The sequence below is a fragment of the Carex rostrata genome, chromosome 1 (assembly GCF_964058835.1).
Source record: "Carex rostrata chromosome 1, lpCarRost1.2, whole genome shotgun sequence".
Taxonomy (NCBI): Eukaryota; Viridiplantae; Streptophyta; class Magnoliopsida; order Poales; family Cyperaceae; genus Carex; species Carex rostrata.
Window position 1 is genome coordinate 5,867,443 of NC_135918.1, and position 284,954 is coordinate 6,152,396.

General features: G+C 34.5%; 28 protein-coding genes and 5 long non-coding RNA genes across 45 annotated transcripts; 19 read left to right on the forward strand and 14 right to left on the reverse strand.

Annotated features, from left to right (window-relative positions):
• Positions 1 to 922: 922 nt before the first annotated feature.
• LOC144554164 (3'-5'-exoribonuclease family protein) lies at positions 923 to 4,581 on the reverse strand. 2 transcript variants are annotated; one of them, XM_078302443.1, is made up of 8 exons: positions 4,182 to 4,581; positions 3,590 to 3,659; positions 3,200 to 3,305; positions 2,890 to 2,956; positions 2,573 to 2,648; positions 2,179 to 2,474; positions 1,597 to 1,713; positions 923 to 1,209 (listed from the first exon to the last, which is right to left on the reverse strand). In XM_078302443.1, the coding sequence occupies exons 1-7, from the start codon at positions 4,422 to 4,424 to the stop codon at positions 1,630 to 1,632; spliced, it is 942 nt and encodes a 313-aa protein (XP_078158569.1). In that variant the 5' UTR covers positions 4,425 to 4,581; the 3' UTR covers positions 923 to 1,209; positions 1,597 to 1,629. The 2 variants fall into 2 exon arrangements, with proteins under 2 accessions (XP_078158569.1, XP_078158561.1); XM_078302435.1 differs by having other exon boundaries at positions 1,594 to 1,713; positions 4,182 to 4,573.
• Positions 4,582 to 11,942: 7,361 nt separating this feature from the next.
• Positions 11,943 to 15,530, forward strand: LOC144554175 (AT-hook motif nuclear-localized protein 14-like). 2 transcript variants are annotated; one of them, XM_078302458.1, is made up of 6 exons: positions 11,943 to 12,444; positions 12,802 to 12,845; positions 13,249 to 13,380; positions 13,858 to 14,019; positions 14,759 to 15,005; positions 15,283 to 15,530. In XM_078302458.1, the coding sequence occupies exons 1-6, from the start codon at positions 12,066 to 12,068 to the stop codon at positions 15,348 to 15,350; spliced, it is 1,032 nt and encodes a 343-aa protein (XP_078158584.1). In that variant the 5' UTR covers positions 11,943 to 12,065; the 3' UTR covers positions 15,351 to 15,530. The 2 variants fall into 2 exon arrangements, with proteins under 2 accessions (XP_078158584.1, XP_078158593.1); XM_078302467.1 differs by having other exon boundaries at positions 11,943 to 12,396.
• A 12,203-nt stretch (positions 15,531 to 27,733) lies between these two features.
• On the forward strand, positions 27,734 to 30,638 carry AP4.3A (protein kinase family protein). The gene has a single exon (XM_078302479.1). The coding sequence runs from the start codon at positions 28,028 to 28,030 to the stop codon at positions 30,491 to 30,493; it is 2,466 nt and encodes an 821-aa protein (XP_078158605.1). The 5' UTR covers positions 27,734 to 28,027; the 3' UTR covers positions 30,494 to 30,638.
• A 2,548-nt stretch (positions 30,639 to 33,186) lies between these two features.
• LOC144554193 (putative calcium-binding protein CML22) lies at positions 33,187 to 36,595 on the reverse strand. 2 transcript variants are annotated; one of them, XM_078302502.1, is made up of 5 exons: positions 36,193 to 36,595; positions 35,786 to 36,010; positions 34,888 to 35,087; positions 34,046 to 34,225; positions 33,187 to 33,504 (listed from the first exon to the last, which is right to left on the reverse strand). In XM_078302502.1, exons 1-5 carry the CDS (start codon positions 36,206 to 36,208, stop codon positions 33,490 to 33,492), a joined length of 636 nt encoding a protein of 211 aa, XP_078158628.1. In that variant the 5' UTR covers positions 36,209 to 36,595; the 3' UTR covers positions 33,187 to 33,489. The 2 variants fall into 2 exon arrangements, with proteins under 2 accessions (XP_078158628.1, XP_078158619.1); XM_078302493.1 differs by having other exon boundaries at positions 34,051 to 34,225; positions 36,193 to 36,593.
• A 191-nt stretch (positions 36,596 to 36,786) lies between these two features.
• LOC144554200 (Leucine-rich repeat protein kinase family protein) lies at positions 36,787 to 44,274 on the forward strand. 2 transcript variants are annotated; one of them, XM_078302519.1, is made up of 16 exons: positions 36,787 to 36,967; positions 37,775 to 38,318; positions 38,632 to 39,083; positions 39,569 to 39,686; positions 40,853 to 40,921; positions 41,035 to 41,103; positions 41,198 to 41,266; positions 41,381 to 41,452; positions 41,627 to 41,695; positions 41,818 to 42,068; positions 42,415 to 42,614; positions 42,924 to 43,050; positions 43,135 to 43,203; positions 43,301 to 43,487; positions 43,574 to 43,706; positions 43,802 to 44,274. In XM_078302519.1, exons 2-16 carry the CDS (start codon positions 38,206 to 38,208, stop codon positions 44,018 to 44,020), a joined length of 2,217 nt encoding a protein of 738 aa, XP_078158645.1. In that variant the 5' UTR covers positions 36,787 to 36,967; positions 37,775 to 38,205; the 3' UTR covers positions 44,021 to 44,274. The 2 variants fall into 2 exon arrangements, with proteins under 2 accessions (XP_078158645.1, XP_078158638.1); XM_078302512.1 differs by lacking the exon at positions 36,787 to 36,967 and adding an exon at positions 37,000 to 37,148.
• Positions 44,275 to 46,054: 1,780 nt separating this feature from the next.
• LOC144554211 (scarecrow-like protein 14) lies at positions 46,055 to 48,097 on the reverse strand. The gene is made up of 2 exons (XM_078302530.1): positions 47,631 to 48,097; positions 46,055 to 47,600 (listed from the first exon to the last, which is right to left on the reverse strand). The coding sequence occupies exons 1-2, from the start codon at positions 47,989 to 47,991 to the stop codon at positions 46,084 to 46,086; spliced, it is 1,878 nt and encodes a 625-aa protein (XP_078158656.1). The 5' UTR covers positions 47,992 to 48,097; the 3' UTR covers positions 46,055 to 46,083.
• A 573-nt stretch (positions 48,098 to 48,670) lies between these two features.
• LOC144565326 (myb-related protein 2-like) lies at positions 48,671 to 51,894 on the reverse strand. Its single transcript, XM_078315053.1, has 6 exons — positions 51,578 to 51,894; positions 51,412 to 51,488; positions 50,099 to 50,153; positions 49,821 to 49,893; positions 49,670 to 49,733; positions 48,671 to 49,252 (listed from the first exon to the last, which is right to left on the reverse strand). Exons 1-6 carry the CDS (start codon positions 51,741 to 51,743, stop codon positions 48,923 to 48,925), a joined length of 765 nt encoding a protein of 254 aa, XP_078171179.1. The 5' UTR covers positions 51,744 to 51,894; the 3' UTR covers positions 48,671 to 48,922.
• Positions 51,895 to 55,404: 3,510 nt separating this feature from the next.
• On the reverse strand, positions 55,405 to 61,371 carry LOC144554220 (phosphatidylinositol/phosphatidylcholine transfer protein SFH9-like). Of its 2 annotated transcripts, none has more exons than XM_078302542.1 (13): positions 60,968 to 61,371; positions 60,173 to 60,272; positions 59,808 to 60,074; positions 58,771 to 58,848; positions 58,585 to 58,686; positions 58,445 to 58,494; positions 58,240 to 58,339; positions 57,802 to 57,873; positions 57,619 to 57,717; positions 57,099 to 57,147; positions 56,188 to 56,576; positions 56,035 to 56,109; positions 55,405 to 55,893 (listed from the first exon to the last, which is right to left on the reverse strand). In XM_078302542.1, exons 1-13 carry the CDS (start codon positions 61,078 to 61,080, stop codon positions 55,846 to 55,848), a joined length of 1,542 nt encoding a protein of 513 aa, XP_078158668.1. In that variant the 5' UTR covers positions 61,081 to 61,371; the 3' UTR covers positions 55,405 to 55,845. The 2 variants fall into 2 exon arrangements, with proteins under 2 accessions (XP_078158668.1, XP_078158677.1); XM_078302551.1 differs by having other exon boundaries at positions 56,188 to 56,573; positions 60,968 to 61,361.
• Positions 61,372 to 71,935: 10,564 nt separating this feature from the next.
• Positions 71,936 to 75,656, forward strand: LOC144565336 (uncharacterized). Its single transcript, XR_013514876.1, has 3 exons — positions 71,936 to 72,201; positions 73,922 to 74,030; positions 75,404 to 75,656. It is a non-coding gene; the product is annotated as an uncharacterized LOC144565336 (long non-coding RNA).
• Positions 75,657 to 104,020: 28,364 nt separating this feature from the next.
• Positions 104,021 to 108,013, forward strand: LOC144554277 (Leucine-rich receptor-like protein kinase family protein). Its single transcript, XM_078302608.1, has 2 exons — positions 104,021 to 105,785; positions 106,311 to 108,013. Exons 1-2 carry the CDS (start codon positions 104,263 to 104,265, stop codon positions 107,788 to 107,790), a joined length of 3,003 nt encoding a protein of 1,000 aa, XP_078158734.1. The 5' UTR covers positions 104,021 to 104,262; the 3' UTR covers positions 107,791 to 108,013.
• A 10,321-nt stretch (positions 108,014 to 118,334) lies between these two features.
• Positions 118,335 to 120,235, forward strand: LOC144565341 (Putative adipose-regulatory protein (Seipin)). Of its 2 annotated transcripts, XM_078315081.1 has the most exons (3): positions 118,335 to 118,930; positions 119,465 to 119,731; positions 119,844 to 119,942. In XM_078315081.1, exons 1-3 carry the CDS (start codon positions 118,421 to 118,423, stop codon positions 119,853 to 119,855), a joined length of 789 nt encoding a protein of 262 aa, XP_078171207.1. In that variant the 5' UTR covers positions 118,335 to 118,420; the 3' UTR covers positions 119,856 to 119,942. The 2 variants fall into 2 exon arrangements, with proteins under 2 accessions (XP_078171207.1, XP_078171199.1); XM_078315073.1 differs by having other exon boundaries at positions 119,465 to 120,235.
• Positions 120,236 to 128,420: 8,185 nt separating this feature from the next.
• LOC144554230 (uncharacterized) lies at positions 128,421 to 132,691 on the forward strand. The gene is made up of 8 exons (XM_078302558.1): positions 128,421 to 128,541; positions 129,105 to 129,300; positions 130,135 to 130,164; positions 130,748 to 130,834; positions 131,118 to 131,190; positions 131,544 to 131,814; positions 131,999 to 132,053; positions 132,430 to 132,691. Exons 2-8 carry the CDS (start codon positions 129,169 to 129,171, stop codon positions 132,505 to 132,507), a joined length of 726 nt encoding a protein of 241 aa, XP_078158684.1. The 5' UTR covers positions 128,421 to 128,541; positions 129,105 to 129,168; the 3' UTR covers positions 132,508 to 132,691.
• Positions 132,692 to 135,456: 2,765 nt separating this feature from the next.
• Positions 135,457 to 136,983, reverse strand: LOC144554241 (uncharacterized). The gene is made up of 2 exons (XR_013511587.1): positions 136,923 to 136,983; positions 135,457 to 136,489 (listed from the first exon to the last, which is right to left on the reverse strand). It is a non-coding gene; the product is annotated as an uncharacterized LOC144554241 (long non-coding RNA).
• A 2,816-nt stretch (positions 136,984 to 139,799) lies between these two features.
• On the reverse strand, positions 139,800 to 140,913 carry LOC144554247 (uncharacterized). 2 transcript variants are annotated; one of them, XM_078302578.1, is made up of 3 exons: positions 140,705 to 140,913; positions 140,375 to 140,427; positions 139,800 to 140,287 (listed from the first exon to the last, which is right to left on the reverse strand). In XM_078302578.1, the coding sequence occupies exons 1-3, from the start codon at positions 140,856 to 140,858 to the stop codon at positions 140,156 to 140,158; spliced, it is 339 nt and encodes a 112-aa protein (XP_078158704.1). In that variant the 5' UTR covers positions 140,859 to 140,913; the 3' UTR covers positions 139,800 to 140,155. The 2 variants fall into 2 exon arrangements, with proteins under 2 accessions (XP_078158704.1, XP_078158696.1); XM_078302570.1 differs by having other exon boundaries at positions 139,800 to 140,293; positions 140,705 to 140,882.
• A 4,983-nt stretch (positions 140,914 to 145,896) lies between these two features.
• LOC144554287 (isopentenyl-diphosphate Delta-isomerase I-like) lies at positions 145,897 to 148,627 on the forward strand. The gene is made up of 6 exons (XM_078302618.1): positions 145,897 to 146,296; positions 146,850 to 146,905; positions 147,073 to 147,164; positions 147,442 to 147,544; positions 147,635 to 147,772; positions 148,156 to 148,627. The coding sequence occupies exons 1-6, from the start codon at positions 146,013 to 146,015 to the stop codon at positions 148,398 to 148,400; spliced, it is 918 nt and encodes a 305-aa protein (XP_078158744.1). The 5' UTR covers positions 145,897 to 146,012; the 3' UTR covers positions 148,401 to 148,627.
• A 1,512-nt stretch (positions 148,628 to 150,139) lies between these two features.
• On the forward strand, positions 150,140 to 152,919 carry LOC144554300 (glutamate-1-semialdehyde 2,1-aminomutase, chloroplastic-like). The gene is made up of 3 exons (XM_078302625.1): positions 150,140 to 150,458; positions 151,202 to 151,375; positions 151,652 to 152,919. Exons 1-3 carry the CDS (start codon positions 150,279 to 150,281, stop codon positions 152,717 to 152,719), a joined length of 1,422 nt encoding a protein of 473 aa, XP_078158751.1. The 5' UTR covers positions 150,140 to 150,278; the 3' UTR covers positions 152,720 to 152,919.
• A 6,553-nt stretch (positions 152,920 to 159,472) lies between these two features.
• On the forward strand, positions 159,473 to 167,172 carry LOC144554309 (serine carboxypeptidase 1-like). Of its 2 annotated transcripts, XM_078302637.1 has the most exons (14): positions 159,473 to 159,818; positions 160,402 to 160,547; positions 160,855 to 160,931; positions 161,026 to 161,148; positions 161,656 to 161,758; positions 161,839 to 161,876; positions 161,970 to 162,071; positions 162,993 to 163,073; positions 163,317 to 163,550; positions 164,214 to 164,279; positions 165,404 to 165,525; positions 165,846 to 165,959; positions 166,735 to 166,780; positions 166,888 to 167,172. In XM_078302637.1, the coding sequence occupies exons 1-14, from the start codon at positions 159,679 to 159,681 to the stop codon at positions 166,969 to 166,971; spliced, it is 1,476 nt and encodes a 491-aa protein (XP_078158763.1). In that variant the 5' UTR covers positions 159,473 to 159,678; the 3' UTR covers positions 166,972 to 167,172. The 2 variants fall into 2 exon arrangements, with proteins under 2 accessions (XP_078158763.1, XP_078158770.1); XM_078302644.1 differs by lacking the exon at positions 165,846 to 165,959 and having other exon boundaries at positions 159,515 to 159,818.
• Positions 167,173 to 170,109: 2,937 nt separating this feature from the next.
• LOC144554322 (uncharacterized) lies at positions 170,110 to 175,279 on the forward strand. The gene is made up of 9 exons (XM_078302655.1): positions 170,110 to 170,448; positions 170,907 to 170,930; positions 171,374 to 171,479; positions 171,585 to 171,653; positions 171,757 to 171,941; positions 172,562 to 172,867; positions 173,329 to 173,590; positions 174,475 to 174,683; positions 175,032 to 175,279. The coding sequence occupies exons 1-9, from the start codon at positions 170,444 to 170,446 to the stop codon at positions 175,096 to 175,098; spliced, it is 1,233 nt and encodes a 410-aa protein (XP_078158781.1). The 5' UTR covers positions 170,110 to 170,443; the 3' UTR covers positions 175,099 to 175,279.
• On the reverse strand, positions 175,150 to 175,583 carry LOC144554333 (uncharacterized). The gene is made up of 2 exons (XR_013511604.1): positions 175,349 to 175,583; positions 175,150 to 175,277 (listed from the first exon to the last, which is right to left on the reverse strand). It is a non-coding gene; the product is annotated as an uncharacterized LOC144554333 (long non-coding RNA).
• A 1,893-nt stretch (positions 175,584 to 177,476) lies between these two features.
• Positions 177,477 to 178,408, forward strand: LOC144551653 (uncharacterized). Its single transcript, XM_078299752.1, has 2 exons — positions 177,477 to 177,670; positions 177,805 to 178,408. The coding sequence occupies exons 1-2, from the start codon at positions 177,477 to 177,479 to the stop codon at positions 178,406 to 178,408; spliced, it is 798 nt and encodes a 265-aa protein (XP_078155878.1).
• A 2,595-nt stretch (positions 178,409 to 181,003) lies between these two features.
• Positions 181,004 to 183,656, forward strand: LOC144554263 (S-adenosyl-L-methionine-dependent methyltransferases superfamily protein). Of its 2 annotated transcripts, none has more exons than XM_078302596.1 (8): positions 181,004 to 181,193; positions 181,519 to 181,645; positions 181,735 to 181,796; positions 181,882 to 182,037; positions 182,121 to 182,265; positions 182,749 to 182,820; positions 183,065 to 183,173; positions 183,293 to 183,656. In XM_078302596.1, exons 1-8 carry the CDS (start codon positions 181,094 to 181,096, stop codon positions 183,392 to 183,394), a joined length of 873 nt encoding a protein of 290 aa, XP_078158722.1. In that variant the 5' UTR covers positions 181,004 to 181,093; the 3' UTR covers positions 183,395 to 183,656. The 2 variants fall into 2 exon arrangements, with proteins under 2 accessions (XP_078158722.1, XP_078158715.1); XM_078302589.1 differs by having other exon boundaries at positions 181,027 to 181,193; positions 181,477 to 181,645.
• Positions 183,657 to 184,096: 440 nt separating this feature from the next.
• LOC144554340 (oil body-associated protein 1A-like) lies at positions 184,097 to 185,737 on the forward strand. Its single transcript, XM_078302670.1, has 3 exons — positions 184,097 to 184,364; positions 184,483 to 184,886; positions 185,413 to 185,737. Exons 1-3 carry the CDS (start codon positions 184,129 to 184,131, stop codon positions 185,586 to 185,588), a joined length of 816 nt encoding a protein of 271 aa, XP_078158796.1. The 5' UTR covers positions 184,097 to 184,128; the 3' UTR covers positions 185,589 to 185,737.
• Positions 185,738 to 214,266: 28,529 nt separating this feature from the next.
• Positions 214,267 to 219,088, reverse strand: LOC144554352 (putative disease resistance protein RGA3). Its single transcript, XM_078302680.1, has 2 exons — positions 217,959 to 219,088; positions 214,267 to 216,496 (listed from the first exon to the last, which is right to left on the reverse strand). The coding sequence occupies exons 1-2, from the start codon at positions 218,982 to 218,984 to the stop codon at positions 214,433 to 214,435; spliced, it is 3,090 nt and encodes a 1,029-aa protein (XP_078158806.1). The 5' UTR covers positions 218,985 to 219,088; the 3' UTR covers positions 214,267 to 214,432.
• Positions 219,089 to 219,647: 559 nt separating this feature from the next.
• Positions 219,648 to 220,285, reverse strand: LOC144565357 (uncharacterized). Its single transcript, XR_013514881.1, has 2 exons — positions 220,195 to 220,285; positions 219,648 to 219,864 (listed from the first exon to the last, which is right to left on the reverse strand). It is a non-coding gene; the product is annotated as an uncharacterized LOC144565357 (long non-coding RNA).
• Positions 220,286 to 224,103: 3,818 nt separating this feature from the next.
• LOC144565362 (uncharacterized) lies at positions 224,104 to 225,979 on the forward strand. Its single transcript, XM_078315097.1, has 2 exons — positions 224,104 to 225,257; positions 225,644 to 225,979. The coding sequence occupies exons 1-2, from the start codon at positions 224,169 to 224,171 to the stop codon at positions 225,857 to 225,859; spliced, it is 1,305 nt and encodes a 434-aa protein (XP_078171223.1). The 5' UTR covers positions 224,104 to 224,168; the 3' UTR covers positions 225,860 to 225,979.
• A 592-nt stretch (positions 225,980 to 226,571) lies between these two features.
• On the reverse strand, positions 226,572 to 233,096 carry PWD (chloroplastidic phosphoglucan, water dikinase (ATGWD3)). 2 transcript variants are annotated; one of them, XM_078302689.1, is made up of 16 exons: positions 232,680 to 233,094; positions 231,997 to 232,606; positions 231,445 to 231,789; positions 230,850 to 231,028; positions 230,591 to 230,675; positions 230,092 to 230,518; positions 229,883 to 230,001; positions 229,610 to 229,680; positions 229,407 to 229,524; positions 229,209 to 229,292; positions 229,030 to 229,116; positions 228,872 to 228,948; positions 228,668 to 228,791; positions 228,439 to 228,571; positions 227,813 to 227,878; positions 226,572 to 227,684 (listed from the first exon to the last, which is right to left on the reverse strand). In XM_078302689.1, the coding sequence occupies exons 1-16, from the start codon at positions 232,850 to 232,852 to the stop codon at positions 226,783 to 226,785; spliced, it is 3,600 nt and encodes a 1,199-aa protein (XP_078158815.1). In that variant the 5' UTR covers positions 232,853 to 233,094; the 3' UTR covers positions 226,572 to 226,782. The 2 variants fall into 2 exon arrangements, with proteins under 2 accessions (XP_078158815.1, XP_078158821.1); XM_078302695.1 differs by lacking the exon at positions 227,813 to 227,878 and having other exon boundaries at positions 232,680 to 233,096.
• Positions 233,097 to 242,171: 9,075 nt separating this feature from the next.
• LOC144565371 (uncharacterized) lies at positions 242,172 to 245,573 on the forward strand. Of its 2 annotated transcripts, none has more exons than XM_078315110.1 (7): positions 242,172 to 242,241; positions 243,007 to 243,105; positions 244,722 to 244,799; positions 244,890 to 244,931; positions 245,031 to 245,110; positions 245,190 to 245,256; positions 245,327 to 245,573. In XM_078315110.1, exons 2-7 carry the CDS (start codon positions 243,052 to 243,054, stop codon positions 245,495 to 245,497), a joined length of 492 nt encoding a protein of 163 aa, XP_078171236.1. In that variant the 5' UTR covers positions 242,172 to 242,241; positions 243,007 to 243,051; the 3' UTR covers positions 245,498 to 245,573. The 2 variants fall into 2 exon arrangements, with proteins under 2 accessions (XP_078171236.1, XP_078171242.1); XM_078315116.1 differs by lacking the exon at positions 242,172 to 242,241 and adding an exon at positions 242,316 to 242,440.
• Positions 245,574 to 245,974: 401 nt separating this feature from the next.
• Positions 245,975 to 247,052, forward strand: LOC144565386 (uncharacterized). The gene is made up of 3 exons (XR_013514886.1): positions 245,975 to 246,121; positions 246,204 to 246,314; positions 246,713 to 247,052. It is a non-coding gene; the product is annotated as an uncharacterized LOC144565386 (long non-coding RNA).
• A 10,796-nt stretch (positions 247,053 to 257,848) lies between these two features.
• Positions 257,849 to 259,471, forward strand: LOC144551867 (uncharacterized). The gene is made up of 2 exons (XM_078299990.1): positions 257,849 to 259,133; positions 259,323 to 259,471. The coding sequence occupies exons 1-2, from the start codon at positions 257,849 to 257,851 to the stop codon at positions 259,469 to 259,471; spliced, it is 1,434 nt and encodes a 477-aa protein (XP_078156116.1).
• A 336-nt stretch (positions 259,472 to 259,807) lies between these two features.
• LOC144551953 (uncharacterized) lies at positions 259,808 to 262,603 on the reverse strand. Its single transcript, XM_078300094.1, has 8 exons — positions 262,398 to 262,603; positions 261,996 to 262,170; positions 261,676 to 261,761; positions 261,371 to 261,483; positions 261,111 to 261,176; positions 260,896 to 261,002; positions 260,590 to 260,655; positions 259,808 to 260,485 (listed from the first exon to the last, which is right to left on the reverse strand). Exons 1-8 carry the CDS (start codon positions 262,601 to 262,603, stop codon positions 260,066 to 260,068), a joined length of 1,239 nt encoding a protein of 412 aa, XP_078156220.1. The 3' UTR covers positions 259,808 to 260,065.
• A 2,872-nt stretch (positions 262,604 to 265,475) lies between these two features.
• On the forward strand, positions 265,476 to 266,780 carry LOC144552056 (uncharacterized). Its single transcript, XM_078300182.1, has one exon. It carries the CDS (start codon positions 265,476 to 265,478, stop codon positions 266,778 to 266,780), a length of 1,305 nt encoding a protein of 434 aa, XP_078156308.1.
• An 818-nt stretch (positions 266,781 to 267,598) lies between these two features.
• Positions 267,599 to 270,277, reverse strand: LOC144565392 (uncharacterized). Its single transcript, XM_078315134.1, has 8 exons — positions 270,099 to 270,277; positions 269,688 to 269,862; positions 269,379 to 269,464; positions 269,066 to 269,178; positions 268,808 to 268,873; positions 268,593 to 268,699; positions 268,287 to 268,352; positions 267,599 to 268,182 (listed from the first exon to the last, which is right to left on the reverse strand). The coding sequence occupies exons 1-8, from the start codon at positions 270,206 to 270,208 to the stop codon at positions 267,763 to 267,765; spliced, it is 1,143 nt and encodes a 380-aa protein (XP_078171260.1). The 5' UTR covers positions 270,209 to 270,277; the 3' UTR covers positions 267,599 to 267,762.
• A 3,509-nt stretch (positions 270,278 to 273,786) lies between these two features.
• Positions 273,787 to 274,599, reverse strand: LOC144565400 (uncharacterized). 2 transcript variants are annotated; one of them, XM_078315156.1, is made up of 4 exons: positions 274,441 to 274,599; positions 274,289 to 274,342; positions 273,959 to 274,111; positions 273,787 to 273,868 (listed from the first exon to the last, which is right to left on the reverse strand). In XM_078315156.1, exons 1-4 carry the CDS (start codon positions 274,444 to 274,446, stop codon positions 273,809 to 273,811), a joined length of 273 nt encoding a protein of 90 aa, XP_078171282.1. In that variant the 5' UTR covers positions 274,447 to 274,599; the 3' UTR covers positions 273,787 to 273,808. The 2 variants fall into 2 exon arrangements, with proteins under 2 accessions (XP_078171282.1, XP_078171274.1); XM_078315148.1 differs by having other exon boundaries at positions 274,190 to 274,342; positions 274,441 to 274,596.
• Between the last annotated feature and the right edge of the window lie 10,355 nt (positions 274,600 to 284,954).

The following is a 284,954-nucleotide window of genomic DNA, read 5'->3' on the forward strand; positions in this document are numbered from 1 at the left end:
TTTGAATAAGTTGAATTTTATAGTGCAAAGAACAGAACGTTCTCTTCTCTTTTTGCTATCTGCACAAAGGTGAAATCGACCGTGAGCTTTGATGAGATATACAATCGCTTCCTCCAAGTTTATCTTTCTTCAGTGTTTTTTTTTTCCTCAATTCAATCTCCTCTCTTTCTGCTATGAAACCCTATAAGTTATGACAATTTTGTAAATTTAATAAATATGATTAATGTTTTTTCTATGCTCAATAATAATATATAGAGTATGGCTAATATAACATCAGTGTCATTTCAGTCTATATAACACCAACTCCAAAAACTATCAAATTTCAAACCAATTTACTTTATGAGTGATGCTTTTACATGCAAACTTTTTATAATTTCGAGTTATTTTAGTATCAAATCAAGCGGCAAAAAAATTGAAAAATGAATGTATTAAATTAACTTAAAAACTCACACATTTGACCGCTTGACTTGATATCAAATAAACTCAAAAACTTAGAAATTTTACATGTAAATGTAAATGCACAACTGATGAAGTAAATCGGTTTGAACGGTTTGGATTCACCATTTAAACTCGATTTGATAAGTTTTGGAGTTGGTGTTATATAGACTTAAATGACACTGATATTATATTAGCCATACTCACTAAATGTGTTTGAAGTTCAAATTTTATATTTTTTTGAATTTTTTATTATTTATTAAGTATTTTACAAAACCATTAATTTTAGACCATTAAATTTGTATCCATCTTAATAAATAGTAAAAGAATTCAAAAAAAAAATGTAAAATCTGAGTCCAATCACATTTTAATATAAAGACGATGTTGACGGTTTGGATCAATTGTTTGGACTTTGAAAAATCATGTTGTAAGATGTTATAACTAAAACAAATACAAATTGTCAGACAGGATAACAGAGAACAGAGAAGCTGGTGTAAAATTTATAATTTCAAGCCCAATCAAAGTTTAACAGTGCAAACATCAGAGTCATCAGGCTAAACCTGTATTGTCTTATCAACGGTCAATTCGAGAGACCAACAAGTAATGTTGCACATAATTTCAATTGTCCACTGAGAGACTCCCAAATCCAAAATCCGCTATTACAAAATTGTAGCTTTGCTATTTCTCTGTCCGTGTGAATATTTTGTTTCGAGCAGTTCAGCAAAGCCCCACTACAAATCAATCTCACTTGCTACCTTCAACCGCTCTATACACCTGGGTACAAGATATCCACAATATTATGCCAAGCAATACAATTTTCCAGCATTTACAACCAAACAAACATAAAACAATGGAACTAAACTAAAAGATTTAATTTATTCAAGGTTTAAGAAACATGATGGAATTAAATTTGGAGATGTTTGTGGGTCATTTTGGTAAACACAACCCCCAGATTGACAATTTATCCTTTTTCCTCTAATTCTTTCCTTGAGTTAGTTTAATTTACACTTTTTTGGTGGGTTTCAACAAAAGTTGCAAGCTTGCACATAGAAATTAACACATAAAGGTGTTACCTGTGAACTTTTCAAAAAAAAAAAAAAAGGTGTTACCTGTGCAAATGAAATTTAAAAAGGAAATTCTGAATTGAGTAACAATAACCACCTGGAGTATGTGCTCCTTTGCTCAAACAATTGCCTAGTCAACTTCCATCACAGAGACAGCTTCCTCCAAGATAATCTTTAAATCTTGCATTCTTCTTTTTGTGCGACTAATGCATTCCTGAATGAAATAGTCATTATATCAGCTCAAAATAAGATTTAGTGAAGTGTATAACATGGTTAAATTGTTTTAACTTTATAATTCTAACACAAGCAAATCTCTTTAAAAAGCAGTATATAACTTAAAGCTAGTCATAGACCCTGCTTAGTATAACTAAGCTAGGGAAAACAACCTACAAGCATCATGCAAGTATTCTTAGTACTCCAGAAGAAGTTAAATTTACATCAAAACAGCCTAATATCAGGGTTACATGGAACAATCTAAATAAAAGCTAGGCCCTAGTCACCAAAACAAGCAAGTCTTAACCTCTATTATGTTTTAATGCAAATGGGCTCTATGCCTTGTTTCAAAAAAAAAAAACAAAGCAAGTCTAGGTGTCAATAAAACATGTAGCAGTATTTGAAAAATAAAATAAGAAACCTCTTCAGGTATCAAGAAAAAGCCAGTGAAAGAAGGATAAGAAACCTTGATAGTTGCTGTGGAGGCAAGACCTACACCACCTGGCTTGTATATTGACACAAGATTTCCCAATGTATCTAGAACAATAGTAATGGAGGTTTCCATAACAGCCTCTTCTTCAGCAGTGGGGTCAACTAGAATGTGCTCTTTGTGAATCACACATGTCACAGGAAAAGGGGTGTTGCCGATAGAGAGCTTCCTTTTTTCTTTGTTCACCAATTCGAGTTTTGTCTTCTCCTGTTGCTCACCAGAGACAGTGAACACTCTACCTTCCTCGTTCACAGAAACTAGAGGAATTTGCACTGAAATATAATTTAAATTGTTAAATAAATCATGAAAAAATGGATATAATATGAATGAATTTTTTGTCACAAACTTCTAATTTAAACTTGGTCCTTACAATGTGTAAATGCAGCTACAGCTGAAAGCAATGCAGCATCAAAGAGAGAGCCATCCGCATTCAAACAATAGACATCCTGTAAATAAAAAAGGAATATAAAAGAATAATAAAGCATTCCAGTATGCATTTCAGGCTAAAGCTGTCCAAAGGCAATGATTTGACAATCTAATACGAGAAGACAACTGCTCGAACACAAGATCACAACACAGCCTGTACCAAAGTATATGGTATGATAAAGAAGAAACAAGTGAGTCGATGCAACATTATAAACTCTATATGGTTATTTTTAATTTCAAGCAGGAAAATAACAACTGTACCAAGTAGGCTATCCATGATGCCTTTCCACTTATTAAACAAAGCTCCTTCAGATTTACCATCCTGGAACTGCAAAGTAATTGAGGCATCAATGAACATTTTGAGTTAAAGGAATAAGAATAAGCTTTTCAAAGGGTGAACTAAACCAGGTTAATAGACCAAAACTTCTGTGCTGGGAATGGCTATAACAGGACCAGTATAGACATACCAGTAGTCTCCTTTTTGTGACCACTTCACTGTCATTTCTTTCCTTTCATTTCTTTTTTTCTTTCCTCTGTGTCAACCATATAACTCGTTTGGAATAAAACACACCTCATTATTACATCCGACAACTGCTGGGAAATGACTGGTGCCACCTCAGCAGGCCTTCCAGGCCTCACCATAGGCGAACAAATTGGAGGCATGTAAAACTCCACCGCTGTTCATGCATACAAGAAAAGTTACCACACATACTAACCACTTCTGATTATTAATTTGAAGAAATTGGACTATTCTCATAGCATATATAAAATTGAAAAAGAAAAGTACTGTCTACATGTTGGAGATTTGGAGTATGACCCTAGGATTACATTTCTTTGGTTTTAAAAAGAACATTGAATGTGATGTTTTTCAACATTTGGAATACACCAGAAACCACCCGAATAAAGCAAACTGCAAAGGAATAAAAAAAATAATACATATATCTAGCAATTAATTACAGACCAATTGATCCTTCATCAGGACTCTCTGTTGAAGGGGTCATGACTTCTAGCTTTATTGCAGCCAACATGGTCTGTTTATAGATGAAAATTTAATAGAAGGTTAAAAGGAATAAATAATAAACACATTTAACTTGACAATCATCTTAAATGAAACTTAAAAACTTAAAATCTTACAGTTGGAAAGAAAAGATGAGATCAGATATATGCTTTACCAGTCACAATATGATTTAACAAGTGTTAAACAAGTCTTTTGAATGCTAATGGCACACTTACGACTCAGATTCATAGCTATGGAACACTATTTTCTTGATCTGAAAAACATTATCATAACTGTCCACTATCAAGTGATCCTATCCTTCAGCAAGGTCAAATCATCAAAAGAAATGTGCAAAATCCACTATGCAAAAGAAACTCATCTCTTATGTCTCTAATCATCAGCAAGGTCAAATCAGAATAATGTACAAGTACATTAGCCTACTGTACCACTAAAATACCAGGCAACCCTGAACCTTGATCATAACATTTTTTTCAGCACCAATCAGAGACTGGTAGCAACCAGATGAATAGAGAATGTGAGACAGAATTAAACTGACAGTTTCACCGATCTTAACCAATGCTGAACCATCAGCAGAAGCAACCGGGCCAAGAGATATAGTGGTTTCCCGAGCGGAGTCGAGCGTTCGGGCATCAGGTCGTACCGACTTGGAAAGGTGGCGGTCATAAAAAGGGAGAGGGAAGAGGCGGCGGAACGCCTCCACTTCCATCTGCGCCGCCATCCCGGTGGCGCCTTCTCCGCCTCCAATGGTCGTCGTCTCCATTTGACCACTCTGTGTCATATGCTTCTGTGGAAGTGTTTATGCAAGGTAGGGGGCAAGAAAAGGAGAGGGCTTTAGGGTTTTGTGCGGCGGCGCACGGTGGAGTTTGAACGGAAGTGAGACTGTGGGAGCGAACGAGGGAGAGGGTGGAAGAAAATACGAGTTTGTTTTTTACTTTAAAATTTTTGTGTCATTCATATTCGGGATTCGGGAAAAAACAATTTCGGTCATTTGTTAGATTTCGAATTCCAAATAACTGGGCCTGGGCCTGGCCTTCTGTTACAAACTTATGATTGGGGACTTGGGAACAAAAAGGCCCGTATTGTAGAATAGCTTTACAAAACCTTACAAGACAATGCAATTCGGATCCTCCCAGGTACCTGACTCAAAAAATTGTCAACGGACGGACCAGATTAGCTTAGCACGAATCTCAAAACTGATATCTACAGTTTCCATCTATATTGCACGGATACGGGTATCATATGATATGATAGTAATACAACTACGACAATTTTTTGAAATCTTTTTTCGCAGAAAGTACATGATGAAGGTAGAATACTCAGCTGAGCCAAAATCAATTTGATATCTATATAGAATGGAGGCGGAATGAGATCCGCTGCTTGCTAAATTTTTGCTATCCTCTGCTCTTCTCTCTATCTCTCTCATCTCTACCTTTGAAAAGAGAGATAGAGAGAAAAGTGAAGAGCAGGATGTTGCTATTCTTATTAGAATAGCAGCAAATTCGGATTCAATGGAGACCGCATCGTCTGTATTAACTCAAAAGAGTATATTTTAAGTTAATGCATCTCGGCTATCTGATTTTAAAAGAAGCCAATTCAGTCACAATTTATAATTCAGGGAGCCCTCTAATATTAGTATGGATCTAGTCCGCATATATCTTAAAGCGGATTAGACGATTCAGAATCCAAATACATTAACTCAAAAGATAGTTTTTTTATTTAATGCAGAGGTTTGTATCTCATCTCATTCTGAAATTTGCATTTTGATATTTGACCAATGAAAGCATGGATTAAACAAATATATATATATATATATATAGAGAGAGAGATGGGCTATGGTGCATTGCAATGCATGAACCTCCTTATGCATTGCACTGTAATTACGGATTTAAAGTCCAAACGACCAATCCGAACCGTTAGATGTTTAATCCATATAGAAATGTGCTTGGAGACCAAATTTTACATTTTTTAGAATTTTTTTACTATTTATTAAGCATTTTTGAAAATTGCTGTTTTGCTGTAAACAGTAAAATTTTCTGGACCATCAGATCAGCGACTTTCAAAATTGCTTAATAAATAGTAAAAAAATTCCAAAAAATGTAAAATTTGGTCCCCAAGCACATATTAATATGAAGAACAAGATGAACAGTTCGGATCGGTCGTTTGGACTTTAAATCCATGATTGAGAGTGCAATGCATAAAAGGGGTTCATGCATTGCAATGCACCATAGCCCATCTCTCTCTCTCTATATATATATAATATTAATAGGACCTTTGACATAAACAATTTTATCTTTCAAAATAAAAAAAGATTTTCTTGTTGACAATCAAATAAAAAAGTACATTCAATATTTGTTGCAATTCATATTGAAATGTTACGGTTATATGCAACTGAAATTCAGATCGTTTGGTCTAATACGAGAGACAAAACTAGACATCTCATTCATCATTAGGCTCGATTTCAATTCTAAATGCCGAACTCAAAGCTATCTAACTTAGACTTCAAATAGCGTGGGGAAAGGGGTTTGGAAAAATGATTGTGAAGACTGATTCAACAAAAGTTTTTCAGATTTTACAAAATGAAATAGAGGAAACTGAGAACAGCACATCGGAGCCAATTTGAGCGTTAATGGACAAAGATTGGGAGGTCGAGACTCTTTTTCGAATGGCATTAAATTCCCATCTCTCCCATCAATCATTGACGAGCCCCACTTGCCCAAGCAACTGTTGATGCATTAGTAAATGTAGCCGATTGATCGTGCTTTTTGTACTGTAATAGAAATTCATGTAAATGGCTTCTACTGAGGATGCAGTAATGGAAATGCCGGGAGGTCCTTTGCCAATTATCATGTATGAGAAGTTTCCCAGTTATGGAATCGGCACCTTCTTCTAGAAAATTCTTCCTACACATGGTAATTCGTGCTTTCTCGGTCATTCCTTTTGTTGAATTAAGTGAAAATAGCTCAGTTGATACGCCTTTCGTATTGCATCTCTCTTTTGTCTCTAGGTGCTCCCCTCTTAATAGGAAACAATGCTATCTCCCCTACTACCTACAGCCTTCTTGTGCACCGCCCTCTTCCAGAACTTTAATCCCCCACAGAAACAGGGTTCCCTCTCCAGACGTGGCAGGCAGAATTGTAAGATATACATAGTGGATTAATTCATTGAATTTCTCGTATCGTAAAGAATCATAGGCTGGCGCTGGCACGGACAGATGAGAGGTGGGAGGAAAGACATCTTTCTTTGTGTGTCAGGATAATACGAGTGAAGATTTTTCGAGTATAATAAGTTTTCGAGAAGAAGCCATAGTTTCCAGGGAATCCTATACCGAGAACACTAGCTCCATATGTTTCGGGGGAATAGGAAAACCAATCTATCTATAAGTAAAGGACACCAAGCTCTCAAGTTCTTACTGGGGGAAACAAAAGCGTCAAATTGGTGGTACGGGATAATATTGAAGATCATGCGAACCGAGAGAAAATGGAACGGTTGTGCTGATCTATTAGCAAAAAATGAGCTTTCAAGTGGCATTATTTTTAAATCCTTAAGTTTTATTCCTTATTTTATAAATAATTTGTATTGTGCGGATATATTAGATGCAAATTGTAATAACTTGTTTAATTATGTCTAATAAAATAGAAGGTATACTTCTCTGATGACTATGCCGAAAGAGGGGTGTGCTTTATTCCTTGTTTGATAAAAAAAAATAGACATCTCGTTTCCAATCCAATGAACATTAATTAATATGAACGTAGGAAATCAATTCAAACCATTTGATCAAATCAGACGGTCTAAATTTAAATTGCAAGATCCTAAAATCTAGGCCTTTATTTAAAATACTTTGCCTATATATAGGACCTTGGGCTTGCTATATATTTTCATGTAAAACTCAAAGATTAATAATATATATAAAAAAAGATAAATATTCTGGTTCCGAGCCATCATACCCGAGCGCATCCCTCAAGTAGTTTAACAGAAAAAACCTTCTAATATTGTCTAACTTCCATTTCCAGCGCTAATATCTAAACATTTAAAGCTATGTTTGTAATATTTTAAAATGTTACTCGTAAGCATATAAACCTCTGTCTGAAAGCATTTCTAAATAGTTTTAACTCTCAATTACTTTTGTCTTCAAGCCAAAAAATGAAAGATTCTTTTCACCCACTTTTTTTTTTCTGATCATTATAATTTATTTTCTTGACGATCCGTGATAAATTTTATGAATATAAAAATACGAACGTTTTCTATTCGATTTTATCTTTCAAATAAGATCCATGAAGAAATACTTTTAAGTAATTTTAAAGTCATTTGTTTTTTTTTAAAGTAAAACTCATGAGCACTTTAAATTTTCAAGTTTTTACATCTCAATCGACAACCATTAAAATTTTCAAGGCTTTGTACATGAGCTTTGTGAATATAGTGTTATTGTTAAGGTTTATATGCTTTGAAGTGTTATAGTTGAGGTTTAAATTATTTGTACATGAAGTTTATATGTTTTATTCTAGAGATTTAAAGTGTTATTAATGAGGTTTATATGCTTGTAAACAGAGGTTTAAATTATTTTGAAGTAAAATTAAAAAAAAAAACTGAAAGTCACCGAGATTTAAAGTGATAAAAAAATTACGACATAAATATAACTCGAAAGTTATTCTTCATAGATCTCATTTGAAAGAGAAAATCGGATAAAAAATATTCATATTTTTAGATTTGCAAAATTTATCACGGATTGTCGAGAAAATTGATGAGAATTATCAAAGAAAAAAAAAGTTGGTGAAATGAATCTTTTCGTTTTTGGCTTGAAAAAAAAAATAGTTAAGAGTTAAAACTATAAATATTTAGAATTTTAATGCTTGCCGAAAGAGGTTTAAATACTTGCAAGTAGCATTGTAAATGTTTTGATATTAGCGCTGAAAATGGAAGTTAGATAACATTAGAATTTTTTTCTGTTAAACTACTTGGGAACGCGCTCGGAGATTTTGTTTGAGGTACAATTAATCTCTCTTTCAGATTACACGTGCATTTACTTCTAATTATAATTAATATCGTTAGTTAGGTCCACTTAGTACTCTTTCAGAAACAAATAATGATTATTTTGGGTTCAAAACGCCAAAAAAAAAAAATTCAGACAGCCAGATTAAAAAAAAAATCAAAATGATAAAAAAAAATTTATGCAGTGCCAGCATGAACTTCAAATTTATTTTGCAGTCCTTCAATCAAAATTCAAAAGGTTAAATTTTAGTTTTTTGTCATTTTCTCGATTGCATGCAGGTATTAAATGTATGTTGTCAAGAACTGGCATTTGATCATATCCTTCCCTTCCTCTTTGATGTGAGATCTCATGAGTTTAAAATTCGAACGGAGAAAATCTTTTATTGTAATAACGGAGGTTTAAGAAAGATGTTGGACAATCCTCTCATTTAAAAAGATGGACAGTGGCTCAGCAAGAAGGGATTCATATCCAGTGCAATTATCTGACTGAGTACAATAGATCCGAGTCATCAATTTTAAGCTGACACGAATTTCAAAACAGAACCTCTACATTTAAATAGACACCAAATTCTAATCGCTCGGCTGAGATTTAATGAAAGCTAATTTTACTAAGTCATGTACCTCCCGGATACGAGTTCAGCAAGAAGTCGAGGCATCTATCAACCATGTACTGATTTAAAACTCAGAGTCTAAATTGCAAATTTTTTTTTTTTTTTGTAAGCCTACTGCTTTAGAATTGAAATTGAAATGCACCGTTATTTACAAAAATAAAACCTGTTTATAATAATAATAAAAAAAAATCACCCTTAGGGCATGCTCCAGACAAAGGGAGGCAGAGGGAATGAACATCAAATTTTTTGTGCAGAGGGGAAAACCAGGCCCGGCCCTGGCCCAGGGCGATGGCCCCGGGCCCCAAAAGCCAGGGGGCCGAAAAAGAAAAATGTTTGTATAGGCGGTTTAAAAAAAAAATTATGTCTTCTCTTCCAAGCTTTCTCCCCGCCTCCGTGAAACGAGAAAAAAAAAAGTAAAACCTAACTTCCCAGTCCCGCCTCCTCTGTGTGATTGTGTGAAACGAGAAAAATTAATAAAACCTAATTAACTCACGCTTCCTCTGTCCTCTGTGTGAAACGATAAAAAAGAAGAAATCTAAAGACTAAAGTAAGGCACTAACTATTCTAAGCATTTGGATTTTGGAGTTTAGCGTCTGTAAAAAATTTATGATGTAGTAACCTAACTGGCCAAGAATTTGAAGTTTGTTTTTTAGTTAGCCTTTACTACCAACTTCAAATAAGAAATTTGATAAGTTACAGCAGATCATGTAATTTTCTTTTCTTTTCTTTTCTCAATCTATGTACTAAACTTTATTTATGTTAATAAATTACATCTACTGTCTACGGAAAAAACTAACTTTTCCAAGCTATGCAGCGGCATCGACGCAACAGTAGCGACATAGCAGTATCCACGCAGCGGCATCAACTCTACCTCATTACCTAGGTTTTATCCTTCTATTATTTTGTTTATTTTTTAATTTAAAACAATGTTTCATAGAAAAAATGCATCAGGTAGCGAAAAAATAAACAAAAAAAGAGAGGAAGAAGAAAAATTAAAACCTCAAAAAGGTTCTATTCAAAAACTTTGGAAGAAAATTAAACCGCAAGATGAGTCCTTGGAAAACCAAGTTGAAAGTGAGGTGCGTGAAGAAACAAAAAATGTATCTGAAAACGAAAATGAGGTAAATCAAGAAACAACAAATGTGTCTGAAAATGAAAATGAAGTAAATGAAGAAATAACAAATGTGTTTGAAATATTGTTCAAAATAAACTCGGTGAGCAAAAACTTACAATCTAAAGATATGCATCTTGATGTAGCCATCGAAAGTTTGAAAGGGTTAGTTTCTTTTTTTGAAAAATATAGAGAAAATGGGTTTACTTCTGCTATGATTGATGCTAAAGAGATTGCTAATGAAATGGAAATTGAACCGGTGTTTCATGTAAAACGTAGGGTTGTAAGAAAGAAACATTTTGATGAAAATCCTGATACAGATAGAGAGCAACAATCTGCTCAAGAAAATTTTAGAACAGACTATTTTCTTGTTTTAGTTGATATGGCAATTTCTCAATTGAAAATTAGATTTGAACAAATTGAACTTTTTGAATCTATATTTGGTTTCTTGTTTAATGCATCATGATTAATTTCATTAGATGACGAAGAAATGAAAAATCATTGTTTGAAACTTGAAAATGCTTTGACACATGGTGAGAACTGTGATATTGATGCACGACGTTTATTTTCAGAATTACAAATATTGCAAGTAATGTTACCCGATGAAGCGTGTCAATATGGAAATGCATGGAACTCCATTAAAGTTATGGAGTTTGTAAAAAAGATGGACATGTTTCCAAATGTTTTGGTTGCTTATAGAGTTTTACTAACTGTACCTATTACTGTGGCATCTGCAGAAATGAGCTTTTCAAAATTAAAGTTGATAAAATCTTATTTACGAACAACTATGACTCAAGATAGGTTGAATGGATTAACAATATTAAGTATTGAAAAAAATATGTTGAAAACTATTGATGTTGAACATATAATTGATGATTTTACTTCTAAAAATGCAAGGAGGGGTCATTTCAGATGACATGTGGTTTATACGTGTTTTTTTGCAGGTACAACATACAAGGAAGGTTTCAGAATTGGTTTATCAAGAAACAACAAGCATGACATGAGTATGTTAGTCATTTACTCATTATATATGTTTTATTTTAAGCGGTATTGGTTTTATGTCCCCCCATTTTGTATAATCTATTGACATATTAATAAAAAAAAATTATATATATTAAGGCCTCAAACTTTTCTCTCGCCCCGGGCCTCAAAATCTTCAGGACCGGCCCTGGGGAAAACTTCCGAAATCTGGTCAGTCCAGATCAACTTACCTGCTCGAGAAGAGGAGAATCGGAGAGGGAGCGAAGGGGAACGAGAGGGAACACGCACTGTTTAGAGGGGAGAAACAAGGCAGATTTTGGCGAAATCTGTCACCCCAAATTGGAGTGTAGGTTTTACTGTTTTGAGGGTACGCTACCTCTATCGTCTCTTCCCTTTCCTTCTCTTTAAATGAGATTTCTCCTCCGATACTGGAGCACAGCCTTAGTAAATTGAAAACTTAAATGATTTTTATTGGCAAGATAAAAAATACGTAACATTTTGAGGACCATTGCATAATTTGGTCAATAAAAAAAAACGAAAAAAAAAAGAGAGTAAAATAATATAACAAAAAAAGAAAAGAAAAAAAAAGGAGGTTACAAATAACAAGGCAGGGGAGGAAATAGCCCCATCCGAAATCCTCCTCCTCCCTCCACTCCCTCCCCACCCAAAATCCAAACCAAACTCTCTCTGTCTGTATGTGCGCGCGCTCTCCTCTCCTCTCCCCCTCCCCATGGATGGGGAAGATAACACCACCCCCACAACAAACAACCCCCAATTCCCTCCCCATTTCTACCACCCCAATCCCTTCTCCTCTGCTAGAAACACCACCTTCCCTCCTGCCTCTGCTCTCTCCCCGCCCCCCGCCGAACCGGTGAAGAAAAAGCGAGGGAGGCCGAGGAAGTATGGAATTGGCGCAGCATCTGTTTCGCCTTCTCTCGGTTCATCGTCTTCTTCTGTGAAGAAGTCCCAGTCAGCTTCTGTTTCTCTCCCTTTTTCGAGGTCGCCTGGTGTGGTGAATTCTTCTCTTTCTGAGAAGAAGAAGAAGGACGCCCCAGGAAGGGGTGAGGCGGCTTCTTCCTCACCAAAGAAACCTCAGATTGGGTCTTTAGGTTTGGGTTCAAGCCTGAATGTAATTTGTGACTGCTTTAAATTACATGGACCACCTTGTTGTCAGACCTGAGGTTAAATGGATGTTGCCTAAACCGAGATAGTATTTCTAGATTGTTCTTGTCATTTGCCTAAACCGAGGTTAATTGGATTAACGATTAAGGCCAGAGTAACCAGTGTCATGTTCTTCCATTACATTACCTAACTTGAATTGTCTGGAATTGAGTATTGTACTTGGAAATATTTTCAAGGTGAAATTTTCAGAAAATGAAAGAAAATATTTTCCTTCTTTTGAATTTAGAACAAAATGATGCATTTTCAGTCTGTTTTGCTGACAATGTCTTTCTTTTTCCATGCAGGACAGGGTTTTACTCCGCATGTCATAATTGTTAACAATGGAGAGGTGAATTGCTCAGTTTGTAGATAGTAATCTTTTGATTCCCATGTGAAAAAGATATCAATTGTTTAGCACCTGTTCAATTTCAGGGATTCCGGTAGCCTACGTACTGGGAATCATGGATTTTACATGTCTTAACTCCACTAATGTGCCTTTTGCAATTCTTCAAAAAAAAAAAAAAAAAAGAAAGAAAGAAAGAAAAACAATATGCATGACCTGTAGTAAAGCTGGTTAACTGACAGAGATACATGGAGTTGTTAGATCGGCAAGTTAATATGGTGCAGATAGAGTTCTTCAGTCTAACTTTATATAAAACCCCCTTAGAGGCCAATTCTCACCTCCCTTACGAAGGTCACAACTTATTACATAGCACGCTCTCTTAATTTTTCTGCCTTTCTTTTCTCAATAGGACGTGGCACAGAGAATTATACAGTTCATGCAACAAGCCAAACGTGCAATTTGTATCCTCTCCGCAAGTGGCTCCATCTCAAGTGCCTCTCTACGCCAACCAGCTGCTTACGGGGGGCAGATGACGATAGAAGTGTGTGTTATTATAGTATTGTCAATTTTTATTTTATTATTATTATATTATTATTTTTATTATCATTATTATTGTTGTTGTTGATGTTAGTATTCTATTTCATAACAAAAAGCATGTACCACACAGTTATATACAACTTACATTTTTAACAAAACTGGAGATTCCAAACTTTCTGCAAATGCAGAAATCATATGAATAATCAAAGATAACTAAGAAAACTTCACTATGAAAAGGGTGCTGGTCATGATCCCAATGAAAAATATTTAACCCTGTATTGCTTCATAGTGTTTAATTTGTTTTGTTTTTTTATCAGAATATTTTTTCCTTCCTTCCTAATTGTCTACTCTAATATATATGAACCACTGTTTCATCATCAATCATGTGTATCATTAAGTCATTGATACACAATTCTTCTTGTTAAGTTTCAATATTTTCTGATGAAGCCATTCATATGATGACTTTGGGTTCATTTTACAGGGAAGGTATGAGATTACCTCACTTAGTGGATCCTTCCTTCCTGCCGAGCATATTGATTTATCAAGAATTGGTGGATTGAGTGTATGCCTTTCTGGTCTAGACATTAGTTCTCTGGTAGGTGGTGGTGTTTGTGGTCCTTTGATTGCTGCAGGTCCTGTGACGGTATGCTGCATTGCTAGTTTTCCTAACCTTTTTTAATTTTAATCTCTTCTGACTTGTGGATATGGGTCCTCTACTGTGTATGTATTGTACAAAGGAGAAGTATACTGTGCCTCCTACCAATGCCACAATGTATGCACCCGTGACCAATGATACTGAGGCCCATCATGCAGTCCAGGTGGGTGAAATAAGGGGGCAAGTCTTGGGGGCACTGTACAGAGATTTACCCTACTAGTTGAGAAAAACTGTTTTTGGTATGGCAGTTTCCAGTGGGTAGTGTACCAGTTGAACAACATCCTTTTATTCACTTGTACCCATTTCCCAATTGTATCTCGACTATCTCCTTGCTTGATTTTTTACTTTGGTTTTCTTTTTATAAATATGATATTTCAAATTCTCCCAATTTATATGTGAGGAGCAAGGAAGATATCAACCTGTCACCATCAGCTGTCATGCGGGGCACATGAACTAGGAGCAAGAAAGAAAGATTACATGGACCATTTCTAAACCATGGGTTTCATGGCAATTCCTAAAAGCATGTCAGGGCTTGGAACATTGATACCTTTTCAATTGGTGTTTAGATGGAATGTCTATTATTATTTTTGTCCTTTCGTTTGTTTGTCACTAACAAATGAGTCAGAGTTAGGGTAATTGTAGAAGGGCAATGGATCTACCTTAGCACTTAGCGCGCATGAGAGCCAAATTCAAAATTGATATGACTAAGAAAAAAACATATAATCAGGTAATTGCTGGCTCCTTCTCAGTAGATATCACTGACGTGGGGCCTAGTTCGGTGAAAACTGGAGAGGCAGTGCCAACCAATCAGGGATCAACTCTTGTCACCCCGGTAGCATTCCGGCCTAGCATTGGATCTACTGAAAGGGTCTCAGGAGCTGGAATTGGCGACGATCAACGGGGTACAGGAGGAAGTGATTATTTCATGCAACCTAACCTTATAAACATGAACTTTATGGCTCACCAATGGAGAGGTAAATTTTCTGGCACTGTTTGCTTCTTATTATTTTAACAAATATATGGTGTTTTCTTTACTCTTTGTACCCTGGGGCAATTATTAACACAATCACCACACTGGCCCCAGTCCTGACCAGCACGTGATCAGTTTCTAATAATGATAAAAACAGCATTCTGGGGAGTTGTTTTCGAGTAAACATTCTTTGGTTGTTTTTCGATCAAGTTTACAGAAGATAATTCTTGTTTTCTTTGAAGATTAACCAGCTTCTCACTCTCTCTATATATTGACTTCAGGAAGTCTAGAGTTGCCAAGTCGGAGATCTCACTCTACCGAAGAAGATATTAAATCTGATGGAAGCTAAACTTTCTATAATTGGTTTGACTTATACTTAACATTGTTGATAATTAGTCATAGAAAATTTTACAAAATGAGCTTGGTTTATATATAGCATCAATGTTAACTTGTAATAGGAGATTGTGACCAAGTGTCCTGTACAATTATACAAAGCAAGATTCAGCAAATACTCCAATTTTTTTCACTATATTTGTCTTTTGGCATACAAATGCTTTGTGGGTAATTCCAATCACACTCTATGATTATTGCTTTCTGTTTCTCTTGAGCATTTCCATCTTAAATTTTAGCGAGATATATAGCATGTACAACAGTAATTGTGCATCCAGCCAGGAATTCATATCACCTAAGGTAACATAATATTTCTACTGGGTTTGTGTAATTAATAGGATAAACGGGAGGTATTGCTTGTGTAGTTGTGTGTATGTTTTTGTAGGATCTTGTATTCTCGGCTCAAAGCTTGTAATTAATTCAATGCACGGTAGGCCGTTCGCCTACTAAATTGAAAAAAAAATCTATGATAGTGCAAGATCAGTGTAATCCAGAATAATAGCCATATGGAAGGCAGGAGTTTGAGGTTCTCGGTTATCAAACAATAATGGACTTCGACCAAATTTTTTGAAACAATCATCGCAAATACTAGCAATATATTTAAAGAAAGGTCTTTGAAAGAACAAACATCTGATGTCAGGTTACACTTGAATCTCCATGCTAAATACTTTCCCTGGAGAATGTGAGGACCAATCCTTATTTCATCACGCATGCGTACAGAAGAAAAAATTGAAAATAATCATAAGAGCGTAACATGATCGTTGAAAATAATCATAGGAGCGTAACATGATCAAATATTTCATCACGCATGCTCAACATGATCGTTGAAAATGAACGCGATTGATATTTAATGTGTTGGTATTTTCCAGATTATCATGTGAATATTAATGTCTGAGTGAGGTTATATGGTCGTATATTGATAAGCATTTTAAATTAATATTTTTATTTTCAAAATTTAAATAGCCAATTCAAACCGTTCAACATGATCTTCATATGAAATATACTTACAGCCTTGATAATTTTACTAATTATTGATATACTTTTTTTACTTACTTTTAAATAGATAACAAATCACTTGATTTATTTTTAAATAAAATGATTTTCTACCTATCTAAAAAGTAAGTAATTAAAAAATACGAACTAATGAACACTATGCCTACCGGAGCGTCACTTTGTTTCTATTGATTTATCTGTTACAGAGAATTGGAACTGTTTGTGGTGCAAAGGTAAATTGTTATTAAATAATTATTGTTTATACATTTTTTAGCATAAGGATTCAATTATCTGTTGTCAAACTTTTAATATTCACAAAAGATAATTGTTGTTGCGTTAAAGGATTTTTTGAACTTGATAATTAATATTTGATTCGGTAATAAAGGACAATGCTCTTAGTATACTTGAATGAAATATAGCATATTAAATGTCTCACCCGTATTGCGATTGTACAATTTTCAAATAAATGTTGAACAGATTCAGATTGGTTTCTACACATATAACACATATTTGCCATTTCCCATCCTCTTGCCATGAGATTGTCAATAGTGAGAATTTTATTTCAAGTAAATATCATTATTCTCATCGGTGCCTTGATTGTCCAAATCTTGCTATCAGGCGATGGAGGAGGGTCCATATGTAAAAACGCAGACAATGCTCTTAGTATACTTGAATGAAATATAACATATTAAAATTTAGAAGGCTAACTCTTTGTGTTTTTCTGGAAAAAGAGATTTTTTGGACTTAGCTACATTTTAGTGTGTTCTATAATTTAGTTATCAATTTTATGTATAATTTTCTCAAAATAATTTGTGTATAAGCAAGATTCAGAGGAAGCCAATGTTTCAAGATACCCACCAATAATTTATGTATAATTTTCTGAAAATATTTTTTATACATAATTCTCAAGATTCGCACCAATGTTTCATACGAACTATTTTATTTTTGACACATTATAAATCGTATGAAAATAAAAAAAAAGGCTAATATATTGTAAGTTTATGGGATTCATTTTGTAGAAAACATGGTTGATTTGTTCCGTTCATTTTTTTCCTATACAAATACATAATTTCAAGAGTTCTCTCATAATTAAAGATATGAATCGATTAAATGCCCGAACAGAAGCCAACAACCTAAAAACAAAAAATGAAAGGAAGCCAACCACTTTATTTTGGTTTACTTGTCAAGCAACTTGCCACTTGAAACAATCAGATCAGTTCGCTCAAACAATCAATTGTTGGATGGGCATTTTTTATCTTTATGCTGAAAATTGCGCTTCGCTCAGATAATGACGGACGAAATTTTATTTCAAACACAACACGTCAGCGATCTTAGTGCACTTAGGTGACTAATCCATTCCATTATACAATTTTTTTAATTATGTGTATTAAAATTTAATTTAATTTTTTTGTAATGTACTTCGAGACGAAATTTAATATTTTTTGAAAATTTGTTACTATTTGTTTAGATTGCTACAAAATCAATGTTGTTAGATAAACAATTAGTAAAATATTCTAAAAAATTATAAAATTAAAAAATTTGATCTCCAAGCATATTTTAATATGGAGATCATGTTCAGTGATTCAGATCGACTATTTAGACTTTAAAAATAAAATAAAATATGAAACATAATTGAAACAAAAAATGAATGGAGCAATTTAACCCTACTCTTAATACATAAAAAGGACCGCATTATTGAGTTGTGTAATTTAACTACTAAAATTCTATATTAGAGTGAGTCTTTAATACATAATAAAATGGACCGCATTATTTTGTTGTGTTATTTAACTAATATTTTTTTCCGACAAAAATATATTATAATTATAGAACGAGTGAAATTACGGTACTTTGCGGAACGGTCCGTGCTATGGATCAATATCTGTTTATAAAGTGCAAATAATTGAATTGAACCGTTCAATATGATCTCAACATAAAAATGTATCTGAAGATCAAAGTTTACATTATTTTTTTACTTTTAATTAGATAGAAAATCACATAATATAAAGATTTTAAATCATTCAAAAGCAATATTTTTTACCTACTTAAAAAACAGTAAAAAAAATTTCAAAAAAATTAAAATTTGGCTTTCAAGTACATTTTCATATGGAGATCAAGTCGAGCGGTTCTGATCAATTGTTTAAAATTTAAAAATAAAGATATAAATATATAGGATGAACCAAGCCGTATTTTGTAAAGTACCATGACCACACTCTTTAAATAACTACCATAATAAAATGAGAATAAAGATTGACTATACTAAGAATATTATTTTCTCTCATTCTAATTGTAAAATTCATTATCAACAAATTTATTTAGCATTTCAATACTGTCTTTCATTTATTAGATGGTCAAAATCAATGTCAAATTTATTTTCACTAAAATGAGGTATATTGAAGCAAATGTCTTATATTTAAATATCCAGTAGCTCTAAAAATTAAAACAAAAAAAAAAATTCAATTTTTTTACTAATCGTAAAGAAAAAGATAATATGGAATTAATTTTTTTTTTCGAATTAATGGTTGATTTTGATTTTTGAATAAGAATACTGCGGCATCGGACCAATATGGATGTGTGAATCTTATTTATCTTACACACAATGGAGGCGGATCTACAACTAACTCGGTCGTCTTTATAATTTAAAATTTTTAATTACGCATATTAAAATTGAATATTTTTTAATTTTTTTGTATAATTCATTTCCTTCGTAAAATGTTAATTGTATATTTGTAGTGTAATAAGTATAATTTTACTTTGTAGTCGTAAAAATGTGAGTTCAAATTACAACAGTCATATATATTATGCATTTACATTCAAGCTTCTAAATTTTTTGAGGTAAATTTCACAAGTCACTGAACTTTGTCGTTTGTCACAAATTAGTCACTCGAGTTTGTTTTGTTTCTTTGTAGCTACTGAATTTTTAATTTGTCTCAATCAAGTCACCCTATAACTTTTTCATCTAAAATATTAACGGAATATTTTCATTATGTTCAAAATATAACGGAATATGCTCATTCCATCCAAAATTTTAATTGAAGATGCTAATTTCGTCCAAAATGCTAACGGAAAAGTTATATTCCGTTAATATTTTTGATGAAAAAGTTAAAGAGTGACTTATTAATTGGGATAAATTAAAAATCCAGTGGCTATAGAAAAACAAATCAAATTTGAATAACTAATTTATAACAAAAAAAAACAAAAACAAAATTTACCTAATTTTTTAGTTCCATCCTTTGAAGCTGCTCTTCTACATACATATTAATAATAAAAAAAAAAAAACTGCATTTAGTGCTCAAATCATGCACTCAGTTAGCGGACTGACTTCTTTTCTAAAAAGGGAGATTAATTGAACCTCCAATTTAATGCTTGTCTGCGTCACTTTTAACTTTTTACACCCGTTGAAAATAGAAATATCACTAAATAAATGGAAAATTTTACAAAATAACATACTTTTAAAAAAAGTTTGCTAAAATACCTTCTCTCTAAATTCTTTGTCAAAATAACCTTCTGAATTCCAGTAAAGCAAAAAATCTCCTTACCTTTGAGTTACTCCTGCCCTTTCTCTCTGTCTCTTTGCCTCCCCAAAATCCCTTCCTTTCTGATTAATTCCTACGCTAAACTCGCCTCCTCTGGTTATACGATACCGAAGTCTGACACACTGAAGCGTGCGCCCCTCTCCGCCTCCTCTGATTCTACAGCAGCGCGCCCCTTTCCTCTGATTTTACGGAAGCCCGCCCATCACCCCTCTCCGCCTCCTCTGATTTTACGGAGGCCCGCCCATCTCCGCTCATTTGGTAAGAAATTACATTTTATGGCCTGTCACAAAGTAGTTAATTTTAGTCTTTGTAAGCCGAATCTAAAAGATGAGACGAATCACAAAGTAGCAAATTATATTTTGTAATGATATTGAATGTTTTCTTCTTCTCTTTTTGTTTTGCTGATGTAGTAATTTAGTAATGACTAATGAGTAAGGCTTGGGTGCTATGGATAGCATAGAGGACTACGGTGCTACGGCTCAATATTCAAGTTTTCAAAATTCAAATGGTTGATCCGAACCGTTTATTTTGTTCTCCATATTAATATGTGTTTGGAGACCAAATTTTACATTTTTGAAAATTTTTTACTATTTTTTTAGATAGGTAGAAAATCAAATATCTGAATGGTGCAGAATTTTTTAGATCAAGTGATTTTCTACATAGCTAAACAAATAGTAAAAAATTTACAAAAAATGTAAAATTTGGTCTCCAAACACATATTAATATGGAGAACAAGATGAACGGTTCCGATCGACCGTTAGAATTTTGAAAACTCGAATATTGAGCCGTAGCACCGTAGCCCTCTATGCTATCCATAGCACCCAAGCCTTACTCTTTAGTAATATAATATATTGCAAGAATATTTGGAGGTCATTATGAGTTTTTTGTTTTGGAAACTTTCTAAAGTTTTGCCAATTCTAACCGCTTGTGATTTTTTAGGGGATTTAACATCTAATCTACAGTTATTGTGATTCAATTAAGAATGTGTTCTCATAAAAAATAATTCTCTCATAAAAAAATTAAGAATGTGTTATCTCAGTTCTAACAGCTTGTAATTCCAGTAGCATTCCTCAAATAACTGTTTTCTGCGTAGCTGTTTCGGTCTCAGTTTCGTCCAGGAACTATTTGTTTCGGTCTTGGCAGAACATACTGCTTTTCAGCACTCTAGTTTTGGCTAGGAACTGACCCCGAAACTGTCCGAATCTGCTCTGTTTTGTCCAGGAACTACTTCTGTTTTAGCCAGGAACAAACTGTATTTTCTTTAATGAGACCATAGCTTTCTGGAGAAGCTAAGAGAGAAAAATGAATGAGTGTAAAACTAAGGGAAGGAAAAATTTAACACTAGTGGGTCCCAAAAAGTTATTTTGTCAAAGAATTTGAAGGGAAGGTATTTTGACAAAGTTTTTTCAAAAATAGGTCATTTTGTAAAATCCCCCCCTAAATAAATTGGTTCTAGATTGAAATAGATATGTCCATTGACATGTTGTTCGTAGATCGTTTTCAATTTAGAAGCGTACAAATAATTAGGTCCCAGAAAGGTACAATACGAGATAAAAATGAAATTAACTGACAATGACCGCGCGAGGTGTAGAGCTTACAGACACGTTTCGAAGTCTTCCCTTCAGTTGGAATCTTAAAAAAAAATTATTTTTAGAAATTAAAAAAAAAATCAAATTATCTAAAATAAGATGAATTATTTTTTTACGATAAATAAATGAAACCAAATTAATAATTTGGTCTTATTAAGAACTACTAATATTTCTATTGATTTTTAACTCAAATATAAATAAATTTATACACTAAATTTACAACTTTTACTTGAACTGAGTTATTGGTTTGATCTCATCTATTTTACCGAAAAAACAATCCATCTCTTTTCCAATAATTTTATTTTTTAATTTCTGAAAATAATTTTTTTTTGTGTCGATTATTCCTCTTGATGTATTTATTTTTTCAATAAACCGGTAACTTTAGAGATATTAAAGTTAATCCAAGTTAAGCTCACAAAATTCGTTTTTGTGAGCTTAACTTCAATATCAGATCATTTAAAACAACTAGTTCGAACCGTTGGTCTTCATGCAAAAATGTAAATGTCTAACTCTAAACTCATTTGAAGCATAATTAATAGTTTTTAAGATTAATGTCATGAACCCTTTTGCGAGCTTAATCCCACACTAGAATTATCAGGTGCGGATTCAGAATTTTCGTGAGAGAAGGACAAAAAATATCAAATCGGGTTTAAATAGCTAATCGGATTTAAACCCATTAACTAATTGGGTATTCGATAAAATAACAATGCTTTGACTTATATTTTTTAATGCTCTGACTTGTAATTTCTGATGCTCTAACTTATAATTCTAATTACTAATCATAATTCAAGAAAATTATTTTGATTTTAACACTAAATTTAACACGAATTACTAATCAAATATCCAGAGAGGGACAAATTTTTTTCAGAAAGAAGCAAAGTCAATTTACTCCGATAGATCACCACTAAAGCTTAAAATTTAGAGGAGGCGGTTACTCCTCGGGACCATCTAGGTTCGCTCCTGAGAATTATAATACATACGTAATTATGTATACTGCATATGTATGCATGTTAATAGTAATAAAATTAATTGATAGTTGTACAACTGACCAGTGTTGTAAAAAACATCCATTTAGACCGATTAATCGGTCGATTAGTTGTTGGCAGTGGCCAAACCGTCATGAATTTTTTCGATTAATCAGCCAATTATTTTCGATTATAGCTGATTATTCCCAATTAATTGTTTGGCGGTACCCTATCTGTCCGACGACCGCATACCGTTATTTGCAACACTGCAACTGACTCGATAATTGTAAAAAAAAAACACACACACACTTGTATATGTGTGTGTATTTTACCATGATTGTGATTATATACAAGTGGTGTATCAAAGTTAGTATAATTTGAAATAAATTGGTCATCCATCAAGCCAAAATTATCAACGATTTAGCTTTATTGACATTTGATCAGTGGCCAGATAATTTTCAAAGTATAGGCAATTTGATACATGATTTATCTAAAGTATCAAATTTGTAATCAGAAAAAAAATCCCACGTTTCAGAGCTAAATTTGTTTAGTGTCTCAAAACTTGAATTTTTCCGATTCTGCGCAATTTTTTTTAAATAATATTGTAGATAATTTTGAATAACCTACAATGATATATATATATTAGTACGTAATATTTTTTGAGGGTTCAAATGCTTTCATTTTGTGTGTCTTCGTCATATCTGATATCTCCATTTTCAAAGCGTTAATAAATTAAAATTTAAATCATAAACATCAAAATAAAGCCATTAGATGTGATCTATATTATTTTCTTTATGTATAAAAAAATATCACATTTTTTATTTTATTTTTATGTGAATTAATAATTTGAAAAATTAACTACATTAGTACGTTTTTTACAAGCTCTTGATGTCAACAAAAATAAAATTGAAATATCATAATATTTTACACGTGCATAGATAAAATGATGTATATCGTATCCAAAAGTTTTATTTTGGTTTTTAAATTTTAAATTATTAAAGTTCTTAAAAATAGAGGTATGATGGAGGGGTAAAAAATGAAGGCATTTAAACACTCCTCTATTTTTAATTATAAAAATAAATAATACATAATTTTTAAAAGAAAATTAAGTAATAAAAATAGAGAGATACGTAGACAGTTTGGACACAGATCTAGTCTGCATGACTGCATGTCATCCTTGAAAGACAAGCAAACTAAATATGAATGTTCTCTGTGTTTCTAGATTTTATTACAAAAGATGTTCCACGTTTGAATTTTCAATTTTTGAAAATGCGACGAATAAAAAAAATCGGCAATAAGCTGCACAGTTTTAAAAAGGAAATACATGTAAAATATCGTTTAAAAAAACACTAATCATACCTATTTTTTTTTTTTTAGTAAAATCCATAGGTATTTATTTCTCATTCTCATGTATAATAAATATAAGTTAATTAATAATACATTGATATCTCTAATTAGTATATACAAAAAGCGGTAAAAAAAGGTTATTTTTCATTAGCGCTAAGATAAAAGACAACTAAAACAAAATAAGCGGTGCATGAAATTAATTTTCCTTCAATTTTTTTCTTCTCTTTTCAAATATAAAAACAAAATTAGAAGCATTTAAAACCTCAAGTACCTTATATAATTTTTTCTTTTACCGTGTTATGAAATAGGTTGAAAAAACATTTCTTTTTCAAAGGTTAGTGGCTTTAAAAAATATATATTTCATTTCATTTGTTTGCAAACACAATAAGACATGAATTGACAATTCTTCCAAGTGCATGCCAATATTTTGTTTTCAGTCGACAAAATCCATAAATATTATCAATTTGAATGATGAGAGATTTGTTGAATAATCGAAGAAACCGACCCAAAATCTTTCCGTGATAACTTGTGGAGACCACTGTCTCCCACGGAAAAAACAGAATGTTTTGTGATTTATCTCCAATACCCATTTGATTTAACACCTTACCTTATCTCTCTCTCAATTGGAGGCAAATTTGGAGCTTTACACAATTCTCTAGTTGCATATATAGTCTTTTGTTTTCCTTTTTGTTAGTCAACATTGTTGATGATAAATCACGTAGACAAATTAACTAAGACACATTTATTTTGAAGCTAATACATATAAATAATTTTGAGGAATTTCATGTGTATCTTTTAAAAAAAATTGAAATTTACGTACTTTTCTTTCTAAAATTCATAATATTATATTTATTTTTTTAAATTTAAAAAACTCACAAATTTATCCAATTTATTACCTTTTCTATTAAAATTCATTTAAAATTTATAAGATTCTCATTTTATCCTTTGTTGAAAAATAAATTAAAATTATGTAGCATACGTAAGAGAAATGTTCAGTCTTTAATTAGCCAATTAGTGAGGACCAATAATTCACATATCTACTTGTGACACATACATAGTGATATCTAGACATACACTTGTGTCACCACAAACCGATCAATTAGAGAACTAAACATTTCTCTTATGCAATTTGCATATGTTTTTATTTTTTTTGTGAGCAAAATATGAACTTCGTAAATTTACAATGAATTTTAATAGAAAATGTAATAAGTTGGAGTAAATATGTGATTTTTTACAATAAGAAGGGTAACTATGATATTACGAATTTTACAAGGAAAAATTAAGAAGGTATACAAAGTTGGAAGAGGGGGCTGTCCGATGGCCATCGGATTACTTTTGTGTTCGATGTGTTCTCTCACCGTCAGATCTGCTTTAGGATTCGTGTATACGGATTTTAAAATAGACGCAAAATTACGGGCACGAATCCTAAAGCAGATCCGACGGTGAGAGAACCCATCGAACACAAAAGTAGTCCGATGGGCGTCGGACACCCCCCTCTCCCTACAAAGTTCTCCTTTAATTTGTAGGAACTACTTTATTAAAAAAAACAGCATGACTATAATTAGATCCAAACAGTCTAATTATATAAATTAACGGGGAGTATTTGCATTGAATAAAATTTATACTAGATGTTTTTACCACCTATATACTCGGTATGATATATTTGAGTCCCGAGTACTGCCTCAGGTACAGGGTCACTGTAACTATTCTATATGATCTGTTTGTCTAATTTGGATTAAATGAATCAGATCTATTAAGAATTTATGACTTTTCAAGAGAATTTATATAACCAAACTAAATTCTAACTGGATAATCCAAACTACATGACATACCGATCCTATCGCATATTAATTAGTTACAACAAATGTGAACTCAAAATATACAATATTAGAAGAAGAAAAAAGGGTTAAACTGAGAACGACCTAAAAATTATTATATTTGCGGAAGGATTATGTATTCAATTATGTCCCATGTCATACAAGTGCAAAATTCAAATTTGCAAACTTAATTGGATTCCCTTATTTCATATGTGAATTAGTCCGAGTCAAGCCGCTGCCGCACTTTTAATTGCTAAAACGCGGTTAACGGGTTAAGTGGCCGTTGGGCATGGAGCCATAGAGGCCTCCGCTCTTCACCTTTTTCACACTAAAATGCTTCGCTTCCATCAAAATGCACCCTAAAATCCGCTCGAATTCAAATCAGGTGAGATAGCTGAATTTATCTGGTTAAATTCACTTATATAGATGTATCATGTATCCTTGTTCTAAATTTCATAGTTGAGCCAAAACCAGGAGCTTATACACAAATGCTCATTAAATATATATCCAGTGCAACTATTGAAAAAGTTAATCTAATTTATGAGTTGAAATGAACTATGTATATTTTTAAATTTATTATACCATATAACAAAAATATCATGCTAACTTTGTTCATGGACAAACTCCTTTTATTTAATTTGTATGCATATAATTAGAATTAGAATTTATTAAGAATATACAATCCTATCGTACCCTTACAAGTTACAAATATCACATATATGACTGCATGATTTTTGTTTTTAATGCATATAACTTTGTAAACAAAATCAGTATTTGATCTAGTGACAAAAGACAACACCCTTTGTCTGGAAGGTCATCAGTTCGAAACCCATATAGAAGATTTTTTATAGACAATTAAATGAAAGTTGATACGCTAGATCTCTATCTTTCTATCTCAAAAAAAATATATAACTCTGTGAACTTTCAATTCTATTAAATTGAGTACAAGAAAGAAAAATAAGATCGTACTATAATTTTTATTTTTGAGAATAAAATAAGGATTAAGCCTCTAACTTACGAATATATTGATGATAACAAAAAAGTTTACAAAATTATAAAGTTACAAGAAGAAACTCAACGATAAAAGAATATTATTACGATGATAATGAGTGAGGCTATGCCGCTATGGTTAATAATTGGTATGTTCTACAAATCTATATTTTTATTTCTAAAGTTCAAATAGTTGATATATAACGTTGAACATAATTTTCACATTTTCATGTTCTTGCAAACTAAATTTTAGATTAAACTACTTTTGAGTAGTTTAAAAGGTCTAAAATCTTTAGATCAAGTGATTTTTTTGCTTATCTAGAAACATAATAAAAAGATTTTAAAAAATATAAAATTTAGCATGCAATTATATTTTCATATGAAAATCATATTGAACGATTCAGATCAACTATTTGAAATTTAAAAATAGAGATATTGATTCATAATACAGACCAATATACCTATGCACAGTATCATAGCCTCACTCTATTATCATCATCATCATCACCATCACCAATAATGTTGTTGATGTTGTTATTATTGTTATCGCTGCTGTTATTACTATTTTAATTAAGAATATCATAGTTGAAAATTTGAGTACAACATACCTTAAATTTATATTCATTTTTATGCATTTACTCCGAAGTTGAAACTCAACAACAAGAATTGTTTTCTCATTTTAATATCTCATCTCTTAGAGAGCCTTCTGTATGCATATAAGTGCAGCTCCATAACAAAACCCTTGGAATCCATCACAGACGGCGGTGTTTTGGCATTTATTTCACGGCTTTGTCCTCAATCGTGACATCAAACCGAATCGTCAAACTTTCCAAAGCACCTAGAAGGATTTACAAATCACAAAATGAGAAAAATATATATATATATACATACTTTCCAACTTTCTGATAAATATCACCGATTTTTATGTCTAAACAATGCAATCAATAACAATGACACTTGTCTTATCTCCTTTAGGTGGGAAACATCAATTGACGCACAAGATCACCACCGGTTAGTGCCTTCTCACTTTCCCGCGAGAAAAATCTTATATTTTAGTATATATACATATACATCTAAAATGAAATATGATTTCTACCAAACCTTGCCTACACTTTAATTGATTTAGTTCATCAAGGCACTAATCGCATTCATCCCTTCTCTTGCCACAGTGTCCCAACTCGTGGCAAACATTTCAAATCCTAGGCATTAATTAATGCACATGTATCTACCTTTTTCTTTGGCCAAGCACCAAACTCTTTCCTACCTTTTCACGCTTCCCTCTTCTTTGTGTCAAAATAGGTTCCAACCTATTCCAACTGCCACGCTTTTCCATCTTCTCTCTCCTAATCTCTAAATACATGCTCCCAAATTCATCTTTCAAGTACCTGTTAAACACACCTTAATGATCACAACCATGTCAACTCTAAAGCGGCTATGTTTTGTTCTTCCACTCGACTCACAAGAAATCCATCTTTCTGACAAGCAACAAAAAGCAGCACCTAAGAAGCCACCAGACTTTAAAATCAAACACAATGTTTCATCCTACACCCGCCGTGCCGTTCGCTGGTTTTTCGGTGGTTGTCAGTTATGCAGGTGCATAGATTGCCATGACCCGCGCCGAGACTCATACCGGTTTGAAGACATAGCTGGTACTGACGACTCTATGAACAAGAAGGTTGCTGGTGGCAATCCTAGAATTTTTAGTTACTCAGAATTGTACATTGGTACAAATGGGTTTAGTGAGAAGGAGGTGTTAGGCAGTGGTGGTTTTGGTCGGGTGTACCGTGCAGTGCTCCCAAGCGATGGCACAGCTGTTGCCGTGAAACGTGTTGCTGGACAAGGTGACAGGTTTGAGAAGGCTTTCATGGCAGAGCTAATGGCAGTGGCACAGCTTCGCCACCGCAACCTTGTACGCCTCCGAGGATGGTGTGTGCATGAAGATGACCTCTTACTAGTCTATGACTACATGCCAAACCTAAGTCTCGACCGGCTTTTATTCACCCAAGCTTCATCGGGCACACCGCCGCTTGGATGGAACCAGAGGCAAATAATTATCACTGGCCTTGCTGCTGCTTTGTTCTATTTACACGAACAACTCGACACACAGATAATCCACCGTGATGTGAAGTCGAGCAATGTCATGCTCGACTCTCAGTTCAATGCTCGGCTTGGTGACTTTGGTCTGGCACGATGGATTGAACATACCAGTGAGCTTAACACACCAGTCATGCGGTCCAACTCAACTAACATCTTCCAATTCAGGCTCACAGATACTAGTCGAATTGGAGGTACCATTGGCTACCTCCCTCCAGAGAGCTTCCAGCGGAAAGGAAGTGCCACCGCAAAATCAGATGTCTTTAGTTTTGGAATTGTTATGTTGGAGTTGGCAACTGGTCGGAGGGCTGTCGACCTGACATATCCAGATGACCAAATTTTCATGTTGGATTGGGTGCGGTGGTTATCTGACGAAGGGAAGTTGATAAATGCAGGGGATAATAGGCTGCTAGAGGGGTCATACCCGTTATCAGAAATGACTCGGATGGTGCATCTCGGCCTTCTCTGCTCACTTCAGAACCCGACCTATAGACCGACCATGAAATGGGTCATGGAGAATTTATCAGACAATAATTTAGGCAACTTGCCCTCGCTCCCTTCTTTCAAATCACTCCCCAAATATATTTCCCTTTCATCTTCCTCCACCACAACCACCAAAACTGGTTCAACAACTGCCGACTTCTCTAATTCGAGATCAATTTATGTTACCGCTGCAGACAATACAATTTTCGTCACAGCAGAAAATGCTGATAGTGGCAATGGAGGCAATTCAGGCAACAGCAGAAATAGTCAACGGTCTATTAATTCAATCTCTAGCATTGACACGCCGAGACAGATATCATACAAAGAAATTGTCGCCATCACGAACAATTTTGCAGAGTCCCAAATGGTAGCTGAGCTAGATTTTGGTTCCGGCTATGAAGGCTACCTTGATAACAAGCATGTGCTAGTCAAAAGGCTCGGCATGAAAACATGCCCTGCGTTACGAATCCGGTTCACAAATGAGTTGTCTAACCTTGCCAGATTACACCACCGTAACCTAGTCCAACTACGTGGCTGGTGCACTGAACAAGGTGAAATGCTAGTTGTGTACGACTACTCTACGACACGACTCCTCAGCAACCACCTGTTTCACCGAAAGAATTACGTTTTACCATGGCAACACAGGTACAACATTATCAAATCCCTTGCTTCGGCGGTTCTTTATTTGCATGAGGAGTGGGAGGAGAAGGTGATACATCGCAACATCACCTCATCAGCCATTTTTCTTGACCATGACATGAACCCGAGGCTAGGGTGCTTTGCGTTAGCTGAATTTCTTTCAAGAAATGAACATGGGCATCATGTTGTTTCAAGTTCAGCTCGTGGCATATTTGGGTACATGTCACCCGAGTACATAGAATCCGGCGAGGCCACAACCATGGCTGATGTCTACAGTTTTGGTGTGGTCGTGCTCGAAATGGTAAGCGGAGCTGCAGCCGTGGATTTTCGCTTGCCTGACGCGTTATTGATACAGAGAGTACATAACTTCGAATTGGTTAACCGGCCTTTGGAGGAATTGGTAGATCAGAGGATGGATGGAGAGTTTGACAAAAATAAAATGATGCGGTTGCTAAAATTGGGTGTCGTGTGTACACGATCGGACCCGAATTCTAGACCCGGTATGAGGCAGATAGCGAGTATTTTGGATGGAAATGATGAAATTTTGGATATGATTGATGACAGAAAGGATGTAATAAGAGATGATTGGGTGGGAAAGAATGAGACTTCCTTGAGCTTGGTTAGGCGAATTAAGGCTCTAGGTATACATTAATTTAGAGAAATGTGAAGAGGGATTGTTGAAATTGTTGATGACTTGATGAGCTTATTGTACCGGCCTATATGCGTAGATTATTGTATATAGGAAAATGTGTTTGCAGTGTGGTTTGTATCATGCATGCTTGTGGTTTTTCATGTTGGATATGCTTGTTTTAACATGCTACTATAGTACTATACGTTCTTAGTTTTATTAAACTTTTTTTTTTTGTTTCTAGTGGCACAATGAGCCGAAATTTTTATAAATACCCTAAATAATTAACAAATTACGTAATCTATCACATTTTTAGTGAAAATTCAAAAACTAGCCAATCCGGTTAACCAATAACCGGATTGGGCCCTTCTTTCCGGTGGCCCAATTCCCGGAATAGTGAAAATGGGTCCGGTTATTGGTTAACCGGAAATGTGGGAATATGCATTTTTTTGAAATGGAACAAAACCGGTTAGTGGTGCACCGGTTTTGGCCTTTCTTTTTTTTTTTTTTTTTTTTGAAAACAGAAATTTTTTTTTTGTATTAAAATATTAGAAATGTTGAATATATTTCTTTGAAAATAGATGGAATACAATATAATTTGATTTAGTAGAAAGACTGCAACAAATAACTCGGATCAATATTTTTCAGGCCGGATTTTTCGCGGTTGTAAGAAAAATTAATATATTTCTTTATGTATTATTGGAAAAAAATAAAAATGCTTAGATTCTGAGTTATTGATCCCGGTTCAAAAGTCACTTCTAGGTAATCCAGAAAATATTGTGATATTTCTAGTACATTTAATTTATTAAAAGTTGTATCTATTTTTGAAAAAAAATAAAAACTTTAATTTATTTAATAGTTGTTATTCAAAAAGAATTCTCAAAATAGATACAACTTTTAATAAATTAAATGTACTAGAAAGATCACAATATTTTCTGGATTACCTAGAAGTGACTTTTGAACCGGGATCAATAACTCAGAATCTAAGCATCTTTATTTTTTTCTAATAACACATAAAGAAATATATTAATTTTTCTTACAGCCGCGAAAAATCCGGCCTGAAAAATATTGATCCGAGTTATTTGTTGCAGTCTTTCTAATAAATCAAATTATATTGTATTCCATCTATTTTCAAAGAAATATATTCAACATTTCTAATATTTTAATACAAAAAATAAATAATAAATAAAAAATTCTGTTTTCAAAAAAAAAAAAAAAAAAAAAAAGAAAGGCCAAAACCGGTGCACCACTAACCGGTTTTGTTCCATTTCAAAAAAATGCATATTCTCACATTTCCGGTTAACCAATAACCGGACCCATTTTCACTATTTCGGGAATTGGGCCACCGGAAAGAAGGGCCCAATCCGGTTATTGGTTAACCGGATTTGCTAGTTTTCGAATTTTCACTAAAAATGTGATAGATTACGTAATTTGTTAATTATTTAGGGTATTTATAAAAATTTCGGCACAATGAGTGTCGATAATTAAAATACTTTTAGTTTAGTTATTGTTTTTAGTTTCTTTTAAAATATCAAATAATTATATAACTTGCATTTTCAATTGTTATTTTTATTTTCCATAACTTGTCTTGTTATGCCAAGCAAAGATGTAATTGTACTACTATTAACTTGCATTAATCTCCCGAGAGTAAATTTTCGAATTATATATATGTTGCTTGAATTAATCTTCCGAGAAAATATCCATAAGAAATTTCGATCGCTTTTAATAAAAAAAAAATCAAATAGGTAACCAACTATTAACAACCCCGATCTTTTTTTTTTTATTAATTAGTCCTAGAAACTAGAAACTGCCTCATTTAATTAAAAGCATCTTTTTGGAAGTGAGCTATCCCTAGCATCTCTGCTCTGCATGGTCCAAAAACACTTTTTCTTCATATTCGTTGAAGGATAATGCAATGCTACCTGTCATTTATTTTATTTCTGGTACACGTCACATTCTTTGACAATCCGCGGTGTCGCATTACAATAGCGCGCAACCCCAGAATATTGGACTAATTACCGAAATTTTTATTTATGCCATAATAAAAAAATAAAAAAACCAAAACACCTCATATGAGGAATTTTATATTTATTCGAGCCGCTAAGTCAATCAGAGGCCAGATTGACTTAGAGATCTCCAAAAACCCAAAAAATGCACTGTAACATTAAATATATTTAAGTTTTAAGAGACCTCTAAGTCAATCTACCTCCTCTCCCTCTCTCATAAATAGACCGCAGATTGACTTAGCAGTCTGGGTAAATGTAGAATTCCTTTATAGAGTGTTTTAATTTTTCTTTTTAAAGAGTATAAATAAAAATTTCGGGACTAATTATAAAGTAAAAAACCATTCACTTTCCCCTTTCCTCTCGGCCAACATACCATTCACATCTATATACCCTATTTTTTTAACGTTTCATAGTTTATTCCAACGATAAACATTATACCTCAGAGGATACGCAGTGTCAACTATATAAACTTTTAAACAGGGGCGAGGCAATAGGATTTTGGGGCATAATTGTATATTTATTTTAAACACAATTATATTTTTATAATTTTTCCTAAAAAAAAACATGACACAAAAAATATAGTTTTGACCCAGGCAATAATTATAGGCAAGTGCCTCCCTGAGTCTTACTGGCTCCGCTCATGCTTTTAAAGGGTGAAAAATGAATTAATATGAACAAAACGAAAGAAAAAAGTAATTTGGAGATTTGTACTGAGATCCAATAGATATTTTCTCAGGTTGGGTGTAATGTGTCCAAAACCTTTTAGGACTTGCACCTATAAACCAGAGCTTTTAACTGACTCTAGCAATTCGTCAGCAATGTTACAAATAAAACGATCAAATCAATTAATAGATACATTGCTTACATCTTAAGGTTCAGGTTGCATACATTGCTTATTTTTGAAACTTCAGAGGATTAATCTCTTTCATTGCTCCATTTCATCATCAGAATCAATCCCTACCCATTTTATAATACAAAAGAGGAAATCTTTCAAATTGACTTGTCCATTTTTATTCAGGTCCATCTCCTCTGCATTGTTTTAAAATAACAGGCCTTAAAATTCTCAAGTAAAGGAACTTACAGCAGTGCACTTGGTTTTTAAATTAATTAAGTCAATATCAGTTTCAACCTAAAAAAAATACCAACTGCCAAGAACCAAAATAAAAGAAGGCAATAGCCAGAAAGTTGGAGTCCATTTTTCTCATATTAGGCTTTAGAAGCTTACAGCCAACCTTTATTGGTTATTTGCAAATACCAAAAAAAAAAAAAAATGCATTATATGCAACTATATGTTTTCTTCAAATCATGAAAAAGTCTGTCCTCACCTCAAAACTAATTTCTAGTCTCAAAGAACAATTTAAACTAAATTGAAAGATCCAAAATGTTGGGCACCAATTTTTTTATGATGGCTATGAGACATTTACTTTTGGGGTTTTTATGACATATGGGCAATTTGGTCATTATTAGCTACTTAACAGATCAGAGAAATGTTCAATACTATTTTGATATTATGGATCCAGTTAAATCTACACTAAATGCTGAAAAGGAAAGAGTTTAAAGGAAGAGCTACAATACTAAATCGCCTTGAAGTGACGTAACTGGGAGATTTCTCTTGATGGTGAGTTTCATTTAATGAAAGAGACAAATCCTTCCTCTTTAGCTTTCCATCTCCATCTTTGTCTAAGAATAGAAAAGCCTCCAATAATTCATGAAACATGTAGCTGAGCTGTTCTGATCCTAGTACAGCAATCTGAAATACCAGACAATTAAAGAAACCAATTATTTTTTATGAGAAAAAGAAACCAATTATTAAAATCTCAAATTTGGTAATAAGTGGCCAACCAGCAAATATTCACTTCTACAAATCTGGGTGAAACTGAAACAGTTAGGACCAAAATTTTCACTGAAAACCATATCGGAATGCTTTCATATTCCCGAAAACATAACAAGCAATGAAATTCACTAGCTTGACCACATTTAGAATATTAAATGCTCTTTCTATAGGTGAATGTGCATTTCGGAGTAGTATTCTGGCAAAAACACCATTTTTATATTCAGGCGGAATATACTGCTTTGGATTATTTTTCTTTCTTTTTTTCCCAAGATTCTGGCACCAGGCCCGGTAATAATTATTGCTAGTGAACTAAGGATTGTAATGGCTACAATGGGTCGGGTCATCACTATTTCAGTTAGCATCACATCGGAGAGTACGGGTCTTGACTGATCTGCCAGAATGCCAAGATTTCTGAACCAATTAACCAAATTATTTAGGTCAGGTCAACATATAGGTCAGTATCATCAAATCTGGTAGTATTTGATCCACACTATTGACCCTTTGGCCGGCATTAAATAGGCCGGGTCAGTCAACAATTGGCTGACCTACTACAAATTATTTTAACATGATTAAATTACATTGTTAGCAGCAGACGAAACTGTCAGTAGATACGTGAGGCAAAGAAGAACAATAAATTCAGGATACTGTATCCCTTTATTCCCATCAATGTCACAATAGTGATATAAGCTATGCATATCCTTCTCTGAGAGTTGAATTTGCATTTTGTCAAAGCATTTCTTCATTTCTTCATGATCTATTGTGCCATTACCATCCTCATCTGGAGCATAAAGCAGGAAGATAACCGATGCAATTCGGTTATTATATTTGTTTAGTCTGTGTTAATTAAGCATTTTCTTATCAATTTTATATTAAAAAGGCATTTTCTTAACAAATACGTTAATGGCTACAAAAATTGAATGCACCACCAAACCGTCTATAGTAGGACAGTACACCTTTTGACATGACATACCTTCTGATCAGCATATAATGTACCTTTACAACCTGCTTTGTAATCAATATTATAATGTACCTTTGGATTCAAGATGCTTTTATGTCATTTACAACCTGTATAACTTCCCCAACTTGGTATAGTTCTATCAAGTCACTTGGAGAAGTTATTTATTTCCTTTTGTCATATAACTTGGTTTTATTTTTTTTCTTTCCTGAGCAGTCATTATCATCACCCATTAATTCATTAAAGCTTTCTGATAAATTTGGATTTATTCACCAAATTCTCTGGCATGATATTTGATCGACTAATGCAATGTTCACAACACAAGGTACCTGTCATATTTTATTGACTATTTGAATTTATTGAAGTTACTTACATAATGTGCAACACAATAAATGCCCATTATTGGTTACTTGCACAATATGCTAACAATAATAGCCCAATCAGAACCAAATCAAAAGTTCATGGGAGAAGGATGAAATAAAGAATATCTAATATCAAGAAATAGGGGAATGTTTGGTTACCATATTCTTTGAACAGATCTCTGATGTTTCTCAATCCTTCTTTGAACTGAGGGAACCGCATTGAAATACTATTCATTGATCGAAATGTCTTTTGGCCGGTTGATCTATTTATCTGTTTAATTGCTTCTATCAGTCTCCTTTCAAGAATCTGATCTTCTTTTCCGCATTTGGATGAAATCTTGTCACGAAAGAATGACTTGACAGCATGACATGGATGAAATAACCCTGATACAACATGATTACAAATTTAAATACCTATTAAATGACTGAGGGTCCAGTACAAATTTAAATACCTATGAGTTTTAGTGATTTGAGCAGAGAATTAATTTGAACTCATATTTGATCTATATTACACTAATTCCCCCTTAAACATTCAATTAGCATTTAAAAATTCGTGCCAAGATTACCTGAGGTTCCTCGCATGGTTACCTGCTGAGTACTGAGTACCGGCTCTATGCAGGTTTATACTTTATAGAGACTGGGTGGGTCCAGTACTCTCCGTTTAGTCGAAACCGAACAGGTCCATTTCGATCAGACATCTTGTGTAGTTGTGTGCTTATTGTTCGTACTGTTCCACCAAATGCCAGGACCTGTCCATTTCAATAAGACATCTTGGAGAGGATGCACACGCATGGAAGCACTTGCAATTTTGATTCTCTTTGATCGGAAAAGAAAAGGAAAGAGGAATGGGGTTCCTGGTCGCTGTCCGGGGGTAACCAGAGACTCGCTCTGGCCTACTGTAATACCTTTCCAAAAGGGAAATTCCATGGGCCTCACATTTCGGCCCATTAACTGGCCCAACATTGTCCATCTCTAACCCAACAAGATATTACTAGAGCAATTGTAGGCTCTATCCACTATGGCCTAGACCAGACAACTTTAAATTGGAGAGTATTTGATCTGGACCGCTCATTTCCTATCGGACGGATCTTAAAAGCATTGAATGGAGTGCGGTCAAAATGTATGCATGAAGGCATGAAGCCATGAAGGGGTCGGTTAAAAGTTCATTAGCGAAGCCGAAGCAGCGCTTGAGAAATCATTGCGGACTACAAAAAAGAAAATGAGATAATAACCCCTGAGCACGCTTGTTTCTCCTTTTCTAATCCTTTTTCCGCTTGTAGAGAAGAATCCTTACTCCTGAAGACAAGCAATCGAGCACTACCCAATTAGGCACTCGTACAGGTGAGACCATGCATGTTTCCTGTATCTCTTTATATATGCTATGCTACGCTCTTGCTCCTTTTTGAGTTAAAGAGACTGAAGCTAAAAATGAATCTAGTGTATTTATGCTCTTCTCCTTCTTTCATTCTGTTTGTATTTCTTCAATTAATTTCTGCTATTTTCTCCGATGCTGATCCTCCTGGTAAGATCAAGTGATCAACCCAATTAGTCCCTATTTCTGGTCTAATGTTGACTTAATTTGAGTTATTACTAATTAACCAACGGCATAAATGCATTAGGTTTTCAGTTGAACTGAATCATTATGGTACTTTGTTAGCCTTACTTTTGTGTCTGATCGTGGTATCGGGAAACAATGAAGGACGGTAGTTGAGGCTTAACACTGAATGACCAAAAAGCTGTTATTGATATTTTATAAAATCATAATTTGTTGTACTGCTTTGGTACTGTACCAGTATTCCGTGTACGATCTGTCAGACTTACGTAAAATAAAATAACTTCAAACATTCTATCACTTCTTATTACAAAATGGATGACATTGTTAGTCACTGCAATGTGGAATCAGTCATCTCAATAAGACATCTTTCAGTAAAAATGACTAATTCCACATCATTCGCTTGATTCATGATGTCCAATCTTTGGCTAAAACAGACTGCAGGGTCCAAAAAGAAACAAGTCAGAAATTTGCGGACCAAAATGAAACTTAACATTTCGTAAATTTGAATTTGAAAGGGAACTTAATGATAAGTGTAATTTAGTCATTTTGTTTCGAGCCTAACCTCCTACTTGTACTTTGTTTTTTCCAACAAGGTTTCTTAAGCCTCTCTTGCGGAGGCTCAACAGTCTACACCGACCCTTTAAACCTCACCTGGATACCTGACACGGCTTATGTCACAACTGGCTCTGCATCCAGTACACTCAGTATTGTCAAATCTCAAACACGCAGCCCAGTTCGTTTCTTCCCAACCTCTGACAGGCAGGCCTCCGACTGCTACAGCCTCCCCACTAAAAACTTCTCTCTCATTCTTATTAGATCAAAATTTTCTTACAGCAACTATGATGGAAAGGAGAAGCCGCCGGCCTTTTTGGTGTCTTTAGGCACTGCCAATGTGTCCCTTGTTAATTTAACAAAACTAGATCCATGGGTTGAAGAGTTTATTTGGAGGGTTCAGAAGGATGCTCTGAGATTTTGTTTGCATTCACTTGCTAATGGAGGGTTTCCAGTTATTTCTTCTTTGGAGATGCGGCCTCTGCCTGATGGAGCTTATAATTCAAATTTGGATGGGCTTGGTGGTAGTTTGTTAAGAAAAAGGTTTCGCATCAATTGTGGTTATGGCCACAAGAAATCATTAAGGTATAGCTGATTGGAATTTATGGAATTAAATTTAATTTCGCTGAACAAATACTAGTTTAGATCCCAGCCTCATTTTTGGTGCAACAATGTTTACTTATATGCCCCTGTTGTCCTTCAAATCTACACCCTTGCATTATAAAATAAACAAATATATATTCTAAGGCTTTGAAGCAGAATAGCTTTCTACTAGCCTTATGTATTTGTTATAGGAAATTTCCATAATCACCGTTTTTATTTAACCCTAGAAAATTACCTTGTAATCTCGAATCAGTGCCATTACTAATCAGCCATTTACATTGTTTTATATTACCAGATACCCAAATGATTACTACGATCGGGTGTGGGACCCAGATCAGAAATTTATTCCTTCTCGTTTAACAGCGTCGTTCAGAATTCAAAAATCCTTAAATGCTTCAACCATAAAGGAGAGGCCACCAGTCTCAATTCTACAAACTGCAAGGGTTTTAGCAAGGAAAAATATCATGAGTTACAACTTCCCCCTTGGAAAACTGGGTAGTTATTATATGATCCTCTATTTTGCTGGAATCACTCCCGTTTCATCAACTTTTGACATTTTAGTAAACAAAAATGTTATGAGCTTGGGCTACACTGTAAAGCATGGTCAAGCTAGTTCCCTTGCATTTACTGTGAAAATGGTTGATCGTGTGTGTGTGTCATTTCAAAATATCAGCTTTTGCCCTCAAGTTAATGCCATTGAAATTTATGAGATCATTAATATGCCGCCAGAATGCTCAGCCGCTACAGGTTAGTAGAATCACGAACTTGTATGATATCCTGTTAAATGCTTACTTTCCTTGTAGAGTTCTTTGCAGATGAAACCAAGATTTTACCTTTGTAAATAGCTGAAATTTTTTTTGGGTATTTGCAAATAACACCAATTGATAAAACCAAGGTAAGTTGGTGAAAAACTTTACTAAAATATGGACTGAGATTTTCATTTCAAATTCAGTATCATCGAAGTCCTCTTGGCTCCATTTTATTTAAATCATGACTTAAAGATAGACCTGGGTTTGAAAGTTTAAATGAGGGGCAAAATTTTTAACATCTTACAGAATACGCATCTTCCATTAATCTAAAAGAGTGCATGTTGTTTCAAATATTAAAAAAATTATCATTTCCACTTGCAAGCATTACAAACTTTTTACTCTGTTTGCAAATACTTCAAAACATTGGGCACTACATGCAAAAAGAAGTATTATTTCATTTACAAAGTTGCTTTGATGTGTCAGTGTCAGCTCTCAAGGTAATTCAAGAATCGACTGGAATTAATTTTGGATGGGAGGATGATCCATGCTCTCCTATGCCATGGGATCATCTCAAATGTGAAGGCAATTCGGTTACAGCACTGTAAGCCAATGATAGTAATTATTGCAAATGACTCCTAAAGCAATTCAATTTGGTCCCCAGAGCTTAAGAGTTCCCGTTCTGTTATGTTAATTCAAGTGTGTTTTGCTTTGTCCTTAACATCATCTTTTAGTTAAAAAACTATGTAAATCCTAAGTCAGGACTGCCTTGTTATTGAGATATATTGGACCAAAACTATTTTATCGAATAACTAAGAGCTTTTGTCAGCATGTCTGACTCAAAAGAATTATCACGTATAGCCACTGTTATTAAAATTGGACAGGAATGGCTGGATTAACCGAAAAAAAGGAATCAGACACAGCTACAGTTTGGTTTTAAAGGATCGGATTAGTAAGTGAACCCAAAATAAAACCAATTGAACCGTCCAGGTTTGCAAAGAAATGCTAAACTAGTCACATTTAAAACAGATGGTATTGTTCAAAATACAAATTATGCTGACAAGAACAGGAGTTGTTAATGGATTGATTCCAGAATGAACCCTTGTAAAAGGAAAACAATTGAAGTATAAAGAGGTAATAACTACCTTTTGTAAAATAGAGATAATAAAGAAAAAATAGAGAAGATTAGACAATCAATTAGAGGACTCTTATAGAATTCTTTTTGTGCATGTCCATGAAAATGAAGGAACAAAATCATACACATATGGATATACTTTGCTAGTTTTGGTTAAAGATCTATTCTTATTTATCAACTTCTTTTACATTTTACTGGAATAACATAACTTGAACGTTACTCGTTGTATTTAAATATACCCATGTTTCATTCAGATCATATATATACATACAATGTTTTTATATAATATATTATTTTTGTTTATAAAAAATTGCATTGATTTGAGATAGGCAACCCGAGTCTCGACCATTTCCACATCCATTCTGTTCTGATAAATTGGATGGAACCAAATGTGAAGTTTGTAGTTCTCAAATAGAGAATTGGTTAATACTATTAAGATTACTTGATCTAATAAACAGCATATTATAATTTAAAAGTTAAAACCATTTCAATGTATGAAAGTCAGGTTTGTATGCAATTAGGCTCTAGTTTGGCAAATTTCAAATCTGACTACACAATGTGTTTATTAGATATGCAAGTATGAAAGTCAGCTTTTTATGCATTTAGATATTTATGTGGTTTTGGTTGATTTTCAGTGAGCTCTCTGACATGGATTTGGGAGCAATTACTCCTACATTTGGGGATTTGCTTGACCTCAAATCATTGTAACCTACTCATATTTACCAGATTTTCAGTTACTTGGCATTATGTTTTGTAATTTTATTATCTATTTCGAATTTTTAACATTATTTTTCTAAAGAGAAAAAATGTTTTCTAGGGATTTGCATAATTCCTCCCTTTCTGGAGAGGTCACCAACTTGGGCACTCTTCAACAGCTTGAAATATTGTATCGCTTTACTTTATTCTCAAACTTCTGTCTGTATTCCTTTTTTATTCAACTTCCCGTTAAGGTGATTAATATATCTGAGTTTCATTTGTAGAAACCTTAGCTTCAACAAGCTGACTTCATTTTGGTCAGATTTTGACACTATGATTAGACTTCAAGTACTGTAAGTATACTGATTCACCGAAAGATTTGCTCTCTTCTTGTGATGCATAAATTAGTTCCTTCCTGATCAATGGGTGTTTAGTTTGAATTTTACCCAATATTTTTTAATGTAAAGGGACTTGCAAAATAACAGTTTAGAGGGAGCAGTTCCAGAGAGCCTCGGAAGCTTAAAGAAACTTCATTTGTTGTAAGTTCTTTTTTCTTACATTTGTTAATTTTTTTTTTTTTTTTTTTGAAAAATGTCCAGTGGCTTTACTCTTTTTTTTTTTTTAATGATAGTAAGATACGGGAAATTACTCTTATAGGTCCACTTGTAGAGTTGGATCTGCATTTAATTTCGAATATTTGGTTTTCAATGCAGAAACTTGGAAAACAATAAACTTCAAGGAGTTCTTCCTCAGTCTTTGCACAAGAGAAGCTTGGAAGTAAGGTAGTATACTATGGTATCCATTAAAGTAATAATGAAAACTGAGAAACAAAAGACTTAAGTCCAACCATATATGATATATGCAGAGGTAGCTTAATAGGATGATTTTCATATTTCTTATACAGAACATTGGGAAATCGGTGTCTCTCATTTTCTCAAGGGGCTTGCAAAAGAAATGACTCCTCAAATCACACTCAGTTTGAAGTACCACTGGTTATTGCAGTTTTTCCTTCAGATAAGGAGCACCCTCACTCAAACCACAGAAAGATAATAATCGGAGCAGCTGGTGGTGCCTGTTTGGTGGTTGTTTTGGGGGTGCTGGTGTTTATTATCTTTCAAAGAAAGAACAGGAGATATCAAGCAGCATCAGAAATATGTAAGATAAATTCCATTTATTTTCTTAAGTTTTTAGACAACAGTGTTGCTTTTGAATGAAGCTTGTAAGATCATTATAATCACAGGACTGCAATTTAACCTTAACTGGGGGCATTTACAAGTCCTTTACACAATTAAACCTCAATTATTGTAAATGCTGTGCAAGTATACTTCAGTTTAAGACCAAATTTGGCTTGAAGTGACCTCATTTGTGTAATCATACACTGTACTGAGATCCAGATTTCCAATGGCTACAAACATAACTTGAGTATGTTCTGACTTCTTCTAAACATTTTATGCTATGAAGTGTGTCTAAATTTTTAAATCCTCTTTTCTGGCAAGGACAGCAAGAGACCTGCAAGGATATATGTCAGCCAGAATTTTCACTTTCAAGGAAATAAAAACTGCTACAAACAACTTCAAGGATCTGATTGGCCAGGGTGCTTTTGGGTCAGTTTACTCAGGAAAACTTTCTGATGGAAAGCTAGTTGCAGTAAAAGTGCGTTCTGATGAAACACAACTTGGTGCCAATTCATTTGTTAACGAGGTCAGTGATGATTACTGGGTTGTAATATCCAATTTAAGGAAGATGTTTCATACGTACCCCCACATCATATCAATATATCATGCATACCGCTGGAGGGGTTGAATGATATTTAAACATTTTGTAGGGTGTCTGCGTGTGGAAGATGCTATGCTTAAAAAAAAAAATTATAATGATAAGGGAGTATTTATGCATGATCTACAAGTTAGAGTGGTCTTAAAACTAGCAATTCTACCTAGCATTTTGTTTATTAGGCCGTTGTGCCTCGTGGTCTAATAGATAGTCCATTCTTTTCCTTGCTTGTAATTTTAGGTGAGGATTTTATCTCAGATTAGGCATCAAAATCTAGTAGCTCTAGAAGGTTTCTGTTGTGAATCAAAAAAACAGATCTTGGTGTACGGGTACTTGGCTGGTGGATCTTTGGCTGACAATTTGTATGGTAGGCTGGTTATTCAAATTTTGAAAATTATCAACTTATTATGGTGAAGCGACATATTATTTTCTAAAATTGGTGATTCTTAAGGTTCAAACAGCAAAAAGGCTAGCTTGAATTGGGCTCGCAGGTTGAAAATTGCAGTAGATGCAGCTAAAGGTATGGTTTAATCTTAACTACTGGGTTTAGCTAAAATTTGATTTTAGAAGTCATATTATTGAATGCTGACTTTTTAACTTGTTCTTGTGTTATCAAGGATTGGATTATCTACACAATGGTAGCAACCCAAGAATAATTCACCGTGATATGAAGTGTAGTAACATTCTTTTAGACTTGGAGATGAATGGAAAAGTCGGTGATTTTGGGCTTTCCAAGCAAGTTTTATCTGACACTTCACATGTCTCTACTGTTGTGAAAGGGACAGCCGGTTATCTTGATCCCGAGTAAATCCTCATATTCTAATGTTCCTTGTTCTTAATATGTGAATCACAATTAAGTAATTACATTTGATACCTTGATTATTCTATAGATACTATGCGACGCAGCAGCTAACTGAGAAAAGTGATATATATAGCTTTGGAGTTGTACTTTTGGAGTTAATTTGCGGACGGGAACCGCTTAGGCATTCTGGTGCTCCAGATTCATTCAACTTGGTTCTATGGGTATGTAGTATTTATACATCATTTTCTTTTTGCTTAACCCTCTCCTGTACTTCTCTCAAATCAATAGCCTTTAATACAAGCTTTCGTTGATTTAGGCCAAACCATATCTGCAAGCGGGTTCTTTTGAGATTTTAGATGAAAACTTGATGGGAGATTTTAATGTCGAGAGCATGACAAGAGCTGCCTCCATAGCTGTGAGATGTGTTGAAAGGGATGCATCACAGAGACCAACTATTTCTCAAGTATTGGCTGAATTGAAGGAAGCATATAGCATCCAGTTAACTACTCTATCATCTAGAGGACATTCGTTCTAAAACTTTTGTTACACTTAGCTTTGAAACTTGTTGTGTATCCCACGGATTGCAAGTAGAGTGCTTAATCTTACAACAGAGGTCAGTTGTGAAAGAGCAAGCATAGATGGTGTACCTAGCATGTTAGTAATGAGTATTTCCTGTATTTTTCGAAGTTGATTGAGTAGCTTGCAATCTCTTGTGCGTTTTGTATCTGAAGGAACCAAGGAGGATTTCTTGGATTAGAGTTGCTATAATTAAGTTATTTTATCAACTAACCTAACTTTGTTATTTGCATTTAAACAACAGTTTAGTTAAAAGAGCACAGCAGAGGAAATTCTGGCTTTTGAGGATAGTAGCCCGTAGGCTGGATCTCATCAACTTGACAATTAAAAACATGAGAAATAATTTTGATATCACTGTAGTACCTGCACAGGTCTTGTTAAGACTTAAGACCAATCGACCAGCAGAGCATTCCAGATGTTAAAATAATATATATAGAAGTTTAATACAATCGTTAGTTGAAAATTATCTACTAACCTTAAAAAAAAAAGTTCAATACAAAATATTCAACAAGGATATAGCAACAATAAGAACAGCTCCAGTAAAAAGTTGGGTGAGTAAATGCCTACGTCAAAGTGACCCGATTTTTTTATTAATCAAAAAAAAAAAAAAAAAATATCGCGAGGAATTGTTTTGCTAGAAAATTAAAATATATAAAAAAATAGGATTGATTATCCTGTCCCTCTGATGGTACAAAATTTCTTGTCCATATTAATGGTCCGCTAATTCAAATCCTTAATCCGTTAAGCAGAGAAAACAAAAACAAAAAATCCTAACGGGATAGATTATCCCATTTAGCACTGTAGCAACTTTTTTTTTGTAGGTTTGTTTTCATATAAGAGAATGAAAAAATATCAACAAAAAAAAATTGCTACAGTGATATCCAAGTATATTATGTCCATTTTTTTTAGTTAGATCGCTAATTAGGATAAGATTAACGGGACAAGATGATTTATTCCGTCCAGCTACAGTGTCAGATGGAAGAAACCATTTCATTTTTTTTATATTTCGATTTTTCAGCAAAACGATCTCCTTTCGTGATATCATTTTATTTTATTTTCGATTAATTAAAAAAAGTCGGCAAAGTGACAGCGTAGGGAGGAGATTTGTAATTAAGGTTAAGTAAATTTGTGGGTGTTATTATACTTTATTTTACTTTATCCAAGGGTTTATTAGTCCGTTTTTTTATTAATAGGAAAATAAAATAAAAAATATCAATAACAGGGAACGTATCTGGAGAAATTCGAAATCTAAAAAAATCGTGATAGTTTATAACGTTCAGATTATCAAAAATAATTAACTCTCCAATTAAAAAACTGGCCGTTATTATAAATCACGTCCAGTGATAATGAAATAAATACATAGCACATCCTTGCCAAGGCGAGAAATAAAAACTACATATGCTATTTAACATTTCGGGGAGCGTGCACCTATAAAGCTTGTCCTATAATTTATTTTACTTATGCTGTCTCCGCATCAAATATTGATTCGTCTGTTTTTGCCTAACTTTACTTCACTTGCATTTTTCAATGAAATTCAAAATAGGACTTTCTCTATGACTTTTTTTATATTATTGCTGGAGGTGATATAGAGTAACCTCCGGTCTTTTTTCCGTTGTTTAGTTAATTAAGAATTTAATTATTTTAGATGATCTGGACGTTACATTTAATAACGTCTGCTGGACAATCACGGTTTTCTTACATATCGAATTTCTCCACAAACTTTCTGTTATCGATATTTTTTTATTTTATTTTTCTATTAATAAAAAAATCGGTTTATTAGTGATTATTATTATACTTTATTTTACTTTATCGGGTTGAGTAAATTAGTATGGCGTAAAAAAAAATTACTGGTAAATGCAAAATATTGATTGTTTTCAGTTTATTTTCGAAAAAAAGAATAATAAGAAGAACAGCTAGTCAAGACGGAGAAAGACAAATGGTGACTAAAGACACTCTGTCAGTCAGTAAGTTCCTCTCAACAAAAACCTGAACAGGTAACTGGGTGAAATTAAACAGAAATTATCATAAATTGGGTTTCCAAGCAGAAAGGGCAAACACAACCCGGCCCTTCCAACCTTGTAACAACCATCCATTTTCTCGGTCTACAAAAAAATACTTGTCGAAGCATTTCTTCACTTCATATCCCGCCTTGCTCACAACTTCCTCTTTCAAGGGCAGCTGCTTAAACCCTGCTCTGAGATTCTTCACCTGCCACTGCTTGTATGTCTCCGGCCGCTCCACCCTCTTACTTCCCTCACAAGAAATCACATTTATAACCTCTCTTCCAAACATATCCCTTTCGATCAACAACCTATGTTCATTTATCCTTGAGGTGGTTGTCTCGAGCATGTCAAAGAGTGTGGAGTAGTGAAACAATGCTTCCCGAAACCGCGTCTCGAAAAATGGCACGCCGAAGCTCCCGTTAAGTACCCCATGAATGAACACGGCAGGGTTCATCTTATGAATGGTGTTCAGAACCCTTGTTCTCGGGTTGTCTAATGAAACGGTCTCGTCAGCAATGTTCCTCAGTCGGTAGAGGCAGTTGACAACAAGAACCTCTTCCCCATCAATGTTGAGATCCGCTACCTGTACGGTTTCCCACTTAGCGACAATTGCATGGTACTCGAAAGGAATGTTGAATATCTTCGCATACTCAGATAGCCGGATACCTGTCTCTTCGATCCGCTTTCCTGGCCTGAAACCAGGCTGGGGCAGGTCAATGCCTGTGATGCGCAGCCTAGGAGGGCCACCCGGCATTCTGGCAAGTCGTTGCATGAAGCACGGCCATTGGAAGCCATAGTAAATCCCGTAATCCACAACATGAAGCTTCTTCGACCCTCGCGCTGCCTCCAATATGACCTCTGTTGAAAAGAAGTGAGATATCTTCTTGAAAGGGCATGAGGTCAGGTACAGCTGGTACGCCTTTAATAGATCACAGGTAAAAGAGTGACTTCCTGCAAGTGAAGAATAGATCTCATCTCCCATGCCAGAGAGGCGAGCCTGAAGTCCCTCAGCAAAGTAATGTGCAAGCCTCTGTCCCGAATTGCCATAGGGGGAAGAATGCTTCCTGATCTGCTTGAGACACTCATTCGCGGCTCGGCTGTCATCAGTGGCCACAGCTTGAGCGCATTGGATAAGGAGAGTCTCCAAATCCACTACCTCCTCCTGCTTTCTTTGGCCCTTCTTGCGACCTCGTTTGTTACCGGGCGGTAATTCGAGTGCCACTACAGCCCCCGGTGGTGGCACATTGAAATCACAATTGTTGTTGCCCGTGCAAAGCAATACTTTGTCGAACAAGTCGCGAACCTCTTCCTCAGTACAAGTAGATGAGTGCTTTGCACATCTTGCTTCCTGGGGATCAGTACCATCCCCGGACCAGCGATGTTTCTTCTGTCCCATACTGATTACCCGGTTCTCTCCCCTGCCAGGATCAGCAGCAAAGGATTCATTATCTTCTCTGGCATCTTCAGCCAAGGCAAATATGTTTGCTGAATCGGGAAACTGGCTGTGGAATTCAATGGAAGAAGTCTGATCCATGACTCCAACGTTACATTCTCCACTGAAATTACCATCACAATTTGTGAATCCATTGGAATTTAACAAAGGCTGATTAATAGGTGATGTTTCTATGATTTCAAGGAATGGTTTTTGTGCTGCGATAAATGCAGGGTGCTGATCTGGATAGTTTTCACCATCATCACTAGTTCCTTCTTCCATCAAAAGTTGATTTATGTAGGTCAGGTCTAGGTCCAAGAATTTGTCTCCACAGTCTGCATTCCTTGTTAAATCGGCATCGGTAGACGAAAGCAAATCAGGGCTTTGGCAAAAGCCAATTGAAGAGAGGGGATTAGCATCTGGAGAGAAGCACATTGAAGAAAAAGAGTTTGGGCTCGGCATCAGGGGACTTAGCCCTTCATATATTTTCTCCATCACCGCAGAAAATTGCTTGTTTCTTCTTGTAGTTCAAAGAAAAAGTGGTTCCTTAATTTTTTCTTTTCAAAAAAGAAGAGAAAATATATGAATGTTACAAAAGAAAAGTGAATAATTAAAGAAGGATTTAGTAGGGGAATGAGAACAAAAAATAGCGCCAAATTAGGATTACCAGCGCCATTACAGAAAGTAAAAGGGGGCGCTCATTTTAGCAAAATGGTAGGGAAGAGAAAGTACATGTAACTCACCACTCCCCCTTTAAAAAAATATATTGTCGTAATTGAAAAGTCACAATATGCCTCATGTACGTAAGTACGTTGACTTCTTTCAAATAAAAAAATTGATTTAAAAATTATATCCTTAATTGACAATGTCCTTCCCCTTTTTTTTTAAAGATATAGAGAGAGTTCGTTGCAAGATATTGGCAATTTGATTTTATTTTACTGACAAGCGGCAAGCGGCAAGCATTAAAAATTATGTTTAAATTTATGTATCATGTCCCTTCAATAATTGGTGAATTCAGGGCAAGTGGTCATCGTCTTGCAGCCCAATGACAAAAGGTACCCGCTTAGATCCCCTTCATGGGCCATAGAACAAAATTGCAAATGGAGGCATTGATTTAACGCCTAAAAGGTGCCTTAACTAACATGAGCAACACACATAAGGTCTCAATCAATGCACGAGCAACAATTCATTCACCACATTTTCCAACTCTTACATAACAATTTACGCACAACAAGTTCAATAAAATTAACTCTAAATCAATATTTTAAGATAATAACTACAGTTATAAAAAACATTCCAAGTACATTGTCCAACAAGATGTTACTCCGTGCTTTTTTTTTACACAGGCAAAGACGAGGGACAACAAGGAAAACAAATTTGTTAAATCATACCCGATTAGGAAATGAGCATCGAAATTTAAACTGGATCAAGGCATGCCACTGGGTCTTCTATTGATATATCCTTCTTGAGTTTTCTGTGATGTCAGACAACTATCTAGAGAACACTCTCCAATCTGAGGTACTTTTGTGTCCAGATATTTCTCATCAGTGCAAGATAGAGGTAACAAATTTGACTCGCACTGATAACTAAGGCATTCTGAAATCTCTCCAGCTGGCAACTCGAGAGGCACATTGCCAATAGAAGGAAGATCTGTTGCAGCCATATTCATGTTTAGCAGTGTGTTGCATGCAGTTTCAAGCATAGAATTGAAGTACTTCCCTTGAGCCTCGATTCGGATCTCAAGACGGCGTTGGACCTGTTACAGAACAGTGGTGCGACAGTTAAGAAACAGACAAAGATGCTTAGATATTCCAGTTTCATCAAATTTAAACAACAAACATTCTTGTTTTAAGCCAAAAAAACTTAAAACTATTAGGCTAAAAGTATCTCTAATAATATAGAACAAAAAGACTGAACATGTCCCAAGAACATCATGTGATTCCTGTCCCTTATTTTTCAAAATAAGACCAAAGTGCCCTCCTTTTACATTTTGCAACTCAAATGGTGAATAGAGAGGTTCAGGGGAGATGTCCTGTGTGTTAAGGTACTAAGGACATCAAATTTTTCTATGCACACGAGGTTTCTAGTATCAGTTGGTTATTCAATTAGCAAAGTTGTCAGTTAGCACCAGGTAGACATGGAATTATAACAACGATAAATATGCCAGACAGACCTCAAGCTGTTCTTGTAACCTTCTTTGAAGCTCCATTTGTATTCTCATTGCCTCATTACATTTACTGTAATTAAAGTTTAAAATTTACTCAAACGGAAAAAAAAGAAGGTCGCACAAGAAATTTTAAAGGCAGATTAGGAGATGTACTTACTCATTAACTTCTTGTGAAACAGATCGCGATTTTGATGATGATGCTGTACTTCTTTGGTTTTCGCCAGCACAATCTGCAAAAAATAAACAAGGACTATATATGATTTCATTGATTAAAAAGCAATTTTGAAATCAAGCTGAATCAGAATCTACATTGGTAAGTTCTTTATGGCTCAGCAACGGTACGGTCAATATACAATTGACACCACATCAGTACCACTATACCAGGCCAGTATATTTTAAAAGCAGACCCTTCCGTTCATAAGATAAACTCAGTACCATCTTTAGTTTTGTCGCTAGACTCCTTGTTTGACTGCCTTCCCATTCTGTATTTCTGCATGATGAGCCAAATAGCATGTCAGGAAGGTAAAGAGGTACTTCTTCTATCAATTGAATCACAAATAGTTTTTGTCAAAAATCGACAAGTATGCAATACATCTTTCCTATCTAACTGGTGACCCTGTGCTTACATAAATTCACTGTTGAAACACACAAAACATGAGCACAAAAACTAATCACTTTTTGAGAGTGATCTTATAATGCAAAATTTACTTCTGATATATTTCACATGGGCTTGTAGAAGGCGGCATGAGAGAAAATATGATTGCTAAAAGACTAATTATGGAAGTTGGCATGAGTTTGCTCAACTGAAAAGCAGAGATCACATTTGCAACAAGTCAGGAGGAGAACCAGCATACGCAGTAATTAATAATTATGGTAAATTTTATCTAAAAGCATAATAATCAACAACAACAAAGGACTTCATTACAATCAAACAACAGTAGGCTACTACTTTGTGGAGATAAATCAAGATAATTCTTTCCAAAAAACACCAAGGAACAAACATTAGCATGCTATGCACAAAATATATACATGTATCAAGTCGACTTTATTATTGAAACAGCATGCAGAAAACTAGCTTGTACATGATGACTGTTTATGCCTTAAATTTTCATCAAGACAATGGTACTTGTTACTTCTGTGTGTGTGCCTAGGATCAAAACAAATGAGTTTGACAACAAAGGTCAAGATTACATTTGTAGCGTACTAACCTGTCTGAGCTCTAATCACATCAGATATACATTTCCAGAATTTTATAAATGGGAAATCCTGTAGTACCACAATCACACTAAAAGGAATGCATTAAATGGGAAATCCTGTGTCGAAAAAAGGCAATGGTTTTCCCAACAAAATTTGGCATTTGTTTGGATGATTTCTCAATATGTTAAGAACTGAAACTAGTTTGTGAGCAATTTGCAAGGCTAATAACCCGAAGAGTAACGTCATATTAAATTGTAGCTCTTTAGTAAAGCAAAACTGAGTATATGTGTATATTCAATCATCTCCCACTGAGTCAGTACCTCATTAAGAATTAATTAAACATCTCTGACTCTGTTGTTTCAAGCAAAGATGTTATACACTAAATTTCTACACACGGCCTTAATTGAGTACAGTGTGTACTAAAATACCACCAACAGTATAGTTAGTTAACTTAACTAACTTTAAGTGTTACTCGGTTAGCACTCTGATTGATTAAAATTGAGACAAAATAACTCTATAATTCAGAAATCACTTGTAAAGAGGATACAAACCTGAAGATGGCTTTTCAAGTGGTAAAGAGTGAGCCCTTTGATTCCCATTGCCTTCAATATTGTCTTTGGTGTTGCTTCTACAAAAGGAAGAAAACATAAAGAGTTAAAATAGCACGAAACTCACAACTGAAAAAAAAAAAAAAAATTGGAGAAAATTAAGACTCACTCTCTGGGCCGCCAAGCTCTTTTACAGCGTCAACGAACCGGTCGTGCAAATCGGCGGTCCACCTCAGCCGAGGCTTGGGGTCGCTCCACGTGTGACACGTGCCCACTCGGGGCAAGTCCGTCCCTTCAAGAGAGCCTTCAAAGAACCCAGCTTCTTTGGGAAACATTGTGCCTCTATGGCTGTCGCTCTCTCTCCGAGCCAATGTCACTTCAAAACACCCAAGAGACAGGTGGGAAAAGGAAAGTGAGAGGGGACTCTATTACTTAGAAATGGAGAGAGAGGTCGGGTTTGGTAAATGATAATGTAATGATCTGGCTGGCACGGGGGGGTGGTGGTACCGTTTTTATTGGGTTAGTTTAGTGCGCAGGAGACATAATTGTTTGGCTAATCATTTATTTAAAGCTTAATTTATAGAGCTAATCATTTTGGCGCCGTCCTCCTGTGGGGTGTCGCCGTGTCGGACAAATACTGTATTACTGTTGTTGGATCAACTTGTTGATTATTTGGAGACAAAACTACAACAGGATTATTTTTGTATTTATTAAGGCAAATTGAAAAATTTTGGACAAAAATGGCAACTGGGTTAGTTATAGATAACTAGTTTTCAATTTTAAAGATAAGAGTTCAATTTAAAAGAGAGAAGGCTGAAGGATTTCACGCCAAATTATTAAAATTTTCATGAAAAAGGTCAAAGAGTATTTGTACTTTAAAAAAAATACAAGATCTAAATGAAAAAAAAAAACTTTTCATTTTATCTTTCTTTCTGCCCCTAATTTGTCACAGGCTCTAATTAGCATATCTTTTATATCATTATTTAAAATAGAATCTTAACATTTGTTATCATATCAATAAAAAAAATATAATTAGATACTTAAATTTAAATTTTAGATGTTATAGTCGATTTTGCGAATGTGGTCCGTGATATATATCACATATATAAAGGCGGTGTCTCGATCGTATAAAGGCTATTATTTTTTTGTTTGTGTTTAACAATAATTATAAAATTTGTTATATGTTTTATTGTTCAATTGATGACTATATTTTTTTTATTGTTTGTGTTTAACAATCTAAGTAGCCAACAATACATCTATATATTCATTTTTTTTTCTGTAATTCTGCAATTCTTGATTTTAAAAATTTGTGGAGTACTGTACTGATATCCTATCTGTCCTCGCTTAAGTACTTACAGTCGCAACGGTTTAGATCACCATATGAAGTCATTTTTGTAGGTTCTGGAGCTAAATTCACTAAAAGAGCTCAGTGAGCTTAAGAACTTCCTAATTTTACTCGAATGATTCAATAGTTTAAAGAGAAGGGTTCAAATGACTTCATTTTTTATGTCTCTATCATGTCTTCATTTTTAAATACTTACAAACCTCAAAATTTAAGACTTAAAAAGTCAATTAAAATAAAACCGTTGGATATGATCTACATCATTTTAACTATTCATATGTAAAAAATTATAACATTTCAATTTTATTTTGATTGTCATCAAGAGCTTATAAAAAACATACTAATGTGAATAATTTTCAGACGTTGATTTTTCAACTTATTGATTCACTTAAAAACAAAATTGAAATGTGATAATTTTTTATTAGCACATAGAGAAAATAACATAGATCACATCCAATAGTTTTTATTTTGACTCTTGAGTTTTAAATTTTGAGTTATAAATTTAAAAAAAAATGAAGACATGATGGAGACACAAAAAATAAATGCATTTGAACCCTACGTTTTCCATTTCTTTTCTTTTCTTTTGAGATAATGCAGCCAATTGATTATTAATAGTCCCATAAAGAAGTTCTTTTTAATAAAAATATCATTTAAATTTTTCATTCATCAGTTAACATTAGGGTTACACAAAAAGTTCGTAGTTCGTGATTTAATTTGAGTTTGATTCGAAAAAAGTTTGCAATTAATTTAATTCAAAATTAATTTGTTCTGAAATAAATCAAACTAGTTCGGTTCGAATCTTATTCAAATCAAACTCAAACTGAGTATAATTCGTTCAAAATTGATTCGAGAACTATTTAGATTCGAATCTCAAATAATGTAACTAATGGATTCAACCATCATTTTTTTAATATATCAGAGCTCAAAATTGTTAATATAATAGTAACTTAAAATAGAAAAATGTTTCAGCAATATAACAAATTAACAATGGAATAAGTTTCATTTAACTAGATTCATGTTGTGATTTTAATCAATCTAGCAACGTAAAAGGTAAGGAAATCTTAAGCTGACACATAATCCATCAGTGTGAATTCATAAAAGGTAAAAGGAAACCATATGAATTTTGTTCCGCAAGAAGAAAACTAATGCATAAACCACCAATATAACTAGAGCTGCCAAAAAAAATTGTAGTTCGTAATTTGATTCGAAAAATTTGTAGTTTGCAATTAATTCGATTCGAAATTAGTTCATTCTGAAACAAATCAAACCAATTCAGTTCGAATCTTATTCAAATTCAAACTCAAATTAGGGTAAGTTTGATTCGGTTTGATTCGTTTGCAACCCTAGTTAGCAACTTAGCATCAATCCAAGATCAGCGAACTAATTAAATTAGCACCTGCTTATACAAAAACTGAAAAGTCTACATGCCTACTTGCCTGGGACGGATTCCATCCCACTTAGCCAGAGAATTTTCATTATCTAATCAAGTTGTTTTTTTATTTGTTGTATGTAAATGCTAATGGATTGCTAAAATTGCTATCCACGTAAAAGAAAAAATTATGTATCGATGTAAGCAGAGTGTATGTTAATATACAAACAAAATGTCTATGCGATTACTCCGTTTATTTTGTATTAAACTGATGTAATAAAAATAAACAAAAAAGTTCTTAATTTCAGACAAAATATATAACTGTACCGTTATCAGCTTTCACGAGACAAAAGTCCAGCGACGTAACAAAATTTTACCTTTCTTGTTGTCTGTAAGCATGGATTACTCTGCTTCAAATAATATTTTTATGTTTTCGGAAAGTAATTAAAGTAAGCCGGCACTCTATTTCAGTATAATTATTAAAACATGATGGAGCTTATAAATAAGGCCCATTACCACGCTATTGGGGCGAGTTTCCATGAAATGGGCTGTCGTCGCTTTAGACATTCAAAATTACTGGGAAGTGAGATATCCAGCTATAAATAACCTTATGACAGTAGTAAACGAAGTTGGTTGGTTTACTTCATTTTTGAATAAGCCTGTTCGCTATCAGTCTCATTATTTAACCACTGTTCAGGATTACATCAGATCAGATAATGCTTTCAGAATAGTTGAGCTCAAACAAAAACAGTGCTTGCAGAAAAATGCATCGAAGAAGACCTTATGTGTCGACAAGAAAGAAAATAATTTGTTCTGGACAGAAGTGGAGAAACTTTGAATCCCGAATTCTTCCTCCATTCATGTTCCAAAGAAAAACTACAGAAATTTGAGGCTGTTCTCGCCAAATTTTCAATGTATCACTGTTTTGCAATCATTGACACTGCCAGCATGGCATTTCATGCGATAGTTGACCTCATTGGCACTGAAACTCCTTGTTGCAAGTCGCAAACATCTCCATGGTCTGATTTTGCTCCAGCATTCGCAAAACCAACCCCCATCCATCTACTAGTCTACATAAGCATCAAACAGTCGCAAAACCACACAGCATGAGACTAAAAAGCCTTTTACAAGACCAATTTCAGTATGTTTTTGTGTTCAAATTAACTTTGTTCATCCACAAACATGATGCTTAATAGAAGGATTACAATAAAAAGCTTGATCACCGTATAGGTCAAGCTTCTTTTCTAGAGATTTGACATTAGAATTTTTCTTTTTTGAGAACTAATAGGAGAAAGGTGTACTATAAATTCTATAATATTGTACAATCAATAAATAGAGTTTACAGTTTGGAATTAGCATCAATGCTCTGCAAAACTCTTTTGTCATGTTCATGCTGCCTGTCAAGTGAATATATACATGTCCAAAGGCTGTAAAACGGATACAACTATATACACTAAAGAGCTGTATGGAAAAGGTAAGGGTGAAGATTTTGACAGAACAGTTTTTAATTCATGCAGTGCATGGATAATAGAATCAAAATAGCGCTGCATATGATCTGTGCACTGTAAGAATAAAAAACTGCTCTCGAAGTGAGAAGCGAGTTGTTTACGTCTATTATTAGAAGATATTTCTCCTGTATCTGTACTATTTGCAAGCTATATTTTGCTTCCAGTTATAATTTTGGCACAAGACAAACTAGCAAGAAATTAAAGACCGGCTCAGCTCTTTATCTTCTATTTGGGTAGGTCCGGCAACCTCCAAACCAACATGCCTTCTGCACAGAAAATAAGAGCATAATTAGATTTTCATCTCAATGATGCAATTATAGCGCATCTGTCGAGTGTTATCAAAATTTTAGAAAAGAAAATTGTTCACAGCCATTATTGCATATAGTACAATGTTTAGTTCAATATACCTGTCCACTATACTCCCTCAAATTCTGAAATGTCTCTGACAGCTCTTCTTGCTTCATCGAAGTTGCATTCAAAGTCTGCACAAAAACAGTTCATGTTATCAACCAAAGGAAATATATACCCAACATACTAATAACATGTTTAACTGTACTTACATATCGTGTCTTTTGCAGATCATGTTCAAGAGTCTTGATCCTGTTTAAAGACTCTGAAAGCATTATATCCTTCTCTGGAGGGATTTTTTTTGGCTTTTTATCCAGTTCTGCTATCAGTTCTTCCAATCTCTGCAACCTCTCCAAGCATGGATGGAAAGAGGCTTCTCCTTCATCATCTTGACTAACATAAATTCTATCTTCTGCAGTTGCAGTGGTGGTTGATTCTTCAGGTGCCATGTCATTTAGAGATTTCAGCTCTGGCTTGTGAAAAAAGATATCTCTAACCCGAAATAAAATAAGCACAAGAGCTAATAGTTTAAATATGATGCTTGTGATACGTTGTAAGAGTTGCTTGAGGTACTCCAATGATATCATGGAAGAAATATCTGCTGTATTAAAAAAAGATAGAACAAAGAAAGAAAAGAAAATCAGAATTAGGGTTGTAAAACAAATCCATTTTTAGTAGCTGGCTATTCTGTGACATTAGCAAAGAGAAAAAAAATGAACTAATGGCTATGAGTGATGTATCAAGAAAAAATAATGAACTAATGCCTGAGGACTTAACAAGAAGAAGAAGAAATCTGTTTGCCAATCATTTATTTGACAACAACCATGCTTATGTCTCAAGTCAAGCTTAAAAAAAGCTCCAAACCCAAAAAGTGGAATTTATAAAGATGTTTGGACACATAAATAGGCTACCTATCAAGTTCTATGGATTTCAAATATAGACTGACAATGAACAATGGTCATAAAGAGTCAATAGTGTGTGATTAACATTTGACAGATCCCTGAAAAGTTCACATCTCTTGTTGAGCAGTGAAACATCCACTAATTCTCAATATTTTCGAGTTAAAAACAATTCTCATTAATACCACCCTTACAATATGACACAATTTCCAAATAAGTTATACCTTTAGTACATTGGTAGTTCATTCTGCTTGAAGCCATTTGTCCATCTATCTGTTATTCAAAAAGAAAGGTAATAACAATAAGAAGCAAAATCCTAAATTTCAAGAGAAAAAAATGTAAAAAACACGATTTCTCACGTTAAAGACGAAGTGAATTAAATGAATGGACCATATAGTCCCACCCAACTTCTATATTTGTCCTCAAAGCTTCACGGTTCTGGATTTAATCATAAACCTTTTAATTTGTACTATCTCAGTCTGTACAATTTAAGTCATTGTCAGCAATCACATGGATTTTTTTTTGAGAGAAAGCAATCACATGGAATTAGACACTGACTTTTATTTTTTGATTATCACATTAAAATGACCTCAGTTATCACCCCCCTGTGTTGGTGGAAATGATGTGTTCACAAAAAAAGTGATACTTATTACATTTTTATGATCCAAAGCAAGGAATTCAGATCTTTACAGACCAAAGGGCGAAACACGTCAGATTGTATAATTAATCATAATATGAACAGACCTCTTCTTCATTGGTCAATGCATACCGAGCTTCTGAATTTGATCTATTTATCTCTAAATTATTTGAACCCAGATCCATTAGTTCTCCAGAAATTGCATCCTGTAAATTTACAAATGTAAACCTATTACATCCAAAGAAACAAGTAGAGATGATTGATAAAATCATTTGCATAAACACTAGAACCTGATAATTTTCTTCTTCATCTGATGATTCTGCCGTCTCCACCAGGCCTTTTTGGGACAAAGGTGGTGATCCCTGAATTTGATTAATCAATTGAAAGTACATCAATATGAAGCACTATGACTTATCACATCTATTGAACTGTGAATTATGCATCTAAAGTAACATTTCTTTTAAAAAAGATTGTTCATTTTCTTTGTTAGGAAATTGAGGTGGATAATTACCATCTCTCATTAATCAAAAGATACATAAGATGATATGGATCTAATAATTTTATTTGGGTTGCATAAATACAGATTAGTTATCCACCCAATTCCCTCAAGAAAACCACTGTTTGATGGCTGCAGTTTTAAAATGAATCAAAGCCAATACAAATACATATATGGAAGGAATATACACAAAAATAAACATAAATCGGGGTATAAATGAAGAAATCTATACATTGGTTGGTTTAAAGTCTTTCCAAGGTCCCTTGTTTGACCGAATGCATCCTCCCTCACTAGAGCAAGAACAAGCTCCACCAAGAAAATCAGGCATCTCACTGTAATATAATTGAAAAGTTGAAATCAAATAAATACAAATCATAATAAAAAAAAAAAAGATTAGCCAATTCAAATATTTTATTGAAATGCAAAACATAGCATACCTCTTATTTATATACTCAAGCAGTGTGCTTTCGTATGACTCTCCTAGAACCTGTGATAAAAATGAATTCTTCACTTTAGTAAATTTAATTCCGTGACTACAAAATAGATAAAATATTAAATCAGAAGCAAGTCTCGTTACTTCTATCTTTTCTGAAGTTCTTGGATCAATAAAACCTTTTAAAGCATTCCACAATAATCTGAAGCCGCTGCTGGCATTAATGATGAACAACTTGTGCAAAATCTGCAAAATTAAGTCTTAACTTTCAAAAGAAGTATTTAACACCAACATGTGAGAAGGAAAGAAATGACATCAACATTATTTCACCTCAGGGTAGTTGTCACTGTCGATTTTATTAATGCGTAGAACAACATCACTCGCCAATTTACGCACTCTCAACCAATTCTACAAGAAAGAAAATAGGTGATAAATAAAGTAGTACATATTGCTTGTGGGAAAATTCAATGCTATATAATGATATTTGGTTTGTACGATACTTGACAGAACTTGATCGTAATATTGAGGGGTCTCCTTAAGCCTGGATCCCGAATGAGTAGAAATCAGCCAAAAGGTATGTGTCAAAATACATGTAGCCCTCAAGTACGATACAGGTATCACACCAAAACTGACCAGTACCAATGTAACAATGTCTATGACTGGTGATTCTTCATTATTTACTCTAGACAAAACTGGTCTGTGTTACATTTTCTGAAAATTTTGTAACGAGGTCATCTCCCCTCTTGGATGCTGTTAAGGTATCATTTCTTCATTCGTGACAGTGTGAAAGAGAGTGGTTACTTTGCTCCTTTAGAAGAGCGGACAAAAGACACACTTGTTCAGAGAGGGGTCTTGGATTAGCTTAGAGCTAATCAGGATCAGACTTGCAGCACTTGGTACAATGAGAGATTGGAATTATAACATGGATGGTGCTTATGCAACTCTTGGTTGCACTCATTTTTCATATTATAGGTACTAACTTCTTTCTAAGCCAGTTTCGTAAATGGCTTCAATTTCCCCTAATTGTGATTGGATATGGTATAATGTGCTTCTGGTCCATTCAGCCAGAGACCTTTTTTTTATTATCTAAAGCAACCTTGGTTTGCACTTTGCACTAAGGTATTTGATGAATTATCTCTCAGAGAGGCAGCAAGATTCGCAGCAAATTGTGGCATAGATATCTATGGTGTGAAACATCCAAAATTTTAGTGCATCACAACATCCCGAGTGAGTTAATTTTACACATAAACTATCACAACTTCAAGGAAAATTAATTTATGGACATAATTCACAAGTCGAAACTTATCAGATGTCAACAAAGCTGGAAAAAAAGATGAGTATAAAAAAATGATAAGAAGATAACTTACCACACCTTGGACATCTAATATTGTAACGACTGTATCGATATGCTTTCCTGCTTTCGCAGAGGAAGCGGGAAACTTCTCAGTGAACAGCCTCTCCAATTGCTGGACATGGTACTTTAAAAAGCGGTCTATTGTAGTTACACTCATGAGGTTGTTCATGTCAAGTTTACCGAGCATCTCAATGTAAACGGGTCTCCCTTCTTTGTCTACACCGTGATAGCCATGTGGATAGTGAAGTAACACCTCTTCCCGTTCGGTGAAAACAAAATCCTGAATAATCAAGTTTAGTTGCTAGAGGAATTCGTTTTTGCCGTGTAAAAGCTTTACACAATAAGTGCAAGCAAGAAAGAGATTGGTTATTTAATCACCTCCAAGATGGAATCTGCACCGAAATCTGACCTCCATTTAAGCATATCTGACCACATAGTGATTGCTTTCTCGACATTAAATCCTCTTGCCTTCAAAAACCTAAGAAAAAAACAGGCAAGTGTGAAGTACTCTTATGAAAACAAAACTGTGTCTAGATGTACTTTAGTTTAATTTTTTTTTTTTATGAAGATATAGTTAAAACAAATTATTAGTTATTTGAACAAGTCTCAAATCCCCACTATCTCTCTTTATATAAAAGAGGATTCTAATAGTCATCTGAGGCATTGCCTGAAATCAGGGAGCCATTAGTTCTAACACTTTGGAACATGAGACTACTGTGCAATACTATACTATTCGGGAGATGATTATGATAACAAGTATAAGTAATTTTGCACATGTGTTTCCTAATTGATTTTGTGCAGCGTAAGAAATACCCAGATATTAGAACTTGCAAGTAAGGCACTTATCTTAAATTTATAGCTAGAGGCATAAAATCTTGGTCTTCTCAATATCTGCACACTAATCCTTTGTGGTTGGTAAGTACTCTTTAACATTCCCACCTTACACTTCTTTTTTTAAAAGCCTAAATGCAGTCCTGAGTTCCTATAGTTTCTGAAGTCTGAACACTTCATAATTTGATTGAAAAGGTATTGCAATCCCTTTTGACGTCTTATTTGAACTTCTTAAGGCAATCTTACCTAATCAATCATCCGTACGAGATGATCAACTCTGATCCGACAAGCTTGAGAAAAGATTCTGATAATCAAAAGTAAATAAGATTAAAAAGTGCACACCTCTTCATTTTATGAAAATCGTCGTGCCGAGCAGGAAGGAAATCTCTCGCAATCAGAGCCTCTCTAAATTCAGTCACCGCCGTAGCATCGATTGAATTCGTAATCGTCTCCATTCACTCCTCTGCTCGAATCCGTTCGTTCTCTTTCTCTTATCACACCAATCAAAATTAGTGCGATAGAAGATGGAACGAACAAATTCGAGAAGCCAATGGATACAAGTCGCAGGAAAAGTAAAAGGGGATCGAATCAAATGAGATTCTTGAAAACTGCACTTCTTGTGCCTTTCGGCCAGTGTATGGTATGGACAGTTCTCTTGTGCGTTGTGCCCTTTGAAATTTGGGGATTGGAAAAATTGAAGTTGTCGACAGGGAAGACGAAAAGTGAAAGCGCGCACGTAGCGATCCGATAAGAAAATTGAACCCCTTCAAATTTGGAAGTTCCGCTGAGTGGATCGCGCTCGGATTTGGGCTATAATATTTTTCTTGAACCTGGTTTTAATTCTGTGGATCTCCTTGAAGCCACCGAATCGTGGACCCTTGTGAAATGGTCCGGAGCGTCGGTAGACAATGAGCCAGCCGGTCTACCAATGGACAAAAGGTTGCCTATAAATGTTTAAGAGTGAGTCTATGGTACTATGCATATCACGGGTTGTTACCGTGCTACGGCTTTATATTCGAGTTTTCAAATCCTAACGGTCGATCCGAACCGTTCATATTGTTCTCCATATTAATATGTGTTTGGAGACCAAATTTTACATTTTTTGAAAAAATTTTACTATTTTTTTAGATATTTAGAAAATCACTTGATCTGAAAATTCTAGACCATCCAAAAACAATGATTTTCAATAAATCTAAAAAAATAGTAAAATAATTTCAAAAAATGTAAAATTTGGTCTCCAAACACATATTAATATGGAGAACAAGATGAACTGTTCGGATCGATCGTTAGAATTTGAAAACTCAAATATAGAGCCGTAACACGGTAACAAATCGTAATATGCATAGTACCATAGACTCGCTCAATGTTTAATACATCGACTTGCAGTTGCAGAGAGATCTGTACTGTAGAGAAAGGGATCCTCTCCAGTACAGTCGCTCATTCCCTTAATAGTATCTGCAAATATAAAATCACATATATATACTGATATGGTAATTAAAATTTAATTACAAAATTATCGAATAGTTCTATATTTTACAAATTTATTTAATTAATAATATGTCTCAAAATATTATATTAACAATTAGCAATTATAATAATATAAAATCTATAATTACAAAATTAAACCTATCATAATTGAAATTATAATTAATTGTAATGATGAAGATAGAATAAATGCTAGACTAATTTATCAAAACCAGACTACTTCTGCTTTTTATAATTATAACTACGAGAATAAATATGCTCTTTTATATATATACCTTTGCATGTTTGTAAATTATATTTCAAAAGTCAAGACGCAAAATATAGTTGTTCTTTTTTTATTTATACTTTTGCATGTTCCTAAAATATATTTCAAAGAGTCAAGACGCAAGGTGAATATATTCAGGTGCTCGCATCTGACTATTTTAAAACTTGGAGTGCTCCAAACTCCAAAGGTTGTGGTCTATTCCAATACAGTTCGTAGTAAATGCGAACGTGTGTGACTAGGCATTCCAACTCAATACTTGATTATCATGGAAAGAATTTGAACCACTCGTTATGAATTCTACTCAAAACAACTTTTTTTTTAATAAAGATTAGAGTTCAAGTTATCTAATTATTTAAAACTACGATCTTCTACACAAAATGTATTGTTTTTATCGCTACATCAAAAGTTGATTCTCTAAACGAATTGAATTTATTAATAACAGAAAGAGTTAGAAAAAATTTGAATCGGATTGTAGCATGATTTGAATTCAAATTCATGAAAATTTTGATGACTCGTACGCAGATCAGTAAAGTGTCGTCTTTGACCTGAAGAATCCTTAACCAAGTCACCAGTTGCAATGAATATATTATATATCTATATTTTTATTCACGGAATGGTGAATTTGCAGCCTGTACCAATTCGAGCTGCATATACTCCAAAGGCTTTAACATAATCCCTCTATTTTTCTTTTTTCTTTACTTATTTGTGTTGGCACAAGTGTTTGATGTGTCGATGTAGACTGGTAAAATTGTTTGTTTGGACGTCTTTTATGTATTGAGTCAAGTTTAAATCAGTTGTTTACTTGTTTGTGAAATTAATTAGGTTTTCTCGTAGGATTTTTTTTTTTGTAATAACGGATATAATTGATTAAGGTTGTATTTAAATTCGAATTGAAGTTTATTTTAAATAAGAGGAGGCTCACAATAGTCTATTTCGTGGATTGGGTCTGAATAGCTAAAGTAGATAATCCAATTTGTTTGTTTTATTAGAATAACCTATTCTTACAAAAATTGAAATTTGGTTATTCTAATAAAACAAATGATAAAAGAGTTATTTTAGTTATTCTAGTTTTGCAATCAATCACACAATAACTTAAAATTTAAAAATTACATGTTAAAATAAAAATGTTAAATGTGATTTATATTATTTTTTCTATACACACATAACGTTAAACTTTGATTTAACTGTTATAAAAAGCTTACAAAAATACATTATTGTAGATCATTTCTTGACATTGATTTCTTAATTTATTGATTAATAATTTAATATAAAAAAATGAAAAGTGATATAATTTTTTACGTGCATATGGCCATATAGAAAAAATAATAGATATATACAGACCAAAGTCACCAAACCTAATAGTTTTATTTTAACAAATATATTTAGAATGTTTGTTATTAGTCAATTAAAAAAAGAAAGCATGATACAAAAAAGATGAACACATTAATTTGAACGTTTCTCTTTCAATAAAAAAAAGTGGTGGCACAGTTGTATTTTTTACAAGTATCAGTTCTATACAGATTCAAAATTATATAGGATTAAAAAAAATACAAATATCAGCCTTAATTTGTTTAATTTGTTAAATACAAATCGTATGCAATCTAAATTTAGTACGTAAATCGCATTGCTGATAATTTTCAAGATCATAATTCATTTTGGAATATCAAAATTCACAATGTATAATCTCATTGACGATTTAAAATAAAGAAAAGTAATTGCCAATAACAAGAGAGAAACGAGTCAAACAAATTTTAATTATTAAAAGAAGTGTCCGTGCTAATTAAAAAAGAGGAGGGTTCAAATGCCTCCATCGTGTCTCGATCTCTTTCCATCATTTTCAAAGTTCAAACAATTGATCCGAACCGCTTAACCTAACCTCCATACTAAAATATGTTTGGAGACCAAATTTTATATTTTTAGGAATTTTTTTACTATTTTTTTAGATAGGTACAAAATCAGTAAATCCGAACCATCTAAAAACAGTATTTTTGTACATATCTAAAAAAATAGTAAAAAAATTTCTGAAAATATAAAATTTGGTCTCCAAACATATTTTAGTATGGAGGTTAGGTTAAGCGATTCGGATCAACTGTTTGAACTTTGAAAATAATGGAGAGAGATGAAGACACAAAAACACATAGACATTTGAACCCTCATTAAAAAATCAGCATTACTCAAGTCAAATCTTTAGCTCCCTTTCGGTGAATGCATGTCTTAACGAGCCAAAAGTCGGTGATCGGTAGGCTAGTATGCATTAATTAGCTCCTTAATTAGGGGCTTGTTCAGCTACTACTGAAATAATAGTCAAATGCTTTTAAGGAAATACAAGACATTTGGCTACTTCTTAACAGCAATCAGGATTCCAAATGTTATTTTTTGGGTAGAAGTCACAATTGGCGGACTACTTGACAAAAATCAGAGAAACAAAAGAACGGATCAAGATCTGCTATTTTTCTCAAGTGAAAAAGCAGAATCCTGCTATCTCTTTTTCTTTTTCTCTCCGTTTAAAGATGAAAAGAGAAAAAAAGGAGAGAGAAGAGTAGGAAATAGCAGAGTTTTGAAGAACACGGATCTCATTTATATCATAGAATATATTTGTCCTTTATTTTCTGGTTAGCTGTAATATTTATAGAGAACGAAGGTTTTCTATTTTATTTTCATTTTGGCTAAAGGGTAGCTAATGAGAACCCTTTTGTAACCAAGCCGTAAGAGCGTTTCAATATTCAAAACAAAATAATTTAACAAAATCGTTATATTTATTAAGTATTTAACAAAATCGTTATATTCAGACCGTTGAATTTTTGTATCCATCTTAATAAATAGTAAAAAAAATCAGAAAAAATGTAAAATTTGATCTGCAAGCATATTTTAACATATCCATCAAGTTGAATGGTTTGGATCGACTATTTGGACTTTGAAAATGAACGGTGTCATCCGATCCCTCCTCTAATAATAATAGTCAAGTAGCGGAATTGTGAAATTGAGAATTGAATATTTATTAAAGTATATATTATGATTTTCTGCTATATTTAGTAAGTATGATAATTAAAATTATAGAAATATATGGTTAATAAATACGAATCTAATAGAAAAATGTTTATTATAATTTTGTTGACCTCTTGTTACATATTATTACTATAAAATATTACTTAGTAAGAATTTTTTTAATTAAATGTAAATGGAGGAAATAGTGATCCAAGAAAATGGAGATACAAAAATTCCTCCTCTAGAAGCATGTTTGAAAAAAAGAGTGGAAGAGTATTAAACGAGAATGAAGCGAAGCAACCTGATCAGCAAAACAAGGGATACAAATAGTGTTTTTCATTCATTCTTCATCTTAATTCTCAATTTCAGTTTTCTTCGAAATTGACAAAACTGAAAAAAAGTGTTCTATTCCAATTTATTTCAGTTATGTTCGACTAGAATATAACTTCAATTTCGCTTAGTTTCATTTTTATACTTTAGCCGACTAGTGCCGAAATTTTTATTAATATCCAAAAAAAATATAAAATTTCAAAAACTATTGAGGTTTTTTTATTTTTTCAAAATCTACCCAAACTGTAATTTTTTTTGCCGTAATTCAGTCTAAAACCGCAAAAAAAAATTGAGGTTTTGGATTGCAGTTTCAACTTTTTTTATTTAAATAGAAATATTTATAATTTATTTATTTTTTGTATTGAAATATTAGAAATATTTAATATATTTATTTGAAAATTGATGATATACTATATAATTTAATTTATTAGAAAGACTGCTACAAATAACCCGGATCAACATTTTTCATGCTGGATTTTTTGAGGCGGTAAGAAAAATTAATATATTTCGTTATGTGTTATTGGAAAAAAATAAAAATGCTTGGATTCTCAGTTATTGATCCCGGTTCAAAAGTCATTTCTAAGTAAATACAAAAAATATTGTTATCTTTCTAGTACAATTAATTTATAAAAAGTTGTATCTATTTTTGAAAAAATAAAACAATTTAAGTTATTTAATTATTGTTATTCAAAAAGAATTCTCAAAATAGATACAACTTTTTAGAAATTAAATGTACTAGAAGGATCATAATATTTTCTGTCTTACTTAGAAGTGACTTTCAAATCGGATCAATAACTCAGAATCCAAGCATTTATTATTTTTTTCCAATAACTCATATAGAAATATATTAATTTTTCTTATAGCCACAAAACAATTTGGCATGAAAAATGTTGATCCAGGTTTTTTGTAGCGATCTCTCTAATAAATCAAATTATATAGTATTCAATCTATTTTTAAATAAATATATAAAATATTTCTAATATTTCAATACAAAAATTAAATAAATTATAAATATTTCTATTTAAATAAAAAAACGTTGAAAAATGCAAAAAAGTTAAAACCGCAAAAAAAAATTGAGATTTTTTTTAGACCGCAAAAAAAATTTGCGGTTTGGAATTTCAAAACTGCAAAAAAAATTGCGGTTTGCGTAGATTTCGAAATAACGCGAAAAGCTTGATAGTTTCTAAAATTTCATATTTTTTTTGGATATTAATAAAATTTTCGGCGACCAGTGAGGTGAGCTAACGTATTTTCCAAAATACGAAAAAAATTATATTTGAGATTCCAAAAGCTAACCTGATTTAATCAATCTGATCCGCATTCAAAATATTATAGGAAACCAAATTTTTTATTAGTTTTTAGCTTTTTACTGTATTTTATGAAGTCAAAATATTCTTTCCTTTCCATCACGAGATTTCTTAAAAGTCGATTTTTTATTTTTTTAAAATCAACAGATTTATATACCAACTAACAATTTCATTAATAAAAAACGTATTTACACTTAATCAAATAACTGTAATTTCTAAATCTACTATTTTATTCTCACAAATTCTCTAAACTAATATAATACTTTAATCTTCTTTTAATTATTTTAATATCTCAATCCTTATCCTGTTCTACGACCGGATCAGCTTTTTTGACTGTCGTCGCATTCTAATGATGACTAGATGTACTAACTGTCGCATTTCAATCGAGATGTTGATCACTCTAATATTTTAATCGCCATCTCACTCCACGATCGGATCCGCTTCCTTGACTGCCGCCACACTCTGACGACAATCAAATCTACTCACCGTCATGCTCTAATTAAGATGGAGACTCTACGCTCCGAACTCTAATAATACCGCACTTTTAGCTTTGATTCCCCTCCTCTCATTTTTCTCTCCATTCGAGAAGATAGAACTAAAAGAAAGAATAGTATGCCGAAGATGAGGACTACAAGAAGTAGAATGGGTGGAGTTGAAGATGCGCAGAGCCTCCAAAATCCAAGTTTTGAATTGCCTTATGAATCGCTAGACGAATTTTTATGTTTTCATGTCGCGATTTAATTTCAACATAGAGATAAATTGGTCGTTCAAAAATTCAAATTCAGTATTGAAAAATAAAAATTGAAAATTCAAAGCCAAAAGCATCTTGATCCGTGCTTTACAGAGCATATTAAATTACTCTGATTAATTGATCCTTTATTAAATACCTAACTAGCTAGGTCATAACAGAATACAAACGTCATTTGAAAAGAACAATGGCACTTTATGACTTTAAATTATTAAATTCATATCAAATATAAAAAGGGGTCAAAATTAAAATAATCTTGCAAGCCTACCAATTTAACAACATTATATATTAAGGATGGCGATTTAATTCAAACACATACATTTAATATTGCCAATACAAATCACAAAGTCAACCCAACAAACATTTATTCAAACATTTGCAATCAGTTTAATAATTGTCACGTAGCATTGTAATTGTTGCATCATAAATATCATTAGAAATAACTAGGGGTGTCAACGGGAATGATACGGGTCGGGTACAGATATTTTCATATCTATACTCATTGTGATAACGAAAAAAATATTTATCCTTGTCTGTCTTTTTGGATACGATACGGGTTCGATAAACGGATAAAAAAATGCTATTGACATTTTGATTTGTTTTTTTGATAAAATATTTTTCAAAACAATAAAACAAGAAAAAAAATTAATGTATACAACTAATTTGTATTATAAAAATTTAATAAAATACAATAAAGTATCATCTCCATACAAATATATAATTTTATTTTAAAAAATTATCTTATATGAAAACATATAAGATAACGAAAAAAAATCGTGATTTGTACCCGTATCCAATAAATTAACGGAAAACAAATCTTACTTTTATTCGTATTTTCAAATATAATATGAATCAGATACACGACTAAAAGAGTGCCATTAACACCCCTTGAAATGATACCATTTGCAATTATTTTGTCATTGTTTTGACACCTACCTCCGTAGAATAACAAGTGCTCAAGAAGTGATCTTCACGTTACGGAGTAATACAGAAAAGGATTGGTATACGTGTGCGTCCCGTTTGAAAAGTAATTTGGAGGTTGAATCTTAATAAATAATTTATTTAAGAGGAGGGTTGAAATGCCTCCATGTTTTTGTGTCTCCATCATGCCTCCATCTCTCTCCATCATTTTCAAAGTTCAAACAGTCGATCCGAACCGCTCAATCTAACCTCCATACTAAAATATGTTTGGAGACCAAATTTTATATTTTTAGGAATTTTTTTACTATTTTTTTAGATAGGTACAAAATCAGTAAATCTGAACCATCTAAAAACAGTATTTTTGTATCTATCTAAAAAAATAGTAAAAAAATTCCTAAAAATATAAAATTTGGTCTCCAAACATATTTTAGTATGGAGGTTAGATTGAGCGGTTCGGATCGACTGTTTGAACTTTGAAAATGATAGAGAGAGATGGAGGCACAAAAACATGGAGGCATTTGAACCCTCCTCTTTATTTAATGCTTCTCAAGTATTCTAGAAGTACATGGTGAGAAAATTCCAGAGTTGAAGGAAGATTTACTAGCTTTTTTATAAAGTGACATATTTTATATATATGCTTACGTTACTTCTCGAAAGTAATCATACAGGAAACGCATATGTTATTTTTTGCTTCTCGAAAGTATTCATACAGACAACGCATATGTTATTTTTTGATATGAAAGTATTCATATAGACAACGCATATGTTATTTTTTTGATATGAAAGATGGTTCTCTAGCCTATTAGTTTTTTTTTAAATATCTGTTTGACTATTTATATTACAAATGATTTTTTCATCTTGTGAGTTTCGAATCCATAATAAAGTCACATGTCTTTGTCACTGAATTAAAGACTTATTCTTGACGTACATATTATTTTAATTGTATTTTAGTATTTTATTAAAAAAAAATCAAATTTAAAGATTTGTAAGAATGCAAGATATTTCTCCCGAAATATTTATAAAATACACAAATAAATTTTATTTTATTTTGTTAAAATATTAAAGTTTCAGTAAATTGGTGTTTTTACAAAATATCCGCATTATAAAATAACGAATTATGAGATGAGCTATGGTGAGCTATAGAGTAAAAGAGGTTTTTTACTCCATGGCAACAAAATTTCATTTTGAAAATCCAAACAACCGATCCGAACCGTTCAACATGATCTCCATATTGAAATGTGCTTGGAGACCAAATTTTATATTTTTTGGAATTTTTTTACCATTTATTAAGCCACTTTGAAAATCGCTGATCCGGTGGTCTAGAAATTTTTACTGTTGTACTGTTCATCCGGATTTTCAAATTTTCAAAGTGGCTTAATAAATAGTACAAAATTCCAAAAAAAGTAAAATTTAGTTTTCAATCATATTTTATTATGAAGAACATGTTGGAAGGTTCGAATCGGCTATTTGAACTTTGAAAATGAAAATATTACGTGAAGTATAAATGTGTTTTACTTTATAACTCACCATAGCTCATCTCACGAATTATTACCGAGTTATATATGTATTATATTTGAATGATGGATTTAGACCATACTAAATTATTTCCAAACTACAAATTTATTTCCACTATTACACATATTAGCACAACAGGCACCAACACAACAAAACCAAGTTCAACAGTTAAGACTCAAGAGAGGTTTTATTGTTGAGAATGGGGAGAGATGTTGAACCTAAAAACTGTATCAAGGAGGCCATAGAACCATTGACACATCATCTATAATTTTTAAAAATACCATATCCAAAAATTGATAAACCAAACAACCACATTTTATGAAAAATTCGAATTTTGATACAGCCGCATCCCCTAGATGCGGCCACCTTTCTGGGGGCAGCATCTAGAGGATGAGGCCGTGTCAAAATTCGAATTTTTCAGAAAATGTGATTGTTTGGTTTATTATTTTTTGGGGTATGGTATATTTAAAAATTTGGGCTATATTTTACAGTACTAAATTATTTTTAAGTAATTATGCAGTGGTTAAAAATAATTTATAGTACTAAAATTCAATATTTGACAAAGTCATCTATATTTATATTTACGCATGTCAAATATTTGTTCACCAAATGTCTTAAAATTTGTAATTGTTATATCCCATAAATTTAAAACATGATTAATTATACTAATCTAAAAGTTTTACTCAAATAATTTATTTTATTCTATTTTATTTATCAAATTAAAATATAAACTAGAAACCTGGAGATATATACATATATATAATTTATGAAACTTTGAAAATAAACAACAAGATTGTGTAAATAGATAAATCAATCAGGATTTAATTAAATGTACAAGGATATGAGTTTTCACGCAAACAAAACTTTAAAAGCTACAAATCTCGTTCATAATAAATTATATAGCCAAATTAGATTTTTATATGCATAAATGAGTATTATAACAAATTTTCCCAAACCAATTTTCATTAGAATCCAATTATTATATCCAATCATATTCATTAGAAACCCCATTTTATTGTTAGATTGTTGTAACCCTTGGATCTCTTCATAGCACTGCATTTGAAGTTATCTAAACCTTTGATGTTGAATTAAATAAATTCATATTGAAATTCTGAATTCGTTTGGACCTTTGGATTAAATCTAGCACGAATCTTGACTTAATCCCATGCCTTGTTTTTGAATCCAATTGAAACTAAGATTTAATCAAATTGAATAAAAATTTCGGATCCATGCACATATCACTCCTGCCTCCGTTTCTCTCCTTTTCTTCTTTCTTCCACTGACAACGGACCCCACCCCCACAGACCCTTCTCTTTCTCTCTTTTCTCCCCTCCCATTCCCCTTCTTCTCCCTTTCGCGCAAGACAGAGGCGCCCCTGCCTCTTCCTCTTTGTTTCACTGAAACCCTAGGCCCACCCATCTCCTCTTCCGCTGACTTACGGGCCCCCTCCCGTTGCTCTCTCTCTCTCCATTTCGTTTCATGGAGACGAAAAAGAGGAGGGAAAAATCCCGCCTTTGGTTCGAGTGGTCGTGATTTTCTTCATTCTCCACCTGCTCCCATCGTTTCACCCTCGTGGGCGATGACCTCGGCAGCACGGCTGTCAGATGGTTGTCCCTGCAAGACTGACCCGTCCCCTCGTGTACGAAATGGTGTGAGTTGCTATAAATTCCCCTCTCAGCTCTCTCTCTGGTTTTTCCCTTCTTTTTTTTTTGCCATTGATAGTGATGCCCCTTTGCCTTGTCTCATGTGTTGAGAAAAACTTGCATCTCCCTCTATAAATTTCTGTTTTCCCTCTGAATTGGTTGTTCTAGTGTGAAAATTTCGGTGCTAAGTAGTGACTGTCTTGGTGCTCGCTGATTCCATTGTCTCGGTGTGCTCTGATTTCCTTTGCTTGGTGATTGTTGTGACTGTTCTGACTGGCGCTTGCTTGGTGCCGTGCTGGTGTTGGCCCGGTGCTGTTCTGGTATTCGCTTGGAGCCGGCTGTTCTTTTCCCAATCCATCTCGTGCTAGCTCAATCGGGTAAACTCTAAAACACTCGTTTATGTGATCGGATTTTTGGCCCTTTGCTCGAGTTGTTGATTTTCTCGGCAAAGTTTTGACCTGGGGGCTGTGTTAATTTACGCCTTGCTGCTGCCTTGTCAGTGTGTTATGTTGCTTGGCTTGTGCTTTGCTACTACCCTTGTGAATTGTTGTATGATGCACTTACCCCCCTGCATTGTTGTATTGATTGGTAACTGGTACTGAATCGTACCAGTTCTGTTTTTTCCTATCTGCTGTGATGCTGGTTGCTTGTTGTTTTCCCTATCTGGTGCTGTTTGACCTCTGTTCCGTGCAGCCTGGTTGTGCTATTTTGCTTGAGTTCTGGTACTGGTACCAGTCGGTACAGACCTAGTGTAATTACTGGTAACCAATATTGATCTGACAGGGACCCCTTTCGTGATGTTCTGAATTGTGGGGGTTGTTTACGCATAATGTAGGTCCTTGTGATAATTGAAATTTAAGAAGGGATTGTTTTGAAAATATGTATGAAATTGGAATTGGGCCCTTGTAAAACAAATAATAAAAGGGGGCCTTATGGGCCTATGGTTTCTGCTGGGCCGAAATCAAGTTATTAATAAATTGAGGAAAGCTTGGGCTTTCTTTATGGGCCTATGCAGAAATTAAATAAAAGAATGTGGGCTTGGCTTTATTAATAATTATGGTATTTGGAATTTTTCCAAAAAGCGTAATTGTCGGATTTAAAACGTGGCTTTTTAAGTTTAAGTTTTATGAGGAATCAAATTAAAATCGAATGCTTACGTAAACTTGAACTAGCTCGGGAAATGATTATACCGTCCAGGGTCTGATGCCTCGATGATGACTCATAACATAATTTGAGCAGATACTATAATAACCCGATTGGACACCTGTATGATCCCGAAACAAACCCAACTAAAACACCCAACACATTAAAATAAAAATAAAAGTTTCATAAGAGGTTTTTAAATTAAAACATTCCTTTTAAACATTTTCAAACTTGTACGAAAACTCATTGCTAATTAATAAATGACGATTAATTAGTAACAGAAAAATATTATGTCTGACTTAGATTCGAAACGACTAATTATACGTAGAATTAGATTAGTTATAAAATAACGAACTGCTCGACTTAGAAATAATTAGCAAAACACGTAAAGTAGGTAAACATTTCTTTTCTAAAATTTTCGTAAAACAAGTTTACGTATCTAAATTTTAATATAACTAAAGACATATTATAATACTTATTAGTTTAGTAATAATTACATAAGTTATGCACTTTTATAAGAATAGTAATATTAGGAATTTTTAATAATAAATTAATTCTTCGAAAATGCAATTCAATTGGTTAGAATAATTATAGTTAAGTTAGAATAAAGCAAATAGCTAAGTAATTAGGATATATTAATTAGGTAAGAACATGTATAAGATTTATGTAACTCACGAATAATAATTTTACGAATATTTCGACTTTAGAATTTTTTTTTTATAAGCAACTTATCTTCAAATTAAATTATTAAAACTATAAATTATTTAGAATTAAAATTTGGATAATTTAAATCAAAGTAAATAATTAATATCCGACTAACTGGTTCAGTCGGGCTGACTGAATCGATAACCTTTATAAAATCGAAATAATTGATAATTTAATTTACATATTAACTGGGGCGAGGGTTAGAATAATTTAGCGTAGATTTTAATTAGTGTAATTTCGTGATTTCAGATCAGTCGACTCCGTACGAGTCTGATCCGTGGATCGATCCGACTGACCCGCAGTTCGGAGCATACGCGGAGCACGTTGATTATTAGCGACAGAGACTCCAGCCCTACAGGTGTGGAATATCTGAATTATTCTTTTCGTGGGCGTACTCTTACCAGTCGATCCATCTGACCTGACATCCGCACTTTATTTTAAGTAGTTGCATTAAAACTTTAGAGCATGTTTATCCTTTCTGCACTGTAGGTAGATTTGCACAAACCCTGAAAAACCTGAATTTACTGTATTTTAGGAGTAGAATAATTAAATAATATTATATATATATCTGATTAGAATATTAGGTTACTAGTTGTCTCCTTCTCGTGGAAGGCAATATATTATTATTATAATACGTGCATACGCATGCATTGATGAGAGCTGAGCAGAGCCGAGTGACTTCGTTCCGTCTTGGTGTCACTTGGCATGGGACGGCCCGACAGCCACTGAGCTGAGGGTCACTTGATCCTTGAATGGCTTTAGGATTATACTATATATATACACTTTGATATATACACTTTGATATATATACCCTTTTTCGATCATTTTACTATTTGACGTGAGCAGTTCCGATCTCGAGTTCTGTGGCACGATACGATTCGGGATTTATCCCTTCCCTACATTAGGAGCTACTTTGACTAGAACGGATTCCAAGGTCGAGCTACGGGAGCCTACGGGAGCTACGGGAGTCTACGGGAGTCAACGGGGGTCAACGGGAGCCTACGGTTGTGCCGGGCTCACACCGGACCCAATGACCGGACTCATAGCCGGACTCATAGCCGGACTCAGCCGGTCTCAGCCAGTCTCGAGCCTTGTGGAATCATGCGTGGTGTACCTATTGGACTGGCCAGACGGTAGAGTTCTCTTCTGCTCATGAGGAAGGAGATTAACTTTTTACGACCTGCATTGTATGATTTCTCCTATTGGATATGTTTGGGTGACGAATCGTTAGGCGAGATGACACATTGGATTTGATATAACCATCGGCTAGTGTGCTATTATCTTATGGAGCAATGCTCGATGTCACTAGGCAACGTGTATCATTGCACTCTGATCACAGTCCTTGGATTATATTGTTTGGATCTTTTTGATCCTATTGGCACGGCACGGGGTGATTTCTTTATCCATATTATTATTATTATTATTATTGTATTTGGGCACACAGTGCAAGGAGTACTGGATTCCGACTTGATTTATATCCGATATTACACCTTGATTTTATTTTGGGTTTATTTCGCATGTTGGCATAATAGAATAATCGCATCATGGCATCATTCAAAAGTATTGCAAATTCTATTAGCTATTAATATAAGTTCACACATGTGCATATTTTTAATTGCATTCATTTTATAAATAAAAGTGCTTTGACCGTAGAGGATCCCTGAGGGGATAATTCTGGGTCACATACTGGGCGATTCGTCGCTCACCCACAAGTTGTTTCGTGGGTTTTAGGTACAGCATCTGGCGATCCGCAGCAGGAGTTGTCAGGAGTTGTCCCCGATGGCCACACCGTTTGATTAGCTAAAGTTAGACTTTTGATCAGGTTTACGAGTCTCGTATTTCCTGTGTTATATATACGAGCTCGATAGATCATGTATCCCCTTCTATAGATGGTGTTATTTGGATCCGAGATGGATCGAATTATATGTTATGTATGTGTATGTTTATTTATTTGCTATGTGACTGATGCTTGATATTTATATTATTTTTGCTTCCGCTGCTGTTTGATTTATTATTTATGGTTAGCCTTGCGTGCTTAATGATTAATTAAGCACGAGGCGAGGTTGATCACATCTTAATCCAGAATTCTTGGTTTGGGGTGTGACAGTAATGATATATATCTATATTATTTAACAGATTCTCTATCAATAATCAAGCAATACTCAAATTCCACATATTTGACAGATGACCAATGACCTACTGTGAAAGTTTTTAATTTTAATTTTATAAATTGTTTCATCTGGATTTGAAAGATACTGTGAAAGTTTTCGATTTAATCCGCTGTTAATCGATTTGACATCTCCATATTATATCTAAATTACAGCCCTGATTTACACTGAAACCTGTGCTTTAAAGTCTATAAATGTGGACTTTTTACTTATATTTCGATGAAATGTGGTACTGCTATGCTTTGTTTGGTATTTTGCAGGAAAAAGGGCGAAAAACTGGATCTGACTACTTTTCATACGGCCCGTATGACATTTTGTACGGCCCGTACAGGATCTGCCCAACTACACATAAGGTTCCACAACAGAGGCACAAAGTCTCCAAGACAAAGCACAGGCATACGGCCCGTACGGGGTCCCCTACGGCCCGTAGGGCGCTAATTCGGAAAATCCAGCTGAAATCTGAAATGAGCATAATTTAAGGAGGCCGAAAAGGAAGCCCCTGGGGGCGCGATCTGTTAGTTTGTAATAATCTAGAAGTCAATAATACGATAAGTTAATCATAAAGCTTTGTTCATGAATTGAATGTTTATTTATATATCATTTTGTTGCCTTGAGTATTATTGCATTTATGGATCATTTCGAGTTCATGACTGAAATTGTGAAACTCCATAATATAGATAATATATACTCTTAAAAGGTCACTGACCAAGGTAATTAGCAGGAACACTAATTACCGCTATAAGGTTAGTATGTGGATTAAAAGATGGTTAAGTTTTACAAACCACCTGACACGAGATGTCATTTTAATCACATAGATACATGTTCTAGGAACATGGTATTTGACAGACCCCGAATGAAACATTAAATAGAATTGTGTTCGTGTCATTTATGTTTTTCATTCAGTGTCAAAGTTCTACAGTATGAGGTATTTATCGTTCCCAGTAAGAAATATATATGAGTGAGTGTTATCTAACGCTGTCCGTAAAAAGCAGCCATAACGGTAGCATTTCCATATATATAACTTAGCTGAGGAAGTGATAGTCTACCAAGAATACTACTTGTCCCTCGTATCTCTATACGAGCTATAGCATCACTGGGCCCCTTGATAGAGTTAGATTATCTGCATGCGGTATAATTACAAGAGTAATTATATTTGATAATCTACTCAAGATCAAGAAAAGATACAGTTAACGAGGATGACACATATCTACCTTAAAACTGATCTGATAGCTATGAGGCAGAAGAACTGACACAAGTAAATTGTTTACTGGATCGTGATATTGTACAGTACAGCATCATCTGTGTAATTGGATGGTCATGATGTGTTGCCAGATGCCACCCATGACTAACAGAAGTTAAAACAGTTTTAACTCTGTTTACCAACATAACACAGATCCTATTGGGTCACACCATATAGGAGCTACTCGGAGAATCTTACTGATTAATTATAAATTGATTATAATTAATATTAAGATGGTTATAATTAATTATACGTGATATAATTAAATTATAAATGTCATATAAAATTGACAAGCAGAAACAACGGTTAATTTATAAACGTACACGTTACGTTGTATAAAAGTTACCGAACAACAACCGAAATCGAACCGTGAGAAATATAATTGTTTAGAACAATTATATATATAATTTTGATTTAGATTTTAAATATTAATTATGGTTTTAATTTTAGGCTAACCTAGCAAATTAAAACTTTAATTAAAAATTGAAATCCAAAGATTCAAAATATAAATCAAATTCATTTGCATGTTGGCCGAATCACATATATGCATTTCTATATATATATTCAATATATATATATAAATATATATATTTTAAGTATGGATATATATATATTTTAAGTATGGATGTCGGCAAAGGAAAAAAATTAATAAATAAAAGGAATGCATGTCGGCAATAGTAGCAAAAATGAATTTGATTTTGTCATTTGATTAGAACCGCCATTCTAATGGCAAATTTTTGTAATTAGGCCAAATGCCAAGGGCATTTTGGTCATTTGCAAAACCACCACATTTGCCTATAAATAGAAGGGTAGGGGTAGAGAGAAAACTACTAATTCACATGTATCGTATCTGATCTGTCTGATCGATTCGAGTTTCTATTTTCTCTCTTTCTCGGTTACGGTTTCGGTGAATAGTGTTTCTGCAGAATTCCGCGGTTTACGGTATTTCTGGCAGAAGAAATAAATCGCTCTCCGGTTAGTCCTGGTGGATAACCAATAGAGGTATCACACGTGTGATACTGCGAGTCGATTCCATCCCTGGTGAGGCTCTACTCGCTCGGTCTGCATTCCAACTGAGATTTGGAATCAAGGTATAAATTGTTATATTAATCTATTTAATTTGTAAATAGATTTATTACTTTAGAAAATCAATTATGGAGTAGATCTGTAAATGAATTAAATGAGGTTTTGATGCCGAAGGAATACTGAAGGTGGACCGCCTTGGAAAGTTTCCTGACATACCTCGTTTAATCCATAGCTTAAGTTAGATGTAAAATTTTTGTTTTACTCTTTCCGCAGCTTAAGCTAATTAAAAGGGTTTGAACCGTTCCACAAAACCCTACAGTGGTATCAGAGCTCAAGGCTCTCCCGCTGATTGATTTTCTAAAGTTATAACTTATGCAAATAAGGTGCATATACCGCGTATTGGTTTAAATTCTTACATTTGCAGCACAAGTCCAAAACCGATTAGAAATGAGATTTTCTTGGTTCGGTTTTTCCGACTGAGAAAGTTTAAATTAGATTTACGCTTTCTTTATGCTTTCTTTATGTTTTCGTTTTTCAAAACTTTTGATTGCGTTAAAGTTCATCGAAGAATGTGATGAAGCAATAAAGTACCTTAGTAAGAGCTGTCATTTCCACACCGTAAAAGAGATGGTTCTGTCTAGGAAAGATTGAGTCTAAGCGGTCCTTGTGACCCCGATCTTTCCTGGGAGCCCCCTTTTACACGTCCTAATGGCTGGCCGAAAAGGAACTTTGTCACGTTACCAAATTGCTTTAACGTATTTTGAAATGGCAAAATTTAGTGTAAATCTTTCGCCTTTTCGAAAACCTTCGGAAAATAAAGTTCATCGAAGAATGTGATGAAGCAATAAAGTACCTTAGTAAGAACTGTCATTTCCACACCGTAAAGGAGATGGTTCTGTCTAGGAAAGATTGAGTCTAAGCGGTCCTCGTGACCCCAATCTTTCCTGGGGGCCCCTTTACATGTCCTAATGACTGGCCCAAAAGGAACTTTGTCACGTTACCAAATTGCTTTATGGACCGAAAAGAATATCTGTTTTAAAACATGTGAACTGTTTATATGCTTTAAACGGTATAGAATAAAGAACTGAGCATAGCTGCAAAATAAAGAATTAGGAACTGATAAATAAATATACCTGACTTGGTCCCGTATATAAGTAAATTAGATTTACTGCTTTGATATGAACTGAATAAATTAGATTTATTGCTTTCATGGAACCGTGAAAGAACGTGATGTCAAAGAAAGATTTGTGAAGGAACTCACCGTTGTCTTTCTGGCAGACGACTTTCACGTGTCCGCTAGAATGTCTAATGTCAGTTGCAAGAACTGACTGCTTAACAAAAGCTAAGTATATGAAAGAGATACTGCTAAAAGAAAAGAAAGTAATGGAGATCATATTCGGTATTCTTTCTAGACTTCCTTTCCACGACTGCTTAATGAAGCATATGAAAGAGGTCTCTTTAGATACGAATAAAATCACATTAGTCGTTCTTTCTGGCACGTTAAGGATAGAAAATAATGCGATCACATTTCGTACTCTAGACTTCCTTTCCACGACTGCTTAATGAAGCATATGAAAGAGGTCGCTTAAAGATACGAATAGAATCACATTAATTATTCTTCCTGACATATCCCTTTTAGAGATTGCTGGCACTGTTAAGCATAACCACCAACCCATTAAATATTAAGTAGTATGCCCTTCCCACTCTATCCTCCTCAAACCAATGTTCATTGGTTGATGATTAACCTGCTCAGTGGGCATCGCCTTTTACCTTTGGTGGTCGAGGGTTATGTGAGACATAACAAAACAAAATAGAGTGAGGTTACTTACCGATGATTTCTAAAAGAGTTTTAGGCTCGGGGCAAAGTCTTCGTTAAATACACGTGATGTTTTAACGAAACCAAGAATCACAAAAGAGGTGTGATTAGCAAAGTTTGCTTACCTAAGATAACTGATAGCCATGATATGCATACACTGCCTTGGTTATTGGTGAAAACATGGATCTTGGTCCTACTGCAAAACGGGAATAAAACAAATTTGCAGTGGGAGTTTTATCATAAGAATAAAACATTACATGAACAAAGCTAAAATCTTTACTTTTAACGTTGTAGTAATATGGCTAAAGAAACGTCCTTCTCTCTACACTCCCTGCTCGAAAAACAAACACGTGAGAAAATGGAATATATCCGAAATACACCGGTCCCTGCTAAAATAGTAGAGAGCAGCTCTGTCAGTACTCACACGCTTCGTATGACAAGCGATGATGAGAAACTGGAGAAGCTTAACTGTCCGTGGAGCCACGAGTTGGCCACGAAAGTTATCCTGAACTCATTTCCTCCCAGCTATTCGGAGTTCATTGTGAACTCCCATAAGCAAGAGTTGGATAAGAGCTTGCAGGAGCCCCAAGGGATGCTGAGGATCACTGATAAAGACATTGAGAATAGCTCTCATGTCCTCATGATCCAAGAAGGTGGGAGGAAGATAAAGAAAGCCCCAAAGAAGGTGGCTCCGAAGTACAAAGGCAAAGGGAAGTTGGTTCTAGGAACGAACTCTCCCAAGATAAAAGTTTCTGCTAACTTTGACTGCTATTTCAGCAATAGCAAAAGTCATTGGAAGAGAGACTGCCCGAAGGATCTGGAAGTTCTGAAATCTGGGCGAGTCTCAGAAATTTCAGTTTCTGGTATCAATGTTATTGAAGTTAACGTTGCAACCTCTATTAATGATTGGGTACTGGATACCGGATCATGTGCTCATATTTGTTCAAATATGCAAGCACTGAAAAATAAGAGGAAGCTACATAACAAGGAGATACAACTCCAAGTTGGAAACGGAGCACGAGTTGCAGCCGTAACAGCTGGTAGTATAGAGTTGTATTTACCCAGCGGGCTTGTAATAGAACTAGAAAATGTATATTTTGTTCCTAGCATTTCCAGAAACATCATTTCAATCTCATGTTTAGAGATGAATGGTTTCTCTTTTGTGATAAAGGACAATAGATGTTCTATATACAAAGATGAATTATATTATGGATCTTCATATATGATGAATGGTCTTTATATACTGGAAATGGACAAACCCGTGTTTAACATCAATAACAAACGACTCAAAGCATCACATGAAAGCATGACTTACATGTGGCATTGTCGCCTTGGTCATATAAACGAGAAACGCATCAAGAAGTTACATAAAAATGGACTTCTTGGTAAATTTGATTTGGAATCAATTAACACTTGCGAATCTTGTTTACGAGGTAAAATGACCAAAGCGCCTTTCTCCAAAAAGGGCGAAAGGGCAAGTGACTTATTAAGTCTAATACACACAGATGTATGTGGACCTATGAGCACTTGTACAAGAAATGGTTTTTCTTACTTTATCACGTTTACTGATGATTACAGTAGATACGGTTATGTCTACTTGATGAGACATAAGTCTGAATCCTTTGACAAGTTCAAAGAATTCAAGGCTGAAGTAGAAAATCAATTAAACAAAAGTATTAAGGCTCTACGATCTGATCGTGGAGGCGAATACTTGAGTTTTGAGTTTAAAGAGTACTTAAAGGAATGTGGGATAGTCTCACAGCTCACACCTCCGGGGACACCACAGTGGAACGGTGTTTCTGAGAGACGGAATCGAACTCTACTGGATATGGTTCGTTCCATGATGAGTGTAGCCACTCTTCCGAAATCCTTCTGGGGACACGCACTAGAAACTGCTGCACGAACAATAAACATGGTTCCATCCAAGTCAGTAGAAAAGACTCCATACGAGTTATGGTTTGGGAAAATCCCAACTATGTCTTATCTTAAAATTTGGGGTTGTGAAGTATTTGTCAAACGCCCGACGTCTGGCAAACTTGATCCCAAGGCTGACAAGTGCTTCTTCGTAGGGTATCCTAAGGAAACGAAAGGATATTACTTCTATCACCAATCTGAGAACAAAATAGTTGTTGCTCGTGATGGTAGATTTTTGGAGAACGAGTTTCTCGCAAAAAGAAGTAGTGGGAGTAATGTAATACTTGAAGAAATTCAAGATACATCACACAATACAATATCTGAACCAGATCAGATTAACCCACCTCTTGATTTTTCGGCTGATGAGCATCTGGAAGTACCAAATCCACAAGTAGCTGTGGATGAGGTTCTAGTCCCGAGCTCAAGTACTTCAACGCAAGTTGAAGTAGAACTGGATCCGCAGACAGTTGTGGATCAAGTTCAACAGCCCGAAGAACGAGTGCTACGTAGGTCAACAAGAGTAGTCCATGCACCTGAAAGGTACTTGGGACTGCACGAGATCTCAGCATATGATACTGAAGATCCTTTGACCTATGCGGAAGCAATGGATAGGCCCGACTCTGATAAATGGCTGGAGGCCATGAGATCCGAAATACAGTCCATGTATGACAACACGGTCTGGAACCTAGTTGTACCACCTGATGGGGTAAAACCCATAGCTAACAAGTGGGTTTTCAAAATGAAAACAGACATGGATGGTAAGATGACTATATACAAAGCACGGCTAGTAGCGAAAGGTTTTAAACAGATTCTCGGTGTAGATTATGATGAAACCTTTTCGCCCGTGGCTATGTTTAAGTCAATTCGGATACTCCTAGCAATTGCCGCATTTCATGATTATGAAATATGGCAAATGGATGTCAAAACCGCCTTCTTAAATGGAAATTTAGAAGAGGATGTGTACATGACACAGCCTGAGGGTTTTGAGGATTCAAAGAATGCTGGGAAAGTGTGCAAGCTTCTTAAATCCATTTATGGACTGAAGCAAGCATCACGGAGTTGGAATCTTCGATTTGACGAAGAAGTCAAAAAGCTTGACTTCGTCAGATGCGAAGAAGAACCATGTGTATACAGAAAGACTAGTGGGAGTGCCATCGCTTTTCTTATCCTATATGTAGATGACATACTACTAATGGGAAATGATATTCCTCTTTTGCAACAAGCCAAGTCTTCGTTGAAGAAAGTCTTTTCAATGAAAGACTTGGGCGAGGCTGTCTATATACTAGGCATAAAGATCTATCGAGATAGATCAAATAGACTTATAGGTTTAAGTCAAAGCACGTACATTGACAAAGTGCTGAATCGGTTCAGCATGCAGGATTCTAAGAGAGGATTCCTGCCAATGTCGCATAGCGTTCAGCTAAGCAAGACTCAGTGTCCTTCGACAACTGATGAGCGAAGCATTATGAGTAGAGTACCATACGCTTCGGCTATTGGCTCTATCATGTACGCTATGTTGTGCACTCGCCCTGATGTCTCGTACGCTTTGAGTGTGACGAGTAGATATCAGGCTAATCCAGGCAAAGAGCACTGGATTGCTGCAAAGAATATCCTTAAGTACTTGAGAAGAACTAAGGATATGTTTCTCGTCTACGGTGGTGATTCCGAGCTTGTGATTAATGGTTACACTGACGCCAGTTTCCAAACTGACCATGATGACTCGAGATCACAGTCTGGGTATGTGTTCATACTCAACGGTGGTGCTGTGAGCTGGAAGAGCTCAAAGCAAGAGACTACAGCAGACTCAACCACCGAAGCAGAGTACATAGCTGCATCCGAGGCAGCTAAAGAAGGTTTCTGGATCAAGAAGTTCCTTAGCGAACTTGGAGTGGTTCCCAGTGTTCAAGGCCCTGTGGACCTCTACTGTGACAACAATGGAGCTATAGCTCAGGCCAAAGAACCGAGATCGCACTCGAAATCCAAGCATGTTCTACGGCGTTTTCACCTGATACGAGAGATCGTAAATAGAGGTGATGTAAAGATATGTAGAGTTGACACAGTCAGCAACACAGCTGATCCACTCACGAAACCTCTTCCTCAAGCCAAGCACCAGATGCATATTGCCTCTATGGGTCTGAGACACATAGGAGACTGGCTATGAGTTTTTTCTTTAGATCTACGAGATTTTTAGAAATACTAGAGATTTGTATAAGTAGGGCCTACGATGATTGGCTCCTAGCTTAAGTGGGAGATTGTTAGTTTGTAATAATCTAGAAGTCAATAATACGATAAGTTAATCATAAAGCTTTGTTCATGAATTGAATGTTTATTTATATATCATTTTGTTGCCTTGAGTATTATTGCATTTATGGATCATTTCGAGTTCATGACTGAAATTGTGAAACTCCATAATATAGATAATATATACTCTTAAAAGGTCACTGACCAAGGTAATTAGCAGGAACACTAATTACCGCTATAAGGTTAGTATGTGGATTAAAAGATGGTTAAGTTTTACAAACCACCTGACACGAGATGTCATTTTAATCACATAGATACATGTTCTAGGAACATGGTATTTGACAGACCCCGAATGAAACATTAAATAGAATTGTGTTCGTGTCATTTATGTTTTTCATTCAGTGTCAAAGTTCTACAGTATGAGGTATTTATCGTTCCCAGTAAGAAATATATATGAGTGAGTGTTATCTAACGCTGTCCGTAAAAAGCAGCCATAACGGTAGCATTTCCATATATATAACTTAGCTGAGGAAGTGATAGTCTACCAAGAATACTACTTGTCCCTCGTATCTCTATACGAGCTATAGCATCACTGGGCCCCTTGATAGAGTTAGATTATCTGCATGCGGTATAATTACAAGAGTAATTATATTTGATAATCTACTCAAGATCAAGAAAAGATACAGTTAACGAGGATGACACATATCTACCTTAAAACTGATCTGATAGCTATGAGGCAGAAGAACTGACACAAGTAAATTGTTTACTGGATCGTGATATTGTACAGTACAGCATCATCTGTGTAATTGGATGGTCATGATGTGTTGCCAGATGCCACCCATGACTAACAGAAGTTAAAACAGTTTTAACTCTGTTTACCAACATAACACAGATCCTATTGGGTCACACCATATAGGAGCTACTCGGAGAATCTTACTGATTAATTATAAATTGATTATAATTAATATTAAGATGGTTATAATTAATTATACGTGATATAATTAAATTATAAATGTCATATAAAATTGACAAGCAGAAACAACGGTTAATTTATAAACGTACACGTTACGTTGTATAAAAGTTACCGAACAACAACCGAAATCGAACCGTGAGAAATATAATTGTTTAGAACAATTATATATATAATTTTGATTTAGATTTTAAATATTAATTATGGTTTTAATTTTAGGCTAACCTAGCAAATTAAAACTTTAATTAAAAATTGAAATCCAAAGATTCAAAATATAAATCAAATTCATTTGCATGTTGGCCGAATCACATATATGCATTTCTATATATATATTCAATATATATATATAAATATATATATTTTAAGTATGGATATATATATATTTTAAGTATGGATGTCGGCAAAGGAAAAAAATTAATAAATAAAAGGAATGCATGTCGGCAATAGTAGCAAAAATGAATTTGATTTTGTCATTTGATTAGAACCGCCATTCTAATGGCAAATTTTTGTAATTAGGCCAAATGCCAAGGGCATTTTGGTCATTTGCAAAACCACCACATTTGCCTATAAATAGAAGGGTAGGGGTAGAGAGAAAACTACTAATTCACATGTATCGTATCTGATCTGTCTGATCGATTCGAGTTTCTATTTTCTCTCTTTCTCGGTTACGGTTTCGGTGAATAGTGTTTCTGCAGAATTCCGCGGTTTACGGTATTTCTGGCAGAAGAAATAAATCGCTCTCCGGTTAGTCCTGGTGGATAACCAATAGAGGTATCACACGTGTGATACTGCGAGTCGATTCCATCCCTGGTGAGGCTCTACTCGCTCGGTCTGCATTCCAACTGAGATTTGGAATCAAGGTATAAATTGTTATATTAATCTATTTAATTTGTAAATAGATTTATTACTTTAGAAAATCAATTATGGAGTAGATCTGTAAATGAATTAAATGAGGTTTTGATGCCGAAGGAATACTGAAGGTGGACCGCCTTGGAAAGTTTCCTGACATACCTCGTTTAATCCATAGCTTAAGTTAGATGTAAAATTTTTGTTTTACTCTTTCCGCAGCTTAAGCTAATTAAAAGGGTTTGAACCGTTCCACAAAACCCTACACGATCTGGGGCATTAAATGAGATATTTCCTCACCAAAAAAAGGGGGATTCACCACTGGAACTTGGACAAGCTTTCTTGGAGCAAAAGACAAGAGGAGGAGAGGAAGAAGAGAAGTGAAAAACGCGAGTTTGCAACGGATCTTCAGATTTTCCACTGTTTTGTCATGAACTCTTTTATTTTCTGTTATTTGTGTTATCTTAGGAACATGAGTAGCTAATTTACTTTGTTTCTAGGGCTAAGATGTAGTTTCTAGTTTGGTTTTGTTTGCATGCTACTTGGATTTTGTGTTGAATGCTTCGTTTTTACCTTGTTGAGTAGTATTTTGATTGCTTTATTTGTGCTTGCTTGAATTGATTAGTCATCCCGTTAGATGAATGCGCACATCTAAGTGTTAGGAGCCAAGTCTATGACATTTAATCCAACCGAATAAAGTATATGAAGTAGGGTTAAACCAAGGAGTACCCGAAAGGTGAAACTTTCCTTGAGGCGAAAGTCCTTGGATACTTTTAGTAAACCAACAAGTAACTTAGATAAATTAGGCCAAAATGCGAAAGTTGAGGTTTAACGCATTTAAGAGGGAAGTATTTGAGTCCGGTAATCGGGTACTAGGCCAAAATGCGAAAGTTGAGGTTAGGTATCTAGATCTGGTCGATAGAAACCCTAAACATTAGTATCAACACAGAAAACAGTAGCTGCAGCATTAACTCGGGGTCCCCTACGGGCCGTATGGGAAGCCATACGGGCCGTATGCCTCGGGGCTGAACAGAAATGAAATCTTAACCCTGGAAACGCCTTTTTATTAATTGAAAACAACTTTAATTCTTTTTATTGCTTTTTAAACTTGTCATAAATCATTAGAATTGTTAGAACTAAACCAAATCAATTTCTCTACTTCTAGAATCTCAAGTAATTTTAGGATAAGTCCGGTCATTTTCTTCCGTCCCTGTGGATCGATACCTGAGCATACTCATCGATAGGATAGTGCACTTGCTATCTGATTTGACAGAGTATAACAAAGGTTTAAAAGGTATAGCTTGCTATACTGAAACTTTGTAGCATATATTCTGTGCGAACAAGTTTTTGGCGCCGTTGCCGTGGACGGCAACGAAAATTCTAGACTTTTTCTTATTTTCGCTTGATTCTAGATTTTAATTTTAATTTTTCTTTTTTCATCTTTGCAGGAACATACTGGAAGAGCCACGGCCCAAGAACCACTACCATCTCAGAAGCAAGGGGCAAACTTCCAACACATTCGTTCCAGCACCATCACATCTGTCACCTCTCCGTACGGCCCGTACAAGATTCATACGGACCGTACAAGTCGACAACAGAGGCCAGACAGACCCAGAATAAGACGCCATGGATCTGATGTATAACATGGCGACAAACCAACAGTGGTTTGGCTGCGACAGTTCTCGAGCTGGAGGAGGCGGTTGATCCAAAGTTGATCAGATCACAACTCTATTTGCTAAAGCTGCCAAGCTGGAGGAGGCCATGCAAGAGGCTTTAGCTAAAATGAGCGTGAAGGCAGTCAGAAACCCTCAACCACAGCCATGTGTCATGTGTGGGGATTGGAGGCACTCTTACGAGTATTGCCCACTGGCGGAATGGGATGAGGAACCCGAACAGGTCAACTATCTCGGCAACTACAATCGCAATTTCTACAACAATGCACCATTCGACACTTCAAACGACCGCCCATTCCAATCCGATCCACCCGAGCCGTACATTGATCCCGCGGTGAGTAATTTCATGCATGAGCAGGGAAAAATGAACCAAATGATATTCGAGCAATTGCAGGCTCTCAATGCCCAACTGGCTGATTCAGTTGCTCAGAACAGAAGGAATGAACAAATGGGTCATCAAGCTGCCTCTGCACAACCACCTCCTGGAAGACTGCCCAGTCAACCAGAAATGAACCCTAGAGGAGAGGTAAAATCCATAACCTTGCTGAGTGGGACAAACTATGAAGGACCCTCCATGCCTGGTACGGGCCGTACCAAATCTGTACGGGTCGTACCAAACCCTGACCATGCAGAACCAGCTCAACCAGTAACCTCATCTGACTCCACACCACCTTGCACAAACCGTACTAACCCAACACAGGTCGTGCCAAAGCCATCTGAAGAGATCCATAACCGTGCAGATCCAACGCGGTTAGTAGTGAATGTTGAAGATTCTTCTGACACGGGCCGTACCAACCCAGCACAGGCCGTACAGAGAGAGCCTAAGAACCAGAGAAGGAAGGGGGACACTTTGCTTATGCTAGACCTTTTAAAAGAGGCTGAGAATCAGAGAAGGATGGGGGCCAAGAAACCACCTGGCACGCCCAATGGGACACAGTACCAAGGACCAGCCATACCTGTCGAGCCAGAAGCCAACCATACGGTCCGTACGAATCCCATACGGCCCGTATCGACCTCCCCTGAGATTCCCGAGCAGTCAGAACCTGATCCGATTGAAGTTGTGAATGAGAAGACAGACCATACGGTCCGTACCAATCCCGTACGGCCCGTACAAAATGAAGCTGACAGACAGAAAAAGAAGGTGACCGAGAAACCACCACCCTACCAGCCACCTGTTCCTTTCCCTCAGAGGCTAGCTGAACCAGAAACATGCTGTGCAGTCAACGTGGAGGATCGATTGGCTAAGGGACAACTCCGTGAGGGATACGGGAGCTCAGTTAAAAATTACTCTGATTATTTATCTGAGTTGCAGGATGAAACAAGCGAGTTTGAGACGATCTGCACGGCAGACATGACGCCTATCTGTCTGGAAGAATTGCCATACGGACCGTACCTAGATCATACGGACCGTACACCAGAGGAATCCCAAACAGAGAAGCTGGAGATTGAGAATGAACCAAAAGCTCAGGCTGGAGCTGAGGCATACGGTCCGCACAATATTCATACGGACCGTACAACCAGCCAGGCAGAGCAGATCACTCCCGAATTAAAGCCTCTCCCAGCTAACTTCAGGTATGAGTTTCTAGACCCAAATAAATCTTGTCCTGTGATCTTGAATGCAGATCTCAGCCCTGATCGGACTGCCACGCTCTTGGGGAAATTGAAAGCTCACATAAGCGCGATCGGGTGCTCAATCAAGGACTTGAAAGATATGGGGTGGATTTTTCTTTTGCAAGTGTTTGACAACACGACACTTTGCTCAGATCCGCCCCCGAATCGCACTGCTAGACTCTTGGAGGATTTGAAAACTCAGCAAACTGTGATCGGGAACTTAATCGAGGAGCTGATGGGCACAAACCCAGCCACATGCATGCACAGGACCTTACCAGCCGATGATCACAGGCACACGGACCGTGCAGACCAGCATACGAGCCGTGCACAACCAACCTGGTCTATGCTTTCTCTCCCTTGGCGCGTTAAAAAGGAAAGAATGGTGTATCCTTTCAACACATTCGACATGGCGCTCCACCAAAAACCACCCGACCCACCTCCCACCAATCGGTGAGGCGCCCCTGCCTCTTCCCTCACTCCATGTCTGGTTAGTTTTCATATTTTCTTCTATTTTATTTTTGTGTGAATTCAAGCATTGAGGACAATGCTTCATTCAAGTTTGGGAGGGTGGAATAGAAGAAAACTGTATCTGCATTTAGGTCATGTTTATTTTTCAAACTTTTTAGGATTTATAACCTTGATTTTTACTTGACCTTGATTAGAATTTGTGATTTTGAACTTAATTGCTTGAACTTGCAAATTTGTCAAGATGTTTTACGAGGTTATGAAAAATAGAGTCTTGCATAATTGGACTTCATTGTCTGAAAATGCATAAAGTATAAAACTCATGTTTATTTTTCAAAAATTTGTGTGATTGTTAGAATTAAGTACTTGTTTGAAAAATTTTGGTAGTGATTTGGATGACTTTGAAAGATTAGAAATAACTCCATGTTTGATCAAAGAATTGCATAGGATGGGATGTTTTGAGACTTTGAGAAAAAAATGAAAACTTGAATTGTATTGAAAAAGCATTTTGAAACTGAACCGTGCCTTATAAAATAGGGAATTGGGGATTTTAAATAATAGAAAAATTGGGATATCCATGGGTATGAAAGAATACCTTGGATGTGTGTATTCATGATATATGCAAATGAAATAAATGAAAAGATGGAGAAAATAAGAGTACTGGCAATAAGTCCTACTGGGCGCCTTTGAGCTCGTCTCCCAAAGAAAAAAAAAGAGTACTGGCACAATCCGACGGGATGCCTTTGAGCTCGAAAAGTTTCAAAAATATTTGCAGTTATCAACACATGAAATCCGCGACTTTCTAACCTAAGCTTGTTTCAAGCTTGGGGGGGGGGGCGAAAAAGGAAAAATCACCACAAACGAGGGCATAATTTCAATGTAAGAATGAAAGATTGATCAATTCAAGTAATTAGTTTTTTGCAAATATTAAAGCATCTCAAAATATGAAGTTTGATTAATCGATTAGTGGGGTGAATCAAAATTCATCAAGGAAAATCCAAATTGTATCCAAAAAGATTCTCATGGTTCTTGATAAGAGCAGTTCATGTAAATTTTCACATTTAGGAATTTATTTTCATTTAGGTAATCCAAAGACCAACCCTATACCCATGTTGGGATTTTTGCTTGAGGACAAGCAAAGTTCAAGCTTGGGGGAATTTGACATCTCCATATTATATCTAAATTACAGCCCTGATTTACACTGAAACCTGTGCTTTAAAGCCTATAAATGTGGACTTTTTACTTATATTTCGATGAAATGTGGTACTGCTATGCTTTGTTTGGTATTTTGCAGGAAAAAGGGCGAAAAACTGGATCTGACTACTTTTCATACGGCCCGTATGACATTTTGTACGGCCCGTACAGGATCTGCCCAACTACACATAAGGTTCCACAACAGAGGCACAAAGTCTCCAAGACAAAGCACAGGCATACGGCCCGTACGGGGTCCCCTACGGCCCGTAGGGCGCTAATTCGGAAAATCCAGCTGAAATCTGAAATGAGCATAATTTAAGGAGGCCGAAAAGGAAGCCCCTGGGGGCGCGATCTGGGGCATTAAATGAGATATTTCCTCACCAAAAAAAGGGGGATTCACCACTGGAACTTGGACAAGCTTTCTTGGAGCAAAAGACAAGAGGAGGAGAGGAAGAAGAGAAGTGAAAAACGCGAGTTTGCAACGGATCTTCAGATTTTCCACTGTTTTGTCATGAACTCTTTTATTTTCTGTTATTTGTGTTATCTTAGGAACATGAGTAGCTAATTTACTTTGTTTCTAGGGCTAAGATGTAGTTTCTAGTTTGGTTTTGTTTGCATGCTACTTGGATTTTGTGTTGAATGCTTTGTTTTTACCTTGTTGAGTAGTATTTTGATTGCTTTATTTGTGCTTGCTTGAATTGATTAGTCATCCCGTTAGATGAATGCGCACATCTAAGTGTTAGGAGCCAAGTCTATGACATTTAATCCAACCGAATAAAGTATATGAAGTAGGGTTAAACCAAGGAGTACCCGAAAGGTGAAACTTTCCTTGAGGCGAAAGTCCTTGGATACTTTTAGTAAACCAACAAGTAACTTAGATAAATTAGGCCAAAATGCGAAAGTTGAGGTTTAACGCATCTAAGAGGGAAGTATTTGAGTCCGGTAATCGGGTACTAGGCCAAAATGCGAAAGTTGAGGTTAGGTATCTAGATCTGGTCGATAGAAACCCTAAACATTAGTATCAACACAGAAAACAGTAGCTGCAGCATTAACTCGGGGTCCCCTACGGGCCGTATGGGAAGCCATACGGGCCGTATGCCTCGGGGCTGAACAGAAATGAAATCTTAACCCTGGAAACGCCTTTTTATTAATTGAAAACAACTTTAATTCTTTTTATTGCTTTTTAAACTTGTCATAAATCATTAGAATTGTTAGAACTAAACCAAATCAATTTCTCTACTTCTAGAATCTCAAGTAATTTTAGGATAAGTCCGGTCATTTTCTTCCGTCCCTGTGGATCGATACCTGAGCATACTCATCGATAGGATAGTGCACTTGCTATCTGATTTGACAGAGTATAACAAAGGTTTAAAAGGTATAGCTTGCTATACTGAAACTTTGTAGCATATATTCTGTGCGAACACGATTCAACTTTCTAAAACATTCACACTTTGTGAATTTTATCAATTATGTTACTCGTAGATCCGAAACCAAGAGAAAGGTACTGTTGTATACTTACAAGAGGAGAGATCCACTTATATTTTTTTTTGGATATTGAATTACATTCTACATTGTTAAAGTTTTTAAAATTTAAATAGTCGATCTAGACCGTTCAACATGATAGATATATTAAAATATGCTTGCGAATCAAATTATACATTTTCTTGAATTTTTTTACTATTTAATTATTCAGTATTTTACAAAATCATTATTTTCAAACCATTGAATTTTTAAAATATAAAATTTGATCTCCAAGCACATTTTAATATATCCATCATGTTGAACGGTTTGAATCGACTGTTTGGATTTTGAAAATATAAGATGTAATCCGATGTTACCAGTAAAGAATGTACGTAGATCCCTTCTCATATAATCTTATTTATATTAGATTGTTTTTGGACTTCTTCGTATAATTTTTTTTTATTGAAAAATAAAAACTGTTCAAAGTAAGCTTCCATTAAAATATTAAAAATCACGACACAAATAGCTCTGAGATATTCTCACCAAGGAACCATAAGGTGTATTACTAAATTTTTCTCTTACATCGTATACGCATGAAAAATATATTTTTTAAATGAGAAAAGAAATATGAAAACATCATATCCAATCAATAAAGACGGAATTAGAAAATTTAGATAGGAGGCTGAAACGAAAAATGCAAAAATATTTAATTTTTTATAGGTGGGATTTGAACTAAAGTTTTCACAACTATACATAACGTGAAATTCTAACTACTAAACCATAAACACACTTTTGATACTTTATGAAAGAACTGAACTATAAACTTAAAAAAGAAAAATTCAATTCAATTTTATTTTATTACAAAAATTATAACTATGGGATGACTAAGTACCCTTTGAGATGCATTAAGATTCGCCACTTAATTAACCAAAATTAATAAATAGAGAGAAGCGTATGAATTTTGTGAGACGAGTAAGAAATTTAAATTCTTACTTCTCCCTATGTATTTTATTTTTTTCAATTATTTTGCATTGCATATAGATGGCATGTCAAACTACTAGATCTACTCAGTAGAAGTGTTCTGCCGGTTTCTCTCACTTAAAATGTACTCAAAACAAAAGTTGCAAGTAAATAATTACATCAAAATCTTCAGGAATATTCCCCTGTAAAAAGATGGTGATTTCCTCGTTTGATTACTTGCATAGTTTATATACATGATACAAGTAGAACTAGGGTGTTTCTAAGTTTACCAAAGTTCTTTGTGAACTTTAAATCTATTGAATTAGCTTTAAACGATGAATTTAAACCATTGAAATCCTTCTACCTTATAATTGATGCGTCTATATGTGAAAATTTTAAAATTTTGAATTAGTTTAGTATAAAGTCAAGTGGTCAAAATTAAAAAGTTTATAAATTAATTTAATTGCATTAAATTTTTGAATGCCTTTTGATTATTTGATTCTATACAAAATTAATTTTAAAATTTAAAATTTTCGCATGTAGACACATTACTCATAAGGTAGAAGAATTTCAACTGTTTAGAATTATTGTTTGAAACTAATCAGATAAATTTTAGAACTGACTTCACAAAAGACTTAATGAATTTAGAACCACCCTAGTTCTACTCTACATGATACATCAAATTAGATGGCCAGCGTCACTAATACATCGGCCTAATTAGAAAAAAGAACAATTGAGTCTTCTTTTTAAGGATCAAAGTTCAAAAGCTTATTTTTTGTTATAAGGCCCAATTATCAAGAAGCCCAACTTTATGAATGGACGGCTCTCCATCGTAATATGATATGAGTTGAACTTTGAACGAGGCTGTTAGCTGTAGGTCGAAGCCCCGGTTGAAGTCGAGTACAATTCTATGGATCCAGAGGCCTTGCATCTTTCATACTTGAGGTAGGAGGTTATTATTTCACGATATTTGAAACTAGAAATTCAGAGATAATTGGATTCGACTCAAAATTGCATGCCAGAAAGAGTAAGGATTCTGGAATTATATAGTTGAGAATTCCATAATTAAATTATAGAGAATTCAATCTTTCAGATTGCACTTGGTTACATAATACTGAAAAAATCAAACTTGACGAAAGCATGCAATTGCCAATAGTTAGAATAGAATCTATGAAACAAACGATACTGATCCCAGAAATAAATCTGCTGTTACTCTCAAGTCTCAAGGAATAACAGGTTCCAGGAACTGTTATTCCAATCCCAACCGTTAGTTATTGTTAAAATTCGTGCATGAAATTAAAAAATGACTTCATTGAAAGTCGCACATGGAAAATATGAACAGTTTAGGTCGGAATAACAGCAGATTTATTTCCTACTAATCCACACCTCAACAGTAATTTGATAGCTCAAACACAAATTTACAATCCAACACTATAAATATAAAATATTATACATGCATTTTCAATAGACTATGAGCAATCAACTCGATACAATTTAATGTATATATTGATATATTGTTGATAAAAACTAGTCATTTGCTTTGTTATAATAACAAGGTATCCTTTGAAGGTTTGATCTTTATCCTTTTTTTTTTTTTTTAAAAAAAAACCCAGTCGGCAATTGTGTGAAAATTTCCAGACAATCGGTCTAAAAGATATAGAACATAATTCACAATTATTAAAAAAAAAAAATACAATGACTCGAATTTTTTTCAGAACATATACATATTTGAAATACATATGTTTCGCTTTAAGATTCGTAAAAATTTAACTTAAATAGTCCAGAACTAACTTGACAGAACCGGTCAACCGGATGCGGGATACCTCATCCTTTATTTTTTTTGACAGTCACAGGATACCTCATCTCATCTGATTTTTTTTTTTACACCGGGGGGGGGGGGGGGGGGGGGGGGGGGTGCAATTCGTAGTGGCGAGAAGACAATAAATCATTGCTGAATTATTTCATTCTATACGTACCCAAGCCACACACGGTAGCTGTTTAGCTCGTGGCGTGAATGTTCCGTCCATGAATTGCAATCTAGCCTTGAAAAACAAACCACAAAAATTCACAAAGTGGTCCCATAAGCATGCAATTGTTTGTTGTCGACTTGACTTGTTGTAGCTTACAAAGCTATGAGAGGCCCGTGATTTCAGAAAAATGATGGGGCGGATGTTATTTGAATCATTCAGATAATGTGCCTACTCCCTTTTATGAACTGATTCAGATCTCCCAGTTCGAGCTCCCATCTTCATTCCGATGATACAAATTGTTCGGAATGAAAATTGCAGTTGGTTCCGATGAACTGATTCACAACTGTAAAGCACAGATGACCGTTCAATCTCCAATAGACGGCCTACTGTGGCTTAGAGTCTCCTATTTGTTTCTACCCGGTTGTAGAGGATCCTACTCTCACTCTTGATACAGGTCAGCAGCTGGCAACGGCCAACACGACACCAAATCACCAATCCGTGAAAAAAAAGGCGGGTCCCACGGTCTCGGTATGTGGTGGGGACATATCCCACGAGAGAGAATCTGGTCGCCTCGGAGACTGCGCTAAAAGCGCCTGTCCTTTTCCCCTAAGCTCTGATTTTAACAAATAATAATACTCAGGTTTTCATTAATTAGCGCTTGTCCTTTTCCTCGTAACTTGATTTGAAAACATAACTATGCTCAGATTTTAATTAAACGTATTAGGTACAACAAACAACACAATCAGAGCCATCGCTATTCGTGCGAAAATAAAAACCTTTACGTCGTAGGAACCGAATCGTCTGCCTCTCTGGGAACATGAAATTTCTACCCCCAAAGTCACTGCAGAGTGGGCTCTCTATATAACCCTAAACTACTTTAACCCTAAACCCTTTAAGAGTAACTGGATCCACCCTACAGTGACTCTGAGGGTAGGAATTTTCTGCACTCCAGGAGGCAGGAGATCTGATCTCTTACGTCGTATTATATTTACTATTTAAATTCATTATTGGACTTCAGTTATCATTGCACAGGGACTGAAAGATTTGAGATTCTTTTGCTTTAGCTGAAAAGCAAAATGCTTTAAAATGATTTGGATTAACATGACATTGATATTATTTAGAGGAGGGATCAAGTTACAACAATTTTTTAGTTACAACAAGTTACAATAAGCATTTTTTACATTTTTAAAGTGCAAATCTCGATCCAAATCGTTAAATGTGATCTCTACAATAAAATGTGCTTAGAGACCAAATTTTACATTTTTTAGAATTTTCTTACTATTTATTAAGATGGGTACAAAATTAAATGGTCTGAATTTGACTAGTTTTTGTACACATCTTAATAAATAGTAAAAAAATTTCAAAAAATATAAAATTTGGTCTCCAAGCACATTTTATTGTAGAGATCACATTTAATGGTTTAGATCGAGATTTGCACTTTGAAAATGTAGAAAATGCTTATTGTAACTTGTTGTAACTAAAAAATTGTTGTAACTTGATCCCTCCTCTATTATTTATAAAGGAAATGTGCTGAGGGTTTTTTAAGTGATTGTCTTAATGTATATTTTGAATGTGTCCGGCACTTAATTTTTCAATGGATATATTATATGTTCGCACAAAATATATGCTACAAAGTTTCAGTATAGCAAGCTATACCTTTTAAACCTTTGTTATACTCTGTCAAATCAGATAGCAAGTGCACTATCCTATCGATGAGTATGCTCAGGTATCGATCCACAGGGATGGAAGAAAATAACCGGACTCGTCTTAAAATTACTTGAGATTCTAGAAGTGAGAGAAATTGGTTTGATTTAATCCTAATAATTCTACTGATTTATGACAAGTTTAAAAAGTAATAAAAGAGAATTAAAGTTGTTTTCAATTGATAGAAAGGTGTTTCCAGGGTTCAGATTTCATTTCTGTTCAGCCTCGAGGCATACGGCCCGTATGGATTCCCATACGGCCCGTAGGGGACCCCGAGTTAATGCTGCAGTTACTGTTTCCTGCGTTGATGCTTATGTTTAGGGTTTCTATCGACTAGATCTAGATACCTAACCTCAACTTTCGCATTTTGGCCTAGTACCCGATTACCGGACTCAAATACTTCCCTCTTAGATGCGTTAAACCTCAACTTTCGCATTTTGGCCTAATTTATCCAAGTTACTTGTTGGTTTACTAAAAGTATCCAAGAACTTTCGCCTCAAGGAAAGTTTCACCTTTCGGGTACTCCTTGGTTTCACCCTACTTCATATACTTTATTCGGTTGGATTAAATGTCATAGACTTGGCTCCTAACACTTAGATGTGCGCATTCATCTAACGGGATGACTAATCAATTCAAGCAAGCACAAATAAAGCAATCAAAATACTACTCAACAAGGTAAAAACAAAGCATTCAACACAAAATCCAAGTAGCATGCAAACAAAACCAAACTAGAAACTACATCTTAACCCTAGAAACAAAGTAAATTAGCTACTCATGTTCACAAGATAACACAAATAACAGAAAATAAAAGAGTTCATGACAAAACAGTGGAAAAATCCGAAGATCCGTTGCAAACTCGCGTTTTTCACTTCTCTTCCTCTCCTCCTCCTCTTGTCTTTTGCTCCAAGAAAAGTTGTCCAAGTTCCAGTTGTGAATCCCCCTTTTTTTTGGTGTGTAATTCTCCCATTTAATGCCCTAGATCGCGTCTGCAGAGGCTTCCTTTTCGGCCTCCTTGATTTCAGCTGATTTCAGATTCCAGTTGGATTTGCCAATTTAGCGTCGTACGACCCGTAGGGGACCCCGTACGGGCCGTATGCCTGTGCTTTGTCTTGGAGACTTCGTGCCTTTGTTGTGGAACCTTCTGTGTGGTTGGGCGGATCCTGTACGGCCCGTAGGGAATATCATACGGGCCGTATGAAAAATTGTCAGATCCAGTTTTTTGCCCTTTTTCCTGCAAAACACCAAACAAAACATAGCAGTACCACATTTCTTCGAAATACAAGTAAAAAGTCCACATTTATAGGCTTTAAAACACAGGTTTAAGTGCAAATTAGGGCTGTAAATTAGACATAATATGGAGATATCATTATACACGTAAATACTTAAACAATTATTTTTTAATAAATAAATTGCTTTTAACATAATAGTAAAAAATGACACGATGATAATATATTTGTAACAACAAAGATTGTGCATTAAAATTATCTCACACTTTAAATTATGTGAAGCTCACATCCTCTTTATTTTTCTCTCTTCCGCCATTATTCAAAATTTATAGTTCTAGCGTTAAAAACGGAGTTAGACTTTTAAGTTATGAAGATTAAATGTGAATGAAAGTTAATTATATAATTTTTTTTTACTGAAAATAAAGATTAATTTTAAACTATGTATAATATTTTACTCTAAACTATATAAAAAATAAAGTACAAGTATGAATTTTTGAAAAACAAAAGAGGTTAATTGATCACCATTATTTGAAGGTGGCTCTGCCTATGTCTGGAGTAGAAAAATATCTGATCAAACCCTTGTTTCCCTTCGCTTTTTTTTTTTCTATCGCACAACTCCTTTAAGCTAAGTCTAATATAATTTTTTGCAACTACATCAGCTACCTCTCATCTTAAAATGATTAGGACCAAATCTCTTGTTTTGTTATTGTTTGAATGCATATTCAATCACTACAGAGTAATAGAGGGATCCGAATTTACTGTAATTCAAAATCAGTAAATAGTAACTCTAAAATCTCTGCAATCTGAATCTAGATGTCCAACTTTTTTTTTTTTTTGATTGTCAGTGGGTTACCCACTAAGAAATATATTGATGATAAAAAAGTTTACAGTGTCATGGCATAGTCGAAGTGGACTTTTACTATGATGGTCTCCTAACTATATATATTCAATTATTATTTACATCATATTAAATTTGAAGGAGGTCCCTTAAATCCAGATAGGTTTCCCTACTAATCTTTCTCCTTCTAACCAAATAGGATCCAGTTGTGGACATCCATTGCCACTGCATCTATTAACATATACTCTGGCATCCTCTTTTGAGAAAATATTCTCCTATTTCGTTCCTTCCATAGTGCCCATGTGCCCACTGCCCAGGCCACGTCCCAATGTTGCTTGTCTCTTCCTGACATGCGTTGTCGCGCCTCCCACCATACCTCTGTTGGATTATTGCCAACCATCCTTGGAAGGTTTAGTTGCGCTCCCAGACCTCTCCAGAATCGGGAGGCGTATTCGCATGTCCACATTATATGATCTCTTGTTTCTATGCTACTATTGCTACACATTGCACATCCTTGTGTTACCACACAGCCCCTAGCTGCCAGTGTCTCCTGTGTTAGGATTTTATTCGCACTCATTAACCATAAGAAAATTTTAACCTTGATAGGTATTTTTATTTTCCGCAGTATTCTATGGTACGGCGGCGAGCTTTGTCCCGTGTCATGCAGAAAGTGATATGCCGAAGAGCATGTGAACTGGCCTGATGCCGTCCATTTCCATTTAATTTCCCGCGTGGTGGTCGACACACCTATTGAATCTATGAATACGGGTACCAGCTGTGAAAGCTCTTTGAGGAAGAAGGAGTGGTGTTGTGTGTCCGTCAGCTGTGTGGCCTCTCTAATATCATGTAATGCCTGCATCGTATGTGCCCATAGTCCGTCCCTATTCGACTGTTAATCTTTAGTCCCGTTAATTCCTCGTAAACTTGCAGTATTCTTGTGATCATTTTGAGTGTAGTGGGATTCGCCTCCGAGATAATTACCGTATCATCGGCAAATTGGATTGTTTTTAGAGATAGGCGTACATTGGGTGGCATGATGCTTTGGGCATTCTGTAAAAACCTGTTTAATGAATCCGCTACTATGATAAAAAGCATTGGGGATAACGGGTAGCCCTGCCTCAGTCCCCTCTCATGTTTGAAAAATCGAGTCCTTGATCCATTTATTCTTACTGTCGATGTTGCCGACCGTAGAATTGCCAGTACTGCCGAGATCCACATTGGAGGTAACCCCTGTTCAATCAAGAGATTAACTAAAAAACACCAGTCCACTATATCGAATGCCTTTTCAAAATCCATTTTATACAGTATTGCCGGTAATTTTTTCGCGTTGCATGAAGCTATAAATTCTCTTGCCACTAGAAATGATTCCATCATCAAGCGGCCTTTGATAAAAGCTGTTTGGTTGGGAGCCACCAGGTTTGGCAGGTGTTGTTATAGTCGATTTGCTAAGATCTTGGTGATTATCTCGACAACAGTGTTGATAACACTAATTGGTCTGTAATCAGAGATCGTCACTGGTGCTTCCTTCTTTGGGATCAGAGATATTGCTGCCCTGTTTATTGGTTTCAGGTTGAGACCCATGCTGTGGAAATCCGAAATTACTTTAGTGAGTTCTTGGCGGATGATCGGCCAGAATGCCCTGAAAAATTCTCTCGGTAACCCATCAGGGCCACTTGCTTTGTGAGGTGGCATGTCTTTTATGGCTTGAAAAATCTCCTCTTGCGTTATTTCCATATCTAGTTCTGCTAATTCCTGTGAGAGGTTTGGGCCCACTTTACCTGTTAGGTCGAAAGGGCGCTGTTGTAGGGACCCCTTTTTCCAAAGGTTGGAGAAGTGGTCTGCTATATGCTGTGGTAGTTGATCTTCTCTCTTCAAATTTGCTATAGTATTTCTGTTTTTTCTCCCATTTGCTACCGCGTGAAAATATTTCGTGTTTTTGTCCCCTGATTTCAGCCATGCGCATCCGGATCTTTGTTTCCACCTGAGTTCTTTATCTCTCGCTAGCGTGAAAATGTGTTCTCTTATTCTTATTCTGAGTCTGAACTCAACTGAGTTGAGTTGTCGCAGTTCCTCGAGTCGATCCAGTTGCCTGAGTACACATTTAGACCTTTGGAGGTAGGTTTCGCTCTTAGCAAATTTCTTCCTTGCCCATTTATCTAGCTCCTTTTGCACCGCAAAGGTTTTCAGTCTAAAAGATTGCACCGGATTAGTTCTGTCATTAGGGGTTGCCCATGCCTCGGCCACAATATCATGAATTTCCGGATACTTTAACCAAAAAATTTTGAATTTAAAATTCTTTCGATTTGGGTTAGAGTGTGGTTTAATTTGTAGTAGCATCGGAATATGGTCTGAAGCTGTGGCCGGTAAGTCTTCCAGTAAGATTGTTGATCCGAACGAGTTCCAGTGCGAGGAGAGGAAGATTCTGTCCATTTTCGAAAACGTCGGATTCGGCCTCTTGTTTGACCACGTATATGTTCTATCGTGCAATGGCACATCAATCAAACTAGTATGTGCAATTAAGTTGTTAAACTCAGATAATATACCCAGGTTCCTTATGCTGCCCGTGGTATCCTCAATGTCCCGCATAATGTTAAAATCCCCTGTTATTAGCCATGGCAAATCTGAACGTTCCCTAGTCCCTCTCAATTCATTTAGAAATTCAATTTTCATTCTATCTTCTTGAGGTCCATACACAGATGTGATCATAAATTTTATATCACTTCTTTGTAGTATCACAGTAACTGAAAAATTAAAGGTGTATATATCTAAGAGAGTAAATCTCGGTTAGGGATACAAAATTTCTTCGCTGATGGTACTATCAGTTCAGTTAGGGATACAAAGCATTGCTATTTACTAAAGTAGTACAAATATATTTGATCATTTTCTTCGCTGATGGAACTTCTAATTTGACGCCTCATAAAGCAATGAAATGGATTCATTATGCTTTTTAATAACTCCTAAATTGAATGCAAGTGTAATCAATTGACGATTAGTATTGAATGCCCAGGGCAGTAATTAAAGCTTGTCGCATCCTATTCTCATTTTATAGCTTCGGAGCTTCTCTTTGGCTCTTTAATTATCTCTGTTTCTTTCGTTTGCTTTGGTGGCTGTTTTATATTTTTTATATTTTTTTTGCGACTTGTGAGACACAGCAGCAATTTGATGATTCAAATAACATGTTATGCGAAATTAAGTCTTGATTCTTGAATAGAGAACCTTTGAAGAGAAGCTAACTTAAATGGTTAAGAACTTCAGTTTCCCTTAGCAAAAGAGATTGAGCTTAGATGTGAAGATGAAGAAGATGAAGCATCTATTTTCATTCTCTTATTCAATTCAATCATATTATTATTTAAAAATGACATTTTCATTTAAAGTAAAGAGGTATATTTGTCTAAATGACAAATTTTATGAATAAAAGGGGATAATGAAAATAATGTTAAATTTCTACGGGATATTGGATATTAAGATATTTTTATGGAGAAATTGGCTATTTCAAAAGTTTGAATGGGTACACTAGAAATTTTCCCCTTCAAGAAATAGAACATTGACAAAAAGGAGATTGATCCAACCTGACATCTGATCATCGAGTTTGATCTGAGCAGTTTTTTCACTCATCTTAAGACATACTTAAAACAGTTATTAATGGATGTCATTCACGTTTTTACTAAATTAAAAATAAAAATTGAATAGCTGTCAACAATTGTTTTGCACTTTTATACACATTTTAAAATCATTCTAAAATGAAAACTTGTCAGAATCCGGACTAATCGTTCGAAGTTGAAATTCATGAAGCTTGTGTAATATTTATGCGGATTCTGATGCCTCCATTTTTTGATGCGCCAATTAAAGACTTCAAAAACAACTTCGTTCACGCTCCATATCAGAAAACGAATAAGAAAGAAGGATCTTTTCTTCTGGCAAGTTGTGAAAAATAATTTGACAGTTTCACAGTGCCAGTTCTAATTTTCTTGGACCAACCTTCCCTTTTCGCCAGCACCATGAATTGTCGCGCCATGTCTTATTCTACATGGCTCTGTTCTCCGGATGCTCCTGCTCTTACCCCCACTCTGTTTCTCTCTCTTTCTCCAGTAATAGCTAGCAGACGGCGACCATACAGTCTCCAATAACGTGACTCTCTTCTCCATGACCCTTTTTGTTGCTTTCTGTCTGTCCAACCTCACTCCACAAACAGCCCCGTGTTAACAGATAAGAAATAATGCCTACGGGCCTTTCCCCTAAAATAATAAAATAAAAACAGATAAGAAATAAATGGATGTTTTTGTTTAAGTGGCGCCTTCAAAATTAAACTACAACGATGATACTATTTACTTCTCCTTAATTGCTTCCGCAACTCTCTCGGGCGGGTGTTAGCAGAAACACATTTTTGACGGTGTAGACTAATAGTAGTCCAATCATCAGAAGAAAAGTAAGGTCCTAATGAACCGATTTTTTTATTAATAAGAAAAATAAAAAATAAATATCAATAATAGGATACAGTTTCGTAAAAAATTTTAAAAATAGAAACCTCCAAAATATTGTATCTACATATTATAAACCATAACGTCTAGTTAATCCAGTCGTTAATGATTATTAATTAAATAAAAACACTGAAGCGGAATGTTATAAACCATAACGTCCAGCTACAGTATATTTTTTTTTTCTATGGTTTGGAATTTTTTCTAAGAAGAAACCTCACTTTTTACAACACTAACGAAAACGAAATAAGAACTGAATTTCTACAGGAACGTGATTTTTTTTTTAAAATAAATAAATAAATAAATAAAAATAAAAATAAAAATGTAGCTGGACGTTATAGACCCAGCTACAGTGTTTTTTGTTAGTTAGAAATTATTAGTGATCAAATTAACTTGATTTATAACGTTATAGACCCAGCTACACTGTAGCTCTCAACGTGCGTTTTTTTTTTTTTTTTTTGAAATCTAGCGAAATTGTTCTCCATTGTGGATATATTTTTTTTGTTTCTCATATTAATAAAAAAAAATGGCCCAAAGGAATCCATCTGGAGGGAAGTCACGTAGCAGTAGCACAGCATAAGAAATTTAGCTAGCAAGCAGAAAAACCATGAAAGCCTCACTTTCACCCTCTTCTGTCAGAATAAACATGTGACCCCTTCTCCATCCTTCTTTCTCTAATCCCTTTCCATTTTCCAATCTCTATGTCCATCCCAATCCAGAACCGCACCCACATAACAGAAATATAAGGAAAAGGATTGACAGAGAAATTAGTTAAACCAGAAAACCAACTCAATGAACACCTTACTTCAAATCCTTCTACTCTTCTCCCTTCTCTTCTCTATTGCATCACCCACAGAGCTACCAGTGCCATTGAATGATGAGGTTTTATCCTTAATAGTCTTCAAATCTGCCATCACCGACCCGAATGCAGCTCTCGCCACGTGGACAGAATCTGATGCTACGCCATGCAGCTGGACGCACGTGGAATGCAACCCAGCCACGTCGCGCGTGGTTCGTCTCTCGCTCGATTCTCTCGGCCTTTCGGGTGAGCTGCCACGTGGCCTCGACCGACTCACCTCTCTTCATTCTCTTTCTCTTTCTCACAACAACCTATCAGGCCCTGTACCGGTTGGTCTGTCTCTCCTCCCTAATTTGCACTCACTCGATCTCTCGTTCAATTATTTTTCTGGAAATTTACCTGAAGATACATCTCTAATGCCTTCCTTGCGGTATCTGGACCTGTCTTTCAATTCATTCTCGGGCCCATTGCCGGGTTCGTTTCCTTCATCACTCCGTTTTCTCTTGTTATCCGGTAACCGGTTTTCGGGTCCCCTGCCTCCAACATTGTCACAATGTAGCTTCCTTCTTCACATAAATGTGTCAAGCAACCAGCTTTCGGGTTCGCCTGATTTCTCTAATGGTTTCTGGTCACTTACTCGACTAAGAGCTATTGATCTTTCAAATAACCAGTTTTCAGGTGTACTCCCAGAAGGCATGTCACATCTCCACAACTTGAAGGTGTTGAACTTGAGCAGCAACCGGTTTTATGGGTCAGTACCTGGTGGGCTTGGTCTCTGCCCTCATTTGACCATAGTTGATTTGAGCTACAATGCGCTCGACGGGTCTCTACCTGAATCATTCCGCTACCTCACCTCTCTACTTTCCCTCTCTGCATCAAACAACCGGCTATCTGGTCAAATACCAGAATGGATAGGTAACATGACAGCATTGCAGACTTTGGACCTATCAAACAACAAATTAACAGGAAACTTACCTTCCTCATTTAGTGGGTTAAAGGATCTGAGTTATCTCGGTTTATCCAATAACCTGTTATCAGGAGCAATTCCTGATTCAGTCTCAGAGTGCACCCGTCTAACAGAACTGCACTTAAGAGAAAATGGGTTTAATGGAACTATTCCACAAGCATTGTTCAATCTCGGACTTGAATTACTCGACCTTTCCTCTAATGGGTTATCAGGCACGATGCCACCCGGTTCGGCCCGTATGGCAGAGACCTTGCTCTGGTTGGATCTGTCAAATAATCACATCACCGGCACAATACCAGCCGAAATGGCATTGTTCTATAATTTGAGATATTTAAACTTATCATGGAATGATCTGAAGGCACAACTGCCACCAGAGCTTGGGTTATTTAAGGATTTAACTGTCTTGGACTTGCGTTCCAGTGAGCTGTATGGGTCGATTCCTGAAGAAATTTGCGACTCGAGTAGCCTTGCAGTTCTTCAGTTGGATGGGAATTCCCTTAGCGGCCCAATTCCAGATGAGATAAAGAATTGCTCCTCACTCTACTTGCTGTAAGTGATGATTTCTTATCTTCAGTTGTTCTGTGAAATAACATAGTTTTCATATTTACTTAACTCTGCAATGCTCCTAATGTCGATAAATATTTGTCTAGGCCGAGAATTTCAAACATACTATGGATTACTCTTCTATGATTAACTTGGCAAAATTTAGACAAAATCAAATGCAGTATGCTTGTAGGAGCATTTTCTAAAAACCAAAACTATTGTATGTTTTTTTGAATTTTTGCACAATTTTTTTTTTTGAAGGTTGGCAAATTGCCAACAATTGTATTAACTAAAGAAAAGTTTATGTACAAGGTTGTCACCTCGTCCTATCTCTATTTACAAATTTGTAATGCTAAATACTAAATAAATTAGCTATCATAAGTCATAACCGCAAAAATGCAGTCATAGTTATCTCCTCCAATCTCAAACTGCCCATAATTTTTGCACAATTTATATATTGATTACTTTTTAAGATGGTTAATCCAGTTAATTCTTTTCCTTCTCTTTCTTTTTTTTCCCCCAAATAAACAGGAGCCTGGCTCACAATAGCTTGAGTGGCCCAATTCCAACCTCCATATCCTATCTGAAAAGACTTGAAATTCTTCAACTAGAATACAACAACTTGACTGGCGAGATACCGCAGCAACTCGGCACATTACAAAACCTCTTAGCTGTGAACATTTCGCACAACCGGCTCGTTGGCCGGCTACCAACTGGTAGTATTTTCCAAACTCTGGATCAGAGTGCCATCGAGGGCAATCTCGGCATCTGTAGCCCTTTAGTTTCTGAACCATGCAGAATGGATGTTCCCAAACCGCTAGTTCTCGACCCGAATGCATATCCTCATGGAAACGGAAATGACCTTGTCACCTATGGAAACGGGCCTGCCCTACCAAAAAGACGCAAATTTTTAAGCATCTCAGCCATAATTGCGATTTCAGCCGCACTGTTAATTGTACTTGGGGTTTTGCTTGTTACATTGCTTAATATATCAGCCAGAAGGAGGATCAGTTTGCTAGATAATGCATTAGAGAGCATGTGTTCTAGTTCCACTCGGTCTAGTAGCCCTGGTGTGGGAAAGATGGTCATTTTCGGGCCAAAGAATAATTTAAGATCAGAAGATTTGGTTGATGGGGCTGAATCATTATTGAATAAAGCTACGGAATTAGGCCATGGTGTGTTTGGTACAGTTTACAAAGCGTCAGTTGCACAAGGCAGATTTGTGGCTGTCAAAAAGTTGTTTACAGCGAATATAATTCAGTACCATGATGATTTCGACCGAGAAGTAAGGATCCTTGGCAAGGCAAGACACCCTAATTTGATGTCACTCAAGGGTTACTACTGGACACCCCAAATGCAACTCCTCATCTCAGATTACGTACCACATGGCAGCCTCCATGCAAGGTTGCATGAAAATCCAGAAAAGTCAACGGGTCTGACATGGCCTGATCGATTCAAGGTTGCACTTGGCACAGCCAAAGGACTTGCACATCTGCACCAGAGTTTCAAGCCACCGATCATACATTACAACATCAAACCCAGTAATATTCTCTTGGATGAAAACTGCAACCCTAAAATATCTGATTTTGGTTTGGCAAGATTGTTGCCTAAACTTGATAAACACATTATTAGTAGCCGGTTTCAAGGAGCGATGGGTTACGTGGCACCGGAGCTTGCTTGTCAGAGTCTAAGGGTAAATGAAAAATGCGATGTGTATGGATTTGGTGTGTTAATTCTTGAATTGGTGACCGGTAAAAGCCCAGTGGAGTATGGAGATGATGATGTGGTAATATTGATCGATCAAGTTAGGGTTCTGTTAGAACAAGGCAACGTGTTAGATTGTGTTGACCCGGTTATGGGTGAGTTTCCCGAAGAAGAGGTGTTGCCTATGTTGAAATTAGGATTAGTTTGTACATCACAGATCCCATCTAGTCGGCCGTCAATGGGAGAGGTGGTGCAGATACTGGAGGTGATCAAGGCACCTATACCAGAAAGAATGGAAGGTTTCTGATTTAAAGAAGTAAAATGTATTTTCATGTATTAAAATGGGTGTTACTCTTTCTTCTTCTTATTTTTTTTTGTTTTATCCTTTTAACTTTGTTGCTGCTTTTAGGTTTAGTTTTCTAATTTCTACTTTTAATGTGGATCATTAAGTAATTTTTGTTTTTATTGCTCAAGTCAATACTTCAATGAATGCAAGTTATGATGATTTGTCTTTTTTACGGTGTGCTGTCGATTATTGTTATTCGTAGAATCTCAATTAATGCATTTGGCCTACGGGCCATGTAACAACAAAAAAAACAAAAAACAATGCATTTTCTGGATAAAGATAAAAATCTCAATTAATGTCTCTTCGGAGTATGTTTTCTGTTTTGATTGTACTAGGCCTGACACTGAACTCAGTGTTTTTACATTTCAAAGGCAGATGATGCTAGAGCTACGTTATCTTGAGCAGGAACCATGCATTTTGAATACCACCGCATAAGGATACCAGCAGTTGAGCACTCAAAGGCAGCAAAGACCGGTTTATCCGGAAAATAAGAAAAGGCACTCCGAAAAATCTGGGGTAGGAAGCATGTCATCCCTAGAATCAAAACTTTTTTGTGGAGAGCCTTGCATGATGGCATCCCCACAATGGCAGAAATGAATAGGAGAATTCGCACGTGGAGTCCAAAGTGCCCAAGGTGTGGACATGAGAACGAGTATCTCACACATGCGTTATTTTTCTGCAATCTACCTCGTTCTGCATGGGGAATATCGGATTTGCCAATTAGGGTGGATCATCTACCTCTCAATTTCACAGAAACATCCATCCACCTAACTGAAAAATTGGAAGAAGGGCAAATTATGGTTCTCTGCAATATAATGTGGACACTGTTGAAGGCGCGCATTGTGGAGATTTTTACTGGTAAGAAAACAACACCACAAGGGGTATTGATACAGGCTAGGATGTTCGGGATGGATTATAAGGCTAGACATGTCATGAGAGAGGTTGTTCAAGTTTCACACAAATTAGCAAACAATGCAAGGTGGTGTGGGGGTAAACATTAAGTGAAATAGCAGAACAGGATTCATGTGCAAGATCAGGCATTGGTGATATGATCAACAACAGCTACTTTGAACGGTCATCATCAGAACCAGTGCTAGATTTACAAGAATGATGAGCTTGAAAAATCTGGTAAGTCAGATTGATGAAGTTAGATGCATGTAGTTGGGCACAATGCACGAACTGTAATACAACACAGTATAAAAGACAAGGATCAGTTACTGGTAAAAAATCAGGGCTGCGGAGGCATAATAACGAGCTGTGCCTTTTCCGTTTTTACTGGTAAATGGAAAGAGCTGTCAGAGTTTTGAAAAAGAAAAGTGACAAGCGGACCCATCACCTTTTTTTTTTTTTGCAAACTTAAAAGGAGCTGGGTAGGTGGAGGTCTCTATTTACTTTCTAGGAATTTACTTTTCCAGTTGAAGTACTTCGTTTCTTTGTTTTTCACTTTATGGCATTGTAACCGTTTTATTTTTTTACAATTTAATATATAACACCTACGGGTTTCACATAAAAAAAAAAGAGACTTTCATTTTCTGTTAGTTCAAGTCTTCAAGATGAAAAAAAGTTCTCTTAATATTCTCTATTCGGTCATCGATCCATGCGACTATACATTGCACTATTTACGACTGGCAATGCATGCTATTATTGCAAAAAATAGAAAGAAAAATACATTTGATTTATTACTTCTACAATCCAATAAACTGTTTAAACAACCTTTTATGTATCTTTGATTCTGGTACTTTTTACTCTGTAACTTAAGAGTTCTGTTTCTATAAATTGTGTTAGTTTCCAATTTTCAATTATCAACTATATACAAATCTAACTAGAAGAAGAAGAAGAAGCAGCTATTTGTCCTTGCAAAGGGACCAGCACCAACTTGATATCTAGATTAATAGATCTCAAATTTAGACGAATCTTTTGCATGCCCAGGGCCTGGTATGCTTGGTCCCTTGTCACATTTCGTTTGTTTTAACACTTGTTTAGCATTTCATTGTGGTCCCTCTACTCACGAGTATACATTGACGAATGCAGAAATAGTAAAAGCGTGATGAAATAGTACATCTAATTCAAAAAAAGTCAATACAATATCAAGGAGCTTGGATCATTCAATAATAAAAACAAGGATGAAAATGTAACATTGAAATGTGAACGGTACAAAAAGCTTATCAGCATTGGAAAATATTCGCCCCTTAGGTACAAAATATTGGCACCTACAAGGACTTTATTCATGTCAGGTACTGTGCAGCACCCGTGCAAGATTCGCACTAAACACCCCCTCCTAAAAATTCAAAATTGGTGCCTGGTACTGTGAACTAGAAGCCATATAATAGAAATTTTTTCATAAACCATAATTAAAAAAATTAATGTTATGGAACCAATATGATTACTTTTTTTTTTCAAAAATCATAAAGACCGTGGGGTTCCCACGGTCTCAAATTTTTTTTTCAGACCGTGGGATTCCCACGGTCTCAATTTTTTTTTTTTATAAAACATAATTTTTTTTTAATTTTTAATTTTTTGTATTAAAATATTAGAAATGTTGAATATATTTCTTTGAAAATAGATGAAATACAATATAATTTAATTTATTAGAAAAACTGCAATAAATAATCCGGATCAATATTTTTCAGGTCGGGTTTTTCGCGGCTGTAAGAAAAATTAATATATTTCTTTATGTGTTATTAGAAAAAAATAAAAATGCATAGATTCTGAGTTATTGATCCCGGTTCAAAAGTCACTTCTAGGTAATTCAGAAAATATTGTGATCCTTCTAGTACATTTAATTTATGAAAAGTTGTATCTATTTTTGAAAAAAACAAAAACTTTTAAGTTATTTAATGATTGTTATTAAAAAAGAATTCTCAAAATAGATATAACTTTTTATAAATTAAATGTCCTAGAAGGATCACAATATTTTCTGAATTACCTAGAAGTGACTTTTGAACCGGGATCAATAACTCAGAATCTATGCATTTTTATTTTTTTCTAATAACACATAAAGAAATATATTAATTTTTCTTACAGCCGCGAAAAATTCGACCTGAAAAATATTGATCCGGGTTATTTATTGCAGTCTTTCTAATAAATCAAATTATATTGTATTTCATCTATTTTCAAAGAAATATATTCAACATTTCTAATATTTTAATACAAAAAAAAAATTTAAAAAATTCTGTTTTATAAAAAAAAAAAAAAAATTGAGACCGTGGGAATCCCATGGTCTGGAAAAAAAAATTCTGTTTTTTTTAAAAATAAAATAAAATTTGAGACCGTGGGAACCCCACGGTCCTTATGGTTTTTGAAAAAAAAGAAGTAATCATATTGGTTCCGTAACATTAATTTTTTTAATTTTGGTTTATGAAAAAAATTCCATATAATACCCGTACAATTATAAGTTGTTTAACGCGTCGACCAATTGTGAGTTGTAAGAAAAATATATTTACTTGATATATAATAAGTGCGAGCTTAATAATAAAAAATGGGGAAGCACTGTTCATCTAGTAGTATAATCATAGCAACAAATGCTACAGTAATCTTGTGACACCAGTTGCAGAGCTAGGTCGAATTGGAAATGGAATGAATGAGGTGGACAGAAGGGCCGGTACGAAACCAGCTAGGCTACCTATGGTACGGTTTTGTCTCGAGTTTCCCATGTTAGTACAAAACTACACGTCATTGGTTTCACAATATTCTCCCTGCACAAATAAACGACACAGAGCCTGGTATTTCTTGGAAATTGGTTGTGATCGTTGTATAATTTTCGCTTATTAGTTATGTATTAAAAACCGAAGTGTTTGTTTTATAGTTCAGAAACAAACATTTTGATATTAGCCAATCTCTTTCAATATATATATATATATATTAGAGTAAAGCTAGCGTGTGACATGCTCACCAAGAAAGTTTGGTGAGCACAACTCCAAAAGTATATCGGATCGACGTCAAATGTCAAATCTAAACCGTTGAAATCCATGTACTTCATGAGTGATGCATATACATGCAAAATTTTGAAAGTTTCGAGTTTATTTGCTACACGGTCAAGTGGTCAAAGAAATAATAAAAATTGAATATATAAAATAACTTATAATAAAATGTTCATTTCTTTGACCACTTGACCGTGTAGCAAATAAACTCGAAACTTTCAAAATTTTGCATATATATGCATCACTCATGAAGCACATGGATTTCAACGATTTGGATTTGGCATTTGATGTCGATCCGATATACTTTTGGAGTTATGCTCACCAAACTTTCTTGGTGAGCATGTCACACGCTAGCTTTACTCTATATATTATATATATATAGTAGAATATGGTGTTTTTAAATTTATCAAATCTCTTTGCGCCAAAATTTATATATATAAGAAAATAAATAAATAAAATATTAAAAATAAGAAAGGTACCGCGAAAATTTTAAAAATGGAAAGGCAGAGGTTGCCATAGCGTCCCAGCGGGACGCCATGGCATACTCTAGTCCAATAATTTCAGCTAAAAAAAAAATTAATTAATTAAATTCTAGGGACGCTGATGAACCATATATTAACGCATTATTTGACACATAGTTGATCCAAAACTTACCTTAATCATCATGTTTTGTTGCATTTTATCTATCATTTCGTTTAATTTTAGTCAATGTTAGTCAAGACAAAAGATACTGCACAAGTTGTTAATTATTACAGGATTGAAACACGAAACCGTACGATTTGCATGTGCACAAAAGATCCAAGCCGAATGGAGAAACAAATGGAGGAAACAATCTTTTCTACCGAAATAAAATCCTTTTATTTGGCTAATTTCACCCGCTGATTTGGTTTCCAAATATGAATGGATGTGCATTGCTGGCTGATGGGGGGCCGAATTAATTGATTACCAAAAGTTGAGATTTGATTGGGGGAAAAACGTGATATATTCGGCTCTGGGAAATTAGAAGGCATCTTCACTTTTGCATTTTTTTATCATTTTTTCGTTGCTTGTAATTTTTGGGGAGAAGTCGGCCAGAGGAACTAGGAGGTCAGAAGGTTTCATCTTTGCTAGTTGGAGTCAGAGGCAAACCGAAGGAAAAGAGGAAAGCTGCAGCCTGATTCTTCGAATTTGATTTTAGCAATCCTTTTTATTCTTCTCATTTTCTTCTATTTCTATGAGTTTAATGGAATCAAATATGACTTGTTAAAACTGAATTCGAAGAATCGGGCTGCAACTTTCCTCTTTTCCTTCGGTTTGCCTCTGACTCCAACTAGCAAAGATGAAACCTTCTGACCTCCTAGTTCCTCTGGCCGACTTCTCCCCAAAAATTACAAGCAACGAAAAAATGATAAAAAAATGCAAAAGTGAAGATGCCATCTAATTTCCCAGAGCCGAATATATCACGTTTTTCCCCCAATCAAATCTCAACTTTTGGTAATCAATTAATTCGGCCCCCCATCAGCCAGCAATGCACATCCATTCATATTTGGAAACCAAATCAGCGGGTGAAATTAGCCAAATAAAAGGATTTTATTTCGGTAGAAAAGATTGTTTCCTCCATTTGTTTCTCCATTCGGCTTGGATCTGTTGTGCACATGCAAATCGTACGGTTTCGTGCTCCAATCCTGTAATAATTAACAACTTGCGCAGTATCTTTTGCCTTGACTAACATTGACTAAAATTAAACGAAATGATAGATAAAACACAACAAAACATGATGATTAAGGTAAGTTTTGGGTCAACTATGTGTCAAATAATGCGTTAATATATGGTTCATCAAACTCCCCCAAACTTAAACTTTGCTTGCCCTAAAAAAAACAAATCCAAACTAGGGTTCGCGGTTGATACCTAAGCTAATTCTATTACCATGAATTCATTGAGAAAAATGTGTGAGTGGAAAAACCTAGAAATCTTGTTTGGGAATCAAATGTCTACCACTAAATATCAAAGAATACTAAAGATGTAATTAGGGTAATTTTGGTTCACACCACACATGAACAACAAATTTGTCATAATTATACTACAATACAAATAATAGACCTCCCAAATTATTTTCTTCTAGATCATGTAATTGAGAACTCTAAATTCTTTTACAAATTGACTTTTGGGGAATTGTTTCAAGGTGGGGGCATAATAAGATACTATTTATTTATTATTATTTTTTTTTATATGACACAGGCTTCCCTATTCTCGATAAATTGACAATAATTAGGGTGCTTTGCATACTCATAATCCTTTTTTCCCTTATCTTCGCGCGAATGCAAACATGGGGCACATGAATGCACCCGGCTACTTATCGGGCCGAGATCAGCGGAGTAGTGTGTCATTTTTTTTAATTTTTTTTTGGTGCCCTTTTCTGTTTTTCTTACACACACCCTTTCTACTAATTCCAACATGTTTTTGTAAAATCATTTAGGTTCTCAAATCCTTGTTCTTAAAGAAAATGAATTCCAAAGAGCTATTAATCGAGCAATTTAATCAAGACAATTCGAATGTGTATTGTTGTGTTAGTAAAACATCCCCTCACTACGTCCCTTGATATCCCTTAAAATTCAATAATAAACATCCAATACCAAACATAATTCCTAATTTTTTTGTCATTTCCACATTTAACCCAAAAGAAATCATAGTTTAACCTAAATGCAATATGAAAACTATGAAACCTAAATAAAACAAAGAAAATCAAAGAGAGACTTTTAATTCAGACACCATGGCATACCCAGTCCTATATACAAAAGCTGAAAACGAAACTTTACTTAGCGTTTTTCAGCTAAAAAAAGAGCTTTCGTGAGGTTTGTATATGGGACTGGGTATGCCATGGCGTCCCTAGAATTTAATTATTTTTTTTTTTTTTGCTGAAATTCTTGGGCTGGGGTATGCCATGGCGTCCCATGAAGATTAAAAATAGCATGGCATCCCTGGTTTTTCAAATTTTTTTTTCGTCGGACTTGAATTTGGCATGGCGTCCCTCAGGGACGCCATGGGCTGTGTACCCCTTCCTGTTTTTAAAATTTTCACGGACCCATTCTTATTTTTAATATTTTGTTTTTCAATTTTTCTATCAATAAAAATCACGGCTCTTTGGGAACTCAATTCTAAAATTTATTGGATTAGTTTTAAATGACAAATTTGTACTATTAAAATCTGTTTATCTTATGTAGAGCTGGCAACGAGCCGGCTAGGTCCGAGCTAGACCAAGTTCATGGTTCGCTTGTTTTAACAATGAGCAAGTCATGAATGAGTCAACATTTGGATCCGAGCTGAAAAAGTGGCCGTGGCTCGCTTGTTTTGACAACGAGCGAGCCGAACCAACTCGTGAAAGCTCATGGGTCAAAAACCCAAATGTATTAAATAATATATTATAAAATCAACTACTAGAAATTAAGTTTGTAACTAAATTCATAAATACTAAAATACTAAATCTTCAAATTTATATAAACATAGTTCACAAAATAAATTCATGCATACTAAATTCACACAAATTCACATCAATTCACAATTCATACTTGGATCAAGCTGGCTTGCCAGCTCGCGAGCGAGCTAAGCTCTAGCTCAAACTTGTTAATTTTGGATTGAGCTAGTGATGAGTTGGCTCGTTAATAGCTCGGTCCACTAATGAACGAGTTGTTAGCGAGCGAGTCAGATGCAAGTCACGATTGATCCACAAGAGTTACGAGCTTTTTTGTCACCCCTAATCCTACGAGTGATGCGTCTATATGCGAAAATTTTAAATGTTCGAATTAATTTTGTATAAAGTCGAGTAGTCAAAACACGTTCGAAAAAATGAATCCATTAAAATTAATTTATAAACCTTCTAATTTTGACAGCTTGATTTTATACTAAATTAATTTGAAACTTAATTTTTATTGCATGTAGACGCATTACTTGTAAGATAGACATGTTTTAACGGTTTGAATTCGTCATTTGAAATCAATTCAACAAACTAATTTTGAAGTTGAGTTTACAAATACTTGGTAAACTTAGGAACACCCTAGTTTTACCCCCTCTCTCTTTATATAGTTTATACTTAATATGATTTGTTTGTTTCTTAAGTTGTAATTTTTTAAGGTCTAATAAAGGGAGTTAAGAGTAATAGCTACTTTGAGAAAAATAATAGAAGTATTGGGATAGTTGGAAAATGCTTTATACGAAAGAAAATCATTTTAATAAATATAGTTTTTTTTTAGTAACTTGAGCTTATACTTCGTGATTTTTGGGTTTAATTTTTGATTTATTTAAACTCTTAGCAGCAGTCAGCCAGTCCGTGATGGAAACTTTTAATTATTAGAGGGTTTGAAATTAGGTGCTAGCTATGTCATAGATAAGGTTCCAAAGTCAAGAAAAGTTAACTATAAGAAAATCATGACCTATGTGTGTTTGTTTATATGTCAAATCTAGTTTTAGATAGGTTTCTGATTTCTGACCATGTGCATTTGGCACTACATTAAAAACTAATTCTTTATATTTAAATAATATAAAGTTCAGTAAGTTTTTTTGTGTAATTTTATTCCACGTATAATAGAGTGAAAGAAAAACTACAGATTATATTCAGACATAATAAAACATGATGAAAGAAATTGCTCTCAAAATGAAAGAAAGAGATCATATTTTTCTTAAATGAAAGGATTTCATCATGAAGAGATAGCTCTCTGTTAGTTGTCTAACGGTGATTTTATTTTGACAAAATGCTCCACAACAAATTATATTTGTAGTTCATTATTAATATTTTCAACGTTTCAATTAAAATTCTTCTTATTTCATGTTGCACTAACTAGTGTAATTTATCCAAAAGACCAATCTTTTTTTTTTTTTTTTTTTAAATATGGCCGTATTCGGCTAGACAGGTATCTAGAAATTAGTAAACAAGAGAGAATCGTGCTTGTTTTGTACCGACTAAGGGAATGACCGCATAGTGCATACATTTTATAATCCTTTTCATGCTGCACTAGTCCAATTTACTGTGATATATTGAAACCCAGAGTTTCGACTGTAACTATTCTGTGCACGGTGCACCCCCTCCAAAATTTTTTGCCTTGCGTTTACAGATTCATTGTGGGTTTGGATCCTCTCCAATTTGACAGACAAAATTGGCAAGCCCGGCATCTGATGTTGTCCATTCAAGATCAAGCTATACATATTAATATCTTATTATGCTAATAACTAATAACTGTCAAATACGTACGATAATGTAGGGCTCTGGCAGAATCTGGACCCTGTACTTCAAAATGAACGGACCAGATCTGTATGGAAAAGTTGCCCTGTAAATAATGGAGGGAAATTGAGTGACCTTTTTATCAATACTGAAGAGAACTGCATAGTGAGTCACAGAAAGACAGGTCCCACCACGAGTGTACTCTGGTGTACTTTATCAATCGTTTTTGACTCGTTACATGAAATATGTACATTAGCAAGGATGTATGTAAGCCAACTCTCCTGATCTCCTCTCCATCAAGGCATCACCAATTCACCGTGGTGCTTATTATTAAATTATTCGTGAACAGCGATGCTATTTTGTTGCTAAACGAAGGGGGGAGAGGTGGAAGGCACATGGAGGGGCGCAAAGAACAGCGTCTTTTTGAAGAGAAAACGACAGAGCATGGAGCATCTTTTAAAGATGAGTGGCACCAAATAATCAATTTTTACCATTCTAGGAGAAAATAATTTGTGTGCACATACTGCATGTGAATGCCTCATAGACGAAAATGCTGTGAAAATGTTTACTTTTTGTTTGTGGATTAATGATCATAAAATATCCACAAGTCTCTTGAACGGCTTGCATTGTTTTTTCGGAAAAAAAAATAATAATAACATAACTTATGTATCATTATAAGTATTGATTTCTAAAATACCTGAATCTGTGTATTTACGCTTCACAATTTAATTCTCACCTTTCTTTTACTTATTTTTCATTTTTTTGTTTTGGTAAACGGAGAATGCAAGAAGCCAAGAACCTAGCTGCTACGTGTACATTCAAAGTTTCAGGCCTTGGTTGCATTTGCTCAGTCCATCTCCATTTCATTGCCAAAGGATGATATTAACCCAGGTTAGTATTTGAGTTTTGGGCCTACTTGGGTCGGCCTGATCCTAGAATTTTGGGCTCAGTTTTCTCTGAAACAGTTACCCATCAGTGTATCAGACTATCAGAGCATTGAGTCTCTCTTTATTTTTTTGTACAGCTGTTACGAGCAACATTGCCGCAATAGGTACCAAGCCGACACGTGTCATCTCTCTGCGGCAAACCAAGCTACCTGTCTTCAAGCCCCTGATTCTGATTCTGTCCCATTATGTTATCCTCTTCAGTCCTCCCGGCAATAGAGAGTACAATTACGTTCTTGTTCTGTATTAGGCTATTACCAAAGCTATTAATTGTGTAGTCCTTGACTGCGATTTTGTTAGGTTAATGTTCTTTACTATATGAGAACAAAAATGATTAACGTCGATAATTTCAATTTCAAACCATATGATAATGGACATGTCTGGCACTTAGTTAAAAGGAGATGAGTCTAAACCTCTAGGATGGATAGTGATAGCGATGATCTTCTCTTCCTTTGCTAATTCGCTTTCTCTATTCTCATGCGACAAGCCATCCTCTTCACATATTTTCTCCATAAATTCTCCTACCACCTCCTATAATGGAGTCAGAAATCCACCACCTAATGCAAGAACCCTTCACCAAAACAACTAACCATCTACTCTCTCTCGACTCTCCCGCTGGTTGGTTCATCCAGCTGGTCGCATTTATTTTTGACCTCATCTCTAGTTCTTTTCTCAGTATCATCGCCCCTTTCATCTGTCTTCTAGAAGAGTCGCATGCGCTCCCGTCCATCCTCGTACGCCGCTTTGTCTTCTTTCTTCGACGTGTCTTGTTTGGATTTGTTGGGGCACTCTCTGCTGTGGCAATTCTCGTTGTGGTTATGCTAGTTTCGATCTTGATCGGGGTTTCAATTGTGAGGTTTTGGGTTGATGAGCCAGTTAGAATGGAAGAGGTTATTTATTTTGACTATACAATGAAGGAACCGAGTGCGGTACTATTCTTTGGTGGGCCCAGAAGACGGGGGATACCAGCAGGCCATTCTGTAGTAGTGGTGCTTGACTTGATTTTGCCAGAATCAGAGTATAATAGACGACTGGGAATGTTTCAGGTATATATTATTAATTAACAGGGATTTTACGATCTTATTAATTTTAAGTGATCCAACTAAAAAGAAAAAAAAAATATAATTTACTTTCCCTATAGTCAAACGGTATTGGTCTGGTCCCACTTAAGTTATCATAATTGTTCCACTTGGCTAAGATAATCTGATATGTATTTATAGAATAAAAAGATTATAATTTATAACAGAGAGAGAGAGAGAGAGAGAGAGAGAGAGAGAGAAATGAATGGTATTGTATTGATTGATTGAATTCTTAGTACAAGAACACTGTGTATTAATACACAATAGATACAGGTTTACAAAACATAACAGCCTAGTTAACTAACTAACTAACTAACCCTTCATCTGTTGATTTTAATATGCACCAGTTGACTTGGTCAACTCTGGGACTTATTCTATCATAACTAATCCTTCTATCTGATCCTCTATTAGTATTTGTCCAGAGAAACATGGCATCAGATTTATTGTACCAGACTAGATAAAAGATATGAAGTCACATGCACATATAAATTTGTTTCTTAGGTTACTGCTGAGGCCATCTCGCGCAGTGGAGAAATACAATCGGCATCAAGCCAACCCTACATGCTTCGTTTTAGGAGCCTGCCGATCCGACTGATGCATACCTTCTTCATGAGCCTCCCTATTTTACTTGGTATACACACCGAGACCCAGAAACTATCTGTCGAAATTCTTCGGTATACAGAGAGCCACCACAGAACAAATACCATCTCAGTCAAATTGAAACCAAGAGCTGGCTTAGCAGACCTGCCACAACTGTATACATCACAGGTGAGAATAAGAACACAACTTCCTTGGATGAAGCAATTCGTGTATAATTGGAAGTGGACCTTGTATGTATGGACAACATTTTATATGTATGGGTTTATTCTGATACTGATAGGATGCTACCTGAAACCCTCTGTTTTTGGGTTGATGTCGTGGTTGCCAAGAGAGAAGCCTTCTGATCTTGAGAGAGGAAGGAAGAAGGTAATGGAAAGGGAAAAGGAGGAGATGGGGGAATTGACTGAGAGGCTTAGGAAATGGAGGGAGAGAATGAATAAAAGGAGACAAAGGATAGAGCACAGGAGAGTGTCTGAGTCCAGCATGACAGGTGGAGAAATCGGCGAGGTGATCGATGATGATCCAGGTGAATTTGCGGCCTCGGAGTCATCAGAATGTATTTGAGGTCTTAATTTAATTGGAAATTACTATGTGAAATGTTCGTTTTATGAAGAAGAAATGGTTAATTTCTTATAAATTGAGAAAAAGAGTTGCTTTGCCATATCAAGGTATACTTTACAGAGAGAGAAAAAATAATAGGCCAATGAATTTGCATTGCATTTGTTCCTTGTTGCAAAAGGTACATGGAGTCATGGACACATAATCTCAAGTCCCAACACTCAAGCCCCATCATCACCTACTCAACTATTTATCTGACTAGTAGGGAATCAGTACATATTTGGTTACAGCATGAAGTTTTGTGGATTTATATATTGAGTTAAGCTCACTGAAGAGCTTATCTTTGATGAATTTAAGGACATCATAGGTTTACTCATATATATTAATTAATATACTACTTTTTTCGTTAGAAATGAAAGTAAAAAATGAAGATAAAATTAGGATGTTCGGTGAATAAAATATTTTTTTATCATGCTATGTCATTAAAAAAATTATACATCTCGTTAGTAAAAAATTAATCATTAACATTGTTATTTGTGTGGATACAAATGCGGAAATTATGTATATTCTTATTTTTTTGAATATATATAATTAAACACAAAAATATTCTTCCCTCCAAATATATATAATTCTAAAACAAATAAATATTTGAATTTAAAAAAGAAGAATATATAATTTTCGTATTTGTATCCGTACTAATAAATATCTGAAATTTTAAGTATATAAATATAAATAATTATTTGTATTCCTACTGTATTTATATATATTTTTTAAACTGAAATTGTATATCTATGTTGCATAAATACGGATACGGGTATCGTATCGGATACGATACGGGTACGGTGATACGGCAATTTTGAAAAATATAAGATACGATACGTCTATTATATATATTATTTTTAATTAATTTATATATTGTATTTAGATAATTATAACTTAAATCAAATTTGTAGAAAAATAAAGACTTCATGAAAGTTTAAGATAAATATTATATTGACTAGATTTTATCACATGTGATACTGTAGTGTAGTGGTTAAAGCTTTTGACCCACACTTGGGAGGTCCCAAGTTCAAACCCAGCTTGGAGCGGAAAAAAAAAGAAATCTGCTTCGGTCCACTGGCGCAGTCCACACGCTCGGGCTGGTGTCCATGGGCGCGGTCCACACGCTCGGGCTGGTCCACGGGCGCGGTTCACATGAATTATATATGTCTTTGTATCCTAATCTGCAAATTGTTTATATCGAAATATTTGAATCAGGCTTCTAAATAGCTAGCTATGGCGGCGCTATAGCTACGCTATAGCTGTTTCGGACCATAAACGCTAAGCTATGAGATAAAATTGCGCTAACTCAGCTACAACCGCTATAGCTATAATAGCTGACCGCTATTACCGCTATATGAGACCCGCTATAGCTACCGCTATGCTACATGGTTTTTTTTTTGCAATTTATATGGACTTCTGTACTTCTATTTTTATTTCTAATACTACATGGTCTTCTACGATAAGTATACTAAATCAAACTATGTGCTTCTATTTTTATTTGTGATTTATTCTATCATTCTATATCGAGAAATATTCAAATACTAATTATTCATTTTGATTACTCTTTTTATAGTATTCGTTTGTAAAATTATTATCGTTCGTTTCAATTGAAAGCTGATTTTGATTATTATTATAATTATAAAATGTTTAAATATGTATATTGAGTATTGACTTCATTTACATTATAAAATTAATTGCTCTTTGTCTATTATAATATGTAATACCATGAAGTATAAACTATTAAATAATGTTACTTTTTAGATTTTTTTTCATTCTTATTTGCGTAATTGATAAAAAGTATAGATTTAGATTAGTTGTCATTTAGTTGTTACATTAATTCTCTAATATTGATATGTTGATAATTAGTAGAAATATATAATATAAAGTTTGAAAAGGGAAAATCGCTATGTGTGATAGCTTCCGCTATAGCTACGCTATTCGCAATAGCTTTTTTTTTTTGTCTCCCCGCTATGCCGCTATAATCGCTATTTAGAACCTTGATTTGAATCCGTAAAAATAAATTACATTCAGATACGAACATATAATATCAGATTTGTTTGCATGCCTTGGTACATGTCCTTAATTATTTGAGTTAATTAAAAATTGTCAGAAGACATCTTTGTACAAAATGCATGCCGCTGACACCTAGTTTCTTTTGGAAGAACCTTAGGCTATTTATGTAGAAATGAACGCTTACCTTTTTACATTTTATATCCTTCTCAAATTCGAAACAATTAATTAATTATGTAATTTCCTACAGAAATCTATTCATTTAAAATTTAAATTGATGTGTTATGGAAGAACTCTAATTTAACAAACGATTTCTTTCTATATTTAAAACCCAATTTTGCATAATTCGTACAAGATTTCGACAAACAGATAATATTCTTCATTTGAGAAGATCTTTCAAATTAATTGGTCTGATTTAATGATTTTTCTTTGAAAAAAAAAGTTGGAAAGCCAGTTTTATTCACGAGTGTATTTACATATTAAATTTATAAAATTTTGAATTAATTTAGTAAAAAATTTAACCGAACCGATTATTTAAACCAAAAAACAGAACAATTTAATTTGAACTTTTTCAGTTCCTAAACCGGACACTCCCAATTCATAAATGAAAGCGTCTAATTGTCCACAGACATTTGTCCACTATTTGTCCACAGAAAAACTGTCATTTGACCTGTGCGAATCCTGTAAATTTAATAATTCAATGCTGTAACTTATAAAAGCAATCTTATAAAAAACGTAATAAAAAATTTCAAATATCCAGAAACTTTCATTAACGGTTTGCAACTTGGCCAACTTGGCAAACTAACTGTACTTCGTGTGGGACCACTTGGCAAACTAATTATACTTTTCTTACTAACGGTTAATGGAAGTTATTTGCGGTTAATATATAGCAATTTTACAAAAACTTCTAGAACATTCCACAAAAACTTATAGAACATTCCAAACCCGGACAACATCTACAACTGGCATTTTTTTTTTCAAAATAAACCTCAAAAATAATTTTTTTCGCAAAATTATAATTTTTTATTTTTTTTAAATTTCATAATTTTTTCTTTCAATACTGTAAAATTAGAAGTTGTAAATAGTAAAATAAACACATGTCACTATAAATTTCAATACTGCAAAACTAGAAGATGTAAAAAGTCAAATAGACATATGTCCACTGCAAATTTCAATACTACAAAGGAAAATTTACAAGATCAATACTCCATATCACCTCTCTATCATCTCTTTCCTCAAGATTTCCACAAATTGAATACTGTAAAATTACAAGATGAATACTGTAAAATTAACAGAGAAAATACTGTAAAATTAACAGATCAATACTCCATATCGCCCCTCTATCATATTTTTCCTCCAGATTTTCACAAGATGAATACTGTAAAATTAACAAAGAAAATACTGTAAAATTAACAGATCAATACTCCATATCGTCTCTCTATAATTTCTTTTCTCCATATTTCCACAAGATGAATACTGTAAAATTAATAGGGAAATACTATAAAATTAACAGATCAATACTCCATATCGCATCTCTATCATCTCTTTCCTTCAGATTTCCACTAGATAAATACTGTAAAATGACAAGATGAATACTGTAAAATTAACGGGGCAATACTGTAAAATTAACATATCAATACTCCATATCGCCTCTCTATCATCTCTTTTCTCCAGATTTCCACAAGATGAATACTGTAAAATTAACGGGGGAAATACTGTAAAATTAACATATCAATACTCCATATCGCATCTCTATTATCTCTCATTCATGTCGCCTCTCTCAGATCATCTCCTCATATCTCCTCCATATCAAAATTCAACAGAAATAAAGAAATAATTACGAGATAATGCGAGATCCGTTATTGAACAGTAAGTGATACAATTAAAATTTAAATCAATGTTCATATAATGCATACACACCTGAGACTACATCAATTCAAATGAAACTTCAATAGAAGCAAAGAAATCATGAATTCAAATCAATAGAAGAAATAAAACTTAAATAGATTAGTAAATAAACAAGCTGTTTTCAATACTGTAAAACCACAAGATGCATATTGTAAAACTACAATGTGAATACTGTAAAATAACCTGATTATGCTCCAGATTGCCTCACTCTTATCTCCCTTCTCCAGATCGCCTCGTTCTCATCTCTCTTCTCCAGATCGCCTTGTTCTCATCTCTCTCCACTAGATTGCTCCTCCAGATCGCCTCTCTTAGATCGTTTCTCTCCATTTGAATCTAAGAGAGATGCCGGAGAATTCCGTCGAAGAGAAGAAAGCGCCGGCGAGCGGTAATGGAAATTGAAGGAGGAACAGAAGCCAAAGGCTTAGGTGTGGTTGAGACCGGGACGGAGATGGCGATGGTGGCGCGAGGAGGCGATTGGGGACGGGCGGGATGAACAGTGGCAGAGGTAGCGGTGTAGATGAGAGACTCGATCTCTTCGATTCAAAAAATAGAAATAAACGATCGGGGAAGAAGAGAGGTTTAAATAGGCATGACGGTGGTCTAACAGTGGAGAGCGATGGTAGTTAAACTGGGAGTGGATAATGTTTGTGGACAAATCTTTTTGTCCACCATTTGTCCACAGCTTTGACTTGCGCGAATATTGTAAAATTACTTCTACATGCTGTATAATTATACAATATATCACATAAAATGTATCAGTTAATCACAAAACATCCAGCAACTATTTGAAGTGGTCTTATGATAGTTAGAAAAAGATTGCAACGAGAAAATAAATGTACTTTCAAACTGTATTTTCGGAAATTGCAATTATAGGAAGTTATTGACAGTTAGAGTTAGTTATTAGCGGTTATTAGCGGTTATTGGCAATTAGACTTAGTTATTAGCGTCTGCACTCGGTTGAATCTTGTATACTGTAAAATTGAATCTTGTATACAGTAAAATTTTCGATTGAATCTTGTATACTGTAAAATTGAATCTTGTATACAGTAAAATTTTCAATTGAATCTTGTATACTGTAAAATATCTAAATCTAAACCATAAAATAATACCATGTATACTGTAAGATAAAATGTAAAAAATGCTACATTTCAGCTTAAACTACAACTTGCAAAGAATCATGTATACTGTAAAATTTCAAAATATAAACTATAAAATAATACCATGTATACTGTAAAATTTCTAAATCTATACATCCATCCATCACCTGTTCAACAAAAATCTGTTCACCACACAAAAAATCTGTCATTTCACTTGCACCAATTCTGTAAAATTCATCATTCAATGTTGTAACTTAAATAACAAATCTTATAAAAATGTCATTCAAATTTTCAAACATCCAGAAACTTTCATAACAGATTGCAAAATGCACAATTTCACAAAACTAACAGTACAATATGAAAACATTTCAATATGCACCAATACCGTCAGTGCAGGTCGCGAGAAATCAATACATCTTCACGAGAAATCAGGTCAGATGTGGTCACCGCTGGTTCTATCTCAATCATGTTAGATAGATCAAGCGAGAGGTGGAGGCGAGACCCGTCGGAGAGGAGGCCGTCGAGGGGAGGCCGTGGAGAGCAGGCCGTCGGTGGAGACCCGTCGGAGAGGAGGCCATCGAGGGAAGGCCATCAGTGGAGATCCTTCTCTTTGATTGCCTTTGAGTATGTCTCTCACCACTTCATCGGAGTTGGGAGGAGAGGAAATGGGAGAGAGTAAGGCGGAGGGAGCAGAGAGATCAGATCTAGCCAGTTTTTGTTTTGGAGAAGATCGGTAATTTATTTTGGAAAAAATGGAGAGACGATTTATAAAAGGAAGGTAGTTAGAGTTCAACAGTTAAAAAGCATTAGAAAGTAGTTTTGAATAAGGCTGTGGACAGATGGTGGACATAAACCTTTTCTCATAATAAAACTATTCTTTGTATTTTTTTTCTTTTCATTTTGATTGAAGTAAATTGTACAAGAAAACGAGTAATGTATAAATTAATTCTATATCTTAGAGAAGTACGTTGTATTTAATGAATCTTATTTAATTAAAGTTATATGTGTACTAATTTATTTGTCAAAAATGTGTTAGGTTGATGAACAAAAAATTTATTATTTTGCAGTACAATTTAAAAAATATTTTATTTAATTATTTTGTTGATTTAGAAAGTTATGTCATTTTAAAAAAATATTGATTCTATAATTGATAAAGTTATAAGTTTCCTTATACGTAAATGAAAAAAAATGCTTTATTTATATTTTTTAAAAAGTGATTAAAAATAATAAAAATAATGAAAAGTTAGGTCTCATATTCAATTAAAATTAAACCACCTAAAGAGTCGGTTTAGTTTAGACCAATTTAGTTCGGCCTAAAGATTGACTTATTCTGTCTTAATCCGCCTCAATTAAACCACATTTAGTGCAATAAGTGAGGCTTAAAATTCTTATTCCATTGTTTAGTCCCCAACCAAACATGACCTTATATAGTGCAGGAGCCGGGAGAATGTACAAATTGCCCTTTATTTTCAAACCAACAAACAAAATACCCCTCTTCATAAATTATTAACAAAATGCCATTGGGCTCCACTTTCTCTTCCATTTTCTCTCTCTCTCACTTCTCCTCATTTACTCTCCATCATTTTTTATTTAAAATGGAGGGTTATGCAACATACCAACAAATATAAACACATTTCCTTGTTGCATAATTTGTCATGTTTTATTTAATAAACCAATCTCTTTATGCAGTTTTTTATTTCAAATGGAGGATTATACAACATATCATAAAATATAAAATTCATCAAGATTGGTTTATTATTTAATGTTGGACATTAAATTGCTTTCAATTTAAAAATTGTAATAAAATTATTTATTATTATGTTATTAATATTTTCTACTAGATTCATGAAGTTTGTAGCGAATATTATTTTCTTAATATTTTGTACTTTATCCATAAAGTTTGTAGGATGTATCATATATTTATTAAATTTTTTTTGTTGCTGATTAAATTGTATTGAGTTTGTTTCATGATGTGTTAAATTAGTTTATTATTTTTGTAGCAAATATGAATTTTTTTGTCGCAAATATTTTGTACTTCATCGCATCAAGATTAGTTTATTATTTTTGTTATATCATTTTTCAAGCTTGCGTACAGAGCAGGAACAGATGCGTTTTATATCATTATTTATAATGTTTTTAATCATCCTTTTAACTATTGTTGTTATGTTAAATTCAACTATTTAAATTTCAATTGTCGTTTCTGGTAAAAAAAAAAAATTTCTAGTGTACATTTCAAACTGGTAGAAAGAATGTATGGGGGTGTCATTCATTTTAATTCGTGTCATGGAGCTAATTTAACACTTCATGAAACGATCTCAATGCAATTTAATCAGCAACAAAAAAAATTAATAAATATCTGATACATCCTACAAACTTTATGGATAAAGTACAAAATATTAAGAAAATAATATTTGCTACAGATTTCATGGATCTAGTAGAAAATATTAATAACATAATAATAAATAATTTTATTACAATTTTTACATTGAAAGCAATTTAATCACCAACATTAAATAATAAACTAATTTTGATGCGTTTTATATTTTATGATCTATTGTATAATCTTCCATTTGAAATAAAAAATTGAATAAAGAGATTGGTTTCTTAAATAAAACATAACATATTATGCAACAATGAAATGTGTTTTATATTTGTTGGTATGTTGCATAACCCTCTATTTTAAATAAAAAATGATAGAGAATAAATGGGGTGAAGTGAGAGAGAGAGAAAAGGGAAGAGAAAGTGGAGCTCACAATGACATTTTGTTAATAATTTATGAAGAGGGGTATTTTGTTTGTTGGTTTGAAAATGAAGGGCAATTTGTACATTCTCCCGCAGGGCCTATATTATTTGTGCTTTGAGATACGTGCAGAAACTATTTAAACGGTTAAAATTTTCGGTAAAGTCACGCAAAGTTTGAGAGATCTCAGAGGATACGAATTAAACTTTGACGGGGGGTTCGGTCCGGTCTAATTAAATCTAAACCGTAGATGAAATCCGACGGTAGAAGCCCTTAAACTCAAAAGTTACGTTAATGCAGAGGATATGGATTCGGTTTCACGCACCTCAAAGAGAGGTGAGGGGGTGCGTTTCCTCTGAAATATCTCAACTTTTGCGTGACTGACGTGTCCGGTGCCTATTCGGAGGTGATGTAGGGGTCAGTATTGTGTGCTTTGAGATTCGTGCAGAACGTCTTTAAACGGTTTAGATTTTCCATAAAATCACGCAAAGTTTGAGATATCTCAGAGGATACGAATTCCCTCTCTTTCGCAGAACGTCTCCGATTTCCCTCCCGTCGAGCTCCCGCTCTGATCCCACGACGAAGCGTCCTTTCCTCCTCTCTTCACTAACCTCCATTGCTAGGTTTGCTATCTCTCTCTCTCTCTCCAAAATATGAGCATGACCGACCTAAAACTGTGTTTTGCACAAAGGGACACTTCGTTCAACTCCCTAAGTATCAATATCCTTCTCTACACCAACAACACACTACAGTTTTTACATGCCCAATCACTACCCACCACCCCTATATTACTGTATTGTTTCCAATTACCCTACAAATGCCAACCCAAATGCAGGTACTGGAACGGTTCTGGTTTTCTGCTGCACACAAGGTGCTTGTGGTATTGTCTAAGTGAACTTAATCACTGGTACAAGGTTCCCAACAGTTTCATGGTGAATGAAACGGGCTTTTTAGCCTTTTTTTTCAAGTATTTTTGGAAACACAGTCATACCATATTTTAATCCGGCAAAACTCAAAAGTAGCTTAAAATAACCCAAACCTTAATCCACAAATTTCTGGTACTTCTACATCCCCTCAGCTTACCCTGCTATGACCCATGTATGCTTCATGCTCAACCTGACAGACGGGATTTGAAATCCTTATTGACTGCATCAGACACCGTTTGAATTCTGCGTATGATAATCAGGTACCTGGGCAGACAGGGTTTGAAGTCATCAAATAAAACTAGTCTGCTGTTCCCTCACAACAGGATGCGAACCATGGCTGCGACATGGGAGAACATAGCAAGGACACTAAAACCCACTTCTCTGATCCGATCGACTCTTCTCCACTATATACTTCCCGCTTCGTTCTCCAGTCGGTGCTCCAAATCTCATAATAGTGTATGCCATTTTATCTCTTCAATTCCTTTTCAAAATAATTGTAGTAATACTAATAAGTTGCACAGTTCTTAAGGCTAAGTGAAGAAAATGCTACTTTTTATCTATTCTTTGATTCTTTACTGTTTAGAGTGTGGAAAGCTTCTTTGTCTGATTACTATCCAGCTTATGAATTGTACAATACCTATACTTTATCTGTATGAAAGTGAAAGCATCATTGCAATAAATTTCAAATTTGTTCTGTGGAGTTGTGCTGTACCAACTTCTCAAACTGCAATTAAGCCAAATTTAACCTTAATCAACCTCCGCTGTTCAATTTAAACATCAATTTTTAACCTAATTTTTTTCATTTTACCAACATGCAAATGATGCATCAATCAACCTCAAGTAACCCTTGATAGTGCAATTTTTCTGTCAGCCAGCACCGTTATTATTAGTGTAGATTCAATTTATTTAACTAAGCACTAAATATATGTAATCACCATTTACCCTTAAGTTCAAACTTATGCATTGAATAAACCTCAATTAACCATCATGCTGTAGTGTTTGAGTCCATTACCATTAGTGCCCATTCAAATGCAATTATGTATTAAACAGATGCAATAAGAACAACAATAGCAATAACTCTTGCTGGTACTTTTACTGGTCAGTAACAGTAACAATAATATGTAATAACAAAATCTGGTCATAGTGGCACTGGTTTATTACTAGTTAGTGTGTGCTAATCTAAAACAAATTGAGACACAATTGAATGGTGCCACAATTAGGAAAACTAATCTTGTTTTGTATTTAATCTTTCGTTAATTATTAGACTAACTATATTATTGCTCACCTCAGAAAGAAGGGAGAGACCAAGAATCATCAAAGGTATCTGCATGCCTTTCTTTTTATTTCTTTTAGGTGTGTAAACTCTTCATCAAAAATTAACCTGTAATTGTAGTAAAAAGGTCGGCATGGGTTAAAATAGGAAACATTTTCCATGTACCCTTTTGAAAAGAGTGAAAATATCACATTTGCCCCTTGCTAATAAGACCAAGGAGTCTACTTCTACCTTACCTTGCACATCGGTGTATCAGGTTAAATTGAGTAACAGTTGAGCAATTTGCATTACGCTCCCGCAATATAGTCAATGAATTCCACTTATTGGCAGAGCTAGATGTAATAAAGTAACAAATATTTGTATTATGATTATTTTCTGAAGCAATGTGATTTCCAATACTTCTCATTGGTGTAATCTAACACTTGGTTTCAGCTAGACAAAACCTGTTAATTGCGTAGGCATAGTTGCAGATACGTAAATTGTTGTGTTGTTCTATTTTTTGAATTATTAGTTATTGGGTGCAAAATGAACAGAATTCCAAAATGTTGGTCAAACTTAAATTTTTTTTTTGGAGATGACATGAAATGCTCTTATTTATTAATATATATTTTTTATTTCATTATGTATAAGACATATGTCAGATATGCTGTGCGTCAGAAGCGGGCTGATGCAAAGAGTGCACTGAAAAACCTTCTTTTCGATGGAAAACCAGTTCAGGTAAGTGTCTCTTAATCTATTGAGATGCCAGCTTTGATAGTAACTGGGTAACTAAATTACTAAGGACTAATTTTTTTAATCAAGCCTTGATAACCAAAACAGTCTGAACTTACTCTAAACTGTGCTAAGCTTTTTAAATGGCATTTAGCGGTCCTTAGCGGTAGGGTGTCATACACTGTATAGCATTTGTCAGATGGTGCAAATTTATTTTAGTCTGTTATTTTGTTTTTTGTTTGAGAGAACTAATAATGGTAAATCTTGAAATCAAAATTTTGAGCAATAGCAGAGTGTCCAGGATCAGACTCAAAGACAGAGAAAATTGAAGACTCGCCATTTGAATTCTATTAAAGAAAAACGTGAGCTCTCTCTTTCTCTCTCTATCTAACTATACTGCACATCATTATTATAATATGGATTTGGAGGAGTCCAAAACAACTCAGCCTCAGAACCAGCAAACTGCACATTCCAAGATCCCTGTTGCCAGGCCTCTGCCGCTGATATCTCCTGTCCAAAAGTGAGCTTCAGCTGACTGACAAACCTGTCAGGTCGGGTCTACCTATGTTTGGTTGCCAAACATGTAAAGATATGCCGCCTGAGACAAGATTGTTATCCATTATGTAACCCTTGATGAGGGCGGTTGTTTGGTCACTATCAATTGTACGATACCTCCCTAAAGAACATGCACATGATACATTTGCTAAAATGACAGGTATGAAAAAGAGAGGACGCATGGATGAGGGAGACGAGGGTAATTTCACATGGACTTGGGCTGGAGAGACCTTTACCTTTCCAAATTCTGGTCCTAGTGGTTTTGAATGGAGAGACAACTCAAACTGGCATCAAAATAATAAATTCTATAATGAGAGTGACGTAGAAGATGAGTGTCAAGAGAGATCGAACGCTGCAGATCTGATGATCCACAGAGCCACACTTGGGTTGCCACGCACTGGTCCATTGATACTGGATCACATCAAATCTGCGTATGATTCTGTTTGTCTATATATTTATTTAATGTGCCATATATTTCAGGGTAAATTATACCTTATTCATTTTAATTGGGTTGGCTGGAAGCCATTTAGCATTGGTTTGATCTGAGGAAGATTATAACTTTGTTGTATAGTTAGGGGGGTATATAAATTGGTGTGTTCTATAAATGATTTACAGATTCAGGTCCGCTGCTTTGAAGTGGCATCCAGACAAGCATGAAGGCCCTTCAAAGGTTATTTTCTAATTTCATTTTCTCAGGTTCTAAGTTAATTTATTAATCTGAAACTAAATGAACAAACCTAAGTAATAATACAATAAGGTAAAGATTAGATTGTACCACCAGTACTCCCAAGAAAATTATGATATGCATGCTCCAATTTTAACCGTTACAGTACCAGTAATCATGGATTGGTGTGCCAGTTGTATTGTATGCAATTTAACCCCAATCGACAGTAAACCTTGAATGATATTGCCATGTAGTGGTTTTGCCTTTTCTTTGTAATCCTACTTGCATTTCCTGAAAAGCCAATTGATATCAATTTGTTTGGCACTGAACTATTTGATGTGGCCTGTTGGGATTTACCACTGAGACATGCTTGTTTTTGTAGGCAATTGCAGAGGAGAAATTCAAACTCTGTGTAGATGCATATAAGGCTTTGTCTCTCTCCTTAACTCAACAAGGATGAATGGATCTTTTCATAATTTACGTTTGTCTCAAGTCTGTTCATGAATAACTTTTTCATAAATTAGTTTTTGTATAGTTGTTTTTGAGCTGATTTTGTAAAGCTCGTTTTGTTGTAAACTGTAATGCAAGTGAAGCATGGTTTCGCTACTATTGTTTTAGCAGTCCTGCCAAAGATGTATCCAAATTTATTGTCACGAGCAGCAAAGCAACGGCCAAAATTCTGCTCGGGTAAAATACGAGGATCCGTTTTATTATTTCTAGACTAAAATGTATGCCGAAAGAAATCTCATTTTGAGATCATTCGATTCTGTTTGTAGTAATATTTTTAAATCCCTTCATGTGTTTATTCTATACGAAGTTTTATGACGTACAGACCAGATTCAATCTCAAACGATGAGGTACATTAAGTAATATGAATTCTTGGAGAAAAGGGGAGGCGCCGGTCATATGGATGCAAACGGATCGTATTAATAATGGTAAAGTCATATTTGTATTCGTATTTGTATCCGCTTTTGAAATTTAAATCGTATTCGTATCCATACTCAAATAAATCTTATCTGTATTCGTATCCATATCTGCAAATTATTTGTATTGAATCCGCAAGAAATTTAATACGGATGGGAATACGAACAAATAATATCCCATCCATTTGCACCCCTAGCCGGTCAATTCAGATCATCCGTCGCACTGCACTGTACAGCAGAGAGTCTGATGGATCAGATTTTATCAAGAATTTGTACCGAGTTTGTTTAGATCTGCGGTCAAACACATTTCTACCACAGGCGCGCGGGACACCATATAACAAAGTAGAGAATAAGCGCTTAACATTGATTGGGCCGTTGGGGTGACTGGTTTGTCTAATTTCTAATCTATAGTAATATATTTGTATATGTTGAATTCAAAATAATCTTACTTGTATTAATATTTGAGGCGAATAATTATAGAAAAAGAATTGGTAATTAGTATCTTGTAAATTAATCTGCACATCGAGCTAAGAAATGGATCAAGATGCACAAAATAAATAAAAAATCAGAATGTATCAAATTTGGTCATGAATATATATATGGAGAATGAAAACTTCAAGGTATAAAATTCATGAATCAAATAATTTCATGACCAGACATATTGATAGGTCTAATTAGTATTACCAATAATCAAAATCGTTACAATGCTCATTTGATAATTAAAATTAATATTGAATGGTTTTGACTTTTAAGTATTTCATCAGATTTTTACTCTTTTTTTTGAATGAAATTAATGGGTATCCACCATCTGTTTCATTTAGAAACCATAATATTGTTCATTACAAAATACAATGGGTCAGAGACCTCATTGTGCCAGATAAGCATCATACAGACTAAAACAAACTAAAACACTGAAGGTGTCACCTAAAGAGTTCAGCTAGGACCATATTACAAAACATAACAAAGTTCTACTAGAAATAAGTCCAATTATTACTACTAAGAAGATGCAGAATTAGCATATTCAGATTCAGTGGAACAATCCATATAGGAAGGAGTCTTGAGAGGGAGAAGAAGCAGGATCTGGATTAACTGGATGAGAGGGTTCTGAGTCAGAATCCATTCTGGCTATGAGGAAGTCCGACAAGTCCAGCTCTCCTGATCCAAGTTCTACGTCCCCTGTAGCTTGAAAAATCTGCTCTTCTTAGGTATCTGTAACCGGCAAAAGTATCAAACTGCCTCCTTGATACAAATATTCAACATCCATTGGCATGATTAAGAATAATTTGAAATAAGATTCATCATTCCTGGATTTGCACCAGTAAGCAACTAAGGAAATAATATTGTTACCTATACTAGTAAGGGGGGTATTGGTGAATTATCAAAACAAACCCTATTTCTTACTAGCCAGATAGACCAAAGTGTAGCAGCTCATACTAATTCTACAAGTAAGTTGTCTTTAAGGGGATAATGCAATCTAAAAGCCATAAGTCATCTATAGTCTCACAATTAAAATAAAAACCATTGTGTTGGGCAATCCAAGACCATAAGGCATGAGCAATAGGACAAGTGATTAGAGGTCTTCATCTCCACTGAATATATAGACAAGTTGTATCTCTTTGCCAACCTCTATGGACTAAGTTTGTTTTTGTTAGAATTCTATCTTATTGTTTCAACAGCCATAATTTTTTTTTTTCAAAGTGATATGTGCTTTCCAGATTGTAGTAAAATATTTGTTTTCATATCCCCATACTCTAACCATTTGTAAATGAAATTTACAGTAAAGAGGCCATTAGATGTCCATCTCCAAATGATTAAGTATGAACCTAGTTTAAGTTTAAAGGAGATAGAGTGTCTCAAGGATGTCCATTAAGTGAGTAAAATTCCTGTTAATTGTCTATTAAAAGATAATATTAATTGTGAGGTAGAAGAAAATGCATCAGCTACTGTTATATTAGGGTTAATTGCTGCTTGAAACAGGTTGGGGTATATACAGTATAAACTACATTCACCAATCCCCCTGTCAAGTCATAAAGATGTTTCTTGTCCATTGTTGACAATTCTATTAATCCCTAGTTCATAAATATTTCTAAAAGTAAGGTCATCAGATTTTTACTAATCAATAAATAATTTCAGATATTAATTTTAGACAAGAAATAAACATGCTAAATTAATTGAAAGATGTTAGTAGCCGTTTGCAATTTTGGAGGTGATTAGATAAAAGAAGACTTGGATAACATGTGACGTCCGAAAAATAAGTCTGCTCAACTCAATTCTTTAACGGATCCGCATCATAAAATTCTTTAACAGATCCAAAAAATAAGACTGTTACCTAGATGCAGAAAAACGGGGATGATTTTACAAAATGAATAATAGTTTATGCATATAATTATCCACCAAACTTTTGATTAATTTTAAACAATTGTTATCTCTTAATTTCTAGTGTTGATTATTATCAGCAAATATGTCAACACTACTTCAAATGAAAGTTTATTGCTGTAATCTTTTATTTCATATTTAACAGACAAAATAGCACACATATGCAATTACATGTTCAACATGAGTTCATGCACATACATCATGGATGCAAACAAAAGCAAACTAAATATCCCCATTGAGATACCGAAATCAAACCAGAAAACACAAATCAATATACAACCAAACCATATAAACTCATTATCCATAGTATCTTGATCTCCTGGCTCCTTGATAGTCGCCCTTGTTTTTTCGCGGCTTGATCACTTTTGCCGGGCTAAGCTGTAGCTCATAGTACGGCTGGAACTGGTAGTCTCTCTCCTCCACCACTTCTTCTCCGTTCGGATCTACATACTCCCTCCTCACTGTTCCCCTCCTTCCGTACCCCAAATTTCCCTGCTCAACGACAAGCTCATGTTTTTTTTTCCAAAAGAACTTTGACTTGACAATCTGCTCGTTATTGTTTGTGGCATTATAATGGTCTATTTGGCGGCCTTCGTTGTATGCCTTATTTTTGTTTTTCTTTGGTTTGTTCAGGGAAGAGCTCGATGGAATTGGAGTTGGTGGGTAGTAATACCGAGCTGGCTGGACATCGGAAGGACCGTAGGTATAGTCATCATCAGAAGAGGGTTCATTGTAAGAGTTTGTATTGGTGGGGTCTTGATTTTCTTCAGCCTTGTTGCCGGTAATTACGTTGGAGATTACCGCAGCAACAAAGGCCGGGAATGGGTGGTGCTTGGCGAGGATATCTTGCCAGCCCATATCTCTCTCTTTCTGCTATGCTGGGAAAGCTAGGCAGTGCAACGTGGGTATATATATTTGGCTGTGAATATGGGTTTGAGAAATGACAACTTCAACATGACCTGCTTGCTGATGCAATTTGAATCCAAAGTTGGATTAATTAGTACTCTAGTAGTGAGTTTAGGATTTGCATGTATTAACATGTTACATGTCCATAGCCCGGACCCTGACTCGTGACAAATTGTTCATTTCGACCTATCGGGAGTCACTTCTCGGTGCATTGATTCATTTTGGAATAATTCTCTTCTTTTATTGAGTAAAGCTAAGGTGTGATGTGCTCATCAAGAAAGTTTGGTGAACACAACTCTAAAAATATATCAGATTGATTTCAAATATCGAATTCAAACCGTTGAAATCTATATACTTCATGAGTGATGCATGTACACGCACAATTTTGAAAGTTTCAAGTTTATTTGCTATAAGGTTAAGCGGTCAAAGGAATGAACATTTTATAAGTTAATTTATAAGTTGTTTTATATATTTAATTTTTATAATTTATTTGACCGCTTGACCTTGTGGCAAATAAACTCAAAAATTTTAAAATTTTGCGTGTACATGCATCACTCATGAAGTACATGGATTTCAACGGTTTGAATTCGATATTTGAAGTCGATCCGATATACTTTTAGAGTTGTGCTCACCAAACTCTTTTGATGAGCACATCACACCCTAGCTTTACTCTCTTTTATTTATTTTCTTTCGTGTGATTCTTGATAATGCTGGTTTCCTTGCCGTGTAATGCTGAGCTGGATGTTACTGACACCTTATTTTCATAATGTTTCATGGTTGACTACAAGAAGACTTCTAAATGTTAAATAGTAACTAGGTCAAATTAATAGTTAAGCAATTGATCAGGATCACTCTCCAGTCTCCATTCTTAGAAAAATGGAGACCCACATTAATAAACAAAACATATCTCCTATATCAACTTATTTATTTGGCAGCAGTTGAGATTTTTCTCCAGAAGTTGGTTTGATAATAATATATATTACGCATGACATGATGAACTCACCACCAGCACGACTCCTGTTATGTATAAACTGGAGAATTACAGAAGTTTAATGTATCTTTTTATTTCATCTTAGGCAAGCAATTGCTCTCCCCAACAACTTCCTGGGATAAGGAGATGGAAGACCTTTCAATTTGATCAACAAAAATCTTTCACTACACATATTAAACTACAAGTTGCAATTCAGTACTTATATATATAAAATATCAAATCTTGCATTTGAATCTCATGTAGATATTTGCTGAGCGTTAAAAAATCTCTTTTTAGATAAAAACTTGAGCATCGATAATTAATTAAATAAAAATTTAGGTTATTTTAAATTTTGATTTTCTATTCATGGCTGATTAGTGACTAATAGTTGCTACTTTTTTTTTTGATGGTTAGTTGGCAAATGCCAAACTAACAAATATATTTATAAAAGAGTTGATTACATATCTAGCACTATACACGGTATTTTGCCCTGTTTTCCTCCCCCTCACCCTCTTGTCTCATTAACTATTTGTCAAAATTTGCTTGTAACATTATACTATAGGTGCTTCCATGCCCTCTATCCCTGACCCCTCTGCTATCCCTGACCCTCTTTTGTCAAAATGAGCCCTCCCCCTCACCCCTCTGCTTCCATGCTCCAGGCATCCTTAACTATTTGTTCTACCTCCCTGTATTTGAGCCAAAAAAGTTCAAACCTGAATCGACGTCTGGCCGGGTTATTATGGGGTTTGATCTTCAACAGTAGAGGGACATGGTCTGAGGCCGTGGATGGAATAGTTGCTACTTTAAATTCATTTAGTTATATATGAAGTACAAGAAGCAATAAAACAATAAAAAAATATAGTTAGATCATAAATCTTGTTGTAGCAAAACACACAAGTAATAAATCAAAAATAAAAATAAAAAATATCAATGTCAGTTTCTATTTATTATTAAATTATTTATTTACTGATGATGGATTCATCAAAAGTTCAAAACCGGAACTTAACAAATAAATGACGGTTCGAGCAAAGAACTTAATAATTAAAGTCACGCACATGAAGATGATTATGAAGTGTGCAATGCAAAATGAGAAGGCAAGTTTTTTTTTAGATGCAAGTTTTTATATGTGAAAATAAAATAAAAAACACGCTATATGAATATGTTATAATTGAATTTATTTTTTATTTTTTACTTTTTATATGTGTAGGTTTAATTTAGTTTGTCAAAGTTGATTTTTTAATTTTTCAAACTTTTTTGAAGAAGAACTATAAATAATGTTTTGAATACTTGTGTAGTTTTTTTAATATATATGAAAATTATCATCATAAATATGGTTCAAGCAAAAAAAACTCATAATAAAAGTTAGGCATATGATCACAATTATAAATTATGCAGTGAGTTTAATGGTTTAACAGTTTGAGTGCAAAGTCAGGAGCAAATGTAAATATCTTGATCCATATGCTAATATGCTATTCGTAATAAATTTTGATCTAAATAATATCAGCTAAATCTAGAAACTAATAAAAACATAGCTTAGTGAAGGAATTAATTAATATAAATTAAATTAAAATGATTGGAGTGCAAATGTGCAACTCGATCCACGTATCAGTGTGCAAATAAGAAATAATTATCAAATAGTTGCTATTTCAAATGTGCAAAAAGATAACAACACAGAGGGCTTGCCCTAGCTTCAGCGGAAATAATTAAGCAAGATATATGTAAGAAATTTAAGATAAAGATTTAAATCATATTCTTGACTTTCTCCACAAGTCGGAAAAGATAAATATATATAATGCGTACAAGTTTGAGGTCAATATCTAGTTGATAATGTTCATACGTAATAAAAGTTAAGTAAAAGTTTATTTTTATTTGTTTATTTCATTTCCAATTAAGTGAGACCTAATTAAGAGTAATATAAACGAAAGACTAATTTCCCTTTTTTTACTGGTAAGAGGATTCTTTCACTATCACATGATCGATCCGTTAATTTTCATAGGCGTTGATGTGCAAAATATTTAGAAAAACTACGCTTAATTCTAGAAAAATCATTATAAAGGACATCAATGTATATTGTATCATATATAATTCGTTGTTGTCTACAAAGGACTATAATCAAGAGACCAAGTTTCATTTTAGCTCGTTGTGTGAATCCGCACACGTTTCCTACTAACGAAGTAAGCTTAAAGGATATATATCATCATGTGACAAGAAAAAATTATATACAAGAACAATAGAACCACATCTAGCTACTATCATCCTTCTTTAATATATTAATTAGTCTCATTATCATGTTATCTGTAGTGTCGAATTTTTTAAGTTGAACGTCTCAATTAAAGACCGGTTCAGTATAGGTAATTCTCTTTAAATATACTCTCGGCTGTGGATACTGTGATGGCACGAGGATTGACAAAAGTACCAATGATAGTGTTAAATAATTGAGTCAGTAGCTAGATATTTTTAGAAATTTTACCAATCCATCTCACTGTTTGAATTATATCTTGGTATACTTGTTACATCATACTACAAGTTCTCGGTAATTTCAGCATGAGACAACTATATAAAATAGCGACACCAGTAAAAACAGATATCACACTGCATTGCTGTATAATTCATTAATTTGACATAACAAAATTTATCTAATATTATGACCGAGTGAAGGACAAAATCACAAAACGGCATTTCTTCGATATATATATGCTGCCACAGTTCGATATATATATACTAACAATGAGCCACTCTGAAGGACCTACGGGTGGTTCTGGTCACCTGCTTTCATTCCTTAAGATGAAACATATGTCATATGTGCCTGAAATGAGGCCGAGAAAAGAACAAAGGGTCTCCTAATTCTGGCTCATATATTTGTCCAACCACTGTATACATATTTTTACTGCAAGCATTTGTACAGAGACTTTTGCTATTGGACATTTTTATTACTAATTTGGTATGCGCTTGAAGTGAGGCCGAGAAAAAGCTGGAGCCGGGTCGTACCATCCATAGTCGTTTGTTTTTGCCATAAGTATTCTTGCCCGAACAGCATCTTCATCTAGTTCAGCATCTTTTGTATCCTGAAACTAAGCAGACAAAATAAGAAATTCGAAGAATTAACTTTTTATCCTTTTAATAAAGAATGATATTGGCTCGTTATGTTATACCTCTGTCATTGTCTGACCTTCAGGTACTTGATTTATTATATTCCTGTATGTACCTGCAAATGGAAAATATTAAATTATTGGTTGTTTGCATAATATATAGCTTTTCTGAGAAAATCCTTTTGCAATATGAGCTCGCTTCACTTGAATCTTATGAATTACCTAAACTTAAGATTCAATTGTAGCTTGCTCAACACAGTCCCTTCTCTCTTTTTTTTGATGGAAGTTCTCTTTCAAACAGTTGCTTGAGCTTAAATATAGATAAATAATTATGTTTGTAACCACAACACATGCTGAAAAAGAGTAAATATATGGAAAAGTTTGTAACCGCACCTGTTGCGATTGAAGCTGAAAGCAATGAAGCTAAGATGAGAAGGAACAAAGCTGATTTCTTCAATTCCATGAAGTTATTAATTACATTGGAAATGGAACAAGCACTAATTATAAAGGGTTCTCTAATTGTACTGGTTTTGTACTTAGAAGGCATTAGATAAGCCTGCCATGTTTTATAAGGCTAAAGAGAAAGAGGTACTTAGTGCGCCTTTGCAAATTATACTATCATGAAAGAGAAAAGTTAATGGTGAGCACTTTCTCAAAGGCCTCTGACTGTGTACTCAACACTGGTGTTAGTGGAGCTTGAATAATAATGCTTGATAGATGTAACCAATTATTTGTGATAATCCCAAAACAATCAGAAGTTAATAATTACGTCGTCCTTGAAGTTTCATTCAGTTTATATTTTTAATTGAAAATTTTCACAAGACGTACATTGAAACTTTTAGGCGCATTAATGTGCAAATATTGTTATTTGAATTAATTAGCGAGAAGATTCCATTAGCAACGAAGGAAGATGACAATTAATAGAGAATTCTGATACAATAACAAAAACCTGATTTCAAGAACAACAGACATAGCCTACATAAACCATAGATAAGAAGCATCCATATATATGAGTTAATTAACAATGATCGACCAAACGTTGATATATGGCTGCATAAAAATTATTATTTAAGAGCAAAACTAGGGTGTGATGTGCTCATTAAGAGGAATGAGCACACCTCCAAAAAATTATCGGATTGACTTCGAATTATGAATTCAAACTGTTAAAATTCATGTACTTCTTGAGTGATGCATGTACATGCAAAAATTTTAAAATTTCGAATTCATTTAACACATGATCAAGATCAAAACAATGAACATTTTATAATTTATTTTTTAAATTGTTTTGTGTATTTACTTTTCATCATTTTTTTAATCGCTTGATCATGTACTAAATGAATTCGAAACTTTTAAATTTTTGCATGTACATGCATCACTCACAAAATATATGAATTTCAACTGTTTGAATTTGTAGTTCGAAGTCAATCCAATAACGTTTTGAAGATGTGCTCACTAACCCTCCTTGGTGAACACATCACACCCTAATTTTACTCCACCTACATATATATATATATATATATATATATATGAGGAGGGTTCAAATGCCTCCATCATGCCTCCATTTTTAATAACTCAAAATTTAAATCTTAAAATTCAAAATAAAACCGTTGGATATGAACTATATCATTTTAACTATGCACATGTAAAAAATTATGGCATTTCAACTTTGTTTTGATTGTCATCTTGAACTTGTAAAAATGTATACAAATGTGGATAATTTCTAGACGTTGATTTTTCAGCTTATTGATTCATATAAAAACAAAATCAAAATGTGATAATTTTTTATGGACACATAGAGAAAATAACATAGATTACATCTAACGGTTTTATTTTGATATTTAAGTTATTTAAGTTTTTAAAAATGGAGGCATGATGGAGACACAAAAAATGGAGGCATTTGAATCCTCCTCTATATATATCCGGTTTTCAAAACCCAGAAATAAATAAGACAGCCAATTAATCCTATCTATCCCTGGTTCAATATGGCTCTGCCACCTGTTGTATGGCACTTAGGATCAAGTGTATACTGCCAAAAAGATTAGAACGTGTCAGGGCACTGATCAGATTCATTCAAAGTGTCAAATTCTTTTTGGCATGCACTGTTTACATGATTACATTAAGAATTTTGATCTGTCAGGACAAGACTGTCTATAAAGCTATGCGACATGTTTTTTTCTATAGGAAAATAAATTAAGGGATAAAAGGAGCTTTTTGGAACCTTAGTGCTCCAACTTGTACTGATGAAAAAGACATTGTACCAGAATTAATATAGCACGCAACTACAAGACAATTTCAGTGGTGTTTAAATAAAGTGTAGCAATTACAAAGTTAATTATGCGCCGATCTACATATAAATCTCCATAAAAATCCTATAGCACTATGCATGTGTATAGAAATTGATTCAACTTTGGCAACCAAAAGCCTTGAAAAAAGGCACGTCCTCTTTTGGACCACCTCTAAATGATGTTCCTTTGTTCAGGTTTAGTAACTGTTAAACAGGGACCAGTTAGATATGGAAACATCGGCAGCGGCATTATGAGAACAAATTTGATGAAGTTATTGCAGAATTGGTTAAGCTAAATTAACAAAATTAATTACTGCAGGTGTAGTAAGTAGAAAACTTGAAGAGTTAGTATATTTTTCTTTTTCTTATTTCTGAACTTATTTGTCAATCTCCTTAATTTGAAGGTAATTTCTTCTCTTTGAACCTGTGTTTCAGTGTTATTAGCAGTTTACCCTTTTGCTTAATTGATCATTTTACCCATTAAAGACACTAAAGCAATTCAAAATGGAAGTATTTCAACCAGATTTTTTCTGAATTTCATCCGACAAAAAATTAAATAAAAAAGAAACAAGAAACTTGGGATTGAATTTTTAATCATAATTCGGTACGATTATTTACAAAAACAAGCAGGGTAAAAGATATAGATTAAATTCATGCAACAGCGAGCTTGTACTCATTATTTGACTTACGAATTTGTATAAAAATTAGTAGCATCTTGTTGGGAAATAGAAATTAGGCCTCAGAAAACCATCAATGACCATTTAGGAAGGAAATTAATTAGCATCATGAATTTAGCTCTTAGGCTTAATTAATTTAGCGCCTAGAATAATTTTATGAGATTAGGCAAATATAGAATAGAATATTGAATGAGTGAGTCTATGGTACTATGCATAGCACGATTTGGTCCGTAATATGAATTAATGTTTTTGTTTTCAAAATCCTAATGATTGATCCGAACCATGCAACATAATTTTCATATGAATATGTACTTGCGGACCGAGTTTTATGTTTTTTAGAATTTTATTTACTATTTTTTAAGATTGGTAGAATATCAATGTTTTTGGATGGTTAGAATTTTCAGATCAAATGATTTTCTACTTATCTTAAAAAATAGTAAATTTTTTTAAAAAAATATAAAATTTGGTTTGCAAGTACATATTCATAAATATATGGGGATCATGTTGAACGGTTTGGATCGACCGTTGGAATTTTAAAAACGAAAATATTGATCTGTATTACGGACCAACCTGTGATATGCATACTACCATAGACTCACTCTTTTAGGAAAATGACCAACGGACACTCTGAGTCTATAAAACCTTGAGAATACTGTAAGATCAACACATCTGATACCCATCAAAATACCGCTACACTACAGTAATAATTAACAATGTCTATTTCAGGAGCAATATCCTTGTTGTTATTTAGCCTGATATCTTCAATATTTTTTCATTAAAAGAAACCGAGAAAGGAAACGATTAAAACCCAAGGTATTTACTAGTCAAAATTTTGGGCCCATTTCCTTGGGCCTCAATTCAACAAGTCACGACCAACAGCTAAATTTTGTCTAAGAACAAAGTGTTTACAATATTTGACAAATATCACATGTTCTTTTCGGCTTTTCCTCTCTTCTTTTCTTCCCATTTATATAAGAATAAGGGTTTGTAACTTTGTTTAGATATTTAAAATTCTAATGTCAATGAGGGAGAACATGAGATATAGGACCAACGTGCATGCTCCAATTGTAGGCATGGAGATGGAGGTCATATTTACAAACTTATGATGGTAGGTACATAATATTTTAATATCGTGCACATAATTCCATGACATTAACTCTGTTTGGTAACTAATTATTCATTGTGGAACTCCAAATTCTTTTAGCTTTTTTTTTTTCATGGGAATTTTTTGATATTTATTTCACACCACTCATTGAACTTTTTAATAACCACAGACAGTCCCGGATTCCAGAAGCGCCTCTATTGTCATGACTAACTGGAGAGGATCCAATGAAAAGAAGAGATGCACCACATGTTTTTTTCACGGAGGGAGATTTTCATTGTGTTTTATTTTTGTCTTACAAAATTTAAAACATAACTGGTTTTGTCATGTCCAGATTTATTATCTACCGATTTATTTCTTTTCTTGATGGATTAAAATTTTACTTTTCAAGTTTGGATTGACCTGTTTTACAATATTTAGGCCCAAACATTTCACATTTAAAATTGCTGATATAGCAACTCTTAATGCATTCTATGGTTATCGTTCATTTTCATAATCTTTATCATTTATAAAATGTAAGATAGCAACTGTTTAGTATTTTGTCAGATTAAAGTTAAACCTGTAAAATTAATGAGTAAAGCATACAAAATCAACATGATAAGGCTTATTGATAAGTCCAGCTAGTATGACATCAGTGTCATATGACACCAACTACAAAATTAATTAAATAGAGTTTAAATGATTAATCCAAACTGTTTAAACCGATTTACTTTATGAGTAATGCGTTTACATGCAAAAAAAAATATATTTTCTAGTTATTTTAGTATCAAATTAAGAGGTAAAAAATGTTGAAAATAAATGCATTAAAATTAACTTAAAAACTTACACATTTGACCACTTGACTTGATACTAAATAAATTCAAAAAATTATAAATATTGCATGTAAACACAACTAATAAAATAAATTGGTTTTAACGGTTTGGATTCTTCGTTTGAAGTCGATTTTTGATAAATTTTGAAGTTAATGTTATATAGGCAGAAATATTGTACGACTTTTGCGTTAATTAGCACAGAACTTCTCTGGAGATAACTGTTTTATCGCTCCAAGTTGAGCCCCAATTGTTGCATCTGGGACGACATTAACATGATTCATTAGCCCCTTGTGTCTAACCAAAAATTGCACACACTCTCTTCGGATTCGGATTATTGAAAAACAAATTATCCATATCCATATGCAAAATAATATAAAAAGTTCAAGTGGTACTGAAGAATAAATAGTTTATGCATAGTCAGCATATTTGACTTTCAACTACCAAATTATACAGGCGCTAACATGGATTGACCCCGGCCTAAGGGCCTTTTTCCGCAAAAAAAAAAAAAAAAAAAAACATGGATTGACCCAAGTGGGTAGGAACAAAAGGGTAAATATATTAACAAATGAGATTTTACTTCATACAGAGCACGAGTCATATGCAACGCTGTTTTTAACTCTATTGTCCGTGTGCTGCATGAAATAAAAACTTTGCTGTCAATATATTGACACGTAATAAAAGAGGCCCTCCGCCCCTCCCCATAACTGTGCCGGTGGTTGCAGTCCAAAACAGACTCGCAAAAGGAAAAAACCAAAGAAGCAAAGCAAGTAGAGAGAGAGAGAGAGAGAAGGGAAAAAAGAAAAGTCAGTGGGGATCTTTTTTAATCATGTCGGCCTCTCTGTCTCTGATCCAAGCCCCATCGCGCCTCTCACGTTGTTTTTTAAAATCAGCAGCTCGTCGATACACAGTGCCTAATTATTGCATATTTGCTACTCCCTTAGCTTCTTCTTCTTCTTCGTCTTCTTCTTCGCGTTGGTTTGTTCGCCCATTGGTGCCTTCATCCAGACCTTTCACCAGTTCAACGGCTGCGATGGCGAAAGCCGATTCGGCGGTTGTTGACTCGGATGCCTCCATGGACGCGGTCCAGAAGCGGCTTATGTTTGAGGATGAGTGAGCCCCTCGTTCTTTCTTTTCAATCTCTCGTCTTCGTTTTGTAAATTTAATCCATTTTGCGTTCTGATGTTTAATTGGCTGATAAGAGATTTATTCAAGGTGTTTGCTGGAATTCCTGGGTGATTTTTGGTATTCTAATTATCTGATCCAAAGAGAAATGAAATGGGAAGATAAATTATAGTTATGCAATAATTGATTGGGTACTGGGATTTCCCTTCTTTGGGGTAATTTAAGCTGGCTATCTGGCTATTTTAGGTTAAGGTGTGGAATAATTAGTGTGATAAGATTTGTAATTTTTATCAGTTAGGTAAAATGGACAGAAAAGAAGAAAATATATTTTGTATATTGACTAAGCAAAACTTTTGGTCGCACGAAAATATGATCCTTAAAGAGTTGTACAAAAGAAATACATTGATCAAGAGTATCTTGAGTTAGGTCTTCGAGTAATTTATGTTCTTATCACGGTTAACTTATGATTAGGTTTAAACCATATTTTAAGAATGATAGCAATTGTGGGGACCTGATGTTAATTAAATTTTATATCATGCAGGTGTATTTTGGTGGATGAGCATGACAATGTTGTGGGACATGAATCAAAGTATAATTGTAAGAATTGGAAAATATCTTTACATTTGTCACATCATGTAGATGCTTGTTTGGATATTGTCTTGAGAATATTTTTCTTTGAAATCTGCAAAAGCTAAAACTCAAAAAAAAAAAAAAAAACTCTCTTTTATGTAAACTTTTTGTCTATTCATTTTTTGATGTATTAGGTCATCTAATGGAAAAGATTGAGAAGGAGAACCTTCTTCATAGGGCTTTCAGTGTTTTTCTCTTCAACTCAAAATATGAACTGCTGCTTCAGGTAATGTATAAAATTTCAGTCTGTTTTTGTGAAGAATATTTGCAAAAGCATAATGTGTTGTTGCGAAATTGTAGAAAGTTCAGTTGTTTCCATGATGAAAATGTTTCACATTGTTGTCATAACCGTGCAACGCATGTATTTAAGTAAAGACCAATAGGAGACCTTTACTTTGATGTTACTTTTGCTTAAATACCTTTTTTCTGAGACATCCTACCCTTTTTCAAAATATCCTTAATTTATGCTATAATTTCTTGAAATCTCTGTGTCATTTTGACAGCAAAGGTCGGCAACAAAGGTAACTTTTCCTCTTGTCTGGACAAACACTTGCTGTAGCCATCCTCTTTACCGGGAATCTGAGCTCATAGAGGAGAATTACCTTGGTAATTTCTTAACAGTAAAAGATGCTTCATATATATCCTTCCATACAAGTACCATGTGAACAAATTAATTTCTATTTTTTTTCTTTACAGGTGTGAGGAATGCTGCACAGAGGAAGCTATTTGATGAGCTTGGCATACCAGCAGAAGAATTACCAGTTGACGAATTTACCCCTCTTGGACGTATACTTTACAAGGCACCCTCTGATGGAAAATGGGGCGAGCATGAGCGTACGTTTTTATATTAAAATGCTAGTAGTGAATTGGGTTTTTACCAAAATGACCCTACATTTCTTTACCTTATGCCCAAATGAATTTTTAACATCCAACAGCTTCAGGTTACTTGCTGATCTCAGTGAACCATTAGGCTTATATACTGGAAATGGTATATTCAGCTTGAACCATTACTTGCTGATGAAAGTGAACCATTAGGAGCTCTCTCTTAGAAGAATCAAGCAAACAGGGAACTGATTGTTAGGTGCTAATTAGCAAGTTATGGAGAGAGAAGGCAATCCATTTTGGTCATTTTCTGGCATGGTTCTATGTTTCTCTAGTTTGTACAAAGAAGGCAATCCACTGCCCTTTGAATTTGCTAATTTTTCTTTTAATTACAGTTGATTACCTGCTTTTCATTGTACGTGATGTGAACCTACACCCAAACCCTGATGAGGTGGCAGATGTGAAGTACGTAAATAGGGAGCAGATAAAGGAGTTGCTAAAGAAAGCTGATGCAGGAGAAGTTAAACTCTCTCCTTGGTTCAGACTGGTCGTAGACAATTTCCTCATGGAATGGTGGGACCACGTGGAGAAGGGCACACTTTTTGAGGCATCTGATATGAAAACCATCCATAAACTGTGATATAGCAGTTACATTATCTCTGTGCCTTAGACAGTGTTTAAGTTGAATAATTGCACTCGCTTGATATCTTAATATTAGAAATAAATGGTATCATTGTTATCCAAAAAAAAGTAGAAAGAAGGAAATGATGTTAATTATTAGGCTATGTTGGATGGTTAGATAGCTTAAGATGTGAAATTTTGCATAAAGTTTTCACAATTTGTTCCTAGTTTTTAACAAAAACAAAAGATCACCTTTATGTTCTTGCATGGAGTAGGTGAATTACTACTACACGACCCTTTTTTTGCAAGTATTACATTTAATTATGATTGACATTTTATTTAGTTCGTAAGCTTGCAGCATTATAAATTGCTTAAAGGGGTTAGATTGGAATCTCAAGATACTTTGTTAATCAAGTTCTTGTAATTAGAACTCCAGGCTATGATATTAGGAGAAAGTTGTGTTGTTACCAAAATGAATTATAACATATTTACAATAACATTTCCACAACGGAATTTTGTATTTCCCCTTCTCATGATTGTTTTTTTGTGTTGGAATGATTGTAACACGTTCAACGGTCCATGGCGAATAGTAGTAACAAGGAACAACGGTCCGCGGCCTCTTTATCTCATATGAGTTCGGATCTCTGGATACAACTGACAATAAATTTTGAGTTTGAATACGGACTGTCAGGCCAATCTGAGGTGGAATGTAGATGTCAAATATAAAGGACGGTTTAGATTTAAATTCAAATTTAAATTACCTCAGGTGATCGGACAGTTTGCAACTTTGCATAGAGGATTTGAAGTTTTCATATATTACCTAGAGATAGTTCAAATACCTCCTCTTTCGATCTCTACTATAGCTCAATTTTAAAACTTTAATAACTTCAATTAAAATTTAAACATCAAATAAAACCATTAGATATGAGCTAATATCATTTTTGGTTTATAAAAATGCACTGATGTGGATAATTTCTTAATATTGCTTTTCAATTAAATTGATATATATAAAACAAAATTAAAAAATAATAAGTTTTTTATAAGTACGTCAAAAAATTATTAATTACATCTAATAATTTTATTTTTATATATAATTTAAAAGAAATTATTAGAACATTAAAAAAAATCAAGTATAACGGAGACTCAAAATATAAAAATAATTGAACCCTCTATTATATAAATCCAAAAATATTTTTGATATGAGTTCTCCTCCGAAACATAATTATTTTTAAATGAAATGAAATGTAAACATCAAAATTTTAAATATCTTAAAAATATATATTTCATCTCAATTTCGAACTACCCCTTCATTATACGAAACTAAGTCCCGTATTACAACTTGGGCTAATAACTGTGTTTTTTAGTAAATATTGAGAATCAAGTTATTCAACTATTTAATATTTATAAAAAAAATTATTCAGATAAACATACAATCTCTTACACAAAAAATATTTATTTTTGTTATTAGATCAAAAATTATTTCTATAAACTAATAAGTGTGTTAGAAACAATTTTCTGATAACTCACAATCTAATAATAATTCGGTCTGTCGAAATTTTTCATATGTTTTGGCTTTTACAAGCGTGTCATTCTTACATTCAGATCCAGTGCAATACCTGACTGAGTAAAATTATATCTGAGTCGTCAGTTTTAAGTTGACACGAATCTCCAAACCGACCCTTATATCTACATAGCCACCGAATTTCAATCGGTCGGCTGGGAGCTCATTGGAGCTAATCTCTCAACTGAAGTCGCCATTTGTTTCTTTCTTTTCCCAGTTTCCACCGTGGTCAAATACAACCAAACGACTCAAAACCTCTCTTATCGCTTCGTACATCGCCTTGAAAACCAGCATTAGGTAGGGATAGAACGAGAGATAACTCGACAATATCTCCACATGGCGACTTTCACTGGCGTCGTGTCCCGCTCTTCTCTCCTCCCTATCTCTGTGAAACCTTCTACAAGTAGGTCGGGTCATCGCCGGGCGTCGGTGGTGGTTAGAAACGCGGTTTCAGTTGAGAAAACAGCCAAGTCTCTGAAGCTAGATAAGTCTGAAGAAATCTTCACTGCGGCTAAGGTACCCAATTGATTCACTCTTCTTTTTTGCTAATTGATTGTCATTATTGTCTCTGTTGTGTTGAAATTGGATTTATTCTAGGAAGACCTCGTTTGTAACTCTGGAACCTGTAATACTCCTTAATTGCTCAAGCTGTCAAGCATTTAAGACATTGTGAAACTTTCTGTAGAAATTTAGATAATTTATTGGGATTCTAAATCACACAGAGATCAACTGGTTGATGGTGTTTGCTGATATATTTGAGATGGGTCAGGAATCAAAGTTTCGAGTGATCTGAAATCTGACAAAGCAGAGAAAAGAAACAAGAAAAAGTTTAGACCACTACAGGTTCAACACAGATTGATAGTTCAACAATATATAGAGTATAATTAGAGCTAGTTCATACAGTACATTATAATCAATCGAAATAATGTTGTAATTTAAATAGTAGGACCTGTGTTCTTGTAAATAACCTTTTTTATAATCAATCGAAATGTCAGATCTTTTCTGACCTTCAAAAAAAAATACAGTACATTATAGTATAGTATAGATTGAGATTCCCTCACCAAATCACATATTTTATATGATTTCCATGGAATTTACTCCAACTGAACCCGTTCAATCCCACTTTAGCTCTTTAAGCGTTGTCATGGCAGAACTGGAGAACTATCAGTAGCTTAGTCTAAGCATCCAGTGTGTATTCCCCAAGAGTATGAAATATGTTCTTTTCTCAAGAGCTTGCACTAACTGGTTCATGTATTTAGGAATTAATGCCAGGAGGGGTGAATTCGCCGGTCAGAGCGTTCAGGTCGGTTGGGGGACAGCCCATTGTGTTTGATTCGGTGAAGGGGTCTCGCATGTGGGATGTTGATGGCAATGAATATGTTGATTATGTTGGGTCGTGGGGGCCCGCTATTATTGGCCATGCAGATGACAAGGTAAATACATTTTTTTCCTTGCTGTAATTTCTTCTGTCAATTTTGGGATGAGACATTTTACTTGTGGAAGGGACCTTCATCTAGTAATGAGGATTGTTGTGTAACTTGTGTTGACTAGTCTATCTTGGTACTTGTCTGTAAATACCGGTATGTTCTGGTTGGCTCAATAGTATGTTCTATCACTCATATGGTTGTTTGAGAAAAACATGCATATACAAAAGTTTCAGTGAACGATATTTGAAATCCTTGATTATTGTTACAACACCTTATTTACAGGTGAATGAAGCACTAATTGAAACCCTAAAAAAAGGCACAAGCTTTGGCGCACCTTGCTTCCTCGAAAATGTACTTGCGGAGGCAGTAATTGCTGCTGTTCCAAGTGTCGAAATGGTACGCTTTGTCAACTCAGGTACTGAGGCGTGCATGGGTGCCTTACGCCTGGCCCGTGCCTTTACTGGCCGTGAGAAAATCATCAAATTCGAAGGTTGTTACCATGGACATGCTGACCCATTTTTGGTGAAGGCCGGTAGTGGAGTCGCAACCTTAGGCCTGCCCGATTCTCCAGGTGTGCCCAAAGGTGCCACTTCTGAAACTCTAACTGCACCTTACAATGACATTGATGCCATCAAGTTGTTATTTGAGTCTAACAAGGGAGAAATTGCTGCGGTAATACTTGAACCAGTAGTTGGTAATTCTGGGTTTATCACACCCAACCCTGGTTTCTTGAACGCATTAAGGGAGATAACTAAAGAGAATGGTACACTTTTGATTTTTGATGAGGTCATGACTGGATTCCGTTTAGCGTACGGTGGGGCCCAAGAGTACTTCAACATTACACCAGATTTGACTACCATGGGTAAAGTTGTCGGTGGTGGCTTACCAGTTGGCGCATATGGTGGTAGGAGAGAGATAATGGAGATGGTGGCACCTGCAGGGCCCATGTACCAGGCCGGTACACTAAGCGGCAACCCATTAGCCATGACAGCTGGTATACACACTCTGAAAAAATTGACCGAGCCGGGTTGTTATGAGTACTTGGATAACATAACAGGGCAGCTTATTAATGGGATATTGGATGCGGGGAAACGGGCTGGACACGAGATGTGTGGGGGCCACATTAGGGGCATGTTTGGGTTTTTCTTTACATCAGGTCCAGTAAACAATTTTGAGGAGGCTAAGAAGAGTGATACTGGTAAATTTGCAAGGTTTCATCGGGGAATGTTGGAGGAAGGAGTCTATCTTGCGCCGTCTCAATTTGAGGCAGGGTTTACTAGCTTGGCACACACTTCAAAGGATATTGAATTTACAGTTGAGGCAGCTGAGAGAGTACTCAAGAGGATATGAGGTCATGATTTTGGGGGTTTATGATTTAGATGCTAGTGTTTTTGTTGCTGCTTGTCTTTTTGGCGTAGAGATTGTATGCTTGAGTTTTTGCTGGTTTCCCATATTTAGGAGAATTATTATTGTGCTTGTTGTAACTTCAAAATAAATATGCTCTTTTGTAATTGGTTTCACTTTATATAATCTCTTTTGGTGAGGTTCAATTGCCCAAATATGTCACAAATACTTTGTAGGAAATCGGGGACAGTTTTAAGATAAATGCAGCAAGAGTTGTTCCCAATTGCGAAAGCTTAGACCAGAATGAATCACAATTTTTTTGATATATATATTTTTATAATTAAGTTAATCAAGAGATTATAAAATACTGCACGTCTTTTTGGTAGGATGCTTGAGTTCAAAGGCAGATCGTGCAGTGTCTCCAGTCTCTTTTTTAATGATGTGTAGTCTAAATTAGTATTCTTTGCGTTCATGCTGGTAAAGGTAATATCAGCAACTTGTTATGTAAAAGATGAAGCATGGTAAAGTTCTCTTTCACTGCCACTACCAACAGTAATTGGTTCAGTTTTTGATCTTTTAAGCTCCAGTATATAAAGCCTAGGTTGTGGTAAATTTTTATTATTCAAATGTTTTCTCAAAGTACTGAGATAGGTCAGCCTGACAGTGCAACTCATTTTCAAATCCCTGAAATAAAGTTCAGTCAATTGAACCTTTGATCATTCAAAGATTTGTGGTTCAATTTTGTCCAAAAATTAATAAAAGAATGATTCAGTCAGACCGTGATTTTTCAAGCTTTTTTTTTAAGCAAAATATATAGATTTTAATACTTCTTAATTTTAACAAAAGAAATCTATGTAATAGCTACTTTGTAAAACATTGGATCAATGCAATCGCTTACGGACTTTAAACCAAAAAAAAAAAAAAAAATAAGGTCCATAACATTGCGTGGAGAACTTGGCAACTACTTTCCGCTCTTTCTTTGGGAGACCATTATTCTCAGAAAATTAACAATTTTCTCAGAAATTTTAATGGGAGAAATTTTAAAAATAGTTAACAATGAAAGAAAAACAAATTAAACGAAATATGTTCGAATTCACGGAGACTTTTGTATGCACGTGGTGTTTGGGTCTTAATAAGGTTGAGAATTTCAGCAAGCATACACGAATCTCGATAAAGACTGCATATCTGATCCGGGCTGCAATCAGGTGATTTCACTTCCTTTTAAACAGCCCAAAATAATTTGATCTAATGGTCTGAACTGTTTAGGAAAATTCTCTTGAATTTATATATTTCTCACAATAATTCAAATCAAACTTTTGAAATAACATGGTCTAATTGTTCAATACGGGTAATTAGCAAAATAGAAATGAAAATTCAATATAATCATATAATATATTGCTGATCACTGCAACAGCTTTTAGAAACTGGTTGGACATTGCTTTGTTTATGATAGAACATTGCTTTCTTTATATGATTGTTGGCTACTTGGCTTGTTGGACATAATTTACACACCATGCTTATATTTGGGCGACACGAGACTCACAGTCACAGCCATCATATTAAATAAAACATTGACACATTAAAAAGCTTTTTAGAAATTATGATTTTAAAGTTTCTAACTCTCACATCTCTGAAACTCATTTTAGAGTTTCTATTAAACCACGTCAGCAACAAATTAAAAAGGAGAAACAATTTGAGCCAATATAGAGTTTATAAACAGTTTCTTATTAAGAAACTTTCTTGCATAGTTTCTAAATAAGAAACTCTCCCACATCCCTGAAACTGGATTAGAAACTGCCACGTCAGATTAGAAACTCTAATAGTTTTAGGGATGTAGATGCTCTGGCCGAAATTTTTATTAATAGGAAATATATTAAATAAATATCGAGATTAGCGAACGTTTTTTATTTTTATCGATAAATAGGGAAAACGTGATGGAAAATCACGGCCTCTGACTGTTATTGATTATCACAGCCAAGTTAGCACTTAATTAACAAGATTAACCATTCTAACTGAACTATAAAAAAAATCGAAAAAAAACCCTGTCCGCGATAGATTGGAACGGGCAGAGAAAAAAAAAATCCTGTATGTGATAGATTGGAACGCCCCAAAAAAAAAATTCTGGCCGTGATGAACAGTAACAACTAGACGCGAAAATAAATAAAAAATCTATTTTTTTTAAACCTCTGGTCGTGATGGGCTATCACGGCCAGCCCTTTTTTTCTTTTTTTTTCCGCCTCTGGCCGTGATAGATAGTAACGGCCAGGATTTTTTTTTCCGGTTTTTCCCTTGCGTGGTTCAGTTAGAATGGATGGTGATTAATTAAGCATTATTGCTGGCCGTGATAATCCATAACGTCCAGAGGCCGTTATTTTTCATCAAGTTTTTCCTATATCTCGAAAAAACCCAAAAGCGTTCTCCAATTTCAATATTTATTTAATATATTTCCTATTAATAAAAATTTTGGCATGAGAGGAGTTCGCAGACTCGCAGTTCAATGGAACCACGTCCTCTCAGGTGGGTCCGGATCCTAGATAATTGGTTTAGGATGCGAGCTTCGTTCTGACTCTGAGATTTTTTTTTTATCCAAAAAAATATATATTTTATTATAAAAAACCACGGTTTAGCAAAATTTATAAAAATGCCCAAACCGTATAGAATATTTGCGGTTCATTTTTTTTTTTTTTGCTTTTTTCAAATAGCCGAGGCAATTTTTGAGTGATGATATCTCACGATCTGTTTAGAGATTTTGTATGAAACTTCACAGTCTTGTTCTACGATGTGAAGACTACATGTTAGTTAATTTTCATGATTTTTGAAGATGTTTTCCTATGTTAATCAGAGATGCAAAGTTGGACTCAGAAGCACTTCTTCAGCAATTCGGGTAATTTTTGAGTGATGATATCTCACAATCTGTTTGGAGATTTTGTATGAAACTTCACAGTCTTGTTCTAGGATGTCAAGAATACATGTCGGTCAATTTTCATAATTTTTTCAGATGTTTTTCTATGGTAACCAGAGATGCAAAGTTGGACTCAGAAGCACTCCTTCAGCAGTTCGGGCAATTTTTGGGAGATGATATCTCACGATCTGTTTGGAGATTTAAAATAAAACTTCACAGTCTTGTTCTACGATATCAATACTAGATGTCGGTCAATTTTCATGATTTTTAAATATGTTTTTCCTATGTTAACCAGAGATGCAAAGTTGGACTCAGAAGCACTCATTCAACAGTTCGGGCAATTTTTGAGTGATGATATCTCACGATCTGTTTGGAGATTTTGTATGAAACTTTACAGTCTTGTTCTAAGATGTCAAGACTACATGTTAGTCAATTTTCATGATTTTTCAAGATGTTTTGCTATGTTAACCAGATGTGCAAAGTTGGACTCAGAAGCACTCATTTAGCAGTTCGGACAATTTTTGAGTCTTGACATCGTAGAACAATATTGTGAAGTTTCATACAAAATCTCCAAACAAATCGTGAGATATCATCATTCAAAAATTGCCCGAACTGCTGAAGGAGTGCTTCTGAGTCCAACTTTGCATCTCTGGTTAACATAGAAAAACATATTTAAAAAACATGAAAATTGACCGACATCTATTCTTGACATCATAGAACAAGACTGTAAAGTTTTATTTAAAATCTCCAAACAGATCGTGAGATATCATCTCCCAAAAATTGCCTGAACTGCTGAAGGAGTGCTTCTGAGTCCAACTTTGCATCTCTGGTTAACATAGGAAAACATCTTCAAAAATCATGAAAATTGACTGACATGTAGTCTTGATATCGTAAAACAAGACTGTGAAGTTTCATACAAAATCTCTAAATAGATCGTGAGATATCATCACTCAAAAATTACCTCGGCCATTTGAAAAAAAAAAAAATCCGGACCGCATATAATATATGCGGTTTGGAATTTTAAATAAAAAAAAAAACCGGACCGCAAATATTCTATACGGTCTGGTTTTAAATCCGGACCGCAAATATTTTGTGCGGTTTGGACATTTTTATAAATTTTGCTAAACCGTGGTTATTTATAATAAAATATATATTATTTTGGATAAAAATAAAAATCTCGGGTTCTGACTTCTCTGAGTCCAACATTTTTATTAATATTAAACTTTAATTATAAATTATCAAATCTTCCTCCATATCCTAGTTTTTACTAAAAATAACTAAATCGGTCAGTTTGAATATATATATTTTTTTTAAATCTTGGCAGCGGCCATGAATAATTTTTATTAAATAAAATATAAAATTATATCCATCATTCATCGTTTCACATCTACAACATCAACAACATCAACAACATCAAATAAATTCAACAACCTAAAACTCATAACATCAATACTTAACAACACAACATCAACATGTAACAACAACATCTAACAATGGAAAATATAAAAAAAGCATAGAGACGACCGAAGAAAGTAATATAACGACAGGAGATGGCAAATGGGCTATGCCTTTTTTCCTCGACCATCCCTTTTGCTATTTCCAAAAACTGAGCTCTAGCATAAGTAACGGCTAAAGAAGACAAATGCGAGAGACGACTTGGAGACGGCAAATGAGAGAGACGGAGGGGCTATGCCTCTTTTCCTTGATCATCCCTTTCACTATTTCCACAACACCGAGCTTTAACAGAAGTCGTCGAAAATCCAAAGTTGAAGCGAAGAAACGTCGGAGCTGACAGCTCACAGTTCTCAACGAAGAGGAGAAAAAAGACGAAGAGGACGGAAAGCTGGCCAGTGGAATGGACTAAGAAGGACTTGAGGTGAGCTGGTGAGAGGGGAGGGAGAGGGGTGTGGGGTTGTTGGCGGCTAGGGTTCTCCCTCCCTCATAATCGTCTCCGGTCAGTTTGAATATAAATATCACGTTTCTCTCTCTTCCCTTTCAAATCCATCAGAATTGAAAAAGTGAAAGAAAGAAAGAGAAGATGATTTCGAAGACAAAAAGAGTGATTTTAAAGTGATTGTAGGTTTATTTTTTTAATTATATTCTTTTTAATTGTTTATTTTTTATTTTATTTTAAAAAAAACTTAGGAATTGTTACAAACTGCTCCAGACAAATTATTAATAATTGTTATGAATTGTTTGGAATTAATACCAAATGTCTAATCCATCACTGTTATTTAAAATCATAGTTCTTACCAATAGCATGTGAAGAAAAAAGAACAATTATCAACAATTTTTGGACGGGTGAAGCCCCCGCGAGGAGGCATTTATAACGTTTTTTTTTCACCCGAAGATGTTGAAGAATTCATGAGTGGTTTTGATACTACTGTTAGAGAAATCATTGACGATGACAAGGAAGACGGAAATCCTCCAACTGGATGGGGACATTGCGGCTTATGTCAGGTGAAGGAAGATGTAGTGGATATGTTCTTTGGTTTTAACTGTGGTATAGTTGTTTACTCCAATTGTCTCGACAAGAATGCGGATCTAGAAACAGAAGGAGATAATGTGAATTTTGTGTGAATTTTGTGAGAATGAATTGTGAGAAATTCGACTAATCCTCCGCACCTATATATAAATCTCAAATTATGAGATAGTGGGTATTTTTAATAAAGACTAGCATATGAGAGCATATTTAATAATTTATAATTAAAGTTGGATATTAATAAAAATGTCGGCTTCTAGTTAAGGAAGACTTTAACGTAGAAGATATAAACAGACTTAATATTTTCCTCGGCAAGTGAAAGATCTTCGAGCTGCAAGGAAAGAAATCAAAATAATGATGCAAGGTGAAATAGCATTCGAGCTGCAAGTCGAATTAATAAAACTTTAAATAAATAATCACGTTAAAAAATATAAACAATATTTAACTTCTAAATGATTTCAAAGATTCAAGCATTAAGCAAGAGATCTGCCTCATCCGTTCATCCAACTCTATCGAGCATGTAAATAGAAATTAAACATAGCGAGAAACAAGGTTTCAATAGAAAAATTCATCGGACTGGTCATACACATAAATGAACAAGTAGAGTTTATATTTTTGGTTCATGTCGTATTATAATCAAGCCAGTTTTTTCACGTATCATGTCATGATTAAAATATTGAGAGGCGATTATATATAGTACGCAACTAGTCATATCGTGATTTAAGTCATGCTGTAACTAAACATGTTTTGTCAAAATGTGTCGTGATTAAAGTGCCGTAACCAGTCACATTTTATCACATTTTACTGTTTTTTTCGTAATTTTAATTTGTTTATTGAAAAAAATCATAGAAATATCCAAAAATATATGGAGTGTTTGTTGGGTCCAATTTAATCGATTTTTAATTAAACTGAGAGAATTCATTAAACAGTTTGATTTTTCTGATTAAATAGATCGTTTCGGTTTATAAAATTTTAAAATCGGTTACACCAAACTGAATGAAATTTTTAAATCCATCTTAAAATATTCAAATAAATTAACATTTTTTTTATGATTAATCTTCTTATTTGAATTAAATTGAACAAACTGAAATTCAATTCGATTTGTTTGATTAAGATTTAATTAAATTGATAAGTTTATTTTAATCGATTTAGTTTTATTTTTGAAAACAAAATAAAATTTTAATTTATCTATTTTATTTCGATTTTAATCTATCCGAACTGAACCGAGCTCATGAACACCCATGCGGCGCAACCTCAGCAAGCGACCCATCACCCACATGTTGATAACCCGCTGCAGATTTTTTTTCATGGACATTTGGTAGAGTATTCGAACTACTCTCCTATTGGGCCACGACACCACGGCACCACCACTGACAAGCACGACGCCTATTGTTTTTTCCTCTCTTTTCTCTCTGTCGTTCCTTCTACTTTACCCAACCATCACCGTCTCATTTCTCATTTTGGGAAGATTAATTAGAGGCAGGCCCTGTAGCCTGTTACCTGTTCCACCTTTCCCACGCCCTTATATTTACACCTCCATCTCATCAATCTCTTACCTCGCTCTAAACTAAACCAACACGCATGGCTCTCTCCGTCTCCTCCGTATTCTCATTCTTTCTTTTGGTTACCCTTCCATTGTTGACATTAGCTGTTCCTGAGAGTGCGCTCATCACCTACCTTCCTGGCTTCAGTGGCACTTTCCCATCCAAGCACTATTCTGGGTAGGATACTTACAAATTAAATGGCTCGGTTCATCATTGTCTGTAAACTGTAATTACTAAATTATAGATCAGTCCCTGCGTTTGTAAGTATTTATATTTTAAGGCCGAATCACTAGATTATACAGTGGTCCCTGCATTTTTCAGTTAAATTTGAGGCCTTGAGTATTGCAAGACTGGTAAGATATTTATAATCACTAAATTATTGGTGCCTGTAAATTTAATATTTTGATCCGTGACTGTAGTTCTCATGTATTATTTTGGCACCTGATTTATGGGCCTGTAAGTTAACTATGGTTGGCTGATGCCTAAAACTTATTTGTTAGAAGTACCAAAGTACAAGGACACCAATGGGAAAAATGAACCTTGACAAGGAAATAAAAGGAACAATGGTGAACAAGTTTGTAATTGTAGTTATTTCAATGATTGCATTTTCTAGACTATCCTATATGTAGTGATGCCAAACTCAACTGGTTCAATGGAAAACCTGACTATTGTATCTCTGTTGAACATCTAACATTCTTTATGACTGAAGCCATTATATCATCCTAATATTAGCATAAGTAATTATTTGGTTATTCTAAAGGTATATTACAGTCGATGAGGTGAATGGGAGAAATCTTTTTTACTATTTTGTGGTTTCTGAAGGGAACCCAGCCAAAGATCCAGTTGTACTGTGGCTAAATGGAGGGCCTGGTTGTTCTAGTTTTGATGGATTTGTTTACGAGCATGGTAATATTTGTTAATTGTATTTTTCATAATTATTTTATTTCTTTTATTTAATTATTTTCCTCCATAGTAAAAGACATAACCTCGTATGGCAATTAGTCTTGAGCTTAGTATTGTACCCAATAACAATGATTTTTCTATTAACAGGACGTCACAACTACAGACAGATTTTAATACCTATAACTGCATCTTACTATGTTTCACAGCTATTACTAAAATTTATCGGCTACAGTTTAATAATGAAAAACTTATGGTTTCATATGCAAAGTGAAAATTGATAATATTTGTCATTTGTCAATTAATATTTCAGGCCCATTTAATTTTGAATTGGGAGGATCTACTGGGAGCCTTCCAAAGCTGCATCTCAACCCATACAGCTGGTCCAAAGTAAATGAAATTGGAATATCTAAACCTCTGAAGTTTGCATTTGTATATAATCAGTTGACACAAAACAGATAATAATGATGTCTTTGTTGTTCAGGTTTCAAATATGATATATGTGGACTCACCGGCTGGTGTTGGTTTGTCATACTCTAAAAACACATCAGATTATGACACTGGTGACTTAAAAACTGCCACTGATTCTCATACATTTCTTCTGAAGGTAGTTCTTAGATTATTTTCCACAAAGACCTAATGTTTCTCATATCTACAATAACACCCAACACCCTCTCTTGAAACTTTTGCAAGTAAACGCAACTGAAGATTACTAGTTTTTCTGTGATGAAAAAATATAAATATTGAAAATTGCATCTGAAAATGTGATAAAAATTTCTGCCAAGTACAGGTGGAACTAAAACGAAATACATGTATTTAGAATTGGGTATTATATTTCATTGAGCTAGTTTATCAAAATAATTGGACCAAAATGAATGCACCTACTGAGGAAAAATTGACTAAGTTGATTGTAAATGTTCGGGACACTCTAGCTTTATTATGGTTGCCATAGCTAGGGGACTGTTTTCATTGTCCGGTTATTTTCACTTTAACCAAACCATATTATTTTTTGCCTTTTTGATATAAATTGTCTGATTTTAAGCCTGTTCATTTCAGTTCGGTTCAAAATTCTTCCTGACTTTAATATTTTTGTTCTTTTTTTCCCCTTCTGTAGTGGTTTCAACTCTATCCTGAGTTCCAGCAAAACCCATTTTACATAGCTGGGGAGTCATATGCCGGGGTCTATGTGCCTACACTTTCATATGAAGTTGCAAAAGGCATAATTTTATGTGGACATTTATATATATTCTGTTTCTTTTTTTGGCAAAAAGGTGAGCTCATGTTTTACGTGTTGTAGGGATCCAAAGGGGAGACAAGCCTACCCTCAATTTCAAGGTTACTATTTTAAACATAACATACATTGTTTACTGATTCCAAGAAGTTAATGATAGGCGAGTGATCTTATTTTTTGTCATTTGTTTTACTTAGGGTTACATGGTCGGAAATGGAGTGTGTGACACCGTTTATGATGGGAATGCTCTGGTGCCTTTTGTGCATGGAATGGGCCTCATATCAGATGATCTCTTTCAGGTATGTTTTGTTCTGAATTTTGATATGCACTTTCATTATAATATTGAGAAATTTGAAGGAAAGGTCCGTGCATTAGGCCTTGATTGCTAGAATTCTCTTCATTTTATACAGAAGTCAAAGCACTCCCTATTTTTGAGCTTGATTAATTCAAGAGCAGTCTTATCTTAAATATATTAATATGTTACCCACTATATTTCTGATAGGTAATTAATTAAAGTGGTTTTCCAATTATTGTATTATACTTTCCAACTGAAAGGTAGTTCATGCGAGCTTCTTAAGCAAGTACTTAAGCTGCAAGAAGTACTATAAAGTAGCTTTCCCAATCAAAATTAGTAACATGTAGTCACGTCTATTATGCTAAAGTTGGTAATATATAACAATCTAATGGAAGTACCTCTAGGCTGTTCATGTTTTTTGCTAAAATCACTAAGTTTTGAGTACATGTACAAAATTTTAACAAAAAAATATTATTACTGAAATCACAAACTACGATTGGTAGCTGGGCTATGCTCCCCCCATTGTCAAGCTCAAATGACCTAGAAGAAAAAGATCATGAACTGTCCTCAAAGATATCCGCTGAGAAGTGAACTGGACAGTTGAATCTTAGGCATAATGAAATCGCTTGCTTAGGAGAGAAACACTCACTTTAAATCATTGTTAGAGGGTCGAAGATCAATAGGTGGGCCAGTAGAGAGCTTTAAATATTTAGAGAAAAGAAGAGAGGCTCTTGTTACTTGTGCATAAAAATTTTCTTGGGGGTAAGCCATGAAGAACTCTGGGATAGACGGAAGGATTTGCAATTAGGATATATTGCAGGGATCTATTTTGCAATTGCTCCTAGTAAATCTAGATTTATGTGATATGTATTTATGTCTAAACTTCGATGTATCACAAGCATGCGATTTTTTCTAAATAATGTAGGAGGTGAATAATGCTTGCAAAGGAAGCTACTGGAATCCTGTTAGCGATGGATGTGAAAACAGTTTGAACAAAGTTGATTCGGTAAGTTTTTAAATTGCTTACAGAAACTAAAAGAATTAAGCTTCTTATCTCTTTTTTGGGCTACCGAAGTCCTGAAATAAGTAGTTTTCTAAAAATTTACACAAAAAATCTTTGGCATAGTCAGTCATGGAATTGTTTTTAAAAAAAATGTGTGATAGTTTTTGTCATTTTCAACATCTTAATGCATCTCTTATTGTTTCAAAACACAAAATGTGACATATGAAGTTTTTCTGGCTTCACTAGGAAATCAGTGGCTTGAACATATATGACATCCTTGAACCCTGTTATCACGGCTCGGAGATAAGAGAAGTGGCCCAAAAGAGCAATTTGCCTTTGAGTTTTAGGAGACTTGGTGAGACCAACCGACCTATGCCTGTTAGAAAGAGAATATTTGGTCGCGCTTGGCCTTTGCGAGCCCCAGTTAGAGATGGCCGGGTCCCATCTTGGAATGAGCTTGGCAGCAGGGTTCCTTGCATGGTAATGAATTTTCTTCTGGTTTTTTTTTTTTTTTTTATGTTTTAAGTAAGGTCAAATTGCCAATTACACCTTCTGCCGTAATGTTCACGTAATAAGTCGCATAAAAACAAATAACTTTTTATGTGCCTTAAATAATTTTGAAGTTGCTAAAATGTACGTCTGTTTTAATTTCTTGCATCAGATAGCACTCTTTTATCTAGAATTAAGAAAGATTAGCTACTCTTAGTGTTGTAGTCACATTCATGGAAACACTGCAAATTCCAATTTTTTTTTATCCTTATTACAATATTCTACCTCTGCACATTTGTGTTTCATTTTACTTGATTATAAATAAGAAAAATTGTTCAAAAAGCCCTTAATCCCTAGAAGTCCAAGAAGTGCTAGCATTCTCACTTTTCATCATTTGCGTTATGTATGTATTTTGTATTGGAAGTAAATCAAGTCCCTACTATTAGTTGGGATTTTGACACAGTCAAGTGTTTATCTCTTTGTAACCCAGGAAGCTTTTGTTGTACCTTTATGTAACATTGCATAAGAATACAAATTTTCTTGAGAAACTTAAATTAACCACGTAGCAGTCTCAAGGGTGAATAGATATGAGTTTAGTCGTCAACTGTGTTACTCTTTGGGGTTTAACAATGTGTTACAAACTTACAATGGCAGAGTGATGAAGTCGCATCCACATGGCTGAACAATGAGGCAGTACGATCAGCAATCCATGCACAACCGGTAATAATTATTATGCTTTTAATTTCAGGTGTCATAGGTTTTCTTTCATGCACGTTCCTACCAAATCATCAAGATACCATGTATACTCCTGCAAAACTAGAAATACCTTACACAATCCCCTCTTAAATATGGAAAGATCACATACTCCTTACCTAATTTGGTAGAGATGCCCAAATAAAATTGCTTATAATCCCCTAATTTGCTAAGGAAAACAGCCAAATTGAAGGGATAAATTTGAGAATTTTTGAAAGGACAAAAGGGAAGGATATATAGGATGTAGGGTAATTTTGCTGGAGTTTAAACTCTACCTAGGTGATTTAATAAGCTGGTTACTTAACTTCATCATGGTCCTCAGTTATGGGTGCAAACAGAATCGAGTCCGTTTCCGCACAGTTTTCTTAAAATAAATTATTTTATATATTGTGGATACGGATAAGTATATTTTATAGTCTCTGGTAACAAGATGCGGATTTCTGAAATGTCAAAATTTATATTTGTACATCCCACAATCTAGGTTTGTCTTTTTCTGTTGAAATACTTGCATATTTTATATATGTGTTATTTATTATGCATATCAAATATTTTTACTAATTTTGTAATTAGATTATTTAATTATTATTCCAATATTCTTATTTATTTTTTCATAGTATCAGTTAATGATCTGTTTTAAATTTGTGTTCGGCTATTAATGCTTTTAGTATATGTATCTGTTTAGATAAGGATTGGTTTTGATATTTGATATCTGTTTAATTCCGTATCCATATCCACTAAATGAAAGGCAAATACGGATATAGTTCAGGTACTGTCTATTCTGAGTTGGTTTCATTGATACCCTATTCTCAGGTACAACTGAACATTCATTTTTATCCCAATTTAAAAGTCTCAGCCTTTGTCTCCCTTTTGTCAAATAAGCCAAGAGGACTATTTTTATGTGTTAAAATATATTTTGACATGGATATGAGTAAATTTATTCAGGGACTTGTTTTGTAGGGGTATGAGTAATATTCCCTATTTTTATGGGGTGTGTGATACTTCTCATTTGACAGAGCTTTAGGTAAGCTGTTGATATTTTGCAGATTAGAGGGCAAATTGCTTCTTGTTAACATTCCTTCTTTCTTCCTTAGGTAGCCTCAATTGGGGAGTGGGAACTATGCACAGGCAAATTGGATTTCCATCACGATGCAGGGAGCATGATTAAGTATCATAAGAACCTCACTTTGCTTGGCTATCGTGCACTTATATACAGGTATAAAATTACATTATTTGCTTTCATCCTAATGTGGTCATGTTATTTATCTTACACGAACCAAACATACAAGCCTCTATTGTCCTTAGTCTGTGCCTGCTGAGAGGATACAAAGGGACGAACAACTGAAATATTTAAGCTCCAGCTGGTACTGGTTCAGTACCTTTGAATAATGTAACAATATAAGGTTCGATGTGGATAAGAGACTCTTGGGCATAACTATACTAAATTTGACAAATTATTCCCTGGATAATATGTAGCATTTTTTACATCTGAGTAACTTTGTTACACCTTTACTTCTGTGGTTCTGGTACTTGCAGTGGGGACCATGACATGTGTGTTCCTTTCACCGGGTCAGAAGCATGGACCAGGTCTTTGGGCTATAACATCACTGATACATGGAGGCCGTGGTATACAAATGATCAAGTTTCGGGGTACTAATTTTCATGCCTTTTTAGTAAAAGCCACCCTAGTTTACAACATTCTCCATATCTGCAACTAGCACCCTGACCTTCTTATATATTTGTAACAACACCCATTCTTCTAATTGTTATGGAGGCTATTTTATATTAACATAACTTGCTTCTTGACTCCGGTAGTAGCTTCTTTTGCTTAAAGCATTAAATTGATTTGAAGTAAAGCCAAGCACATCAATACGACGACAATACCAGGGCTGGAGCTATGTTTGGGCAAAGTGTGGCACTTGCCAGCCCCTAACTCAAAAGGAAGTTGTTAAAATATACCTGAAGAAAATACCTTTAACAAAATTAATTTTAAATTTCTTTGTTTCTAAAATAATTGCTTAAATTTTACCTTATCCTGAATTTTGGCCACTATACCCTTTATGTTGGCTCTGCCCCTAATCTATATGCTTGACATTCAATTTATAACCTAGTTGTGAAGAGGTTTTGTTGGGTCAATAATATGAGACAGCTTGGTCATCTTTGGTTCACTTAACCTTAGTTTGCCAGCTGCATGTCATTTGCAAAATACATGGTGTGTATTGCAAGTACTGTGCCAATATCAGGGATCATTTGCGAAACACCTTTAATAAAAAAAGAGTGTGACCTTTAATCAGGGATCAAAGATTCTTTGCTTTAATTCTTTTCAGTTCTGTTATGTAGGCTAATTACAGTTTTTAATTCAAGTCTCTTTTCTGTGCTCCTCTCAATAGTGATATCTATGTTTGACTATTTTGAATTCTCACAGGTACACTCAAGGTTATGCCCATAGTATTTCCTTTCTCACAGTCAAGGTATGTCCACTAGGCTATCACCTTTCCAAGTATATCTGCTTAATATGCATTTTTTTTTAAATGAAGTTACTAGCACTAAAATTTCAAATTACAATGCTGCTTTTCAGGGTGCAGGGCATACTGTTCCGGAATACAAGCCGCAAGAAGCATTGGCTTTCTATACACGTTGGCTGACTGGGCAGAAAATATAAATAACCAATTAAATTAACTACTAATTTAATCACAGATGAAAAATGCAATTCTCTTTTGCATATAATTCGGTTCTATGTGAGAGAGGGGTACTCCTGCTTTCTTTTTATTTTATTGTTAGCCTTTTTACATGTCTTATTTATATACAGAATAATCCGATGAGCTACGTTTGAAATCGAAATAATCTTTAAGATTTTGATACAGTGTGTCCTTCTCAGACAAAAAATGGATGGTACATATACTGCACATGTAGAAAATTAAGATGGTACGTATATCGCATTTATAAAAAATCGATGACATTTTATGCGTACTTTTATTGTTCAAGGAATTTGAATTTTGAATGATTTGAAAACAAAAAATTTTGGGGCGTCATCAGATAAAAATCAAACTATGTAATGGTAGTATGTCCATATATCCAACGATATAAAAATACTTTTAAATTTTTTCACCTTTGTTTGAATTTATTTCAGAATATTATCAATGCTATCAAAATAAATTATTGTCCAGTGACTAGGTCTCCAAACAAGTCCAATTTGAACAAATTAGCTTCAATTCAATTTGAACAAATTATTCAAGTCAAGCTAAGCTAGCTCAAAACAGTGTTTGATTTGGAACTAGTGAATTGTCAACGAGATCTCTACTAAGCTTTTAAAAAAGAAGAAGAAGAGAGAATTGTAAACGAGATGTGCCGTGTTCGACGGATCACGGATGGTTATTATACGCTAGAAAACACCGATGACTGAGCACAAAAACAATGGACAGGACAGGACAAGTCTAAGCATACGGTACCACCCTCGCTCCAGCTCCAAAGTCTGCAGCCTCCGCTCCCAGCACCGCAACCCCTTACTATCATTTTCTTCTACCTTTCCCCTTTTCTCTGTTTTTTCTTTCTTTGTTTTCTTCCGAATTCTCCCAAAGGAGAGAAGGAACGGGAGGTTGTGCCGTGCCTTTTCTTTTTGTTTTCTTTCACTTTAGTCTTCCTAATAAAAACAATATTACTGAATATGAATTATTACCGTTGATACCTTAGTTTCAAAAATTTCTTGTAAACATGTTTTCTCCGTGTCAAAACATGTTTAACCACAGAGACAGATCTATATTTAGTCTAGACAGATCTTTTATACCGTTTAACTTCCTTATAAATTATCACATTTATGTTAGAATTTTAATTTATCATAATGAAAACTTGAGTTAAAGCTCCAATTATATATTATGCATTTTAAATTTTAACTTTCTCTATTTAAATTTTGTTAGTTCCGCTTCTGTTTAGTTGTGTTCATGCTAGACGTGCCGTGCCGAAATTCATTAAAATAAACACAACATCCACCAAAACACTGCACGAACACATATTAATATTGCACGCATAACACCGAATTTCTGTTGTCTCAATCTGTATATGCTTTCAAGCTACGTGATTTTATCATTTCATGTTTGGAGTTAATTTTCTTTTACTTAAAATCGATTCGTTATAGCTTGAGTTAACCGACCTGATTGTTACCAAACCGCTTTCAGTTTCAAACTCGAGCAATTTCAACTTACATTTTATGTTCCAAATTTCTCCATGGCGCATAGTACAAATCCAATCTATTTTGTTTTTTAATTACGAATGAGACTGTGATGATATGTAATGTACATCTGTTTAATATGTTTCAATACAATAATTATTGAATTTGTGTCAAAATACGTGATAAATAAAAATTAAAGCACATCCAATAATTATTTATTGAAATACATGAAATAATTAAATAAGTGTACATTATAAAGTATTACAAACTCACTTTTTAATAATAATAATAATTATTATTATTATACTTTTTTTTTTATAGGAAACCCCTCTTGTAAAAGTAATTAATAAAAAAAATATATATATAACAAACTCAATATTCACTGGATTACTCAAAAAGACACTACGACCGTCAAGCCAGGTCAATCATTCAAATGTCCACTTTTTAATATTGAGCTAGTTTTAAGCAAGTCAAAGCTTTAAACTGAATTTGATTTTCAATGCTCAATAACTCGACTCGTAACCTGAAATTTAATTAAGAGATTTTTTTAAGTAAAATCAAGTCATCTAACTATTTAAAATTAAATTTTATCATTTAAATTCAAAACATGTAGCTCCTACACAGAAGGTATTTCACTCGACTAACAAGTGACAAAATGAAATGTGAAATTGAGTAAACTGTACATCAAATCTTTTCATTTTACAATCATATTTTTTTTATATATTTGAATCGAATGATTTTTTTTTTATTCCACTGGAAGATGAAGCTACTTTATGAAAAAAATGGAGGTGGAATCAAAGGTGCTCCTCATATTGCAAAATGTACTCTATTTCATTTTACTAATACACGATTAAATATAATAAAAAACTTTTAACTTTTTATTTCTAATTTTACTCCAGTCGAACATCATTTCGGAAAATTAAAGAAGAAAGAAGGAACTAATTTCAACTAATATCGGGAGTTTGTAATAAAGTACAAAACTACAAATATCATTCGTCATTGTCAAATCGAACTAGACAGCAAGCATTTGTTTCTTAACCACCTAATTAAATAAAGCACGTGGCGGGACCGCGGGAGCATCTGCATCTCTCATCACCCGTGTCCCCGTGGGTTAGTCGAATTCGCAACCTCTGAGATATCTCAAATTTTGAGTGTTTTCTGGGAAATATCAACTGTTCAAATAGGTTTTGCACGAATCTCAAGCATAAATAATACTGGCCCCGTGCTATCCCCGAACCACGCAAAAGTTGAGATATCTCAGGGGATATGCACTCGTGTTACTCCTCTCCAAGCCCAGATCCGCTGGTAGATCTGATGGTAGCACCGCAGCAGCGTACTGTTCTTTCCTTTACTGTCCGATTAAATATAAACGGTTTGTGATAAAAAAAGACAAACTCACAATCAAACGCTATCTTCGGCCGTTGGTGACGATCGGACGGCTAAGTATCGTTAGGGACGTGCCTTAACCTTTATTGACAGGCGTCAGCAAATGCGGCTATCGTCTCCACCGGCCAAAAGCCAGATTATTCACCTGCACCTGGTTCATAATATACACCTCTGCTAACTACCTTTTCTAGATCTTTTCAGTTATTTTTTGTTTAATATTAGCAATATTCAGAGAAGTTCACGTAACAAAATAAGAGACATGTCTATCTAACATAAAAGGTACTTTCGGTGGGGGGTGCAGATGTGTTGGTGCTGATTCCCTTGGAACAAACTTGTGTTTCGACAGCAAATCTATATTATTTGTGCTCTGGGGCCTACTTTTAAGTGACTTTCTATACAGAGTGCCCTAAAGAGTTTGGTACAGAGAATTCTAGCTTATTAGGTTATTCTCTGGTTTTCTAAAGGAAGCCAATCTCTTGCCGACTTCTTTCTCTCTTTTTTTCCTTCTCTTTCTCTTTATTTGTTCGCGTCTCCGTCCTTCGAGTTCTTCGTCGGTCCATTAGATCTTTACCTGTCTTGGTTTATGAGGTAATTTTTGTATTGACTGCTTAAAAGTTCTATCTTTTTTTTGCATTTATTTAGCTTTACATCTTTGTAGGGTTTTACTATTCGATTTGTTGATTTTAGACAACCCAGAGGTATAATCTGTGTGTATTATTGATATTTCCGTCCTATATTATTAGATCAAGCTTAGTTGTTAAATGTATCATCACCTTTCGGATTAGGTTTATTAATGTTCATATAGGTGTATGACCGGTCAGATGAATTTTTCTATTGGAACTTCGTTTCTTGCAATGTTAATTTCTATTTACATGCTCGAAAGAGTTGGATGAACAGATCAGGCAGATCTCTTGCTTTGAATCTTTTAGAAGTTAAATATTGTTTATATTTTTTTTGTTAATGCGAGTATTTATTTAAAGTTTTATTAGTTCGACTTGCAAATGCTATTTCACCTTACATCAATATTTTGATTTCTTTCCTTGCAGCTCGAAGGAGAAGCCCACTCTTGGGTAAGATCTTTTCCTTGCACCTTCACTCTTATTTGTCTAGGTTATATACTTGCTAAGGAAAATATCAAGTCTGTTTAAATCTTCTAAATTAAAGTCTTGCTCAACTCAGAACCAAGCTAACATCCTTATCCAATTATCTAAGCCAACTTGTCCATGTTGAAGGAAAGATTACCACTTTCTGTCTATTTTATTAAGTTCATTTAATTGTTAAAAGTGAAGATTCCTTTGGAATGTTGTCAATTTGAAGCTTGTAATAAAATTACTTGAAGATTCTTTTGGTATATATCTTCTGCTATTGTTTTAGTCTCTGTGGAAACCACCACTATTTGCTTTTGTCTTATGTGGGAACCACCACAGAGGATTTCTGACGTTAGTATCAGATGAATTTCTATATCCATGTGAATTGAGTTTGAGAAATATTTTTTTGTCCATTATAATTTCAGAGGCCAGCGGATTAAGACCCGCAAACGGAATATAGCAGCGCCTTTGGACCCTGCTGCATTTGCTGATGCAGTGGTCCAGATCTATCTGGATAATGCTGGTGATCTGGTATGGTTATAAGTTTTCTATATTGTGTTGTTTTGCCTTCTATTATGTATGTTCTTCTGACTTTATTTCTGAATTTCATTCTAATTTATAATTTGTTTCTTGTAGGAACTTATTGCAAAAAGCATTGAATCTTCAGATCTCAACTTCTCTCGTTACGGCGACACCTTTTTTGAGGTTCCTATCATTTGACGATTTTCCCTTGATTTTTCATTAGGACTTGTGAAATATATTGATTTCTTTTAATACAACTTTTTTTTTTTTTGTTGAAAACTTCCAGGTTGTCTTCACAGGTGGCCGTGCTCAACCAGGCACTGTAAAATCGGATGAAGGAGAGAAGCACCCTTACGCAATCATAGATTGTGAACCCAAACGCGAGGCTATCCTACCTTCTGTGCTTTACATACAGAAAACCCTACGCAGACGCCCTTTTCTAATAAAGAATCTTGAAAATGTTATTCGCAGGTATAATAAAGAACATCAATTGAACATTAAGCTTAGAGTTGCTTTGCATTTGTATTTCATTTATTAAAAAGTGGTTGTCAACTAATTAATTATTATTATATACTCAGTTACATTTATATGCACAGATATAAAGTTTGAAGTGCTTTCAAGCAGTATTTCTCCTTTTGTTTTACTGTTTATTTGGATTATTTCAGGTATACCATCAGTCTGCAAGCTATTAACATGTGATAGATTATCATTGACAACCGTGACAATCAACCAAAATACCAAATGGTTACCAAATAAAATTACACAGAGCTTCTTTACAGTCTAGATTGGTTGTATATTAAATTTTGTGCTATGTGACAATCAACCAAATTGTTATCAAATCAGAAAAGCTCAAGCCACAGTTGTCAAATAAATGTTGTTGCCAATATTTCTCTTTCATGCTAATATTTAGATACTTGTTCCTTTCAAATTTTATTAACTGAGTTTAATGAAAATTATTGTCAGGGGTAGCAACTTACATGTCAGTAGATATTTAAGTTCTGAGAGTAAATTTTCTCTTACTTTTGCATTGATTCTATGTTTTGTTCAACTTTGAATATTGTATAGCTCATTATTGCCTTGTGGAAGGACAGGTTTCTCCAGTCACTCGAGCTTTTTGAGGAGAATGAGCGAAAAAAGATGGCAATCTTCACTGCCCTCACATTCTCTCAGAAGCTGGCGCTTACGCCCGAGACCGTGTTCCAGCCACTGCTCAAGGACAGCCTTGTTGCCAAAGGGATAGTGCTCAACTTCATTACTGACTTCTTCAAGGAATACCTGAGGGATAACTCTCTCGACGACCTCATTTCGCTTCTTAAGAAGGGGAAGATTGAGGATAATCTGCTTGACTTCTTCCCCACTGCCAAGCGCACTCCTGAGGCCTTCTCAGAGCATTTCACGTAAGTGTTTGTATGAGTTTCTTGATATTTTCGGAATTTGCAGTTCCCTGTATGTGGGATAATTGATAAGTTCTCTTGCCTGCTTATTACTTAGTGTAATTTCAGTTGTAAAATATAATTGCTGTGGTTATCAGTTACTTTCACTTTAATTAGCATAGTATAGGTGGGTGGTTTCCTGTTTATGTGATCCTGTGGTAGTGTTGTGTGTTAGGGCAGTTGAGCTCTGCATTTACTCTTTTTTTTTTTTTTGAAATGTATGCTGTGCGACATTCTCTTGATGGGCGATGAAAATGAGTTGTCGAGGCCAACTTTTTTTTTTTCGTAATGAAGCACTCTTAGCGAAGTATATTGTCTTTTTGATGCATGGTATTTAAGGAGGAATGGCCATAGATTTTGAGGCGACAGAGGAATAAAGGCATCTGCAGTTTGAATAACATATTATTTATTTGTGGTTTATTCAGGAAGGAAGGTCTGGCTTCAGTGGTGGAGTACAACATGAAGAAAATGTTTGAGGTGAAGCTGAAGGAGATAAAGTTGACACTGACCACACTGATTGCAGAGGAGACGGATGTGGATGAAGTGATAGATGCTGTGAAGCAGCAGGTAAAGGAGGCAAAGTTCCCCGACATTGAGGTTGTGCGCATGCTTTGGGATGTCCTCATGGATGCTGTCCAGTGGTCTGGTAAGAACCAGCAGCAGAATTCCAATGCCGCCCTTCGTCAGGTAGGAGTTCCTTTGTGATTTGATTATGGGACTTACATTTAGCAATTGAACCATGCTTTGGCATGGATTATAGTTTGGTAAGCAGGGAGTTCCTTTGTGATTTGATTATGGGACTTACATTTAGCAATTGAACCATGCTTTGGCATGGATTATAGTTTGGTAAGCAGGGCAAGATCGATCCAGTTTAGTTTTGGTTCCTATAATCAGGTTTTAGTTGCAGTTTTGAAGACAACTGCGTCTTTATTCGTAAATATGCAAAATTTGAGCAAAATTTTTGTGATACATTCTCTTGTTCTGTCTTGTTTGCATTGTTCTCCGTCTTTTTATACAGTTTAGCTACTATCCATTCATTTTATTGAGTTCTAAATTTGTATAATAAGTGAGAAGTTGCAGGCTTTGATTTGGCCGGACCCTATATGGCCGTATGGAGTTGAGAAATTGCAATCAGTGTCCAAACCAGTGGGTCAGGTTGACCTGTTGGTTGAGAATTAAAGTGTGGATTTGCATTTGACAATGGTTTAGTTTTTTAAAATGCATCTAATGATCTAATTTGTAGTATCTCGATTATATAAATAACTAAAGTAAAGCATAGTTCAGTTGGGTTGGACCTGTATGCTTTTTGGGTCGGACGTGATGTGACCATCTCCCTCAACCCACATTAACAACAACAACCAAGCCTTTAGTACCAAACAAGTTGTTTCAACCCACAATAACCCACAGTTATTTTTATTCTGGTCGGTTCAAGGTCTCCCTTTCTAAAATCAAGGGAATTATTTGACTGGCTTGATTGATTTGGGACATTGGGCTTGTGTCACAGCTTTCTTCATGGACAATTAGCATGCAACTTATATGTGACTTCAATTTCTTTTCATCTCTATTATCAGGTGAAAGCATGGGCAAAATTGTTGAACGCATTCTGCACTAGTGGGAAGCTGGAGCTGGAATTGATATACAAGGTTCAAGTCCAGTGTTACGAGGATGCCAAATTGATGAAGCTTTTCCCTGAAATTGTCAGGTCTCTTTATGATCTTGATGTTCTTGCTGAAGACACCATCCTCCTGTGGTTCCGCAAAGGTTCCAATCCCAAGGGCAGGTATGCATTTTTTAGTATATTATTTATTTATTGTAATTATTGTAGGCAAGGTTCTGGGATATATGCTCTGTTAGTTACTGCATATAAATTGCTGTTTCTGGGATATATACTCTGTGAAATGATTAGTTATTTTCTGCTTATTTGCATATAAATTGCTGTTTTTGGGACATTTTTACATTTCAATTTAATTGCTGGGTTACCTATTGTACCTGATGCAGTTCTATAAATTGCAACTATCTGGTTATTTTTGATGGTGTAATTTAAAACTTTAGCATAGTGAAAATTTTGTTTTGAAATGATAAACTGGTAGAACTAGTGATTACTTCTAATGATTTGGTAAATGTGTAGGCAATCCTTTGTGAAGGCACTGGAACCATTTGTGAATTGGCTTGAGGAAGCAGAAGAGGAAGAATGATGAATGTGTTGCTGTATCGAATTATGGATTTAATGAACTAGTGGTATTATGTTTTTCTCTCTATTATATGGAGATCTGTAGCATTATGATACGTGGTTAATGTTGTCAGGATTTGTTAATTTCTGCGCTACTTTGTGGGGAAGGATTAAGATTGGTTATGAAAAAACAAATTATATGACCTTAATATTTACCTTATTGGTAGAGCACCCGTTTGTGGAAGTCTGTGTTTTTATCTCAAATTCTGTATGACCTTAGTAGTACGTTATTGGTAGAGCATCGTTTTGTGTAAGTCTGTTTTTTTTTTTTGGTCTCAAATTCTGTTCTAGCTTCAGTGTACTTGTTGATCTCGGTAAACTTGATGTTGAGAGGAAAAAAATGGACATTTAGATTCGATTAACAATGAACTAAAAAATTGTATAGACTATAATGCAAATGTAAATGAAGATTTGTATATTAAAATCCAAGGTTACAATACGGATAGAGAAATTGAGAACTGCAACAGATGTGGAAATAGCTTTGTTAGCGGGTGCTGGCAAATTGAATATGCAGTCTGCACAAATTTAGAAAGAACTTTTGCTAAGAAAAGGTTGAGTTTAGAATTTTAAGAACGTTATGAAACCTTAAGTAACTTGTCGCACAGAATTTGCTGGTCTGTACTAAGTAATTATCAAAATAAATTCGTCCCCGTCTTCCTCTTTATGCGACACAACAAAGAGAAAAGAATCTCTCAAACTTGTTTGCTCTCGCTCTATATTCGCAAAATTATCAAAGCAAAAAAAGAAAAACGATGTTGCACTGGTTCGGTCAATTGATATGTATTTGAAGTTAGAAATGAAAGCACTCGTTTGATTTGTTTATGGCAGTTCTATGTTTCCATTTCTTCGTTGTTTCCTTGTTTTTGCCCTAGAATGTTTTGTTGCTGTCTTTTTTATTTTTTTTATTTTTTATTGAAAAGCTAATAGAAGCTATCAGTAAGGGAAAAAAAAACATCTTATAATTGTTATACCCAAAGGTCGAAAGTTCGATTCCCTCTCACAAATTTGTAGCTTCTACGAAGATTTTAAAAAGAAAAAAAAAAAGGGGGAAAAGAAAACTAAAAAACAACATAAACAACACAGCTAACAACTAATCAGCAATTTTGAAGCCATAATATAGCTTCCTTCAAAGCCCGATCAGCAGTTCTTCGTGGATCCACTATGCACCCGTCAAATATCTTGCTATTTCGTTCCCTCCACAGAATCCAACAAGTTGCTTTGTCTTTTGAAAACTTGGTAGTAGCTACCAAGATTTTTAAGGGGGAATCGAACTCTTGATCTTTGGATATAACAAGTCTAGGACATTTTTCTAGCCAATTGTGCTACCTCTCCTTTCCTCAAGTTGCTTTGTCATCTAGGCTCTTTATCTAACCGGGTATTACAACAAATAGTTAAACAAACAAATAAAGCGCACAAATTGAACGTTGTGTTACGTACGTAGTAGTGTATTTAAGTATTTTGCACTTTTATCCGGATCAAAATTTAAAACTTTTTTTTTCCAACACAGTACTGTAGCGAAATTATAACATCGTTGTAGAGCTACTGTACCATGGTGATCCAAAATTAATACTAATAAAATTTTGTCTTTGTTTAGTCAAATATGTCCTGTGTTGTTCATCTGTCTCAAATTTCAGTAAAACATCAGTAACGCAGATTACGCAGTAAAATTTTCCAATTTCGGGCTCCACACGGTGTTGAGTAATGTTCTGCAAATCAAGTTTGATTTCGTAAGCAATTGATTCGTTCGAGTTTGACTTGAATGCAACTCAGTATATATATTATTTATGTTAGATTCAATTTGGAACATTAACATAATATTAGTAACTAAATACTTATTACCCCAGAAAATAATTGTCAGTCGTGTTGCGTTATTCAAATAATCTAAAAGTAGATTCGAAGTTAATAATCGGAGCTCGAGTTCGGGTCGAGCGAATTTGACTTCATCTAATTTTCTATATGAGTGCGAGTGCGGATCGGTTTATTAAAAAACGAAATCAAGTTAGTGTGAAGATTAGTCCATTCGAGTTCAACTTGTGCAGAGTCTCATTGTTAAAAATAATGTTTTAAAATATGAGTTTGTTCATACATACATAATGTCATTGTATATCGCATATGCGATATGCGGCTGCAGATGCAGATGCAAATTTTAATTAAGACTTATATATTCGGATTTTAAAAGGAACTACTGCGGGCCCTAAATATTTTGGAATATGTCCAAAGAATTTATCATATTAATTTTTTGAAAATTGGATGAGAATAATATTCTAAAATCCCGATTTCTTGAAAGTCACAAATAATAAAAAATGATTTTCTGGCGTGCTGTCTCTAACAATCACAACTTATATGATAATCGCATCAGCCACCAACTTGGGAGCCAAAGCTCAATTAAGTTCTGGACTGATATCTGGCTCGGAGACTGTTCCCTGGCCATTACTTATCCTTTCCTCTTTGAATTGTGTAGTAATCCAAATATCTTACTACCAGATGTCATTGCGTCTAAAGGTCAATGTGTACATTTTATCTGAACCCTTACTGGGGTAGTGAAATATGAATGGCAAGAGGTTTTACATATTCTTACTACCTTTGATACACATGAGTCTCGAGACAGAATTAAATGGCTGTTGGAATCACATGGGAAGTTCTCTGTTAAATCCTTATATCTTTTTCTTAGTTTTGGGGGTATCCAAGAATTACATACACTGGAATGGTGGCAATTACCAATACCACCAAAAATTAAAGTTTTTATGTGGTTGCTTAGCAAAAACCGAATATTGACTAAAGATAACCTCGCTATCAAAGGGTGGCTGGGCAATCACAAATGCCAATTCTGTCTTGAGGAAGAGACGGTGGATCATCTCTTCCTTACTTGTAGTACAGTAAAACAGGTTCTGTTCTGGTTAGGCAACACTCCCAACTTTTTGCCTGATTGGCATGTTTTTCAGGATGTTCTTGATTTTGGATTTGCTTTACCATCAACACATAAAACATACTTTCTTATTACACTTAGTGCATTTGCTTGGACAATTTGGAACTCTCGAAATAAAATGTGTTTTCAACATACCCCTCTTGAATCTGTTCGTTCTCTGGTTACTCATATAGTTCATTTGGTTGTTTTATGGACAGGGTCCCTGACTATAGAAGACCAGCATGCCAGAGATGCTTGGCTGCCTGTTGATCTGGATGACATCCCTTTGCAAGAGTGGAACCCTGCAATTGCTGGCCAAATTGTTGACCTTGACAGTGATGCTGACAACAATGCTTACACACAGAGCTGATCCTTATGTTTTCTAAATCTTAGTTACTTTTTGATATATTCTGTCTTGCTGGAGTCTGCTTTATTTTGGTTGAACTTTTTTATTTTGGGCACTTTGATTTGGACGAATATATAGGCTGTAAGTTAACTTGGTTTTTATATGAAACAGGCTCTATGCCTTATTTCCAAAAAAAATAAAAAATGATTTTCATAAAATAAAATTCATGATAAAATACTACATAAAAAATCATAAATTTTTATATTTTGAAATTCCAAAAACTAAAGAGACATTTTGAAGTTTTGAAGACATTTTTTAGTGTACAAAATGGGGTAACCGTAATAGAAACCCTAATTAACTCAAGTCTCCGATATGCATCCACATATAGTACTATGTGTCTGCATCGACGGTGCCGCATGTAGTATTATGCGTCCGTATAACCGCATATTCAAGTTCGTATATATGTGACTGCATAACATTTTGAACACAATAGCAAACTGCATAAACTTATGCGATCATATTTAAAAATACCGATCCAAAACAAAGTTTCACAAGGAAAAAGAATCAGTCATGGCGTTGTGTTTATATATTTACAATTTTTTTTTATGTAGTGCCCATATGATAAAGTAAAATAAAAGAAATATATGACTTGTACATTTCACGAAATAAAAAAAAGCAATGTCATTATCTTTAATTCGTACAAGCTCGTACGTTCTTTTGTGATTAGCCATAGGAGATTAGAGCGTATTCCAGAAATGAGTATGTAAAGAGAGGAAACAGAACAAAAAAAAAAGGTAAAAGTTCCCTTATATATTTTTATTTGAAGGTTACAAAATTTGAATAATCTATATATAAAGATCATCTTCTTTCTCCTCTAATATAGTTTGCAATTTAATAAGCAATTAACGGGGATTATCCTTTTAGAATGGAATCAACTATTGGGGCTCTTCCCCTATCACTCTTTAAATCCAAATCAGCCAGATAGAGTTTACTGGAGATGGACTTCTACGGGGTCTTTTACTGTTAACTCTCTTTATAAATGATTATCATGTAGGGGTATTCCTAATAATATTTTTAATAATCTCTGGAAAGCAAAGATTCCTCTTAAGATCAAAGTTTTTGTTTGGTTGCTTCGGCAGGATAAAATTCTTACTAAATACAATTTACTAACTAGAGGTTGGCAAGGCAATATAGATTGTGTATTTTGTGGTGCCCCGGAGACTGTAGATCATCTATTTGTTACTTGTCCTTTTATTTCTACTTTGTGGTTTTGGATTGGTAATCATAATAATTTTGTTTATAATTGCACGCATGTATCTAATCTATGGAATTTTGAGTATTGGATACCATTAAAGGATGCATTATTGGTTGAATTGATTAGGGTAGCTACTTTGTGGATTGTTTGGTTAACTAGAAATAAAATTTGTTTCCAAAATACCCAAGTACCATCTATTAGTTATGTGACATCTTCTATTATTGCTATGACATCATATTGGTGTAAAGCGCGTTTAGATAATTCTTATTTCAAGTTATCATTAATTTTGCCTTTTGATGTTTCTTCTTTGCCTCAGATAAGTACTATGATAGTTCTACCAGATCCGGACTCACAGGACAGATCCAGTCCTCGATTGGATTCAGACGTGGACATTTCTCTTGGTTTCGAAGGATCGTCCCTTCTGAGTGATATTAGTGATATTAGTGACATTTAGTGGATTTTCTTGTGATTTTTTGCTCTTATGTTAATTTTGTATCTTATGGCCTTTTATGTTCTTATGTTTTGTGTTTTGTGGATGGTAGTTCCTAGTGGTTGAGGTTCTACTAGTTGGGTCTATATTCGGTGCTTTGCACTAATTTTGTATGAACTTTGTAGTTTCGCAATGAAACTGGTGGAATATTTCCACTTTTACCAAAAAAAAAAAAAATATTCCGAAGTAAATATAAATTAGTCAGGTTGGATTATCTCTCCTCTTGCAAGCAACTCGATCACAAGTGAACAAAATTTTCTTAATTTTTAGACTATCTGAAAAGATACATCCAACCATCTTATATAGGCTGTGAGGTTCAAAATAAAAGGAAATACAAATAAATACCTAAATAGATACACCCAGCCAACTCATTTAAGGTTGTGTGGGTTCAGAATAAAAGAAAATACAAATAACCGTCTAAATAGATAAAATAGGAAATGCATCCCTTCATCTGTTTTGGGCTAAAAAAATATTATTCTAGTGGGTAAATTAAATATCGAATGAAACAGATTTTTTTTTTTGAGAAAACACGAATTTTATTTCCTGAATTGTTTTTATTTTTTTACTCAAAGCCCCGCATCTCCCCTCTTTATGTGCCCTTTTCTTTTAGAGCACGCTCATGGACCATGGGCCTAAATTCAATTGTCAGAAATAACGAATAACGAATCGATTGTTGGGCCGAAATTGACCTTCTTTCCACTTCTGTCGCCGGGATCAGACGCACAACTGGAGTTACTGGACAAGTATCCTCTACAATGCTTTATTTAGCTTTGAGATTCGTGCCAAGTTAAAAAGAACGGTCCAGATCAAGTAATTGTAAAAGATTCCCTATTACTAAACCGGAGAGGATCTGAATTCCGCATAACTCCGGGTCGAACCTTGTATTTTTTGCTCATTTTTTCTTTCTTCTCGCTGAGACTTTAGATTTTGAACGGTCAGAACGGAGGACTACGAAGGTTAAAAAATGGCCTTGCGAAGGAGCGTGGGGAAACTGGGAAACGATCTACCCTCGTTTATTTCTCGGAGCGCTTCGTCTCTCCTCCATTCCCATGCCACTAGCTTTGGTAAATATAATCTCTTTTCCTTTTCCCCTTTCGTTTGGGTGAAGTACGGTGGTTTATGTATGTTCTTCGTGTTTTTAGCTATTTGAAGAAATTTTAGTCTCAGATATATGAAATTGTCAGTCCACGGTTCTATTCTTTGAACATATTCTCTAGATTGATTTTGTTTGAAGTGTTTCACAAGAATAAGCTGAGATTGACCTCATTCGTTTTTTTATGTGATTTTTTTTTTCTCATCAAGGCTTAAGTACCATATAAGAATAAAACAAATAATGCAATTATGCAGATAATGGAAATATAAAGTTGCATGTTTGTCGTCGTCTTATAGGATATAAAGAAGTGAGAGAAGAAGAGAAGAGCAAGCTGGTGGGTAATGTTTTCAGCAATGTCGCATCGAGTTATGATATCATGAATGATTTAATGAGTGCTGGGTTGCATAGGTTGTGGAAGGATCGGTCAGTCTCCTATTACTTTTTTCATTTTTCAATTTTGCATTTTTGGGTCGTTATTTTCTTTTGTTTATTTAAGTACTTAAATATATCAGGTTGGTTTCAAAATTGAATCCCTTTCCTGGAATGAAGCATCTTGATGTGGCCGGCGGAACTGGTATGCTCATGCTATTGTTCCACTTTGTTGAAGGTATACTAGTAATATTGTTTCTTTGTATATAACTTGTATAATATTTATTCAGGTGACGTGGCATTTCGGGTTCTGGATAGCATCAAGAGTGTGAGCCGAAGAGCCATTGAAGGCACTCTACCGGAAGTGGAAGAAGAAACACAGATCTATATATGTGACATTAACCCGAAAATGCTATCTGTTGGCAAGAAGCGTGCTGCTGATAGAGGTAACAACTATAACTTCCACCTGCTTTCTAACATAATTTGGTCTACATGTCTGCTCATTAATTCTAATTTTTCATATGTTAAGGATTGGGAGAGGAGAGGTGCCTCAATTGGGTTGAAGGAGATGCTGAGAAATTAAGTTTTGAGGATGATTCTATGGATGGTTACACGATTGCTTTTGGAATTCGAAATGTGACCCACATTGAGAAAGTTCTTTCTGAGTCTTACAGGTGGGCAATTAAATCAATCAGATCATTTCACAATACACTAAATCAGATCATTTTTTGTTTCTTAAGTATGCAATGAGTGCACTTATTTGCACATGCTGGCGACACCAAATTGTTAAAGGGAAGTTAAATTCAGAAACATGAACTGAATATGAACTTTCATTTTAATTGAATCAAACTATTCACTGTGAGAATGTGATTTTTTTTGTTATAATGTAGATTTTAGTTTAATTGGATTAATAGATACAGCTCTCAACTTCTCAAGAAGTGGGGGTCATCGTTGTTCACTGAACTGGTAGATCAACAGAAACCCCAACCCAATTTATATTTGCTTGTAAACATCTCAAGCCATAGGGCTAAAATATAAGAAATGTTATGCATTATTTCCAATAGGGTAAATTTTATTGAGTGGTTATCTGCAAGGAACTTTTATATTTGTATCTGGATGTTCTACTGCTGATTGTCTTAAAATGATGTGTATTTCAGGGTATTAAAGCGGGGTGGTAGGTTCCTATGCTTGGAGTTGAGCCATGTGGATACACCTATTTTCAAAGAACTGTAAGTTCATTATTAATTCTACGCAATATGCCATGATTCAAGTTAATTTGCCGTTCTTGATAAAACCGGGGTTGATGAACTAAGTGGATGCATGTTTTGTCGATGGGGACTATTAATGAAATAATATTTTGCTCTTATTTTCAAAATGCAGAGAGATTAGGGAGATACTTCGACAGTAGTCATTATTAACTAATTTTTTTTCGCCATGATGTGTCTCTGATCCTTTGTTTCTTTTTGTTTGCAGTTATGATTATTATTCATTTTCGGTAATTCCAGCTATGGGGGAGTTAGTAGCTGGGGACAGGGAATCATACCAGTACTTGGTTGAGAGTATTCGTCGGTTTCCTAGTCAGGTAATTTTGTTGAAAACTTCCAACATCATCTAGTAGAGATCAAAGAGAAGAAAAGGTGTTATGTTGTGGATTTTGAAAATTTTGCTTGTGCTTAGCTCTGACATCTGTTCCGATTGTAGGAGAAATTTGCTCGAATGATTGGTGATGCTGGTTTTCAGAAAGTAGAGTATGAAAATCTCGTAGGCGGAGTGGTTGCTATACACTCTGGACTGAAGTTGTAGGAAATCTAAGGACGGGTTTTTTTTATGAAAAGTGCATGGCATAATGGTTGTTGTTTTATTATTTATTTTTTGCTAAAATAATATGTTATAGGTACTAAGTTTGCCCCTGGCATCATTTTGGGGAATCATTACTTTTTTCATGGTCTGTATTATCAAGTTTTCTGTTTATCTTAACGAAATTTTGCAGTTTTCCCCTTTGTAGAAGTGACAATGTAAAAACTTTGATCTTTCTAAATAATTAAAAGAAGTATATTAATCTTTTTTTTTTGTTTTTTTGGTTTCAAGCTTTTTAGTTTGTTGTTTTATTAATTATAACTTTAATTGAAATCATGAGTTCGAAATTCGAATGAGAAAAATATTTCGTTATAATAATAAGAATATTAAATAGTTGGATGGCTTGAGCTCCAATTTTTACTAAAAAAAAAATTCAATTGAAGCCATCGTCAATTTCCATGCTATTTGAAGTAGCATTTTCTTGCCGATTCGAGATAAATTTGATCAACCCTCGAATCTTTTGTGTGCCGCGGTGCGTCCAGGCTCATCGTGTCGCAAATCACTGACATGAGGATTACCGCATGGCGCATAGTGTAGTTTGGCTGCGATCACGTTATTTCCCGTTTTCATTCATGAGGCCCAAGCCCAGTTTTAGAGGAGGCACCTGTACTTATCTCCGCTCCACGAAATCATCAGGGAAGCACACGTGGTCCTCTACTCCCTTCCACGTGTTGCTCTGCATGCACTTCCTCTCCTTTCCCTCTCTTAAAAAACTGGGTGAAACTAAGAATCTTATATTGCTTTCATATAGAACTCGAAGACGAGAGAGAGAGAACAATCCAAGTCATATAATGGCAACTTCACATGTGGATGTTCCAGGTGAGCCGACGGAGACTGGTACCGCTCTTTTGGAGACAGCTACCGGTGCCATCCAAGGCTTTCAACCAATCAACAGCATTCATCAGCACCTTTGCGCGTGTGTATTGAGTTTGATGAATTTCCATTCAATTCCTGACCTTTCGTGCTCCAAAATGCCATTAGTTTGTTAGATAACTTGATTAATTGACTCCCATCACCGGATCAATTTTTTGTAGGTTTCACTTCTATGCAGATGACATGACAAGGCAAGTTGAGGCGCACCACTTCTGTGCTCACCTTAACGAGGATGTACGCCAGTGTTTGATCTATGACAGCCCTGAGAAAGATGCTCGGTTAATCGGGATAGAGTACCTTGTGTCCGAGTCTGTGTTTCTGACATTGCCTGATGATGAGAAGCCACTGTGGCACTCTCATGAGTTCGAGGTGAAAGGCGGGTACCTTTTCATGCCCGGTGTGCCGGGTGCGGTGGCGAGAGTGGATTTGACGAAAGTGTGCAAGACATATGGAAAGACAATCCACTTCTGGCAGGTTGACAGGGGGGACCCACTTCCTTTGGGGATACCTCAGATCATGATGGCTCTCACACGCGATGGGCAACTCCGTGAAGATCTTGCTAAAGGTATTATATAGCTAGGTTTTACAACATGTCATGAAAAAATATTGTAAAAACTTTTTAAGTAAAAACTTAAGTGCCCGAGTTCAAATAATTTTTAAATTGTTATCGGAAAGATTTTGCCAGATGTAATTCTACTGAAGTATATATGCTGCCTGCTTGTGTTTAATCTGCATGTGCAAATGCAACCCATTTAATGTGGTGACAAAATCAAGTTCTCTTGAATTGACATAAATGTATACGGCGTTAATTTTTTGCTCTTGGTCGGCAATTTTTTGCTCTTGGTCGGGCTAAATGTCGGCATTGTTCAAGTAGTATATATGGATTTCAGTGTATAAATGAGAAGTTGACTTGATTGTAATAATTGCTTCATGCCCTTTTGAAAGATTGTACAGTAAAAAAAATAACATAAATTTTCTATGTAATTAATTTTCGAGTTAATCCTCTATAAGAACTTCAAATAAATGATAAATTATTTCTTAAAAAGCATGTATATCATTGATGTTCTTTGTGTGGCTTTTGATTGTTCCAGAGGTGGAGAAGAAGTTTGCAGTATCATTTGAAAAGGAGAGGGAAAATAGAAAGGATATGACTGGTCCTGATCATGGTATCCATCCTTTGGCAAATGCAGCTGGTAAGGGCTTGAAGACAGAGTTGCGAGAGGTCGATATCCCACCGGCAACTTCCATGCCTAGAGTCTTTGTTTGATAGATAATGTAGTGTACCAGTAGAATCTGGAACCCTATCTGTACGTTTGTATGTGTTTCTGTCAAGTAAAGTTGTACCTTTTGTTAGTGTGATGGAAAGTAATACTGTTTAAAATATTTTTAATCGGGAATATGTATGTTGGTTCCGTATTTTGCTTTCTCATTTTACTTGCCATTTCACCAGCTATTTTGGTTGGGGTTTATTTTGTGTGGGGATCTTACTGTTAGTTAATGATTGATGGTTTTTAATTAATGAAATGGGAAAATGTACGGACCGCGGCAGTATGTAACTATTTGTATAATTATATCTCGACAATATTTTATAATTGATTCGAATGATTAAATTCTTTTATACTTTCTAATTGATTCGACGATTGAGTTCGAAATCTCACATCTCCGATAATTTTGTCGTGGAACTTGATTCGACTAAAAGAAGGATGCATAGTCAATAATTAGAAAAGATGCTGAGCAATTAAAATAGAAAGAATTTAACACCAAATATAAAAAATACACCAGAAAAGGTACTTAGAACACCCTACAACTCTTAGTATTACTTAAACAGGATTACTTTCCATCACACTAACAACAGTAACAACTTATCACATTAACTCTTAAGTGTTTCTTGTCACATTTTAGGCCTGTTGGGCCATTTGTTTTTTTTTTGATAAAAAGGCACTGGGCCCGATTCATTTCGAAACAGAATTTAAGTTACAAATACCAGAACTCTGAAACAGATCTACAGATGCCTGAATGTTCAATATTCAACATTCGCCACTATTAGAAACTTCTTCTTCTGTTTTTTCAAGAGGAGAATAGGTATTTTCCTGCATGTGAAGGGTCCAGAAATGAAATTGTATTTTCTGAATTTATAAACTATTTCCAAGAGTAGGCATAGGCATTACCAGTAACAACATCAGCATCAGTGTACCAAAAATATTGCAATTGAAGGAAAGAACCAATTATATTAAGATGTATATCATAATTTTCCTTTTCATTTCTCATGAAACAGGATATCACTAGTGGGTTTGGGGTAGCTGAATTAAATCCTTCAATTTACACATATTCCATATTTGAGCATGACAAAAGTTGCTCAACGATTGATATTTCTGAAGCCCGAGTTGCCTTCAAGCCCAATGGTGATAGGTAAATTTACCATTACATCCTAGGCATAGAACTTGCTATTTTCAACATGTGAACAGAGTTTTTCAATTGAAGACATAACACCTATATTCAATATCCAGCTTCTAGAAGTTGCGTTTCTACAATAAGGAGCCAAATGCCCTTTCTTTCCACATTTGAAGCAAACTGGTTTTGTTTAGAGAAGACGAAGCTCGCAACGCTTCTAGTTTTTGTCTTGTACGCTCATCGCGCGAAGGGAGATGCTCTCCAGTACTTGATTCTTCATTTTTTCTCCAGTAATGAGCAGCGCAGTGTGAGAGACATGAGTGACATCTCTGCGGCGGAGCAGAGCTGATCGAACGACTGTATGTGATTCATCTCGATCGTTTCTTTCCAGATTAACTGGATCCCGTCTCTCCAGGCCCTCCTGATCAGTAGCTTCTTTAGAACCTCCACCCGTGTCGATCTCATAGAAGATCGTACAGAATCAAGACAATTGCAAAATCTCTCCCAAATCTGCCAGCAGCACGAAGCGATTCGATTGATTAGTCAGCCGAATCATTGCGCGCGACTTTTGTTTTCCTTTTCTAGATTTTGTTTGTTCCTTTTTTTTTGTTTTTCCGCCTTTTTTTTGTTTTGTTTTCCTTGGAATCGTCTTCGATTGCCTCGTAATCGTTTATTTTGTTGTCTCGCTCTCGTTTCACGTACCATAGATTCTATTGGCGTGTTGGGTCATGTCGTATGGTCGTCCCGAGTCCCATCGAATCTTTGGTCAATTTTTCGAATATTGATATATTGTATTTTAAGAGGAGGGTTCAAATGCATCCAAATTGTTGTGCATCTAAATACATCTTATTCTTTTTTTCCGTTTTCAAAGTCTGAATAGTCAATCCGAACCGTTAGATGCAATTTATATATTAACATGTGGTTGGAGACCAAATTTTACATTTTTTGAATTTTTTTTTTACTATATATTAAGCTACTTTGAAAATTGCTGATCCAATGGTTCAGAAAATGTAAAATCAGCGATTTTCAAAGTGGCTTAATAAATATTAAAAAAATTCCAAAAAATGTAAAATTTGGTCTCCAAGCACATTTTAATATATAGATCGCATATAACGGTTCGGATTGACTATTCGGACTTTGAAAATGGAGAAAAATGATTTGAAAGATAGGGTGTATTTGGGTGCACAAAAATTTGGGTGCATTTGAACCCCTCCTCATTTGAAGAGAACTTATCGTTGAATTTTATCTATTTTGTGAAATTTATGATATCAAAGACAGATACTTAAACAGAATAGCATAAATTAATTAATGCCAAGTTTAGAACCAGGATTTGTACCTAGTGCTGGTTTGGAAATTGACAAAAGAACGGGTCCGTTTACCATAGTTATTATGAAATATTACAGAAATGATCTTATATATCAAACCCTATTTATTTATTAGCTTATTTGCATAGTTCTGTACGTAGTATATATGCTTGTAGTTTTACATGGTTCACCTACAAGCATGCATAACTCTTAAAATCGGGAGCTGATATTAACACTACAAAATATATTATTGACACAACACAATTTAAAATTTCTATTTGATAGACAAAATTGCCCTCCACAATCAATTACTTATGTTGCTCCCTTAATTTGAAAACTTTTTAATGCTAATATATTTTTTAATGTACTTTCTTAATCTGTCTATCTTCTTCATAGAGAAAAAAAAATAGATTGGAGCTTTCAATGATTCTATTGTTATTTATCAAGCTATTAGAAGGTTCTTTTTTGGTTTTCTACTATTTTCTTTTAGAACAAACTGATTTTTATGGATTGTCTTCTATTATCTAAATTGAAATATTGTTTATCTAAAAAGCACAAAAAACATATATACTCCCTTACTACCATCCCATGAAATTCCCCCACCCTCTCCCCATCCAAAAATAATAATAAAATTAAAACTTGTGTATATATCTATTTTCTCAACACCAAAATAATTTTTCGACAATTAATAAGTTTAATTATAATACAAATCTTCAAAATATTACAACATAGAGCATGGAATCTTCATTTAAAAGATATATTAATAAACGTTTTTCATTTTGAAAAACCCTTTTTCTAACATGTTTTTTCTTGATTTCTTCATTTAAATGAGTTTTATTATCTATAACAAATATAGTAATGAATATATTCAATGAAAAATAATTGAAAAGATCCTGTCTAAAAAAAATATTGTTGGTGAAATTTTACATATCAGTATCGATAGATTTATATCCAACAAAAAATATTTTGCCATTTTTTTTTGTAAGTAGATATTTGTGAATTTGGGTAAAATAAACGTATATAATGATAGATTTTCAATAATATAATAAAATATTTCATTTTTGTAATATATTTAAAAATCTTAAAAGTATGATGAAATATATAAATAACAAATATGATCAAATATTTATTTAATTTATTAATTTAACTTTTATAGAAAGAAAAATATATCATAATGTATGAGAGTGAAGGAATATTATTATTTACTAAGTAACTTTTCAGGAAAGAAAATACTATAATGGTAAATGAGAGAGATACAATTTCTAAAGGAAATAGTTAATGAAGGGTAAATTTGTCTATATATTAAAATATTTAGATAATGTTGTGTTAATAATAAGATTTGTAGTGTTGACATCATGACCCCTTAAAATCAAATCATACACGACATTTTTATTTTTACCCAATTAACAAATTATTTTAATATAATAACCAAGGTTTAGGAATAATTTTAAAAATACCCAAACCGTGGAATTTTAATTCAGCCCATGGAAAAATTCCATGGTTCCAACTTTTTTTTTTTTTTTTACAAATCAGAAATTTGTATTTATTTTTTATTTTTTGTATTGAAATATTAGAAATGTTGGATATATTTCTTTGAAAATAGATGAAATACAATATAATTTGATTTATTAGAAAGACTGTAACAAATAATCCGGATCAACATTTTTCAGGCCGGATTTTTCGCGAATGTAAGAAAAATTAATATATTTCATTATGTGTTATTGTAAAAAAAATAAAAATATTTGGATTCTGAGTTATTGATCCCGGTTCAAAAGTCACTTCTAGGTAATACAGAAAATATTGTCATCCTTCTAGTACATTTAATTTATAAAAAATTATATATATTTTGAGAATTCTTTTTGAATAACAATCATTAAATAACTTAAAGTTTTTATTTTTTTTTAAAATAGATACAACTTTTTATAAATTAAATATACTAGAAGGATGACAATATTTTCTGTATTACCTAGAAGTGACTTTTGAACCAGGATCAATAACTCAGAATCCAAACATTTTTATTTTTTTACAATGACACATAATGAAATATATATGTTTTTCTTACAGCCGCGAAAAATCCGGCCTGAAAAATATTGATCGGGTTATTTGTTACAGTCTTTCTAATAAATCAAATTTTATTGTATTCCATCTATTTTCAAAGAAATATATCCAATATTTCTAATATTTCAATACAAAAAAAAAAATAAATAAATAATTCTATTTTGTTAAAAAAAAAGTCAAAACTGGTTACTGATTTCAATGAATTCAACAACCGATTTTTTTTTTAACAAAACAAAATTATTTATTTATTTTTTATTTTTTGTATTGAAATATTAGAAATGTTGGATATATTTCTTTGAAAATAGATGGAATAGAATATAATTTGATTTATTAGAAAGACTATAACAAATAACCCGATCAATATTTTTCAGGCCGGATTTTTCGCGGCTGTAAGAAAAACTTATATATTTCATTATGTGTCATTGTAAAAAAATAAAAATGTTTGGATTCTGAGTTATTGATCACGGTTCAAAAGTCACTTCTAGGTAATATGGAAAATATTGTCATCCTTCTAGTACATTTAATTTATAAAAAGTTGTATCTATTTTAAAAAAAAAACTTTAAGTTATTTAATGATTGTTATTCAAAAAGAATTCTCAAAATATATATATATATATAACTTTTTATAAATTAAATGTACTAGAAGGATGACAATATTTTCTGTATTACCTAGAAGTGACTTTTGAACCGGGATCAATAACTCAGAATCCAAACATTTTTATTTTTTTTACAATAACACATAATGAAATATATTAATTTTTCTTACAGCCGCGAAAAATCCGGCCTGAAAAATGTTGATCCGGATTATTTGTTACAGTCTTTCTAATAAATCAAATTATATTCTATTCCATCTATTTTCAAAGAAATATATCCAACATTTCTAATATTTTAATACAAATTTCTGATTTGTAAAAAAAAAAAAAAGTTGGAACATGGAATTTTTCCACGGGCTGAATTAAAATTCCACGGTTTGAGTATTTTTAAAATTATTCTTAAACCTTGATTATTATTATTAAAATAATTTTTTAATTGGGTAAAAATAAAAATGTCGGAAATCATACTAAGGTTTGTAACCCGTACGTTGTGGCAATTTTTCTGTTGAATAGCTAGATCCTTTCTGGGATAACATTATTTTTAAAATTGTTTTAGGTCTTTGCAGCAAAATTTAAATATTATAAAAAAAATAAACAATGTATTTGATTTACTGCACAATGGATATTTAAATGCGCACAATATGTATTCCATTATCGTTCTAACAGGCGGATAATTAATTTTTTTGCATCATAATTAAGGTGCCAAAATCGAAAATTATTTTCTAAATAAAAGGTATTGTGTGATAAAAATTAATGAAGTGGGGATTCTAAATCTAAGGAACACTGCCTTGATCCTTGTCGAAAAAGCAGCGCCAATCTTGAAGGAAATTGATGGTGTGGATCCATGCGCATGAGATTGCTTTCCTGTGATGGGCTCCGAAATTATTTTTGTTAGCACCCTAATAAACCTGAATTAAACAATCACAACCCGATCAGCTATTTTTCCATTCCTACCACCCACGCATACTCAATCGATTGGCACATCAAATTGAACTGGTACACAGACTAAGAAAGCGCACCAATTTGGTGCGCATATTGTGTTGACACACCAAATTACTACAGATGCAGATATAAGGAAATTTTTTATCCATAAAAATTATAAAATTCGGACGTACATAAATAGAAAGAATATATCGTTTGCATCAAATATAGTAAGATCGGACTCATTGAGTCCGATCTATAGATTTTTTTTTTTTGAACGTTGGTGGAGGGAAGAAGAAAAATTTATGAATCGGACTCAATGATATCGATCCATAAAGGGATTGATTTTCTGCGGCACAAAATCTTTTGTAACCATTGATTTTCTACAGATACAGAGGCTTTTGTGCCGCAGAAAATCAACCACTTTATGGATCAGAATCATTGAGTTTGATTCATAAATTTTCTAATTGATTTTCTGCGGCACAAAACTCTCTGTATCCGTAAATACAGAGGATTTTGTACCACAAAAAATCAATCATTTTATGGATCAGACTCATTGAGTCTGATCCATAATTTTTTTTTACAAATTTTCTGTGCGGTTTTGAAAAAAAAAAAATCTTTAAATCAGATTTATTAAATATGATCTTACTGTATTTAATATAAACAAGGTACTTTTTTTTTTTTTTACGTCAGAATTTTATACTTTTTATGAAAAAATCTCAGATATAATGAGATAAACTTTGCTTTTAATATATGTTTTGATTGTTAGCTATTATTCCAATTTTCTTTTTTTCGAGGAGGTGAGGGGGGTTCCAGACGAGAAGCATATATGTATAAGTCAAATCACCAATTGGAATTGTCTGCTCTGTTTGTTAGAAATTGCGAAACAATGAAAGCATATATTATATAAGTCAAATTAAGCATTGGTGTGCTATTTCAGTATGCACATCAAATTGGTACACATTCTCACTATGTGCATCAGTTTAATTTGATGTGCGGACTGAGTATGCGTGAGTAGTAGAAATTAAATTATGACAATTTAAATGGTGATTGTTTAATTATAATTTATTAGAGTGTTAACTAAAAATTTTTTGGTGCTGGACTGGATGTTCTCCCAGCCTTAAAGGGGAAGCAACTGTGACTGCCTGCAATCGTTATTTCCGGGCAGTCCGATTTCCTGTCTATACAATACAAAACCTCAATATCATATCAGATGTAATTTCTAGCAATTATTTCTTTTGAGAAATAATGAGGGTGAAGCCCTTATTTTTATATTAATTAACTTCCTGCAATTATTATCTCCAGTACAATTTTCTGCGATTATGATTTCTTCATTAATTACTATAATAATATGTTTTATCCGTAATGACTGACTATCAGTAAGAAATTATGTTTTATCCGTAATGACTGACTATCAGTAAGAAATAACAATTTATGTTGACTTATTCTCGCCAATAATCATTTATCACCCTCACAGGTAGAACATATTCTTGTAGACGTTGGACAACAGGGGGCTATTTTGCAGCCCTCTAGTTGAAAAAAACCCTTAGAGGCTCCATTATTGTCCACAAAATACTCTACTCTCCTACGCATGTGTTAATCAGGTACTATTAGCCAAAAAGAAAACCATTAAAAATTTCTTTCCATGCATTATGCATATCAAATTAAAAAATGTACGTACGCATGCAGCAGTCGCAACAGGATTAACATTAATTAACACATTATGTTCTTTCATTAAAATAAGCAATTAAACTTATTCGGCTGCTGTCAGAGACTACTTTAAGCTAGCAAAGTAGCATGAGTCTAAGATTTATCTTCCTCGATCGTTTCCATGCACAGCATAACCACCACATATCAGACAATTTAGGAAATGAAGTACCAGTTCAGTACTACCAGTTCATCATAGTCTGTTACATTAAGAAAATAAAGTAGAAATCTATAACACAATAACTTTGACTAAATTAATGGCCTTAATTTATTACTCCTAATTAATCTGTAAACTATTCATTTGAGAGTAAACATGAAAGAACTTCAATGCAACAAGGGAAAGATTCCTAGGTACTTATCTCTGTTAGTAGAAACGCCATGCACAAGATATTCATGGTCTTCAAGGTATAAATTAAGGATTGGGTACATTGCCACCGTACAAGGCCAAGAGAAGAAGAGAGGGGGTACAGCTTGACCTTTCTCCTCAATTCTCATGTTGTTGTAAATTAGAGTAATTAAGCTGTACTCTCTCTCTTCTCCCATTAGCATTGATGGCTCCTCACAAGAGATCGATAAAAGACTTGACGCCTCATTGCATTTATATATGAAGGTAGCTATGTGACTATTTCTGTCGGTTAGCTAGCTATCGTTTAGGTATGTTTGGATAGCTACGATAAGTTTTATTTCCAAAATAGTACCATTATATTTTATGTATATATAAGATGGGCTAATGTATTTTATGAAGTAAAGGTCATGTTTACTTCATGCTCAAATTTCTGTTTAAATTTCTATTTTTAAAATCCAACAGTTATTATGAGTTGTTCAACATGATCTCCATATTAAAATATGTTTGAAAATCAAATTTTATATTTTTCTTTAAAATTTTATTTTATTTGTTTAGATTATGGTCAATAATCTCCTGATTCACTGTATTTTATACCAAAAATGAAAAAAAAAATGAAAAATGAAAATTTTGGTCTCCACACACATTTAATATGGAGATCATGTTTCAGATCGAGTATTTTAACTTTAAAAATAAAATATGAGTGTGAAATAAAGTATGATGATCTTTACTTCATCAAGTGCATTAGCCCCACTCATATACCAGTTACAATCCAAATGTTCAAGAGAATTTTTTTTTTTTTTTTTTTGGATAAGCATATTTTGATAATTTAGTTTTTCCTTGAAATAACATTTCATACAAGCTAGATTAATGCGCCACTCAAATTATATAACTCCAATAATATTTATATTATTCTGAACAAATTAATACAAACTTAACACTCCTTTCTATATTATTGGAGTAACTTTTTTTCTCACATTATTTTAATAATTTAATTCGAATAACATTAATTGTTTTTGTTCTCTTCCTGCGGAGACGGGAGATCCAATTGCTCCCTTAGTCTTTTGCACATTAATGCCTAAATTGATTGTCCAATAATTGAACAAGTTGGTGACCTGGGCCTTGTAAGTTGTAATGATCGATGTGATAGCGTAGCCGGTAGCCCTACCCAACCGCCTTCAAATAAGAACGCTGTTTTGTACTATTTAATTTCTTTGTGCATGTTATCCTTAGCTAGACTTATTGCACCACTAAATTTATAGATTTTAGAACAATTATTGTAACTGTGTATTTTTACTACATAATTTATTGTAGTCACGCATTGTATTCCTTCAATTTCCATAACAACTTAACAAGAACAGTAATACCTGTACATATGCCATCCTCCAAGTAATCATCAAAATGACATAGGTGATATATACTTGTCCCATAATGATTTTATAGAGCTTTTAGTACATAGCCCTATATTGCTAAGGGGTTTGCTAGTTGTTTAATACATCCAAAGTGCTTCGTGTGACTTTTGATGCCATTAATTCTTTCTTTGGAAGCCTGAAATAGCAAATTAGAAGATCTAAACTGACTAAACATGCACACTCTAACTTTTATTTTTATAAAAATAAAATTAAAAAAAAAACTATGAGTAATTTAATTTGATAAAATAAGAAGAAATTTTTTATGAGAAAAAGAATTCAGTAGAGAGTAAAGGAATTCCAATTGGCAAATTAGAAACTAGTATGTAAGTCTAAGAAGTTCGGAAGCTTTGGAATTATTGACTTACATACACTCAATGTGGCACTACTGGCAAAATGGTACTAGCTTTGGTGTAAGCCAGAGCTGAGATTGTGGAAATCATTATGCATTAACTCATATGATAATAATGATTTGGGGGAATTACAAAATTGTAATTTCTTTAAGCATACATTATACAAGGCAAAGGTATTCTGTGAATGTTTCTTTACAAGAATCATAAGCAATGGAGAAAAAAACGAGATTCTGGTCACATAATTAGGGCTATGGTTTTTTAAAGGATGAATTATCCAAATTATAAAGTCGGGAAAATGACCCGGATATTATGGTCAAAAAGGTTTTTCAAACTCAGAATGTATCAACACTTTTTCAGCTATTGGATTCACAAAAATGTATACAATAGTATAGACATTTAATCACAATTTTGACCAGGCAAGAGCCGCTGAACCAGGATCAAGATGATATCTCTTGGAACCTAACTGTTACAAAAGATTTCAAAGTAAACAGTGTGTACCTGGGAATGAAAAATGAACCAAGATTACAGGTTTTCATTCACAGAGTCTGGAAAACGAAGGTTCCCCAAGGATGAAAATATTTGCATGGCTTTTGTATTATAAGAAGATACTGACAGCTGAAAAGTGAAAACCTAGCAAAGAGAGGATGGAACCTGCCAAGCATGTGTGTTCTTTGTAGATAGAACAATGAATAGGGCATATGTTTTCTGAATGTTGCTTCTCTTTAATATAATATACAATGGTAACAAATCAATCACAGCCAACACCTAGAAACTGTAGGAGGAAGGAGCATCAAGATGGATTGTTTCAAAAAAAAGGAGATGTAAAGTCAAGATAATTGCTATTAATTTCTCTATTTGTATATTGAAGAGAAAGATCGATGTTCAAGAATCTTCAAAGAGGAATACAAGATGATAGAGGAACTGACAAGAGAAATACGGGATCAATGAAGTGTTATTCAATCAATTCCATAAAAATTCTTTAGAATTGTTTTAAATTATTGTTTTTATTGCTTTATTTTCATATTTCTTTAAAAAACCCAAAATCGCTCAACAAGGTTGAGTAACGTTTTTACCCATGTAATAGGTTCAATTTGAAATCTATATCTTATTTTAAATATCAATAAATCAAAATAAGAATTTGATCCTTATTTTTACTAAAAAAAAATGTTAGGCATTGTAGATAAAAACGGGTTGTGTTTTTATCTTCTTCTTTTTTTCTTTTGTTTTTGAAAGTTAGTGACTTTAAATGTCTACTAACAATTTCATTGATAAAAAAATAATTTACAACGGATCAAATGATCCTCCTAAGTAGATCTAAACTCATTTATTCTCAGTAAATTACGTAAACTACTCTAATCAATTAATCTTACTTATCTACTCTCAAAAACACCTTATTACCACTTTCTCCATCTCTCCACAACCGGATCCGTTTTTGATGAAATATTTCAATGACATTCTTTGTGTTTATCGGATTTCGAACACTTGTAATTTGTTGAAAACCAATTATATATATATATCAAATATATAAGCAGTATCTTATAAAGCGCCAAACGCATCTTTACGTCGATCATCAATCATCACAGGGTATTGATACTGATACTGATGTACTGATACGCCTGTTGGACTGAGCGTACCTACATCAATCTCCATGACCACCTAAATAGCACCTAAACAGTAAGCCATGGAGCTAATAGCTAGGGAGTGTTTTTGGAAGGTTATGCATGGTTACTGTGCGGAGGGGGCCGGGGAATTAATTAACTGGGGTGAAATAGAATCAGACGACGTGTCGGTAAAGTTAACTGCATGTGCTCTTTCCAGGGCTCATGATCTAGAATTTTGCTGCTCTGTACTAGTTTTTATATAGTGGGTTGACTGTATGTCTGTATGCTGCTTTGAGATATATAATTTGATGCTTGTTGGCGGAGAAGTATTCACAGAAATATAGCCTTCCATGAGAGACACATGGACCTGAATCGTCTATATACATCCATAAAATCTATATATAACACCATTCAATATAATTAAAATTATAAGTCGCATTAAGCTATCAGATAATCGTAAATCGCAATTTAATTAGATGATTCAAATTAAGTGCAATAATTAATGACTCAAAGAGTTCATTAATATTAGTTAATTAACACCATGATATCATGCAAATTTTCATGCAAAATAGTTCTGCATCTTAAGAAGCATTAATATCATGTATGTACTTTTTAAAATTATATGAACGTTAATTTTGAGACAATAGAAGAGAAAAGAAAAATAGACGATCATGAGGTATAATCCAGCAAATTAAATGCATAGTAATAAATCTTTAGGCATAACCCATAGACAAAACAAAGACTGATTTTTCTACAACTTATAAAGTACTGTTGCTGTATCTTGTATGAATATATGAAATATCATAGTAATAAAATTATATTTAAATAGCATAATAGATTCATAGCTCTCAAGCATTTTTCATAGCAGATATAGTTGTTATTGTGGATGCTACCGATTCAGACAATACGTAATTATTTTCATTAGATAGTTATAAAGTCAAAATATTTCACTAAAGATGATAAAAAAAATTAAAAAATAACAATAATTAAATGGTGCTCAATGATTAATTGTCAATAAATTTTCTAAGTTAAATTTCAATATGAAACACCAGTATTTTTACCCAATCCACATTTTACTTATTAGAAAATTAAGACATATTTTTTAACTGTTTGCCGATACTTTGACAGGTAATTCACCGGATTGGTGGAGTGAGTGTGCTATTAGGTACCTGACCGTTTAGCATACTCACAATAAAATTGAAATATAATAGTTGTTTGTTTGTCACGGAATTACACGGGATGAGATTTAATAGGATGGAAACTCACTTTTGAAAAAAAAATAAGAACTCATAGATACAGATACACATAGAATTGATTATGAGAATGAGCTGAAATGAGTGTTTGGTTGTACCGTAGAATTAGTTATAGAAAATTCTATTTTTCTTTCTAAAATACTTAGATTAATACATAATTGTTAATGTAATAAAATAAAATGAATTAAACAATAACATAACAATAATTATTAATTATTATTTTATAACGAGACTTTTGCTTGTAAACTTGTTATTAATTATTTTGGTAAACATCTTTTTTTTTTCTCTCTCATATTTATTTTCATATATATATATATATATATATATATGAGATGGACTTGGGTGAGACGCGGAGCACCACGCGTTTGTACTTCACGCCATATTTTCATTTTGAAAGTCCAAACAACCGATCCGAACCGTTAGATGTGATCTCCATATTGAAATGTGCTTGGAGACCAAATTTTACATTTTTTGGAATTTTTTTACTATTTATTAAGCCACTTTGAAAATCTGAAAATCCGGATGAACAGTATAAACAGTAAAAATTTCTGGACCACCGGATCAGCGATTTTCAAAGTGGCTTAATAAATAGTAAAAAAATTCCAAAAAATGTAAAATTTGGTCTCCAAGCACATTTCAATATGGAGATCGTGTTGAGTGGTTCGGATCGGTTGTTTGGATTTTCAAAATGGCTAAAATGTACCATGGAGCACCAAACGCGTATACTTCGCGTCTCACCCAAGTCCATCTCTCTCTCTCTCTCTCTATATATATATATATTGACTAGATAGTAACAAATAAAAAATAAAATTAATAATAAAAAGTTGTTAAAATAAGAAAAATTGATAATAAAAAGTTATCACTTTGACATTAATAACAAGGAAGAAAGAGAGTTCCAATTATTGGAAAATAAAAAAAATTAAGTTTGATCCAACAATTTTTTTTCCCCACAAGTTGGGATTTAGAAGGAAATTTGTTCTCAACCCAAATGAAAAAAACTGTCATACGAACGCGTGATTGGAAAAAAACAAAAAAAAATCAAATCCCAAAGAGTGTTTGCTTTGAGATTCATATCAGATTAAAATTTAAAACGGACTATTGAGATCTCATTTTACACGGTCAGGTATTGTCACACCTCAAATCCCGGGTATGACAGCATGCCGTGTATATTTATTAAAACATATATATACGCAAGACAGTGGATCTTTTATATGCATTACCAATAACACCATTACATAATAACCACATCCCTATATTCCTTACAAGATTTATCTGACATAATACGGCAGACTACAATTTAGAATTGTCTCCCGCATCATGTCAGTTTCAACCACCCAAATCCCAAATTATGTGTGGTTATGCTGTCATTCGCAATCCAGAATCGTCTCTCTGTATCCGTGTAATAAACCTGAAAATGACCCAAAGGGAGGGGGTGAGAATAAATTCTCGGTGCGAATTTGCCACAGTTAGATTATTGGACTTGCAATCAAACTCCATATTCAAAAATGAAACCCAAACCATAGCAATTCAAATCAATTCATATTCATAATTATAAAAAGGAATGCGCATGCTCGACAACAAATAATAAAACCGGATCACGGTTCACGGAATTTCCAAGGTGAATTTCAAACACAATATATATTTGGCTTAACTCGACACATTAGGGCTTGTAACAACTACAGATGTTCTTTCGAGCTGGACCCTTTATCAAACCCACATCTGTAGGGTTACTGGCACCTACAGATGGCCCACCGAGCTGGACCCTTTATCTGACACCCATCTGTAGTTGTTTGGCTTAACCATTTCCTAAGGTTTGGTTACAAGTCACCTATACAGGTCAACTTGACAAAAATGCAATCACACGGAATCAAAGTCAGCCATACTGCTCAACTTTGCAATTTCATTCAAATAGAACCAAAGTCGGCTATCAGCCTTGCAAAATTCATTAAACAGGTCAACGGATAGGTCACCGTCACCTTATCCAGCCACCTAAACAGGTCGGTCTGGCAAATTCATAACAGGTCAACGCATAAGTCAGCAGCGTCACCTTAATCCAGCCACCTAAACAGGTCAGTCTGGCAAATTCATAACAGGTCAACGCATAAGTCAGCAGCGTCACCTTAATCCAACCACCTAAACAGGTCGGTCTGGCAAATTCATAACAGGTCAACGCATAAGTCAGCAGCATCACCTTAATCCAGCCACCTAAACAGGTCGGTCTGGCAAATTCATTCACGTATAGAACAATTAATAGAACTAATCAATTAATAACCATACCAACATGCCAAATAACCTTAACCGAACAATTCAATCATTCTCATTTATGCAAGAATCAATATGCAGCATGAATTTCAAAGTATGCAACAATTAAGCATTCAACATGACAAACGAATAAACAGTTTAATTCCTGAAAATGAAATATCAAACAAGTCCAAGAATCCCGCACTTGATTACGACGAGCGTACCGCTTAGTTATGGATCAGACGTATCGAAATGTCCCGCAAAGTCTTGCTCGACCGAGCCTACACCTATATTACATGTACCCTTGGTTTAACTTTTGTTCGAATGCTAACTTGAGTTGTATTAATCTCTTTATACTTTCCTTAACGAAATTCATATATTTTGGTGTCAACCCTTTCTTCATTGGTCTTAATTACTTAACATCTCTTATCAATTCTCATATTTACGTTTGGGTCCTCTAGACCATACACAATTCCAATTTGGTAACAATTTCTTTACCGTCTCACTATTTTGGTTCTCGTAATAATTCAATTTGCCGATTAATTAAACCCTAATTTGGTCAAATTTCAGATTAACCGTTAGATGTCACGATTGAGGGAGAGGTTCACTGATTACAAGTCTATTTGGTCGGATTAGGCTCAACAATTCATGATAAAACTAAATTTTGGATTTGGTACAAAAACCCTAAAAACTCGAAATCCAAAATCGAGACAAAATCGGAGAAAGAATCAACAATTAACAACAAAGGAAACTCAAGGAGTTCGATTACTAGCCGTGCATGCACAAATGTCGGGTTTCTAGCAAAAACCCTAGAATAGTGAAAAACCGGATTTTGGAGAGAAGAGGGGAGAGATAGGAGTACCTATTTGGAGAGCTAGACGAGATCTACGATCAATTTCTCGGTTCCACCTTCAATTTCACGGGCTATAGTGAGGTTTGGAGGGAGAGAGAGTTGTTTCACTTTTCTTTCCTCTTTGGGCGGAGCTCACATCAGGCAGGGAAAGGAAATGAAGTGGGAGAGGAAGAAACACAGGATTTAGGCAAATAAACCCTCAGAATCGTTGTATAAAACGTTATAACGTTTTGGCAAATCGTTATAACAATTCAGCTGGTGAGAAACGCAGAAAATAGTGTATAAAACGCATAATTTAGTGTATAAAACGTTATAACGTTTTCTGAAAACGTTATGACGTTTTAATTGAATTCAGCTTTCATAAAATTGTCATTTTATCAAGTTTTACAGTGAAAAACGTTATAACGTTTTAGGAATAATTTTTTTTTTTTTTTTTTTTTTTTTTACAGATGTAACAGGTATTATTGCACTGGATCTGGATTAATTGGTGTGGGCCGTGTATGTTTGTACATGGACTAACAAGTAACAATTGAGATGAAGAAAAATAAGAAACACGAGACAAAGCACAGTAGTTGTCACCTTTTTTCCAGCACTCTTTGCTCTCATTTTTCTTTTACGGGTCATCTCAACCTCGTCCCCACATCACATGCTTCCCCTTAATTCTCCTTCGCTTTCTGTCACTTCCATCTCACTGAAATTAAATATTTCAATTGGTGGGTCGTCTTACTCGTCTATGCACTCCAGTTAATAATATAATTTTGAGAAAAATACACTTAAAATATATCAATCAGATCTTGATCTTCATTAATAGGGGTCTGTAAAGTTGGATATTCAATTTTTTTAAGGCGTTAAGACAGGAGCAGAGTCAAATTTTCAGATTATGAGAATCAAATACAAACATATAAATTTTTTTTGCATAGAATGAAGATCAATTTTACAATACCAAATTATTTTACTCACAATTATGTAGAAAATAAATATAAAAAAATTGAAAAAAATATGGGGATCAATTGAACCCATTCATTCTTTCTCATTCTACAAGGAGAATATTATTTTTAACTACTAAATCAAAAATTAATTCTTCAAACTTCAATATTAAAATAAAATATTTAAATTTGATCTATATTATTTTCTCTACACAAAAAATATATAATTTTCAATTTTGTTGTTATATATATTAATAAGTTGAAAAATCATCATTCAGAAATTATTCACATATCAATATATTTTTACTAAATCTTAGCTAATATCAATCAAAATAAAATCTAAATATTTTGATCTTTTATGTATGCATAGAGACATACATAATATTGTTCAAGAAAATAATATAGAGTATATCTAACAATATTATTTTGATATTGTAGTTTAGATTTTAAGTTATTATAACTTAAAATTTTATAGATAGAGACATAATGAACACACAAAAATAGAGGTATTTGAATCTTGAATCTATTCCACGGTAGTAAATAATCAAGCTAAATGTTTCATTGTGACTACTTCAGAGAAAATATTCTTGTGATTACATCGGTTTTTGAAAATTTGAAAAAAATTCATATATAAATAACATATATTTGAAAATGTGAAATTAGTCCACATGTGAAACTATTTATGACTGTATAACTAACTAATTATTAAAAAAGTATTATATATTCATGTGTAAATTTGAATTTTTTTTAATGTTGTAATTTGAACTCAAATGAAGATTACACCGCTGCAATTTTGATTAAATAAAAGTTCGATAATTAATCTCGAATATAACAGAGTTGAATTTAAAAAAAATTAATTGAGGGATGACCTCTCATGATCGAAAATGAAATATATGTTTTCTATTTCTGTGAGATATTTAAATTACTTGGTATTAAAATTGTCCATAACATTGACTATAATCCAGTTGACCATGACACCGATTTTGATGCATGTTTTGGACCAATTTACGCAAGCTTTTATGCATTCAATCATGAGGCATATATAGATTTAAAAAAATGGAGAACTAGCGTTATTAGAATATATAAAAAAAAATTGAATTTTTAGTCCGCAATGTTTCAAATGCTGGTTCTTTATCGTTAGAGAATTTTAGCACTTTTTATTAATATCCAAAAAAAAATATGAAATTTCAGAAACTATTCAGGTTTTCGTGTTATTTCGAAATCTATCCAAACTGCAAATTTTTTTTGCGGTTTTAGACTGAGTTACCGCAATTTTTTTTTGCGGTTTCAATTTTTTTTTCATTTTTCAGATTTTTCTTTGTTCAAATAGAAATATTTATAATTTATTTATTTATTTATTTATTTATTTATTGAAATATTACAAATATTTAATATATTTCTTTGAAAATAGATGGAATACTATATAATTTGATTTATTAGAAAGACTGCTACAAATAACCCGGATCAACATTTTTCATGCCTGATTTTTTTGTAGTTGTAAGAAAAATTAATATATTTCTTTGTGAGTTATTGGAAAAAAAATGCTTGGATTCTGAGTTATTGATCCCGGTTTAAAAGTCAATTCTAGGTAATACATAAAATATTGTGATCCTTCTAGTACATTTAATTTATAAAAAATTGTATATATTTTTAGAATTCTTTTTAATAACAATAACTTAAAGTTTTTTTTTTCAAAAATATATATGATTTTTTAGAAATTAAATGTACTAGAAGGATGAAAATATTTTCTGTATTTACTTAGAAGTGACTTTTGAACCGGGATCAATAACTGAGAATCCAAGCATTTTTTTTTTTTCCAATAACACAAAGAAATATATTAATATTTCTTACAACCACAAAAAATCCAGCATGAAAAATATTGATCCGGGTCATTTGTAGCAGTCTTTCTAATAAATCAAATTATATAGTATTCCATCTATTTTCAAAGAAATATATTAAATATTTCTAATATTTCAATACAAAAAATAAATAAATTATAAATATTTCTATTTAAATAAAAAAATCTGAAAAATGAAAAAAAAATTGAAACCGCAAAAATATTTTGCATTTTTTTTTTAAACTACAATTTTTTTTTGCAGTTTTGGAATTACAAAACAACAATTTTTTTTGCGGTTTTAGACTGAATTACTGCAAAAAAATTTTGCGGTTTGGGTAGATTTCGAAAAAACAAAAAAACCTGGATAGTTTCTGAAATTTCAAAAAAAATTTGGATATTAATAAAAAATTCGGATTTTAGGTTTTAGCATTAGAAGGTTACTAACACGATTAAATAATTTAGTGTCAAGTATAATTGCATTTTTAAAAGCTTGATTCCATGTGATAGGAAGCTCTATCCCTGTGTCAAAAGAAATAAGGATCTCAATAAACCTGATTAGTGGGAAGAAAAAACATGTAATTTATTAAAAAAAAATTAACGATATGATAGCTATAGACAGTTGAGATTCATAACAAGATATTGGTTTTGAATTTTGATAATATGAATTATTTTTATGAGGAGGGATTGACTTACAAAATTTGTAAGTTACAACATCTTACAATAATTTGGTTTTGTGATTTTCAATGTCCAAACAATCGATTCAAATCATTCAAAATGATATCTATATTAAAATGTCAAGACATTGTTATTAAAATAAATATGAAAAGCTTTTGTGAACTGATTCTGTCCCTTTTTTTTCATTCTGAGGCCATGTTCGTAAACATGGAAATTTTATGGGAATATAAATTTTTAGGGATGAACTAACTATTCCCAATTCATTTCCTCCATTTATTCCCCAGTCAATAACTGTCTTTGTTGACCACTAATTAAGAGAGGGACCACAACTTCCAACACTAAAAGACAAAATAAAATGCGTCATTATCGATTATTAAGTTGAGGGACCGCTCATTTACTGGATGGACTACTAACTACTTGAGGGACCGTTTAATATTAATAGATTTTACAACTGGCGCGCGCAAATATGGGTACATATGCACGGAAGTGTTACATCACACCCATCTTTTATACGTTTTTAGATATGAGTTTTTTTCCCCCTTCAATCTCGCCAATATTTCTGACGATCTGTGATGAAATTTGTGAATCTAATATCACGAACGTCTTTTACGTAATTTTCTCTTTCAAATGAGATCCATGATGACATACTTTCGAGTCGTCCGTTGCATAAGTATTCATATCTTGTCATGCAGTTTCATACCTCGTCGGGCAAGTATTCTACCACGTCGAGCAAGTATTCATACATCTTTGTACAAGTATTGATATTCGTCGAGCAAGTATTCATTCCTCGTTGGAAAAGTATTCATAAATCGCCTGTGACAACCTGCCTTGTTGCCGGCGGATCGGTAGGAGCCGATGGATAGGAAGTCGAAGGTGATGCAGTCTGGATCGAGATTGCAACGAGTTATGAATACTTGCATGACGAGTTATGAATACTTACACTACGAGGTATGAATGCTTGCGCGGCGGACAACTCAAAAGTACTTCATCATGGATCTCATTTGAAAGAGAAAATTACGTAGAATACGTCTGTGACTTTAGATTCGCAAAAAAATTCACAGATTGTCAGAAATATGGGCGACATTGAAGTAAAAAAAAAAGCCATATTTAAAAATGTATAAAAAATAAGTATGTGATAAGAAAAATTGTTTAAAAAAATACTTGATATCTTACATATGAATACTTACTATATTAGATGTTAGTACTTGCGTGTATAAGTATACATATTTACGTGCATCAGTTGTAAAGTTTTTCAAATATAAGTGGTCCTCCAGTTAATTAGCTATCACACACATTATTAATGACTGATACACGTTTTCTTTTATTTTTTTGTGCTGGAAGTTGTGGTCCCCTCATATAATTAATGATTGGGGGATGGATGAGGGAAATAAATCTTTATTCAAATTTTTAATATAGAAATGGTAATTTGAATTTGTCAAAACCAAAGATATTTAACTCGTGAAATTTTTTAAAATAAAGGTGTTCGACAAATGCATGGAAAATTTTGTTAAGATATTGGTTGTTTTTCTTTTTATGGAAGATGTAATACTAAAATTGAACTATATTAAGTGCATTGACATTATGATCAATATAATTGTATATATCATATTCTAAAAAAAATGAGCAAATTGACAATATTACAAAGTGGTATCAGATTGAACTGACCATACACTGCAAAGTGAAATTAACCACACACAGCAAAATAATTTCAAAATGAATTGACCACACTGCAAATTATGATAGACCGTAGACGGCATAATAGGAACTTAACTTGAAAATGAGTTTTATAACAAGCTTCCAAATATTTCATAAATAAAGATACCAAAAAAGTTAAAATACCTAATACCAAAAAAGTTAAAATACCTAACAAAACATATTGGAAACTGCTGTCACCGTCTCACCGAGCAGAGCCTCAGTGATAAATGACTATTATTGGGATTCTAGAAATTGTTGGAAGATGGTGATTCCAGAGAAACCACGTCAAATAATGGATGCATTATGCATGTGATTTTTTTAGGGTAGACAGCCCTACTCCCCCAGGTTTTGTCCGTCTTGCACCAGATCTCGGTTTACTTGTATTTTATTAGTACTTAATGCGCAGGGCAGGGGACGATGAAACAGTATGTTGCTACTAAATAGTTCAATACTTTGATTAAAAGTTTTGGCAAAGCACGCACGCGTGCCGATCGATTCTATTGTGATATATAAAAGTAAAATAAAATATCTTCCTCAATGTAAAGGTAATCGGAGACAGATTTCGTATCACTCTTGAAGATGCTAGTCTTTACTATATATAATAAAACCAAAAACAAAATAGAAGGCTTATAATTGCATTTAAGTTTGCATTCCGAATATTTTTATAAGAAATTAAAAAAAAAAAAAATGACGACATTCATCTGAAATTGAAAAATCACATTTTAAAAAGTAATACTAAAAATTTCAGCTTCCGTGAACTCCAAAAAAGTGGAGGCCAAACAATCCGGCATCATATGGTTATTACCAAATTATTGAGCGTATGTTAGTCGTACTACGTACGCTTTTCCAAACACAAAATTAAATGGAGGAGTGCTGTTTTGAGAACAATGTTCAGCGATAAAAAAAAGTTTTTATTATTAGACCTTATATGCTTTTATAGTTTTGTTCAATGCTCTTTCTTTTTATGTTAGAAATATTACAACGACATACTTTATTCTTTCCTGTTTAATTAAGTGAGGTTTCTATTTTTTGGGAAATTATTTTCTCAAAGTTTTTAAAAAAAATTGTAATTGAGAAGATAATAGCATATGAAATTCCACGAATTGGAACTTGCAAAAAATTCATCATCTTTATTGTTATTTTATCAAGGTTCTAAATAATACTTATTGTGTCATTGAGAAAAGATTAAAAAAAGAGTTGTCGCGAATAACATAATTATAGCGAAAGCTTTCGTACATAATTTTTTTTTTTTTAAATTATATTCTATATTTTTACTAATTATCAACATTATGTAAAGTCTTATAGAACAATAAGTAAAATCAAATTGATTAAGGAATTATAATATCCATATTGAACTAGTAGAAAATTCAAATTGGTATTTAAAATATCTCCAGTAACATATCACAAACTATCTATCATTTTCTATTCAAAATAACTTAAGCATTATAACATAAATTATCTATCTATTTCTATTCAAAATAACCTACGCGTAAACTATTGAAATTCATAATTTCGAATTTGAAATTGGGGAATTGAGGTGGTGCACATCACAACAGATAAGGAGATTAGAAAGGAAGAAATGTCGGAGAAGCAACAATTCCTAGAGGAATATGAGAGATAGGCTAAACTAAAAGCAATATGGGTCTTGAAAATATTTTGGTCCTTAAAAAGAATTTTGAGTTTGGACCTTTAAATAAAAGTTTATGTAGCACAACATATGCTATTTGCACTACGTGCTTTTTGGACTGCTATGTAGCCTATGTAGCATAAGCTGAATTAGCACACTTTGATCACATAACTTAGCTTTTAATGTCCAAAAATACTATGACACCGCTATTTAGAACACTGTATTTTGTCAACACTTTTTTTTTATCAAATGAAGAAGTAATATTACGATCATGATTTGTTCAATCTTAACGAAATACATTATCACTAAAAAGAGAGAGACATCTACACAAAATTGTAATAAATGATAATTTTCTCCTTAAATTCTTAGGATAAATATGTAAATTTTATCCTAAGAATTTACATAAGTTCTATGTAATTTACGGATAAATATGCAAATTTCTTCAGAGCTAAAATTAATAGAATGACTATTAAACAAATGAAAATTACTTCGTTTTTGGTGGTCAATTCTTCATGTATGGAAAACAGCGACAAAAGATAACATTCCTTACAGAGCAGTCCATTTCTTACTAAGCATTAAATGTTTCCAGTGATAATAATATATGTTGAGATTTAATGTATGTTTATCGCATTATCGCATTAATAGAAGTTATAGGGTCTTTTTGGTAAGAAAGAGTTTATAAGAAAGTATAGGGTTACGGATGTAATTTGTGATGCCTATAAAGACCCAAGAGAATCAAAGAATCAAACAATTCATTTTTGAACCACTTTTCTTGTTGGTATCAGGTTCCAGGTTAAACCCTAGCCGTTTTTCTATTTTTCTCCATTTTTTTCTCCGATTTTACTGTAGCTACAGTAATCGCCATACCTGATCGCTAGAGAAGGAGCTCTGCCCAGCCTCTGCCTCTGCTGGGATGGTCTGATCTGCTCCGCCTAGGTCAGAACCACCTTGTTTAGCTCTGCCAAAGTCAGATCTGCTCCGTCTAAGCTCCGCCAACCACCATCTCCGGTCACTGGCCCCTTAGTCCGACCACCTAGCTCCGCCTCTCTTCTTCAAAAACCGAACAACCCTTCTCTCTCTCTTTCTAAGTCGGTTTTTTCTTCCTTCTAGCCGGCCAAACTAGGTAAGGGGTTGTTCTTTGTGTGATTTGGCCGGCGTGGGGGGCCTTTACCCCACGATACCCGAGATACGGGTTTGATCGGGTTCGAGCTCGAGTCTTGATGTGCTAAATCAAGATTGGGTCAAGAAAAAAAGGAAGAAAGGGGAAGATGATGAAAACCTAGATCTTGAGGGTGCAAGATCGGGTTTGGAAGAGGAGGAAGGTGTTTGAGGATGTCAGGAGATGGCACGGGAGGTACGGGATTGGAGTGTCTGGGCAAGATCGATCCTGAGGTTCTGAAGGTCAGTAGTAGTAGTGGTGAGATGCAGCAAATGGTGAGTGTAGGGGCTATGCCTTGTCCAGTTGTGGTGGAGTCGGCAGTTGTGCTGATTATAGAGTCGGTCGTTGTGCCGAATCAGGGGGAGACTGATTCCGAGGGTGGTGGACCTCAGGCTCAGGGGGAGCTGAGAGTGTACACGAGGAGACGAAAGGAGAATGCGAAAACAGTACCTACAGTGCCGCTTGTGCCAAGTCCATTTTCCTTGCCTACCTCGACTCCTGAGACACCTTCTCCATCCACCGCAGACTCAGAATACACAGGTGATATGATTCCTCTCTCTACTCCTCCCACTCCTCTATCGGTAAGAAGGACTCCTCGCGAGAATGCAGGCATTCCTCCTGATCGATATGGTTTTCCACATGACATTGCCAAATTTGTCTCTTACTCACACATATCACCTGTACATGGATCATTCATTGCATCTTTGGACATTGTCTCTATTCCTAAATGTTGGCAGGGTACTAAGGAGGATCCAAAGTGGGAAGCAGCCATGCTAGAGGAACTTGAGGCCCTTGCCAAGAACAAAACCTGGGAGCTCGTGTCACTACCACCTAGCAAGATGGCCATTGGATGCAAATGGGTCTTCACAGTGAAGCAAAGCCCAGAAGGAAAGCTCGAGCGGTATAAGGCCCGATTGGTGGAAAAGAGGTACAGTCAGACCTATGGTATAGACTATGATGAGACTTTTGCACCCGTGGTGAAGATGAGCACAATACGAACGCTGGTTTCCTTAGCCGCAAATAAGGGGTGGAAGTTACACCAACTCGACGTGAAGAATGCTTTTCTTCATGGTGACTTGTTGGAGGAGGTGTACATGGAGATACCACCTGGTTTTGGCACGAAAAGGACAGTAGGTAAGGTGTGCAGGCTCAAGAAGTCTCTTTATGGGCTGAAGCAATCCCCTCGAGCTTGGTTTGACAGGTTCAGGAAGGCTATGGTAGGCATGGGGTATCGGCAGACCAATGCAGACCATACAGTGTTTTTTAGGCAACGAAAAGCTCACATCACTATGCTTGCCGTATATGTGGATGACATGATTATCATTGGCGATGACGAGAGTGAGATTGCTCAGCTGAAGGTGAAATTGGGCAAGGAGTTTGAGGTAAAGGACTTAGGGCGACTTAGATACTTTCTCGGCATTGAGGTGGCACGTGCCCCCGAAGGGATTGTTCTTTCCCAAAGGAAGTATGTGCTAGACCTGCTCACTGAGACAGGCATGTTGGGGTGCAGGCCTGCAATTTCTCCAATTGATGTGAAGGGCAAGATGAGTGCAGAGGCAGGAGAACAGGTTGATCGTGAGAGGTACCAGAGACTGGTAGGCAGACTGATCTATTTGACGCATACTCATCCCGATATCTCATTTGCAGTGAGCGTGGTGAGCCGCTACATGCATGACCCCAGGAAGGACCACATGGACGCAGTGTATCACATTCTGTAACAACCCGAAAATTTGGAGTTATGATTATTTATTATTAAATATTATTTTCATATAATATGCAAACCATTGATACGTCTATTGAAAATAAATAATTAATGAAATAAAAAAATCATCTTTGGTTAGATTTTGAAATAATTAATTAACTTAAATTTGTTTCCATTAATTTGTTTCTTTCCTTGTACTTTGTCGGTACACTGTATTCATTTCCATTGAATGCTAGTAACGCCACTCTGTTTATTTATATTTATTTCCATGTATTAAACTATTCATAACTGATCTTTTGAATTCTATTAAAAGAGCAGAATTGCAAAAAAAAAATGAAACGACGCTAATCACGCAACCGCTGCCATATAATAACTTCCCTTTTGTTTTATCCATGATTTCTATCTCATTCTCTTCGGATAAGAAAAATAAAACCAAACAGAAAGAAAAATGTCAGAGAAAAGGAGAAACAAAAATAGTAAAGAAAATTATATAATCCGCCTGAGTGGAATTTTGATCCTATGTCGTGATTAATTTGTACAACTGATTGCAATCTGATTTCAGTTTCTGAAATATCTCGCTATCAGGTAACCAGACTTCTCTATAATCTGTGTTTTCGTTTTGTATGGTTGATTTGAATATTGGTATTGCATATTTGGATTATGATGGCATATTTAACGGGATAGCGGGTCTGAGGTTGGAATTTGATTTATCCGATACACGGGGGTTGCTAGTCGTGGTCGGGACCGATATGCGGGGAATGCTAGTCGCAGTCGGGTTCGATGGTTGAAGATATGATGTGACTTTTTTTATGGATAACCTAGACCGACGTGCTATTGCCGGTTAAATATGCATGCATAATTTGATGTGTATTTGTGTGGATTAATCCGGCCTATTTAAATAGTTGTTAAATTAAGCCAATTGTAGAGAAGCGCGTCGTTAAATAACCGGTTACTAAGCTTTGTAGCTGACTCCGTTTTGTTATTTTGTTTTTCTTTTTGTTGGCGACGTAGGTTGACGGGCCAAGGAAAAATGTGAAGATGCTTATATAATCACGCTCCGGATGATAAAAATCTGGGGTGTGACACATTCTGAGGTACCTGAAAAGTGCACCGGGGAAGGGCTTGGTTTTCAGACAGAATGAACACATGAACATTAAGGGCTATTGTGACTCCGACTGGGCCAGTTGTCAAGATGACAGGAGGTCCACATCTGGCTACTGCATGTTCGTACAGGGCAACTTGGTCTCCTGGAAGAGCAAGAAGCAGCCAGTTATTTCGAGATCGACAGCAGAAGCCGAGTACAGGGCTATGGCATTGGAAGTTGCTGAGATGGTGTGGCTGAAGAGGTTATTGGAAGAGCTCAAGGTGAATCATGGAGCTCAAATGAAATTGTGGTGTGATAGCAAATCAGCGATCAGCATTGCAAACAATCCTGTGCAGCACGACAGAACCAAACATGTGGAGATCGATAGGTTCTTCATAAAGGAAAAGCTAGAAAGTGGACTATTGGAGCTGAGTCATGTAGCTACTGGAGATCAAGTAGCTGACTGCCTCACCAAAGGACTTAGCTCAATAGATCTAGATAAGTTTTGTGACAAGATGGGCTTGATGGATATCTTTTGCCCATCTTGAGGGAGAGTGTTGAGATTTAATGTATGTTTATTGCATTATCGCATTAATAGAAGTTATAGGATCCTTTTGGTAAGAAAGAGTTTATAAGAAAGTATAGGGTTACAGATGTAATTTGTGATGCCTATAAAGGCCCAAGAGAATCAAAGAATCAAACAATTCATTTTTGAACCACTTTTCTTGTATATAATTAGATATTTAACAAAACAATGACGATATTCATGAAGAGCAAGATTGGGTATAAAGTAGGGCTGCATAAAAAATTCGTAGTTCGTGATTCGATTCGAGTTTGATTCAAAAAAGTTCGTAACAAATTCAATTCGAAATAGTTCAAAATTAATTCAAACTAAATTCAAACTGAACTTGATTCGTTCGAAATAGGCTCGCAAACTATTCTAGTTCGAATCTCAAAGTAACGTGAACTGTTGATTTCTGCTGATGACTTAAAAGTTGAAGCATAAGGCGCCCAGCCATAAGTCATAACTCGTAAGTCGTAACTCTCAATCTCAATTCTAAAACCCTGTAGGACTTTTACCTCTCGCTTTCGGTGACTACGATCGCTCTTTCTTATCGTAAAAAAGTTTGTAAAAAATTCGATTCAAAATTAATTCAAACCAAACTTAATTCGAAATTAATTTAAACCAAATTCAAACTTGAGTAAGTAGAGTAAATTCGATTCGTTTGCAGCCAACTATAAAGTATAAACGCAAAAGAATTGTGTCAGTGCTAAAAGTAGAATTCATGGCATGCCAATGATTTTGTACAAAATCTTCTTCAAAGGTCAACCGACGGTCTGATCAATAGTCACATAAGTGGTTTAGGTTTAGGTTTAAGAAATAATTTTAATTCGTTCACACAAATCTTAACATAAATCGAACTTTAAATAATACAATATCAAAATAAATTAAATACTTCGTGCAGGCATAAAAAAAAAATCTTCAAACTTCAAAGTAAGATGGAGGACAAATTATTACATTATGATAGGTCTGCCAATTATTTATTTCGAGAAATATTTGTATTTTCCATATTATCCATCAGCCATTCAAGCGCACTAACAACTCGAGGTTTTATTTTACAACTCGAGGTTTTACTTGTAAAATAAGAGAATTTGAAAGAATTGCCAAAAAAAAAATATATATATATAGAGTAAGGCTACGCTACAATTAAATGGGTTGTTTTAATTCGCGCTCATATCTCTAGTTTCGAAGTCCAAATAGCCGATCCAAACCGTTAGATGTTTAATCTATATTAAAACGTGCTTGGAGACCAAATTTTACATTTTTTAAATTTTTTACTATTTATTAAAATGGTTTGAAAATCGCTGTTATTTAATGGTGCAGAATTTTAATAAAAACAGTAATTTTCAAACCATCTTAATAAATAGTAAAAAAAATTTCAAAAAATGTAAAGTTTGGTCTCCAAGCACATTTTAATATAGATTAAACATCTAACGTTTTCGATCGGCTATTTGGCCTTCGAAACTAGAGATATGAGCGCGAATTAAAACAGCTCTTTTAATTCGTGAAGTAGCCTAGTATTACTCTCTCTCTATATATATATATATATATATATATATATATATATATATATATATATATATATACCAGAATGGCAAATGCATTTGTAACGAAAAAAATATATTCATAAAAAATACTGAAAATAATATAATTTTTATCTATATGCATTGCACCATTTTTTGTGTAATCAAGATTTACTAGAGTCATAGGTCTTTTAAATATTACAGAAAGAATTTGAAGAAAAAAAAAAAAAACAAGTTTACCTTCAAACAATACTGCACTAATACACAACACATATAAATAGAGTTACCAGGAGCTCACACCTCCTCAACAACAGGACTACTCGTACCTGATAAATCAAAGTTGCAAGTGAGGCTAAAGGGTGCTTTTCGATATGCAACATACAATAATTTGGTTTCTGTATAGAAGTTTGCTTGTTGGATGTGCTGGAATTTTTGCCACTCAGAACCCCCTTCGCCTTCTTTTACAATCTTCAGTAGGAGCGTGACATTGCACCAAACAGTGAGTTTTTCAATTTTTATTTCTTGCAAATACTTGGGAAGAAATTCTTCCCAGATAGTCAACACCATACTTCTTAATACAGGTACATCATGCAATACTTCTAGATCGGGGCAATCTCTTATCCAAATGGTCCGAACTTTGGGCAAGTTACAAACCCTCTCTAAATTAGCATTTTCATAAATGACTAATTTTTCAAGTGAAAGGAAGTTTTCAATAACCTTGATTTTGCCTGCATCGATAATTTCTAGATACTCCAAGGAAGTTTCATGGTGTGCAAGACCGCTTGGGAGATAGCTTAGTTCAGGACAGTTTCGAATGACTAGCTCCTTCAAATTAGGCATTGCTTCTTGCCCCTTTTCCCACTTCCATATTTCCCAATTATGCATCCCTTCAAAAATTATTCTTCGCAAACTAGGAAATGGGGGCGAATGACTGCCCCTGAGAAATTCCGATCCAACACTCACAACTGAGTGTGCATCTTTGATATATAAGAATTCCAACTTGGGAAGATGCCCCAATGCCAGAAGCTTTAAATGTGAAAGGTATCTTACACTCAGATATCTCAAATTCTGAAGGTTCGTCCCGATGTTTAACCAACTTGGAAGCTGACAGCCATAATAACCATTCATCATCAACTGTTCTAGGCAAGAGGGAGGAGAAAGCTCATTTAAAACATCTTCAATTATTTCTTTCTCCACATTCTGTTCTTCATACACAAATGTTAAATGTTTAAGATGGAGTTTCTTGCTGAGGTTTGCTAATCTTGCCATAGTACTATTGCTCACATTCTCCATGTTTTCTAAAACAAGATTTCTCAGCTCTAAGAGGGGTGCTAGTTCATCCAAACTGCTAAAGACCTTAACAGTATCCCCGTGGGGCCTAAAACCCTGCAATTCCACCAAATTGCTTAGTTTTCTCAAACCGACAGAAATCCCCATCACCTCCGTTCTGCAAAGATTGAGGACCCTCAGTTTGACTAGATTTACAATGCTATCAGGGATGCGTGACAGATTTGGACAGCCTCCAAGGCCCAAAAACTCTAAATTTTTCAGTTTTCCTATGACATTTGGTAGAATTGCAATAGAGGAGCCACCGGCTGAAAAGTATCTGAGGTGTACAAGGAGACACAAGGAATCAGGTAGACTTGAAATGTTGGAATAGCTAAGGTCAAGTACACGGAGGCTACAGAGAGTGTTGAACACATCAGTGAGATCAATCTCTGGACTCTTAATTAGCAACAAAGACCTCACTGATTTTTGCTCTTTGATAGCAGTCATGTCCCCCTCTTGTTCTTGTACCAATAAGTGACGGACCTTAATCAGAGATGATCTTGTACTCAAGTTTTGACCTTCTCTAGTTATGAAGCATTCGTTCTTTCCCAAATAACGACCAAACAACAATAGAAGATCATGCATTTTACATCTTTCTTGGTCAAAAAAGTTAGAATTTGCTTCTAGAAGATTCCTCAAAACTAGCTCTTTATAGTACTCGAGTCCCGTCTCCCAGAAAGATCCATCGACTTCCAAAAATCCTTGAGCATGCCAAAGATGGATTAAGTTGACTCTGCTAAACTCCCAGTCTTCGGGATAGAAGGAGCAATAAGTGAAACATTGCTTTAGGTGGGATGGCAAGTCTTCATAGCTCAAGTACAGTGCAGCATGTATATCATTTGGAAGCATGGATGTTGACCACAAGGTACTAGAAAGAACTGCTTGCCAATCACTTTCTGTTCTATTTTTCGTGCAAAGAACACCACCGATCACCTTTATTGCAAGAGGCAAACCGTTGCACTTTTTAACTATATCAAATCCGAGGGCCTGGAGATTCTCAATCTCGTGCTCTTTCCCATCCAAAATTACCTTAAAAAAACCATACCACCAAAAGATTAGGAACTATATAAATTACAATAGGTCAATAGCTTTAGTTGAGGATGACAGTAATGACAGAAAATTACCATTAACCATATAATCATACTTCACAGGTCAGGTCTGGTACAAGAACAGTATGGAGTCCGGCTAGTATGACATCAGTGTCATATGACACCAACTCCAAAATTTATTGGATAGACTTCAAACGATGAATCTAAACCGTTCAAACCGATTTATTGTATGAGTGATGCATTTACATGCAAAATTTATATATTTTCGAGTTATTTTAGTACCAAGTCAAGCGGTCAAAAATATTGAAAAATGAATGCATTAAAATTAACTTAAAAACTCTCACATTTGACCGCTTGACTTGATACTAAATAAATTTGAAAAATTATAAATTTTGCATGTCAACACACAATTAATGAAGTAGATCGCTTTGAACGGTTTGGATTCATCATTTGAAGTCGATTCGATAGGTTTTGGAGTTAGTGTTATATAGACTGAAATGATACTTGATGTCATACTGGTCGGACTGCACAGTATGAGAATACAAAAACTGGTTACTTATATTATACAAGTAATTTGATCCTATTATTATGACATTTTCTGGGGTTTATTTGGCTTTTGTTACTGATTCAAAATGAATGTTAAAGATAAGTTGTAGCGAAAACATCAAAATCAGAATAGTACTGTCTATATACTGTTCTCGTGTCAGTTCATGTAGATAGTCTCTGTATTCATAAAAGCGGCAACAATTTGAAACTTTCTTGGGAGTCCTCCAACCCAAATCATGGAATCTATATCAAAATCTTAAGAAGATGGGTGCACCTTCTTACTCTTTACATTTTGATTTCATCTAAGTTGAGTTATAAGATCTTAAATTGGTCAATTTCACCATAGGCAAATAGACTATACCTCTCACCTCAAAAAAAAAAAAAATAGACTATACCTCATGTTTTTATTTGGTCACTTAACTTTGCAAGGTTTTGTTACTCCAGTTGGGTTTCATTTCTAGCCTACCCCACCTTGTTTGGGACTAAAAGCTTTGTGGTTGTAACTTTGCAAGGTCTGACCTACAGGCTTTCTCTCTCTTTCTCTCTCTAATAAATGAAAAAGGGAGAATACAACCTTCAACAGTTTCTCAACATCCACTCAAGTACACTGTTGATCTGCATTTGGTATTTCTATTATATTATTACAACATTATAAAATGATCTGTTAAGTGACTAAACTTACATTTCCCTTAACAATAAATCGAACAACCATAGTTAATATAGTGATATTGGTTAATTTGACATCTGCAATTATACCATAACAGCTATTCTGGCAAACAAAATTGTTTCATTAGCCTTGGTCTTCAAGGAATCTTAGATCCACAAATTCAGTAGCAGTAACTGTAAGAAAGTGTATGAGAAAGAGGTAACTGTAAGATGTGCTACTTAGAACCAACCTGCTTGACAAGCAAGGACCAAGCATCATCATCCTGCAATTTATCGACATGAAGAGAGTGAATTGCTTTCATCCTCATGGCAACTATTTCATCCCTGGTAGTAACAATTATTCTGCTGCCTTGAGCACCACTCATAAGAGGTTCACGAAGCAGCCCATGCCAAGCTTCCTCACTCTCACGCCAAACATCATCCAAAACCAGGAGGAACTTTTTCCCAGCAATAAGCCTCTCAAGTAGAGGAATAAGCTCTGATCTTTCTTGAGCCGCACTATGAATACCCCCGGCTTCTCTGATAACATTATTTAGTAAATCTCTCTCTATGACAACCTTTGAGACGCAAACCCAAATTTTCACCTGGAATTCATCCTTAATTCTTTGATCATTGAACACCTTCTTTGCAAGTGTGGTTTTCCCAATCCCACCAACACCCACAATTGCTACAACTGCCATGTTATTGGTTACGTTTGCATCTTCTTTAGTAATCAAATCCACCAAAGTATCTGTATCCTCCTCAATTTTTTCCCCCACAATATCAGACTGCACAATCAAGGGATCTGTTCTGCGATTAACAGTAGATACACTTCTACTAACAGTGGCCAACCCAACTCTATGTTCAATCAAACCCAAAAGGGAAATACGATTAACAATACCCTCCAGCTTGTAATTGAGAACATTAATTCTACTACCAATCTTATGGGAAAAAACCGGGTTGAACAAACACGAATTTAGAAAATAACAACTTGAAACCGATAAATCACTGTGCTCGTCGGCCTTGATCTGGCAGAGGTCAATTATATCGTCGGCATCGTACATGAGATCCTTGAGCTCCATGATCCACTGGCTGATCGTCTGGCTCTCTGCCTGCCTCCTCTCGGCATCTGAAAGGACGCATCTGATGTCGCCGACCAAACGACTGAGCTTGTCGATCTTGCCGGGGATGCCGAGGAGCAGGCCCACCTTGTCCTGCGCCATTTTTAGGAGCAAGATGCTGATGTTGGATATGAAGGCGTCCAGTATCACCGCCATGTTAGTGCCAGATCTGAGTCGACACTCGAGAGTTCAGAGAAGCAATCATGCAAGAGTGATATTATTTGGACGAGCGATTATTGGCTCTTCGAATTCAAAGTCAATATATCAATATGGACTGCGGACTTGAATACTTGATGGCGCCGAAAGTTTTTTTCGTTGGACTTCTAGATGTGGAGTCAGGTAGTGGGACAAGTAGGGATGGCAATGGGCCTAGCCCACGGGTATTTTGTCAAGCTCAGGTCTGACTTGTCCGTAAAAAATTAATGGCCCCCCTGCCTGGTCCAGTTTGACGGGCTTGAAAATCTAGGCTCGGCCTGCCCATAGGCTTTTTCTCCAGGCTCAGGCCTGCCCGTGCCTGCCTGCCTGTGCCCATGGGCTGCCTTGCCTGGCCCGGCCCGGCCATGCCCAATTCATTTTTTGAGGCCAAATTTCTCCAACTTTTTATTTTCTTTTTCATAAACTATAGCCTGTTGGCTGTTGCACTATGCATTAATTCCAAATACAAGTATAATTGTAAAGATAATTTTTACGACGAGAAAATTAGAGACAAGGCAGAGACCCATAAGCAGCCTTACACAACTTTTAGCTCTACAATCATGGAAATAGCACCATAAGCTTGACATGACGACAGAAAAATAACAAATAAGTAGACAAGACTGGTTCCACTACAAAAATTGGATTCACAAAATTGTCTAGTTCAATTATTACATTTTATTTTGTTCAAGCCGACGCAGATCATCATCAGACATCCACTTGATGCTTCAAGAGCATTTCACTCTTAAATGCCCCAATAATTAATTATCATGCACTTAAATTATTCCCTTCATTACTCGTCTGTGACGCATCCTTGTGACGCTGATTGCACACTCTTTATATACTGTGCAGATTAAATTCAGAAAAAAAAAAAAACATATCAAGATTTAGAGCCAACATTTAATCTTAATATAAAATCCCTTTGCGCCAGTATTGGAGCCATAATTTTCTATTCTTGGTTTTAGTTGTCTTTTTACTTTAGTTCCTTGTTTTAGTTTTCAGCTGTGAAATTGTGATCTAGTGTACCATGTTTCCTTGGTACTGGCAGGTACATCGTGATACAAGGTGATATGGTATTGGTTGAACATTAACTTTGGCCTTGGTTGTTTGTTGGTGCCAGCAGGTTCTAACAGAGCAAACCATAGTAAATTTTGGATTGAGCTAAACCAGGTACCTTATAAAGAACACCTCGGTTGGCTTTGTAAGATGGTGAGGTCCACCTTTTTCGTCTCTCTTCCAACTGCTCTTCAGTCAAATTAAAAAAATTTCAGCACAATTCAATTGATATACTCACTTCATATCAACAAAATTAAAATCAGAAAATATTAGCCTATTTGAAGAAGTACCTCCTCCCTTTTTGTGCAAAAATTAGAAAATTAAATGACAAAATCAGAAAATCAGAAAAGTACATAAAATTCATGAACAAAATGTTAGTCTATTTGAACCAGTACGTCCTCCCTTTTTTTTTTTCAAAAATCAGAAAATTAGATGACAAAATTTTGCAAAAATCTGATTTGAAAATATTTATACACAAAAATCTGAATTCTACATTATCATATAACTCTCTGAATTGCCACGTACAAGAGTAACTTTGTCAGCAGCTAGTGCTTTTGATGCCTTTTAACTCTGATTGCTTGTGTTCACTAACCATGACTGTCACTTTGAGTTGAGCACAGCCTTATAACTATGGTAACTCCCTTATACATGAACACAAACCTTACAATAACCAAAAATGAAAAACTACAAACAAAAACCCCGAAAAAACCAGCACATACATTGTAGTTGTTATAGTACAGCTATCGACATCATACATACATAGAACCAGTACAAATACCCCAAAAAGAAACAAAATGTAAAACAATGAAGGCAAAAACAGTACCAGTGAGGACAAACCCTAGCAGCAGTACCAGTAAGGTGAAGGATTGGTGGCGGAGGAGCAGTGGCACCGTGGTGGTCCTGGTGAAGGACTGGTGGCGGAGGAGTGAAAGAGACAGAGAGAGAGCTAAGCCCTAGCGGAGAGAGAGATGGAGTGAAGGAGAGAGATCGCAAGCCCTAGCGGAGAGAGAGACTGGTGGCCGAGGAACCGATCTGGTGGCGGAGTGAAGGAGAGAGAGGAGACTTAGGAGAGGGACAGAGAGAGGCGAGAGTGAGAGAGAATGAGACGCAGAAGGAGCGGCTGCTCTGGCTAGCCAAAACCCTAGATTCAATTTGTTATTTAATTTGTTATATTAAAATATAAGCCCAACGGGTTGCCCGTGGGCCTGGTGTTAAGCCCAGGCCTGGCCTGGACTGTCTTTAGGCCCGGCCTTACCTGGCCCATCACAGTGCCGGGCCGATCGGGTAAAGGGCGAGCCGGGCGGATATTAATGGGCCTCCGGGCCAATCGGATATTAAAATTTTCACATGTAAACGTATCACTTATAAAGTAAACACATTTTAACAGTTTAAATTTATCGTTTGAAATCAATCCAATAGATTTTAGAGTTGAGTTCACAAAAAAGCTCGATAAACTTAGAAACACCCAAGTTCTACTCCAAAGATGTATGTTTCTTTCTAGGACTAAAGATATATTATTGTTCATGTACAACTTTGATTCCCGCCAATAATATATTTTTGTTCATTTTAAGTTTTGATGCCTTTATTTTTAAAAAGTTCTTAATAATAAAATTTAAAACTCAAATAATAAAATTAAACTACTCTGGTGATCTGGTCTACATGTATATGAAAAATTACTTTTTTTTAACATAGTTTTGATATAAAGTAATAACTTGAAAAATAAATATAGAGAAATTGTATACATCAGTGCAAATTTGAAGTCTTTAATATCAATCAAAAATACAATCAAAATATTGATATTTTTTACTTGCATGTTGACAAAATAGATCATTTAGTTTTAAATTTTAAATTATTAATTTTTTAAAATGCAAGCATAGTAAAATATAAAAAATGAAGGTATTTGAACCCTCTTTGAAAATAAAGAGAAACATTCAAAAATTGTATATGCATGTAGAAAAATAAATATTTAACAATTTTATTATAATATTTAAATTATATTTTTTATTATTAAATAAATGATAGAGAGGTTTTCACAGAGAAAAAGAAACCGATGAATGGAAATTTTCACTTTTATAAAATAAAATAAAATAATGAAGGATAATTCAATAGTACCACCAGCTCCTTTCAAATCCTTCTATTGACACTTTGACAGAGTCATCATGAGTTGATGGTTACGGGTGAAATTGCACCACCGATTATCATGGTACCCGAGAAAGGGGAGGTAGCACAACTGGCTAGGAAAATGTCCTAGGATTGTTATACCCAAAAGTCGAGAGTTCGATTTCCCCTCACGAATCTTGGTAGCTACTACCAAGTTTTCAAGATTATCATGGTACCCAATTTTCATTGTAAACCAATAAATCTGAATTTTTATTCCCTCTATAATAAACCTTAATGATATGTCATCTCCTGCAAATCTATTTAAACAGATTCTAAATACGGAGTATTTATTGAGGCCATAGTAATTAAAATGTTAAGATTGTTTAGAAAGAGGAAAGGGCCCTTTCTGATCTTCTTACATATCCTTTGCCATATAGTCATAGCTACAGTGATCTAAATGTGTTGAACCCGAGATCGGCGCCGTCCTCTCCAAAATCTAACTACTTGGTTTAATTCGCTTATTTATTAAACGAGTCAGTTCTAACTTCAATTGGCTGACTCGTTTAATAAATGAGCTGAGTTTGAGCATACTCCAACTCGCTCATTGTCAACTCGAGTTACATAATAAATCTCCATGTGCTGTCAAATAACTCTTAAGTTGTTGTTTGAATTCTTTTGTTTTGTTAATTATATTTAAATTGTGTGTTTAGATAAATTTTTACTAAATCATTTGAATTGTTTTTGTTAAGACAAATTCTTACTAGTATATAACTATAACTAAAAAAATTAACTGGTCAAATAAGTTGTGAGCTAACTCAAGTTGGTAATGAGCTGAACTCGAGTTAGCTTTACAGCTTGTTATAGACATCCCAACTTGAGTTGACTCGCTCATTTAATAAATGAGCTGAGCACAGATTGGAGATAGCTAGCTCAAACTCGGCTTATTTATAGTCCTAGTTGGAACCTACCCTCATGAGATTCATAGACATGAAGTGGGGGCTGATAAATGGGATTGGGTTTTGTCCAAAGGGCTTTAGACAAAGCCTCATTTAAAGCTAAGTTTAAACATCCGATTTACGTTGAAATTCGTGCAAACATATTTAAAATTTAATAAATTTAAATGACTTTTTAAATCTAAATGTTTGTACGAATTTGAATACAAATCAAACGATTTAAGTCCAATTTTAGATGAAATTTTGTCAAAAACTGTTTGGACAAAACCCCGACCCCTCATAAGTATCACACTAAATTCAGTTTAATATTCAGCAGAAACTGTTCCATCTGTATTAATATTTGTATGCATTTAATTTACACAAACCTTGATGTGGATAAAATGGCTCCAGTCGAACACTGGACCGAATTTGATAGGCACCGAACCACCTCTGAAATCTGAATCCATAGAACCAACCGGACCGAACGAGTTGTTTGACCTGTTAATGTGAATAATTATGGTCTGTCCAACGCAGGCCCATATTTGCCTTTTACGAGCTTTTGAGCCGTATACGGACTTCCTGGTCTATTATGGCCCTATCAATCCTTTACACCTAAAATTAATAATTTTTCCGAGAAAAGAAAAATAAGGCAGACGACTGAAAACTTTTTATTCATAGTAATTATAACATATAATATACGAAAACAGATAGATATCGTCAGCGCAGATTACAATCTAATTTTTTATGGATCGTGAACATTCACAATGATCCATCTTTTCTTATCTTTCGTACATCTATTTTAATAATTACTATGAATAAAAAAATTCTCCGGAAGACTGCACCTCACTAATCAAGTTCCAAAGCAATAATAAGAGAGGCTAAAGCCTCGTGTCCCACTTGTTCAGGCTTCTACCACGCGTCACATCGTAACCTCATGCACAGACACGTGTATGATGTATCATAGTCCTCATTTAACGCCTCCACTTTCATTTTCTCTCTAAGTCGTCACTCTTTTCTATTCAAAATAGTAGTCTCTATCCCCGTATCAACCGCTCCAGAGATGTCCACTGAATACACCACCGCTGATGACCCCAGTGAAACACGATGGGCCCAGACGGGTCTAACCCTTCTCCGGAGCGGATGGTCTGTTGGAAAGAAGGTGGCGATAGCCGGTGCAGCCATCAGTGTGGCACCTGTGGTAATTCCACCTTTCCTGGTATTTTCAGCATTCGGTCTTGCATTGTCAGTGCCGTTTGGGATTTATTATGCTGGTATTGTTGGTACTGAGCGTCTCATGCAGTCCCTTTTGCCGCTCGATCAAGGCCAAGAGGTGAGACAGGGAAATCAGGAAGAGGGAGATGAGATTGTGGAAGAAGAGAAAGGTTACGTAGATGAGAGAGATTTTAAGTCCGAGGAAAATTGGGAGATAAAAGGAGTTGATGATCAGATTGTGGAGGAAGGAAACGCTTATGTAGGCAAAAGGGATTCTAAAGCCGAGGAAAATGGAGGGGAGGAAGAAGATGATGATGCAATTGTAGAGAATCCAGGTGAAAGGGACGCTGTTACCAAAGAACATGAGGAAAAATGTCAGGGGAATGTGAGAAAGAGAGGCTTTAAGCCTGAGAAAAATGAAAAGACACAAGATGATGTCGTTGTAGAAATCCCGAAGGAAAGAGTTGCTGTTGTTGAAGAAAATGGAGGGAGGAAGAAAAATGATACAAGGGGAGATGTTGACAATAGCAAAGTTGTTGTTGAAAGAATAATTGATGTAAACAGTGTCACTGTCGACAAAAATTTCATTACTATAGAGAAAGTTGAGATTAATCTCGAAGAGACCAAATCTACCACCTTGACTGAAGAAGGAAGAGAAAGAGTAGGACAGGAGGCGGTAAGATTTGAAATAGGAGACACTGACGTGGTGGAAGGGAAAGGGATGGTCACAACTGATACTGATAGTAAAGTTGATAAGAAGGAAGGGAATGAATTGAGTGCAGTTAGCTCAGAGGATGCAGTTGTGTCGGAGGTTGAAAGGAAGTCTGATTTGGGAGATGCTGAGAGTCAATCGTTGGTCGAACATGTTGATGAGGTTAATGCTTCCAATGCACTTGCTTCAGCTAGTGCGGAATCGCCTGTGGCTTCTGATGTAGAGGTAAAATAAATAAATAATCTTAAAGTATGTTTTTGTATCTGGTATGCAATTTGTAGATTTGAGTTACCAATACATTAGGTGGTGACTGGTGAACATGTTTTTGTATTCGTGCTGACCTAGCTACTAGCCTAGACTCCGGTAATATACTGACATTTTCAGAAATTGGCCTACAAATATACTGGTTTTCTTAGAGGTTCTCGAGCAAGAATAAACCAAAAACAAAAGAAACCAGCAACAGAGGAAGAAACTGCTACTTTTTAATTAAGTCGGTACACATGCCCTTGTACCCGCCAGTGTACAGGCTTATGTCAGTAATCCACATGATTGCACCCACCTATTAGCTGTAAATCTTGATCCTCATAACTCATCTTCTTAAAATTTGGCAGGAAATCTACACCAAAGAGGAGCTATGGGACCAGTTGCATGCTCTGCGGACAGTTGTAGGGTACAAAGCTACCATTTCCAAGACACTGCCAGGTGAACTGAGAGCCCTTTATGTGTTCACCGGAGTCGAGCTGCCATCGACTGCTAGAGATGCCTCCAACCTGCTGGATCTCAACTACAAGCTTCAATTTCTGAAATCTTTTATTGGTATCAAATAAAGAAGCTCATTCAAATTGGCTAATTTTTGTAGAAGTTTTAGACTTAAATTTGGTTTGTTTTGGGTTTCCCATTGCGAAGGACTTGTTTTGGGTTTAGACATGTTTTGCTTTGGTTTTGAACTGGGTGTTTAATTTAGACTCTGTTTTGAGGTGTCCATGTGTTTGATGTCGTCTGGGTCTAATATTTCGCATTAGTTTTCTACTTTTCTTTGAAGTAAATACATGCTTGCTTTCGGTAATAATAATCACAGTTTGAAACAGTGGTGAAATCATTACCAACTTAACAAGGAATCTCACCTTGTAGATGGCGACGGAGGGTGTTGAATTTCCTTCTTCCAATTTGTTTATTAGTCAATATTATCAAAAACAAAGGATGTCCGTTCCACTAGAAACTGAACTTTATGCGCATGAAGATTTAAACATGATACTTATCAGTAAAAACGTTGAAAGTTATTTTGGGAGGCAAAGTTTTTTTCAAGCGCAGTTTTTATCATCATCTATTTTAAATTATCATGGTCAAATCATATGTCATGTAATCTAATAGCAATACTTTGTAATTATTTTTTTAGAATGACTAAAAGACCAATATGATAATTGGATTGGCATCGTGCTACCTCCGTACGGTAATATTCTGGCTCGTGAAATTTAGTATGCAGGCTATGTGCCAGTCCGTATAGAAACCTGCAGTATGTTGCATTGCTGTTCGAAATTATTCTGAACAAAAAATTAACAAGAAAACACGCCGGACTTAAATGTTCTACATTAGAGATGCTTGTTAACGTCACCAGCAAAACTAATTCCATCCTCCGTACCAGAGATGCTTATTAACCTCTTGTTTGTTCAACCATATGATACATGAAAAAAGTAAAGGAACAAACGAAAAACATTTTCCCCTAGTTAAGTACATCCAGAGTTCACTCTCTCTAAGGCTGAGGTCTACTTTGGACTATAAAAACATCTTTTCCAACAGCACAACCCTCAATATCTTGTGGGCCCCCGAACTTCTGCTCCAGAAAGCACCCAATTGCAGCCAACCTCTGGCCCAACTGTCTCCTGAAGACAGGGTCCACTGTCAACAGTTGCTTACTGTAATCCACTGTCAGTTTGACAATCTCACCATCAGCAGGACCTGCTACACGGACTGACATCTCCTCGCTGAAATTTGCGAAGGCCAAGGTATTAATATCATCATCAAATTTCCCACATGAAAGCCGCCATGGTGTACCACGGGTGCCAGATGCCAGTGTTTCACCTAGTCCTGGTGCCACCTCAGCCTGTAATAGGCGAGGGTCCTGCTCAGTTGGACTAACTGTGTGGAGCACAAATGAAAGCTCTGGATGAAGCATCTCTTGTACAAGCACAGCCATGGATGCCTCCAGTTGGGGCACTTTTGCAGCTCTGCGGCTTAGTATGGCACGACGGGTGTACAAAGAAGCCCATACTTGGGCCACAGCAGATCCAAACTTGTCAGGGTTTTGGAGGCTCACATTAGGGATGGATTCATAGAGGCCAGCAGCTGACATGCCAGCAAGGTCTTCTACATTGGCACTAGATCTCACTATGAGTCGAGTGTTAGATGGGACAATATGGGTTAGTTGATCTAGGGTCTCTGCTGATGGTCGGATGGTTGATATTAGGTTTTGTAGTTTAGTTGACAGCATGTCAAGTTGGCCATCTTCGAGTGCAGCATTCTCAATTTGGTCTACTAAGGTTTTGAACAATTCCATAGACCCGGTATTTTCAAGTGCAAGTTCCATTGAACCAAAAGGTATTACTGCACCAGAGGGGACATTAAATATAGCTGGTACTCCTTGGTCACTATAAACTGTAAAAAAGTACGTTTCTATTAATGACTTCACATTTTGCAGAAGAAAGGTAAAACATAGTGAACAATTATTTTGAAAATTAGTCCACATTTTGCAACGCTTGTAGATAACATGCAATATCTCTTACATCTGAAAGTTGAAACTGGGACATTAGCATCAACAGTTCGCACAGGTTGCAGACGAATCTTGAAAACTACTCATAGTTGCAACAGATGCTCATTATAAGATATTTTGAAATAATATCCACCGCTAGTTTAAGGCAACCAATATGGTCTTGTTCAGCTAAATGTTGACAATTTTGTCCTACTCATAATAAGCCACTATCTACATTCTACAAGCATATTTCTTAGATTCAGATATCAAAACCAGTACATTAGCACCCAGCAATGCACTGATTGAAGATAACTAAAAATTTCTCCACAGTTGTGAGTGACACTCAAATTTTAGTGAAATATGTTCAATTAACCCCCTGCCCTTAAACAAAGTTAAACATGCTTCGTTCGGTTCATTGTTAACAATTTGTCCCTACACATAGTAACCACTATCACATAGGATATGGTTAAGCTTCAAATCAAAGAGGATTCAAATGTTCGGGTAGAGGTTCATATGCACTATAATAGTAAGCAAATTGGTCCAGTCAAGACAACTTTCTACTGGTTGCACGTTAATTGCCCATAACCTCCATAAATGCAAGTTATCTGTTCCTTACATATGAAAAAGCTTGAGTGTAAGTTTCTAAATAACTATATATACCTTTCTCCGAAAGAGAGGAAAGAATAGCAAGGCGACCACACGAGGAAGCTTTTGCACCAGCCAATTCTAGTGTTGCTTCTGAGAGCTTAAGAACACTATGTGTGGCACTTACAGAACCAAAAAAGCTACTTCTCTGTTTAAAAGTTGCAAATTGAAAATCATATACATCAGAGCTAATACAACTCAAACAAAACAATAAGAAGGAAATAAAAAGGAGGTATGCAGGTACCTTACTAAAGGTAGGTGACGTTGCGGGTGTCTCCTCAGAGGCATTTTCATACTTTGGAGACAGTGCATCATTGCTGGAGCCTGAAGAAATGGACAAATCAACAGTGCTAGCTGTTGCTTCCAGTCTGAAAAGGCAACAAAAGAAATCAGGATGCAGTTGTCAGATTGATTCAAGTCAGTAGTGAACTAAGTTCAAGAATTTAACCTTGCATATTTTCCATTAAGGCTTTTGACAAAATCAACTTTATCATCATCTTCACATGTCGCAAATACCACCTTTTCCTGCACAATGGCAATAATCTATCAGTTTCCTCCAATTTAACAGTAAGCAAAACTAACAAAGATGAAGGAACAAAAACTGACTTGTCGGGCTCTGACACCAAGATGTGACAAGTGAGGCAACTCTTGTAGAAGGATGACTCCAGTTATGTTTTCACCGGCAGCTTTAACCTGTCAAAAAATTGTTTCAGTTTATATCAAATAGACATTTTGATTAAGAAAACAAGTTGAAAGATGGAGAGGAAAAAGAGATTAGTTTGTACCTCCTCATCTCCATCAGCCTTGTTGACCACTAAAATCACAGGGCCTTTTACAGAAGGCAGTGAACCAGGAACTATACTATCCACCTAATACAGTAGTTCAATAATATAACATAAGCATCTTTCTCTCAAAAATATAACATATGCATCTCAAAACTTAAATGTCATATGGCTACTGAACAGTTAGATATCAAATAATACCTCGACAATAGTACCGTGAGCTACTCCTGGAACAAGCACATCCCAGCCCGACGATCCCAATATAATTCGAACAGCTTTTAGAAGCATGGTGCAAAGCTTTGAAACCTGAAATATAACACTAACAAGTAGCACGAAGCAACTTAAGATGCATTACATAAGCTGATGTTTCATAGCCAAATTTAAAAGGAAGAACGATCTGTTACCCTGCACGAATCTCTGCTTCAGTGTAGGTCCTGACATTCTCCTCTGGAACTCCAAAAGCTTTTCCTATAATCTGAAATTCAGAACAAGAAAGAAAGATTAATATACTGTAATATAGGGAATTTTTGTCAAAGGATCATCAAGTAATTTACTGTAATATAGGTTCTGAAAGCAATTTAGGATTGCACAAGTCATACTATAGTTTTCAATCAATAAGCCTTAATTCAGCCTCAACTGAAAAAGAAAAGAAAAAGAAAATAGGCAATACTGCCAACCTGAACTTTGTCTGGGAAAATAGAAAGGAGTGCTTCAGAGTACTCTTCTGTCAATCTCCTAGCTCTGTCAAGCGTAGCCTTCAGTCTCAGTGCCCAAATGTACTTCCCATCTTCACTTCCTATCAAATTCATAAATGACAATAGAGAAATTTGAGAATTGCAAAAGAAAACCCTTCATAAATTGGAGCTCAACTCAATTATTGAAGTACCTTCTTTTTCAGATAAGCCTTTGTCTTTCCATGCATCAAGTTCACTAGATATTGCACTACACTCATCGGGCCTCCAACCTGATAGCCTTACTTGCTTAATTCCAGCTATGAGCGCATCAATTGGGTCATTCCATGGCCCAGTATTTACTGACTCAATGCTCTGAGATAGCCAAGATGAGCCACCGGAGGATTCAATAGCATTGATGAACCGGCTCAAGAGAACAAAAGAATAATCCTCCAGACCAATTTCACATAGGCGCCATTTTTGTCGCATAGCAATGGCTGTGTCTGAAGCATCATTTCGTAGGCCGCTTTCAAGGCCTTTTGCAATAGCCAACCTTAGAGTAGTCAGAGATTTTAAGGTCTTCATTAAGAGGTCAATGCCGGTGGTTGCAAATTCTTCAGATTCTTGCGTCTTGTCGAGACTCTATATAAAGGTTTAATAAATTAGCAATTAGTGATTAAAAAAAAATTACAAAAGCAAGGTGAAGGGAGATACCTTTTTGCACTCTAAGAATAAGTCAAGAGCCTCTAGGTTCTTCTCATCAAAAGATTCTTTGATTGATTCCAACTGCTCAGCAAGGCTGTAAGTTGTACATCCAGAAATTTCACATAAATTCAGATGCGTAAGCATGTGTTTTGTATTTCACTCTCAAAAGTGCATAAAAAAAACAATCACAAGTGAATAAACTGATAATATAGATAGAGATAGTAAAGTAGTAATAATAATTAGTGAATTAGGTTAGTGTTCATCAAACCTCCCAGCATTGAAGAAATCCTTTAGTTCCCCATAAAATATCTTAAACTGCTCGATGAAACTTTCACTATATTCCCCAGGGTTCCGTGTAATTCGAGCCAGCATGGCCTCTGTAGCAATCAAATCTTCTGGCCCAGCATTACGATGAAGTTTATTTTGAATGGTATGTTTTATTTCTTGCTGAAAAAAAAAAATCATAAGAATTAATCCGCATGCTGTATTATTCAAATTTGAAAATGTACCCTCCAGTTTCATTAACATCAAAGTTCTATCGCAAAATGCATTGCATCTTTTACTCTTATTTGCAAATGACACCATAAAATTGGACTATTTACAAAAGTACCAAACCACTGAAAATATGACCAAATTGCCCCTGCATTGTTCTTCACTTGAACTCAACCAAATTAATTCAAATCATGCAAACTTGGGGACTACTCCTTATACCAACTTAGCTTACATAGCTCAATTAGGAGTTGCACATAATATTATGAATATATGGTGCCAGCTTCATATCTGAGAAATATTCAGTTACATATGCAATCTATAGTAAAACATGGGAGTAATTTTGATCAAAATTAGAGCTAACGAATAATTACCTTCAGATCATGGGGGATATCATTACGATGTGCAATATCACGAATTCTCGTCAGAGGAACAGAAGCTGTAAATTCCGACTTGAAAGATGGTAAACAGGGATGAACCTTCCTAATGACAAGTAGCTCATGAGGAGTAACATCTTTGCTGCTGTAAATCCGCTCCAGTTCACGAAAAATAACCCTAGATATCTCAGCATGACGGTTTGGCCTATGATGGCCACCGCCTTCAAAGCAGGGTATTTGTCCTGTGTTGATCCACTTGAGGTAAATGGAAGAGTATATAAGGGCCTCCATACGATTTCCCTTAGCACTGCATCCTGTCACGAGATCTCGCACTACCTCTAGCTGAAGTTAATCAATGAATTACTTAATTAAATATAGCACAATCAATCAATCTATAAGCAGGAAGCTAACCACAATTCAATGGAAGTCCTAATCATTGTGGTATAAAATTGAACATCCAAATCCCACCAGTAGCAGGCTAAACAGGGACGCTATCCAATCCTATTCTCTAGTGAAATGGAAATTGTGGGTTCTTTAAATTTAGCATACCTTACGCCACCAATTCCTTGAATCTTTATCACCCTTCACTAATTCCAAAGCTACTCCTTCAAGCCCTTCCAGGTTCCAAACTCTCCCGACCTCTCTATTTCTGTGATTGTTCGACTGCATAAATGCGGCTTGTTGTCCTTTCCACTCCTCCCCAAACTTGGTCGATTCACTTGCTTCCATTTCAACTACTGCCTCATCGGCATTCCCATCCTCACTCTCCTTTTTGACTGCCACTCCACCAACTGGCTCGGTGCCAAAGGGAACAAGATCAAGGGACTCTCCAGCCTCATTCCAATGGCAAACCATATTGAAGCTCCCTTCTCCTGGTAGATCCAAAACCCTGTTAGGACCATCCTCCCATTTTTTATCCTTGTTACCCTTTCTAAAGATCACAAATTTATACTCTATTGAGGCTCCTCCAGGTAGTTCGAGATCACAAATCCATCCATCAGGGCTCCAATCTAATTTGACTTGTTTTTCCCACAAACCAAGTTCTTCTCCTGAACCAATAATGCCTATATGCTCTCCAAATTCTACTTGGTGGTTCAACAGAACCCGGATTCGGATCTTTCCTTTTTTCTCAGATGGCTTTTTCTCTTTTTTCTCAGTCCTGGATTAATGTATGTTATAGAATTATCAATTAAGCCAAAGCTGATTGAAATTTCAACAATTAAAATCATTACCTTTCTATTGGTGGGGCGCTAGTGGCTCGACAGAAGAACCGCCGAGCAGGTACAGGATCTCGTCTTCTCACCTGCTTCAGGGGCAAGAATCGATTGAAGGAGAAGCTGTTAGTATGTGAATTGATTTTGATCAGGGAAGGGTGCATCTGCAAAGCGCGGATCGTAGACGCCATTTTCAGAGGCAATTCGTCGAACGAGTGATGGATTAGCTTAAACGAGATGCATTTATGCTTGTTAACAAAAGGTTTTCGTGGGGAGTGTGTGGAAGCGGGGTGTCGGTCGCGCGGTGTCGGCGAGGAATATAATTTTTGAGTAGTGGGAGTGAGCAACAGACAGTCGATGAAATATTTTATAGTGCTTCTGTTTCTAAATTTAGTTCAGATATTGAGAGGAGGCCAGGGAGGGGATCGGAGTCCGGGGGATCAAATCACCGTGCGCGTATTCTGAGGTCGAATCTAAAATTAAGTATTCTGTTACCTCAGAGGCTCAGAGATACGGACTCGGCACCCTCAGCCGTGTAACGCGTGTTGGATTACGAAAAAGCAAGCAGTCCATATCTAAAGGACACGTGTAGGGTGCCTTCGGAAAGTGAAATTTCTTATTTGTTTGAATTATTTTAACAAATAATATGTTTTAATGAGCCAAGGGGCTGAAAGCTGAACGACACGTGTACGGTGCCTTCTGGCCGACATTTTTATTTTTACTCCATTAAAAAATCATTTTAATAATAATAACCAAAGTTTAGCAATACTTTTAAAAATAACCCACCCGTAGAAATTTTCCACCGGCTGAAATTTTAATTCCCATTTTTTTTTAAAACAGAAATTTGTTTTTATTTTTTATTTTTTGTATTGAAATATTAGAAATGTTGGATATATTTCTTTGAAAATAGATGGAATACAATATAATTTGATTTATTAGAAAGACTGTAACAAATAACCCGGATCAATATTTTTCAGGTCGGATTTTTCGCGACTGTAAGAAAAATTAATATATTTCTCTATGTGTTATTGGAAAAAAATAAAAATGCTTAAATTCTGAGTTATTGATCCCGGTTCAAAAGTCACTTCTATGTAATCTAGAAAATATTGTGATCCTTCTAGGACATTTAATTTATAAAAAGTTTTATCTATTTTGAGAATTCTTTTTGAATAATAATTATTAAATAACTTAAAGTTTTTATTTTTTTTCAAAAATATATACAACTTTCCAAGAATTAAATGTCCTAGAAGGATCACAATATTTTCTAGATTACATAGAAGTGACTTTTGAACCGGGATCAATAACTCAGAATTTAAGCATTTTTATTTTTTTCCAATATCACATACAGAAATATATTAATTTTTCTTACAGCCGCGAAAAATCCGACTTGAAAAATATTGATCCGGGTTATTTGTTACAGTCTTTCTAATAAATCAAATTATATTGTATTCCATCTATTTTCAAATAAATATATCCAACATTTCTAATATTTCAATACAAAAAAAATATTATGTTTTCCAAAAAAAAAAAAAAAAAAAAAAAAAGCAAAATCAATGTGGCCGCTGGCCCCCAAAGCGGCCCAAATAAGTGCCCGCTTCCTCCCGAAGCGGCCCGGTTCCAGGTGCCCGCTTCCTCGGGAAGCGGCCATGCGAAAAATATAATTTCCAGCCGAAATTGGTGTTTTGGTTTAATAATTTAAAAAAAATGGTATTTTTAAAAATTTCGGTTTATTAACTGAGTTCGTCAATTTGACAAGATAAAGGGAAAAAAATGTACAGGTGCTGCTCGGAAAGGAAGCAATTGAAAAGGCAAAAAAAAAATTGTGGGAGAAAATGTTAGTTTGTAATAATCTAGAAGTCAATAATACGATAAATTATCCTAAAGTTTTGTTCATGAATTGAATGTTTATTTATATATCATTTTGTTGCCTTAAGTATTATTGAATTTATGGATCATTTCGAGTTCATGACTGAAATTGTGAAACTCCATAATATAGATAATATATACTCTTAAAAAGTCACTGACCAAGGTAATTAGCAGGAACATTAATTACCGCGATAAGGTTAGTATGTGGATTAAAAGATGGTTAAGTTTTACAAACCACCTGACACGAGATGTCATTTTAATCACATAGATACATGTTCTAGGAACATGGTATTTGACAGACCCCGAATGAAACATTAAATAGAATTGTGTTCGTATCATTAATGTTTTCATTCAGTGTTAAGTTCTAAAGTATGAGGTATTCATCTTTCCTACTAAAAAATGTATATGTGTGATTGTTATCAAACGCTGTCGGTAAAATGCAGTTATAACGGTAGCTCTTCGGTACACATAGCTTAGCTGAGGTAGTGATGGTTTACCAAGAATACTATTTCTCCCTCGTATCTGTTGGGGTTTCGGGGTGCTGTAGCCAAAACCCGTTTAGGCTTAAGTTGCGGAATGACCGTAGAACAAAAATTTATACGGCCAACTTAAGCTCAGGATTAAACGGGGTATGTCAGGAAACTTTCCAAGGCGGTCCACCTTCAGTATTCCTTTGGCATCAAAACCCAATTTAATCATTTTACAGATCTACTCCATGATTGATTTCTAAAACTTTAATCTACTTACCAATTAAATAGATTAATATAGCATATTTATACCTTGTTTCCAAATCACAGTTGGAATGCAGACCGAGCGAGTAGAGCCTCACCAGGGAAGGAATCGACTCGGAGTATCACACGTGTGATACCTCTATCGGTTATCCACCAGGACTAACCGGAGAGCGGTTTATTTCTTCTGCCAGAAATACCGTAAACCGCGAAATTATGCAAAAACACTATTCATGGGGAAAAAGATGAAAACCCGTAAACACGAATTTTCGGTTGCTCAGTTTCATCAATATGCAAAACTGACATACCGCGAAATTCGGTAAAACACTATTCATCGATCCCGTATATATACTTCACAACAACCCGCAAGATTATACGTCAACTACGTATAACTTTCTTTTCTCAACCGAAACACTATTTGGGAGAGAAACCGAGAAAGAGAGAAAATACCGATTCGTTTCGACACGAAACGGTACGAATGAATTAGTGATTTTTCTCTCTACCCCTCCACCCCTATTTATAGGGTTTAGGGTCGGTTGCCAAAAGATCAAAATGCCCTCCAAGTTCGGCCTATTTACAATATATGCCATTGAATGGATAAAGATGACATGTCATGTGGATAAGATCGATGACGTGTCATCTGGATAGGATCGATGACATGTCATGCGGATAAGGACGAATCTGAAAAGACCCGAATGCCCTCGGTCCGAATACAAATAATATTCGTATAATTATTCTGAACAATTATATATATTTTTCTTCGGTTGTTCGTTTCGGTATCGATGACGTGTTATCTGGATAGGATCGATGACATGTCATGCAGATAAGGACGAATCTGAAAAGACCCGAATGCCCTCGGCCCGAATACAAATAATATTCATATAATTATTCTGAACAATTATATATATTTTTCTTGCAGTTGTTGTTTCGGTAATTTATACAACGTGTCCAGCACATTTATAAATTAACCGGTTAACTTTTATACAACGTGTCACACGCGTTTATAAATTAACCAATGTTTTTGCTTGTTATTTTACATAACATTTATAATTTAATTATAACACGTATAATTAATTATAACCATCTTACTATTGATCATAACCAATTTATAATCAACCACAATAAGATTCTCCGATTAACTCCTATATGGTGTGACCCAATAGGATCTGTGTTATGTTGGTAAATAGAGTTAAAACTATTTTAACTTCTATAATCATGAGCGGCATCTGGCAACACATCATGACCATCCAATTACACAGATGATGTTGTACTGTACAATATCACGATCCAGTAAACAATTTACTTGTGTCTGTTCTTCTGTCTCATAGCTATCAGATTAGTTTCAAGGTAGATGTGTGTCATCCTTGCTAACTGAATCTTTTCTTGATCTTGAGTAGATTATCAAATATAATTACTCTTGTAATTATACCGCTAGCAGATAATCTTACTCTATCAAGGGACCTAGTGATGCTATAACTCGTATAGAGATACGAGGGACAAATAGTATTCTTGGTAAACCATCACTACCTCAGCTAAGCCATGTATACCGAAGAGCTACCGTTATAACTGCATTTTACCGACAACGTTTGATAACAATCATACATATACATTTCTTAGTAGGAAAGATGAATACCTCATACTGTAGAACTTGACACTGAATAAAAACATAAATGACACGAACACAATTCTATTTAATGTTTCATTCGGGGTCTGTCAAATACCATGTTCCTAGAACATGTATCTATGTGATTAAAATGACATCTCGTGTCAGGTGGTTTGTAAAACTTAACCATCTTTTAATCCACATACTAACCTTATCGCAGTAATTAGTGTTCCTGCTAATTTCCTTGGTCAGTGACTTTTTAAGAGTATATATTATCTATATTATGGAGTTTCACAATTCCAGTCATGAACTCGAAATGATCCATAAATTCAATAATACTCAAGGCAACAAAATGATATTAATCATCCAATTCATGAACAAAGCTTTATGATAAATTATCGTATTATTGACTTCTAGATTATTACACTAACAGTATCTCTATACGAGCTATAGCATCACTGGGCCCCTTGATAGAATAAGATTATCTGCTAGTGGTATAATTACAAGAGTAATTATATTTGATAATCTTCTCAAGATCAAGAAAAGATTCAGTTAGCAAGGATGACACACATCTACCTTGAAACTAATCTGATTGCTATGAGACAGAAGAACAGACACAAGTAAATTGTTTACTGGATCGTGATATTGTACAGTACAGCATCATCTGTGTAATTGGATGGTCATGATGTGTTGCCAGATGCCGCTCATGATTATAGAAGTTAAAACAGTTTTAACTCTATTTACCAACATAACACAGATCCTATTGGGTCACACCATATAGGAGTTAATCGGAGAATCTTATTGTGATTGATTATAAATTGGTTATGATCAATAGTAAGATGGTTATAATTAATTATACGTGTTATAATTAAATTATAAATGTTATGTAAAATAACAAGCAAAAACATTGGTTAATTTATAAACGTGTGTGACACGTTGTATAAAAGTTAACCGGTTAATTTATAAATGTGCTGGACACGTTGTATAAATTACCGAAACAACAACTGCAAGAAAAATATATATAATTGTTCAGAATAATTATATGAATATTATTTGTATTCGGGCCGAGGGTATTCGGGTCTTTTCAGATTCGTCCTTATCCGCATGACATGTTATCGATCCTATCCAGATAACACGTCATCGATACCGAAACGAACAACCGAAGAAAAATATATATAATTGTTTAGAATAATTATACGAATATTATTTGTATTCGGACCGAGGGCATTCGGGTCTTTTCAGATTCGTCCTTATCCGCATGACATGTCATCGATCCTATCCAGATGACATGTCATCGATCTTATCCACATGACATGTCATCCTTATCCATTCAATGGCATATATTGTAAATAGGCCGAACTTGGAGGGCATTTTGGTCTTTTGGCAACCGACCCTAAACCCTATAAATAGGGGTGGAGGGGTAGAGAGAAAAATCACTAATTCATTCGTACCGTTTCGTGTCGAAACGAATCGGTATTTTCTCTCTTTCTCGGTTTCTCTCCCAAATAGTGTTTCGGTTGAGAAAAGAAAGTTATACGTAGTTGACGTATAATCTTGCGGGTTGTTGTGAAGTATATTTACGGGATCGATGAATAGTGTTTTACCGAATTTCGCGGTATGTCAGTTTTGCATATTGATGAAACTGAGCAACCGAAAATTCGTGTTTACGGGTTTTCGTCTTTTTCCCCATGAATAGTGTTTTTGCATAATTTCGCGGTTTACGGTATTTCTGGCAGAAGAAATAAACCGCTCTCCGGTTAGTCCTGGTGGATAACTGATAGAGGTATCACACGTGTGATACTCCGAGTCGATTCCTTCCCTGGTGAGGCTCTACTCGCTCGGTCTGCATTCCAACTGTGATTTGGAAACAAGGTATAAATATGCTATATTAATCTATTTAATTGGTAAGTAGATTAAAGTTTTAGAAATCAATCATGGAGTAGATCTGTAAAATGATTAAATTGGGTTTTGATGCCAAAGGAATACTGAAGGTGGACCGCCTTGGAAAGTTTCCTGACATACCCCGTTTAATCCTGAGCTTAAGTTGGCCGTAGAAATTTTTGTTCTACGGTCATTCCGCAACTTAAGCCTAAACGGGTTTTTGGTTACAACACCCCGAAACCCCAACAGAAAATTGGCTAATTCTTCTCTTTTCTTATTACTGTTATTTGGTTCAATTTGAGACACAAAATATGCTACCAGTTGAAATATAATACTTATATAGTATGGCTAATATAACATCAGTGTCATTTCAGTCTATATAATAGCAACTTCAAAATCTATTAAATCGAGTTCAAATGATGAATCCAAACCGTTCAAACCGATCTACTTCATTAGTTGTGCGTTTACATGTAAAATTTATAAGTTTTTGAGCTTATTTGATATCAAGTCAAGCGGTCAAATGTTTGAGTTTTTAAGTTAATTTTAATACATTCATTTTTCAATTTTTAAATAGTAAATTGATTTGAACGGTTTGGATTCACCATTTGAACTCGATTTGATGGGTTTTGGAGTTAGTGTTATATAGACTGAAATGACATTAATGTTATATTAGCCATACTCACTTATATATTTAGTATCTTTGGCTTGTTTGAGATAAGAGTGAGGCTATGATACTTTGCAATGTGTGGATTGTTCTATATATTGGATTCATATTTTTATTTTAAAATTTTAAATAGTTAATTTGAACCGCTCAATATTATTATCAAATAAAAATATACTTGGAGATCAAATTTTATATTTTTTTTTTGAAATTTATTATTATTTTTTGAAACAATTAGAAAATCCCTTCATCTAATAATAAGATGCAACTGGGAGAGGAAGAGAGGCGTCAAAATTTGTGGGAGGTAAACAAGGAAGAGTAGGAGGGAGAGGGAAGGGAGGAGAAAGTGAGGTCCACAAGTAGAATGGGAAAAATAGCACGGCGGAGCTGGCTCCGTCATGAAATGGCACGGTTATGTCACAACACGTGTGACTGTGCCGTGTCGTGACTTGTATGTTCCGTGTTGTGACCATTCGCATGTCGTGACCTATTTTTGAAAGCATGGTACGTCATGTGAAAGATCCGATCACGGCACGGAATCACGCAAGTCATATGTAATTAGGACCGTTAGGTTTTAATCAAATAGTGAATCTTGAATAAACTAACTTTAAATTATGAAAAAAATAGTTAAACGTGAGAAACGTAACCAGTTACGTTTTGACACATCACACGAATAGTCACGGCACGCAAGTCACGATATGACTCGTGTGTCGTGACCACCCCGCGATATTTTGGTCACAGCACAGCACGTGTCACTATTCACTTGGTCACAGCATGGTACGGCACGAGACCAAAGTCATGGCGTATTAGTCACGACACGGCACGACATAATACGTTTTTTCCACTCCACCATAAGATCATTTTGTCAAAGATTTTAGAGAGAGAGTATGTTGTTTGATGATTTGATAAAAAGAGATATTTTATAAATTTTCTCGTTTTTAAAGTTGTAGTAAGAATGACGTTATGCTATTCATAACACTCAAATCTTATACTAGAATAAAGTTACAGTCTATAGTGAATGAGGAGCTACGAAAAGATCTCATGGAGATATGGAGCCACTTGTAATATTTAATGACAAATTTAGATCTACATCCACCTTTTTTCCTTCCCTTCTCTATTTCAGTGTTCATTGGAACCGTCCATTTCAATAGCTTTTTGCATTTGTTTTTCATGTTTTCTTCCTATATTTTTCTTGTATATAATTAGTTTATTTTGGAATCAAATGTATTTTAGATACCAATTTTTTTATATATTTTTAGTACAAAACATGCGTGTGCCAAAAAATATGAGTTTTCGGTCCGATTCTGACTGATTTATCCGATTTTGATTCCACGGTCGAGTGATCGATTCCAATTCTGATTTTTCCTTCTATGTCTGAAACGTAAAAATGCATAATGGTGTTGTTACTAGAATTTGAACTCAAATCTCTACAACCACAAAATATGATTCTAATCACTAGATTATAAATAAATAAACAATTGATATTTTATGAGGGGGCTTGAACTATATACAATTTTTTAAAAACAAAATTTCAATTAAACATCATTTGACAGAAGGAAAAAAAAACATCTTTGGATCTACTGTAATTTTATTCACTAAGTAAGAGAGTTAGAATATGTTTGGAGTGCTTAAAGACTAGTAGGATGGTATCATCGTTATGGTTGTATTTTTCTGTTCTCTCTTTATTGTAATCATGTTTTTTCTAAGTTAAATTCTAATTCTTAGTGTTAGACTATAAACCATGTTACTACACAAAGTTTTAATATAATTTTATTTGATGTTGGATATTGCTTTTATTTGCTTTGATTGTTTTTGCGTATTATATATGTTCATCTTTATTTAATTTTGTTTGATAGATCTAGTCCGCTATGGTGGTTGTCACACCTGGATGTTTGATATTATTAGATCAATCAAGTTAAGACAAGGAGAATAAAAATCATAAATTAATGGTGAAAATCGTAGCAGAAGATATCATTAATTGTATCAATAAAAGTATATATAAAAGTCTTGACATGATGAATGTCACGTTGTCTTATCTCACCATGATGACCCCTAATAAAACTAGAAAGTGCCGACGAAGGACGTAGCAATGAAGTCTAGAAAATTTTGGACTAATTACATAATCTCTTACATCTATCAAAACAAGTCTTAGCCTGACCCCTTATTAGATAGGGCGACCATGACATGCGAGAGCGGATAGTTACTAAATTAAATTAAAAACCTTCAAACAACATCTGAAAAGCAAATACTGATGAGGTTGATTATCATGATGACCTAACTTTCTTTGTTAACTTTTTTAATTAATGAGACAGATATCAAGAAGAGAGAGATTCAAAGGATAAAACAAGTATTTAGAGAGAAAAACTTTTATCTCAACCTTCAGTATTTAGAATAGTTGAATCTCCATTTCGAGGACAACGCCTCCTCCCTCCGAATTCGTATCCTCTGAGATATCTCAAACTTTGAGTGTTTTTATGAAAAATCTTAACCGTTCAAATATGTTATGCACGAATCTCAATGAAAAATAATAGCGGTCCCCTGTTATCTCCGAATAGAAACCGTACACATTGGTCACGTAAAAGTTGAGATATCTCAAACGATACACACTCCCTCCCGAATCCAATCAGTCATACTTTTTTTCCAACACTCCAATAGGTACAACAGTATTAAACCCGCTTTTATGCTAAATTTGTCCCTCAGCAATCCTGGAGGCTATATATAGCCAAACATAAAATTGCCGCCACTTTATTTCTCCGCTCTTTTCCTCTCTCGCCTGCTCCAAGAGAAAGCCTCGCCGCTATTCTCCGTTCCTTCTGCTCTTGCTCTCCCAAACCAAATCAGGTTCTTTTTCGTTCCTCTTGTCTGAATACTTTAAATCTCTCGAATTCTCCAATCTTATACCTCTCCAATTTGCAATATCACTTTTCATTCCCTTGATTTTTTTTTCTCGTTTCGTCCAGAGCGAGATCGATTCCGTTCAATATCCATTTCGGTACAACGCCTCCTCCCGAGCCCAAACAGCCATACTCATTCCCAACAGGTACAACAGTATTAAACTCGCATGAGCGAGAACCTTCTCTCTAATTTTGCCTCGCCAAAATCCTCTCACAACATCTATTCAGATCTCATCAGACCAGTCAGCTCTTACTCACTAAAGATGCACCTCCATCTCTGAAACTTGTACCGTATCTCTCATCTCTCTAATTTGTTGCAATTTGTATCAATTTCGTCCCCCTTTTGAAATTCGTGTTTTTCTTTCAGAATTCACGATTCATTATGATTGAGTATCTTTGATTCCAATTTATAAGTTCAAAGTTCTTGGAATTTGAAGATAATATATATTTCTTCATTTTTAATTACTGAATTTCATTATTATACCAGTAAAGCAAAAAATACTTAAAATATTGTTATTTTGAAAAAACACTTTATACTCATATATAAAGATCGGTCCTCCTTGAATTCAAGTTTGATACTTAAGATTTGTTTTAATTGAATATATGAAACAATTTATTTGTTCTTTTCTATCTAAGATTGCCCGACTTTTTTTTTTTTTTTTTTTTATGTTTTTGAAGTCATTCCTTATCCATGTGATATTCCTAATAATAGGAGTGTTGAGCAGAGAACTATAAGATATTCTTTTTGATCGGTGACATGGTGAAGTGGACTGAAGAATTTATGAATACACACTTTTTTACCCTTCTTAAGGTATTTTGCGATATTTACATTACTCAATTAATCATATCCATTTTTATTTTTATTTTTATTTTACATAACTTTTCATCCAAATTCTTGATTAATTTTGTGTCTATTTAATTTGTAATGTTTTACATTCAGCTTATGCATTGCTAATATTTATGCCGAAATTTTTGTTGATAGGAAATAGGAAAAATAAATTGAAATAGGAAATGTTGGGTGGAAAATTCAAAAATGGGAAGGCAGGTAGGGGTCCCTGCGGGACACCATAAGATTATCAAAACCGGAAAAAAAAAAATACAAAGTGGGACGCCATAAACCACTCAAAATCGAATAAAAAAACAAAAAAAAATTGTGAATTTTGTGTATTCTGACAGCCTATTTTGTGGATTTTGCACAGGCGAATGTACAAGACCAAAATTTGTGTTCTTGGGTCAAAATTCTCAGGAGAGTGTAACCTTTGACCCTAGAAATTTTTTTTTTGAGACCTCTTGCTATGTCAGATGTTTGATTTTGTGATCTGTGTACCAGCTTGATACAATACCTGTTTTTTTTTTCTTTTCTTTTTTTAAATTTTCAGAATCTGAACTTTAAAAGGCTCTCAGAAATTATAGAAATATCAGAAAATATGAAATTTGTCTATCTTTGTCCATGAAGATTTTCCTCTATTAGCTCATAAAACAGTTTGATCAAATTCAAAGTGTAGATGTTGTTTTGGGGCTGTTTGGTACCAGCAGTTTGCCACTTTGTTTTCTCTTATTTGGTTGCTTGGTACATCACCTGGGGTGTAATTAGGGATTGGTATAGGGCATTTTAACACTAACATACACACAATTACTAACTTCAAATATGTTTTGGGGTTTTAATCTTGGGTTCCTCTTTGCATGAGAAGAGCAAAGATCAACAATCAAGAGATAATATATTCAGTTCCTCTTTTTTTTTTATCAAAGTCATTTTTTATTGTTTACAAAGTGATAAACTGCTGGTACCAAACAACCCCAAAACATCATTCTATACAAACCAAAATTAAAACCATATCTACACTTTGAATTTGATCAAACTATTTTATGAGCTAATAGAGGACATCTTCATGGACAAGCAAGAAAAATTTCATATTTTTCTGATTTTTCTACAATTTCTGAGAGCATCTTAAAGTTCAGATCCTGAAGAAAAAGAAAAAAAACTGGTACTGTACCAGGCTGGTACACGGGCTCTCACAAAATCAAACATCTGATATAGCTAGAGGTCTCAGAAAAATTTGAAATTTTCTAGGGTCAAAGCTTATAATCTCCTGAGAATTTCGACGCCAAGAACACAAATTTTGGCCTTGTACATTCGCATGTGCAAAATTCACAAAATAGGCTGTCAGAATATGCAAAATTCACAATTTTTATTTTGTTTTGAGTGGCTTATGGCTCCCACTTTTTTTTTCGTTTTTCCGGTTTTGATAATCTTTGAGAGATGCCATAACCCCTACCTGCCCTCCCATTTTTGAATTTTCAACCCAACATTTCCTATTTTTATTTTTTTTCCTTATTTCCTATCAATAAAAATTTCAGTATGATGTCTATTCAAAATTTTATTACTAATATGTTGAATTAATTATTTGGTACACCTTTTTTAATCAGGATCTCAAGGATTCAGATATGGAGGCGAAATATTTTGCTTTGTCATATATTAAAGAATACATGGATGAAATCAAATATGTATCTCTCTCTTTCTCAATTATATTTTCATTTGGTTGTATAACAAATTATTTCCTATTTATAATTCAGTTTTTTTCCCTTTTTCAAAAGGTGGATTCCTCAAGCACACAAGAAAGCTTGTCCCTTTTTAAGGTCTGTGATTTCTGTGATTATTGTGTAATGATTAATTAATATGTTTCTTAAATGATTTTATATAACATGATTATTTTTTGTCTGCATTTTGAAACTTAGAACAATATAACAGAAGTAATTGATGCAATTCTGTGCATCCAAGAAAGTATTGATGGGATTTATTATGGGTCATCATTCTGGTATTTACTATATTAGCTATTTTTTTAGTTGATTTAACAGTTAATTATTGCTATACATAAAATAAATTATACTTTTCAGGTTTAGATATCTAAATGGAAATTGGCCTCTTGAAAATTTAGACATTTTCATACCTCGAATCGTGAAGGTATGATTTTATTATGGATTTTTATTTTCTCAATATTCTACTTATTGCTAACTTTTGAGTGACATTATAGATTTTACTAGCAAACCTTCCTTGTGTGAAAGATGATGATGCACTATCCGATGTTGATATGTCTAAGTTGGAAAATTATTTTCCCTACAAGGAAGCAAGTGGCTACATTGAGGCAAGTGTCGAAGTCTTTTCTCTTATTTCACTTCTTTCAACTTTGAGTTTTGTTCGATAGCTTGATAAAAATAGACCAAAGAGAAAAGGAATATTGTGACAGATACACCCTAGTTCTAACCTCTTTTCTTTTTTTCTTTTTTTAAGTTATTCCAATACAAGAAACCAGCTATTATTGCTTTCTGAAAGCAATGGTATTCATACTTTGTCCAGTATAAACAATCTATATCCTACTGGATTACAAAACATAGAACATTAAAAAGTAACGCAATATTCACATATCAGCGCAGTATATCCTAAGTCAACACCCCTATCAGCATACATTTGTAATCTAGTTGCTACAATTGTTAGTTTTGAGTTAAAATATTATGCAAATTAGTCAAATATAAATATTATAACTAACCTCGACAATACTTATTAATATGAATATTGGTTTATTTTCTCATACATCATTACCAACCTCTTAAACAAGTTTGAGCTAGGTTAGCTGACAAGGCTTAATTACACTTCGTTGAAATATTATTTTAATGTTTTTTTTTTTTGTGTGCAAGCTTTGCTAATTTTGAATTTTGAACAGGGATGCCCTGTTTTTTGGACAGACCGCGAGCATAATGCTTATTGCCTTAGTAAATTAGCTATTGCATTTGGCAACAAAATCATCGAACCCTTGATACCTTTGATCAAGGTAGATGTGAATCTAAAAAAATATTGTAAAATACTATTTCTTTTAATTTTATTTAAGAGAATTAATCTCTCCTTCTCTCTAGAGAAACATTATGGACACAAATTGTGCTGATTGGAAGAAAGAGTCCGCCATTTTAGCACTGGGTATAGTTTCAGAATATTGCATGGACGGTCTTGGCCCACACCTTTCCGAGGTACCAACAGTTTCTTAGATATTCTAAGATTTTTATGTAGACATAGTGTCCATTATTTTGTTTCTCCTTAAAAATGTTAGCAGACTAGTTTCTATTTTTCAGTTTGCTTTACGAGTAAAGGTAATAAAGGATTCAAGGTTTCAGTAAGATTTGTGTCAACAGTACAGAGGCTAGGTTATGTTGTTAACTGTTAATTGATGTATTTGTTAGAAATTTGTATCATGGGTTTCTATTGTACTCTCCGTTTTCTAATTTCTGTATGGTGTATTGAAGTGACCATTAGACGCCAGATAAAAAACACATTCAGAAGTTGATCATTATCATATAGGGTCAGTATTTAAGTACTATAAATATCAAATTTTGAATCTATATCTTTTTTTATTATTATATTTTTGTAGCTGGCTCCTGCTTTGATGTCACTATCTGATCATCCTTTTCCGCTTGTTACCAAGACTACAAAGTGGGCGATTGGTCGCCACCCATACTTGATTTCTCTTACTCAATTTTATTAAATCGTAAGGGGGCACGACAAATGGCTAGTATAACATCTACAATGTAGCTCCTTTGTTTCTTTTTCAACTTAATGCTATCATCTTTTCTGTTTTTAGTTTCTTATTTCAATCTTTTTCTTATAGCTCAACTGTTCTGAGCTGCTTTTGCTTCTTTTTTTCCTTTTCTTTTTCAGTATGAATCTTTGTATAAGGGAACTACAATGAATCAAATAGGGACATGACCAAACATTTCTTCCTTAAAAAAAAAAAAAGGGGCACGATATATTTCTAGCAAAAAGTTGGCTTCCCCTTACCCTTTCCTCCTACGTTGTGCTTTTATCTCCACCACATACCTTTTAAATTTTTTTTTTTTTAATGAAACAGTTGTACCCTCACAGCATCATGCTCCTATAGATCAGGGACTGCCGCCTACCCACCATAATTTTCAGATCCTCCACTTTCCGTTTACTCAGATTCGGTTTTCACCTTGTTGTAGAGATGTAAATGGAGCGAATTTAAAGTGGATAATGTTAAGACCAAATTCATATGTATTTTTCAGTGAGCAAATACAAATAGTAAATATATGTTAATATTTGAAATCAAATTAACCTTAAATAGATACAGAATGATATGAAACAAATAATTAATTATCAAATTATCGAGTCATATGGATAATCTATCCAATTAATTATCTTATATAATATAATACAAGGAGCAAAACTAGGGTGTGATGTGCTCACCAAGAGGAATTGGTGAGCACACCTCCAAAAGACTATCGGATTGATTTCGAACTACGAATCTAAATCATTGAAATCCAAGTACTTCGTGAGTGATATATGTGCATGTAAAATTTTTAAAGTTTCGAATTCATTTAGTACATGGTCAAGCGGTCAAAAAAATGATGAAAAATTAACTCGTAAAACAATTAATTGGTCCACTTTTGCTTCTTTGTAGTACTCTATTTGCAAGTATACAACAAAAGTGTTATATAAGTGATTATCTAAATTAATTAGACATTTTATTGGTAGAGAGTACAGGACCAGTAGCATCTATTATATAATTATGTAAATTTAACTGGATATCAGGAGAAGCAATTTTTTTTTTAATGGTGTACAAGAGAATGTAATGGTGTGACTACGGTATATGACTTATCATTTGCTGGTGTTACTTCAGTTTAGACATTTAGATACGCTTACTAATTAGTGAATGTATTTGAGATAAATGAAGAACTTTAGATAAGTTAGCTAGCTTCCAAAAGTGAAGTTGTTAATATATGTTAGCATATATAACCCTATAGAAATTATATATCTTTTCATATTTTACAATAGAAATACTCATGTATTTTAAATTAATCTCTACAAAAGCCAGCAAAAGAATATTGCACTACAAGTTTAGAAGGATGCCAAAAATATTGTAAAAAAAAAAAGCATTACGTGCATGCATGATATCCATTTTAATGCCCATATAAGGAAATAAATTAAAGGGTCATGTTTTAATAATTACAGTTTCATTTTCATGCATCCCAAGAACTACATTTGAAGACCAGGAGAAATACTTTTGTAACAAATCATACCATGTTTTCTGTCGATGTCCCAACCAGATCAGCTTTCGTAGTTTCGTCCCAATTTATTTGTGAAGTCGTTGGAGAATAATTTGCAACAAATACTCTAGCTACCTATCCTGATTAAACACAGAAAAAGTAATACATATTTTGCTATTGAACCATGTAATAATTTATGAATTATTGATATGATTCCTTCATGAAGGTATCTAAAATAAATGAAATTCTTTCTCAAAATGTACATATATACCCTATGATTTGACACGTAGATTAAACTGTAATTAGTTAAATACAATTTTACCATTTACTTCAAATTTGGAAGTAACTAACAGTAGAAATGGACTTTTGTAGAAAAGAATTTAAAGCTAGTAAGCTACACTTAAATTTGGTTCGACAAATACAACTAGTTAGGTTTAAAAAAGAAACTGCAAGTTTGTCCTGTAATGCATGTACCCCTTGGACTGTTACTAAATCTTCTTCTTCTTCTTCTTTTTTAGTTTCTTATCTCATCGTCCTCCACCCCCAGAAGCAACCCCACCCACAAGAAAAATTATAGATTAGATGGAAAACTCCAATTTTGTTGAACAAATTTAGATAATTAATTTTTAGTTAAAATAAAAAAGAATTGATGTATCAAACTCAACAAGAAAATAGATTAAGCCAACTGAGGGAAAGAAAAAAGAACATTCCGTTTTGAAAGAAGAAGAATCATTCAGTCAAAAACTTGACTGGTTCATTTAGTGTTTGAAATAAGTTTTCAATCCAATTAGTAAACAAGGAATATGATCAAATATATGATTTTATTCATATATTTTGTCCCGCGAGAACTATATGCGAGAACAACGAAAAAACTCCATTAACAACATAGTTGATACTCATAGAAAATATAACACGGATGTTAATTAGATGCTAACCTTATTAAGAAGACACTTTTCAATGGCTGCTCTAGAAAAATTGGAACGAAAGGGAAAGATAAGTAGTGTCCAATCCTGCACTTGACAAGCCTTCTCAATGAGATTTGGTTATCAAAATCTATACCCCTTCTTATAGTCTTTAATAACGTATATGAATTACTTTTTGTCAATTGTGGGACAAAAAATTCCCAAATTCCTGTCATATACCTATGTTGATTTTAACAGTTGAGATCAGAGAGCTTTTTATGTGATGAAATATTGTATATTCATATTATCTCTTATACTGTGTACATGGCTTATATAGCCAGAGTTGTAACGGTAAAAAATCCTAACGGTACAGTCCCTAAAAAAGGTAACAGTACAGTCCCTAAAAAATGAATAAATAAATTGAAGCTCCTTAAATGTGAGCTCTTTATTTTTCCTAAAAAGTGCCTATGACGAAAATACCCTCACGGGTCTGAGGCCTTTATTTCTCAACACTCCCCCTCAAGCTAGGATTATAGAGATCATATAATCCTAGCTTGCATGAAATATTCTCAAAAACCTTAGAGCTTAATCCTTTCGTAAATATATCCGCTAATTGATCTTCACTCTTGACAAATGGAGTTTCGATTTCTTGAGTTTGAATTTTTTCTCGGATATAGTGACAATCCACTTCAATGTGTTTGGTACGCTCGTGAAAGATTGGATTTGCCGCAATGTGTCTTGCCGCTTGATTGTCGCAAAACATTTGCATTGGTTCATTAGCCTTCACATTCAAGTCGGTCAACACTTGCTTAATCCACGTCAGTTCACTTGCGGTTGATGCCATGGCTCGATATTCTGCTTCTTCACTTGATCGCGCCACGACATTTTGTTTCTTGCTCTTCCATGTGACTAAATTTCCGCCTACAAATGTGCAAAAACCGGTGGTCGATTTTCTATCGAAGCTACCGGTCCAATCTGCATCGGAATAGCCACATATTGCATTAGTACCATTTTTCCTCATCCAAATTCCCTTTCCGGGAGAACCTTTTAGATACCTTAATATTCTATCAATGGCATCTAAGTGAGGTGTTCTTGGTGCATGCATAAACTTGCTAATTTGACTCACGGCAAAAGCAAGATCCGGTCTAGTCACGGTTAAATAAATTAATTTTCCTACAAGTCTTTGAAATTGGTTAATATCACTCAACGGTTCACCATCTTCGGTATTGAGCTTTATATTGGTGTCAATTGGAGTGATAGCCGGTTTACACCCTATTTTTCCGGTTTCTTTGAGCAAATCAAGAACGTATTTTCTTTGTGATAAAAATAGCCCTTTTGTAGAGTGGGCAATTTCTATTCCAAGAAAATATTTTAATTTGCCCAAATCCTTTATTTCAAATTTTTGTTTTAAGTTTCTTTTAACACCTTCAATTTCATTTTGGTTATCTCCGGTTATAATTATGTCATCGACATAAACCAAAACCACAGTGGTACCGTTAGAATTATGCTTGGTAAACAAAGATGAATCGGCTAGACTCATTTTGAAATTACAAGATAATAAGAAATGGTTAAGTTTACCGTACCATGCCCTTGGAGATTGTTTTAGTCCGTAGATTGATTTTTTTAACCTACAAACAAAGTTAGAAATTCCTTCTTTTTTGTGACCGGGGGGTAAGGACATATACACTTCTTCCTCAAGTGTCCCTTGGAGAAATGCATTTTTTACATCCATTTGGTGTAGATTCCAATTTTTATTAACCGCAATGGAAAAAAGAATTCTCACGGTATTCATTTTAGCTACGGGTGCAAAGGTTTCATGATAGTCAATACCATATGTTTGGGTATAACCTTTGGCTACTAATCTAGCCTTGTACCGTTCTATAGTGCCATCACAATTATATTTAACTTTGTACACCCATTTGCACCCAACCGGTTTCTTATTTTTTGGTAATTCACACAACTCCCAAGTTTGATTTTTTTCTAAGGCATGTAATTCTTCTTTCATTGCTTTACACCATTTCGGATCCAATTTTGCTATCTCATAATTGGTTGGTTCTTCTATTTTTGACATAGAATTTAAAAAAGCATAATGATCATAAGAAATATTATTATAGGAAATATAATTTTGTATGGGATATTGTACCGAATATGTGACGAAATCCCTCAATCTTGTTGAAGGTTGAGTTTGTCGACTAGATCTTCTTAACGGTATTTCTTCCGTTTGGACTTCTCCATAATCCTCGTTCTCCTCGGTTTCTTCTGATGATTGCTCATCTCCTTCAGATTCTTGATTACCTATCTCAACATTTTCAAGAAGAATTTCTCTTCTTTCCGGATTAGTAACACAAGGTATAACAAACTCATTTGACAATAACTTATTAGAGTGGTTTTCTTCACTTTTATCATAAAATGATTTATTTTCTAGGAAAGTTACATCTCTTGAGATGTAGAGTTTTTTTGTTTTTGGATCATAGCATTTAAATCCCTTTTTTTCAAGAGAGTAACCAACGAAAAAAGCTTTGGTCGAGGTGAAATCCAATTTATCTATTTTATTTTTATGCACAAAGCAAATGCAACCGAAAACTTTCAAATGATCGAGATTCGGTTTTTTATTATAAAGTATCTCGATTGGACATTTAAAATCTAGAATGGCACTAGGCAACCTATTAATTAGATAAGTTGCGGTGAGAACTTCTTCCGACCAAAATATCTTTGGAACATTATTTTGAAATAAAAGTGTTCTTGTCATCTCAAGTAGATGACGGTTTTTTCTCTCGGAAATACCATTTTGTTGAGGAGTATAAACACAAGAAGTTTGATGAATAATTCCTTTTTGTTTTACAAAATCTAAGAAATTTTGATTTACAAATTCCGTTCCATTGTCCGTTCTAAAAGTTTTGATTTTTTTATTAAATTGAGTTTCTACAAAATTTACAAATGTTTGAAAGTGAGAGAAAACTTCACTTTTATTTTTCATTAAATATATCCAAGTTGTTCTTGAAAAATCATCGATAAATATAACGTAATATCTAAAATTATTGTAAGAATTTACGGGAGCGGGTCCCCACACATCGGAGTGAACTAGCTCAAAAATTTCATTACTCTTAGAATTTGAGTTACAAAAAGGAAGTTTTGTATGCTTGGCAAGCTTACAAACTTCACACTTGCTACAATCAATATTAGTAAAATTAAACATGAGTTTAAGTATCTTGTCGGAAGGGTGTCCCACCCGCTTGTGCCAAAGTTCACATAAATCTTCATTTTTCCTAGTATTGAAAATAAACTTGTTGCTATTCAAAAAATATAATCCATTTTCTAAGAAACCTTCACCAATCTTCTCCTTGGTGAATAGATCCTGAAAAATAACATTTTTTTTCTTTAAAAATAATTTCACAATTCAATTCTTTAGCAAGCTTGCTAATAGATAATAAGTTTACGGAGCAATTTTCAACGAAAAAAACATCTTGAAGAAATTTTTTAGGAAAAATGCTAACCATGCCCCAACCTCTAATTTTGATTTTCTCATTGTTTGCAACCGTAAAAAATTGTTCATTATTGATTGGTCGATAATTTTTTAACAAGTTTCGATTCCCGGTCATATGGTCGGTGGCACCAGAATCAAGGACCCATTTGGTACAATTTTGTGGTGCATTTTTGGTTGTAAGTCCTATAGTTAAACACCTAATTGTACAGTTTTCTGAATTAATCTCTAGGCCAACCAGACTATGACTTGGGCTGGTTTTAAAATTACTGTTTTGAAAAAACGAAAAATGACCTTGGCCCATTTTTTGGCCCAGTAGCGCAGATACCATGGACTCGAGTCGGTCGAGTCTGTCTATTTCACTCCGACCCGATTCGCTACGCGAGTCAGTGCTCCTCTCTTCTCCATTTTCTTTCTCTTTCGCTGAGACGAATCCCCTTCTCTCCCCTTCTTTCGGATCTAGGGTTTTGAAGAAAATTTTCTTCTTCGCCGCCTCTTGAGTCCGATCAGCCCTCTTGGGTCGGAGATGGGGATGAAGGATCCAGCACTTCTCCTGAGTATGGCCGTCCCTCTTACAGTGCGAGCATCTCTCGGTCTCCCCCTTACCCTTTCCTTTGGCGTTGAGGTGCTGGGCTGAGAAGGCATGAGCCTCCGGCTTCGGGTTCAAGTCGGAGGTCTTCATTGCAACTCGCCTTGTTGCCTCTTGCCGGATACGGGCTGTCACATCGTCAAATGCCAATTTCTCTTTGGAGAGGAGAATCTGAGCTCTAACGGCTTCGTAGCTTGAATCAAGGGCTGCCAGAAATGTGTAAATTTTATCCATCTCTTCTCGTTCTCGGAGCACATTAAGGTCAGTGGTTGGTGGTCTGTATAGTTTGAGCTCTTCGTATTTGGCTGTTACAAGTCCGATTAACTCTGGTATGTCTCTTGATTCTTGAGTAATTTGGATGATTTCGGTTTTTAGTTGGTAGATTTGAGAATGATTTGTTGGATCACTAAACTGCTTCTCGATGGCTTGCCACAGCTCTGCTGCTGTCTCGCAAGCCCAGAAGGAAGTGGTTAGTTGTGGATCAATTGAATTTGTGATTAATGTCATTGCTTGACTATCTATCACATCCCATTCTTCTTGATCATCCTCCCCCTGTGTGGGTCTTATTTTGCTGCCATTGACATACCCGAGCAATCTTTTTGCTTTGAGAGTAACTCTGGCTGCTTTGGCCCATTGTATATAGTTTTTTCCATCCAAAGGAAAATTGGTTAATTTTTTAGATGAATTGAAATCGACTTGATGCCTGATTATTGTGGTAGTTTCCCTTGGATCTGGAAGGATTTCTGCCATTTTGACAGTGCCTTTTTTTGAATTTTACTTGGTTGAGGGATCTTGAAGAGATTTTGCGGAAGCCTTAGTTTGGATCAGAAATGCTCTGATACCATGTTGATTTTAACAGTTGAGATCAGAGAGCTTTTTATGTGATGAAATATTGTATATTCATATTATCTCTTATACTGTGTACATGGCTTATATAGCCAGAGTTGTAACGGTAAAAAATCCTAACGGTACAGTCCCTAAAAAAGGTAACAGTACAGTCCCTAAAAAAGGAATAAATAAATTGAAGCTCCTTAAATGTGAGCTTTTTATTTTTCATAAAAAGTGCCTATGACGAAAATACCCTCACGGGTCTGAGGCCTTTATTTCTCAACAACCTATTTATCACCTTCCTTTGGATAACATAACTATATCTGAATCATTGGGCCTGTTTAGATTTGATGATTTGTACTACAATAGCAGGTCCATGAAATCTTGGTTTAGGTTGTGGAAAATATATATATACTGGGAACCCCAAACAAAAATAACTTGGCAAGTAATATTAAGACTTTGTTCATTCTTACACAGGTTGGTTTGAGGGAAGTTAATGTTTGACAAGTGCCTTAAAGGTAAAGTTACAAATGGAGTAATTTGTATTCTTAATTGGTTCATCTTTATCCAAATCAAATACTCTGTTTCATTCAATTGGTTCCAGAGCAAAGCATTATTTCTCACAAATGGAAAAAATCCTCATCATTAATTAGTGATTCAATTTAAATAACAGGGGTTATAGCTACAGATATACTAAACACTAAACAAATAAGATTAATATTATGGTTACGTTCATGCATTATTTTACAAAACTACAAATTAATTAGCTTGACAAGAGTTATTATTTGCACCAGAACTCTGTTTCGATGCATCAAGATTGATAATGCCCAACATAAACCCTAAGAATGCATCATTTATCGATCAGTTAGATATTTTGTAAAGGTCCTAGCCACAAACCGTTTCATGGCACTCTCACAAAATATTTCATCCTTCCAAAGTAATTATTTAGATTGGATGGTTATCTTGGTCTAGATAGATTTTACATAGATTGCGAGAATATTATCTACCTTTGGATATCGTAGGTAATCCTCTCTATGAGATAATTTTGGCTAATTTAACCTATAAAGTATAAACCAAAGAGAAAGGAATATTTTCAAGTTTAAATTGTTAACTATACACATATAGTAAGCCCAAAATGTCTGCAAAAGTAGAATAAAACAAATAAAAAGGTTGGATGATTTTTCTTTTTACCTGTGGCAGCTGCATCCAGTCCCCTCCTTTTCTAAATCACTCATTCTAAAATATTTACTTGTAAAATTTAGTAATTGAATATATATAGAATGAGAAATATATATACTATTTATGGATGATAAAACTCTGCATATCGCTACACACGGTTTTTCCCTTGCAATATGATGGGACTATATGGACTAACGCCACAGAATTCTGATCATGCTTCTTTCTCTTATATATATATTCTTTAGGAAAGCTTTATTTCTCTTATATTGTTTATCACTCGTCGGCAATCAATGAGAAAGAAATGCCAGCTGAAAAGTACGTACTAGATGAATATCTACTGGGATGGACCCTATGTTATAATCTATCAGTCAACACGTGCGTGTGCGTGTGCGTGTGTGTATGTATATTGTCTCCTCCAAAATCATGATGTTAAATTTGAAATTTGCAACATTTGATTCTTTTACAAAATGAGTTTTTTCTATATATATATGTGATATTGGAAAGAAGTAAAAATGTATGTGTATTATTAACAAATTAAATCAAGTGTCAATAAATCATTAGTGTTCGGAATTGCTTTCTAAATGCTATAAGTTGTCAAATTGCATCAAATTGCTTAATAAATACACTCTATCTAAATGGCAAAGAAGATATATAAAATTGTTGTCAATGTAACATAGCCCTTTCTTTGGTCCACATTAAAATTTCATTATATATTTCAGCTAAATAAACCTGAAAAGACATTTTCTAAGAATATGTTTCATGTTTTACAAAAGAAAATAAAGAAACAAAAATATAATTCTGGATTATAAATTTTAAGGAAATTAATCAAACTCAACAAGAGAATATATAAGGTTAAGAACACATTTCTTTGAACCTATGTTCTTAGTAATTTTGTTGGATAAAGTATTTTCAACGAAATCAAATGTGCCGCAAATAGGGGCGGATCTAAAGCCATTCAAAAGATGGTTAAGCCGCTCCTATGATTTTAAAATTTTAGTTATATGTACTCAAATATAATTGAATTTTATTTTTTTTTAAACATTTTATATAGAGCTAGCCGGCTAGTCCCCTCATAAATATCATGTATATATTTGTAGTCCAGTGGTTAGAGTTTATTTTGTGTTAGTGGAGAACTTAGATTCAATTCTCACCAAATACAATTTATGCATTTTAAGTTTTAAGACCCCTCTATCAAGATTTTTTAGTTTCACCCTGGCTGCATAAAACTTTTATAGAGAAAATGAAAGAGTATAGCACATATGTCAACTTTTCAAGACAAAATGTCAAGATGGCACTATTCAGATCCGGAGTCCATATCCTTTGAGGTAACAAAATATTTATGTTTAGATCCGGACCACTCGATTAAAATTCGAGTCAATTCAGTCTGAAAAAAATACAGAGAGTTTCTTTAATATTTGTGTGGATTCTAATCAAACGGTCTGAATCTTAACAGAAATTTTCTATAAAAGATGATATAAATTCCGCAACGTTCATCAAAAGTGGATAACAAAAGAGAGAAGAGTTCAATTGACCAAATTTTAGATATTTAACGGATTTCAATTCACATAGCATAAGTTCTATTGAATGAACTGATTATTAGGCTATCTTGAGCTTAATATAGATAAATTCGAACAACAATTTAGTATCTTTTAGATTAAAAAAAAAGGCACGATTAAAATACCTCATGTTATTCATGTTTTATTGTGTTTCATTTTTTTAGCAAAATTCAAATAGTTAATTTGAATTGATCAATATATATGATCTCTATATTAAAATGTGCTTGGATAACCAATTTTATAAAAAAAAAATTAATAAAAGTAGGAGGTCAAATTATCAACTATTTAATATTTATAAAAGATTTATTACCTGGGTATCGAATATAAGATCTTCCATATGGAGGATGACCTTTACTACTAAATTAAAGGTTAGTTCTCAATTTTTTTTTTACAATCTTTTTAGATAGATACAAAATTATTGTTTTAACAGTAATTTGTATAGTTTTAAATGATAGTAAAAATTAAAAATGTATATATATAATTTAGCCTCTAAATACATTTTAATATAGAGATAATGTTAATCAATTTGAATTACCTGTTTAATCTTTAACAGTAGAAATAAAAAATATGAAACACGATATGACAAGGAGACAATCCTTAAAAAGAATAACTTATTTATAAATCGTATCTGTTATGTTGAAATGAACTAATTTTTCTTGATTCCGGTTAAGAGCTTTTGTGTTTCAGTGAAAATTCCTTCAAAACGGGTTCTGGCTAGGGAACCCAAATTTTCGCCCACTATCCATTAATGGGTCGGGTGCTGCAACGGATATGTAAAGCCTGCAAACCGAAAATTATAACAAATATCTCCGTTCACAATCAGTTCAGTCCTACGAAAATATATTTGGGTCATTAGTCAGCACCCCCAGTTCTTTCTTCCACATTCTCCCAGTTTAAGTTATTTCTTGAAATCAAGAATTGAAATTCAAAACAAGCGCCACCATTCCGTTACTCTTGAGTACTCTCCAATGGAACACCAGCGGCCCTGGAACAATCTGTGCTCTGAGCTCCTCTCGATAATCATCTCAAAATGTAGTGCCACAGCTGCTGCCACTGCCTACTTCGGCACAGTCTGTGCTGATTGGCGTCGCTCCCTCACAAAATACTCTCCCATACCTCCCATCCGTTCCCCCCAGCCGCCCTTCCTTCTTCTCCCTTCCCGCACCATTCGCATTCCTTCACTCGGTAAGGTCGTCCGTCTCCCCTTCAAAGACCCCTCTATCAAGAACTATTCCAGTGACCCCAAATTGATAGAGCTGCCCCAGCTTGAGGAAGCTATAGGCTGCATCTGCATCGGCTCATCTCACGGCTGGCTTATAACTCTCAGCCAAGACTCCTCTGTTTCCCTTTTCAACCCTGTAACTCAGGAAACGATCCATCTCCATCCCCTCTCCTCAATCAATGATGAAATTCTCTCTTTCAAACGTTATCCTGTCCCTGAATACCATCTTGTGGGCAAGAAAATAAGAGACAGTCAGTTCTCTATAGTCCGCTTTGCCGTCTTGTCCTCTGATCCAGCACATGATAGCTGTTTCACTTTGCTGCTCTTCCTCTCCGGCTTGAAAACCCACTGCTTCATGTCGCAGGGCAGAGGTGGTAAGTGGAATCTGCATGTCCACCAACTATTTGAGAGAGAGGTCGAGGATGTGGTTTTCATTAATGGAGTATTCGTTACCATTGACCGGTTTTTTGAACTAAAGATATTTGACTTCAACAATCACGAGACTGGATTGGTTGTGAAAAAAGTCCAACTAAGCCAGATTCTGAAAAAGCCAATTGGAAACATTTTCTTGGTCAACTCAGATGGTCATTTGTTGGTAGTCTACACCCGCCGTCCCTTTACTGGCACAATGCAATCTTCCATCCTGAGAGGAAACATCAGCGTTTTTGACTTTCACAAGTGTCCATTAAATGGTGTCAACGTCGAAGGCAAGAAGATAAATAAGCTCAAGGGGGTTGTATTGTTTCTCGGTCATGGATGCTCTGTGGCTGTCGCAGTAGAGCACTTCCCATGGCTGAAGGAGGACGTGGTGTACTTCACTCGCGACTACACCAAATTGGAAAGAGAGCACAGGGGAGGAGAGAGAATGGCAGCTTCTAATCAGCGTACTATCAGTATCTGCCAGAATAATATTCGTGACAAATCGAGGTCAAAGTCAAACAAAGTGCTTGATGATGTGGGGAGATCGCGGTATGCAATTCCTGAATATTGGTCTTTCCCGAGACCCTTTTGGGTTACTCCTAATCTCAGGCGTATTAGTGGATTAAATCATAGTGCATTTCTTTTGTTAATTAGATCTTTTTTATTTGCACATATAATAACACACCTAAAGGCGTGCGAGTAAGCTTTAAAAAATGCTTCTGACGGAAAAGCTAGTGTTTTGTGTTTCTGCTATGACTTGTCTTTGATGTTGTTCAATGATAATAATCATTAATTGGCAGTACCAGATTTCTTCATCTTATTTAAGTTTAAACACAGAGATATGGATAGTGCTGATCAGAGCCTGACCAAATGCATGCTGAAATCTTATTTAATGTCTGTTTTGCTAAGAGCATTGGTTGAATTTTTAACTGGTAGCAACCAAGAGTGATAACCAGTTTTTAATATATCTTTATGACTTGTACATAAATGTCTAAAACCCATTGTTCTTTACGTAATTGTTTAGAGTCGACCAATACAATAGCTTAGGTATCTGTTTCCTCAAACAAGCTGTTCCATTTCCATACCTGCCGTACAGAATCATTCAACATACGAAAGTGTGCTTACTGAGGATCCATTAAGTCATAGATCCGATAACGATCAATCTAATTGGTACTATTTTGCTATATATATTCCTCTCAAATCAAAAAGAAAGCAGACCTTTTTTAAGTAAAATGAAAATTTGTTATTTGACCAGGATTTGAAAGCTTTAACGGTAGATAGTAGTAGTTCAATTTTTTTTTTGTCCTTTCTTATTAGGATTCTCCTTTACAGTGATAGTGAACGTCTCTAAGTCACAAGGTCCAAATTTATCAATGTAATTTCAAGGCAGTTCTCCACAAAATGCCCATTACTAGGTTGTGATACAAAAGGAAACAGTAAGGGAGTGCAATATAAAGGCTTGAACCTAAATCCTAAAAGGCCACACAACACAACTAGATAAGATATATTCACAAAATAACGGTTGTTTAAAGAAGTCAGAGATCTATTTTTTACCAAAATAAGAAAGCAGAGATAATTGACCGTCTTCCTTCTTCGCAGCCTTTTCTTTCTTCACTGGCAGAGAATCCACATCACTGAATTTCTTTACTTCGTCAAATTCTCTCTTAACTCCAGAAGATTGTCTTCCTTTCTCACTTGCATAACATTCTTCAGCTTCAAATGTTAAAGCTTCCTTTTTAACATCCTTAGACTCATTTGTTTCTTCCCTTTTAATATCACTAGACTCATTCTTCTCGTCCATTTTAGCTTTTGTCAACTGGTTGTTAAAAGGTTCATCTTTTTTCTCGATATCAACAACAGTGCCAGTCTCCTTTGAGTGTTCTTTTTCTGGCTTGATACCACAGTCAGATTTCTTTGTGAAAAATTTCGAAATAGGGTGGTTGGCGGTAGATTTTATTAGGATCTGCGGTGTCAAACAGAAATAATCGGTAAAAAGTTCAAACAACAAATGTAGGATTGAGGAAAAGAAATTATTTACAGTAATATAATTATATAATCTTGATGTACCTCTGTGAGGCACTCAGGACAATCAAATGACGTTTTGCCAACTTCGGCGGTTACTGGATGCCACACCTTGAGACAAAGTGAAGAACCAACAATCAAAAAATATAAGGAATAAAATAATATAACTGAAAATAATGTAATCCAACACAACTCAATTTATGAAGGTTTGAGTACCATGTACTAGTTTGTATGGTAGCCGACCATACCAAAAAAATTCATATTTCACTTTCAGACCTAGAACGAAAACAAGAGTAAAGATATCAAGTAGTAGATCCTTTTATAGACAAGAAAAGCACTGTTCAGACTTACTAAATCAGGACCTTCATAAGGAACAAGAAGGGATTCAAATTTCTGATTTGAATTATCCAGCCACAGGTCAATGGAGCTCTTAGAACCCAGAATTACAGGCATCCGATCTGAAATTAAAATCAAGTCAAAAACATAATGTTTACATACTCCATTAGGCATTTAGGCATGTTAACCACCGACTGAAGTAAAATACAATATGTAATACAAAAGCAAACCATGAAGCCACTCCAAACTGGTCGAGCATCGAGTTGTCAGGATGGTGAAGGTGTACAGGACCTCTCCTGTAAAAGAAAATAAATTAAAGATCACAAAATGTTGAGAGATAATCATTATTCCTTATGGCAAAACCATAATGCAGCAAAATTCATGTTCACAAACCCGCTGGAAATTGAAAATGAAAGGTGATCACAGGAGCTCTGAAGTGATAATAAAGTATAATTTTGAGTGGAGAGAAAGAGAGGGAGAGAAAAATTACCATCAGAGTTTGACCAAGAGTCATAAAGAGCAGCAAAAACAAGAGGCATATCATCCTTAAAGTGAATATAGTATGGCTGCTTTTTAGAGCCATCTTTTTTCCACTCATAGAATCTATAAGAAATATAATAGAAATAAGTCAATTACCACCAAAGGCTCTTAATGCAAGAAAAAAAAAATTACACTGTTATGTTTTATAATTTTCTTCAATCCTGACAATAGCTATTGAAATTATCTGAATATAATTTTCAAAACATGAAGAATAAATAACAAAGGGATTGAGAAAATGTGTATATATATACATACCCTTCTACTGCCACGAGGCACCTATTAGCAGGAATTAGTCGCCTAAATGATGCCTTCTCTTTTATAGATTCAGACCGAGCATTGAACTGCATATTACTTATTATTTCAAAATACAATCAAACAATGAAATGTATAACATCTCATACTATTGTCTGGAATTAAATGCAGCTAAGAGAGTCAAAACAGATTTTAACATAACACAACCAATGAGCCAGTGACTTCTTCATTTCTTCCCTTCTATGGCTCCATTCTAATTTAACATGAAAGAGGGAAAAAAGGGAAAAAAAAATTCATATGATTCACCAAAGTTAGCAAGTTACCATCCTGTAATGATCCAGTTTCTCAGTTTTCTTAGTGAAGCTTGGAACTAGGCCCCACTTCATACAATGTACTACAGGTTCCACCTCCTTTTCTCCATCCCCTCCACTATTGATCCTTTTCACCATTGCTACTGGTACATACATACCAGGCGATACATTATACGAAGGCCGAAAACTGCATCAAAATCAAAATTGTAATGGCAATCACATAGTTAATTAAAAGACCTTCAAACGCGTAAAAATATTGATAGAAATGACCACATGTTGGTTTTAAAACCCTACAAACTATATGAAAATTCCATGATTAATCACATAACAGAAACCCAGCAAACCTCAAGTAGCATTAGATACACTTTCGAGGGGGGATGTGGAAAAACGAGGGTTTGGGGAGTTTGAAAATACCGATTGCTGTCAACCGTACGGACGGAAGTTCGTCGGCCGCCGTCACCGGTAAACCCACAAGCGGCGGCGACTTGGTTAGGGTTAAGTGTGCACCGAGCTCTACCGCACATCCTCTCTCTCCAGTCTCTCTCACACTCGGTAAGCTCTCTTCCTTCTAGGAGAAGTGTCGAGGCGCGAAAAAATAAAGGCACTTGTCTTTTTATCATTTGTATCCTTCCGAGTGATTATATTAACGGATAACTCCTCAAAGTAGAAAACGAAATACGGTTCAAGTGAATTTTTCTAAAAAGTAGGTTCAATTATTGTTTTTATTTTTTTCTCACAGAAAATTTTGTTTTTCAAGGAATAATATGACAAATTATGACGAAATAGTATGTTGAACAATATTTAAAATATATTTTTCAAATAATATTATAATATGCAAGTATCACTTGTCAAATTATACTTGCAAATATTTTATAGACGAGTGTTAATTAATGTTTACAAATTTTCGTCTCCCTTTCGTTCAATATATGAGGTAAGTTTTTCACTTGAAATTTTGTGCAGAATTCACCATCGCTCATGCCTCTTCGTGCTAATATACTAAATGAGACTTAAAAAATTTGTCCAAACAAGCAAAATCATTCTTATATATTTTTTTTATTAGGCTGAAATTATGAGTAGAACATGCCTCCTTGTGAACTTAACTCTAATATTTATTGAATTTGCTTCAAACGATAAATTCAAATGGTTGAAAAACCCCTCCAACTTACGAGTAATATATGCGTCTACATACAAAAATTTTAAAATTTTGAATTAATTTTGTATAAAGTCAATTAATTAAAAAGCGTTTAAAAAATAAATGTACTAAAATTAATTTATAAATCTTGTAATTTTGACCATTTTACTTTATACTAAATTAATTTGAAAATTCGAAATTTCCGCATGTAAACTCATCATTGTAAGGTAGATGGGTTTCAATGGTTCTAATTTGTCGTTTGAAGCCAACCCGGAGAGTTCATTAAGAAACTTCATGAACTAAGAGCACCCTAGTTCTAATCCAAAATTATAATGTATTAGTGAGACACTCTAAACAAATCCTTGTCCTCACTTTTCAATAAAAAAAACTTAAAATATAACACTTATTGGGTCTTGAAAGACTTAATCACTAAACTCATTGCAAACCAGATTTATGGTTCTTGCCTTGTTTATAAAACACTATAAACCATGCGAAGTATATTCGATGTCAAGCTTTCATTCTCTTAATCTTATACAGAAAGTTTAAATTCATGAATATTAGCTTATAATGTTAACTTCTGATCTTCCAATGCTTCGGAAGTTTAAATTCAACAGCTTGTACACGCAATATAAGATGTGTAATCAACACCTAAACTGGTAGTCAAAATAACGCACAGTTGCAACAAAAAAAAAAAAAAAAAAAAAAAAGATATTGGGTATGCTAGTGAAAAGGTCAATAAATAATTAATTATTAGTTTAGTTTTAACAATTTTTATTTTAATTAATATTTAATCTCTGAGCCTTCATAGAAACCTTAAGGAATTATCCAGCCTTAACAGAAATTTTCTGTAACTTTAGGTGATATAAATTTCGCAACATTAATTGATCAAAAGCGGAGAACAAAAGAGAGAAGAGTTCAACCGACCAAATTTTAGATATTTAACGTGACTTCAATTTACATAGTAAAAGTTCTATTGAATGAACTAATTTTTTGAACTATCTTGAGCTTAATATATATAAATTCGAGCAATAATTTAGTCTCTTTTAGATTAAAAAAAAAGCAGAGTTAAAATATCTCATATCATTCATGTTTTATTGTGTTTTATATTTTTTTAGCAAAATCAAATAGTCAATCCGAAACGATCAATAATTTAATATATATGATCTCTATATTTAAAATGTGTTTGGATAATTAATTTTATAAAAAAAGTTAGTAAAAGTTGAGGTCAAACCATAAACTATTTAATATATCCATCATTCGAATTTCGAAAATACGACATTCCATATAAAAAGGTTGGTTCCCATTTTTATTTTACAATCCTTTTAGATAGGTATAAAATTACCGTTTCTAATAGTAATTTTGTACCATTTTAAATGATAGTAATAAAAAATACATACATACATGTTAATCGATTTGATTTGACTATTTAATCTTTAATAATAGAAAAAAAAATATGAGACACAATATGACACACGAGATAATCCTTAAAAAGAATAACTTATTTATAAATCATATATGTTATGTTGAAATGAACTAATTTTTCTTGATTCTGGTTAAGATAGGGGTGTAAACGGTCGGATACGGATCGGATAGTGGTTTTACTATATCTATATCCATTATAATTTTTTGGATACGGATATGGATACAGATCGGATCGGATATTAAAGTTATGGATACGGATCGGATATCAGACGGATACAGATATTTTTCATAATTAACTTGTTGGTTACCAAATATCTACTATATTATAAAAATATTAGCCACTAATTATGTCATAGTGTTATATCGTTAATCAAAATATATATCTATATGCAATTTAATAAATTATTGGTACAATATGTTATTTAATAAATCAATTTAATAACATATAACACATTTTTTGTGCTTTACAGTCGGACACGAATAGTTAAAAGTTTTATCGTATCCTTATCCGTTATAATTTTTCGAATACGAATACAGATATGGATACGGATACGAATCAGATAATTTAGGTAATTTTCTAGATTCGGATATGAACGACATCGGATAATATCCAATCCGTTTACACCCCTAGGTTAAGAGCTTTTGTGTTTCAGTGAAAATTCCTTCAAAACGGGTTCTAGCTAGGGAACCCAAATTTTCGCCCACTATCCATTAATGGGTCGGGTGCTGCAACGGATATGTAAAGCCTGCAAACCGAAAATTATAACAACAAACTACCTCCGTTCACGATCAGTTCAGTCCTACGAAAATATATTTGGGTCATTAGTCAGCACCCCCAGTTCTTTCTTCCACATTCTCCCAGTTTAAGTTATTTCTTGAAATCAAGAATTGAAATTCAAAACAAGCGCCACCATTCCATTACTCTTGAGTACTCTCCAATGGAACACCAGCGGCCCTGGAACAATCTGTGCTCTGAGCTTCTCTCAATAATCATCTCAAAATGTAGTGCCGCAGCCGCTGCCACTGCCTACTTCGGCACAGTCTGTGCTGATTGGTGTCGCTCCCTCACAAAATACTCTCCCATACCTCCCATCCGTTCCCCCCAGCCGCCCTTCCTTCTTCTCCCTTCCCGCACCATTGGCATTCCTTCACTTGGTAAGGTCGTCCGTCTCCCCTTCAAAGACCCCTCTATCAAGAACTATTCCAGTGACCCCAAATTGATAGAGCTGCCCCAGCTTGAGGAAGCTATAGGCTGCATCTGCATCGGCTCATCTCACAGCTGGCTTATAAGTCTCAGCGAAGACTCCTCTGTTTCCCTTTTCAACCCTGTAACTCAGGAAACGATCCACCTCCGTCCCCTCTCCTCAATCAATGATGAAATTCTCTCTTTCAAACGTGATCCTATCCCTAAATACCGTCTGACCAATACAGTATATCACAGTCAGTTATCCATAGTCCGCTTTGCCGTCTTGTCCTCTGATCCAACACATGATCACCATTTCACTTTGCTGCTATTCCTCTCCGGCTTGGAAAAGCGCTTCTTCACATCGCAGGGCAGAGGTGGTGAGTGGATTTTTCATTTTGACCGACTACTCCAGAAAGAGTTCGAGGATGTGGTTTTCATTAATGGACAATTCGTTACCATTGACCGGTTTTTTGAACTAAAGATAATTCGCTTCAACAAGACTGGAGTTGTTGTGAAAAAAGTCCAACTAAAGCAGTTTCAAAGGGAGATGCCAATTGGAAACATTTTCTTGGTCAATTCAGATGGTCATTTGTTGGTAGTCTACACCAGCCCTCCCTTTACTGGCACAATGCAATCTTCCATCCCGAGAGGAAACATCAGCGTTTTTTACTTTCCTAAGGTTCCATTAAAAAGTAGACACAAAAAAGGCAAGAAGATAAAAAAGCTCGAGGGGTTTGTATTGTTTCTTGGTCATGGATGCTCCATGGCTGTCGCGGTAGAGCACTTCCCATGGCTGAAGGAGGACATGGTGTACTTCACTCACAACTACACCAAATTGGAATGGGAGCACGGGGAGCACAGGGAGCACAGGGGAGAAAGAAGAATGGCAGCTCCTATTCAGCGTGCTATGATAAACTTCCAGAATAATATTCGTGACAGATCGAGGTCAAAGTCAATCAAAGTTGTTGATGATGTGGAGAGATGGCGGTATGCTGAATATTGGTGTTTCCCGAGACCCTTTTGGGTTACTCCTAATCTCAAGCGTATTAGTGGATAAAATCATAGTGCATTTCTTTTATTAATTAGATCTCTTTTATTTGCACATACAATAAAACACCTAAATGCGTGCGAATAAGCTTGTAATAAGCTTCAAAAAATGCTTCTGACGGAAAGGCTAGTGTTAATTTTGTATTTGTTCTATTACTTGTCATTAATGTTGTTCATAATCATTAATTGGCGGTACCAGATTTCTTCATCTTATTTAAGTTTAAACTCAAAGATATGGATTGTGCTGATCAGAACCTGACCAAATGCATGCTGAAATCTTATTTAATGTCTGTTTTGCTAAGAGCATTGGTTGAATTTTTAACTGGTAGCGACCAAGAGTGACAACCAGTTTTTAATCTTCACCTTCTGTGACTTCGTCCTGACAGATTTAGCCATTTTGGCTAATTGTTACAGTAGAAATAATTACAGCAGCAGGTTTTAATATATCTTTATGACTTGTACATAATTGTCTGAAACGCATTGTTCTTTTCGTATTTGTTTAGAGTAGACCAATACAATAGCTTAGGTATCTGTTTCCTCAAACAAGCTGTTCCATTCACATACGAAAGTGTTAAGTGAGGATCCATTCAGTCATAGACCCGCCAACGATCAATCTAAGTTGTCCTATTTTGCTATATATATTCCTCTCAAATCTAAAAGCAAGCATAGCTTTTTAAGTAAAATGAAAATTTGTCATTTGACCAGGACTTGAAACTTCAACGGTAGATAGTAGTAGTTCAATTTCTCTCGTGTCCTTTATTATTAGGATTTTCCTTTACAGTGATAGTTAACGTCTTTAAGTCACAGAGCCCAAATTTGTCAATGTAATTTCAAGGCAGTTCTCCACAAAATGCCCATTACTAAGTTGTGATACAAAATGAAACAGAAAGGGAGTGCAATATAAAGGCTTGAACCTAAATCCTAAAAGGCCACACAACACAACTAGATAAGATATATTCACAAAATAACGGTTGTTTAAAGAAGTCAGAGATCTATTTTTTACCAAAATAAGAAAGCAGAGATAATTGACCGTCTTCCTTCTTCGCAGCCTTTTCTTTCTTCACTGGAAGAGAATCCACATCACTGAATTTGTTTACTTCATCAAATTCTCTCTTAACTCCAGAAGATTGTCTTCCTTTCTCACTTGCATAACATTCTTCAGCTTCAAATGTTAAAGCTTCCTTTTTAACATCCTTAGACTCATTTGTTTCTTCCCTTTTAATATCACTAGACTCATTCTTCTCGTCCATTTTAGCTTTTGTCAACTGGTTGTTAAAAGGTTCATCTTTTTTCTCGATATCAACAACAGTGCCAGTCTCCTTTGAGTGTTCTTTTTCTGGCTTGATACCACAGTCAGATTTCTTTGTGAAAAAATTCGAAATAGGGTGGTTGGCGGTAGATTTTATTAGGATCTGCGGTGTCAAACAGAAATAATCGGTAAAAAGTTCAAACAACAAATGTAGGATTGAGGAAAAGAAATTATTTACAGTAATATAATTATATAATCTTGATGTACCTCTGTGAGGCACTCAGGACAATCAAATGACGTTTTGCCAACTTCGGCGGTTACTGGATGCCACACCTTGAGACAAAGTGAAGAACCAACAATCAAAAAATATAAGGAATAAAATAATATAACTGAAAATAATGTAATCCAACACAACTCAATTTATGAAGGTTTGAGTACCATGTACTAGTTTGTATGGTAGCCGACCATACCAAAAAAATTCATATTTCACTTTCAGACCTAGAACGAAAACAAGAGTAAAGATATCAAGTTGTAGATCCTTTTATAGACAAGAAAAGCACTGTTCAGACTTACTAAATCAGGACCTTCATAAGGAACAAGAAGGGATTCAAATTTCTGATTTGAATTATCCAGCCACAGGTCAATCGAGCTCTTAGAACCCAGAATTACAGGCATCCGATCTGAAATTAAAATCAAGTCAAAAACATAATGTTTACATACTCCATTAGGCATTTAGGCATGTTAACCACCAACTGAAGTAAAATACAATATGTAATACAAAAGCAAACCATGAAGCCACTCCAAACTGGTCGAGCATCGAGTTGTCAGGATGGTGAAGGTGTACAGGACCTCTCCTGTAAAAGAAAATAAATTAAAGATCACAAAATGTTGAGAGATAATCATTATTCCTTATGGCAAAACCATAATGCAGCAAAATTCATGTTCACAAATCTGCTGGAAATTGAAAATGAAAGGTGATCACAGGAGCTCTGAAGTGATAATAAAGTATAATTTTGAGTGGAGAGAGAGGGAGAGAGAGAAATTACCATCAGAGTTTGACCAAGAGTCATAAAGAGCAGCAAATACAAGAGGTATATCATCCTTAAAGTGAATATAGTATGGCTGCTTTTTAGAGCCATCTTTTTTCCACTCATAGAATCTATATGAAATATTATAGAAATAAGTTAATTACTGCCAAAGGCTCTTAATGCAAGGGAAAAAAATTACACTGTTCTGTTTTATAATTTTCTTCAATCATGACAATAGCTATTGAAATTATCTGAATATAATTTTCAAAACATGAAGAGTAAATAACAAAGGGATTGAAAAAATGTGTGTGTGTATACTATATATACATACCCTTCTACTGCCACGAGGCACCTATTAGCAGGAATTAGTCGCCTAAATGATGCCTTCTCTTTTATAGATTCAGACCGAGCATTGAACTGCATATTACTTATTATTTCAAAATACAATCAAACAATGAAATGTATAACATCTCATACTATTGTCTGGAATTAAATGCAGCTAAGAGAGTCAAAACAGATTTTAACATAACACAACCAATGAGCCAGTGACTTCTTCATTTCTTCCCTTCTATGGCTCCATTCTAATTTAACATGAAAGAGGGAAAAAAATTCATATAATTACCCAAAGTTAGCAAGTTACCATCCTGTAATGATCTGGTTTCTCAGTTTTCTTAGTGAAGCTTGGAACTAGGCCCCACTTCATACAATGTACTACAGGTTCCACCTCCTTTTCTCCATCCACACCACTATTGATTCTTCTCACCATTGCTACTGGTACATACATACCAGGTGATACATTATACGAAGGCCGAAAACTGCATCAAAATCAAAATTGTAATGTCAATCACATAGTTAATTAAAAGACATTCAAACGCATCAAAATATTGATAAAAAATTAGAAATGACCACATGTTGGTTTTGAAACCCTACAAACCATATGAAAATTCCATGATCAATCACATAACAGAAACACAGCAAACCTCAAGTAGCAACTAGATACGCTTTCGAGGGATAATATGGAAAAACGAGGGTTTGGGGAGTTTAAAAATACCGATTACTGTCGACCGTACGGACGGTAGTTCGTCGGCCGCCGTCACCTGTAAACCCCCAAGCGGCGGCGACTTGGTTAGGGTTAAGTGTGCACCGAGCTCGACCGCACATCCCCTCGCTCTCTCTCTCACCCGCTAAGCTCTCTTCCTTCTAGGAGAAGTGTCGAGGCGCGAAAAAATAAAGGCTTTTAGGCACTTGTCTTTTATCATATCCTTTCGAGTGTTTATATTAGCGAAACACTCCTTCAAAGTAGAAAACGAAATAGGGTTCAAGAGAATGTTGAGTTCTTTACAGAATGTCCGTTCAAGTGAATTTTTTTTAAAAGTAGGTTCAAGTATTTTTTTTTTTTTTCCTCACAGAAAATGTTGCTTTTCAAGGAATATATGACAAATTATGACGAAATAATATGAATAAAGAGTATGTTGAACATATTTAAAAATATATTTTTAAAATAATATGCAAGCATCATTTGTCAAATTATACTTGCAAATATTTTATAGACGAGTGTTAAGTGTTAACTAATGTTTAGAAATTTTCGTCTCTCTTTCGTCCAATATCTGAGATAAGATTTTTCATTTGAAATTTTGTACAGAATTCACCATGGCCCATACCTCTTCGTGCCAATATACTAAATGAGACTTTAAACGATTTGTCCAAAACAAAATCATTATCATGTCTTTTATTAGGTTGAAATTATGAGTAGAACTCGATTCACCAAGATTCTTTGTGAACTTAACTCTAATATCTATTGAATTTGCTTCAAACGATAAATTCAAACAGTTGAAACTCATTCACCTTATAAGTGTTGCGTTTACATACAAAAAAATTTATATTTTCGAATTAATTTTGTATAGAGTCAATTGGTTAAAAAACGCTCAAAAAATGAATGTATTAAAATTAATTTATAAATCTTCTAATTTTGACCATTAATTTTATAGTAAATTAATTTGAAATTTCAAAATTTTCGCATGGGTTTTAACGGTTCGGATTCGTCATTTGAAATCAATCCGATAAATTTTAGAATTGAGTTCATCAAATAACTTCATGAACTAAGAGCACCGTAGTTCTACTCTGAAATTATAATGTATTAGTGAGACATTAAACAAATCCTTGTGCTCACTTTTTAATAAAAAAATAAAAACTTAAAATATAACACTTAATGGGTCTTGAAAGCTGGGGGGTCTCAATGTATTGGAAAGATAGCTAAGCAACCTTTATAATTTTAAAATTTTAGTTATTTTATATTGAAATTAAATTAAATTTTATTTTTATAGAAGTGTCTATATAGTCCAGCCTTCTCAATAATAATCAAATATTTATTTGTAATTTAGTGGTTAAAGCTTTATTTTATAGTTAAGAAGTCTTGAGCTCAAATCTCACTCACTACATTATACATTTTAATTTTCAACCTCTTTTATCAAACATTTCTAGTTCCGCCCTAAACTCATTGCAAACCAGATTTATGGTTCTTGCCTTGTTTATAAAATATTATAAAGCAATGCGAAGCATACTAGATGTCAAGCTTTCACTCTCTTAATCTTATACATAAAATTTAAATGTATAAATATTAGCTTCTCTTCCAATGCTTCGGAAGTTTAAAATCAACCGCTTGTCACGCAATATAAGATTTGTAATCAACACCTAAACTGGTAGTCGAAATAACGCACAGTTGCAACAAAAAAAAAAAAAAGATACTGGATATGCAAGTGAAAAGGTCAATAAATAATTAATGATTGGTTTTGACAATTTTTATTTAAATTAATATAGCTGCAAGTCTGCAACTCAACGGAATCTCTGGGTCTTCATAGAAACCTGAAGGAATTATCCAGCCTTGAACAAGTCACAAAAGTTAAATAGTATAACTTAGCCCCCGGAACACAATGCAACAATTCTCATTAACTCGAAAACTTGGGGCCCAAATATAATTTTTCTCTCTGGATTTTTGAAAATTTGAAATAGATTATTTTACTCAACAGCGTATTTAATCGAACCCTTTATTGGAACCACAAAAGAAAAACTAAACAAGTGCTCAAGTAATCAGCAATAATTTAAAATGTTTGGAAAAGATCGTCTAGTTAAATTAAAGTTCGATTTTTATTTGCTTATTTATTGTCATACAGCGCTGGGTTGGAATTCTATAGAAGAGCAGGGCCTGAAGCCTTCTTTACCATTTCGTTCGGTAACGCACATCTACGAATTTAGCCCAATCCAATATTAAGCCCATTCTGTAAATTCATACGTCAGCCATTAAGCTTCTAACTTCTTCTTCTTCTTTTTTTACTTTTTAAGTAAATTGCTACAGATCTACAATCCCATTATTCAAGGCATTGCTCCACTCTCGAGGCCACCATTAAAAATTATAATTATGTTATTAGGATGGGTGCGGGTTTCAAGAGATTTAACTTCCGAAAAAATGAATAACCCATGAGTTTAGTTTTGTGAATTATCGAATTATTTTTAATATCAGAAATCATTGATTTCTTTTCCAATTTTGTTTTTCCTAAGGTGCCCCCTTATCAATCAATAATCAAATAGCATCAATCATAATCAAATAGCAACTTTTTAAGCTTGAAATAAAATTTATTAATTTTTTTTATTTTCAAAATTATCGGTCATGCTAATTCCATAAAAAATTTTGTAGATACTTCTTATGAAAATTAAATTTGTACATGTAAACTAGATCTATTGTTTCAGGCAGTGTTTTAAATAGCGCGCTATAGCGCCGCTATAGCGTTTTCCGACCAAAAAAGTTATGGCGCTATGCCCAAATAGCGCCGCTATTTGAGCATAGCGCGATTTTTTTAACCCGTACGCTATTTCGCGATAAACGCTATTTAAATCATTGGTTTCAGGGTTATTTTTAAGAGTGAGGTTGCGGTACTATAAATAGCGCATATTGGTACATGCTATGAATTTTCATTTACATTTTCAAAGTTTAACATCTCAGGATGATTTTCATATGAAAGAATCGAAAATTTACATTTTTTTTTTAATTTTCTACTAACTTTATAGATAGGTAGAAAATCCCTATTCGGATGGTCAAGCCATATTCTACCCGTCTAATTAAAAAAAAATAGTTAAAAAGTTTTACAAAGCGTGAAATTTGACATCCAAATTTAAGTACAATATTATATGGATCACATATCGTAGGATTGACTGTTTGTTTTTGAAAATAAAAAATATAAATTCATAATGCAATCGATGTCCACTATATATTACCAAAGCCTAACTCTTATTTTAAACTTAAAAAGTCAACCTTCTTTAAAAATTAATTTTTAAAAAAAATAGTATTGTGCGCTCAACCTTGGAAAATACTGATCTACGGTTATTACTTGAAAGTGGGCCTTGCAATAATTATTATATCACTGTAAATCGTAACACCATTTAAAGAACTCCCTAGCCCAACTTTATTCTTGTTAGGAAAAAGGAAAGATGAGATGGCCCAAGCCCCAAAGTAACAAAAACACAATAAATCTCAAGCCTTACAAGTTCTATCTAAACAACAGAAACAGACAGACGTCAGAGGTCACCTCAAACGAATCATTAAGAAGTCTTTTACTGGGTCAAACTTTTTACCATACTTTTACCGTTTTACACCTAGAAAAAGCACACAAGCTCTGACTTAAAAGTTTCTAAACCTGAACAGCAAAACATACAATGCATACTTAATTGTTAAATCTACTTTAAGCCTTAATTTCTACGATCTTTTTCTCAGGCAAGGCAGCGGCTCAGTCCAATACATCCAGTCAACCAGCTCTTGACAGAGCTTCTCTGTAACAGAAAAGGAATTGTAACAGCATTAAAACTAAAAAAAAAAAAAAAAAAACAGAGAGAAAAAAAAAAGGTAAGAAAATATTATACCCTTCTTGGCTTCTCATTAAGGAGCTCCGGTGGGATCTTATACAAATCTTCATCCACTGGATTTACTGCAACATCACCAGCCCTTCTCACTTCTTTTCTTTGTTTAGCATTTGCTTTCTTTGTATAATCTCTCTCCAATCCACCTTTCTTTCCCTAACAGAGAACCAAACTGTCAGAAAACTGGTAATAACGGAATCTATCAAATAGAGACAGAGCTAAAAGAAACCAGACCTTGCTCTGTTTATGATGGTAGTTTAGTTTTGCTGGAGAAGAAACATAGAACAGATCATAACCAGTCTCTTGTACCAGACCGGATTGCTTTACTGGTACCTCAGTATAGTAGTTCCAATCCCCAAATGAAGGAATCTGCGGCCTCTTTGTTTTCTAACAACCGAAAGCAAAACCTTAGTCAAATTAACTTATGACCATTGTTAACAAAAAGATAAAAAGGAGAACAGTTACGTGCGGGATTATTCTCTTACCTCCATTAGGTAGAACAAAAGCGCAAAAGAAACTTAGCAAGTGAGAACACTAGGTCGCTGTTATATCCAGGGTAAAAGATATAGAAAACAAAAGGAACAAAACAGCATTGAAGAATGCCAGAACAGAAAAGGAATGGCATGGAGAAGTCGTTTTCACAGAAAGAGAATGGAGTGGGCGAAGGCAGGGGGGAGGGGGACAAAGCAGTTGTATTTCATTAACCTAATCCTCTGTGACGGGTACATATTCAGGAACCGTGTACCGGGTCGATTTAACAATGTTCCTTGATCCACTAGAGCTAAAAAATATATAGAACTCTAAACTGTTTCTGGACGCCAGTCAACAGGAAGACAGGAACTGGAAGTGTAAGTAATTCACTACACGAAATGATTGTATCCGATCTCCTTGCGCTGTCATTACCGGGAAACCTTGTTCTTCTTCAATTATGTGTGTATCCCGATGAGAGAGAGAGAGTCTTGGAAGAGTAGGGACTACGCGCGACAGGCGTATTGGATACGGATGTAACTTCAAAAATGGAACCAAACCCGATATGGTCCAGCACGAAAGGGAAATTCGGTAAATGGAGTATTGACCTGTGTTGTTTCAAATAGTTCCGTTGCAATTAATTTAAGAGAAGTCAGAATTTCGTTAAATGCCGTCTTCTTTATACGGAAATACGTGTACATTACATCTGCTCAGACATGGAAAAGGCTGCACACCGCAAGACACGGCACAGCTAACGCAGTTACGCAGGAACCGCAGATCAACGACTCAACGTTGAAGACAAATAAGTTCATTAAAATAAATTCAACTTTAAAAAATGAAAAAGGTGGGAGTAAATTTTACCATTTTGAAACATAATGTCATAAATACGAGAGGTCGTGTATACTGTATTAATTGTACTATGAACAAGTAAAATGTATATATCAATTTGTATAATCTTTCGTCTTATAATGTAGAAACTTTTAGCTGGTGTACTTCAAATTTGGTTGAGCGTAGTGGTGGCCCAATAATAGAAGATTAATCGTATAAACTTTTTATACTAAGTATAGAGTCAATTTTACAATACTCGTACTATTTTATACTAAACGATGATAAAAATCAAGTGTAACTCACTGAAAATTTTGTAAATAAATGGGGCTCGATTGCTGCCCATTCACACCATGTAGATACGCCTCTGATGGTCTCTATGACGAAAAGTAACAATATGATTCTATAATATTCTTTCCTAAAATTTACATTTAAAAGAAATTGTTAGATGTGATTTTTATTTATTTTTATATACATAATTTTTACTTCTTTATTTTTTTATATCTATAAAAACTAATTATTGAAAAAGTCAACGTTCATAATTTATCTACATTAGTGCATTTTCTGCAAGCTCTTGATACTAATTAAAACAAATTTGAAATGTCGAGATCTTTCACTCATGCATAGAGAAAATTATATAGATCTTATCTAACGATTGTATTTTAAAATTTAAGTTTAAAATTTGAAGTTAGCATAGTTCTAAAGATATAAGCATAATAAAGACACAAAAAAAGAGACATTTAAACACTTCTCATCTTGAGTTATAAATTTACTATACGTACAATCAACCAAGAACAAATAGGGTCATGACAATCAATCGGTTTTACATCAAACTATTAATTATTACATAGCATTCAAATGAACCAAAGGCCGATTTTTTTCTCTCACAATCCTCAGAGAAGCGCTTTTTTTTATCTAATAGTAGGGTTATCACCTGTTTTATTAAAAAACCACATGTTCTTACAAAAGAGGAGAGACAATCTCTGATACAACATCTAAACAAAAGACCAGCTAGTAGGAGGAAATAGCAGAGGCATAGAGTTTGAAACTGAGTGCAAGTTTAACAGGAATTTTATAAAACTGTATCATAGAAAGCTAACTAAGTAGAGTTACTAATGACAACTACACTAGCACTAGCAGTAGAAGAGATAGAATCCTCATTAGGTGAATCCACTGGAAGAGCGTCATTGGCATCAATCTCAGTACGGTCACATAAGTAATCAGAAAGGTCTTACCCTTTTAAACCAAGACCAGGAACCACATCGGAACCAGGTTGGCTATCCCTGTCCTAAGTGTCCGTATCCGACAAAATTATCAAAGGACTTGTCGGATTCAAATAAGTAAGATCCATAGATAATATTAAAAAGTTAATTAAAAATAAGAATCATCCGATCTAGCCTTACACCAATAAGAAGTTAATGTTATAATAGCTGAACCAACATAACTTTTAGGGATGGAACACGTGTGTTTTGAAAACAAATCTTATCTCTTGTAAGCCATGCTAAACAAAAAGTAGCATACCTAATTATTGTTGTTTCTAACAATAAATTTTTTCGTCTATTTGACTAATTTGTAAAACATACAATTATTGAATTTTACGATTTCTTCTATTTTAGAATTATGCAGGCTCAAGTCAATTGGAATTGCAATGTAGATTGCTTGAACTGAAGAAATCATGAAGATATTTATCAAGAATTTAATTTGTAATATTTTAAACTTGGTAAAATGTGTTTGATGTTGTTTCAATAGGATACAAACGTTGGTAACGTTTATAAAATATTATAACGATTATACCTTAAGAAAATGCTATGAAACAACTTGATCAAAGTCAAAAGAATAAAAAAATGTTGCCATAACGTTTTAAAAAGTTACATGACGTTTTAAAAAGTTGGTAACGTTTTAATTAAATTTCCAAATTTCAGAAATTCCTGTTTTTGATCAAGTTTCCACATAGTCAAATCATTGGTAACATTTTAACTGAGCTCGCAGAAAATTGAAAACCCTAAATCGTATTTTGAACTAAAACGTTGTAACGTTTTAAGTCAAATTGTTATTTCTGGAGCTATCTCTATAAATAGGGCTTTAGGCTTCTTCCCCAAGCCAACTCAGCCGCCCCAAACTTCAAAAAGCCAAATCTCTGTGAGCTTGAGTTCCTCCATTTTTGTGAGAGCTTAAAACTTCAATATCCCTCAAACAACCTTGAATCCACTTCACTAATCATAAGTTAGATTACGTTAGAGTGAGCTTTTGAGTGTTTCTCTTGCAAACATTGATTTAGAGACTCCGTTCTCTTCTTGAGTTGTCCGTGTGACTTCCTTTGGTTGTAAGGGCTCGCCGGTTCTCATCTCTAGTTGGTCGTATGACTTTCCTTGGTTGTAAGCGCTCATCGGTTTACAAGTTATAAACCTTTCTCGTTGGGTAATAGAAAGACGCACCTAGAACAGGTTGCAACGCCCCGGAGACGTAGGTCTTTATTTTGCCGAACTCCGTTATCACCCCGCGTGTTAAATTTCTCTAAACTCATCTATTTACTTTTTAATCGCAATTATTTTTCAATCTTAAGTGATTAGCGGTGCATTAAGTATAATAATTATTTCAATAAGTAAAGAAACGTTTAATAGAATCCGGCAATATAAAAGCCCAAAACTCGGAAACTGTACAATTAAAATAAAAGTTGTTATGATTTACAATCTATGACCATAAAACATAAATGAAAGGGCATGTTATAAATAAGTTATCTAATGTTTCAAGGACTCCACAGAACGGACAATCAATGTCTTCTGACAATCATTTCTTAGCTAAATTACATTTTGTAATAATCTTATCTTATCTCAAAAACCAAACAAAGATCTTAACTTTAAGAGGGATTTTGGAGTGCCATAAGGTAGTGTAAGTTTTGTTAGGAATACCCCTATATAATAACCATAAATAACGCGAATGAACAATAAATAGCCTAGATGGAGTCCATCTCCAAAAGATATTATCACGAGTGTAGGAATGAGATAATAGAACAGAACTAGGAACTAATGAAGTAAAGAGATGTTGTTATTCTGTAAGTAAGATGTTTATTAATTGTCTATTAAATTGAATGTTAAGTTAATTAGAAGAGAAAGCATCATATACCCAAATGTGCTTATCAGAGGCAGTCCTAAAGAGATGATGATAGATACAGTATAAAGCACAATCACCTATGTACCTAATAATAAAAAATTAAGTTTTCTACATGAAAGATTTTATTTTTTTTAAAAAAAATAAAGGTGCTATCTGTACTAACCAGGGTGTGATTCAGTGTGCTACTAAGGATATCTTCTCGGCAATGGTGGACCACCTCTCCTCTAAGAAGAAAATCAAACCTGTCAGGATGGCTTCGTCGGTACCTCCCTCTCCCATTCTTTACAGTGCGTCTTCTCTTTCACTCTCCCTTTCTGTCTTAGATGAAGCCCCGATATCCTCTTTGCTGACCACTGATACCCCTGCTCAAACTGATGGCATCCCAACCACAAGAAAACTCACATGAGGCTCTATGCAAAAAATGAGGGCCACTTCATGTGCCATTCCCCGAAGGAGTTTGAGGGTGGTGGCACTGTTAGTTTGTAATAATCTAGAAGTCAATAATACGATAAGTTAATCATAAAGCTTTGTTCATGAATTGAATGTTTATTTATATATCATTTTGTTGCCTTGAGTATTATTGAAATTATGGATCATTTCGAGTTCATGACTGAAATTGTGATACTCCATAATATAGATAATATATACTCTTAAAAGTCACTGACCAAGGTAATTAGCAGGAACACTAATTACCGCGATAAGGTTAGCATGTGGATTAAAAGATGGTTAAGTTTTACAAACCACCTGACACGAGATGTCATTTTAATCACATGGATACATGTTCTAGGAACATGGTATTTGACAGACCCCGAATGAAACATTAAATAGAATTGTGTTCGTGTCATTTATGTTTTCATTCAGTGTCAAAGTTCTACAGTATGAGGTATTTATCGTTCCCACTAAGAAATATATATGAGTAAGTGTTATCTAACGCTGTCCGTAAAAGGCAGCCATAACGGTAGCATTTCCATATATATAACTTAGCTGAGGAAGTGATAGTCTACCAAGAATACTACTTGTCCCTCGTATCTCTATACGAGCTATAGCATCACTGGGCCCCTTGATAGAGTTAGATTATCTGCATGCGGTATAATTACAAGAGTAATTATATTTGATAATCTACTCAAGATCAAGAAAAGATACAGTTACCAAGGATGACACACATCTACCTTGAAACTGATCTGATAGCTATGAGACAGAAGAACTGACACAAGTAAATTGTTTACTGGATCGTGATATTGTACAGTACAGCATCATCTGTGTAATTAGATGGTCATGATGTGTTTCCAGATGCCACCCATGACTAACAGAAGTTAAAACAGTTTTAACTCTGTTTACCAACATAACACAGATCCTATTGGGTCACACCATATAGGAACTACTCGGAGAATCTTACTGATTAATTATAAATTGATTATAATTAATATTAAGATGGTTATAATTAATTATACGTGATATAATTAAATTATAAATGTCATTTAGAATGACAAGCAGAAACAACGGTTAATTTATAAACGTACACGTTACGTTGTATAAAAGTTACCGAACAATAACCGAAAAGAAATATAATTGTACATGACAATTATATATATATGATTTGGAATTTTAATTGTTAATTATGGGTTTGAATTATGGATTTAAAAGCCCAAAATAATCAAAGCCTTAATTAAAATTAAAGGCCCAAAGTCAAAGCCTAACACTATTCATGCCTTAATGGGCCAAGGGTAAAATGGTCTTTTTCCCTTGGTGCCGACTTCCCATGTGTTGACATGTGTCATGTGAGGTGGCAAGGGTATTTTGGTCATTTCACATGATAAAAGGATGAGGTGTCAAGGGCTTTTGGTAAATAGATTTGTTTTGAGGGGTATTTTGGTCTTTTGCAAGCCTCCTCAAAAGTCTATAAATAGAGGGGTAGGGGTAGAGAGAAAGACTCACTAATTCACGTGTTAATCTGATTACTTCGTTAATCGGTTTTCCCTCTCTTCCCTGATTTCGGTTATTACGAGATTCGGAAAAATATATTTTTAGATTCTGCGGTATTTCATGTTTTGCTTTATTAGTAAAAGGGAATAACTTGCATTCTTAAATATATTTAAATTGTCCCTTTTTCGGTGAATAGTGTTTCTGCTGAATTCCGCGGTTTACGGTATTTCTGGCAGAAGAAGTAAATCGCTCTCCGGTTAGTCCTGGTGGATAACCAATAGAGGTATCACACGTGTGATACTGCGAGTCGATTCCATCCCTAGTGAGGCTCTACTCGCTCGGTCTGCATTCCAACTGAGATTTGGAATCAAGGTATAAATTGTTATATTAATCTATTTAATTTGTAAATAGATTTAATGCTTTAGGAAATCAATTATGGAGTAGATCTGTAAATAGGATTAAACGAATCTTCTTGATTCATTTAATCCGTAGCTTAAGTTAGATGTAAAAATTTTTGTTTTACTCTTTCCGCAGCTTAAGCTAATTAAATGGGTTTGAACCGTTCCTCGAAACCCAACAGTGGTATCAGAGCACAAGGCTCTTCCGCTGATTGATTTTCTAAAGTTATAACTTATGCAAATAAGGTGCATGTACCGCGTATCGGTTTAAATTCTTACATTTGCAGCACAAGTCCAAAACCGATTAGAAATAAGATTTTCTTGGTTCGGTTTTACCGACTAAGAAAGTTAAATTAGATTTAAGCTTTCTTTATGCTTTCTTTATGCTTTCTTATGAAATGTAAATGTTTACATTTCTTGGATCGGTTTTCCGACCGAGAAAGATAAAATAGGATTTTATGCTTTCTTTATGTTTTCGTTTTTCAAAACTTTTGATTGCGTTAAAATTCATCGAAGAATGTGATGAAGCAATAAAGTATCTTAGTAAGAGCTGTCATTTCCACACCGTAAAAAAGATGGTTCTGTCTAGGAAAGATTGAGTCTAAGCGGTCCTTGTGACCCCGATCTTTCCTGGGAGCCCCTTTTACACGTCCTAATGGCTGGCCGAAAAGGAACTTTGTCACGTTACCAAATTGCTTTAACGCTTTTGAAATGGCAAAATTTAGTGTAAATCTTTCGCCTTTTCGAAAACCTTCGGAAAAATAAAGTTCATCGAAGAATGTGATGAAGCAATAAAGTACCTTAGTAAGAACTGTCATTTCCACACCGTAAAAGAGATGGTTCTGTCTAGGAAAGATTGAGCCTAAGCGGTCCTCGTGACCCCAATCTTTCCTGGGAGCCCCTTTTACATGTCCTAATGGCTGGCCGAAAAGGAACTTTGTCATGTTACCAAATTGCTTTATGGACCGAAAAGAATATCTATTTTAAAATATGTAAACTGTTTATATGCTTTAAACGGTATAGAATAAAGAACTGAGCATAGCTGCAAAATAAAGAATTAGGAACTGATAAATTATATACCCGACTTGGTCCTGTATATAAGTAAATTAGATTTACTGCTTTGATATGAATTGAATAAATTAGATTTATTGCTTTCAAAGGAACCGTGAAAGAACGTGATGTCAAAGAAAGATTTGTGAAGGAACTCACCGTTGTCTTTCTGGCAGACGACTTTCACGTGTCCGTAAGAATGTCCAAAGTCAGTTGCAAGAACTGACTGCTTAACAAAAGCTAAGCGTATCAAAGAGGTACTGATAAGAACAAAAACTAATGGAGATCACATTTCGTATTCAAGACTTCCTTTCCACGACTGCTTAATGAAGCATATGAAAGAAGTCGTTATAAAAATACGAATAAAATCACATTTAGTCATTCTTAGATATGCTGAGAAAAGAAAGTAATAGGGATCGCATTCGATATTTTAGACTTCCTTTCCACGACTGCTTAATGAAGCATATGAAAGAGGTCGCTATAAAAATACGAATAGAATCACATTAGTCGTTCTTTCTGACATAAGCTAAGAAAAGAAATGGAGATCACATTCGGTATTCAAGACTTCCTTTCTATAATTGCTTAATGAAGCATATGAAAGAAGTCGCTATAAAGATACGAATAGAATCACATTAGTCGTTATTTCTGAGAGAAAACACTATAAATAGAGGGGTGAGGGTAGAGAGAAAACTTACTAATTCACGTGTTAATCTGATTACTTCGTTAATCGGTTTTTCTCTCTTCCCCGGTTTCGTTTATTACGTGATTCGGAAAAATATATTTTTGCAAACTCTACGGTATTTCTTGTTTTTCTTTTAAGTGAAACAGAATAACTTGGAGTCTTAAATATATTTAATCTATCAATTTTCGGTGAATAGTGTTTCTGCAGAATTCCGCAGTTTACGGTATTTCTGGCAGAAGAAATAAACTGCTCTCCGGTTAGTCCTGGTGGATAACCGATAGAGGTATCACACGTGTGATACTCCGAGTCGATTCCTTCCCTGGTGTAGCTCTTCTCGCTCGGTCTGCATTCCAACTGTGATTTGGAAACAAGGTATAAAGATGTTATATTAATCTATTTAATTGATAAATAGATTTAAAGCTTTAGAAAATCAATTATGGAGTAGATCTGTAAATAGGATTAAATGGATCTTCCTGATGCATTTAATCCGTAGCTTAAGGTAGATGTAAAAAATTTTGTTTTACTCTTTCCGCACCTTAAGCTAAATCAATGGGTTTGAATCGTCAAAAACCTAACATCAAATCCATCAAGCTGTCTTCCAATCAGACCCATTAGGGGCTCCTGGCCCAGATGGGTCTTCTTTTGCATTTTACCAAAAATATTGGGACCTAGTCAAACATGATCTTATCCTTCTTTGTGATCAATTATGGCATGAACAATTGCAACTCGCTAAACTCAATAAGTTAATTATTTGTCTAAGGCTCAACACATTACAAAATTGCAAAGGCTCAACACATTACAAAATTTAGACCAATTAGTCTTGTAAATTGTAGTTTCAAAATCATTTCTAAAATTCTCACCTACAGACTTGAACCAATCCTCCAAAGATTAATTGATGCAAACCAATCTGCCTTCTTGAAAAATTGGTTTATTTTCGATAATGTAATTTTAAGTCATGAAGTTACATATCATTGCCAAGTTACAAAACAGCCGGGTGTTGTTGTTAAAATCGACTTTGAAAAATCTTATGATAAAATTAATTGGACTTATTTAATTGACCTTCTGCATTGTAGAGGGTTTAGTGATAAATGGATCGCTTGGATGAAACTCTGGCTGTTTAGTTCCCAATCTTATGTCACCATCAATGGCAACCTCACACCATATTTTTCTGTAAAAGAGGTGTGAGATAGGGAGACCCTTTGTCTCGTTATCTGTTCAATCTTACGGCCGATACCTTGAGCAAAATTTTTAAATCTAGTAGAGAGCAATCAGTAATTGTTGGGTTGGGACCACAATGTTTCAATAATAGAGCTTTGACTAATTGCCACTACGCCGACGACACAATACTTTTTCTACAAGCTAATACTCAATGTGTGTTGTCGGCTTGGTGGGCAATGATTATGTTTGAGGGGATTTCAGGAATTAGAATGAACTTAGACAAAACTAAAATGTTTCCAATCAATTTGAGTCCTGAACATGCTAATGACCTTGCCCTTTCTTTTAGATGCAAGCTATCATCTTTTCCATTTAAATACTTGGGTGCCCCCTTGCATAATAGAAAACTTACTGTCCAGGAGTGGGGGTTTATTGTCGATAAGATTGAAACAAATTGCAAAACTGGAAAGGGCAAATTCTGTCATTAGGTGGTCGGCTCACTTTAGTCAATTTTGTTTTATCGGCTATACCTTTGTATGTTGTCTTTATATAAGGTCCCTAAAACAATTCTTGCTCAAATAGACAAAATTAGAAGATTGTTTGTATGGCAAGGGTCTAGCATAAGAAAAAAATATGATTTATGTAATTGGCGAACTATGTGCATGAAAAAGAAATTTGGGGGCATGGGCCTACTTGATTTACACCAAATGAACTTCTCTTTGTTAGTCAAATGGTTATGGAGATTCAAGAACCCTACATATACTAGTTTATGGAAACAAGTTGTTCTTTCTAAATACTATGACCAGCAACTACCACATTCCCCTTTCTGGACTGAAGTGTTGAAAACGGCATGATCATTGGCATAACAACTGTGCACTTAAAATTTAGTTCCCAAATTTATATGACATTTGTCTTACTCCTCTCATAACAGTACAAGAGGTTGTTCTTTCTCAAGGGTCTCTTATGACATTTAGAAGAACCGTAGAGGGGTGTTGCTTGATGAATGGACTCAGATTTTACACATTCTCAGCAATATATCGTTTACACATGAACTAGATACTATATCTTAGTGTTGGAATGCAAATGGACTTTTTACAATTAGATCTTTGTACTCATTTTTGAATTTCCCTGGAATTAAATCAGTTCATCCCTGTGTTTGGTGGCAACTACCAATTCCCCCAAAAATAAAAGCCTTTATGTGGTTAGTCACTAAAAAGGCTGTTTTAGAGTGTGTATTTCCATTACTATATTTCCTTCTTATGTGCATGTGTGGACTTTGATATACTTTGATACTAGTGTGGTTGCATTAGAATACTTTAGCGATTTTTGGTTTATGTTTGGGTTTATATCAGATACTTTGGACTGATCTGCAGTAGTTTATGTGATT

Coding starts and splice junctions, on each gene's coding strand:
- LOC144554164 (XM_078302443.1), bottom strand. CDS start 4,424: ATGACACAGAGTGGTCAAATGGAGACGACGACCATTGGAGGCGGAGAA. Junction 3,306..3,589: donor TCCTGATGAAGGATCAATTG/GTCTGTAATTAA, acceptor ATGCATGAACAG/CGGTGGAGTTTTACATGCCT. Junction 2,957..3,199: donor TTGTCGGATGTAATAATGAG/GTGTGTTTTATT, acceptor ATTACTTTGCAG/TTCCAGGATGGTAAATCTGA.
- LOC144554175 (XM_078302458.1), top strand. CDS start 12,066: ATGGATGGGGAAGATAACACCACCCCCACAACAAACAACCCCCAATTC. Junction 13,381..13,857: donor GGGGGCAGATGACGATAGAA/GTGTGTGTTATT, acceptor TTCATTTTACAG/GGAAGGTATGAGATTACCTC. Junction 15,006..15,282: donor TATGGCTCACCAATGGAGAG/GTAAATTTTCTG, acceptor TATTGACTTCAG/GAAGTCTAGAGTTGCCAAGT.
- AP4.3A (XM_078302479.1), top strand. CDS start 28,028: ATGATCACAACCATGTCAACTCTAAAGCGGCTATGTTTTGTTCTTCCA.
- LOC144554193 (XM_078302493.1), bottom strand. Junction 34,226..34,887: donor TTTCGTCTGCTGCTAACAAT/GTAATTTAATCA, acceptor CTGGTATTTCAG/ATTGCTGTACTAGGATCAGA. Junction 33,505..34,050: donor CGTCACTTCAAGGCGATTTA/GTATTGTAGCTC, acceptor AAAACAATGCAG/AGGAGATGGACCTGAATAAA.
- LOC144554200 (XM_078302512.1), top strand. CDS start 37,055: ATGAATCTAGTGTATTTATGCTCTTCTCCTTCTTTCATTCTGTTTGTA. Junction 39,084..39,568: donor AGAATGCTCAGCCGCTACAG/GTTAGTAGAATC, acceptor TTGATGTGTCAG/TGTCAGCTCTCAAGGTAATT. Junction 40,922..41,034: donor TTGCTTGACCTCAAATCATT/GTAACCTACTCA, acceptor AATGTTTTCTAG/GGATTTGCATAATTCCTCCC.
- LOC144554211 (XM_078302530.1), bottom strand. CDS start 47,991: ATGGAGAAAATATATGAAGGGCTAAGTCCCCTGATGCCGAGCCCAAAC. Junction 47,601..47,630: donor TGGATTCACAAATTGTGATG/GTAATTTCAGTG, acceptor GTAACGTTGGAG/TCATGGATCAGACTTCTTCC.
- LOC144565326 (XM_078315053.1), bottom strand. CDS start 51,743: ATGTTTCCCAAAGAAGCTGGGTTCTTTGAAGGCTCTCTTGAAGGGACG. Junction 49,894..50,098: donor TAGCGACAAAACTAAAGATG/GTACTGAGTTTA, acceptor TATTTTTTGCAG/ATTGTGCTGGCGAAAACCAA. Junction 49,253..49,669: donor GGTTACAAGAACAGCTTGAG/GTCTGTCTGGCA, acceptor GTTCTGTAACAG/GTCCAACGCCGTCTTGAGAT.
- LOC144554220 (XM_078302542.1), bottom strand. CDS start 61,080: ATGGAGACGATTACGAATTCAATCGATGCTACGGCGGTGACTGAATTT. Junction 58,849..59,807: donor TATTAGATGTCCAAGGTGTG/GTAAGTTATCTT, acceptor TCTTTCTTGTAG/AATTGGTTGAGAGTGCGTAA. Junction 58,495..58,584: donor GAACTTCAGAAAAGATAGAA/GTAACGAGACTT, acceptor TTTTTATCACAG/GTTCTAGGAGAGTCATACGA.
- LOC144554277 (XM_078302608.1), top strand. CDS start 104,263: ATGAACACCTTACTTCAAATCCTTCTACTCTTCTCCCTTCTCTTCTCT. Junction 105,786..106,310: donor TGCTCCTCACTCTACTTGCT/GTAAGTGATGAT, acceptor CCAAATAAACAG/GAGCCTGGCTCACAATAGCT.
- LOC144565341 (XM_078315073.1), top strand. CDS start 118,421: ATGGAGTCAGAAATCCACCACCTAATGCAAGAACCCTTCACCAAAACA. Junction 118,931..119,464: donor GACGACTGGGAATGTTTCAG/GTATATATTATT, acceptor TTTGTTTCTTAG/GTTACTGCTGAGGCCATCTC.
- LOC144554230 (XM_078302558.1), top strand. CDS start 129,169: ATGCGAACCATGGCTGCGACATGGGAGAACATAGCAAGGACACTAAAA. Junction 130,165..130,747: donor GAGACCAAGAATCATCAAAG/GTATCTGCATGC, acceptor ATTATGTATAAG/ACATATGTCAGATATGCTGT. Junction 131,191..131,543: donor GAATTCTATTAAAGAAAAAC/GTGAGCTCTCTC, acceptor CTAAAATGACAG/GTATGAAAAAGAGAGGACGC.
- LOC144554247 (XM_078302570.1), bottom strand. CDS start 140,858: ATGCCTTCTAAGTACAAAACCAGTACAATTAGAGAACCCTTTATAATT. Junction 140,428..140,704: donor TTCAGCTTCAATCGCAACAG/GTGCGGTTACAA, acceptor TTCCATTTGCAG/GTACATACAGGAATATAATA. Junction 140,294..140,374: donor AAGGTCAGACAATGACAGAG/GTATAACATAAC, acceptor TTGTCTGCTTAG/TTTCAGGATACAAAAGATGC.
- LOC144554287 (XM_078302618.1), top strand. CDS start 146,013: ATGTCGGCCTCTCTGTCTCTGATCCAAGCCCCATCGCGCCTCTCACGT. Junction 146,297..146,849: donor CGGCTTATGTTTGAGGATGA/GTGAGCCCCTCG, acceptor TATATCATGCAG/GTGTATTTTGGTGGATGAGC. Junction 147,165..147,441: donor AATATGAACTGCTGCTTCAG/GTAATGTATAAA, acceptor TCATTTTGACAG/CAAAGGTCGGCAACAAAGGT.
- LOC144554300 (XM_078302625.1), top strand. CDS start 150,279: ATGGCGACTTTCACTGGCGTCGTGTCCCGCTCTTCTCTCCTCCCTATC. Junction 150,459..151,201: donor AAATCTTCACTGCGGCTAAG/GTACCCAATTGA, acceptor TCATGTATTTAG/GAATTAATGCCAGGAGGGGT. Junction 151,376..151,651: donor TTGGCCATGCAGATGACAAG/GTAAATACATTT, acceptor CCTTATTTACAG/GTGAATGAAGCACTAATTGA.
- LOC144554309 (XM_078302637.1), top strand. CDS start 159,679: ATGGCTCTCTCCGTCTCCTCCGTATTCTCATTCTTTCTTTTGGTTACC. Junction 160,548..160,854: donor TGGATTTGTTTACGAGCATG/GTAATATTTGTT, acceptor TTAATATTTCAG/GCCCATTTAATTTTGAATTG. Junction 165,526..165,845: donor TATCGTGCACTTATATACAG/GTATAAAATTAC, acceptor TGGTACTTGCAG/TGGGGACCATGACATGTGTG.
- LOC144554322 (XM_078302655.1), top strand. Junction 170,931..171,373: donor AAGGAGAAGCCCACTCTTGG/GTAAGATCTTTT, acceptor TTATAATTTCAG/AGGCCAGCGGATTAAGACCC. Junction 171,942..172,561: donor CTTGAAAATGTTATTCGCAG/GTATAATAAAGA, acceptor GTGGAAGGACAG/GTTTCTCCAGTCACTCGAGC.
- LOC144551653 (XM_078299752.1), top strand. CDS start 177,477: ATGATAATCGCATCAGCCACCAACTTGGGAGCCAAAGCTCAATTAAGT. Junction 177,671..177,804: donor TTATCTGAACCCTTACTGGG/GTAGTGAAATAT, acceptor TCTTTTTCTTAG/TTTTGGGGGTATCCAAGAAT.
- LOC144554263 (XM_078302589.1), top strand. CDS start 181,094: ATGGCCTTGCGAAGGAGCGTGGGGAAACTGGGAAACGATCTACCCTCG. Junction 182,038..182,120: donor GAAGCGTGCTGCTGATAGAG/GTAACAACTATA, acceptor TCATATGTTAAG/GATTGGGAGAGGAGAGGTGC. Junction 182,266..182,748: donor GTTCTTTCTGAGTCTTACAG/GTGGGCAATTAA, acceptor TGTGTATTTCAG/GGTATTAAAGCGGGGTGGTA.
- LOC144554340 (XM_078302670.1), top strand. CDS start 184,129: ATGCACTTCCTCTCCTTTCCCTCTCTTAAAAAACTGGGTGAAACTAAG. Junction 184,365..184,482: donor ATTCATCAGCACCTTTGCGC/GTGTGTATTGAG, acceptor AATTTTTTGTAG/GTTTCACTTCTATGCAGATG. Junction 184,887..185,412: donor CCGTGAAGATCTTGCTAAAG/GTATTATATAGC, acceptor TGATTGTTCCAG/AGGTGGAGAAGAAGTTTGCA.
- LOC144554352 (XM_078302680.1), bottom strand. CDS start 218,984: ATGGCGGTGATACTGGACGCCTTCATATCCAACATCAGCATCTTGCTC. Junction 216,497..217,958: donor GGTCCTTGCTTGTCAAGCAG/GTTGGTTCTAAG, acceptor GGTTTTTTTAAG/GTAATTTTGGATGGGAAAGA.
- LOC144565362 (XM_078315097.1), top strand. CDS start 224,169: ATGTCCACTGAATACACCACCGCTGATGACCCCAGTGAAACACGATGG. Junction 225,258..225,643: donor CTGTGGCTTCTGATGTAGAG/GTAAAATAAATA, acceptor AAAATTTGGCAG/GAAATCTACACCAAAGAGGA.
- PWD (XM_078302689.1), bottom strand. CDS start 232,852: ATGGCGTCTACGATCCGCGCTTTGCAGATGCACCCTTCCCTGATCAAA. Junction 231,029..231,444: donor ATATCCCCCATGATCTGAAG/GTAATTATTCGT, acceptor TTTTTTTTTCAG/CAAGAAATAAAACATACCAT. Junction 227,879..228,438: donor TTCCTCTCTTTCGGAGAAAG/GTATATATAGTT, acceptor AACTATGAGTAG/TTTTCAAGATTCGTCTGCAA.
- LOC144565371 (XM_078315110.1), top strand. CDS start 243,052: ATGGTGAAGTGGACTGAAGAATTTATGAATACACACTTTTTTACCCTT. Junction 243,106..244,721: donor ACTTTTTTACCCTTCTTAAG/GTATTTTGCGAT, acceptor TTTTTTAATCAG/GATCTCAAGGATTCAGATAT. Junction 244,932..245,030: donor AAAGCTTGTCCCTTTTTAAG/GTCTGTGATTTC, acceptor TTTGAAACTTAG/AACAATATAACAGAAGTAAT.
- LOC144551867 (XM_078299990.1), top strand. CDS start 257,849: ATGGAACACCAGCGGCCCTGGAACAATCTGTGCTCTGAGCTCCTCTCG. Junction 259,134..259,322: donor GGTTACTCCTAATCTCAGGC/GTATTAGTGGAT, acceptor ATTAATTGGCAG/TACCAGATTTCTTCATCTTA.
- LOC144551953 (XM_078300094.1), bottom strand. CDS start 262,603: ATGATAAAAAGACAAGTGCCTTTATTTTTTCGCGCCTCGACACTTCTC. Junction 262,171..262,397: donor CGTACGGTTGACAGCAATCG/GTATTTTCAAAC, acceptor ATTTTGATGCAG/TTTTCGGCCTTCGTATAATG. Junction 261,003..261,110: donor CAGTTTGGAGTGGCTTCATG/GTTTGCTTTTGT, acceptor TTTTAATTTCAG/ATCGGATGCCTGTAATTCTG.
- LOC144552056 (XM_078300182.1), top strand. CDS start 265,476: ATGGAACACCAGCGGCCCTGGAACAATCTGTGCTCTGAGCTTCTCTCA.
- LOC144565392 (XM_078315134.1), bottom strand. CDS start 270,208: ATGTGCGGTCGAGCTCGGTGCACACTTAACCCTAACCAAGTCGCCGCC. Junction 269,863..270,098: donor CGTACGGTCGACAGTAATCG/GTATTTTTAAAC, acceptor ATTTTGATGCAG/TTTTCGGCCTTCGTATAATG. Junction 269,465..269,687: donor AACCAGATCATTACAGGATG/GTAACTTGCTAA, acceptor AGTAATATGCAG/TTCAATGCTCGGTCTGAATC.
- LOC144565400 (XM_078315148.1), bottom strand. Junction 274,112..274,189: donor ACCATCATAAACAGAGCAAG/GTCTGGTTTCTT, acceptor GTTCTCTGTTAG/GGAAAGAAAGGTGGATTGGA. Junction 273,869..273,958: donor TTAATGAGAAGCCAAGAAGG/GTATAATATTTT, acceptor TTTCTGTTACAG/AGAAGCTCTGTCAAGAGCTG.